This window comes from Rhamphochromis sp. 'chilingali', assembly GCF_963969265.1.
Source record: "Rhamphochromis sp. 'chilingali' genome assembly, chromosome: 2".
Taxonomy (NCBI): domain Eukaryota; kingdom Metazoa; phylum Chordata; class Actinopteri; order Cichliformes; family Cichlidae; genus Rhamphochromis; species Rhamphochromis sp. 'chilingali'.
This window is the reverse complement of record NC_137930.1, coordinates 46279172-46528877: the sequence shown is the minus strand read 5'-3', so window position 1 is coordinate 46528877 and position 249706 is coordinate 46279172. Positions and strand designations below refer to the sequence as shown.

The 249706-nt window shown below is 40.2% G+C and overlaps 7 protein-coding genes across 21 annotated transcripts in view; 3 read left to right on the top strand and 4 right to left on the bottom strand.

The window, feature by feature from the left end:
- The window catches only part of LOC308391940 (copine-8-like), an 87936-nt gene extending 59882 nt beyond the window's left edge, over positions 1–28054 (bottom strand). For all 3 annotated transcript variants that reach the window (XM_080874747.1, XM_080874749.1, XM_080874748.1), the window contains exons 1-4: positions 27754–28054; positions 12113–12153; positions 6546–6592; positions 5451–5554 (exon numbers count right to left, since the gene is read on the bottom strand). In XM_080874747.1, the coding sequence (XP_080730873.1) occupies positions 5451–5554; positions 6546–6592; positions 12113–12153; positions 27754–27836 (275 nt within the window). In that variant the 5' untranslated portion in view covers positions 27837–28054. The remainder of the gene's footprint in view (positions 1–5450; positions 5555–6545; positions 6593–12112; positions 12154–27753) is intronic.
- Positions 28055–37718: 9664 nt separating this feature from the next.
- kif21a (kinesin family member 21A) lies at positions 37719–95864 on the bottom strand. Of its 4 annotated transcripts, none has more exons than XM_080865593.1 (34): positions 95438–95864; positions 73346–73568; positions 70356–70538; positions 69158–69298; positions 68704–68835; positions 68367–68537; positions 67911–68026; positions 66981–67176; positions 66660–66849; positions 66458–66524; positions 65393–65596; positions 63825–63912; positions 63603–63717; positions 61009–61197; positions 60157–60356; positions 59565–59672; positions 59394–59462; positions 59103–59248; positions 58179–58323; positions 57636–57830; positions 56779–56880; positions 55939–56104; positions 55273–55293; positions 54485–54542; positions 54083–54137; positions 53796–53995; positions 53045–53170; positions 48075–48211; positions 47339–47513; positions 43641–43805; positions 42087–42204; positions 41673–41843; positions 41033–41232; positions 37719–39658 (listed from the first exon to the last, which is right to left on the bottom strand). In XM_080865593.1, exons 1-34 carry the CDS (start codon positions 95479–95481, stop codon positions 39568–39570), a joined length of 4707 nt encoding a protein of 1568 aa, XP_080721719.1. In that variant the 5' UTR covers positions 95482–95864; the 3' UTR covers positions 37719–39567. The 4 variants fall into 4 exon arrangements, with proteins under 4 accessions (XP_080721719.1, XP_080721720.1, XP_080721722.1 ...); XM_080865594.1 differs by having other exon boundaries at positions 53045–53158; XM_080865596.1 differs by lacking the exon at positions 53045–53170.
- Positions 95865–98264: 2400 nt separating this feature from the next.
- Positions 98265–107482, bottom strand: LOC308386237 (proton myo-inositol cotransporter-like). 7 transcript variants are annotated; one of them, XM_080865643.1, is made up of 13 exons: positions 107266–107482; positions 105834–106303; positions 105451–105610; positions 105079–105287; positions 104869–104977; positions 104580–104743; positions 104101–104215; positions 103608–103733; positions 102158–102276; positions 101304–101456; positions 99960–100132; positions 98954–99022; positions 98265–98838 (listed from the first exon to the last, which is right to left on the bottom strand). In XM_080865643.1, exons 2-13 carry the CDS (start codon positions 106273–106275, stop codon positions 98830–98832), a joined length of 1848 nt encoding a protein of 615 aa, XP_080721769.1. In that variant the 5' UTR covers positions 106276–106303; positions 107266–107482; the 3' UTR covers positions 98265–98829. The 7 variants fall into 7 exon arrangements, with proteins under 7 accessions (XP_080721769.1, XP_080721763.1, XP_080721764.1 ...); XM_080865637.1 differs by having other exon boundaries at positions 98265–99022; XM_080865638.1 differs by having other exon boundaries at positions 98265–99022; positions 105834–106300.
- Positions 107483–111176: 3694 nt separating this feature from the next.
- Positions 111177–147658, top strand: lrrk2 (leucine-rich repeat kinase 2). 3 transcript variants are annotated; one of them, XM_080907528.1, is made up of 52 exons: positions 111177–111906; positions 112611–112693; positions 113041–113150; positions 114647–114735; positions 115321–115455; positions 116483–116617; positions 118406–118537; positions 120237–120356; positions 120689–120849; positions 120933–121012; positions 121106–121212; positions 121407–121536; positions 121644–121768; positions 122468–122595; positions 123944–124088; positions 124331–124470; positions 124960–125085; positions 125515–125685; positions 126739–127003; positions 127514–127702; positions 128914–129029; positions 132319–132391; positions 133274–133467; positions 133558–133808; positions 133914–134062; positions 134274–134367; positions 134484–134670; positions 134761–134942; positions 135040–135263; positions 135363–135490; positions 137247–137465; positions 138586–138787; positions 138983–139071; positions 139462–139649; positions 139728–139882; positions 139983–140114; positions 140462–140641; positions 140749–140895; positions 141034–141146; positions 141407–141597; positions 141797–141957; positions 142144–142314; positions 142573–142673; positions 142923–143135; positions 143617–143822; positions 143936–144008; positions 144116–144306; positions 144595–144747; positions 145200–145417; positions 146016–146084; positions 146194–146328; positions 146892–147658. In XM_080907528.1, exons 1-51 carry the CDS (start codon positions 111771–111773, stop codon positions 146313–146315), a joined length of 7599 nt encoding a protein of 2532 aa, XP_080763654.1. In that variant the 5' UTR covers positions 111177–111770; the 3' UTR covers positions 146316–146328; positions 146892–147658. The 3 variants fall into 3 exon arrangements, with proteins under 3 accessions (XP_080763654.1, XP_080763655.1, XP_080763653.1); XM_080907529.1 differs by having other exon boundaries at positions 112608–112693; positions 144119–144306; XM_080907527.1 differs by having other exon boundaries at positions 111178–111906; positions 112608–112693.
- Positions 147659–147692: 34 nt separating this feature from the next.
- slc6a15 (solute carrier family 6 member 15) lies at positions 147693–164938 on the bottom strand. Its single transcript, XM_080907563.1, has 12 exons — positions 164799–164938; positions 162863–163344; positions 158877–159034; positions 158467–158593; positions 158170–158351; positions 153895–154005; positions 152163–152404; positions 151767–151968; positions 150770–150962; positions 149932–150091; positions 149390–149552; positions 147693–148924 (listed from the first exon to the last, which is right to left on the bottom strand). Exons 2-12 carry the CDS (start codon positions 163161–163163, stop codon positions 148544–148546), a joined length of 2220 nt encoding a protein of 739 aa, XP_080763689.1. The 5' UTR covers positions 163164–163344; positions 164799–164938; the 3' UTR covers positions 147693–148543.
- Positions 164939–180095: 15157 nt separating this feature from the next.
- On the top strand, positions 180096–221402 carry lrriq1 (leucine-rich repeats and IQ motif containing 1). 2 transcript variants are annotated; one of them, XM_080868921.1, is made up of 28 exons: positions 180096–180185; positions 180323–180414; positions 181227–181323; positions 181430–181512; positions 181611–181725; positions 183344–183519; positions 185077–185151; positions 185490–187142; positions 187297–187449; positions 187566–187716; positions 188533–188726; positions 189480–189607; positions 189899–189972; positions 190433–190526; positions 195630–195809; positions 199934–200031; positions 200161–200323; positions 200852–201035; positions 202803–202928; positions 203139–203228; positions 204460–204551; positions 205921–205992; positions 206095–206183; positions 207040–207141; positions 212548–212656; positions 213069–213129; positions 213687–213807; positions 216377–221402. In XM_080868921.1, the coding sequence occupies exons 2-28, from the start codon at positions 180337–180339 to the stop codon at positions 216508–216510; spliced, it is 4692 nt and encodes a 1563-aa protein (XP_080725047.1). In that variant the 5' UTR covers positions 180096–180185; positions 180323–180336; the 3' UTR covers positions 216511–221402. The 2 variants fall into 2 exon arrangements, with proteins under 2 accessions (XP_080725047.1, XP_080725048.1); XM_080868922.1 differs by lacking the exons at positions 180096–180185; positions 180323–180414; positions 181227–181323; positions 181611–181725 and having other exon boundaries at positions 181472–181512; positions 199934–200323; positions 216377–220299.
- A 171-nt stretch (positions 221403–221573) lies between these two features.
- alx1 (ALX homeobox 1) lies at positions 221574–226543 on the top strand. Its single transcript, XM_080868942.1, has 4 exons — positions 221574–221921; positions 222285–222589; positions 222946–223074; positions 225410–226543. The coding sequence occupies exons 1-4, from the start codon at positions 221732–221734 to the stop codon at positions 225743–225745; spliced, it is 960 nt and encodes a 319-aa protein (XP_080725068.1). The 5' UTR covers positions 221574–221731; the 3' UTR covers positions 225746–226543.
- The last annotated feature ends 23163 nt before the right edge of the window (positions 226544–249706 follow it).

The window sequence follows — 249706 nt, the reverse complement described above, 5'->3', positions numbered from 1 at the left end:
CGCCCTGTGTGTTGTTGTTGCTGTTGCTGTGCGGTTGCCGTGCTGAGCAGTTAGCTAGCGGCAGTGTTCTTCTGCAGATGTCAATAAACGGCTGTGCTCCCTGGCTAGCTCACGGGAAGCAAGACCAAACGACACCTCCGTCTCCTCGTTGTCTGAGCTCGCCACATTGGTGTCAGAAGTGGGATGATGGTGGCACCCCATGTTCTGACCCGAGTGACTTTTCCCCGCCGGTCGTGACCGGCCGGTGCGCCAAAAGAAGGCACCTGGACATTTGCAGGACTTTGTGTGGGGTAATGGGGTCATCGGGGACGACTGACCCCTTAGGTGGGGGCTATGTAGCGGGTCAGGGCTGTTCGTAGTTCTGTTTGTACAGTTATGTTTTGTTTATGTTGCCATAGTGACGGGTGACGCCTTCTCGCTGCAACGGTGTGTCCTTCCGGGGTCAGAGGGCGCCCTGTGTGTTGTTGTTGCTGTGCTGTTGCCGCGCTGAGCAGTTAGCTAGCGGCAGTGTTCTTCTGCAGATGTCAATAAACGGCTGTGCTCCCTGGCTAGCTCACGGGAAGCAAGACCAAACGATACCTCCGTCTCCTCATTGTCTGAGCTCGCCACAATATTAAACATATCAGGTCCCCATAAGGAGAATCATGTGCTAACGGCTGTCTAAATGACTCGGGTAAAGTTTGTAGCATGCATGCTTGTTGTTTTTGTCTGCTTCCACTTGTCTTTGCACTAGGATGATGTCGGCGTAAATGTGCAGTCATATTCGTTGTGTTCCCACTAGTGCTGTCAGCGTTAATCTCGTTGAAATGACGTTAACGCCACAACACGGCAAATCTCCGTTAACGAGCTACCCCTGCGTGGGGCTAGACGGCCAACACGTTAACGAGCTAACTGCGCTAACACACTAGTTCCCACCCATGTAATTGAGCATTGCGTGGCACATCCAACATACTGTTTTACTTTAGTCCATGACGCGCTTACCTTCAGGGTCATACGTCACATGAAAACCAAAATAATTCCAAACGCCAGATCTGAATGAGGGTGGGAAAGGTTCAATTTGCCATATTGCAAGGAGAGCTTAACTTCTGTCTCGCTAGCTTGCCCTGCGCTCTTCCTTCTGATGATGCTGTCTGTGTCGAACGCTCAGTGGATCTGCACTCGACAGTGCAGCCTAGGCGGAGTAGTCGAACGCAGATTCACTGAGCGCTCAACACAGACGGCATCGTCAGAAGGAAAGTTGATAAAATAAATTACAAATTTTGTATTGTTCGATACATATGCGTACCGAACCGAAAGCACCGAAAGCACTGTATCGAACGGTTCAATATCGATACGAGTATCGTTGCACCCCATATATATATATATATATATATATTACCCTGAACACACGTGACAGCCGTGAAAGGGTCTGGAGAAGCCATGGAGAGCATTATACTGCCTGTAACATCGTTCAGCATGATTGGTTTGGTGGTGGTTCAGTGATGGTCAGGGGAGGCATATCTCCGGAGGGATGCACAGACCTCTACAGGCAAGGCAGCGGCACCCTGACTGCCTGCCATGGATGAAATCCTACGCTAGTACAGTGGGTCCTGGGTTCCTCCTGGTGCACAACAAGGCCTGGCCTCATGTGTCTAGAGCAGGGGTGTCAAACTCAAATACACAGTGGGCCAAAATTCAAAACTGGAACAAAGTCGCGGGCTTACATTAATATTTATTGAAAAAAAAAAATTCCTCCAGATATAAGAATGAATCTTTTCTTATGGACTCAAACAAGTTTTGCAAATTTGGTATGGCTTCGCGGGCCAAATGTAATTAGCCAGAGTTTGACACCTATGGTCTAGAGTATGCAGGCAGTTCCTGGAGGATGAAGGAACTGATACCATTGACTGTCCCCCACACTTGCCTGACTTAAATCCAATAGAACATATCTGAGACATTATGCTTTAGTCCATCATTTTTCATTTTTATTTTTTGGTGTTTTTGAATTTAGCCGCCGGTAGGCTGATCATTTTCATTTCTACCAAACTGTTACCCACTCTATGTCAGTATAGCTATCCAGCATAATATTTCTTTCCTTTGTGATCTGATGTCTTTACAAAGTGTTACTTTAATTTTGTTTAGCAGTAAATATTTTTAACAAGAATAAAAGAGCTATACATCTCCCAGCCCCATCATATATTCTTAACATGTACCCTTTAAAAAAAACACTAACGCACACATATAAATACTTACACCTCAAACAAAGTGGAACACACAGTGCATATCTACATGACTAAATGTATTCAAACAATCCAGAGTGTCTGACACAAACCATTAACCAACTTAAAGTACAATACACTACCTGCACAAGCACTTTGCATCTACACACAAACTCACACCCAGAATCCCTCCTTGACCTTAACTATAACCTCCCACAGCTTGTGAGCAGCATGCGGCCATGCTGACAGGCCAACAAGTGAACAAACAAAAGAGCCATTCCATATTTCATGAGCTACCACAGGAAAATACAATGATGATGTGTGAGGCTTGAACACAATAGGAAAAAAATGCACTGCAGTCTTGCTTTGATAGTTTGTCTATTAATGCCATTTCTCTGTTCATTTTCATACACCACGGCTGGAGATGCATACAGCATGTATGTACAGTATGTGTGTGGATAACAGAGCATGTACATGTTATACCATTAGCTATAATAAGCAGCTTGATTTTGTCAGATTCCTAATTCATAAGAAAATCTGTCAGTGTCAATATGCCTCATGAACCAACTAGGACAACTTTCACACTGTTGCACAGGCTTCATAGCCAATAATGCAAATAAGCCTAACTGCCAATTGTCCACCAGCTATTTTACTAAGCTGAAATAACTTTACGTAAAACAAGTGTTCAATAAAACTCAGCCTTGTGAAAATTTTGGAAACTGTTCTTTTGTTCATTGAGCTACTGATTAAATTTGTTTGAGGGACATACGTACTAGCTATATTTTATATTTTCCTTGTGTTGTTTTGTGTATTTTCTACCAGATACTGTGGTACCACACCATTTTTAAAAAGCCACGTGCATTTAAAAATGCATAAATATAAAGAGAGCACAATTAAGTGAAAGAAAAAGGGACCAGAACCAGATCAAATCTGGCCCTCCTCGTATTCGGAGAGTGGTAGTCTGAGTCCGAACCATCAGTTTTACAGCCTCGTACTGACAAAGATAAAACCGCATTTAAGTAAAGTGGCTAAGCCGAGATGTGTAAATGTCTGTTTTTGACTTACAGCAATAGAAATGGAGAAGTGAAAAGACTGACTGAGAAAAAAAGGACTGAGCTCTCTTTTTTCTAGAAACATCTTAGGCTGTTCATCTGGGTACTTTTTTTAAACTTCATTAAATGCAAATTTTTCAACATGTACTTTTAATTCTTTGCACTAAAACAAAGGCAAAACTTCAGAGGTGTTTTCAATCGGTCATTCTGCAGCGGTTTTACTGGTCAGCCCACTAGAGAGCCAATCGAGCTGTGTGCGGTTGACAAAATGAAATGATTCGACACCCTGATTTAATGGCTTTGTCCTCTGCCTACACTCGACCTCTCCGTCAAGTTTTGTTAAATTTAGCTTGGTGGTTTTCTCTAATCTTGCTGACAGGGAGTCAGATGAAAGAGGGGCACTGAAAGTGCAGATCTCCACTAGAGCCAATACCCAGCCAGCACAACGTTAAAGAAAAATGATCCAGAGCCACATCGTATCGGCTTCTTTCTGTGGCCGTAGTAGTTTGATGAAACTCAGCCTGGTACAAAGAAACAAACCTGACACAAGGCTCTCAGTGAAAACACAGCCTCAGCAGGGATAAATGCGATGATTTAAATGTTTGGGGTTTTTTATATTTAGTTTCACAATTTTTAATCTTTAAAGAGATGATCTGCTTTAGCCATGTGATTCATGCTTCGCAATCACAGTTATTCATCAGCTTCTTTTCTACCAACAGACTAGCAATGCCTACTCATAGTCAGTCACATGCGCACAAGCACAGCCTTTGGATTAAACTTATTAAATGGTTTATTGTGGTCCACCCGCACCAATGCAGTGTGCCAATGCAGATCAGTCCACCACCACCACAACTCACTCCTCTGAGGTCAGCTTTTTCCCACTGGTAATTTATTATTACATATTGTAAATGGTAAATGGACTGATTCTTATATAGCGCTTTTCTACTCTCAAAACGGACTACTCAAAGCGCTCTATACAACACACCACATTCACCCAGTCACACCCATTATCACAAGCACTACCTCTATACTGAGTGCTTTCTAACTACACTCACACACATTCATACGGAGAGCAACTTGGGGTTAGTATCTTGCCCAAGGATACTTGGCATGCAGACTGGAGGAGCTTGGGCTCAAACCTCCAACCTCCCGATCAGTACCGGTAGGTGACCTGCTCTACCTCCTGAGCTACAGCCAACCCAGGAGTATGTATTTATAAAAGATTTGTAGAAGGTTTAGTGTGATCTCTAAAGTCAGCGAGTCAAAACTACAGCATGGCCTCAAAGTGTTGCCATAAAGTGAGCCGATGTTTTTAGATCAAAACTCTGGACTAAAAAAATATTAATGTATTCGTCAAATTTGTGTGTTGCCTGTTGTGACACAAACTCACACACCAGGAAATATTCTGAATTTTAATGAGCGTACAAATTATGTCTGCAAAGAGTGCAAAATTACATGCAGGAAAGGTGGGAGGGGGAAAGAACAGGAGGGGGTCTTGAGGGAAGGTGTCGGTTGTTTTCTGATGTGGCAGATGGAAAAATCAGCTCCTTTAGCATAACAACTTCTATGTGAGCGGCAAGAAACTCTGCACTGACCCAGAGATACCCGCCCAGTGCTTAAGGCAGTCAATTAAAATTGTATGATCAACTGTGTCAAACGATGCACTTAGGTCTAAAAGGATTAGGGCCGAGCAATCTTCTGCATCTGCTGTTAAAAGGAGGTCATTTGTTACTCTCATAAGGGCTTTTATGCACACCACACAGAACTTCACATTTAGAAAAATAAGGCTGGGGCTTAAAAAAAAAAAGGCAGATGTGGTATGTTGACGCTCTTAAAATATCTCTATGACAAACTTGTCTTTTTAGTAGAACCCAAGATGAAATAACCAACAACAAGCGAATCATAGACATCAAAAAATGTGTGATTCACCGTGGCCATCTGGCCCTATTTTGTCACAAAGCAATGAACAAATGGGATGAGTTCAAAATGAAAACGCTGGTGAAAAAGTGGCACGAAAACTTGTCTTTTATTTAGAAGAGAGAAGACGTACATCTCCCTCAGCGCAAGCCATGAATATTTCAGTCCTAACTCAACTTCGCCTCACACAGAGCAGCACCCGTGTCTGCGCAACACACGCTAGTACACAATAACAAACACACGCGCGCACACATTAGCACGGATAAGTCAGCTGTTAACTTACAGGTCAAAGCGTAGATTCTGTCTCTCCTCGAAGAAATAGTCAAGGATGAACTTGCGGACAAAGTCGGGGTTGAGGGTGTTGTCGATGACTTCTGTCCTACCAAACTAGAAGGGAAATGACAGAGGTGATATTTTATTACTGGGAGCAATAAGGGGGCGGGACACACTGACATTGACAACTGACAATCTGAATCATACAGCATATAAGCACACCAGCTTCATGTCAGACACTTTTTCATGAAACTAGGCTAATTATAGTAATATTTAAATTTCCCCTTCAGCACATACACAACATGTGCCACTCCTTTAAAAACTGCTTTCTTGTTCATTCATTTATTCACCAGGAACTCTAACTTGGTCACATGAGATATTGTGTGTGCTATTTGACTTGGGATAAGAAGACGTTTTGTGAATGGAATCATATTAGTGTTTCCCGAAACTGTGCCTTTCTCCTTAACTGTCACGGGAATATCTCCATGCAATGATGGAGCACAGCAACATAACCTTACTCATATTTATAGTCTCATCTTATAGTAGCAAAGACAATTTTATGACCCATGCACAAGTAATTCAGTCGTCGCAGACTGAACGTCGACCCGACATGTAGTTACATTTCTCGAGAAGTGCATCTCAAGTTATGTGGAAAGTTACAGCATAGATTTATTGCATTAGTCCAAATCAGGCCATGGTCTCACTGACACCTGAAAGATGGCCTGTAAAGATCTCTAGCCCACATAGCACTCGCTAAGCTAGTTTAATTACACAAATGGATAAATATGGATGCGCACCAAATGACAGCAACATAATTAAACATTTTCATGCTTTCCAAAAAGAAATGTCTGCACATAACTGTTAAGATTCTATCATTAACACAAGAAAGCACAAGAACAGAGTGAGCTTGGTTAAATTTGGTCAATTCAAACTAACACAAATGTCCCAAAAACACCATTACTAGCAATTGTTTCATCATTCAACAAATGGCCCACAGGCAAACTTGGGGAAAAAAAGGATTTAAACGGCTTTAGCGTGACTCACTGAAAAGCTGCACTGCTGCCATTTATACACAATGCCTTCACAATCCCACCGCTGTACTCACCTCTCTCCATTCCTTGTTGGCTATTCCTTGAGTGTACAGGACACAAACTGTTGAATTAGAAGCAGGGAGGGGAAAAGAGACAGGAGACAGTCAGATTGACTGAAGGGTATTTAACACTGAACAAAACAATGCTAAGATGTCAGCTGAGAGCTAGTCCGCCCCTCTGGACCACAGCATGAGAGGAAAACTCCCTAATTAAACGTCACTCGAACTTTTGCCTTGTAGCATGGTGATATTTCAGAGAGGAGAAGAGGAAGGAGGGAAGAGGAGGATGAGGATGATGGTGCTGGGAGTGGTGAGTGTTTGAATGCAGGAAAGTCCTCCTTTTGACATTTGAGGATCTTCATCCAAAGGAGTCTTGAGTGTGTTTTGATGAGTGACCACTTGTGGGAAGAGAGCGAGGCAATCGTGTAGCAATAACATGACATATCATTTGGATTCGAGCAGCCAATACTGTACTTACACCCACCTGTCATCTACCAGCGCATAAAAACTCTGAGCTCACACACTTGTAAATTTGTTTGAAGAGTGAATAGTTGAATGGTGGAATACTAATGCTGACAAAGCACTTAAGTTATGGATACATTTTCAATTCCAACAGCAAAGCTATGAAACTGAAAATGAGGTCATACCTCAGCAACTGCTTTGTGTACTGACATGGTGATGAGGTTGACCAAGTAAAGGAGCATTACCACAGAATTTTAAAAATGCAGACTGTATATAAAAAGTTGGATGTTGTGTCCGGGTCTGAAAAATGAAGCCGATGTGAAAGTGCCGTTAACTGGCATTCCTGCTAACGGCCAGCAGGGGGAAGCTTCACTGTTTGGTTGGTTGCACAGAAGTCGTTAAACCACCCTCAGTTGCTTTTTGACGTCAGTTAATGCTTTTCTAATGATGAAAGCTCAATCGCTACTTAAAACTCTTAAAAACATCACTTTGAAAATATAATGTATTTTCTCCATTAGGTTCAAAGAGAACAACGAAACAGTTTATGCATTAAGGTAGGCCTAGCTCCTGACAAGTCTCCAATTGGTATGTCACAAAACCAACACCAACACAGAATATTTTATTTAATCTATTTTATTTTATTTGATATGCCTTCAGCTGACACACAACTCCACACAGTACTGCTGCAGACAGGCGGGGACACAGCCCCTCCCCTCACTAGCAGCTGAACACATAAACAGCAGCGCAACAAACTCGGCAAAGCATGTTAAGGACTGATGCCCCAGTTTTTATAAGAAATTCGTTGAGGGCCACTACAGCTCCCGTTTTACTGTTAGTGGTTTAACTATTAGCAATATTATATACTGGCTAACGGCTAATAATTAAACAAAAACATTAATGCTAGAGAAAGATGGAGTTCAGCCCAACTGCAATATTAACATGAAGTCTCTATTTAACAAGATAACATGATTATTTGTGTCTAAAAAAGTTTTTCTTGACTCTGACAAAAGTCAACCAACAACTAGATAGAAACAGTGGCACTCTACATTAACGGCTCTATGTTATCAAGAATGAAAATTAGTTAAGTCACCAGAAGCTCAGGAAACAAACAGGATTCGCACAGACCAGTATTATTGTAATCCTCATTTTTTTTAAAATATGCCTCTTTCTTTCTTTCATCTTTTTTCCCCACATGGAAAATGATAGGGAGTATGCAGTCGGCCCTCTGATAACTGCTTACAGCTACATTTCCTCTTCTCATTTCATGTGCTGAGTCAGGTCTCTCTTGCAAATGAGAACTTGGTCTCAGTGAGTTTACCTACCTAAGTAAAGCATATATCAGCTATATAAACTCTGTAAGAGGTTCACTTGCACCAACAGCTCTTAAATTCAAAGGTTCATAATACAGATAAGATGAAATACAGTAAAATAAACAGTTATTTGTATATAATGAAGGTATACATATTTATTAATTTGCAGTTTCTGATACTTTCTTGATATCATCAAGCATTAAGGGTGAAGATGGAAATAAATACGTCTGAGGCTGCTATTTATAAAAGATTAAAAACAGAAAGGTCCTCTCAGGAAAAAAATAACAGAAAAAAACCGCAATCAGACAGACCAGAGACTTATTTTTGTGACATCTGATTATTAAAGGAACACCTTCCACTGAGACGGCTTGCGTTATAATTAACTATAGCATTAATTAATTGTAAATTTATGCCTAAGTGAATGCATTAGCTGTCATCAACTGATGATATCACATGACTAGTGCAATCATGTATTCATTAGCATTCGTGGCCGTTAGTGAAAATCTTTGTTTTGTTAGCTTCAAATGAAGATTTAGAAATCTTCCTGCAACATCAGGTTAGGTTGATTTGCTGATAAAGTCCCACCCACCACAAAACTGACATTTAATCGTTTAGAATAGACCTGGAGTCGAGTCAAGATCAAGATAAGCTATTAATAATGTTTTGTACATTTTATAGGTTTATTTTCCCCACCTCACAAATTTCACACTGAATTTGAGTACAAACTTAAAAAAAACATGTCCTAATTTATTCCCGCCTCCTGTGTGGCTGCAGAAGTGTTCAAACTTGCTGTGTTTTGGCAGTCTGTCAGTCTGGAGTCTGTATAAGTTGCATAGTGTACAGAGTGCAGTGCGCTAGGGCTCAGCTGGTTGAATATACTGTCATCCTTTAATCTTGCTATGAAGGACCAGATGACACATGGTCTCCATGTGAATGTGCAGAGAAAAAAAAGCCATTGATCATACACCCGTACACAATACGTCCTCACCATCAGTACTTTTAACTCTTCCTTAATTAAGGGGGGGAAGAGATTGACAAAGGCACCACAAATGCGACTTTTTTTAACGTAAACAGTTTGATAATGTTCCCGTCTTCTTAATGGGCTTTTCCCAATTGTCGAAACAGTGTGATCAAAGCACATCCACCCACCGCGGGAACAATTGCTAAAACACAAACACACATAAAAGCACACAAGCATGCACCAAAGAGAAACACTGGACCGTTGTTCAGTTTTATGAGCTAATATGAATATGGTACGTGAGCTTGCCCGAGGCCCTGGATGTGTGCGCTTTTGTGTGTGCATGTGAGTGTGAGCGTGGCTCTGCCGATGCGGTCTAATGCTGTGTGACTGGGGCCAGTGCTGTCAGCAGAGCAGAGACATGGACGCAGCACAAGTGCCTCCTTGCATAAACGCAGGGATGCTCATCCTCCTTTCTCACTATCTGACATTTAAAGGTCCAATCCGCAATTCTGGAAGCTCATCAATTATGGGTTCACACACCACCAACCAAGGAGAAATGCTAGTGCTTGCTGTGCAGTGCTCAGGTGCTAAAGTGCTAATATTTAGGAAATTCAGCTAAAGAAACGAAGGATAAACAAACCACGGATGATCAGAAGTTAAAAAATGATTTTAACTTTTAAGATGTCATGTAAATGTGGAGTTGTTTTTTTTTTTTTTCAATCGTGGTTATTTTTAGCGGGCTGTTAACAGGCATGAGTGTCACAGTTTGCTGGTGAAAACAAAGTAGGAATGACAGATGAAAACAACAAGGAAATGCATTACAATCCCTAAGCCTGTCTGAGCACGTGTGTCTGTCTATGAGAGGATCTGTACACAGTGTTTAGGACAAACAAAGCTATTGAGTTTCTCAGATATTGTTTAGAATCACATATTGTCAATTCTTTCCATTATGGGCCATCACAACAATCATCAACAAGTCATTGCCATCTGCATTTGATGATTTGTAAATGTCATTAAATGCATATTTGTTAATCCAACTGTCAGTCAAAGCAGAAATGCCTTAAATCATACTCTGCTTGTGTATTTGATTTTAAAATTAGACATCATTTAAAAAACAAACGTTATATTTAAGGAGACTTGGAACTAGTGAATGAGACCATCAAGCTTCGACTGAGATCAAGGGAACCAAACTGGTCTGTTCCTTGGACTTCTGTGCAATCTGACTTCTTTTTGAAAACAGAGGTGTCACCTCTAGCTAGCCGTTACAAAGAATCCAAATTTAAGGTGCTTCCTCTTTGGATTCACTTTTCACAGCAACAACCCCATTCGTCCCCTATCAAGGATGTCACAATACAAGAATTTCAAACTTGATACCAGTGCCAGTTGATACAGAGGAAAATTGATACTGATATCAATTGATAGAAAAAATAAAAAAGTAAGAGAAATCTTTTTTTTTTTAAATTTTTTAGAGCAAGATTGGAACAATAGCCAAGCAGCCGTGACTAAGGAAAGTATGAAGTAGGTTCCAGGGTCCTTCTGTGCCACAAACGATTATGCTTGTGGTTAATATTTACATTTTAACCACCTGGCTTAATCGTCTCTTATGTTTTCCTGCCATTATTTTCATATTGACTTAACATAAAACATTCACCGCTGCTGGTACTGCAGCTTGATGCAGATTCTGCATGCCGGTGGGCCACGATACTGGGTTGTGCTGGGGGTTGCCGACTGGTATCTAACCCTGTGGTCTCTAACCCTATGTAGACAAGCTTATTGAAGGGTCAAACCAGCATTTGCTCATATCTTCCTTTTGTTTGTTTTCCCCAAATTTTACAGGAATTGCTTTGATTTTCTTGATATAACAATAGTTTTAGCCCCCCCACCAAACTTCAAAATAGGAAGATGCAATTGTACCAACATTGCTCGTCTTCTCTAAATAACAAAAATGCACTGCAGTACTTATTTAAGAAAACCAAGCCTGTTTTTCCCCCAATTAAAAATTCTATAGGTACATCTGAAGATGATGCCTGTATTCCTGCTATTCGTTAATATTATAAATGCACCATAGAAGGACTCTGGGTTCAAATGTGACAGTGTATGAGATATGAAGAACAAATACCACCAACATTAATTTCCATTTTTGAAGCAGCGTGTCTGTTTGGTTATCTTGTTTTCACTGGTGTTGATGTGACAATTCATTTCAATCAGTAACAGAAAAGAATGAAGTTCTGATAGAGAGCCTGTGTGTTAACAGTTTGCCTAAACATAAAACCCTTCTTTGAAATGAGAAGTCCATTTATTAAAAATTTTTTTTAATAAATGGACTTCTCATCCTGCTCTTAATGTCCGTCTACTGAGGCAAATTGCTGTTGGATTGCACACTGGGCCTTTAAAAACCACTGGACCAGTTGCCAAATTGAACCCCTGCTATCAAGTGAGTGAGGAGTGTGTATGTGTGCCGTTTAATCTGTAGGAGGGAAGCGGCTGGTTTGTGTGTGAAGATGATCTGGTTCCCCTCACTCACACTGGGAGCAGAGAACAGTGACGAATACGACCCCTGACATATGCAAATGTCTACTGATTCACACAGGCGAGGCAGAGTGTGTGTGTCCATGTGTAGTGCATGCAAGCTGTGTTTGCACAGTACCAAATCTGCCTGCATGTGGTGGATGTTTGTCTGCGGTTGTGTCTGTTTGCCTGTAGAATTTAAAATCCACCTGTACACGTGCATGAGAGAGTGCGTATATATATGTGTCTGTGGATTTGTGTTAGGTCTACTGGGAGCTGTTGCACTGATCTGTTTGTGTGCACATGTGTGTCACAGAGAGAGTGATAAGAGACAAGCTTACTTGGATCTGACTTGGAGAACGTGTCTCTATCCAGCAGGTTCCTAAAGAAAAGAGAAAGACAGAGAGAGAAAGAAAACAAAGACTTCCATTAACGTAAAAAATTAATTACTCAGCTGTCCTACTTCAACAAATAAAGAGCAACTACAAATTTATTACATCATTAAATTTTCCTTAATTAGCTCCCATTCTGACCCCGACAACTGGTTTTCTCAGAATCCTCCGACGACTTGATTAACAAAAGCCATTTCACCCAGTCACACTGCAGCGGTACAAATCAAGCTTGAAGTGCAGCCCATTTATATTTTAAACATACAGGAAAAGCAGCAGAAAAGAAGATGCATTTTTCACTTTTTTGCACTCTCCCGGAGTGCCAGAAGCAACTGTGGAAGCTGCCATCAAATTTACATGACATTCCCAGCACTGCACGGGCACGGATAAATGCACCGAAGAGCTCCATCACGAAGCAGATGCTCGGCGCTTCTGAGATATCCCACAGTAAGACAGCTCTGAAGGAATTAAATATTCAAATGAAGATGACAAGTTGCAGATGCCTAAGACCTGTGTATGAGGAAATCAAGAAGCAGCTCGAGCTCAGAATAAGGATAGGGAGACCTGGCGTGTTACGTCAGCAGAGGTGGAGCATTTGTAGTTTTAACTGTGTGTCAGTTGCTTCACAGTGCCCTGAGGTCTCAGGAGGAGGTAGTCAGAAGTCCAACAACAACCCAAGGGGCTAAAACAAACCCTTCGCTTATTCCCTCAGCTTGTACTCCTGCCAAATGTTACATTAGAACTTCATAAAGCTTTCATTGAGCAAACCAGAAAGGCTAAATAGTACGAGTAGCCTGGTCAACAGTATTTTACAGCACCACCCAGTTTCCAGTGTCTTGCACTAAATGTAACTCAGATTCTTGGTAATGCGTAAGTTTACTTGGCTTTTTATGAACAATATTTTCAGAATAAAGTCAAGTTATTATGCAAAAGTCTTTGTGTAGAGCTCTCTTACTGCGTGTTGTGATACAACATACTGCATCTTTACGGCATGAGGCTGTAATCGTCGCATCAAAGCATTTCTGACTTTGCACAAAAGAGAAATATTTCCTTATTACTAAAACCAAATTTGAAGTATTTTGTAGCATTTCACAGAGAGTATAACAGCCGTGGGAACAACAACTTGATCCCCACATTTCGACTTTTTGGTATATTGAATTTATTTGCAGAAAAACCTTTTGAGTTTGATCTCAAAATTTCGACTCTATTCTCAAACTGGACAATTTTTTGCATAATGTGGGCTCAATACTCGCATGATCAGAAGAAAAAAACCCACAAATGTACAATCTAAAACCAAGAGTCAGTGTAACAAAGAGACACAGACAGATTAACACTTTTGTCTATAGCAAACAACCGGGTTTGTTGGATGGGATTATGTTATCTGCATTTTAAAAGAAAAACATAGTTTAAAAATCAATAATAGCTTGTAATTAGCAGAGAATTAGAGCAATGAAATACTACACATTTCTAAAGTGTGGGGACTGGCAAATATACAATAGGAGACAAAAATAAATACAAAACAAGTCACACCTACAGACAGATTTAAAAGGATGATGAGCTCAAGCGTTTGTGCTGTCTCAGGCTGTGAAAAGAAAAAAAAAGAAGTTTTTAACAGGCTTTTGAGGTCATGATCCACTATGAAATGGTCATCACTGAAATCTATTATTACTGACAAGAACTAAAGCTGAACTGAGTCATAGCATGATTGCTGAGGTCAACTGTAACGTGTGCGTAAGAAACAAAAATCAGATTTAGACTCTTTAAAAGAAGGCTGTGTGGTGTATGAATTTAAACTGTGATAATCACAGCAGCACGACTTTGTCCATATTGTGCACGGCTCACAGGGAACAAAAGTTGAAGGGCTAGCTGCAGGGTAAGCACTCAGTCGCCCATCCTGTCCTGTGTGACAAGCAGCGAGTGACTTGAAGCCATTGATGGCTAGTGATGTATCTAGATCAGGCACTCGTGTTGTGCTAATCCCACTGCTACCCAGATGGTAAAACGCTACGCTCTGCTGCTTCTCTGTCAGGGCATGCCCACTGGCCCTTTGAGAGCTTTGAGATGTTAAATAAATGATAATAAGCGATGGAACTGAGCCTAGTCATATCGGGGATGTATTTTATGACTGGCAGATAGTCTGGAAGATTGCGTAGGAGTGAGAAGTGGGCAACTTCACCTGCCAAATGAGATAAATGTCCAATAAAGAGGATAGTATACCCGATTGTCTCCCAGAGGAGTACGCGTGGAGGCAGGAAACAAGATGCAGTGAAGAAAAAAAAGCAGCAGAAAAAAACAGAGTGTCTCAAGAGTCTAAAGACAGCACCAAGTGGTGTGTGTGTGTGTGTGTGTGTGTGTGTGTGTGTGTGTGTGTGTGTGTGTGTGTGTGTGTGTGTGTGTGTAGGCAGACATACACACACTTCTATGGATACGGTAACCTCCCTATGAGTCATACACACCCGAGGGCTTCCACCTGCCCCTCAGAGAGAGGGGGGACTCTTTAAAAAGCCCTTTCCTGCACAGGCAGCCTTGCAAACGTCTGGGTGGTCAAAACAGAGTGCCTCGTTGTTCATCAAACATTTACGCTAGCAGTCCCTCTTCAACACCAGAATTACATTTGAAATCCCGCCAGTTATGTAACAGGCACCTAAACATGGCAGCTGGAGCTTTAAATACCTGCATGTGCGGGTGGGATGGGGGACTTCCATCTTTTGAGAGCATCTGAGATTAAATTTTCCTTCAGCAGTGAGAGTGCTAGCCTGGGGAAATCAGCCAGTATTCTTTTTCTAATGACACACGTGCATTTCTAACCACAAATGATGTTGGGGGTTTTTTTAAAAGCAAAGTAAACAATTTCTACCATATTTAAAGCGTATAAAATGGTGAAAGTGTTCACAGGGCAATGTGGAAAACCTTCCTCTCCTCAGGAAGAGCCCGTTCCCACAAAGTCTGATAGTTTATCTGCTTATTATTCACCTTCAAATGATGGTTCCTTAGTTTCGACAAGATTCTTGGGGTTAATATTAAGGATACAGATGATAAACAGATACAGTAACAAAATAAAAACTTGCTCAAATTCAGTAGAAAAGTACACGTAGAGTTTGAGAGACCACAGGGCTGTCACAACATGAGATACTGTCAATAAGGCCTCTGCAATGTTCTGAAGACAGTTAAACTTGTCAGGTAGTGATGTCCAGCAGGTGAAAATGCAGCTCCATGAACACGCACAGCTGTGGATTCCAGCTGCTTCAATGTTGCATTAACTCAGCCAGTTAATGCGAGACAAATCTAGCTGCTCATTAAAGCTTTCTGGTTTGATCAGAAAAGAAACATTGGTCCATACACCTGAAAGTCCTGAAAATGCATTGTGAATTCTGTCTCGAGTCTACGAATGTATCCGTGTATTTCTGTGGTGCTGATGCTGTGCTGAGCGGAAAGCTCCTGAAGCTTCTGAAGTGTCGGAATGTAGAAAGCTAACAACGTCCTTCTCACCGATAGGCGAAGTGATTTTTAGCCAATTACAAGTTGAATCTGGCAGTTGGGGTTGTTAGCTAAGATACCGTCATTAAGTCGCGGCACAACTAATGTGTATGCGAGCGAATTTGCTCATTTGCGGCCATGTATTTTTTAATGCACCTTCTCAGATTGTCGTGCCCAGGGCTGAACTGGGACAAAAAATCGGCCCGGGCATTTTGACTAGAGACCGGCCCACCAGGTATTAAAGCCATAAAGCCTTTGAATGAAAACAAACACTGTTGTGACAGTGATGTACAGTCTTGTCGGTATATGTATGATTTTTATACATTTTACGTCAGATAAAAACTTTGATTGTAAGCTTCAGATAATTATTTAATAAAAACCAGACATTTTAAATGAGAATAAGAAAGTATTTCTTTGTGCCCCCCTTCCCTGTTAATGCCCTACATGGACCCCTGGCAACATCTTGCTAGACCCACCCCTGCACAGTTACCAGCTGTCAGCTACTTAGAAAAGGATCCTGGTGTTATTTGTCTCTCAGAAACAGTTCACAACTTCCCTTCAACTCATTCATGTCACTTAAAAGGTAAACCTGTTTCTCCATCACCTGTTCAGCTCTGATGATTCAGTAAGGACATCTCCTGGTTTCATCTTCATGTTTCCCTCTCATCACATATCCAAACCAACATCATGACCAGCAGCTTTTACAGCTGTGGCTCCAGCAAACATCAGCTGATACTAGAAAGTAATATTAAATAAATTCTAACAACAGCTGATCAAGCTTAAACGTGCTGCTGTTGTTTAGCGCGACATCTGCTGGTTTCCTCTTTCTGGCACAAAGTGGACGATAAACAAACAAGAGAGAAAAGCCGATCAGCTGATCATTGATCAGTTTCATGATTGAAGTAGCAACAGGAGAGGGAGAGAGAGAGAATGAGAGAAGAAGAGGCAGCTGTGCGGCTTAAAGATGCAGAAAAACTCCAGCTTTGTGTCGTTTTCATTGTAGCTGAAGTCCGGGACAAACTGTGTTCCTTTTCGGCTCAATATGAAACACGTAATATTTTCTCTGAATACCAGACGATTCCGTTTTTTACAGGACAGTCGGCAACTCTAATAATTAGCCTTATGAATAAAATAAAGTTCACTATCAATAACATCAAAGCACCCACCCAGCTGTATAGAAACTCCGTCATGCTAGCTAGTACGCAGTACTTGTTATTGTAACTGACTGTAAAAGGTCAGCACAACGAAAATAAACTCCACCTAAACTTGGTTTATATCTGACCCAGACAGACTGCAGGTCTTAACTTCTTACCTGAAGTTCAGTTCACCTGACACTCGGCGGCTGCCTCGGGGCTCTCCTCCTGCCTCCCCTTTCTCTCATCCACCTGCTGGCCTCCACCACTTGCTAATGTTACTGAATCTGTGGAAGCTCCGCCACAGCCACCACCAAATAACTGAGTTATTTTTACACATCAGCCAGCATCTGGCCAATCCACCACCTTTCATTGTTTATACCGTTACAAAAAAAATAAAAAAATCATCGGCCCATAAAAACGAAAAATCACCATCGGCCCACCGAGCAAATGCCGGATGGCCAGTCCAGCTATGGTCGTGCCATCAGTTAACCCTTCGCGTGCCAGCTGTGGCACGCATGCCTAGGGTTGCCGACCCCTGTCTTAAAGTCAGATACCATGCAACTGCGGAGTGGGTGGTTACTTTTACAGCGTAACCTCACGCAAGCACACGAGCTTGACATCTGCCTTCCAAGAGTGTGGAGTGTTGTTCGGAGCAGCAGCAGTCGTCTGCAGAGCCGTAACATCAGTTAATGAAGAAGTTCCCACGAAAGATGCTGTAACCAACAGCACAAGCTGCTAGGAGGATAACTCCAGATCAATACAGTCAATCGAAGCTACAGAGATTACTCGGCTGGTTTGATCAGTTTAGCCTTGAAACACCTGAGAAACTCTCTTAACTATGAACGATTTTCTCAGATTCTGAGTGGGAGGGGGGTTTGTATCTTCAAGGGAAACTGATGTTCACCCAATAATGAACCACGAGAGTCCTGCTTTACGAAAAGAAGCCACAATTTGAGTAGTCTGTGTTAGTTGTATGACATAATTACAATAATAGGTGTTAAAGAAATTATGTAAAATTTGAAACTGTAACTATGGTGTTGCATTGTCATAGTTTAAATATTTATGTGAACTACAAAGTTCCATCCATCCTCTTCTTCTTCTGATGTTAAATCATATAAGAGGAAAATTCCCCTCAGGTGAACATACAATGCTTTGGAACAATGACATTCCTCTTATCTTTGCTATGAAACGATTTCTTCTTCATATGTTTTCAGTGCAGGCAACTGGGGACAAAAGTCCGATTTCTTGTTATGTTCAAAAGTCAAACGATTATTAGTTATTATATAGTAATAGGGTTATAAATGAAATTAATGCCTTTAAAAAAAGCTCTTCTGGTACAAAATTCCCTTGTTGTGTGCTTCATTATTAATATTTTAAATGTTGAGCTACCACTAAAGAGAACGCTTTTTACAAACTAAAGATTAGTAAGTCTCACAACACTTTCACTTTAAGCTCCTATTGTTACAGAAGGAGATTTTTAATGGCTATTATAAAGCAAGCAAAGCATATTTTGCTTGCTACGAATGATAAATCCTCTATAATGACCATCCTTAAGGATCCCAGAGTTTGTTTGCACAACCTATGGGCCATAGCTACACTTGAGTGCGGTGGATCATAGAAGGAGCAAAATAAAAGGTGAGATTTTTATAGAGCTTCAGTGTAGGCAGGATGTCAGGCCAGACAGGTGGGTAAGAAAAACAGTTTAATATGGACCCAGACTTTTCAAACAAACTATTTTCTCTCTCTGTTCAAAGGTGGAACCTAAATTCAGATGACAAATTGATCCAGTATTAAACAAGAGTGTTATAGATGATAGATGGAAGATACAATTAACCTATGACTTATGAGTCTGAAGAACATGGTCAATGCTCTTATTAATGTCTTTTAGTGAAAGTACAGTTTCTCTAATGGTGAGAAACTGATTTTTGGGGGGTCAAAGATAACAGTCTTTTTAATGCAATTAGAAGGTGGCATTTATATCTCCAATGAGGCGGCTTCAAACCAGCTTCAGTCCAGTAATAATGCAGGAATGTTGCTACCACAATCCAATATGCGTGCATTCCTGCTGTGGACTTTTGTAAGCTGAACTATGCATTTCAACTGGTTCCCTTGTCATTTATGACAAGATATAATAGAATAGCTGCTGCCATGACAGCACCCTACTTAAAAAAGATGGTTACATTTTTGATCAAAGTCCTGGTAAATTTCCTTCGAGTGAAGGTCAGAACCTATGTGGCAGGTACTACAAAGATTTATGCCTTCAAGTTCTTGTGAATCTGCTGTGAAATGTCAAGTTTTATGTCCTCTCAGGTACGATTTGTACTTTTGTTTTTGTGTTTTTTAAAGCCCAAAGATTCCAGCAGTTTAATCAGGAGCTAAACATTAATCTGAGGTTATATGTTAATTGTACTGACATTTTTTATAGGCTGCACCAGAACCTCTAAATGTCATTTGCATAATTACATTACACACATGCTACATCATATTCTATTTTTAGCCCATATATTTTTGATAATAGCTTATGATGAATCTGCCAAAGAATCTGTATTCAAGCGACTGAATCGGGTCATTCGGTGCACTTAGCAACACTTGTTTCTAAGACTGGTCGAGAAAGAGTATCCGTTTTTGTGAAGAGCTCCGCCGATTTGTTGAATAACCATTGAGACAATCAACGGAATATTAATGTGTAATCATTTTAAGGATTATAGGTCATTTTTAAGCAAAAATACCAAAATATTCAGACCCAGCTGAGGATGCCACTGTGAGGACTGATTTTCTGTTTTCCTGTTTCAAAGTAAACTGAAACCTTTTCAGGTTTTTGAATAGACTTTTTGACAAAAAATAAAATAAATACAATAATTGATAAATTATTGATATATGCAGCTACATTGATTGCAGTTTTGTTTTTTTTATCCGATTCTTTATTTTTTTCCTAAGTGTGACCTGCCAACACCAATTTTCTTCCGAGAAACTAGAATTGACAGAAAATACAAGCAAAAAAACTTTTCTACAATGCAAAATTTTGTTTTCATAATAAAAGAAATGAAATTTTACAGTTTTCTTTCAGGATCTTTTCTCACTGAAAATAAACATGAAAATAGAAATAATTACAAATAGAAATAATTAAATGAAAATGAGTTGCTTCTCACCTTTACTTGACATTTTTAACTAAAACAGGCTCATGCTTATATAACAAAACAAATTTCAGTGTTACTAACATGATTTTTAATTGCTTTTATTGCTTCCCCAGATAACACGACATCGACCTTTTTCTCCACAATGTTTCCTCAAACAAGCTTTTTGATCTTTTTCATACCCAGACTCTCGTCTTGCGGCTGGCTCTGAGCTCTGGACAGCTTTAGCTTTAGTCTGTTTGCATTTATTAGCCCTGTTCAGCGGGGCGAGGGTGGCATAAGTGTCTGATTAGGTTTGTTATTATAAAGATTTTGTGATGGCTCTCCTGCAAACGCTGTGTCGTCATTTACAGTGAGGAACTCCCACGACATAACAACATGTTAGCTTGTGGCGATAAGCATTTGTGCGACTGCATGTTGCACAAACATGAATGGGTCCAAGTCACAATTAGACAGATGTGAGGTTGGCCAATCGGTCATAGAGCCATCAGGGAATTCTGAAAACCCAACAGTTCCAGTCCCTGGCCAGTTAATGGCGACATCTCTAGTTTTTTGTCTTATTTGGTCTGTGATCACCGATCTGGTCATCCTCTTCATCGCTGCCATAATCTTTTTATCATCTAAGAACAAAGGGACAGTCATACACGCACTTTAACAACGCAGTCCATAGATACAGGTGCATATCTGTATATTATCTGAAGAGGACTTTTAATGGATTTTAGCAATAAATACCATATAATGTATTTAATATTTACAGCCTGGAAGTAATGCTTCTTAGAACTTAGAATACTGCATAAATCTGCATAAAAATCCTCTATTGCGCTCAGTAGAAAGGCATCAAATACTGGACACTAATCAACATGATGTCTTCAAATCTGTCCACAGCAATCACGCAGATGCAGGAAAGTGGCTGTGGAAAAGATGAAAGCAGAGGAACAAAGGTGGGAGGAGGGAGGGGGATGGTTAGTAATGTGATGGAGGCATGTCGGCTCTCAGAGGTAACCAGGTAAAGCTGGTTACCTCTGAGAGCCGACAGCTGTCTGGTGCCTTCATTAGACCAAATGACTGCTTCAGAAAACTCATTAATGCAGCCACCCAGCACGACCCTTCCTGCGTTTAGGACTCGCCACCTGAGACCAACTTGATCTGTTGGCTTTGTGCTCTTTGCTCCCTAAATCCTTCACAATTTAGGTGGAACGGAGCAAAGAAACAAGGTAAAGCAGGATGAAGTGAAGCAGAGGGGAAACATGACATTAGCTTAGCCGGATTTCATTTCATTTAGCTTCATTAGAGTTTTATTTGAACTAAAGATTTAATAGTAATTCTTTAGAGCTAACTAGCAATCAGTGGATCTAAGCAGCAATTAAGAGGAAACAACAGTAGTGGAAATGTATGCAATAACGGGTACTGAAACAAAAAGTACAAAACATGATCAATTACATAAACTGTAACGAAGGAATTTTAGCACCTCATTATACAGTAAGAGTGTGCACAGCCACAAAGAGCTTTGCTGCTTTGAAAATACTCCCCCTCATGACAACACTTTCTTTGTTGTTTTTAATCATTTTAGCCCTGTGATTAGATTGTGAAACAATGTGCAAATAACCTGTGAGAGTTGGAGATCCTGCTACTGTGTGCAGTTCTTTTATAATGGAAAAAGCTTTATTGGTTATACAAAAAAGCTACAAAAAAAACCCATATTGATCTTTCTATTTCTTCATGTGATACTATTTGCTTATTGCTTACTAAGTCCTGGGCTTTTAGTCTGTATTTGAATCAGTTTTTTTCAGACATTTTTTGGACTTTGAAAATTGTAATTACTGTATAGTAAACACATTCCATTTGATCTGATGTTATTTGAAGTGGGCAAGCTATAATTTTATGCAACTTTTCATTGTTAAGTAAACTAAATGGTGATTATACAAAGTAGAATACAGTGTAGTCACACCACTGACATTTAGATATCTATGATATTTCCTGGGTAAATGAACATTATAATGCATAACTAAACAATGAAGACCAGCGCTTCTGTTTTCTCTGGTAGCTTTTCCCAGTTTGTGAAAACCACAGAACATTCATATCCTAGCAGGCAGCTGAAGCCCCTATCCGGTCCTTAAGTGATGACGTGGCGAATCCTATTTCCGGGCCTAAAGTAGTCTGCGTTTAATATGGCTTTTGTGTTGTTAACATGTTTAATGTTTTGTATTTTCTTCTATTTAATCTCAAAAGGCTCCTAAAACAGTCAGTGATCACTGTTGACCTTCCTCGGCTTTTATTACCGCTGATCATTTATTTAAGCTCAGTTTTTAAAACCTTAGGATGTAACTACAGCCCAGCCCATGCAGCAGTATATGAATGACTAACCTCGTATTGTGGATGGATTATCTCAGTTGTTCTCCTGGCTGAAGTTTGGTCCTTTTACAGCATCCTGCCATGCGATTACATTTGTTCCTGACCACGAGAACACTCACGTTAACTTTTATTGAGTGGAAAAAAAGTTAGCTTGTTTATATTATGCTAACATAGCTGTGTCGCTAGCGGTCACGTAGCACATCATTATATACCAGCTAGCCAAACTTCAGTAACCCTACAAACGTCACTGCTGTTTAGTTTTCTGTCTTCATATATGTTGGAAGTGATAACAGAGCTGTACGTTTTAATTTGTTTCCAAAACCCCGCAGTCAGGACATGCTATATTGTATTTAGATAGAAGCTAGCGAGCTAACTTCCTGCTAACTTCTAACTCTGTTAAATGTCATAAATTTCGTTTTCATGGATGCCTGGATGTTATACTCAATTGTTACACCTGGTAGAGCAGAACGCTGATCATTTTATTAAAGATGAAAGACTTTAGACAGTTTTTCAACGCTCAGTAATGCCATAGTGATCGTTTGATATATGGACCAGCAGCAGAGTTTAGGCCCAGACACGGCTAGTGACGTCAGACTTAACGACCGGATTGATCTTCAGCAGCAATGTCGCTGCTATCTTGTACTTTGTGGCTACTGTGTACCTTTTTGGTCCTGTTTTATTTTACTATCAAAGTTGAAAGATGGTATATTGATACAAAATAAATTGGCCTTTTTCATTTTGTATATGTCAAGGTCAAATTATACATTTTTTATCTTATGTAATTGAAATGTTTTAATATTTTTAACTTGTTTCTTAGGTGCTTTGCTGCAATCTCAAAATGTCTAAATAATATTTCAACGACGTAAAGCATTTTGTATGTTAGCTCTAATCATTAGCCCCAACTGGTTAACAGGTAATTCACAGTCAAACCAGTCAGCTTCATTTCTACCGGACCAAATGATTTTAATTTATCCTCGTCTAATTTCTTTAACCAGCCCCAATCAGCTGTGCTACACAAAGATCAAGCTCCACTGTTACCAGACAAATAAACGTGTCATCTTTTAGTTTGCTAAATGAGCCTCACCACAGCCATGCTTTCTTTCTTGTAATTACAGAGGAGTTTAAATTGTTGGCAGAACACAGCACCAGTTGGAGATCTCTGCAGACTCCACAGCGAGAGCACCAACCACAATTTATCTTCAGAGACTGTACCATTCTGAGCCTTCCAGTGAAGGAGTCATTATCTAGCTTTAAAGCCTCAATGTGTAAAATGCTGGTGTGATTACATGTTTATGTATGTGGAAAATGAGACAGTCGTACTGAAGAAAAATAGCGCAGCGTGTTCTTTGCTTTCACATCATTCTTCTCAGGCTCCTGGGGTGAGAGTGGTAGTGAAAGCTACTGTTATTTGAGTACCAGTACCAGAAATTGCTTCTTTTTAAAGCATACACAGAGGCTTTAAAGGGGACCTGCTGTACTTTTCTCTGTTTTCTGTCATACAGCTACTGTTACTATGGTGGATGTTGATATTAAATACAACATTTAAAATAATAGATTCAGCATAAAAGAAATCCCTGTCAGCCAAAAGTTTAAGTTTCAAACTGTTTCACACATTTTGTTCTATTGTTGCCTCTTTATGATGTTGGTGACACTGGAAATTCCTAATATGGTCATTTCAGACACAGAGCTCCTGCTGTAAGCAGAGAAGCTCCACCCTCCTGCTATTTCAAACCTGTTTGCGAGAGGCAGCCAATCAGATGATTGCACTTTCATCAGGTGCTGAGTAATCTTGAACTGTGCTTCCCAATGACATTAAATTTACTGGAGAAAAAACAACAACGCTATTTCACTTCTCATAAAAGCCAGAGAAACCTAGTTATTTTTGTTTTAAGCCATTTGTATTTAGAACTAAAACAAAAGAAATCTAAGAAACCTGCACGCTATAGTTTCCTTCCCTGCTCCACTAACTCTTTCTGTCTCTTTCTTCACCTTCCTCGTGGAAAGTGCAACATCAGCTGTGACACATCGACCAGCCTCTCAGCAGGTCGGCGTCCGGCTTCAATACAGCTACACAGAGCACGTCAATTCTTCAAAGGGATACACTTCGTAGCTTTTGTGCCCAAGGGTCATGACTATCTCTCCGCTGTGGACCACTCAGATCACAAGACAGCCGAGCTGACGCGAACACCAACATCATTCCCTACAAACACTTCCCAAAACGCCCAACTGTCTGCAAGGTTCATTTGCCTGTGCAGCTCTACAGACTCGCCACGCTCACTGTCTACTGTCCACGCACAGAATTAAACTCCACTGACTTGTGTTTGTGTCATCAAGGCCTCGTGATCATGAGTGAGGAAACTCAGGCAAATGGCTGTGCGGGGGTTTTCTTCTCACTAACACACCATATTTGTCTTGAGTTAATCAATCTGTCACTTCTGCTGCTTCACTGCACATGTGACGGGTCCGGAGACGGTTTGGATTTATTGAGTGAGGGAGCTTTCACTCAGCGACGGACTCTATCTGGGCTGAATGCTTCAGTAGCTTCGTCAACACAAAAGTGGGAAAATCACACTCTCCACAAGCTGAGGACTGGTAAATTTTGTTTTGGTGTGGCTATTAATGGTTTCACCTCAGGCAGATCAAAAAGCTAAAGCATGTTTGTTCTGTCAAAAAAAAAATGAACTAGTACAGTGAATTATTGGACTAGATTTTCACACGAAAGATGCATTTAACAGCCAATATCCACTTAACCAAAAAACAAACAAAAACAGTAAAACAATATTAAGCTATAACCTGATTCAGATAGGTGTTCTGTTCTTGATTTCTGCCACAGTCCAATATAAGGCAGCTGCTCAGAGAACCAGACAAAATGCATGCGTTCATCCAAGGAATCTGTCTCTGTAGGTTTTTTTCCCCCTGTTTTAAAATCAACATAGAAGAAAACCAAGCTAAAACGGTGTCAAAATGATGTAGTATATCAAACTTTGGTAAAAGAAAATGCCAGGACTGCCAGTTTGGTGTACAACAATGAAGCAGTGCAGTAATCCTACAATGCAGGACTTGGCTTTTTTCTTTGACACACACGACACTAAAACTGAATCTATTTTTGATTTTGGTCGTCAGTCCTAAAAATTCGTTTAACGCTCCAATGAGACAGTGGTGAAATTTTGCAATTAGGAAAAAACATAACAGCAAATGCCTACATGAAACTGCAAGTGTTGTTAGTGCCCCGAACCAAAGGTGGTGCAGTTTAATGCGTCACCATTGCACAGCTTTTTTAGGATAATTTTTGTGCTGGTTGTGAACTGCAAAGCTTGTACATCCCAACACTATACACGACTGGCTCCCTGGAAGCTTTACTCATTTTGTCAAAGGTGACTTGTGTATTTTGTCTATCATTTGGCTCCACAAGCTTGAAAGCTTGTGGTGACAGAAACAATGCATTACCTAATGCCTCTGTCACTCAAAGTGCCTTTGCAAGCATTAAAGAAATGTCACTGCAGTTTGTCCATTTTCCATCCATGCCATTTTCTATAACTGCTCGCTCCTTTTCACGGTCAGGAATATGCATAAGGAAAAGCACATAAATTATGTTTGCATGAATAAAAAGAGCTTTTTATAAGAATGCGGAGATGAGTCATAATTTGCGGGAGCTTTTCTTTTATGATGCCATTTTTTCCCCTTAAAACAAACAAACAAACAAACAAACACATACATAATCAAACACAAAATATCTTCACAAGTTCAGATCTCAAAATCATGAAGTTCATTACCAAGCTGACTTGCTGTGCAAAGCTTTTATCTTAGAACTAAAACAGCAACAGAAGCTCCATCTGCATAAACAGCTGGCAGATTTTAGGTCAGCGGGAATTTAAATGAGTCCAAAGTCTTTGTTCTTCTGTTCATTAAAAGTCTCAAATAAGGTTTACAAGAATTAAAGTTTTGCAGTGAAATAAAGATTTAAAGACTACATGATCTCAGCCTGAACATAGACCTGAACGACCGACTAAATCAAATAAAATGTTTTATGACATGCCCTGAATTCCTTGTCACTTATCTTACTCTTATACAGCATTATGATATTGAAAAGTTGTTTGGGGCGTGACTGCCTCTTCAGTTTAGGGGCAAACAAACCAGGATAACTAAAAATCCCCAGATTGTGTCAAAACACGTTACTGATTTTGCACATTCAGACGACAAACTGAAGAAGAGAAAATGGATGCACCCCCCCCCCCCCCCCCCACACACACACACACACCTGAAAAGTTACCAAATGAACCTTTGATCATAATAAAAAGAAATTAAAAATTCAGCTTCAATTCAGCACTGATCGTGTTGAATTGATTGATTGAATCTTTTTAATTCATGCTTCAAAGGAGGCTTAAACGATTTAGCGCTTATGCAGATTGTTTTATTATGTAAATCTTCAGTCACATTCTGCTCCATTTTAAAGATTCTGTGATGTGTGAATCATAAGCTTTGCTTTGATTGGACACTTTACACAGTGGGCTTTACCATCCACTGCATTAGCACACGGTACTGTAGATCTTTGTAGTTCACTAAACATTCAATTCTATCAACATAAAATTACTCGCTGATCTATATTTCAATTTAAAAAAAACTTTTGTCATTGAAGAGCACATGCTGCTTTTCATTGCGTCATGGGATTTAAAATGTGTCTTCTTGGCTTTTAAAAAAATCCAAGAGCTCAAAACCCATGATGACACCTTACTTTCTCAACTTTAAAATTTCATTGAATCTAAATTTAATCCTAATCTTCTCAACAGTCCTGACAGTCCTGCTGAGAGACCCCAGATGATACACGGAGAGGAGAAATGATTGGATGGATAGAGTGACAGATATAGCATATTTCATATCATTACAAACAGCAAATCCTTCCACGTAAGAAGCAGCAGCCTGAAAATGGTCGGTGTGTTTTTAAAAGCTGACTGGACGTGTCCACTGTAGTAAAACTGCCACAGCGCGAATCAAACAGCCTGCTCCAGCATCCTCCACCCGTCCTCCCTGCAGGAAATTCCCACATGAAATAAATATTTCGTAAGGATGATGACGTGGTGAGGTGGTCACTTTGCTTCGGCGCAAACATAAATTTCTGCAGCTCTGCGTGTGGCAGCTTCACCGAAGCTCGGAAACGTGACAGCAGTGTAAAGACATGTCAACTCTGACCTCCATCCGGCGCTCATCCACAGGAAAACTACTGGCAACAGACGCGCAAGAAAACGTGCCTTCCTGCACAAATCCAATATATAATCATTCACCTGCCACTGCTCTCGTATAAAGAGAAAAGTGGCGTGACTCCACACCGCACTGTACAAACAAATCAAATTGAAACAACGAGCGCAAAGCGTGTTTGTGCTGGGTTTATTCCCTACTATGCAGCCTGCACGGAACTCCCGGGCAGATATCACAGTGAAAGGAATATTTATTGTTTTGTACATCTCAACGCAGTGAAGCAAAAGTGGTCAGCACTCACCTGCACGAGACCGTCAGTTCAACTTTGGTGGCAGGTATCGAAGCGGTGAAGGGGTCCGCGTCCCCAATAAACGCCATATTCATCGCTGCTTGGTCGGTCACAGTGCGTCCCCTACCCCCAGCGCTGTAACGGCGGCATGTGAAAAAGCGGTGTAAAAGAAATAGAAGGGGGGGAAACCTCGCAATGGATGCTCAGTGAGCCGTTTGCTTCCTGGAAGAACCAAACACCAGAGAGCGAGAGAGAGAAAAGCACACAGACGCAGACCTGCAGCGTGCCACAGTCGGGTCTCTCTGCGGCTCTGTGCTCCGGAGGAGAGAGGACAGTGTGAAGGGGCGGGAAGACACACATATACAAACACACCACACACACACAAAGTGGGAGTCCACAGCTATTTGTGAGGACCAAAAAGAAGGATCGTTTCTATTTAGAGGTGAGTGCAGGGTTATGTGTAAAGCTCTGTTTTGGTTTGAAATTGCAGTACTCGGGAAACTATCATCTTTAAAGGTCTGGAATCGATAAAACATGTTAAATAAAATCAGTTACACCCAAGACAGTCAGGACTTCAGCACAGCAAAGCCTCAATGTGTGCATCCTGCTCAGAATAACAAAAAATGGGTCACAGAGAGGCAGCCATCAGATTCTATAAAAGATAACCAATCAGTGATGTCAAGTTAGTTCAGGCTGGCTGGTTATGGCAAATTTGGGTTATAGGTGGAGGCTTGTTTGTGTTTGTGTGTGGACAGCACAGGGAAAGAAATCCAGCTCTCAGAGGGCCAGACCTGTTCAGTTTTTGGTCCATGGTAAGCCTAATTTACTTTGAGGCATATAGGAGTTTAATGGAAGCTATGTTCAGCCTTGCAGAAGAGCATGGCCTTTGGGTTTGAAATACATATTGATTTATGAGAATGTGTCTGTACGAGTGGACGGTGAGCTTCACCAGTTAAACATCTCTTATCTCAGCAGTAGCCTGACAGTACTTTGTTTGGTAATGCCTATATGAGTGAGATTTAGATACTCAAGTAATCATTTGACCAATACAAAATCTTGCAAAAATCCAGTTTTCCACATTTAGGGAGTAATGAATTCTTAAAAAAAAAATGGCAAAAGAGAAAAGAAAACATTTAAATTGGCAGCATTCACACTGAATTATTAAGGATTATTCATAAGACTACAAAAGTGACTTATCCCCATGGGTGGGAGAAAATGTCAGGGTTTGAGTTGGATTAAAAAGTAGTGGAAAGAAATGTGACTTAAATACTGCAATAACTTATTCAAACTTTTAAATGCTCACAGAAGGCATCAGCCAGACATAAAGAAACAAGTAATTATGGAATAATCAGGCCATGCCTGGGTTATTTTTCTTTTTAACTTTAAGTTGTACAACATCCTCTAATCTATGGCCACGTGGAGTGAGCTGCTACCTTCAACAACAGTCAAATTAAAGAAAAGCTTAGTAGATTGTGATTGGACAGTGTTAAAAGGTGGCACACTGAAAGCCAGATGACTAAAACCACCTGAGCACAACAAACTCAATTAACCAGCCCAGCATGAACCTTGGAGCTAAAAATGGGCATATATGTCAGCTCCAATTAGTCTGAAGAAGCAGACAGAAAGTTCATGCAGCCGTTTAAACACCTTTTAATTTCTCAAATAAAGAGCCGGGAGTTTGGATTGGGTCGGCATCTCTCTAACACGGATGTTACAGCTCCCCTAAGTAGGTCTTATACAGTAAAATACTTTTATTCCTTATACTAATATTCCAAGACTAGTGCAGTTAGGTGTACGTAAATGTGCTCTAGGCTAATAATTCAGGTCACTGATAATGAGGCCGAGACTCATAAGCCCTCATATTGTATATGGTCTCATTAGACATTTAGACATTTTTTTGCAAACAATAAAATATGTTGTACTGTAACAAAATCCAAAAGGGAAATAATTAACACTGCAATATTCCTCAAACTACTTTCATTTGTCTAAGTGTAAGAGTATCATGATAATTGTGTGTTCACAAAAACCCTGATATTTAAAAATTGTCAAGTGTCAGTATTCTGTCCATGATGCATTTATGATAATACTTATGATAATACTTTCAATACTTGAAATGTGCAGTTCACTTGTATTTTTATTTTTATTCCTATTTATTCTATTTATCCCCTTCGTATATTTTATTTATATTGTCTCTGTATTTATATATATGTGTGTGTGTGTGTGTGTGTGTATATATATATATATATATATATATATATATATATATATATATATATATATATATATATAATATTCTGTAACTCTGTATCTGAAGATTAGGATTAAAGTGTGCACAGCTTTAGTTACTGCACATTCATTTAATTTGCCTGAAGTCAAAATATTGTGATGTCCCTTTATAACGCATTTACACCAAATAGGGAACACAGCCTCATTGCTTTTAGGCTACAATGAGTGCTCACACTTACACAGCTGGTCGTCAACAATGGTGATGTCAGAGTGGCTACCTCTGTCTTGTATACATATTTATTATGTCCCTTGTAGCCCCATTTACATTCTGTTTTTTCTTCTGGGTTTTGTAATATTTAGTTTTGCAATTCCTTTGTTTCCCACAGTCAGACCACGGATCTCTGACCTGTGTTTTGTCTCCGTGCCTAACTTTGATCCCTGTGTCAAGTCGGCAAGTCCTAGTCACAGTCTTATGTTGTGTTTCCTGTTTTATTGCCTTAGTCCCTGGTCGAGTGTCCGTTGTGTCGAGTCTAAATTCCCTTGTCTCATTATTCATGATGTCGCCCCTTGAGTGTACTGCTCAGTTCCCCTGTCGTTGTTCTCAAGTGTTTGTCAAGGGTTTGTCATGTTCAGTAAGTTTTGTACTTTGCCTATTGCTAGTTTGTTCATCAGCTCAATAAAGGGCTCGCTTTTTGCTTTTGTTTGTTTGTACAAAATATCCCATAAACCCCGAGCGATCATTTTAAACTTAATGACTTTTTTCTAGATTGAACAACCCCAGACATGGGTTGAATGACAATGGCAAATGATCCTAAGAGTTTCTTGGATTTTTAACATACTTTTCAAGTAAATCTGGTGAAAAAAAGGAACCGTAAAAGTCCTGAAATTTAGTTATGAGGACTAAACTTCTAAAATCAATACCTAAAAATGAAAAAAAAAAAAAACCCACAAGCTTTCAACATCAGATAAACTTAACAGAAGTTTTCACCTAATCATTTCCCGAGGTCCATGAGATGAACTGATAGGTCTAGGTGAGACAGAATAAACTAAAGTCGCTGTAATTGCACAATGGGAATCATCCATTACCTCTCCTAGATCAAATATAACAGGCTGTTTTCTGCCTTTAATGTTTTCAGTATCAGCTAAACCCCAATCTCTCTGCATGTTAGTTTTCAATGTGGCTTCCAAATTCTCTCTAATTATCTGGCCTGAGTTTGTTGCTCTACAGCCTGCTCATCTCCATCTGCAGTCAGCACCTGACATTTGTAGAACATATGCATGACCAAAAGATGATCTTACAGCCATTGTCCATGACATTAAAAAATAACTGAGTGAGAAATGGCCTTTTTTTAATGGTGAGCTAGTCATACTTAGACTGTTGTCCTGTGGTTACATCACAGACGGCCTTATCCAGACTCTATCCAGGTAAAGCATCGAGAGTGTTGGAAGCACCTTGCCTCAAACAATTAATGCACCTGCTGATTCTGCTTCCAGCCAGGAATAGAACAACATTCAAAAATCCTAATCAAGTGCGAAGTCTCAGCTTCGCACATTTAATGACTGTTTTTGCAGATTGCACTTGCTGACAGGTACACTGAGTTCTGGATGAGGTCTTGCAATGATCAGTGTATACCTTTTGTTTGTAATATTTCTAAACATTTAAGCACAGCTGCTTTGGCTCTGTACAAAGTGGCAACCTAGAGAAAGAGCCAACATTGTTAACGGATGGACGAGCCCCTCTTGAAACCAGCTCTTTGCCATATTGTGGTTTTGAAATCAAATGTTATGAGTCAGCGTTGAGTCTGACTATGAAACTGAGGACACTACAAAGTAATGGTAGTTGTAGTGACCTGTCAGTCAAACGAAGCCACGCCCTAACACACACCCTGCCCTGTCATCCACTTTCCTCTAAACTGGAGCAACATAAAAACAAACATCATGCTGCATTAAATAAGACGTGTGATAAAGACCATCAATTCATTGCAAAAGTGTTAATTGAGGTCGTAAATCAAGTGAGTCAGTAGCGTCAGCTCATTGCAGTTCATTTTCTCCGGGATTTTTACACAGTCACACATCCATTTGTAAACAGTGATCTCCCCTATTCATCATTTATGCTATTTTCTATTTTAAAATCAGGAAATTTCCCTTTCCAACCCTTGGGACTATGTCCGTATACCTCATAGAGTCCGACTGGTCGTGACAGATTGCCACCACTTCCTGAGCCTAGTTCTACTGAATGTTTCTTCCTGTTAAGAGAGTTTTTCCTTCCCACTGTCCTTGCTTATAGGGCGTTATCTGATTGTTGAGGTTTTCTCTTTACTTTTGTACAGTCTTTACCTTACAATATAAAATGATTTGGCGGCATATGAATAAAACTGAATTGAATACAGTTCCTACTTCTGCTGATTGTGATCTGGAGAATCTGCATACTTGGTCAACACCTCGTGCTCCGTCAAGTTCGAACAGCTGTTCTTATGCAGTTTTCACAGTGTGGTGGAAAGCACTATGGGGGCGACCGTGGCTCAGGGGGTTGAGAAGCTCATCTTGTAACCGGAAGGTTACCGGTTCGATCCCCAGCTCTTTCTGTCTCGGTCGTTGTGTCCTTGGGCAAGACACTTCACCTACTGGTGTTGGCCAGAGGGGCCGATGGTGCGATATGGCAGCCTTGCTTCTGTCAGTCTGCCCCTGGGCAGCTGTGGCTACAACTGTAGCTGCCTCCACCAGTGTGTGAATGTGAGAGTGACTGAATAGTGGAATTGTAAAGTGCTTTGAGGGTCTCATAAAAGCGCTATATAAATGCAATCCATTATTATCATTATTATCACGAGGTAGCTGCCACTGCAGTATGTTGTTGCCATTGTGGTGCACCCAGGTGTAGTTTGTGTTAAATAACACGCAGACAAGGGTCAGAGTTTTCTTGAATGTTGTACACTTCATGGGGGCTTTTAATGTTGTGGCCAATAGGCTGACAGTGCTTAGTTGTGAGCATGTGACAAAGCAGAATTTAGCTTTTGAAGAACTGCAGTGGTGCTAACTTAGCTGAAGACTCAAGTCTTGTTTTAGGCAGTTTCCAGGAGCCATGATGTAGGGTCATGCAGAATGAAGGGTCTAATTCATCATCAGCCATTGTTCAGTTCGAGTGCAATATCAGCTTTATACAGTCGCCAAGGGTGTGATCCATGAAGTTTGTATTAAAAAAAGAGGATGGTGATTTAGAGAGTGTTATTTCAAACTCCTCGCCGTACCTGCATGACAAATGAGCTTTATTATCGGGGAACTTTTTTATTATCCCTTGAACCTCCTCTGAATTAATTTTAGATCTTATTCTCCATTTCTTTTAATATTAAGTCTTTGGAAATTAAAATTGGTCATAAAATCTGAACTGAATTTGAAGTCTAAATGCTTCAGAGAAGCTTTCGGGAATGCAAAAAGTTGTGTTCTGAGATTCCTTGTTAACCTTAATCATAATACTTCTATTACACAATTTTGCTTTTAATCCTTAAAGCTGCAAGTGTTTTTTTTTGTGATAGTTTTTTTTTTGCTTGAAGTTGTCAGTGGATCTGGTTCTACAGAATTGCAATATACTCGTGCCTTGTGCCACAAATAGAGCTGAAATTACCAGAGTGTGAAGAAGCCTTGGCTGCTCCCTAATTACTGTCTCCTCATTCTCCCTTTCTCTTAATTCGCCAGAGTCTTGCTGCGGTGGCTGCACGAGCCTCCTCACACCTCTGTTCACCCTGCAGAACTTTATTTTAAACTCAAGCACACAGCCCAAACTCTCAAACAGCCTAAAAATCAAACACTTATGCATAAAATGAAGTTATGAGTAGGGATAACTTTAGAACTCATGGTTAATGGTTCAACTAAAAGGTTCTCCTTTCCCCATTTTTTTTTTTTTTTGCAAGGGAAAAAAATAATTCATTATTATTTAGATAAATCACCATCCTTGAACATTTGATGTGATGTAACAGATACAAATCAGCCAATAGCATTGGTAAATGTCATCTTATGTGCTGATAGACTGATGGCTGTCCACACGGCAGATATCAAAATTACTCATCCCACTCTTTGTAATGCCACATGGCTCTGTTTGGATGCTTAGGAAACTCTTTCATTCTCAAACAGGATTAAGTCTTTGACACCTAACCCCAGCAACAGCCACACACACACAGCTCTGACATTCACATCAGGTGTTTGCTGATTGGTGCTGCCTGTGAGACAGTGCTGCAGATGTGTTATGATTTGATATGTTAGGCGCTGGTTCAGATTGATGTCAGTCAAGTCACCTTTATTTAAGCAGTCCAAATGTAGGGTTTTCCAGTTATGTTATACAGTGTCCTACAGCCTTATCTATGTAGTATCAGAGTGTATTTGTACTTCTATAGTGGTGGAAGCAGAAGCTATTATTTATTCATCATGTTACAGTTACAGGAGTAAAATGCTGTTGGGAGGTGAGTAATTCTTGTCATTTTTATTCAGTGTTATTTCCCCGGGCATCTCAGTGCTTCCCACCGTCGGGCCCCTCCACAGTCATGTGCAAACATTTGAGTGTTCATTAGACAATAGCAAAGCCTATAATTAAACATCTTCTAAACAAATTTGTTGTCATTTGCTTTAGATGATACGATTCCTACCAACCACCTATCTTACAAAAGGATACAACCAGTGTAACCGATGTAATCACACAGCTCACCATTGTAGCTGAAAGAAGCAGTCAGTGGTTGTAGTGGAAGGAGAACGTGCGGGCTTCCAAGTAACCTGTGCACCACGCGACACACACTCTGATCATTCTGCGGTGAGCTTACCTCAGCTCACAGAATCATTCTGTGATCGGCAGAGAGCGTCTTGTGACAAATGGATGAAACAACCTATAAACCCAGAATACACAATTAATGATGTGTCACACTAATGGGATCATTGCGGTCAGCATCTAGAAGTCTTCTCCAGCTCACTCAAGTACTGTGCTATACTGACGGGGATTGTCCGCACATTTTCCCCCATACTTTTCTCTTCCCAGCATTTTGGTACAAGTTAATATTTCTTTCATCTGACCAGAGACTTTTTTCTGTTTCCCCCAAAACTGCCCAGGCTCTTTTAGTTTTTTTTTTTTTTTTAATTTAACATCAACACTTATTAAAATAATCAATTTCAATTTTGAGTCATTAGTTAAAAAATAAGACTTACGTAATAAGTCCACTGTTATCACTTTCTAAAATTAGACTCATCTGTACAAACTGTCTTTTTTTTTTTTAAATTTATCATCAACAATGAGCATAAACTAATTAGCAGTACTTGCTTGTTACTAAAGGCTCAGGTTTTTCCTCTGAATCTTTATTCAACAACACAAGCGTAAACACAGCAAACAGCTGTTTGCTGTAAAACATTTGCAGGTAGAAACTGAAATCTGCCCGAGGAAGGAGCAGCTTACTTGCTACACAAAGATAATCAAATTAATAATGCTCCAAGTGATAATCAAGTAATTACCGTTGTAGTAGTAATAATAAAAATGCATATGCAGGAGAAAATTGTTAATTATTAGTACACAGTCCTTTATTAGTACATAGTGCACTGAAAATGTAGGACTCAGCTCAGAGGAAACAGTTACTAATAAATGTATTGTAAAGAAGTCTCCTATAAAAACGCCGTCAGTTTTACAGAGGCTGGCTTTAAACAAAATTTTCCATCCATTTGCTTCGATTTATGGTCGTCTGATCTGCTGTCTGACGTCCGTCTCACGTTTTTCTCATGATCTCAGGAGTGAAACTGGATTAAATGAAAACTCTAAAATATGAAGGATTTACAATGCTGAAATACAGTAAAACAAGATGAAGGTGTACTGAAACTAAAGAGGACAATTACATCTACAGGGTGTAAAGGATCAGTTTTAATTGAAACCACACAGGGATTTCCAGAGACCTGGTTTGAACTGGCATCTTCAAGTAGGACAATGTGGAATATTAGACAACTGCCTTGGAGTTTTGTAAACTGCATCTGTGGAGGCAGAGGATCATTGTAGTCCTTACATTGACTGTCACTGTTCAGTTTTGCATGTGTTACCCACTACTGCCATCTTGTGCCCAGTTTTCACCAGTTTAATTTCTGAAAGCAGTCAGATGGCCATCCGCTCTGTAGAGTGTAGCTTTACAGTGTGCAGAAAGGAAAAAAAACAAAACATCTATAGAAAGTTTGGAAAGATCATCTTAGGAGGAACCTTAAATCTCTCCAACTTGAAGATTTGGGGAAAGATTAACATTTCTAAGAGCTCCAAAATAGCAATAAATGCACAAAAAAAGAAAATGATAGTATTGCACATAATATTGTTAAAGTTGGCTTGAAAGTCCACAACATGGGGTTAGTTTCTGTTAAAACCACTTAACCACTAAGTAAAAGTGTAAATAATAAGAGTGTTATGTGAAGGAAAAGGAGAGGAGGAGGTCCAGTCTGAGGGAGTTGAGGAAGAAATGACTATAAATAGTAAATAAAGGGACCCTTAAGGTGAAGTGCTGCCAAATCAATAAAATGAAGAACTGTTTCCTCCTGGAGGAGTCTTCAGGTAAGGAGGGTTTGTTGGGCTACCGTGGGCACACCAGTGTACACCTCTGCAGAGATCTCAGATAGTCTTCCACCTCAGATCAATTCCTTCTGGTTTGTCATTTATTACTCAGAGGATGAAGCATCCTAACCTTGATTCTTCTCCCCAGTTTATCACTGGCTATGAACTATTGCCCTCTTGTAGCCAAATGTCATATCGTAGCCTGGTTCCCACAGGCCAGCTGATAGCTTGAACACAGCAATGAAGCAGGTTAGCATTCCACTTTTTAAGAAGATGAAAAATTAAGGATGTCCAGGAAAAAAATAAAAAATAAAATATTGAGTTATCAAACTTATTTGTAAAAACCAAAGACACATTTAGAGGTAGTTTGTTTGCTTGAATAAATCAGCCTACAGATATATTAATAGTAAAAAATAATATATAGTATGTAAGAATACAGAACCAAGAAAATCACACACAGATGGTTGTTTTTGACAGATGGCATTTATTCTGACCAGGCATCTGACATTAGAATCGCTACAGAGTCCGCCATTGGGGAATGGCTCCTAAAACAGGAGGGGGTGCGTCATGGGTACAGGGAAGAAGAAGGGCATAACAAACAAAACAAAGAAAAGAAACTAACCAAAAGCCACTAAACGTGACCTGCCACCTGTATGAAGGATAAGCTCAGTCCAAAGCATTACTGATGCACTCGTCAGTCTTTGTGCCATTCACGGTCCTCTGGGCTCTAGTGTGAGACTACGTTCAGATCGGTGGTCCCACAAAACTAACATTCAGTCAGATTAGTTTTTCGTTTTGAACAGACATTGTTTACATACATTTCATATGTAGTTGAATAATTCCTACAGCTGCTGTTTCACCAAACATTCATAAATGACAGCACAATCATGACAGGCAGGTCAGTTAAACTGCAGAGACCACGAGTGCCTCCAGGAAGGCCCCACGAAGATCAGAACAGAGACAGATGTTGAGTCAATAGTCAGGAAAATAACACTGGTTGCGTCAGAAGGCCTCTCCTCTCAACAACAAAGAGATAGCGTTACACTTATATACACACATACACAACTACGGTACTGAGTGGACCTCACCTGGAGCCCACGACAAGAAGCCCTCTTATAGGGTTGGGAAGGTGAACGTGTCTTAGCAGCATGGGAATTAGACCACAACTTAGCAGTGTAGGTTTAGTGAGTGTTACCAGCATGTGTGAAGAGTGAAGATATATTTGTGCACACAATGAAACATGGACAACAAGTGCAGACTTATATCAGTGCTCAACCTGCTCACATTTAAGGATTAAGTGAATCTCAGAGACTAATTGTGTTGATTTTTGTTTGGTTTTTTTTACATGTGCTCAGCGGTTAAAGGTATATGAGATCCTATGATAAAGTTCCACCAATTAAAAAACAAAAACTGCACCAGGCAAATTCTTCATCAATTAATTTTCTCACATTTATGCCTTTGGAAAATTTAGATTCCCCAATTTCATTCATCGTGCATGTCTTTAAGCTGTGGGAGGGTGCAGAAACCCAGAAACAATCCACACAGGAACAGGGACACAGAGGCCTCGGTCAGCTTCCAGATTCCTGTGAGGGGCCTGTGTTAACCACTGTACCACTTACCAGATAAATTCAAGATTTTTACTGTATTTGCTCAATTGTCCCTCATAGGTCTTCAAATGGCTGTCATTATTATAAAACCTTTCCTGACCACTTGCACACCTGTGGTGCACTGCCTCCACTATGTCAAAATCTTAGCATTATAAGCTTTAAACCTTGTGAGTATGGGAGTTGTTGAGTTGTTGAGCAAAGATTCTTTAAGTTTGGTTCATTTCTACTCAATCTTGGTCCTCAGACCCTTCAGGATGTACAGCCTGACCCCCAGAAGATGAATTCTTGGCGCGCACAGCCCAGTGAATGCAGAATAAAACTACCCTACAGACGTCCAGTAGATGCACCTATTGTATAAATTTCAAAATCCTTGTCAACTAGATTTCAACTCATCTGAGATTTTTAGTAGCTACACGTATGGTATCAATTTGAAATCCTATGTCATCTTGTTCTGAAGTTATAATGGCTGTCCATGGTGCCCCTCTGACAGGGTGACAACAGTACCCCATCCGCCTTTTATGACTGAAGGGTAATGATGATCATGCTTCTTAACTTGACACTGAAGACTCCTTCACTAAACTGCCATTCAAGCTCTGGGTTGTACCTGAAAACCCAGGTACTCTGGATTCCTCCCACAGTCAAAAGACATGCAGTGTATAAAGCAAGTGAGCTTATTTCCATAAATGTCAAACTTTAGCTACTCTAAAGTGTGTTCTGTTTACAAGTCCAGCTGAGGACAGCAATAAGAACACGTTACACATTTTTGGTCACTGATCTAAAGCTGCTGCAGAAACTGAAGGGAGCACAGAAGCTAGAGCAGGATGTTAAGGGGTAGAATGATTTCTTTCTCACACAGCCACTTTTCTTGCTCTTGGAAACAGGACTGATGGAATAACACTTCTGTTTCAAGTGCAGAGAAACAATCTCAACAAAGTAGAGAAGTGGGTTGTGAAGACCAGCTACCAACCCATTAGCTCTGCTGCACGTATGTATTTCTGTACTCTGACAACAAAACACCACTTCCTTTTTTGGCAGGGTTGCCTGTGTTGTATCGTTGCACTGTGCTGCGTGTAAGCCGAGCTGCACTGATAGTGTCTACTGTGTGTTCACCACATCCTATAGTATCTTGTGAATATAAGTTCTTATAACAATGACAATAATGACAAACCGTCTAAAGCGCAAGAAGAGAGAAATAGAAGTCATTAACAATACAGTTAACTAAATCCTGATTAGCAAAATCCTCTAAGCATACAGAGTCAAAGAAAAGAACTAATGCGTTAGCTTCCACTGTGATGAGATTACCGTTTCCTGTTGGCTCAGTCATGAACGTCACATGATATGGAAGGTGCGTCGTTTAGGCTTGATAGTTAAGGGGTCAAAGTGCAGGGCAGGAGTGCCTTTACGTCCTTCTAGAGTCAAACCAGGCAAGTGGTACCGTGTTCAGTTACTTGCAACCTCGTCTACACTGTCAACCACTTCCAAGGTGCCATCCAGTCCACCACGTGCACGCCAGATCTTCACAGTCCGATCACTGCAAGACACAAAGACACAAAAGTTATAATATATTCCATATCCTCTTAATGTCTTTACATTTTCACTGATTTGAAGACTTTTTACTTGGAATTTACGTATAAAATTACCAATATGTATATGTAATTTGCTGATCACATACATAAATACGTGTAGAGGGGTGCCAAATTAAAGGGGAAAGCCAATATAAGGTATTTCAGTGAACTCCTGATCCATTATGAGCCACTAGAAAGGCTCACTGAAACTACTGGTTGGATGGAAATCTGTCATCTAGGAAAAGAACACTCCGATCAGAAAGAAATGTTTCATCAGAGGACAAAAGATCACCCAGAAGAGAAAATGTGTGTGAATTTGCAGCAACCCTTTCCTAAGGCCAGCTCTCTCACAGCATGAAACATGAGCTGGAGGTGTTTTTAACATTTGTGTGTTACCTAGGGCGATCGTGGCTCAAGAGTTGAGAGTTCGCCTTGTAATAGGAAAGTTCGAGCCCCGGCTCGGACAGTCTCGGTCGTTGTGTCGTTGGGAAAGACACTTCACCTACCGCCTAATTGTGTTGGCCAGAAGGGCCGATGGCGCGATATGGCAGCCTCGCTTCTGTCAGTGCGCCCCAGGGCAGCTGTGGCTACAACTGTAGCTTGCCTCTACCAGTGTGTGAATGTGTGTGTGAATGTGTGTGTGAATGTGTGTGTGAATGGGTGGACGACTGGATGTGTAAAGCACTTTGGGGTCCCTAGGCGGGACTAGTAAAAGCGCTATACAAATACAGGCCATTTACCATTACCATTTACCTAAAGATTGCACTACAGTTTTGTCATACTATGATTTAACAGAACAAAGACCAATGAAGCATTTCTCTCCAGTTTGACTTCTGTTCTTGGTTGTCTTAGCAGACCAGACCAAACCTAATATAAACTAATACAGCCAAGAAGAAAAAATTTAACAGCCAATTCACTGATAGTTTAAGGGGGGGGGGGAGAGAGCAAAATAAGGGTTATCATCAACATAAAGCCTCATCTCCCTCCCTCGAAACAATAATGGTACATGACATTTGTATTCATTTTTCCTTGTACAACTCTGAATCCATCTCACTCCCTAAAGTGTCACTCAGTCATCAAAACTCTGGGAAACCCTGCTTTATAAGGACAAGTGGATCTAAACTCTGCTGGCAGAATGTCGCTCGCAGCGTAACAGACCCAATGGAACCCACTCACCACAGGGTCAATGCTCATGTTTTTACTTTAATTTGTTACCCATGTGTATATGAGCCTCAGGTGAAGTTGTTTTCCCTCATATCCAGAGAGACACAAACAAACAGTTGTTTGTCTCCCTCTCTGGAGACAAACAGAGAGCCTAAGCATGTGTGTGGAAAACTCACTCTGAGGCGGTGAACAGGTGGCTGCTGTTGGCAGAGATGCTGTTGATGGGGCTCTCGTGACCCTTGAGCTCCCCCAGTGTCCCTAGAGTGTCTGTGTGCCACAGCTTGAGCACCCCGCCTCTGCATCCACTCAGCAAGGCTGGTGATCCGGGGACGACACCAAGTGCACAAACCCAGTCACGGTGAGCATTTGGGACTTGCTGAGCACAGAGATGTATAGCAGTATGGTTAATAGTGAGAATGTCATGAATGGTTGATGTTTTTGTAACTTACTGAAAGATTATGATCATAATGATGCAATCGCTACAGTAACTTGAGGGTATCATATGGAAAGACATCTTTTTCTTAATGTACAGTCATGTGAAAACTGTACTTTTACTTTACTATCGGCCATTATGTGACAAAGAATGTGACAGAAAGGGCAGTTTTCTGCACATTGATTTACAGCAGGTTTTCCAGGAGAAAAATCTCTGGAAAGACAATAATGGTGATAAAAAAAAAGAGGAAATAAAAATATTTTAGGCTACTTTTGACAGTTATAAAATCAAAATGAAAAAAAAAAAAATCTATATTGCATCAAATGGAACAAACATCTGAATGTCTCCTATCCATATTTCTTTTTGCATTGATCATCCAGTACCTGCAGTAGGTCTTTACGGTCTAGGTCCCACTTTTTGATGCCATTGTCTCGGGAGCCGCTGAAGAAAATGTCCCCTTGGATTACCAGAGACTCGATACCGTCGTAATGTGGTGGTTCAAAGTTGTGTGTAGGGCTGATGCTTCCCAGAGAGCCTTCAGTCACGTCAAACAGCTGCAACAGCAAAAACAATACATGTTAAAAGGGATGATATGCATCTGAACATAAGGATTATTATAACAAAAGATAAATAAAATCAGTTAAACATGGGTTATGTAGCATGTCTAACCTAAGCTGTCCTTATATTGCATTACTGGATGACTCAGCTGCACAAAGAATCTCACTTTATCATCTGCCTCAAGAAACAAGTGAACAACAGAGATGTGAAGAGCAGCAGTTTGAAAGCCTGAAACACACCTTAATGTAATGGTCCTTGGAGCCAGTGATAACCAGGTCTTGGCTGTTTCCAGACTGATCCACAGTCAAGCACATAACTGGACCAAGGTGACCAGTAAGCTTTCCAGTAGAGGCAAACCTAATGCAGGAAAGGAAATGTTAATGAGTCTTTTGTTAAACTGTCAAGCCAATACCACAGGGGAAATGCCAAAATAAAACTTAAATACATGTATCAAATCAAAGTACAAAGAGAAGATATTACTAAAGTAATGATATACTTAATATATCACTCATGAAAATATGTAAAAATGAGGTTTGCTGAGTTCTGTCTCAGAGAAAATGGGACCGTTCTTATACAGAATATTGATTCACAGTTAGTTTAATCATCCAAAGTACCACTTACTGACTGTTACGTTCGTAAGATGAACAAAGAGGCAATTCATCACAGCTAATATCAGGCAGCTGTCAAAAAGGCGTGACAGCTTTGAAATGGATGCTTGTCAGGTTTTCATACACAATTAAGTTCCAAGGCAACACAATGAAATTGGAGTTTGTACTATCTAATGAAGTGTGCATGTCATGCATCTGAAAATGTCAGGGGAAATCATAAACACACGGTCAGTGTTATTGATGTGCATGTGTTTATCAATACCTCCATACAACACGTTTTAGAAAAAAAAAATAAAGGAAAAAGGTTTTGATCAAACTTTCATCTACGCCTATAAAAAGTAAATCCCAGACGTGAATTTGGCGTCCTCCTTTTAAAACTCTAGACTTCTTCAAATGCTCCTGTTACACAAGGGTCTGACCATTTCTCAGCTGGGTCACATCTCCCTCTCAAAACATTTTCTCCTCAACAATCTTCACTTTGCCTAAAAACGTTACATGCATACAAACTGCTGTTACTGATGTTACCTTTTTAAGGAAATACTTTAAAGACCATTTATCTGAAAATTGGTCTGTTGACCCACTTCCACCATGCCGTTTTGCATTTTGAAATCAAGACCAGATACATCCAAAAATGTTTGAATCTTGGTTAGTTAAAATATAAAAACAAATTAAGGCAGTGCCCATTTTTGATCGAAGGTTGTTTTTTTTTAACAAAATAAAAAGCATATTGAGGAACTTTCTGCATCTACTGAAATGTTTTTTGTTATGAGTTCTAATTATGAGAGTTATAACTTCTTACTGTAATGCACATAGTTTATAATAATTCATTAAGTCAATTTTGAAGACATTGGTGGATGTAAGACATATTTTAGAGATTGTAGTGGTGTAGAATGGGGTTTTAACTTTTATCAGTATTCATTTAAAACTTTTCAAGCTGTTGTGTGACGTTATATTTACAGACAGAATGACAAGCAAAATAAGGTTAACAAAAACAACTGTGCTGGCAGAGGGAAATAAAAACGAAGTGTCACGATAATCTGTACCAAACTCCAAACAATCCACACAAAAAGTACGATATTTCACTTAAGAAAAATCCCTCAGATTGTTAAATCAGACTGACTGCCACCCTGCTAACCCCACTGTCTGGATATTACTTTTGCATTCATTTTGAGTATCTCTGCTTACCTTCTCAGGTCCCAGACCCTGACAGAGTTTCCAGCAGCAGCGTACAGGACTGTGCCATTGGGGTTGAGCGCAATCTGGTTGATCTGATTCTCTCCTGCAGGGATGGTGACTGTCCGGCTGGTGTTGGACGCACAGACATCCCCAACATTAACTTGACCAGAAGACCTGAAGATATATGAATAAAATATGTACAAATATGCAACAATTAGGCATAATTAGCATTACAGGAGGTGTAACTTTAAAAACAGGAGTGTCCAACTCCAGGCCTCAAGGGCCGGTGTCCTGCAGGTTTTAGACGTGTCCTTGATCCAACACCATCCATCCATCTTCATCCGCTTTATCCAGGGCCGGGTCGCGGGGGAAGCAGCCTAAGCAGAGAAGCCCAGACCTCCCTCTCCCCAGCCACCTCCTCCAGCTTATCCGGGGGAACACCGAGGCGTTCCCAGGCCAGCCAAGAGATATAATCTCTCCAGCGTGTCCTGTGTCTGCCCCATGGCCTCCTCCCGGTGGGACATGCCTGGAACACCTCACCCAGGAGGCACCCAGGAGGCATCCTTGTCAGATTCCTGAACCACCTCAGCTGGCTCCTTTCAATGTGGAGGAGCAGCGGCTCTACTCTGAGCGCCTCCCAGATGGCCAAACTTCTCACCCTAAGGGAGAGGCCAGCCACCCTTGGAGGAAGCTAATTTCCGCCGCTTGTATCCGCGATCTTGTTCTTTCGGTCACTACCCACAGCTCGTGGCCATAGGTGAGGGTAGGGACGTAGATCGACCGGTAAATTGAGAGCTTCGCTTTTACACTCAGCTCCCTCTTCACCACGACGGACCGGTGCAGCGTCCGCATTACTGCAGCTGCAGTACCAATCCGTCTGTCGATCTCCGGCTCCCTTCTCCCATCACTCGCGAACAAGACCCCGAGATACTTGAACTCCTCCACTTGGGGCAGGAACTCATCCCCGACCCGGAGTGGGCACTCCACCCTTTTCTGGCTGAGAACCATGGCCTCAGATTTGGAGGTGCTGATCTTTATTCCCGCTGCTTCACACTGGCTGCGAACCGTTCCAGTGCGAGCTGGAGGCCCTCACCCGATGAAGCCAACAGAACCACATCATCCGCAAAAAGCAGAGATGAGATTCTGAGGCCACCAAAGCGAAAGCCCTCCGCCACTTGGCTGCGCCTAGAAATCCTGTCCATGAAAATTATGAACAGAATTGGTGACAAAGGGCAGCCCTGGCGGAGCCCATCACCCACCGGGAACGAGTCCGACTTATTGCCGGCAATGCGAACCAAGCTCTTGCAACGGTTGTATAGGGATCGAATGGCCCGTAGCAATGGGCCAGACACCCCATACTCCCGCAGCACCTCCCACAGGACACCCCGAGGGACACGGTCGAATGCCTTCTCCAAGTCCACAAAACACATGTAGACTGGTTGGGCAAACTCCCATGCACCCTCAAGTATCCTGGAGAGGATAAAGAGCTGGTCCAGTGTTCCGCGACCAGGACGAAAACCGCATTGTTCCTCCTGTATCCGAGGTTCGACTAGCGGACGAACTCTCCTTTCCAGCACCCTGGCATAGACTTTCCCAGGGAGGCTTAGGAGTGTGATCCCCCTGTAGTTGGAACACACCCTGCGGTCCCCCTTCTTAAAGATGAGGCCCACCACTCCGGTCTGCCAGTCCAGGGGTACTGCCCCTGATCTCCATGCAACATTGCAGAGGCGTGTCAACCAGGACAGCCCTACAACGTCCAGAGCCTTCAGGAACTCGGGGCGGACCTCATCAACACCAGGGGCTCTGCCACCAAGGAGTTGTTTAACTGCCTCAGTGACCGCGCCTCCGGAAATTGGCGGGTCATTCCCCTCATCCCCAGACTCTGCTTCCTCCTTGGAAGACGTGTCAGTGGGATTAAGGAGGTCCTCTAAGTATTCCTTCCACCGCCTGACAATTTTCTCAGTCGACGTCAGCAGCGCTCCGCCAGCACTATACACAGTGCAGGTAGAGCACCGCTTTCCCCTCCTGAGACGTCTGACGGTTTGCCAGAAGCTCTTCGAGGCAGTCCGAAAGTCTTTTTCCATAGCCTCTCCAAACTCCTCCCACACCCGAGTTTTTGCTTCAGCCACTGCCCAAGCCACATTTCGCTTGGCCTGTCGATACCTGTCAGCTGCCTCCGGAGTCCCACAGGGTAACCAAGCCCGATAGGACTCCTTCAGCCTGGTGGCTCCCTTCACCTCTGGTGTCCACCATTTGGTTCGGGGATTACCGAGGCAGGCACCAACCACCTTGCGGACGCAGCTCAATGCAGCAGCTTCGGCAATGGAGACGCTGAACATGGTCCATTCGGACTCAATGTCCCCAGTCTCCCTCGGAATGCTGTTGAAGCTCTGCTGGAGGTGTGCGTTGAAGATCTCGCGGACTGGGGCCTCTGCTAGACGTCCCCAGCACACCCTCACTACGTGTTTAGGTGCACCGGGTCTGTCCAGCATCCTCTCCCGCCGCCTGATCCAACTCACCACCAGGTGGTGATCAGTTGACAGCTCAGCCCCTCTCTTTACCTGAGTGTCTAGAACATATGGTCACAGGTCTGGTGATACGATTACAAAATCGATCATCGACCTGTGGCCTAGAGCGTCCTGGTGCCACGTGCACTTATGGACACTCTTATGTTCGAACAAGGTGTTCGTTATGGCTAAACTGTGATTTGCACAGAAGTCCAATAACAAAACACCGCTCAGGTTCAGATCAGGGAGGCCGTTCCTCCCAATCACGCCCCTCCGGGTCTCACTGTCGTTACCCACGTGAGCACTGAAGTCTCCCAGCAGGACAACAGAGTCTCCAGGTGGAGCACTTTCCAGCACCCCACCCAGGGACTCTAAGAAGGCTGGGTACTCTGATCTGCCACTCGGCGCATAAGCGCAGATGACAGTCAGGACCCGTTCCCCGACCCTAAGGCGCAGGGAACAAACCCTCTCATCCACCGGGAAAAACCCCAACGTACCGCCAGCAAGCCGAGGGGATATTAGAATACCCACCCCAGCCCGCCGCCTCTCACCAGGGGCAACTCCAGACTGAGACAGAGTCCAGCCCCTCTCCAGGAGACTGGTTCCAGAGCCCAAGCTATGCGTAGAGGTGAGCCCGACAATATCTAGCTGGTACCTCTCAACCTCACGCACTAACTCAGGCTCCTTCCTGGGGGCAAAAGCCCCCAGACAACATATCCGAAGGGATACACAAACCCCTCCACCACGATAAGGTAGCGATTCACAGACAGAGCTGATTTAAATGGCAGCTACCACCTCAAGATGTCTTGAAGTTCTCCGGAGGCCTGGTAATGAACTAATCATTTGATTCAGGTGTGCTGAGCCAGGGTGATATCTAAAACCTGCAGGACTCCTGCTTTAAAGGGTATAACTCAAATTGATGTTCATTTTCTTTAAAGCTAAAGAAATACTGCTAAAACAATAACAAATCCATAGACTGTACAACTTAACATTTTCAATGATTTGGAAAGAAAAATATTTGGGAAACAAGAGAAAAGTGTGAAAACTAAAGTGCTTATTATTTTATCCATATTAAGTACATAAAGCTTAACTATACCAACTGACGGGGTTGTAAGTTTGCTATATAGAAACTATACAGAAAGTGTGTGCCAGGAAAGTGAACATAATGTTCATCAGTCCATAATAAATAGTCTTACTCACGTTAGTGTGCGGATGCATTTGGCCGAGTCCCGAATGTCCCAGACTTTGATGTAGGAGGTAGAGACGGTAAAGACCAAACTAGAGCTATAACGGACTGACACAACATTGTTGGGGTGACCCGCTAGAGACATTATCTCCTGACCCGTCACCAGATTCCACACCTTACAGGTCCGGTCTGCAAATTAAAACACCATCTTGTCATTTTCACTGTGATTTATGACAATATTAAAATACAGAGAACATTTCTGAGAACGGGATGTCAAAACTGAAGAGCGCCACAACAAAACTGATTGGATAAAATTTATCACGGTGCAAGGGATACAAAACAAAATCCATTTTAACTGACAGCTAAACTAAACAGAGCTGGACAGCACCTTCTTGCACTTGGAATGCACAATTAATCCTGCTGGGATAAATTGGCACTCTAGCTGATTTCCTGCACATTAAAATCCATTTGTTATGCTTAAAAGCTCCATCACCATAACAATGTTGTGGCTTGGACAATGTCATTTATGTTCCATCACCTCATTTATCCACCATATGACAATCCTAATTAATCCTTATTGGCTTTTATATGTGGTGTTATGCTGTTATATAATAACACAACACCATGTCCAAGTGTAATAAATTACCATAGCTGTAACAAGAAGGCATCTGAAGAATACTGATTAGAGGTGTAAGATTAGAGTCAGGAGGTGAAAGAAGGAAGGAAGGAGGGAGGATTGTGAGCATTAACCTTTGGATCCTGTGAACAGCAGGTCGTCAGTGCAGTCAACACATAAAACAGCTTTACTGTGTCCCTCCGCCACATGAACACACTGTAATGTCGACGACCGGCTGCTCTTGGTGGGTGGGACCGGGTTAATGACGCCCCTGGAAAACAAACAAACCACCATCATAAAGGGCAGCATCACACATGGCAAAGTAAAAAAAGAAGAAAAAAAACTCCAACAAATTCACACAACAGACTCATGCAGCTCTCTCAGTGATGCAAACCAAAAATAGAAAGAGATGAAAATAAGAGAAAAATGATGAGACAGCTGTGAAAGGAGTCACCCTTGTGTTGAAAGAAAGGAAAGACAAGCCAAGAACCTATAAATAATCGAGATGATTTCTTTTGCAGCCTATAATTGATTGAAACACCCAAAGAGCCGAAGACAGGTGATCACTGGAAACCCATGGAGTCTTCTTATCGGGGACTGAGAATTCTGCAGCATCTCAGTAAGCCTGGTTGATCACTAATTGGCTGGCTGTGATAGTGTAATTGTAAAATTTCATAACCAGCGAATCTGCAGCATGAGCTATCCAAACGATGACACTTATCATTAGTAGGTTTTTGTTCTTCAGGCTTGAAGCCTGAAAAACTTCACAGATGTGAGAAAAAACATCTGTTTTTCTGTTTTCTCTTTTTCATATTTCTGGAGAGCTTTGTAGTCTTCCACAGAAGTCACAGGAGAGGACTGCAGAAGGTTCAGGTTCAATACCAACAATGCACTAAACACAGTGACGCTGTTTGGCTTTGTTCCAATTATCTTATGGTCTTGGAGAAGACATCCATTCATTGATTTTAATCATGTTTTAACATGTTTGTTTTTTTCCTGGGTAACTCTCGCACAAAGTTGCCAAAGCAGTGGGGGAAGAAACCCCAGAGAGAACAAAACCAAAGAACAGCCCTGCAGCCTGCAACAGACTGGCATGCTCCAGGAACAAGCTCCAGCCAGACTCTCACTATGAACTGGCTAAGGGGAAGAAAACAGATGGATAGGTATGGCAAATCAGCAACAGCCCAAAAATAAAGTATTCATACTTGTTTGAAATCAGAGAGTGGAGCAAAGCTACTGTAGGAGGAAGCTGAAGGACAGGTGCAGGCATCCCTGAGGGGATGATATTCTGATATTCCTGGGGGCTGATTAGCTACTGATTATAAAACTAACTGCTTCCTATTCCTGAGTTCCTGAGTTGTTATCTGCAGTGCAACCTCGAGAAGAGCTAATTGTAGTGTGAGCGTGTACCCATGAATAAAAAGGCATTTTAAAAACATAACACATGGGAGGAATACATTTTAGTGTAATATACTGAGCATCTATATTTTCCATACCCATCAATTACTTCTACCTTCCATAAAGCGATTGGAATTATACAGATTTTTACCAAAGCGATTTAGTAATAGTTTTCCAAAGCTTTTACTTCCAAATCTGATAAATTATGTCTTCACATACATAATGACGTTGCACACACACTGAGAATGTACTTTCCATTAAGCAGAGTGTAGCAGCTAATATAACATGACTATGGATTGTGGATGGAGAAGTAGGAGTGCCTTTTAGAATTTGTAAGCGCTTTATTAGTTTGTTAGAGGAGCTGCAACTTTGATTAATAAGTGTGACAACTGTGGCTGAAAGGCCTCTTCTCTGCCTCATCTCAGCTAACTGAAGTCACTGAAGTGGATCTCTCCAGTTCAGAGGAATCAGATGACAAACATTTTCTGTTTGCTATCGATATGGTCTAAGGAGCTTGTGCATTTTGAGTCCTCGACCTGAGTGTTTCCATCACAGCCATCTTGGTTGAAAAAAGCTTGATGTGATGAGGTGGTGCAGTTCCGACTCTAAAACTTGCCAATAATTAGTGAGTGACAAGCTATCCAATGAGCATGTGGTTTTAATACCACAGATAAATCTCTTTGGAAACAGACTTTTTTTAAATGAGTGACTGAGCCTATAAACTCAACAGGACAGTGTTTACAGAGGTCAAATCAAAGCCATTTTCCCAGAGACTTCAGTAGCACCAGACATATTTTGTAAACAACACCTCACAGCTTTCAGCGTATAGATTTAAGGTATTTTCACACTGGCTTCTTTTTTCCATTACAGAAGCCACGACTATGTTTTATACCATGTATTTTAAGCGTTCGCACTAATTGAGAGATGTCAATGTCTCTGGGCTACAAACATTGCTGGACTAAAAGTTTGAGCCTTTAAAATACAAAATCTGAAACTAAATAGATGTCACAGTGGCTACCTATCTCTTCTGCAGTCTTTTAGCCAAAGAATCAAAAACAATATGGTCTTAAATGTTTCTGCACGCATACAGGCTCCACTTTACAATGGTACAATATGCTTTTATAAACTTTGAATGTCTGACATTGTCTTTTATTATATTTATGTACAAAATCCACATGTATTAACCAAAACATCATTGCAGTTACTTGGGACAGAGTAAGCATTTGGCCAGCATTTAACAAAATAACATTTCAGAAAGCCCATCTGATCCTGCACAACATTTGCAGTATGCCTTAGGTAACCTGTCATACGGCTTAAGTGGCTATTGAGAAAAGCAGTAGGGGAGAGACAGGAAATGGCAGGCAGCTCTTCAGGTTTCTGAAGGTAGGCAGAATCACTTCCAATTAAGCTACTGCATAATTAAACTGTGGACTAAGCTGTTAAAACACAGCTGGCAGGAGTGTGTCAGGACTGCATGAAGAGAGCAGATGCACATGCTGCATTTATGTCATCGAAGCCACCAGCAGGATGGTTTTGGCAGTAAGGCGTTGTCACTTGTTCACACTCATCTGAAGCTAATAAGGATTACTGAAATGTTTGCTGCTCAGTCTGGTGTCTTAAGATTACCAGTTGGTTGACAGTGTAAGCAACTATCATTCTGTCAACAAATCATCATGCCATTAAAGTTCCTGTTTTAGAGCAACAATTTATTCTCTTTTTACACAAAAAGCCTGGCAGACCTCAGGCATTTATTATCCTTGTTTCACTGAAAACCTTATTTATATGCAGTCCTAAATCCCCCAGTTCAACAGGTTTTACCATCTTCCCAGCATACGCAACACTTTTCCCCCCAAATCCATCTTTAATGAGGTCAAATTAGAGCTCTGGGAGAAAAATCTGAACACTGTAATTTTTGGAATATATTTAAAGAAAAATGATTCATCTTGTGTCAAAACAGCTTTTAATGACTGCTTAAATCTAACAATAGCTGAGCATGTGTGTGACTACACTGCACACCAGAAAGAAATTGGTGGATGGTGGATGAAAAAAAGAAGAAGAGAAAAATGAAGAGACTCGTTTTAACAAAAATGTCATGTTTAGCCTGAGGGTGGTGGCAGAGTAAATGCCATGCTGTAGCCTAGAGAGTTTATCCTGTTGGGTGTCCTTGCCTAATGGTCAAAACACAAACAATTTAAATGCAGCAACCCAGGATGCTTCCCATACAAGGCGGCTTGTTGCTGGCATTTTCCTGCCATGTCATAAAAACGCATCCATAAACTTGTAAAAGACCACAAACAATTTAATATTTGTACATGTATATTTTTATCTCTCTCTTCTTCATTTCCACCTTATCCTCCTCACCTCAAGCGTCACCTCCTGAAATGATATCAGGGCTCTAATAAACAAAAATGCGCATAAACATGTTTAATTATTTTGAATATTGTCACAATTACTTATTGTCAGCAGATTAGACAATAAAACTAAACCAGAGCCTTGCTGGTTATAAGCTAACATTATTCCAACTAATGTTGGACTCAAATGTTTTTAAAAAATAAAATAAAAAAATAAAAATCTCACTTTCCCTCTGAGTTTATTCACCAAGTGTCCGAGTCCAACAACGTTACAGCGACTGCAAAGAAAGTTTCAGTGACACCAGCTAAGAGTAGCTAAGTGCAACAAAATCCACTAAAACTCAACAACTAACCTCAGTATTGTCATTAGACATCAGTGAGCTTCACTGATTCATAAACTCGTATCAGACTCAGAAGGTTTACAGCCTCCTCCAGATTAAATGGATGTAAACAAGCAGCATACTGATGAGGTAAACGGCAGATTGGCAGTCTACACTCGACGGCCAGCATTGTTTGTCCTTAACCGACCACTGTATCTAGGATTAGGTGCTTAAAATTGGGAAGGGTAAGAATAGAATTCAGTTGACTGCAATCTACTGACATCTAGTCATGAGCTTTTATACACTACCTTTAAACAGTAACCCTCAAAACCACTGCAATCAAGACTCTTGGGTATAATTACAGATACTGACATAATGCTCACATGTAATAATTATGATTCCTAAATAGTTAATGCAATTGTTATTTTTCATTACTTTGACAAACCACTTAGATTTAATCTGCAAGTCTGTACTACAAATACATCTTGACCACTTTCACAGCACTAATATTTTTGAAGTTGCTCATATTCTAAAACAGGACGACAGGCAATGAAGAAGAATTCTTAAGATATAATCAAAAACTGCTGTCAGTATTTTTCAGTTGATGCACAGCCAGTTTTATAATAACTGTTTGCTCACTGTTCAATCTTTCTATTTGAATCTTACGCTGGAAAACTTACTGGTGAGATAAAGAAAAGTAAAGAGAGCGATTTCTGAACAGGACATCAGGAGCAAGCGAATCAATTAGCAAGCAAACAATGAATTTGATCCCAAACTATCAAAAATACAGTAATCACCAGCTTTCAACATTAGAGCTCAGAGAAGATACGTGTTATTTAAGTTGGGAAAAAATTACTTCAAATGAAGCATAGAGCTTGGCATGTGACGGTCATCAAACAAGATGCAGAGCATTATGTAGGTGACACCACATGCTTTTCCAAACCAGGAAACCAGAAGGAGGAGTATTAGTAGGGTCAAAGTGAAGTAGTTTTGTCTTTAAGCTCTGTAGCCAGGATGATGGCATCAAGCTCTTACTGTTTAATGTCCTTGACCTTTGCCCTTTCAGCCGCTGCTTGTGCCTTGTCATAGGTCTTCCTGCGCGAGAGCGGGGAAGGCTCAGGAGCTCGCTTTTCCACGCCTGGCAGATTTCTGGAGCCAGAACTGAATGTTCAGTTTTACCGATTTATCCACAAACAACACAGATAATATAACAAAAAAAAGATTTTTAAAACAAATGGAAATGAAACCAATACAAAATAATGGCAACAATGACGAGATGAGCATGCAGTACACACAGAAATACAGTTACCTGATGTTACAGTTCCAAAACAGTGATGGTTCTTCGTCAAGCTCATGTTTAACAATGAGTGCAGTGTGTGCTGCACATCCACAAATATAATTCTAACTGTATCATTTTTGATGGATTATTATCAGCTAAGGTTTATTCTTACATAAAGCAACTGGCTCCATTTTAAAGCACTGCTTGTCACGAGACATTTAATGCAGCCTGGTTAGTATTTCTTTTATTAGTGTGCAACTGACCTGGAATGAGGAACGGCAAGGGAGACTTTTGCAGGGCACAGTAATAATCAAGCAATACAAAATATTTGCTCGTCTCTACATGCTTTTCTCAAATAGATTCATCAATTGCTGTAAGGTATAGCAAAATGTGAAGGTGCTTGTAAACAATATATAACCAAATAAAGCAAAGAAGCGCAGCAACAACATGCAGGAAAAAGAGAAGGAGGAATGAATCTGTTAGTAAGAGTGCAGGGCCTGAACTTACATGCTGCCCATTTTAGAGGAAAAGCCAGGGGAGAGAGCTGCGTAGTCCCTGACTGAGCCTGACAAGTCCATGTCTCCGCCCGCATCGGGTGTTTCAGCTAACGGCAACATCGGACTAGAAAAGTCGACAGTAGGTGCATCAGGGGCAGAGTCACTGTTAGCGTAGAGCAACTCCATCTGAGTGGTCGTCCTCCTGCGAGCCTGTACAGCACAGATAAGTGAACAATTAAAAATACAGAAATGGTTTTAGGATAAGGCATCAAACATGTGCAACAAACTCTACAATACCTTATTTCTTGTTTTGGTCTCTCCACAAAGTTTCATGAAATCTGTAGCCAGAGTGCTGGAGGAAATACAGACAAGTTTTTTAATGCAAACACTCATTATAGAATGTGCTTGGACTACACTGCTCCTCTCTGCTTTACTGCTTTGCAGTATAATTAAACAATACTTCTCATAATTAACAAGTTAATTATAAGAATAGTATAAACATTAATGTGAACATAAAAGACAAAATGCAATTTCATTAAAAGATACAATAAAACATCATATGTATATAATGCAATAATATAACAATTCATGAACTACTGAAGCAACTTAACATAAATGTGACAAAATATGCCACAAGATAATATTTTAAATCTACAAATACATTGTTATAGTACTTTTTAAGCACTATAACAGACTTACTTTCCCTCTGCAGAGGGGCTCTGGGCAGATTCGTCACTGCTGCTATCGTCCCCGTTTTCTGTCAGATGAGATCCGTGAACAGAGAATATTAGATGGAGTGATTTAGCTGAGATGACTGGTCAGCTAAAATGGTTCTTAGTAAGTATACTTTGCTAGAGACTTAAATAATTTAACTTCTTTATTTTAACCTTTGCAATTTTGATTTCTTTTGTATAACATGTAGAAAAATGAACAGATGAAGCAGATGAGGGGTGATGTCAGCACAGCGCCATGCTGTTTAATTGATAAACCTGGCCCTCGCCGAGCTCATTAATACCAGATGGCTCAAAAACAGATGAGGTTCAAAGTCAGAGAGAGGTCATATTGGGAAGATTTTAAAGAGACATGTAAGGGAGCTGATATGAATGTAAAAGAACCAACATGAGATAACAGGGTGGACGAGTGCAAGAAATCATTAGTCTGCTGGTCCTGATGGGTCAGCTGACCTACAAGGTCTAACAGAGCAAAATATCCACGTTATATGGTTCCTGTAGAAGAGTCTGGGGTTAGCAGGTGCTAAAACATGGAGGCTGTAGCACATGTGAGCTGCAAGGAGGAGGGGGAGGACAGAGGGTAGGAGGAGTGTATCCAGATAAGGAGAGGGGAAAGCTTCAGCCAACACATGGAGGGGAGCCTGGTTGCACTGCACCTCATGCACCTGTTTATGTTATGTTCAGTTAGTTCTCAAAGTGCAAAGGGAAGGAACCATGCATTCATAACCGATTAGAGTCCAATAGGGTTTCACTTACCAGGCGGGATGTTACCTAGCTCTGTAAACACATAAGAAAACAAAAAAAGGGAAAAGAAAAGATGGGGGAACAGAAAAAGGCAACGCACAAATCAAAAACCATCCCCCAAAATTCGAAATAAATAAATGAATAAATCGATAAAAAAAGATATAAAAATAAAATAAAATGCACCAACTGTCAGAGCATCCTACCGAACAGAGGCTGGCAAATTCAATATCAAAACAAAAAGAAGTAATCAGCTTTAATTACAAGCATGTAAATAGAAACAGTATTATACTAATGTGATCGTATATACTTGTGTACACAGCACCAAAATGTAACCATGGAATTAACTGTCGGTTGTACAACAGGGACGCCAGCTTCTATTCGGCAGAAGGCAACAAGCAATATCACCTCAAAAGGCCCAATCATGCAACTGACCAGTTACCCAGTGCACCTCCTGACAGCAAAATCATTTCTAACAAGAGTATGAAAGCAACATTTATGCTGCTAAATTTAAACACGTACACTCAGGGAGAGAAATAGATCTAAAACATCCCAGAATTAAATTCTAATCTCAGCTTTGCCTAGCATGATATCAGTGACACTTTCAGTGGGTGGGCAGGGCCTGGTCCAAACTGGATACGTTTTTATTTTATTGTATCTTTTCATTTTTTTTTATTCTACCTTGCAAAGCATTCCCCAGCAGCGCGTCCAGCTCTGGGTTAAACTCTGCCTTCTCCTTCAGCATGTGAAAGAGCAGCTGGTTCTGTGTGGCGCTGGTAATTTCAGTCTGCTTCAATCTGCCCTCCATCACCTTCACCTGAGACTCCCTCTGAGCTGCCTGCAGGCCCTGAAGAGGTCAGACCACAGTGTCAGGCCATTTCATCTGCATTTCATTTCATTTTTTGGTTAGAGTTGGAAGTTTCTGAGTTAATGCATGGAACAGATGCTACAACTTAATATCGTGCACATATGCAAATGAGCTTGCATGTCATATTGCTGATACTTGGGCTGTATGACTACTGTACAGCAGTGGCAATTTTTATCAGTTATTAATAAAAAAAAATATCCAAGTTGAATTCTGGTTAAATAAAAGATCAACAGTGAAGGAACAACAAACAACAACAACATGAGATGTTGTCTCAGATCTTCTTCCCTTTCACTCTCCGTCCCTTCCCCCCGTCTTGCAACCATGGGGAGCAAGGCTTTCAGCTGCTTTCAGCGACCTTGAGTGTTTTGAAAGGCGCATTTCAAATAAAATGTATAATTATTATTATTATTATCATCATCTTCTCCCCCTGGTCGCTTACAACCCACCTACAGTCAACTGGTGTCCTACAGTTTCTGTTACTATACAACTGCATTTCTTTCTACATACAGAGGTTTCTACTATTTTGCACATAAAAGACACGTAAGCTAAATAACATCTATGTATAATCATGTTTGTTGTATGTTATTCATAAGGAGAGGAAATGGTGATGTTTTCACTGAACAGGTGTGATTTCTCTTTCTGAAGGAGGGTACCTTGTTAATTGCCATTGACATGAAGTGATCAAGGAGAAAACGAGCCTCTGTCAGTGTACAAGAACCAATCACAGCAGAGACGTCCACAGAATCACCCTCCTCCTGGGAGAAAGAAAAAGTAACATTTGAAGACCATAGTTAACAGAAATGAAATTTAATTTCCAACCTTGTTAACATGCCCATATGTTGTTTATTATGTGCTACAACGCATATTTTTAGCAAAATAATCAGAGAAAGCCAACTTTTTCTCTTGGAACTGGAGTCCACGGTACTTCAGGCACTGTGTTTGTGCTATGAAGTTGTTGTTACAGTTTCAGTATTGACTCTCTCATTGTTTTCCTGACAGTAAAAATGTGTATGGGCTCTCCTGAGTTAGAGTGAAACACCCTTTATACAGCTTAAAAAAGAAGAAATACAAAAGAAGAAACTATTTTAAATCAAAGATATATTCTTTCAAATTTACTCTTCAGTCAGCAAGTGCTAAGAACGCTGAATTTCAGCTGATTGTGACATAATGAAGGTCATTCACGTTCCACAGTCTATCCATTTCTTTTATATAGATGGTATCTGGCGACCTCCCCTCTGCCCAAGTTTTGACACCTCACTATATAATCAACAAAGATGCAATTTGACGACCAGTTTGAACAGTTTCCAGGTTTTTCCCGAGGGTCGTCCTATTAATCTGTATAGGCAGAGATCACCATCACTAACTGCTGATTCACACCCGGTCGTTTTATTCTGGAAGCAGGCCTGAAAACATCTCAGTTCAGGAAAAAAAGGCTTAAAACAAGCTAAACAACCCGTCTGAGGTTTTCAATATCTGGCTGCCAATTTCCAGAATCAGCAGGCTCTCTCACCTTGGTTTCCTCCATCTGCATGATGTTGGCCTGACAATCTGCAATACTGTCATTAATATAATCAATGTTGGCTGTCAATGCTTCCACTTCCTCATTGATGGGAAGAACAGTCTTCTCTGCCTCTGGCCCCTCTCTGAGCAGCCGGTCCCTCTTCCTGAGGACCTTCTCCTTGCGCTTGGTGAGCTCCTCCCTTTGCTGTGTGTTAAAAATGAAACAAATTCTTATATATTTTCAATCACTGAGTCATTTCTGAATATGGGAAAAGTCACAGACGATGATTAAATTAACCTAAAGCAATGACATGTTCTTTGAAGCTCATTGATAAGGAAACAAACAAGGATGCAGAGCAATATTAAATGAAACAACTGTTTTTGCTGCATTACGCTTAACAACAGCCACAAGGTCATAGATTTTAAAATTTCCCTACTGAAGATAAAAGAACAATTTAATGTCTTCCAGGCGTCTAGCAAGATATCTTTTAGGTCTTTCTCCTGATCTGCTAACATTCAAAATCTATACAACTGTCCTGCTTTAGGTTTTTACCTTGAGAAGGCGGTTCATGTCGGTTTCCATGTTAGAGATGGTCATCCTCTGCATGATGACATCAGAGATACGCCGCTCCAGGGACTGCCATTTGTTGCGAGCCATTCTGGTGCTGTAAACACTTCCTGTGCGCCTGTAAGAAGACCTGTACATGCAGCATCACTCATCAGTAAACTGTCCGATTAATACAGCCACTTATTTAACACCTAAATGTACAAATCCAGGGAGAATGTAGAAAGTGATTAAGAAACCCTCCATCGACAACAACTCAAATGTTCACATTGTGTGCATTTTAAAGTGGATTTGGACTTTTAGCTTAACATAATTTAGGATTAGTGAAGTGTTTCAACTATTTATCCTTTTAGGATATTTAATTAGTACACATTTTAAGAATTTATCAAATATATAGATTTTTTTATTCATTCTGACAGCTAAAAGTTTTACATAATAGCCATCCGTGTGTTAATACTTTAAACTACTAACCGTATGTTTTACCTAATAACATTCATCTGTTTATCTTTCATTTCATGCGGTCAGCTTATACTTGTAACCGTTTATCCATACTTTTATCCACCAATTCAACTCTAAAGCTATACTGTTAATAAGAATTTCAAATGCTAGCCACAGTTTTGCCTAGATCTTTGGGCAGCACGGTCGTGCCATCCAGGGACATTTTTGAAGTTTAAAGTCTTGTTTAGATTAGATGATCTTTCCCTGCAGCAATCTCCTGGGGTACTAATCACAGATGCAAATAACTGAAGAAGAGATTTAGGTTTCATTTTATGAAATGAGGCAGGTAGGGTGTTCACTGTTTCCTGAAAATTTCTGCAATGTGTACATCTCAGAACCTTCCTTCCAGCCGGCCTCTTTAAAAAAGTAAAAAATTATGCACTCAAGCAAACATTTGCGTGCACACAGACTCACCAAGTGCCATTGGGAGCACTGTTGCTGGAGGAGTACATGCGTCCAGAGGGGGGTCTGTGTGAGGAGTCCTGGACTGGTTCTGGAAGATTGACCTTTCGGATCACCTTACCCGAGGTAGGCCTGACCTGCCTCCTCAGAGCTGTCACCTGACACACAGAGCTTACTTGTCACACCAAAAAATGTGTAAACACAACATATACCGGACATATGCTTGCATCTACAGTCTCACAAGTACAATTAAAAAAGTTCAATCTGCTTCCTCTGTCAGAAATATTTTTTGATGCCTCTCACCTCCTCAGTCTTCCTCCTCAGAATAAGTTCCTGCTGTCTTTTCTGAGCTTCCAATAACTTCAGCTGATGCTGAGGAGGAAACATGAATATAGTATCATCAAAGAAAGTAATGAAACTCGTGGCACAGACCGTGATATAACTGCAGAAGTTTATAAACTGACTGTTACTAACCTCCTGCTTGCGCTGGTCCTTCTTCAAAGAAGCTATTTCTCGGTTTCTGCGAGACTCGTTCATCCTGTTCTTCTCCTGTTGCTCCTTCATCTGCTTCATAAGACGGACCTGGATAGATCATATTAAACAATATTGGGCTTAGTAACAGCACACATGTAAACTAGAGAGCCCGCATCTCCAGTTTACATGAGTGTCATATCTGGTACAGTTATATACAACAACAACAACAACAATCTTTATTTATAGAGCACATTTAAAAGCCAAGGGCATGCCAAAGTGCTTTACATAAAAGAATAAAACAATAAAACAATTAACACTATAACATCAGAGTCATATAAGTGTGGAATTATGTTCACAGGTAAAAACCACTAATAAGAGTAAACTATAGCACATAGCTATAGCAAAGTAAAGCTGTACCATCAACACAGTGATAGAGAACATAGACAACGCAAGACAACGCAAGACAAACAGAAAAATTAATAGAATAACTCACTGCAAACAAGGCCAGGATTTAACTGGTAGAAAAAGCAAGTTCAAACAGATATGTTTTAAGCCGTGATTTAAAAGATTGAAATATCTCCTTAGTCCATACCTTAGTCCTCTTCATTTCTGCCACATCCATCTGAAGCTTCTTCAGCTGTTTCTCGTACTGTGATTGGTTCTTGAGTAGGCGGGCATGCTCCTTCTGGGCCGACTGGAGCTTTTGAAGCTCCTTGTTCATGATGCTCAGCTTCTTCTCATATTCAGCCTTGATTTTGCGAGCCTTATCCTCTGTACCAGTTTCTACTGAACCTGAAAATATTCAGAAAAAATATAATACTATAACATTTTTTAAATCCAACACTGCTGTGGGACATGCTCCCCCAGCTGTGTGTGCCTGGCTATCTGCAGGTGGACTAACTGAAATCTCAACATTAGGCTACTAAAAATAAAAATTAATTAATTAAAAATACAAAACAGATTTTGTTTCGTGGAAACCTACCTGGAGAAAGTGTTCGTGAACAGAATCACACTTTAACTTTGCAGACAACATGTTTTACACACAGTTGGTCAACTAGTGTGTGTGTGTGTGTGTGTGTGTGTGTGTGTGTGTGTGTGTGTGCTTTTTAACAAAACTAATAAGTCTGGCTTTAAAATCCATTCTTTTAAAATCCGTCTCAGACAAACTTTGATGTATTAACTGTCCCCATCTGCCAGCACACGTTCATAAACAGGTTTTTCATTACTAAAGAAAAACAAAGGCTCAGATCAAATAAGTATATACTTTCTGTTTGAGATTGAAATAAGATGATCAGAGGCAGAGATATGATGAACCAAACCCACAAGTGCCTCCTGGTGGATGATTTTATCCAAACTGTCAGAGCACATGTAAATAAATTATGTCACACACTGCAGTGCTCTCCCCTCTGACTGATGTGACCTCCCACTTCCCTCGCCGTCTTACTCATGTTTTGGAGGACGCGGTCTCTCTCCAGCTGGGTGTCTCGGATCTTGCACTGCAGCATCATCAGCTTCTGTTCGTACTGCTGTTTCAGTGTGTGTAGACGCCGCTGGCTGTTCTCCAGTTCATCAATCAGCTTCTGCTTGATGGCAATCTCACAGGTGATGTTGGCCAGATCTGCCTGGTAATTCTCTGTGAGACACCGACGAGCTGATTAAGTATCGACATCCACAGGTACAGGCATAAATCTCAAGCAGTTCTTGTATATTGTTGTTAGAAGATCCATTTAAATAATCTTGGATTACACATAGTCAGGTTTCATTTGTTTAGTCCCAAGTTCAACTTAAAAACTGAAAAGAAGTGAAAGAAAATTAATTTGTACTACTTCATATTTTATCTTAGAAAAGGTGTTTTTGCCCACCTGAAAACATGAAATGCTAAACCTAAAAAAGTTTTAGGCAGAGCCTAAAGACCATCACAAGCAATTACATCAAATTATGTTTTTGTAAACCAGTTTTGTTAATTGAGTAATTGGGTCTTAATTTATGTAAGCAGACATTTTTGTTTTGCTCACTGCCCTTCATGCATATACCCCTCAAAGTCTGGGAGTGAGTATATGCATGAAGGGCAGTATATTCTATAATGAGCCATGTAAAACCCAGAAAAACAGGACGTAACCAGGAGTTTGTACTTGAATTTTTACACTGTCTAATATTACAATTTGTATCTGTTTGGAAGCCTAAAAACAAAAAATGCTCCTTACAAGCAGCACTGTGAGCACAAACCCCCACCAAGGCAGTTCATTGTCTGCACAATGTTTACTTTTAAGGGAATAGCATTGTATTTTCTTTATATTCAATTTGGTTTGTTCTTTTTAAACATAGATTAAAAAGTTTGCAGCTGTTTTTACTGCACTACAAAGTGCAGCCTTTTTAAAATGGTATTTGTCCTGTTGAAGCTCACTTTAATAAACCTGACATAATTCTCAGTACAATTTTTCATTTACATGGATTCATTGACTTGGAAATACTTTCTTCAACTTGAAAGAAAAGCAGATGTGTAATGTAAAAGTGAGGTCAGAGGTCAAATGTGACATGATATTTGGATACAAACTATAACGCGAGATTTAGAATTCCCATATGTTCTTCCCAATATTCCTTTATGTTGTCAATACAAACAATGACAGTATGAAAGAGTTTTACACAGCTCTATGTAGCATTATTATCACTATGATTTTAAAATAAATGATTGACCTTGAAAGAGAGGTCAGAGGTCAAATGTGGCATGATATTTTAAATCTTTATACGGTACATTTTGTATGTTCACAATACAGATCACGCCTGTAAAAACACACTTTGTAAGGCCAACAAATCATTAAGCTGACTTAGGGCTGTTCGATATAACGATATATATCGGATGACGATATAAAAACGTCTATCGTTTCATTTTACGCTATCGTTTGTTTCGTGGTGTCGCAAAATAAACTGTTCACGGCAATATTTTTTCATCGATGTGATGGTCACTGTAGTGGCTATATTAATTTCTTAAAGTTCTCTCTTTCTCTTATATTTAATATAACCACACTACCGACGGACAAGCGCCTGTTTTTATGCGTTGTGGTTAGCAACAACGATGGTAACAGCATCGCGTGTCTGCTTGTTTATGTTTCACATAAACCTTTCACAATAAAGCTCAAGATCCTGTTGAGACTTTTCAAAATAAACGGAATCACGTGAAAGAGCAGATTATTATCGGATGAGAATTAAAAAAGAGCCGCCAGGTGGTAAAAAATAAACCTTAGACTCAAACGTTAGAACAGGCTTTTCCCCGCAGCACGCCGTGTAATAAATACTCACAAAGAAAACGGCGGCCTTTACAACTTATGTCTAAAAATGTATAGTTTCATGCATCTGTTAAAACACTGGAGTCCAGCTACATGACGCGCAGCTGGAAACACTTCCTGCAAGACGAGCTGCCCGAGATTCACAGAATTTACAGAAAATTTTACATTTTTGTGATTTGTATCGTTATCGGGATGATAGAATTCTTATATTGGGATATAAGATTTTGGTCATATCGCACAGCCCTAAGCTGACTTTAAAGACCTTGGTGGATGTAAGGCAAGTTTCAGTGGATAGTTAACATGACCCTACTCTATCCCAACAAAGTTTGATCAAAATTCATTCAAAACCTTGAGCTACTGTGTGTATAGGCACGTGCAAATGCCACCAAAAACGTCACTTTCTTGGTAAAGGTAATAAGCACCTCAATGAGAATGAACAGAATGAGAGAAAATTCTCAGGTCACTCAGAAGAAAACTATCACATGAACAGTGGGTTCTCAAAGGTTTAATGATTTAGATGGCCGGCCTATGAGTGAGGGTCACAAGTATAAAGAGAACTTCAAACACATTTAAACAGGGTTCATAACATGTCTGTTTTCAGTTGCTAATGTACTGAATTTAAACGAGATCTCGTGTAACCAGCTGGCTCAAAATCTTCCATCTGAATGGGGGGAAAAAGGGGGTCGAAGCTTACAAGTGACACTTTAAAGACAGTTTCATTAAATCAATAAAAAGAAAAATTCATGCAGGATACCTTTTTCATCTGACTCTGAGTCAGAGTCATCAGAGCTCTCCTCTACATCCATCTCTTCCTCCTCCTCTTCTTCCTCTTCCTCTCCCTCCTCATGGTCACTGCCATCCTGGACCTCCTACAGCATAAAACAAATACCTTTTTATTTCAAAGTACTAGTTAGTACACTGTATATACGAGGTTGATTATATAAATAATGGAGGAACATAATGAAGTCCGTCATACCATTTCCGTGTCCTCACTGGCCCTCTCTGTCATTTCCTTCTCTGTACCCTTTTCTTGCTCATTGTCAGGAACTTCTTCTTTGTTGACGCTGAAAGATTTAAAAGACGTTGTAATCAGTTTTCCATTTGTAATGTAAGAAGAGAACTTGGAAGCTTTTTCTGCAGGAAGTGGATTGCACGTTAATCTGCTGGCAATAAAGAAACGTTCATTTTCTGGATAAACGCAGTAGTAAGTAACATATCTGTGCATGGCATCTTTAACATCAGGGAAAACACTGTCTTTTTGGCAAAGAAGCTTTTTGACTGGTTTCACCACAATGCAAGGTTTAGTTTCCAATGACTCGATTGCTGCAGACACTCGTCTCTGTGAGAAAACATAAACAAGTCTTACACAGTGAGACTTAGATAAGACCACAAAATATAAGTTGGGATTGCTCCAATTTTATAAGCTTGATTGTGCAAAAGACAGTATTTTTAAACAAAAGAAGGGAGGCATCTCATCAGGCTGGTCAAAACTGGCAAAGTAAAGAAGCATGGAAGGAAAATGCAGTACGAAAAATAAATGTTTTAACCAAATCCATGAAGCAGATCTGTTGGATAAATATTTTATCCAAACTCGGGGGGTTAGCAATGCTAAGGTAGCATTTCACACAAAAAACACCCGGGTAAAGTGATCAAAAAGAAAATAAAAGATTAATACAGATTTTTTGTCATCCAGCCTTAGATTGTTTGAAAATAGGAGATTAAAGCTTATTAAGTGGCAAAACTGTGTTTCAGGGAGGTGATGTGCTTTGACAGTAGTATGTTTCACGTCAGAGCAGGGAAATACCTGCCCAAACATAAACAATAAAATTAAAATAAAGTGCTGAATTATGGGGAAGCATGGGAATGGCAACAGGAGGGTGGAAGCTCTGACAAACCTGGCATCCTCAACCTCTTCCACCACCACCTCCTCCCTTTCCTCCCTCTCTCTCTCCTCCAACAGCAGCTGGAGTCTTCAGGGAGGGTCAAAGGGTCAAACGAGAGAAGGAAGCAAGAGATGAACAAAGGAAGAATGGAGGGAAGACTGGTCAGAGGAAGCTCTGCACTGAAAACCACACCTTTAATCCACCTTTCAGCCCCCAAAGTGCCCCCGGGGCAGCTCTGAGTTAAAAAAATAAAATAAAACCTGAGCCTGCGATCAATCTGCTGTGTTTGCTTGCACTGAAATTTACAGTGCAGCGACAGTACAGCACTACCAGAGAACTAACGACTGAAAACATAAAGCTGATGTGTTTATGTGTATAAATGAAGTCAAATGTTTATAAATTATTCAATAAGTTATTTGTGGCTTTTAAGTGTCCTCGTTCCAATATACAAAGACGAACCTTTGAAACAAGTCAAACTGACCTCTGGGTAACGCAATCATGCCTTTGGAAAATTATGAATGGTTTAGGATAAATAAAAATGCCATTCCAGTATGAAACTCACTCAAATATATGCACGACTGTAGTAAAACATTCAACAGAGCCAATCCTCAAAACCATTTAAAAACAACAAGAACTTCGCTCTGTTCACTGTCACAGTTACCTTTTCTTCTTCTTCTTTTCTCGTTTCTTCAGTTTCTCCAGATCTTTCTTAGCGAGTTCGATAATGTCAGCAGTCTCCTTCTCGGGGGCCAGAAGAGTGGAGGAAAAGGAGCTGGACCCTCCAAAGAACGACTGACGGTTGGAGGCACGGGACAGATTCTTCCTCAAATTCTCACTGACAGCCTCGCTCTCCAGGAGTTTTGCCCTGAGGATAGCATCAAGACACCGACAGATTGTAATACAGAGCCTTCACTGTGTCTCTAGATTTGGTCCCTCACAAATGAATTTCATCTGTAATATAAATGTGTTTAAAGGCTTAAAACAAGGCTTGTGTTTAACACTGTAGATATTCAACCCCACTGTGGTGCCCCCTAAAGAGAGCAGCCGAAATAACAATGTTCAGTCTCATTGCCAATTATGAAAGTCCACTAAAACACTTCATATTTCATATAATCAGGTTGAATCTTTTTAAACAGGTTGTTTAAAGAAGTATTTTTATCGCCATTTAAATCAATGAACAGAATGATTTTATTACAACTGTGTGCACCGTTTGTGCACTGCTGCAGTTTCAGACAACATTGCTTTCCCCTCTGAAGATACCGTGTCACCAGTGTGGCTAATTCTATTTTTTCCAGCCTACTATTTATAACATCGTTACAAAATATTTCAATAAAAAGTTCTCTTCTCCCGTGCTAATTTCATCTCTACCTTTTCATTTTATCCGTGTCTACTGTATTTTAGTATTTAGTCTAAATGTTTGAACCATCCCAAGTCTGTTTTTGTTGCAGAAAAAGAAATGACGGTTTAGTTTCATCCAGACTGAGATCAGAAAAAGCTCTGGAGTTTGGTCCGCACTGAGATCCTGGGAAGGTTTCACAGGTGTTATATTGACTGGGATCAAAAGTCCAGACCAAAACACTTGAACTGTGATCTCACATGTCATCAAACATTTCAGGGTAGTGACTGTTAAAAGAATGAGGTAGTCTTAATGTTTATGAGTACAGGAGGCGAAAACATACAGGAAAAGGTCAAAAATGAACAAGGGAATAAATCGGAATTCGTTTACCGAAGGTCTTCAATCTCTTTAATGTAACTCTGAATCATGTTTCCAATTTCCTCTGTGCCTCCTTCACCTGTAAGAGAAACATGATAAGAGTAATGAAGGGAAAAAAGGCACATCATGCATTAACTCTGACTAGAGCGGCACAATATAAAAACAAAAACCCAACAACTCTCTGCTTAAACTAATTCATAAGTTTGATGCATACCTGCACGGGCGAGGGTCTGGTTGGCCTGGTCACTGAGCAGCTGGGTGAGTCGTGCCCGCTGGGCATCGATGGTCTCCTGCATGGCCTTCACCCTCACCCTCAGGTTGCTGTTCTCTGTCTGCAGCATGGAGTTTTCGTGGAACATGTCACTCAAGCTTTCCACACCGTCCTCACCCACCAAACGTTTACCCTGCAGGGGGGGCAAAAACAATATAGTTTGTTGTAAAAAGTTTAATTTTTTTGACATGCCACGTGGGTTTTTTCTCCTTCCATTTTACATAAGGCTCATCCCTGTCCTTTAAATTCCTCCCGTCTTCTCACCGTCTTGTACTCCATGAGCTCCATCTGCAGTCGAGCTATTTCCGTCCTCAGAGCGCTGATCTGCTGGCTGGCCTTGTCCTGGTTCACCATCACCTTGTTCTTGATGTTCCGCGCTCTGTTCGCGTACTTTAATGTGTTCAAAGTTTCCATGAAGTCACGGTCAGATGGACTGATGCATGCAATCATCACTGTTTGGCTGAGAAAGAAGAAAGTGACATTTCATAATTTATTTTCACACATGATCTCCACACAGTATTGGAATTATGACACTGTGGGACACTGCACCTAGTAGTTATTTCTTACATTAACATAAGAGATAAAATGTTTGAGATGTTCTCACTAATGGAAATTGTTTGGTGAGGTCAGAGAAGGAAATTATGCAGAAAAATCTAGTGTGTGGGTATCCACACCCAGGCATCTCCCACAGTTAACAGTTTTGTATCCATCTAATTAGCTGGGGTGGGTTTTTTTTCCATTTTGACTTTTCATCTTCAATTTAGTTTTAGTTAGTTTCCATGGTGGATTATCTTGTTTTAGTTTAGTTTTTATTTGTTTCAGTGTTAGTTTTTAGTGGCTTTAATCATTATTGCATGCACACATTCATCACTGACTCAGGCAAGCTCTAAGAATTTTTTTTCCAAACTAACAAACACTAAAACTAATGATATTTTCTCTATATCTTTATTTCCAAGTTCTCAAAATTGTTCCAGGTAGTTTCAATTCTTTTAAACAAGTCTAGCTTTTATTTTAATTGCTTTTCCCCCACATCTACTTTTAGTTCAGTTTTAATTAAATATACTGTAACAGCACTGGTTCTCATCATCTTATACTGTTGTTTGATGATATTCGGTTGAAATCGTTGCCGTATCAGAAACAAATCAAGACAAAATGTTTTTATGAGGAAAAAGCTCAAATCTGTGGTCCTCTGACCTGTTTCCTCCTAATGAGTCCTGCAGGAGTCGGGTGAGTTTGGAGTCTCTGTAAGGCACATGTGAGGTCCGCTTGCTCCGGTCACCCAGAGCACTGATTACATTCCCCAGGGCGAGCTGGTCAAAAAGACAGGAGACAAAGGGAGACAGGATGTCATAGAGAGGCAACAATTTGCTATCAGTCCATTTGTAGAGTTACAGTTAACACTTTTAGCACTACTTTTTTTTTAGTTGCAATTTGGGTGGCCACATCCCAGAAACAGCATGTTTGTGTGGAACAACGTGGGATCCCTGGTCACTCTAACTGTGCTGACTTTGTTCAGCTGGAAATATTCATAATTCATTCATTTTTGAATTTAAGTATATTTGTAAAGTCTGCCACCAGATGGCAGTATATCATTAGACTTTGAAGTCTTTGCTGCCTCACAAATCCTGGTGCAAGAACAGGCAGACTCACCAGTCCACAGTTAATGGAGATGCCCTCTTTGGCTCGATCACCCGTCGCTCCGGTTCTTTTCAGCCGCTCCGAACCGGCCAAGTCCACAAAGTGAAACTTGGCCGTCAGTGTCTCATACTCGTCCATCTCAGAGTTACCGTTGGTGACTCGATTATCAGTGTCATTTTCTTGCTGTGTAAAAATCATGCATGTAAATGCACTCAGTGACAGCAGCATGTACACACAGATTTTTTTACCCCCAACAATCATTGATAATAAAAAGGAGAAAAAAAAAGGAAAGAAATGATATTATTGATAAGATCTAACAGAAATGATTTGCAGTGATTTATTGACGTACATTGTCAGAGGCACAGACGCGGACTTGGCACAGGTGGATGGTGAAGATGGCATGAGATCGGGAGCTTTGGACGTTCATCTGAGTGCTGGCTGTGGTGCGAGACAGAGCCCCCAGTTTCAGGCACTGCATCATCTACAGAGTCAGGCAGAGCATTAAATATTAATACAATGGTTGAACCCACTTTGAAACATTTGGTGCAAAAAACAACAGCAAAGTCACAAAACAAAGTGCAGTGCTAAAAATATATTTATACTGAATATATGAAGCTTTACTCCAGTAACGCTTGTAGCAGTGCAAAGGTTTATACCCAAGAGTACTGAGTAAATCTTTGATACCAACCTACACACATTTTGTCTTGGGGATGTTTTGTTTTAGAATAAACTGATGCTTAAAGGGAAATCAATGATGTCGCGCTGAACACCTGCATAACAGTGCAACACATAATCTGTGTTACCTCAGCCTCGGAGGACACCGTCCGTGTGGTCACTCCCACTGTGTAGATTCCACCGTTGGCATCTTCATGGATCTTAATGTGAGATTTCTGCTTCATGTCTCGAGTTGAGTCAAAGAGGTCCAGAACTTCCTCGTTGTAAAGCTGCAGGAAGACGCAAGAAAATATTTCAAACTAGTAGGAACAAAAGATTATTCTGTGATTGCTGTGTCGTTTCTGTCTACTACCCTATATTATTATCAATGTTTGCTGTTCTCAGATCTCTTGAAGAGATTCTGAGATCAAGCGTCTCATTATGTAAAAATCAGAACGGAAAAGTTGAATAACTTACAAATTGCAAAAATGCCAGTGGGTGTTATGTCTTTCATACTGTGTACAGGCCAAACAATAAGTTACAGCAGCCCGTACAGTAAACAGCCCTGAGAGGTGAAAGCAATGAGTGTACAGTGAAAGACTCACTGCTCATTAAGGTCACTGCTTTTAGCACACTGTGATCACTGAAGGTGAGTCAAATAACAGAATCAGCTATTTTAAATCAACTCTGCTCTCATTTTGATTATGGCAGTAAAACAGAGCTTTTCATTAGCTACATATTAAAACGTTTTTAGAAAATATCTCTTGAACCACTAAACGACTGAGAAAAAAAAAAAGCAGTATACGTTTCACAATATTGGGTCTAAATGATATATAGACATCTCATCCACTGCCAAACAGCTTGGAGCTTTCATTCTCTCTCTTTTTTGTTAAACTTAAAGCAGCTACCAGTAGTTTTAAGGTAATCTGCACCATCTAGTAACTTTTGAAGCCTTAGATCTAAAACGACATCTTATTTGCCATGTGTGACCATCACCATTATACTGCCTCCCCAGCTCAAGATGAGCCTGATGGCCTAGCACAACTGTCAAGTCACATCATCCCTATTAACTCTCTCTATCCAGAGACAGACCTTCTATCACCCCCAACCTGCCCCATAACACCTCCTAATCCCACCGACGACAGCTGCTGCAGTGGCAGTGTGGATATTTTCAAATGACTGAGCACCATGTCAAAGCCTGTTAAACCAGCGGTGTCAACAATATTAGCCTGACCCATGACACTGGAAAGTTTAAGAAATGTGTGTTTTCATTTACTGGGTTAAATTTTGACAACAACAAAAAACAGGTTAAAAAAAAAAAAAAAAAGCTGGAAAGTGGGTGTGTACCTCGAGGAACTGTGCGTTGATTTTAAACTCTGGTACAGGACGTCCCTGCTCCTGGGCGGTCCGCCGGCGCTCTTCAATGCCCTTGAAGAGGTGGTGGACAGCACGGGGGATGATACCCAGCTCTTCGTCTGCTATGTTGACATCGAAGCCAGTCCCCATGGTGTACGTCTTCCCTGAACCAGTCTGGATGGAAAGGGAAGAATAAATATAATAACCGCACACATGGCATTCAGACTGGCCTTCCTGATGACCACGGAAAGCTTTCAAACGTCAAAATTTGCAGAACTTTTAGTTCTGAGAAACATTTTTACTAGACTGATTTATCGCTTTTATTTTATTACAGTGTGTCCTGTTTTAAACTTGTAAAGCTGTCAGCTGCGATCAGTTTCATTTTCCTTCTGTACTGCTAGTAGTAACGTATTATGTTGTGTGATAAAGAGCTGTTACTACTTGCTACTTAGTAAAGCAGAAGTAAAGCATCTCCAATAACTGTTAACTTCACATATCTGTTTAGCAGTTTTTACTTTGAGCTCACAGAGCACTTTGGCTGATTTCTTTAAACAGTAGGGAGCTTTTTTGTGCACATGTCATGTTTTCCACTGGTGTTTCCTCTTTCTGGACATTTACCAGAATGCTGAAATTAACATTAAATATTCAAGTGTGAGCATCGATAATGGATGAGCCCAATGAAAAAAAAGAAAAAAAAAAGAAACTCGAAAAAACAAAAACAAATAAGAAAAGAAATCTTGCTCTGTTCATATTTTTAAACCTCTGAGGACCAAATCATCATAAGTGGTAACCATGGTAAGGATGGCCCTCAAAAACTAATGTATTACACATTACTCAGTTCTTTATTTAAAGTAACCTGTCACTCTGTAAAATGACCTGAATTGCACTGCAGCATAATTATCAGTTAACAATAGAAACCTTTTTGGCTTTGCATTAGCATGGTGCCTCTGTAGATGCTTGCAAAGATTCAGTGTTAGCAGAGCTCAGTTTGCACAGTGTCTGTTAACTAATTCTGAAAGCACTGGAAAAAATCCATTACGTTTTACACTACAAAATGAGCAGTGTATTTACATTGGAGCTATAAATGAAGCAGGTTCTAGTCCAGGTAAACTTTGCAACTCTGAAAAGTGCCATCTTGTGGCTGCATTTGCTCAGTGAGTTTTACAATCCTACTGACAAAAACATAAAACATTCTGCTGTATTTCACACAGTTTCTTAAAACTAAGCCAGGGCACTGAAGATTCAAAAGTGCTTTAAATATCACTGATTTATTCTCTTTCCTCAACATCAATGCCGTCTGTTTATTTCTGTAACCCAGTCTAGCTGAGTTCTTGTGATGCAGCCGAGTGGGTCGGTCTAAATCTAGATTAGTGCCTCTAAAGCCTAAGAGGCAAGCAGATCTGATCTGGGACAAACCAACCGCTGTGTGCGCTTAATGTGTGGATGTGCTTTGAGAAGTAGGCCAACATTGAGAGAAGCTGTTACTAGGGAGATCCAGGTTAATATGGACACACATTAAAGATGTATATCTGTCTACAAGGTGTGTGCGCTTCACTTCTCTACTGAATCGTATGCAGCAGGAGCTCTGCTGCTAAAGAAACCTGAGTTGTAGGGGGGATGAAGGGGGACCAGAAACTACAGGTTATTTCCATGTAATGGAAATGCTGAAAAAGAAAAACATTTTTAAAAGGCTGGAACTCGTTTTTAGTATTAATTAAACATGATATTGAAAATGAGTGAAAGTGAGAACTACTTACTTCAGGTAAAATTTTAAAAATAAATTTTTAAAACAGTAAAAATTTACAAAAACAATTTCACCAACCCCAGCATGTTAAAATAAAAAGTCCAACAACAATCTAATATCTGAAAGGTTTTGAGGTAGACAACAAATATTTGGCACAAAGTTAAAAATGATTGTGCTTTATGTAACCGTTTAAAAAGACAAGGAAAAAAAACAACATCAAAACATCAAGCTTTGTCTACAAAATTTCAATTTATTGTGCGTAAAGCTTCCTTTGTTAAAAAGTAACTAGCCAAATTGTGACTTTTCGGGTTAGATTTCTTGGTACTTTGTGGATAGATTTAACGACAAGAATACATAGCCATCACCACTAATTTTTTTTCAGTGTTTGATTTTACAGCTGACGATGCAACTGGTTGCCGTCGGTGCTACCACTCAGCCTCCTAGCACATATACCCATGGCATCAATTTCAAAATCCTTTGTCACCATGTTCTCGTTTTATTGCATTCACAAGATTTTCAGAAAACTTGATATTTGACCTTGTTGTCAAGGCCACTGGGATTTAATCTTGTCCAACACTTTTAGCAGATGCTCCTATGGTATCAATTTCAAAATCCCATATTCGCAGATTCTCCAGTTATTGCACTTTGCAAATTTGGGTGTCCCCGCCACCCGCCTGCCAGCGGGGTGACAACAATACCCCCATCAGCCTTTTATGGCTAAGGAATAAAACAAAGTTATCAATACCTTACAAAGCTTTATAATGGCAGTATCGCTGGCAGTGATTATGTAAACATCAGTGGCAAATACTCAATGTAATGGAAATATTCTGCTTTTCTTTTTCTTAGTTTGTCATTTGTGATGAATGTAAACAGTAAACATGGCCAAATCTTTAAATAAAAAGACCAGCGTAAAGAACCAGTATAAGATGAATAAGATTTTTTTTTTTTAACTGCAAATCATAGAAAAATGTCTATTTTACTGCACTTTTTCCAGTTATGATGCAGATGCACAAATGAGCACAAATCAGTTTTTGAGCAGTGGAAACAGGCCTTTTTTTCTGAGTATCAACTTGCAAGATTATAAGTCAGATAAAGAGGGTCATAGGAGCTCACATGATTTCAAATGCAGATTTTAACAGCCAAATATATTAGTTAACAAGAGAGTATTGTGCATAAAAGACCAGGGACCAGGAACACCAGCAGTGCTGCAGTTTTGACACCAAGGACAAAGACTTGCCTGTCCATATGCAAACACAGTGGCATTGTAGCCCTCGAAACAGCCTTCGATCAGCTTCTCTGTGCAGGTACCGTAGATGGTCTCCTGCTGCGAGTCCATGTCAAACACAAAGTCATAGGTGAAGGCCTTGTCTTTCCCCAGGATCACCTGAGGCTCTCCAGGCATCACATACGTACAGATGTGACATCCCTCAATCTTCTCCCTGGCCAGCTGAGGACGAATCCTGCAGAAAAATCCAGAAACAGTGATTAGGCTCTGCCAGGTTTCCTTGTTTCTGTGTACAATAGTGCTAAAAGTTCTATATGACTCGGGCAAAATGCTCCTTTCAGTTAATACAAAGAGAAAAAAAAGCCATCAGAAATGTGAAAGGGATGCATTACATCGTCACACAAATTCTGACCCTTCTAGGCCAGGATTCTTTCAGCACCATGTCTCACCTGGGTTGCAGGTCACTGTAATATGACCAATTAGAAAAACATTCATCACAAATCTCCAGAAGGAGAGATGTCTCCAGAAAACCATCTCTCCTTTATGCAGAACCAGCCTCAGGGCAGCCATCTGCCAAGACCACTTGAGGTTGAAGAGAGTAATTAGTTCTGCACTTCTGTATAGGTTAGCACAATCATGCTACACAAGAAAGTAAACAGAAGATCAAAGTGCTGTACAGGGATATTATGGCACCTTCTCATTAACAACACACATCTGCATGACATTAAAAAAAGGCATGCAAAAGCTGTGGTTCAAACTGTTCATCTTAACCAAAATTCATCTTAAATCTGTGCACAAGCCACACGTTGTTCTTTTTCAATAGGTAGATCACAGGGACATAGTGGATTAAACATAATCACATCAGCGATAGATGTGTGGATCTGCAGGGACAGGGTCAACACTCTGGATCCTATTGTGACCCAGTATTTTGATCTGTAAAATATGCCAGCTGGGTGAATCTGTGCTTTAGTGTGTCTGTGTGAGCGCATGACAGAACTGCTGTGGTTTTGGCCAACTGAAATCTGGCAGGGATCAACTAGAGTAATGCGAGTGTGGAGGAGTAAGACAAGGTAGACAGTAGCACTGTGTGTGCTCATTGTGCATTTAAAATGAGCATTTCTTTCTTTGTTGAAAGAACAGTACAGCACACACACCACATATCCACAGAGGGCGTGAATTCAAGGACAAACACAAACGGCAGCACTTATTTAATGGTTGGTCAGTCAGTCAGTTTGGTATGTAGGCAGGCAGGTCGGTTGATTGATAACAGGGCGCTGTTAAAATGCTAAGCAAAGAAGCTATACCGAATGACAGCAACATCAAGAAGAACGAACAGGAGAAGCTCAAGAAATGTCAAGGGCTGAGAGAAGAACTCAAGATGTGGAAGGTGAAGGCAACCGTGGTCCAAGCGGTATTCGGAGCCCTCGGTGCAGTGGAGGACCTGAGCAGGGCAAGTGGCAGTTCTAGGAATCGCAAAGATACTGCACAGGACCCTCAAGCTCCGAGGCCTCTGGTTAGAGGACCCGAGCTTGAAGGATAAAAACCGCCTCGCAGGGCGAGAGAGGAATTTCTCTTTTAAACCATCGTAGTGGGAAACTGTTACTTACAGCCCAACATAGAATAAGTACTGATCTTGACCATCTAATCTTGGAGAAACTTTCTTCCATTGGTTTTGAGACAATTCTAAGAAATAGGGCTATTTTACTGAAAAAAATAACTATAATTATGAATTAAAAACAACAACAACCAAGCTTTATTCGTCACATACACAATGATTACACACACATACAACATGCAGTGAAATGTTTTGTGTCCGAGCTGTGGACAGGCTGCAGACGTGGCCACGCCATTCCAGGGTTTGATTTTTAACATGGGGGTCTAGCCAGGACCCTTACTGGATACTGGGGGGGGGGGGGGGGGGGGGGGGTGCCCACCCCAAAGGTGTGCAGTCTTACCACTACACTATCCAGCTGCTGAAAATGGCTGGATAAATGATAGATAGATGAAAATAGGATTAAAGACAACCCTCCAAATGTGATCCCTAAATCTAATATGTTTGCCATTTTTCCATTTCAGACAACTTTTTAATGGCTGATAATAAAAATGTAAAAAGAAAAGAAGAAGGTTTAAGGGAAATGCTCTTCAACTGCAAGAGTAAATAAATACATGAGAAATGAAAGTTGAAATGTTTGGCAAACCTGTTTATGTTTCATATATATACACGTTTCACATTATATGAGTAAGGCTCTACCAGACGTCTCCTTTTAACATGCTCATATTTTTCACTAAATAATTTCTGGGCTTATCAGTCAGAATCTGATGTTCTTATGTAAGGTTTCAGCTTCTACAACATAAAAAAACCCAAGTAATTTCAGTCTATGTTCTGCGCATGTTCAATATGGACCAAAAGAGACACTTTTTCCAAGCGGTTCTTTAGACAAATTCTCTTCATGGGTTCAGCTCACGAACAAGCTTGGGAGAAAAGCACCTGACAGCAGGCTTGCCAGTCCTGAGTGGATAAGGGCCTTATTGTGCCTCTGAGTTCGGGGGAAAACAATACTGTGAAGGGACTACAGTGCAACCATTGTGTCCGCCTGTGTGACAGTGGATCCCAGCACTGACACCAACGCCACGGCTGCAGGATTACACGGCCAGATGGAGGCGAGGGAGGAGAGGTAATGTCCTGTAAGAAGGTCATGCAATGTTGGTGAATAATGAACAAAATGGTCACAGATGTGTACACAGGCAAAAGATGCTTCGCTTGCTGGGACGCTTTTTCATTTGACTGTTTTGATTAAAGCTTCTCAGGTTCTCAGATTTCTTACTACATCAGTTTTCAGGCGACTGATTTTGTTTGTAGCCACAGAATTTTTTTGAGATCCTAGTGCTACGTTATCAGTGCATAGCACTGAAATACATGAAAAAAGACTTTTAAAAAAAAATCTGTGAGTACTCTGAATTTCAATAAGCTGCATGAAAAATGCTCCTTCTACAACCCACAGACCAAACAGCGTTTTTGTGGAAGAGTCCACAACAGTCAAGCCTGAGTGTGGTGCCTCAGATCAGTGTCACATTCACCGTTTTGTGACACGTGCCATTGTGTGTCTGCTGAGAGTGCACTGACGTGCAGAGGTATTTTGGGAACACCAAAAAAGCCTCAGCAGACAGTTTTGGCTGCACTTTGTCTTCTCCTCTGGTCACCATTTGACGCAGTAGAGGAGGATCCATTGTACGTCACAAACCCAAGCGGTTAAAACAGAACTGTCATGGATCCACATAGCAGGAGCAGCCGGAGCAGTGTGTGGCTTCAGGAGATTATGAGGTTCTGCTTTAACTGCACAGTTTGTCTGCACAGTACGTAGAAAGTAACTGAAATGTAGCCTGAAAGTTGCAAATCCTATTTACTCTACAGATATGTAATTGTCCCAGTTAGCCTAAGTGTAAATATGTTTTTAAAAATCTGCCTCAGAAGAGCAACTGAGATACAGAAGCTGGTGTTGCTGCATGTCATCCATGCTCAAAATACAAACCCTGTGTAAGCAAGAGTGCACCAGCCCATGCTACCTTTCAGAGTTAAAGCTCGTGCTCTATTGTATTCATGTCATGTTGCTGTCTTAATGCACAATATGTAATCCTAGTCAGAAAATCGATTAAATTCCGTGTCAAATTTACCGTATTTAACCAATTACATGTTTCCAAGGCCACACGGGGTGGGTGGGGGGTATCTTTGTTGCAGATAATTTAACTCACTAATTGGGTGTGTAATCCTGTCTCTCTGAATACCCTGGGAATCTGATGACATTTCCTAAATTAACTCTGCATTTCATCTGCGCCATCAGGATTTCAGCATTAATATTATACACAGTTATGTTCAATTTTTTTTTCAGAATTATATTCAAACTTGTGTATTAGAACAAATAACTAGCCACCATCTTAGCAATAACAGGTAATTAAAACAAAAAAAGAACTTTTTTGTTGTTTTACTGCTTATAGTCCCAGATATACAGTATATTACTGTGATTGTGCTATTTTTGTGTAGGTGAATTTGACATTAAGAACTTATTAACCTTACTGCTTCAATAGGAGTTAAGAGGGTAGCTCTAGATTGTTTCTCATTAAACGCACTTAATCAAGAGATCAGCAAGTGTGACCTCTTCTGTGAAAGCAGATGTTTTGGCAGTTTGCTTGTGTGGAGCACTCGGTTGCATGTTATCACAAGACACCAGCAATGATCTTAAAGATGTTTCTGTTGCTGCCCATAAATCTGGGAATAGTTATTAAAGCCATTTCCACCAATCTGAAGTCTATTATTCTGCAGCAAGAAAGAGGATTTAAAAGCGGTAAATATTCAGGAGAGGTGTCCCAGGAAAATCATCATAAGCTCAGTGCTCACAGAATGACCAAAAACCCAAGAGCTCCAGATCAGATTCTTCAGACTTCAGTTAACATTTAAAATGTTAAAGTTGGAGAGAGTACAATTTACGAAAGACTGAACAAGTATTGCTTTTTTGGAAATATTGCTTGGAGAAAAGTCAGCTGCAGTTTGCAAAGTTGCACCTTAAACCCCAAGACTTTTGGAAATTTGTCCTTCGGATAAAAGACACCAAAGTGGAGATGTTTGACCATGATGCACAGCGGGACATTTAGAGAAAACCAAACACAGCACATCAGCACAAACACCTCATACCCACCAACATATCAAGCACAGTGGTAGAAGGGTGATGATTTGAACTTATTTTGTAGTCACATGTCCCCCAATCGTTGCGGTGACCACCAAGGTTTTTCAAAGGTCCAATTAAAAACCCAACTAAACTACTATAGACCTTGAGAGCTGAGCATAAAAGAATGCCTTCAGCTGAGATCTGAAGATATAAAGATGAGTGGCCCAAAAGGCCTCCACAGATAACAGACTGATAGTCTTACAGCAATTTACATCATATTATTGCTGCTAAAGGTCCTGCAAGCTACTGAATCACAGTCTGTATTTAGTTTTTCACACCATGCTTCTGCATTAATTTCTGAGGATATTTAATAGAAAAAAAAATGTTGGACTAATAAATATACACTAAGCACTGATTACACATTCATCCTTTAAAAATATACAGGAGCGGGCACTGGTTTGTGGAAGCTGCCATGTCACTCACCTAGACCACTGTCTTGAATACAGTGGCCAGGATGGGGACTGTCATTTTACCTAAACGTGTTTTATGTATGTGGCTTGAGATCAGCCACAAACATAAAAGTATGCCTTATAAGTTATTCTAATTCAAGGATCACATACAAATCACACTCTCTCTGGCAAACAGTTTGATTAAATTCTTAGATCATATGAGTTTATTTGGCAAGTATTAGACTTCAATATGACAGTTGGATCCACCTGAAAGACAGCTTCACTAACGTATACTGAACTGTATGACTGAATGATTACATTTATACTTCCACACATTCACACGCTGCCAGCATTCAGCTATGAATACTGGATCACGCCCAAACCTGCTACCACACCCCGAATCCCTGGAACTGCCACCAAATCACATTTTCACTGCTACTTAATAAATCATTAAAGGTGCTGCATATCACCTTTCTTTAAAAGGAGGGATGGAGTGCATAAATGTGTAATTGTCTGCCTGTGTAGGACTCCACAAAGTCATTTCACTTTCACCAAAACCTTAAGTTTTAATTTTGGCTGTCTGAAAAAAAAAGTTTAAATGAGATAAATGGTATTAAATTCATGCAATTCCTGCACAACTTTATGCAAGGATTAGTGGTCATTTTTTAATGGTCCCATTTCCTTTTAGTAATCTTATTTCTCAAATGCACACTCCATCTTAGTTTTTGAGGAAAAACACAGTAATCCTTAGTAATTCAAACACAGACAAAGGTCAAAGCTAAGATAAAACTAAAACACCCTCACAATGGTTGTTGTAGATGGGTGAGTGAACAGGCCAGAATTTTATATGGAGATTTGCTGAGGACAGCAGCGTAGCTGCTTCAGATGATGTCACCTGCAACTGGGCTCGTCAAAGCTTCCATGTCCTTCACAGAGGAGACAATTATGCCTGTGTGAATGGCTGGGAAAAGCAGGACGTGCAGAGGACAAAAGTGGTAGCGGGGGGGGGGGGGGGGGGGGGGGACTGTCTTTGTCACACACTTTGATTGCTTCAAGCCGCTGCAGGCTGGTGGCTACATGCCTTCTTATGGTTGTAAACAGAGTAATGAAGCACTGGTTAGTTTAACATTGAATTGCTTTGAGACAGTTTTCATTAGCTTCCTTTATCAGCTCTGAAATATCACTCCTGCACCACCAGGGTGGGGTCCACCTTCTCTAAGCAAGCTCAGAACTAGCCAGGCAAGTTGAAAATAACAGGAACACAAATTGAATTCCTTTGAAGCTCTTTGCTGTCATTTAGAAATACACTTGTATGTGTGTAGGCCTTTCTATGACAATAGCAAAAATCACCTGAACCCAAAGATTTAAAGCAAACCAGGTAATTCTCAAAATCTGCAAATACACTACCTTTCATGCATTGTCTTGCTTTAGGTGGAGATGTGTGTAAAGCTCTTTGTTTCGTGCTTGTGCAGATTTATGTTACTTTCCTTCTACTTTATAGAAAAGGGTTTCATGGTGAAGCTCTTACCAAACCAGATATTTTGTACAATTCAAAAAGCCTACCAGCAATTTTAAAGTTCATCAGTTAACCGTTTCTATATTGTGTGTAAACTAAAAAATGATGATGCTGAAAACCTGTGTAGGCCTAACTTTTTGCACATGGACAGCTAAACAAATGAACCAATCCACAATGACGTTGTTATCAATTAAATCTTACCATTTGAGTTAGCTACAAGCATTTTCTCCGTGTAAACATGCTGCATGCTGGCAGAGGTTGCATATTATTACACTTACATGCAAGTAATCAACTCTGCAGTACAGGGATTAAAGCTAAAGCTCTGCTGGTTTGTGCAGGGAAATTGAGAGGCTGACTACATATTTAAAGATATTTTTAACGCAGCTGGAGCAGCAATTATATCTGGCCTTCACCAAAATTAAAAACCTGCGAGAGAGACTTCACTGCAGAAATGAGACATTGGTAGGCAGCAGTGGATGTTACATTCCATCTTTTTCACTTTATGCCTACTGTAGGCATGTTGGCTTACCACCTCAAATGAAGGAGGTGGTAACCAAACAAAGCATTTAAAGAAAACTACCGTAACAATGCACGATAAATGCTTGAAAAAGGTCCTGGGCAGCTTCTATTTGGAGAATCGCTTTAAAGAGTCCCACAGTACAATGAGAAAGTGCATTTTTACCATCAAAAAACTCCAGAAGTGCTTTCATGCTCTGCCCATTCAGCCTGACGGGACCACCTACAGCACCAGACAAAGAGCTGAGAGCAGCATCTACTTTAGACATAATACTAGGCCAGAGAGGAGGGGGAAAAAATAAATTTTTTTTATATATATAAATAAATTTTTGACATCTTACAGCAAGACACAAATCCATCACTAGCAATGTTATTTTTATTTATTTTTTTTATTTATATATATATATATATATATATATATATATATATATATATATATATATATATATATATACACACATATACACACACACACACACACACACACACACATATATATATATATATATATATATATATATATATATATATATATATATATATATATATATATATATATATACACATACATATACACACACACATACATACATACATACATACACACTCACATATACATTCTGGACTACGCATGACAATAAAGGGCTGGTGGGTGGTGGGGGTTGCCATGGTGACCAGTAATAGAGGCAAAGAATTAAAGTCATAATCCGATCACAGCAGGATATAATGCTGGTCTGGTCGACCGAAAGATGCCAGGAGGAGGGGCAACAGAAAGAGACTCAGCATCTCGTGGCAGTCATCAAAGACTTGAGGATGAGGTTAAATTGCTACCGGCCCAAGAAATTAGGCAAGAATATTTTCTCTGTCTACAGTGCTCAAGAAATTTATTAGGCCACCACCAAATATAAGGTTTATGACACAACTGCCCTAATTTAACAGTACTGTTAATTTAAAAAAAAAAAAAAAATTATACATACATACATACATACATACATACATACCTGTAATTGTTAATCCACCAGTATATGCAAGCTCTTTAAATGGAATTATATTTTTCATACTAAAATATACATTTTTATCTTTAATGCTACCAAATACATTTAAAATGTACTGTTACACTGAAAGGGGTAAAACTAGAAAAGCAAAAAATTATTTTTAGAAAGATATTAAGAAATTACAAATTGGTACATTTGAGTTTTCTTGATTTTGTGACACATTAGTTAAGTCCTATTCATCCTCACCACTGTAGCCCAAGCATGAGAAATACCAGTCTACCGACCACTGGGATCATTTTCCCTATTTCAACTTTTAAAACTCAGCCAAGCCCAAAGTAAGAAAGCATTAATTCCACAAGGAGTTGCTGATGGGAAATTAAGTGTATTTTATTATGGTGTGATGCATGAATTAGCCCAAAGCTAAGTTGAGACAAAAGGCTGGCTTCTGTTTAAATTTACTGGCCTGACTCCTACATTTTATCTAAATATGTTTATGAGGATAAAAACAGAAAATAATAATATAAGGAATTTTCATTTTTCAAAAAGCGTTACAATTATCGTACTACAGTAGTACGATAATTGTAACGTTTTTTGAAGAGTCCCATGGTGGAGGACTCCCTTGTCCTCCACCATGTTTCCAAAGTCATACCCACACACACACACACTATACAGACATAGTATAAAAAAGGCCCAACTATTTCCAATACAATCCACTGTGATGTAGTTCAAACAGGTAAAGTACTACCAGGTTTATCTTAGTACCATGTGCTTCACTGATACTTGCACACATAAAAAAAATATTTACAAACTCTACATAAATGTATTCTTATACAGACCCGTTACATATCAGTCAGAGCAAATGAACATTCAATATAACAATTTGAAACAAGTTTTTCACACCTCTACGTACATCTTTTCTAGATTCAGTTTAAGTACTAATAGCTTTGGTAATCAGTAAAACACATTTCTCAATTTAGGAAAGGAAGGAATTTTTACAGATAAATGAAACTTGCCATCACAATAAAATCAGGCATAAGAAACACAGAAGAAAGATTAAATCACAATGTAGGACAATTTTAACAAACACCAAACGCTTAGTATCTGAGCTTTTGATCTCTTCTAATGAAAACAAATTAGTTTCTTCATTTCAATATTTGGTTATTTAGGATCACAGATCTATTCAAAGAGAAGAAAGAGATGCTAATATGCGCACATCTCAATATTTGTTTGATACTGAAATGATCATATGAATTCCAATAAAGAGTAAGTGCACATCCAACTTTTTTCACATTGTTTATTTAGAGGTAGGGCTGCACAAACCCTAAAGGAAGGGCAAGGTTCTCACAACCCGTGGAAAAGCCCTTAATTTTTTCCTAATCACTTCAACATAAACAAAGCTTATTTTGGCAACAGACTTCTCACCTCATGGTGCAACTTAATCCTGGAACAGGTAAAAGAGACTGGGCATGAGAATGATCACACCCCAGCTTCCAGCTTCACAAATCTTTTGCACAAATGCTAAAAACTTTAATAAAAAGATAGAATTGGATTGATTCTGGACTGAAATTATAGATAAATGCACAAACATACACAAACAATGCTTTTGATACCAACTGCTGCAAATGCCATCTTAGGACTATGAGGAATAAAAAATATAAAGCTCTTTGCCATAGTGATTCACAAAACATACAACTGATCTAATTTTGAAATGTTTACGATATTTATAATGAAGCTGCTGGCTTGTGTTGATACACTTTTAAGCATGCTGTAAAGCAAGAAAAAACAAATTCACCACATACTTTGCACAAGGTCAGCACTTGCAAAAACAAGGCACACGCCCATGCCTCTGTCGGGGCACATTGACTGGTTTACAGTCTGCATGACGTGTGAAATCTGACCTTGCCCTGCTCCCAATTTTCCTTTATTATCATGATTCCTCTAATAAGGTTTTGGATATGTGTTGATATCCCACTCATTTTTCAGAAACCGTGCTTATGAAAACAAATGAGGGCATGCCAAATCCCTGTGGCATGCTGATAACAACTTTGCTGCTTCCTGCAGGTCAAGGGTCAGACAGCAGACTGCCCCATCGTAACCAGAGGGAAAGGTTAGGAAACAGAAGGCCTCAGCTAGGGAATTGCAATGGTTAAATATATTGTAAAGTAACTTAACTCTCAGTTCCATCTAACAACCTTTAGACTAATTTCAGTGAATTTCCAGCAAATTTTAGCCAAAGTTAGCCAAAGATTATGGAGAATTATGTTATACACATCACCGGCATCTAGCATAACACAGATTTTCCAAAAACTAATCACTGGTCCAAGGGCCAAGGCACAAAATCTTCAGCCACCTCTCCTCTCTGCTGATACTTTTGAATTGCTCCATTCACACCTACCACGACAGATCTTACTGAAGTGCAAAATATGTCAAACTATATGTGGTGAGAGCATAGCCAGAGAAATGTTCCCTTTTAATTACTGCTTTAATTAAAAAAAAAAAAATGATGGCACAGGAGTAATTTTAAAGCCTCTTCTTCTAATCTGGTTGTCAGGCTTTATTTGTAGATATTCCGGTGTTGCTTTGAATGAGTCATCCTTTTCAGGACTGGAAACACTGACACAACAGACATGCTGAATCTAATACGAGGTGTCTAATTCAATGTGGATCATCACACACAGCAAATAAACTCTGACATCATTAATGTGGGTCTGGTTAAGTAATGACCGCAAACATCTCATAACAGATTCTAAAAAAGATAACTTACAATCAGAAGACGAAATTACGCTAATTAAATATTAAATATGGAATCTAAGGTCCATGCTCCAGAATCCAGGCCCATGTTATTGTTGCCATTGTTTGTACTGACAACATATCAGCATACAGGGAAAGCAGACAAGGATTCTACACATCACATTATTTTAATACGAGTCTGTTAAAACAGGTTTAAACACACAATAATTTTTTTGTATTTTTTGTTAAACAAAAACTTGTGATTAAAAATGTTTTACCCCCCCCCCCAAAAAAAAAAAATCTAAAAATTTTAAACTCAAACGTTGAAATGAATGCTACACATGAATTAGAGCCACATAAATTTAAAAAAACAAAACAATTATCACTGCACTCATAATTATGTCAAATATATTAAATGTGTTTCAACAGGAAAATAACAAAAGCATGTACTTTACACTTGTTTTTACTTCACTACAAACATTTTAAATATCTTCAAAAATAAATAAAAACAAAATGAATATTTAAAAAATACAATATAATTCACTCAAAAGTAAAAACTGCCCAGAGAGTAAGCTAACTTGGTGAAAGTTTGTGCTCACAAAGTGCTTGTTTTTTAATGCATGTGTTTTCTGCCCAATGTTTGCCCCCTTTTTTTATTAATGTGGCTGCAGGTCTATTTCTTTGTTTTCCTATATGCAACTTCCCAAACAACAACAAATAAATATTGCAGACATTGTTAAAAGCCTTTATGAAAACTGCTTTGTCTTTTTTGCAGTGCATAGAAGAAAAACAAAAGATATGATTTCGTCCAATTAACCAACAAAATAAGGAGAAAATGTACCCCGAGATAGCACACTCCTCTGTGATAGAGGCAGAGTTAGGCCTAGACTGCAGTGTCACTGAACCATGTGTTGTTGACATAGGAATCTCATTTCTGTGTCAAACATGGGTCAGCGACACAAAGGCTAGCCCTAAAAACTGTGTGTGTTACAGCCAGCCACCATCTGCAGTTTTCAGGCCAGATAGAAGATAACAGGTTAGGTAAACACACCATTCAATACAGAGTGGAAGGCACTTTGACTCTGCACTTAACTATTTACAGCTCTCAAATACAAGACTTTATTTCACAGTGGGTGACCAATCAACACAGAAAGATTTAACAAAGGCATTGTCCACGTTTAGTGTTTAAATCTGCAGCAAAAAAAAGTGAAAGACTAACACCTCATGAATATGCAGATTGAGTCAAACAGCTGCCATATGATGCCAGCAGGTGGTGGAACTTCATTTGCACTTTGGTGCCTTCAGCAGGATTTAATCCAAGGCTGCACTTTAGGTGCAAGACATCTAAACACAGGAGGGGTGTTTGACAAGCAAAGAAGCTGTTTTATTGTTCAAGTAACTGCCTGCTACTCCTCATCCAAATTGAAGATGTGATGCAGAGGTGAGCCACTACTCCTCCAGCAATTAGATATCATAACAGCTAGAATTTCAGTTTTTCAGTTTTTTGTTTTGCATTTTCATCTGCTGATGCATTTTTTTGCGATTAATCAGATAGGATAGGGTAAGGGTACATAATGACATCCTCAAAGGATTTAATGAAAATGTATAAAGCTAACGGTTATTTTTCAACAAATACTCATTCGAGTATCATGTATTTTGCTTCAAAGGCAACTATTTGTGGTATGTACTGGCATAGCTGATGACAGTTTGTTATCAAAATTGCTTCCAGCGAAAATAAAGACTATCCAATCCAAAGCTGAACAACGATTGATAATGTACCTTTGGACCATTGCAACACCCTCATTCCTTTCTTTTTCAGCGATTCTGTTATAGATTTGCTGTGTGTAGGATCACTGTCCTGTTGCATGAGCCAATTCTCATCAATAACTGTCAGTAGTTATAGGTATAAAGCAGAGTTCAGAGACTAAGTGTCCATGTCTAGTGGCTCCAAAACGAGACCAAATTACCACTCCTTCACCACAGACGGTATGAGGTCTTTGATAAGCTAATATGTGTCATGTTTGGCTTTCACCAAATGTGGTATTGTACGTTAAGGGCAAATAACCCTATCTTCAGTTGCAGTGTTGTAACCAAAGATAACACTGCGACCCAAATTCAATGCCATCACATTACTGTGGTGGAATACACAAACCTCACTTTGGTTTAGGTAAAAAAAAAAAAAACAAAAAAAAAAACACCCCTGCTAAGCTGACATGTAAAGTGAAGTAAAACTGAAAATCACCATCCTTAATGTCTCTCTAACTATAATATTAAAACATGCGTCACACTTTTTAGATTAGAGAAAAAACAAACAAACATGAAGTGCCAGATGAATGGATTCCAGTGCTAACATAGTCATGGGTCCCTAACGTGGTGACTGCAAGCTAAACATGCATCTTCCATATCAGCACAGCAACATCTATACATTTCAACATAACCTTAAAACAAAATCTGATTCACAAATAAAAACAGATCACTTCATAGAAAAAACATCTGTCCCCATTAACTATAGAGAGTCTCTTGACATAAATAAGGTGGCAGCTTGCTATGCAAACAGAGCTATTTGTGACTGTCTGAGTCCTATTTGTGATTATGCAGGCAGTTGGATGATAGAAGTTAAGTTACATCCACATCCTATTTGTGGCTTCTGTTCTACATTTAGACTTCATTCATTTTTGGCTGAGTCCTTAACTGGACAGATCTGTACAGTGAACAGGAAAAGGCATACATATCAAGCAGTGGTACACTGCTGGTAAAATTAAAGGACTGGGAAAGAAAACTACCTAGGGGGGAAAAAAAGGAGCAATGCAAAGTGCGCCAGAGCAAGACAGTGCCAACAACTGAGCCAATAACATTTTTCTAAGGGTGTGGTTTGCATGTAAGCTACTCTATGATTACATCCAATTTATTCTGTGTAACCATCTAATTTTTATGCTGTATAATGGAGGAGGAGAAGGAGAATTTGGGAAATCCGGTTCTTGTTTAAAAAAAAAAACAAAAAAAAAAAACATGTTGACATGTGGTGCATGCAGACTGCACAGCACAAGGCTCTTTGCATCGGTGCAGATGCATCTGGCAGAAATGTGCTGACTCCTGAGGTTGTGATATAGATAACTGAGGTCTTCCAGGAGTGCTGTGGCCAGTCAGGAATCTATTTTGAGGCAAGTTGAGCTTAAGTGTAGGCTATGCTTAGCATAGCCTTGGAATGGAAGAGCCTTCTGTCTAGAAGGAGGTCATGATGGCCAAACACTGGAAGTGTTATCTGGGCTACACTCAAATTAGTGTGATACAGGGCAGTCCGTCACCACGACAAAGTCAGTTACTAAAGATAATTTGACTTCCTGATATTGTGGTCCTGCTGCAGTGAGCATGTAAGGCCTGCTGTGGAACTTTTCCTAACAAATACATGGAGCTATGTATTTTAAGTAAAATGTGCCTTAAAATCTAATTCTATGTCTTCAAACTGCTCGTTTCTCCAACCAAAATCCTAAGATATTCAATTTACAAACTTACAATACAAAACATTTACTGACATTTGTGAAGCTAAAATACTCAAATAGTTTTTTGACACAGCATACCAAATATATCACTTCTAGTTTGGAACTTGCAGAAGGCATTTTGTCATTATTTTTTGACATTGTAGATACTAACCAAGGACTATAATCTTAGTGAAGTGCAGCACTTTTAACAGTCTGTTATCACAGCACTTTATCACACAGGATTAAGTGCTTTGTGATAACCTAAATGGCACCACTATAAAGTCATGCAGGCTGTCAGCTCGAGTAATTTTTATACAGTAAGATCATGAAGTACAAATGATGAAGGTCACTTATGTTACATGATAATGAATTGAGTCTATCCAAAGCTTGCCTCTGTCTCTTGTTGGGATCACATACCTCTTCCCATCTAATGCTGCAGGCCAAGTAGGTGTTATTCATAGCGTAACTTGGCCAGTATTTACACATTTTGGCTACTGCTTAAAAAGACAAGAGGCATGTGCAGAGATGTAATACAGTCCTATGAAAGCCTCCATCAAGCCCTTTCTTTAATAAAAGCATTTAAATAGAATGACAATGAAAAAGTGTGCGGAATCCACACAAGGCAAAAGAAGAACTCTTTGATCTAGACAGAGCCAAAAAAGTAAACCAGGTCCTCCAGACGGATATTAATCTCCTACAGTTGTTAATCTCAGCAATAAACACTATTCTTCCCTTGTTTGTGGAATACTGTGTAAATAACAAATTGAATCACATCACTGTACCAAGAAATACTGTTTTCTATGACATGTGCCTGTTGTAAATGTTACTGACATTTTGTGTTTTGTTAAATCAAGTAATATGAAAAGGTTCTTGCTGTATTCCGTTTTCAGTTGAAAGTCAGAAATCCCGAGTTCTGAGTCGGAATCTTCCACTGGAATGCCTCCTCAACTCAGATTACCCACCAGACCCCAACTTCACATTCCAACACGGTAGCAGTGCACATAAACAATAGTAAAGCTTTAAATCTTGTAAGATGTAACACCACTATTGTGCATTTACTAATTACTAACCTATACACAGAGCACTGACCTGTGGATGTGCTGCAACTGTGTTTAAGTGAAGGGAAAAAGGTGATTGATGAATTTCTCCCTAGCAAGGTAGAAAACCTGTTTTGGGGGTATTAATACTGTTACTGCAACATGGTCACTTCAGGAGTGATGTCACTTGTATCTCCGACATCCAACTTCTGATGTAAACGGAGTGCAGCAAGAAGTGTGCATCAGGACTGCTTCATTCAGTGATACAGCTCAATATTCGGCTTGCAATGGTTATTCAGCAACAGTAAAATATTGAGGCAAACTTTCATTTTGCCACCATTCTCAGTTTCACAGTCTACTGAATAAGTTGTTTAATAAAGTCATTTTTAACATTTTTGAAAATGAAAACAACAACAACAACAACAACAAGACAAAAAAAATGGCCATGAATAAATATTTCCCTCACACTTCCCTGAAGCCTGAGGCAGTGGCTTCGAATTGCTTTCTCTTTCTGAGTCAGTCTATTAATGCACAAGACAAATATACTGCCACTTTTACTTAAAGTTAAGCTACTATTATAGTTATAGCAGAGGATCAATTCTAGTTTTATATGTATCACAGTTCATACCCTTTTATGATCTTACAAATGGGAGAAATGTAGGTGATACTTTTGGTTTAAAATTTTAATAAACACATTGTCAAACTGGTTTTTAATCATCTGCAGAATAAAATACATAAATTTAATTTCAAGATGAAATTAAAATGTTTGTACAGGCTCCCTCATAAATTTTAAAGTTCAATTTAAAGTTTTAGGTAATAGCTTTCAGAGCTCATCATGGTCAGATGGTTTCCTATTTTTTTTTACTTTTAAATCTGTACGTAATTACAGTGTCTCTGAGGTGAACTGATTAATGCTGTTCATAGAACCTCAGTCCAGGTTAGAGACGGAGGGAAATTGTGCTTTTGAGATTGTAGCTCAAAAGCTATAAAACTTCCATTGGACTTAAGATCTGTACTGATCACCCAGTCCCAGGGTTAACATTTGAAACTTAACCAGCAGTGATGGGTTAAAAAAAAAAAAAAAAAAAGTTACACTGGACAATTTACTAGAATGGGAGAAAAAAAGAACGCAGGTAAAGACCAACACACTCTTAAACCCACACACAGACACATCTAAACGACTGTGGGTCAACAGCTACATCCTGACAGACTCTCACAGTTCAGTGGATGTGAACAAAGCGCGAGGTCTGCAGAGGCTTTAAACTGAGGGGCTGTGTTTAGTTGGTGCTGCCATGGGCGACGAACACGAATCTAAATGTCCTGAGCGCCAACTGGTCCTCTGCCAGTAACCTACTGGCCCTGCCCTTGTTACAGTGTCCAAAAACCTGTTAAAACTTCACTCAAAAAATTCATGTCTTTGCACTTCAACTATAAACTTTTGGACAGATAAACCTTTAGCTTTTATGTAGCATACAAAAACATGTTGCTTTTAAACACAGAAAATAGGTATGTTAAGGTTAGCCAACTAATGCTTCAGCTAACTGTTTAACAACAGACACAAATTGATATTTTACATGTAGCTACATGCTTTTCCCCCTTTGTTGTTTTTTTTACAATTTTTCGACTGAGCCCTTTTCCCCCCCTCTCCGATGAAAGACACTAATCTCTATTTGCATTGTAAACCTCGGCTCACACAGCTTTTGTCAGCTGAGCTGAAGCCCATTCTGGTCAATAATATAAGATATCTGCTCTAATCATGCAGCTCATTTTAACAAGATTGTTCCACCACAGTTAGTCCTGTCTCTACAGCTGGCTTGTGAGCCACAACCTGAGGCTTAGCCTTACCCACTTATACCAGTTGCTGCATGCCTACACTTGATTACATTAAAGCATGGCTGTAACTTAAGTCTTAAGAGGTTTAGGGACCCATTTAATTTCATTATCGTCATTGTTATGGCCTTCAGCTGAGCATCAGAGACAACAAGTCTTTACAGGGGAAATGAGGAGGTAAATTTCAAGGTGAGATGTGGCATGTAGAGCAGGGCGATATGGCCAAAAATATTTATCACGATATATATTTGAAAATTTGCGATAACGATATAACCGACGATATAATTGATGCGAGACAAAATACAACTCCACAACATTACTAGCGCAAAAAGACAACCTATCATTTATTTTCACTTAAACAAGAAGCTGGTTTTTATGTACATTAAAGCTTTATAAAAATGTAACAGTGCAAATGCAAATTCCTTGCTGAAAGTTTAACCAAAAGGCATTTCCAGTAGAAATGGGCTGACATATCCTGAGCATAACCATGTATAATATCCACTGAAGTCAAAAAGAGGTGCTTTGCAACATTAAACTGTAGTGTGCAGTACGTATTTTTCGGACCATAGGGTGCCCAGGATTATAAGGCACATTACGCGAAACAAAGCAGTCAGATAAATCAAACTTTATTAAACTCATTCTTCTTGCTTCCTCCACTTCTGTACCATTGATTCATTAATGTTGAATTCTCTGGCAGCTGCTCTATTCCCATGTTGTTGCAGTATATGACTAACCTTCTATTGTGGATGGATTATCTCAGTTGTTCTCCTGACTGAAGATTGGTCCTTTTACAGCATCCTGCCATGCGATTGCATTTGTCTCTAACCATGAGGAACCTTAACGTTAACTTTTATAAGTGGAAAAGTGTTAGTGTTCGTCCTCCAGCTTCACTGTTTATGTTATGCTAACATAGCTGTGTCGCTAGCGATCACGTAGCACATTATTATATACCAGCTAGCCCAACTTCAGTAACCCTACAAACGTCACTGCTGTTTAGTTTCCTGTCTTCATTTATGTTGGAAGTGATAGCAGAGCTGTACGTTTGATTTTTTTCAGAAATCTCTCAGTCAGAACATGCAATATCATGCTTAGGTAACTAGCGAAACTAGCGAGCTAACTTCCGCTAGCTTCCTGCTAACTTCTAACTCCGTTAAATGTAATACATTTTGTTTTCATGGATGCCTGGAAGTTAAACTTCAGTTACACCTGGTAAAGCAGCAATGCTGATCGTTTTATTAAAGATGAAAGAATTTAGACAGTTTTTAACTCTTAGTGATGCTGCAGTGTTGTTTGACCTGAAGAATACGGAGTTTAGGACCCAGATTACTCCCAGATTTAAGGGCATCTTAGTCCAACGGCCGCTTGCATGTTCTGCAAAAAAAAAAGTGCTTTGTCGTGTATCTGACGGACAAACACCAAACCAGTTCCACATCACTGAAGTTGCACCATTTTTACAAACCAATTCTGGTTCATCTGTTTCACTCAACAATCGGCCATGTGCGTATGAAAACAAAGGCACTGCGCATGCGCGTTTTACTCATATTCTATCGCGATATTTCATTTTCCTATCGTTGCCTAACATTATACCGGTATTACCGTGAACGGTATAATATGGCCCAGCCCTAGTGGCATGGCTTTTGATTTTGCAAGCTCCTCCACTTTATGTTATTAAGTGGTTAATGCACAAGCTAAGCTCTTACAGCAGATATAAACAAAGTCAAAGATACTTCTCTCTCACTTTGATCCCCAGTGCTAAGCTGTCAGCACATTAAAAACAATGATTCTGCTACATACACTAATAACAACCACAGCAGGCAAGTTCAGCAAGTCCTCACTGCAAGCCTTTCGGCCCCTCCCATCAATGCACACCTACCATTTAAAACAGACTGTTATGACATAATGGGCTGTTCAAATAAACCAGGTACAGTACAATTAATATAGTCAGGGAGGGATACGACTGTGCAACTGTTTCACAATACACCCTCTACTGCCACCATTTTTCTGCACGAGTAAACACTGACGAGCAAATGTTCTCGGCTTTGAGTTCCTTTGTAGAAGTCTGACAGAGCAAGATGGCCTTTTTTATATAAACATAAAGTTTTGGCCTTAAACTGTTAAATTACCTTAAGAAGTCCTTTTAGTCCTTAAAACCAACCCTGTATAAAACAGAACCATGAAAACTGTTGGTCTGCAAGATGAGTTCAGCTATTTTTCCATGATGTCTACATATGAGGCGTTTTTGTTGACACACACCTAACCAAATATCCATAGGCTTGTTGGGTTTAGCAGAGAGAAAAAACAAAAACGAAACCGTCATGCCCAATTTGAAGCATCTATGCACATGCATTTGTCACTAGAAAACCCATTACAGATGAAAACTGATCTTCAGTAAAACTCTGTGGTAACAGAATTACATTTAGAGGCATCATTATGAGAAAGCTCAATTATGCTTTTCAGGGTACATTTACCAAATAACCAGTCTCACATATGGCAAACTGAAGTACAGTTTACTAAGATCAGAGCTGTAATTTTAGCTGGTGGAACCACAACACAAAACATTCACCTCTTCCTAAGTGAATGGTTGTCTACACTTTCACTGCAATTTGCATGCTCCTATAGCGACTCTCTCTGACAATGCAAATCATTTTAAAAATACACTTGCATCCAATTTGGACAGGCGTGCGTTTTACTTTCATATGAAACTGGCATATCATAATTCTGCTACCTTACACTCATGTATGAGGTGTGAATCAATATGAATTATTACATTAGACAGGTGATTTTTTGTAATCAGATACGTTGACTTCATGTGTACGCTAATAGGAGAAAGGGTTTTCTATTCTATGTAGACCCCCTCCATTTCATCTTGTGGGGTAATTTATTGTCATCATCAAAGTAGATTATGGTTCGGTTAACAATTTGGCAAAAAAAACAGTCGCTACTTTATGATTTGTGATGGTGATAATTAACTGAAAGAGTGTAGGGTGAACAGAAGTTAACCAACTTGCAGAGAAGAATATTAAACACTCTTAAGAGGTAAAATAGTGTTCAGCGGAAAAAAGCTAATCAGATTTAAAAGAAATGCATTATTAAAATTGATTAATGATGACCATTACCTCCACTGACCTTTGACCTAACTGACGCGCACACAACTGACACCACAGTTCGTTCATTCCTAGATGCATATTTCCGGACTTTTGATTTCTTCAGGACTGTTTGGCTATTGCATCACACAGTCTCACAACGTATCACTGTATAACCATACTGTCATTATAGTGGTAGCATTATAGGAGCTGCTCCATTCCTAACCTTACATCCCTGCAAACATCAAAGGTAATCAAAACATTTCTAAAACTCTTAACAAAAACCCAAAGTGCCTGCAGCAAAACAACACTACAAATCACACCACAGAATCGAGACAAACAGCAAAACTTTACAGTAAGGCAGCGCAGGGCCGTTATATTACTTAGTGCAACCAACTGTGCAGCCCCAGAGGGACAAACAGGAAAGCCCCAGCAGAGTAGACTCCAGGTGGGGAGAGACAACTGACCGCATTACAGGCTCCACAGGGGAGAAGTGGCACTCGATCCACTTAGACTGGGACGGCAACATGCTGCTTGTTCTGGGAACTGTTTTGTAATTAACTGGGCAGGTCCAGGCAGTTGCCTGTTTTGCTTTCATCCTTCCATTAAAACCACTAAATGTCTATCTTTGCAAAGGCAAATTTTTCAGGAGTTATTTGGCAACAAATAACAGACGGTACAAAACAGAACATCTCCAGAATCACTAGTTTCTGTTGGAAAATGTCCTACCATAAAAACTGTGTTCGAAACCAACACTTGAGACCAATTCAACCCCTGTTTTACATGGAGTAGCAACGGCATAAAATAAATTATTCCCCTCATAAATGGGATACTGGGGGATGGTATCCGGAAGCTCAGCACAAACAATCATCACAAATAATGACGAGGCACTTGTGTGTCTTTAAGGTTGAACAAGGAACACAGGCGAGCAGCTGAATATGAGGATACCAAAAAAAAAAAAGAAAAAACAGATATGAGAAACTATACTGCCATTATGAGTCATTTTTATAATTACTATGGATACGGACAGACTGGAGGGGAGAGAAAGATTGGTTTCCCCATTATGTCACTGTCAGTGCCACTTCACCATCTGGGTGTGAGCGGCCTTCTTCAGCATGAATACAGCCGCCCACATCAAGTGCATGAAATTAGAGGTGAAGCAGCCTGTCCGTTTGGTGAATTGATTGGAACAGTACTGAATCGCTGAGAGCCGTGACTGAGCTGTCCACTGAATGTCTACAAACAAAGAGGCTTGACAGCGTTATAGGCCCACTGCCCTTTTCCTTGGAACCTGACTGTCAGTGAAGCTCTTCTTTCATCGATCCACTGTCTCTGCAGGAGGCTTTGATGAGACGCCAGACCGTTGGACGAAGACAGGCCGACTGGCTCTCTCCCACCTTCTCCATCTGTTTCCTTTTCTATGATAGAGAGAGCCGCTGCAAAAAGATATCGTCACTCCTCCCAGCATGCACGCTACAGAGGATGGCCCGTGAATGTGTGCGCGCGTGCGCGTACCTGTGCAATGGGCGTGATGCTCTATGTTTGTGAGCCCCCAACACAAAACCTGCTCATTCAAACTGAGGTGAGAAACAATTGCGCCGCAAACATGTCCTGAAAGCCGGTAACAGCAACGTCACGACGCGGAATATTTTCCAGGTCAAAGAGTGTTTGGCGAACACAAGATGATGCTGATGACCTGCAGGTGTTTGCGAGGCCCGCTGCACTGACTGACAGGTGGCACCGGGCAATTAATGTTGCTACGCATTTGGGAGTTAATGGAAACATTTAAATAGTCTTTAGCGCCTTACCTCAATGCCACACGGACAGAGCTTTCATCCTGTCCCGTTGTCATGATTCCTTATGCAACAGCAGGTAGAAGAAAAAATAATAATAATAGTGCGGATTTATCTGCGTTGGCTACTAGCCCCGGCAAAAAAAAGGAGTGCGCACTATACTCCCGCTGGCGAGCGGATCACCTCGACTTCAGCGCCGCCATTAAAAAATAAAAAATAAAACCCACAACAACCTATCTTAACGGTGTTTAAACCATGATATCGGGGAAGAGCCGCGGTGGTGTGCCCGCGTGCTGAGTCTACGTACGCTGCATCTCTGCGCAACTTGGCCCTGATGCTCCGACTCGAGCCCGTCTGCACACTGCCACTCCGGCTGCTGGTGAGCCAATGGCGCGCGCGTACGCGTTCATTGGTTCAAACACACTCGCACATGTGCGCGCGCCCCTCGGTGCCTCGCCGTTCCTCTCTCCGCTCCGTTTAGACACTGGGAGGGATCCGCAGTGCGTCAGCAAGCCACGCCCTCTCCGGGGAGTGAGGCGATAGTAAGAATCACTGTATTATTTTTCCCCCCAGTATATTGGAGGAGTACCAAAATCTGCATTTCCACATTAATAAAAAGCGCTCGTGACACAGTCCAGAATGAATCTGTAGCCCAAAATGTACATTTTCCAGACAGTTATCATCGTTTTATGATAGAAAATGTTGGGACAATATTAATTTAATTTTAAAACTTTTTTTTTCTGTGCGTCTTAGAGAAATCACAGCACCATGAACCGCTTTACAGCATCAGCCATTTGGCTTTCAGGCATGAAGTCATGTCAGCAACGGCAGAGAATCTACCAGCAGCCTTCTGATAGCAGTAACCTTGGACTACCACAAGCTTCTTTTACACAAATGAAAGTTTCGATAGCTTAGCAGGTAGATAGTTGGACTTTCATGTGACTACAAAAGATGGGCAAACACGAGTCTCTATAAGAAATCCTAAATGACATCAGTACATATTTCGAATTCAATTTAATACCATATCAAAACGTTTGTTTTAAGCAATTTTACAATATCATTTAAATTACCAAATAAATAAATGGCAATATTCTATTGTTTATTATTTAATATACTCTGTAATCATCCCATTTAAAAAAAAAAAGCAATCATTTAGTTTACAGATAACAAATATATGAATCCATGTTCCCAGTAGCAATAAATATAAAAAAGTCACTAAAATTGCACTGGCAGATAATCTATTTTTTAAGCTCACATATAAAATAAAGGGTTTTTTGTTGTTTTTTTTTGTTTTTCTTTTGCTCCCTGCTAACGTTCATCGCGACTATTTATTCTCTTTAGTTGTTTTTTACTGCCATCTTGTGGATTGGATAATCACAGTGCCACACGAAGGAACTGTAGGGGCCAACACTGCATTTATGTTTCTTAGAAAGAGTGGAACACATCTGGTCACAATGGAAATCAAATCCTACGACTGCACAGAAATAACTGACCTGATGTGTAATTTGCACCCCTTCTCTAATATAAACATAACCTGACGTCTACAGAGCCAAAACTGTGACTCAGCAAACCTTAAGACCAGGTCAGGATTCGATATCCCGTGGCTGCATTGTTAGATTTTGGATCATATGCAAGTCTTTTTTTTTCATACATTTTTATTTTTTCTACAGTGTCAGATTGTTTACAAAAACTCATCCTAATGAATTTAATGCCACCTTCCCACCCCACAAACACCTGTAAAAGTATTATATAGTTACTCTATTACATATTTTATATTTATATATTTACAAGTTCTTTAATTGAAATAAACTTCCCATCTTATCTACAACATGTTCTAGTTTTTATCCCTTTCTCATGCCATAACGAAAAATTGTCTTTACCCGACCAAAATCTGGATTGTTCCAAATGTTTTAGTTTACCTGGGATAAGTGAAGACTTTTAACACAACCAATTAAATACAAAACATCCTGAATGTTCATCACCTGGTTTGCCACAAAACAGAAATGACCCAGTGACTACTGATTTTTTCCATCAACTCAACATTTACCAGCAGTTTCAAGATCAGGGTCTCCTTGTGACCAAAAACACCAAAACACCATCCCAACTTTGCATTAAGTATTTCACCTAAAAATGGGCTAGAAATCAACCACTGTTATTATGTTAAAAATCATATGTGATTCTCCTTTGCCAACATTAAAGTGGCCTGAGATTTAAAGCAGGAGTGCACACACACTTTAAGACTGTGGGTGCCGGTTTAGTTCACTGGGATGAGCAGGGGACCATATGACATAATGCAACGTGTACACTAATGTCAAATGGACTCTGAACAGTTCAAAGATCACTCACAACAGTAATAAAAACTATAAACTATATAAAACCGTACAAGAAACACATAAAAAGACCAAAGCTGCCTTTCCCCACTCTCCCAAATTACACAGAGCACATTCATGTGGACATGGACAGTCAGAAGGATCTTTTATATTATTAGCTTTAACTATGTAGGTCCTCTAGAGTAGGTAGGGGGCATCCCATGGTTTTCTGGGCCACCCTCGGGAGCGCCTTGTTTTGTGCCACTGTACAAGAGGAAAACCACACACAGAAGTAATATATTAAAATACTCTGTGGAGCAGCAGTAGGACACCAACAGCCTCTGGGAGATGTTCTTCCTCAGGATCTTTGGGAAAGTCTCTGTTATTCTTTGTTTCAGTGTTGTGAGCACTTCAACAATTTTTCATGCCGTCTTAGACTCTTAGAAATGATGTCATGTTACCATCTTCAATTACATTTGAGCAACACTCAAATGACCTTTTCACACAAAAACTGACTGACTTCACAGATCAGGCTCTTTTGACAAGTTTATTTATCAAATATGACATTGGTGAAAAGAAAACAAAACACACATATATTGTAACTTTGCAAACAGTTAACTTTTCATATACAAAATGCTGATCCATTTATCCATAAAATTCATTTATGGCCTTTTAACCTGAAATGCTTTCCCCTCGAAGCTGTCAAGACAATCAGCTCTGTTCACCTGAGGAAAAACTCTGTCTCATATAAAGGTGGTAGTGTCATGAGTCTATTCTTTTCCCCCAGCACAAGAGGGAAATCCATTCATTTCAAACAAAAGCAGAATGGACCTGTAACTACAGATCACGTAGTTTTAGGTATCAAGCACTTTCATGTTTCCATGTGGAGGTTTTGTACAATTTCCAAATACATCTTAGCCTGTGCTTGATGTACAAAAAAAAATAAAAATAAGGCCGCATGAAAAATATTTAATGAAAAATCAATATTTGTAAATGCCAGCAGTGCCAATAAAGCAAACTGGTACTTATCAAAGTATCCCAGTGTAAAAAGGACATTCTGTACAAAAGCCCTCTGTGGGACGTTGTTCTTGGTCACCATTATCTCAGCTGCAACAACAAAGATATGAAATTGAACATTTTGAACATCAAAAAGGCATTTTTCTTTGTACAGTAACATAACATCAAAGTTTGTAGCACTTTAATACCTCGATGCATTACTTACAGTTATATAGGCTATGGCACTGTCTGACTCCACGGCTCCATAGTTTGCTTGGCTGAATTCCAAATCATGCTAAAAAAACAACAACTTGCTATAGCAATCTGGCACGTAGGAAACATTTTATTTATCACTTAATTTTATTATTTATTGAAAAAATAAAAGACTTTAAAGTGCAAACTCACCCACTTTCTACTTGACAACAGAAACACGTGATTAGTATTTTTGACACCAGCTTTGATTGGAGGACTAACCCCATGTTAATGATTTCAAAAAGATGTGCAAACGTCCAAGTATGGCAGAAATCAGTGAAAGCAGTTTCACAGATCTTCAAATTCTCAAATCCTTATCATTTCACCACAATCAGATTTCTGCCCGTATCTCGTTTTTGTAGTTTATAAAAGATGGATGGTCAGACGGAAATCACGCAACTTAATGGAATTAAATATGTGAGGGTAAACGATGAGTCAGCAACCAACTGTGTGGTTAAAACAACAACAACAAAAGGCTTGTTTCTAAAAGGTTTCTCAACAAGAAAATGGAAATATTTCACTCATTTTCATTGTGGTCTGATCAGTTTGTAAAACAAGGATTTTCTGATCCCAGCAACACTGTCACAGATTAACTGTGCCCACAGCAATACTGCGTAGACACCAGTCAGTATTCCCTTTTTATTAGTGCATAAATGACGATGAGAAATAAGGAGGATATTCAAAAGTAAGAAATGCAAAGCAACACGATTTCCAGGTGAGATAAAGGCAGAACTAAAAAGAAATTTGAAAAAGTTGCTTAAATGAAAGAAAGCACCAGTTAAAGTCAACCCCAGGGGAGCTCTAGCCTGCGTTTGGTCCCATTCGATCACACCCACCAGAGGGAACCGTGAATACCTTTTCCTCCCCGCAAGAGCAGCCATCCCAGGAAAACCAAAGGACAGAGTGGAAAGCGAAATCATCCCAGTCTACTCTACATCTGAGGCGTCGTTGTCAGAGGGGAGGTAGTTGCTGCCTTTTACCCGGATGTATTGGACATGACGATTGCTGTTGGGTGAAGGCTCTCCACAGGAGCAGAGCTGACCTGCGAACAGGTTCTCAATCTCTTCCAGCTGTAGGCCCTTTGTCTCTGGGAGGCAGCCCAGTACAAAGATGAGACCCAGCATGGCCAGGCCCGTGTACAAGAAGAACGCACCTGGAATACAGGGATTTTGGAAATTAGGCTCAAAACTATGAAGTTCTTGGCTGTAAATTAAACTTGATAAAGTTGTGTGAATTGTTTATTTAAATATTTAAATAGGAAAAAACACCTAATAAACAAATTCAATTCCTCTAAATAACCTTAAAATAACCTTAAAAAGCTATGCACACTGCTCAGAAAACTTAAACACAGCATCAAGTTAAGCTTGCAGGATATTGATGTGGTCAGTTAAGTAGCAGAGGGGGTTATTCATCAGTTTCAGCTTCTTTGGGGTTAATAAAATTAACATCAGGTGCACTAGAGGGGCAACAATGAGACTACCCCCAAAACAGGAATGGTTTTACAAGTAGAGACCACTGACATTTTCCCTCCTCATCTTTTCTGACTGTTTTTTCACTTGTTTTGCATTTGGCCAGGGTCAGCATCACTACTGGCAGCATGAGATCATATCTGGACCCTATAGAGGTTGCAAGAGGTAGTCTAGCTCCTCTAGGATGGCAAATCAATACGTGTTAATGCGGAAGGTTTGCTGTGTCTCACAGCAGTCTCGAGAGCACAGAGGAGATTCCAGGAGTCAGGCAGTTACTCTAAAAGAGCTGGACAAGGCTGAGAAGGTCCTTCAGTAGGACCCATCAGCAGGACCACTATTTGTTCCTGGCGGGATGGAAACTGCCAGAGCTACAAAATGACCACCAGCCAATCACTGGTGTAAATGTCTGACCAAACAACCAGAAACAGACCTTATGAGGGTGGCCTGAAGGCCCAATGTCCTCTAGTGGGCGCTGTGCTCACTGTCTGGTACCATGGAGTCTAAGGCTACTTTCACACTGCAGGCGAAATAGCTGGAATGAAGATCGGGAAAATGGACCAGGCTGCCGCATCATTTTTTTCACTTTTTCAGGAGGTGTCTTTGAATAATTTTCATTTCCATCAAACAACTCGGGATGCTTACGTTCCAAACACATTACCCAGTCCATATCATTTTTTCCTTGGAGGTCTGATCCTTTAACTTTTTTTAAAGAAGTATTTAACCCAATTAACCACAACTCAACCAGCAATAAAAATGTCTGTCCCTTTCTTTTTTTTTGCCAAGTTTTATACTTTTAGCGTTTCCAGTTACTTAATACCCTCAAACACTTTAGCTGCTATCTTAATGCAGTCTTACCATAATAAGTAAGAAACTCTGCAACATGGAGAAACGTCAGAGACACCAAGACATTGAAGATCCAGTTCACTCCAGCTGAACAGGCGTTGCCAGTACTGCGCGCCCAAAGTGGGTAGATCTCAGAGTTCACTGTCCAAGGCATGGGGCCCATACCTGTAACGTGTATTGTATGCATTATTTTATCACATTAGACATGTGTCAATGACATATTAGCTGTTGGTTAGCCTTCATGATTAGGATAACACTGATAACATTCAAAGAGGTTGAGTATGAAGAAGCATTTTCCTACATCTTGAAAATTTGTTCTATTTCCATAACTCGTTTCTTAGTGTCACATTACAACGCATTAAAAAGTGATGATTTTGTTTTCGAATTTGCAAATGTTTGAATAGACATGATTTGGTATAAAAGATGGACCCAGACTGTTTGAAAAGTGATGCTAAGGTGGAGGCGCCTTTTATAAGGAAGGAATTTATAAGGCAACTTTTAAATGAGATCATGTGTTTTCAGAAAAGTCATTTTCAGATCGGGCGACTCATCGGTAGATGGTTTATTATTCGAACGACAGGCTGTTCATCACAAGTTTTCAGCCAATAAGACAGCAATGCAACAGTCAGGCCTAGTGCTCACTCCTCAGCTTTATAATGCCACTTCACTGACTGTCACGCAGTAGCCATATCCATCATTTATACTGTCCAAGTTACCTCACAGTCAAACTAAATTAGGGGAATAGACTCAGCACGTTTAGGTTCAGCTGCAATAAGATGGGGATGGCTATGAACTGAGAAATAATAATTTAAATAACAAAATAAAAACAAATACAAAAAAAAAACAAGAAGAAATTAATTTTAAACCTGGAGCAAAGAACGCAAGGTAGAGGATGAGGCCAAAAAGAACAATCCAGGAGTAAGACGAAGGACAGTAGTTGTACGCCCAAATTGGATTGTCGCTTGCTTCTGTTCCACTGGAACACCTGGATTAAAAACAAAAATAATAATAATAAAAAACAGAAACCATATTGTACTTGAACAAATAGACTCAAGGACAGATTTTACAACAGGGCAATAGCCCTGATCAATGTAAATAGCTGACCTGACTGGATACCTCCCTGGACTTTTTAGGGGGAGGTAACAATGTTTAAAACGATAACAATAATATTTATATTTATAACAAGGTGCAATAATAATTAATGTGCAATAATAACAGTGTGCAATACACATACACTTATTCTTCTTTTTTATACTAAGTTAATATACTGTGTTGTGTTGTTTGTTACGTTGTGATGTGTCATATCGTGTCGTGTTGTGTTATATGTAGTGCCGACGTAGGACAGTTTTTCCAATTTCCTTGTACTACTGTACTATGTATGACTGTGCAATGACAATAAAGAGTTATCTCATCTTATCTTATCTTATCTTACTTCATAAAGCCACCCTACTGTTTTACATTTAGATTTTATTTAATTAAACATAATGTTATCAAATGTTTTACTTACTTTATTTTCATTGCATTTAGATTTTTACTTATTTTGCTTCTTTGATTTACTAAATTTTGGGATTGAATACTTGTTTCATTTTCCTTTTATTGAGCTAATCATCTCAACTTTGGGGGTAAATAACACAGATTAGCTTAAAAGTATTTGAAAAACAATCTATTACAGTGCAGGTCATAGACAGCATTGTAATATTTCAAGCACTACTTTTAGTAGTATTTTAAAACTGGACCTTCAAATAATGTTCACAGACACATGAACTGAAGGTCAGGAAGAGACGTGCTCTCACACTCTCAGATACGCAACTCAAGCTTAAAACACACAACACATCACCACACCTATGACGTAACACTGGATCCTGTTAATGTGACACAGACAGGAAGCTATAAAACTCCACCCTTCTGTTCCTTCTAACAATTGTCTTACAACAAAGAGGATCATTCAAGTTAATAATGGAGAGTTTTATCTGCATCTGTTCTGTGTTTTGTTAACATTATATATGTAAAAGATGTCTGTTGATGGCATTGCAAGACATCCCTGTGGTTTTTTTGGTTTTTTACCTTGAAATAGATTGCATTAGTGATTAAGCTGAGATGATATTATGCAGGTTTATTTTTTCCATGAGTTTGTTAGCACTATTATTTCACTACTTCTTTATGCACTTTTGATATCATCCATATTTCCATCCATCCACTTAGCAGTCATATCCAAGAAAGAAATCACTGGAACATCTTTTCGGACCTTTACATTTTTTGTGAGCTAATGCATACACCTTCCCTTTATACAAAAACAAAAGACCCCAAATATCTGACCTTCCCCAGGCTGCATGATCCGTGGATGACTGATTGACAGGAACACAGGAAGAGTCGTACACGTTGGTGCCATTTTCAAGGAAACAAAATCCACAATCTGGATCCAGCATGCAGCCTTCACAAGACCTGCAGGACAGAGATGAATGCAAAAGCTTTCACAAAAGACAGCACCAAATCTACTGAGCGGCAGAGATCAGGCCTTTAAAGATTAAGCAAATACAGCTATTGTTGGAGGTAGGAGGAAGAGTGAGGGGTTAAAAATCACCAGAGGATGCATACACGCACTCCAAGAATGAAAGTTAGCGAAATCATTGTCACAACAGTGAAGAAATACCAAGATAAGCATCACCACTGAGCCACAAAATACATAATACAACCAAATGTTGAACGACAACATGGTGTAAACTGACAGGAAGTCGAACTGCCTGCATGCTATGTTGCAATACAAAAACAAATAAAAATTAGTGCAGTGTGATTTTTTTTTTCTTCTTACCCATATGTCCTGCAGGTTGAGTTTTGGGGGTCTAATGGGTGGAGGGTTATAGGAGGAGAGTTCTGGGCAGATAACAAGAACCCAACTGCCAACAGAGCCAGACTCAGACCAGTTCCTGCATCGGAAACATAATGAGACAAACACACTGAGAAAGACGGCAGGGGTGTCTGCAGAAACAAGCAGTTCATTTTCATATACCTGAATAATATCATTGACCAAATATAATACTATTACCATAAAAACACATTAGTTTTACTTTAGAAGTCAGTCTGGTTGCAAAAGTCCCAGAGATGTTTACATGAAAATGACCCCAGTCCTGCCCACTGTAAACACTTTTGGCCTTAGCTACAGTAAGAACACATTTCTATATTTTTATTTTTGATTTGTGACAAATTGTGTTAAATTAACTTAACACAAACACCCCCCCAAACTTAAAAAAAAATGCATCTATCAATCAAGTAATCTCTATAATTACAAACCTAAAAGACTGCCCAGGGTCAGCTTCCTGCGACCCACTTTCTCAACAAGCCAGACTCCCAACAAGGTGAACACGAAGTTGGTAGCTGAAGTTGCTGCGGCCAACCATATTGCCTGTTTATCATCACGCACCCCAGCCATCTGCACAATGGTTGCACTGTAGTACCTAGGATACAGCACAGGACAGATTTACAGAAAACACACTTGCTCTGATGTAGCGCTTGAGGTTTTACAGCAATGGTTAGCATTGTCATGCGGTCTGAAACTGAACAAAACAAAAAGTCGGCCTACATGACGGTGTTTATCCCAGACAACTGCTGAAACATCTGGAGCCCACAACCAACGATGAGAGCCCTACGAGTCGGCGAGTGCCTGAGGATACGGAAAATAACAGGCCCACCTAAAAATAACCAGGGAAAAAAAAAAGAAGAAAACACACAGTGTGATTAAGCACGCGCACATAACACCTGCTATGTTTCCCTTTTCCTAGACATCGTTTACCTCCATTTAAATCTTTCTCTTCTTCCTCAATGCTGGCTCTGATGGTGTCATACTCCTCATCAATGTTCTGGCCTCCTCTGATCTGGCTGAGAACCTGATGAGCCTCTAGGCTTCGGCCTTTTTGGAGGAGCCAACGGGGGCTCTCGGGCAGAAAAATAAAGCCGAAGAACTGCAGCACAGAAGGAAGGCAGGAAAGGCCCAACATGTACCTAAAGCATGGAGAAGATGCAGCTTCTTGGAATCTGAAAACTCTGGTGCCCTTATTGGCATTCACGGCAAAGATCCAAATAATGGTAAAAAAGGGATAAATCAAATTTAACCAAACTAAACTAAAGCCCTTAGCACAGGTGAGAGAGCATCAAAGCTGCGTACCTCCAGCCGTCTTGTCTCACGTAGCTGAAAGCCCCATCAATCACACTGGCAATGAACTGGCCACCAGTGATAAAAAGGGAATTGATAGTGACCAGCTGACCTCGCAGGTGAGGAGGGGAAACTTCTGCGATGTACACAGGAACAGTCATGGAAGCAATGCCTAAAGGCAAGGAGAGGAACAGTTTCATGCTAATGCACAACAGATGCATTCCCACAGACAATTCATATTACATCCTAACTCTGCCGTATAATTCAGAGCTCTGTGTTTGAATAAGGCAAATATTGAATAATGAGAGTCAAACAAAGGGTTCCTTATAAGGAGCAAAATCATAATGGTGACTTTACCTTGATACAAGCTGTAGTGTTAAATAAAAATAACTTACCTATGCCCAAACCAACTGTAATTCTGCCAACAAGGAGGACCACCTTGTCTGGGGCAAGACTCAAGATGATGCCACCGACAGTGAAGATAAAGCTGGCCACAAGGATACAGATCCTGCGGCCCAGCCACCCGTTCAGGTAGCCTCCACTCAGGGCAGAGAGCGCCGCAGCTCCCACAGTACTGGAAACCAGCAGCTCCTGCCACAGAGCATTCAGGTTCATCTCCTTCTTGAGGAGAATCATGGCTCCAGAAACCACTCCAGTGTCATACCCAAAGAGGAATCCCCCCAAGGCAGAGAAAAACGCCAACAAATAGACAAAAAGCGGCTTGGGGGCATCCCGGTCTGGGAGATTCTCATCCACATGCCTAGATGGAGGTCCTATGAGACTCCGCTCTCCATCGTCCCCGGCTTTCTGTCTCCTGCTGGCCATGAGGTTGCTCATGTGCTCCAAGCTGTACTCATCATAGCTGCTGGACATAGGAGAAACCAGAGGTTAAGCTAACCAGGGGTTGCAGGTCACCACTTTATTAAATCAGCCAGGTGAGATACTTCTGTGAGGAAGTGGCGGTGACGTGTACATGGATGCAGTCATGTCCCATTAAAGCAGATTACAAATCATAATCATTTTTTGTTGTTGTCGTTTTCCCCTCAACAAAATAATAGCAATATTTTCAGTGCAAGACGTTCAGCTAACCTCTAAGTTAAATTCCAAACCTTGGGTGTGTTTTTAGGTGTCCAGCTCGAAAAAGCAACAGGAAAGAAAGCACCACGTCGTGATTTTAGCAGCTATACTAGCTAACTTTGATGACGACATGTCGTGACTAATTCCTGTGGTTAACCGAGCGCCAGATTCTGCTGTGTCGCATATTTCGGAGTCGCGTCGTGGGAAAGCTGCTTAAACAGTGTAGGTTGATGACTTTAAGCTGACTTTAGATGTTTTGTTCACCACTGACAGCGCTACTGCTTTGCTCTGCGTGCAGCCATGTTTGTGCGTGAGGTCACGTGCCCACCCGGCTACAAAAACAATGTTGTTTCTTTTTTTTCAAACAGAGAGTTTACGATCTTCCTACAGCACCGTGCCAAACTCCATCCAAAATGTCATTTTTAACGAATTTGTGCTCAGCGGAGACTTTTGTGCACGTAAAACCAGAGTTGACAGCACATGTATTGTCTACTCGAAAATTCGGCAGAGATGTGAGTGAACAATTTTCATTCAGATCACTTTTCCCCATCTATTTTTCATTACTTTCATGAGTATTTCCGAATGTAACTTCTACTTCATTTATTCTTATAATGCTAAAAGTACGGAATGGTAAGTGACCCTTATGCCCCTCGTCCCCATAAGTCATCTGTTTGCAATAAAGTCAAATAAGTCGCATTACTGGACTTTAGCCTAGGTCACCTTAACTATCTGTGAAAAAAAAAACCATACCTCTAAAAAAGCTGCTTTCCTCCAGCGCACAGTGCTGCTGTGGATGTGTTCTTCAACAAACAGGAAGTCTGTTATGTGGATCATATGATATTATCCCTGAAAAAAAAAAGGTAAACACGCCCATTTGAACTGTAAAATGTAACCCAACTGGTTCTTTTTATGGTAGTCGTGATTAATGAGCCAACACAGCAGGAATTTGCACTGGCCACAAAACATGGCAAAGATTTCAACTGTGAGCACTTTTTTATGCGCTATCAGTAAGTTTGGGCAGATTTAGATGGATACGTTTCGCGAAGGTAAATATTAACTGTTGCTTAGCTACTTTCGTTTTTGTTTTCTTATGTATTTTTACCCCCCAAAATATGATTAACATTCTTTTTTTAATCAAACAGACACTTGACAGATAAAGACACGTTTTCCACTGGGCTTTCCTACATATAAATTGTGCAAAGTTGGGTGATCGTGGCTCAAGAGTTGGGCGTTCGCCTTGTAATCGGAAGGTTGCCGGTTCGAGCCCCGGCTCGGACAGTCTCGGTCATTGTGTCCTTGGGCAAGACACTTCACCTGTTCCCTACTGGTGGTGGTCAGAGGGCCCGGTGGCGCCAGTGTGCCCGGTGTCCTTAGGGACTAGTAAAGCGCTATACAAATACAGGCCAAAAAGCAAAACCCATCTAAACCGTGGTCTAATGTATACTTTAAAACGCATAAAGCATTCTTGTGTCCTAAAATAAAATTTCATGACTACAATCTTTAAACAACAAGTAAACCAGAGTTTTTTTTTCTTTATTTATTTAAGTAGTCTTCAGGAATAGTTCTGAATGATTTAAAAAAAAAAAACGGCTGAAAAGTGAAGATATTTAGGCATATCACTGGTGGTTGGGGGGTTGTACCCAATGCTGAATACAGGAAAAATAAGATATGACCACTATGTCAAGCTGATATTCTGTGCTCACCGACTGTCATCCAATCCTCAAATCAGATGGTGCTCTCCTTGCCAGGGAACAGCTGGACCTGAACCACAGCTTCTAGGGACACTGGAAGTATACACTATAACATACTTTGTACTTATGCTATACAACTTAAACAACATAGTTTTCAATGATTTCTTGTTTTAAGCCTCACACTCATTTACTTTCCTCTCTGTGGGAGAAAAGGGTCCACCCAATATCTCAAAAAAAGTGCAAAGGTAGACAGCATAGTATGGTAAACAATATATATTTTATTCTATATGTCAATGGAAAATTGTATTTAGTAGTCAGTATAATCTTTTAGTGATATAAGTTTGCTTATGGTAGGATGCTGTTTGTAGTTATTTGGTAGTGACAGGATGTGTGATTTTTAGCAGGCTTGGTTCACCCCCACATCCTGGGAGCATGGGAGAGGTCGTACCTTGTTTTATTGTTTTAACGTAGCTATGTCTGTTTTAGTCTAAGTGCCTTAACTGCTGGACTTCCTCACCGTGCCATCTAGGGTGGGGGAGACTACCCTCTTTATGACCAAGGATGTACCTTTTGTGCTTTCATGTTTTATGACCCTTTGATCAGCAGGACACACACACACACACACACACACACACACACACACACACACACACACACACACACACACACACACACACACACACACACACACACACTGAAGTATAAATAAAGACCGGGGCAGTTTCTTAGTGCGAGTCTCAGTCTGGAGGCTGCCCTTGCTAGCAAGAAGTTCTGTGTGTTTCTCTTCTCTGAGTCTTTACTGAAGAAGTGTTTTAGAATATTTTCCCTAACACTATATATCTATATATTTTTCATAGCTGCTTTTATTATTATATTATCATGATCAGAAACTAATCCCACAATATCATTTGCATTGGTAAGTTAAACTGCATAAAGAAATTATTATTTACAATGCTGCAGTCTGTTCCATGCAGCTACATTTTCAATAGAATTCACTGGAGAGCAACCTGTTGAAATGATCCCATATCCATCCATCAGTCTACCCATCCATCCATCTTCTTCTCCTTATTTGGGGCCAGGTTGCAGGGGCAGCAGCCTAAGGAGAGAAGCCTTGACTTCCCTCTCACCAGCCTTCTCCTCCAGCTTATCCCAAGGAACACCAAGGCATTCGCAGGCCAGCCACCCTTCAGAGAAAGCTAATTTCTGCCTCTTGTATCTGTGATCTCAATCTTTTGGTCACTACCCAAAGCTCAGGACCATAGGTGAGAGTAAGGACGTAGCTCAACCAGCTAAATCAAGAACTTTGCTTTTACACTCAGCAGCAACCGCATCATTGTAGCCACAGCATAAATCTGTCTGTTTATCTTCCACACCCAGCAGTCATCAACAAGACTCTGAGCTGCTTAAACTCCTCCACTTGGGACCGTAACTCATCCCTGACCCGGAGTGGGCACAACATCCTTTTCCAGCTGAGGACCATGGCCTCAGACTTGGAGCCGATTCTCATTCCTGCCACTTTACACTCAGCTGCGAACTGCTACAGTGCGAGCTGGAGGTCGCCGCCTTACTATACCTTTAGGCGCCCCAAGTCTGTCCAGCATCCACCCCCGCCACATGACTTGGATCAGGTGATCAGTTGAGAGCTCAGCACCTCTCTTCACACAAGTATCCAGAACATATGGCCGCAGATCTGATGATACAAAATTGATCATCGACCTGCAGCCTAGGGTCTCTTATTGCCATGTGCAATTATAGACGCCCTTTTGTTTGAACATGGTGTTTGTTATGGACAATTTGTGGTTTGCACAGAAGTCTAGTAATAGAACATTGCTTTGGTTCACATCTGGCAGGCTGTTCCTCCCAATCACGCGCCTGCGGGTCTCACTGTTGTTGCTCACATGAGCGTTGAAGTCTCCCAGTAAGACGACAGCATCCTCAGGCACACCACCTAGAGGCTCCAAGAAGGCCAGGTACTCTGAACCATCGTTTGGTGCACGGGCGCAGACGACAGCCAGGACCCATTCTCCAATTCAAAGGTGCAGGGAACAAACCCAGGAAAAACTCCAACTTATAGGCAGCAAGCCAAGCGGATGCTAAAATATTCTGACCAAACTGTTTCCAATTTTGCACATTAGGTACAAAGCAACACTGAGAAAGTTTTTACTTTGGAAGCCAAATCATATTGCAAAAAAAACAGCAATACAGTGTAACTCTAACAAGTGGGGATGCGTGCATTGATACAAATATTGAAAGTACTGATCCCAGCATTGATATTGCTCCTGTTTCATGAAAAAGCAGCCACGTCTGTGCAAACACCGGTCCTTTCAGCCACCCTTTGCTCCACCCTCACCTCCTCCTCCCTGTGGTTTGTTGCTGTGGAGTCACATGACTTAGGTGCACCTGGTGTCCAGATATTTATAGCTGTAAATGAAAACACTGCAAACAGCAATGCCTGTAGGAATTTCTCTACTATGACTTTATTGAGTCACAACTAGACAACAGTGGCAGTACAGATTAAAAGTACACAGTTTTACTGTTGTTTACGTTCAGTGATGCCATCTAGTATTGTTAATTCTATGTGAGGCTGCTGCTGTGGTGGGATTTTTGAGTTGAGGGGGGGCATTCCACAAAATATTTCTGACCGGGAGCTCGGAACTTCCGACTTATTCAGGAACACAGCATTAGAAAAACAAAATATCGATCATATTACCTATCATCGATTCAATACCAATACAAGCTTTGGTATCGATCCGCCACTTCTAGTATACAGGGGTGATTACTTTGGGAGGACACCTAATTTAGAGATTAACTGAAATAATTTAAAAACTATTTTAGAGTTTGCTTTAGTGTGGGAATTTTCCTCCATCATACACAGCAAATGTCAGTACCAGGTCAAGCTGCATTGTTGTAAATCTGTAAATCAGCAACTGGCATTAGACGCAGAGTGGGAGGGCTAACTCAAGCCACTCGTTAGCTTGTAAAAGTGTAGCTTGAAGTAAACAACAAAAAACCCGTTGGGGGGTAACGTAAGTGCCGTTGACTTGGCTCTCTGTCTGACTCGCTTCCCCTGTCAGAGAGAAAGTCGGATTCTCTCTGACTCTATTTTCAGCTTCCTCTTCTGTAAGCGGGGAGTTTTTACTGCCTGCAGTCATATGATGCGATCGTAGGAAAGCAGGAACACGCCTTTCAGAGAGGACTCGCTTCGTTTTCACATCCAAGCAACATAAAGTCACCGACTCCGCAAAGAGGAACTTATTCTCTGCCACAGGAAAGTTAGCCGAGGACTGTGATGTCGGAACCGAAACTCCGCGACACTGACCGCTTCCCTTGTAGCAACAGCCACTTATAGCTTTCTGTAGCTACTGTATTATTATGCAACACAGCAATTCAGTAATGATTTGTAAAGACATGAGTAACTACAGTGGATTTTCAGTGAGTTATTTATACGCTAACGCTGCGCTCAGTGTGGCCGCTCGAAGGCCGTTGTCGGTTCAGAGAGAGCGCAGTGATTGATTTCAATGCACGTCAAGTCGTCGTCAGCTGGAACAGGGCGCTTTAAAGACCATGGTTAACAAAGAGGAGCTGGAAGAAAGGCTGAAAAAACTTTTGGTGAGGCTGAAAACTCCCCAGGAAGACAGGCAACTGTGCACGCTGATTCAAATCATCCAGGATCTGCTTTTCCTGGCGCACACCGACTATGGTAGGAAGCACATTGTTTAAGCGTGTGCATCATCACGCTGCTCATAAACAGCCATCATTTCCTTTTGGCATTTTTGCATTGCCTTATGAGAATTAGGTCAGATTAAAAAAAATCAAGTAGTATTTGCCCAGTGTGAAATGTGATATGGCATTCAATAATTTTGCATGATCGTTTTTATGGTTTTATTTATTTCAGACCACAATGTAATTCACTGAGCTCTTTAAAAAAAACAAAAACAAACAAACTCTGCTCCTTTTGTGCATTTTTTCCCTTCCATCCTTCCATCTTCTAGTCTATTGATGCTGTATTTCTTTGTTCATATGTCCTACTTTAAGGTTTGTTATACAGCAGGTTAATGATTTAGCTGTTTTTACAGAGTAATTTCCCAGTTTTGGCGATAAATAAAGCATATCTTATCTTAAATACAAAACATAATGTCTTTGGGGTCATACTAAGGCCATTATAGTTTACTTAAGACTAGGCGTGAAAACACATTCAAGTTACCTGAAATCAAATTTAAAATGAGATTTACTTAGATTAGTAGATTTTAAGCACAGACTTGTACCTGCACAGTAAAGTCCTGCTGTAATGCTGCCTTGTTATGCACATTTAAAAACAGGAATGAGGGTAAAAGACCCAGTCACTTTATTCAAAACTAATGGGACTCATCGTGTCTTCTTATCTCTTGTTCCATGCTGCAGCAGCTGAACTGTTTGAAGACAAAGATGTCCACGTGCCCCTCGTGCTGGTTCTGTCTACCCACATCAGCAGCAGAGGAGTCCAGCAGGTAATGAATGACACAACGAAAATTAGCCATTATAATGGCAGGTGGTGCTATCTGTGTGAGGTAAGGTGAGGTGTGTTCAGCAGCATCACTCGCTCTTTGTTGTTGACAAAATCATCTGTGGACTGACGCGCCTACACAAAATCTAGCATGTCTTGTGACTGCTGTGTAATGCTAATTATCAGAGGTAAGACTACATATTGAAGCAAACTGAAAGTGAGATTGTAAGATTCATATTTTCTCAGTACTGTAATGTGTATGCTTGAGATCAGAATCATTACTTTTCATTGGTTTATTGTAATGACTCATTCCCGTCATTTTAATAAATTGTTTGTTCTTCCTTTTCACAGGTTGGCTGGTCATTGCTGTGTCAGCTGATTGAAATATGCCCCACTACACTGGACCAGCTAACCAGACCTTTGGATGAAGCCCAAGAGTGGGAGGTAGAGGGAGTGCACCAGTAAGTGAAGACTCTCTGGCAGCTGTGGGCTTTATGCAGCACCACTCATTTAAATGAATGACTATCATGATGGCTCATGCCACACGAAGGTACATGAAATATATAGGCGTGGTCAAGACAACCTGCTCAAGTTCAAACCAAGCATTAATTTTGGGAGGAAAGGTGATTGGAGTGACTTTGAACGTTGCATGTTGTTGCTGTTGGTTCCAGATGGGCTGGGCTGAGTAATTCATAAACTGCTGGGTTTTTCCCCTCAGAACAATCTCTAGGGTTTACAGAGAGTGGTTCAAAGAGAAAATGTCCAGTGAACGGCAGTTCTGTGGGCAAAAACCCCTTGTTGATACCAGAGGTCAGAGGACAATAGTCAGACTTTATAGTAAGGCAACAGTAACTCCAACAACCACTTGTCACTATCAAGTTTTGCAGTAGAACATCTCTGAATGTTCCTCTGAGATGCACAGCAGAGATGCACAACATGTTGATCATTGAAACAGCTACAGGGGCAGCAGACCACACTGGGTGTCACTCCTGTCAACCAAGAACAGGAAACTAATGCTACGGTTCAAACAGTCTCGTCAAAATTGGACGACAGAAAAACTGGAAAAACGTTACCTGCTCTCATGTGGCTTGATTTCTGTTGTGATGTTCAAATGTGAGGGTCAGAGTTTGGGATAAACTGCATGAATGCATGGATCCATCCTGCCTTGTAGCAAGTGTTCAGGCGGATAGTGACGAAATGGTACCAACAGAACCACTTAAACGTCATTAAAAAGCCACAGCGTAACAGAGTATAGTTGCTGATCATGTTCATCCCTTTATGACCAGTGTATCCATCATTTTTAACACAACTGTGCACCATGTATAAGATCATCATCCCAATCTGGTTTCTTGAACATGACAATGCCTATGCTGACCTTTAAATGACCTCCACAGTCACCAGTTCTCAGTCTGGTAGGGCTCCTCTGGGATGTGGTCGAATAGGAGATTCGAGTCATGGTAAATCTCGAGGCAAAAAGGAGACTAACCCCTTCAATTTTTACTCCACTTTAGTAAAATTCTCAATTCTGATTTTAGAAAAATGAATGTGGACCATACTGAATTGAATTTCTTTGAATCTGAGGCACATTTCCTTTTAGGTTTATAGAATCAAGTTTATAGAATTTGATTCAGATTATTTGACACCAGCTTTAGCTGCTATGACCCTATTTACACGTGCCAATTTCTATTAATTAATTAATTCTCCATGTCAGGCATTTGTGTTAGCAGCAATGCTTACACAATTTTAGAATAACACAACAGACAGCCATTTTTCATTTAATAATCAAATGATCAAGTTAGTATTTAGGGTGAAGTAGTTAAAACAATATATATCATAAAATAAGTTTTAATTCAGTTAATTTTTGCAAAGGTTTGGTCTTTCAATGGAGATGAAAAAAATGACCAAATCTATTTGGCGACAGCTTTGGTGAAGTTTTTGCTTGTTGTATGTTTTTCAGGCAGATCCTTAAGGTGCTATCTCAGTACAGCGCAGATTGTCGAGTGACCATGGTTGCACTCAGAGCCTTGGCCCTGCTGCTCAGATCAGGTATGAATACACCGAAGATCCTTCCTGCTACAGATGGCACTGCAAAAGCCTTATTTGTCATTTAAGACTCTTTAATGTGAGCAAGTTAACCACCTTGTTTTTCTTTCAGTGATTTGTTTGCCTGCACGGTCACACTCCTTTCTACTCTGATGTGTAGCTGAGTGATTTGAGGCTTCTTAGAAATGCAGAGTTTCAGCTAATTCAAGCATTTGCATACCCAGCAACAATGGAACAAATATTTCCTGCTTCTAAAAATGTTTGTATAATCTAATAATAATATCTGTGCTTGTCAGAAGAATTTCACCACTTATCCAACATGCATTCATGAAAAAAACCATTTTCTGATAACATAGCTAACCCATACATTGTAATAAGAGGAGCGGTCAATAGAGTAAAAATTCTGAAATGTTTTTAATCTTCAGGTTTAGGGTTTTTGCTTTTTGTTTGAGCTGGTTGGGTATAAAACAAGACGGGGAGTTTAACGAGAGGCTCGGATAAGATAATCGAAGCAGAAAATAATCTCAGTTTGGTGACTGGCTGCAAACAGATATTCATTGTACTTGACATTTTATCTCTCATACATAGCCAAGATTCCTCTGCTGCTACTGGATGAGGAGGAGGACGTGTTTGGCCTTGTGGTGTACGCCATGAAGGCGTTTCCTACAAGCGAAGAAGTGCAACTCCAAGGCTGCACAGCTCTGCAGCTGCTTCTGGAGGAAGGTGGGTAGATACACACTCCAACCTCGTAGCGTGTGGATTTATTATGAACTTAAATGTGTAGTCTACACTGTCTTTGTGTTTCTAGCTTGGTATGTGTCTTACACTGATCAGTGACACTGCCTGACTTTTATTTTAGAAAAGAGATTAAACTAATTTAACAACTATGCTCTACGTCATGCGAGTGTAATGCTTGTTAAATACAGCGTGCAGTCATTGTCTTTGTGACCTGAGGGTGGTTCCAAGTCGGAATGTGAATGCCTAAAGAAAAGTGAAATAAAGAGCCGCAGCGAGAGTCCTGGGGGGAATGGTATTTAACATTTGCTATTTTAACCCGTTAAATTCTCGAGGAAACACTTTGTAAAGTTGTGCCTTTCCTGTCTTCCTGCTTACGTTTCTTCAGTTGGACTTTCTCGTTCTTATTTGCCTTAGTGATGCAGGCTTCTCTCTTACATCATCATCGTCACTGCTTTTTGGGACACACCTTTCATAAATCTCACTGTGATTTTGCATTTGTGTGTATTTCTTGCAATGTTTCCAGTCTGTAATGACTTTTTCTGAATTCTTACCAGAATTTGTTTACTTTTAGTCAGTCTACACTTCTTAAGGTACACCTGTTCAGCTACTTATTAATCTAATAATCAATGCAGAAGAGCACACATCCTGCAGTTTCAATCACATAATGTCACCGTATTCAATTACTAATGTGCTAATGTGAGGATGTTGACATGTTAGCTTGTTTATACATATTAATGGAGACATGACAAAAGAGAAACATGGTGCACAGAAGAATAAAACCTTGAATAAAGTTAACAAAAAAAGAAAAAGAACATACAGATACATCTATGTACTTCTATTTTAATGTCGAATGTTACTGAAGATTAGCTTGTGTACATTTGGAACACAACTTTTGGCATATAGTCATCGATGCAGCATGTCTAATTGAGCTTTTTGTTAGCTTCACATTAACATTTTCTTCTGTGTGTTGGTGAACAGCAGCCGTATATCTTTACTGCGTCTGTGTTTGCAGTCAGCGATGAGCACCTTGTGGAGTTTGTGGAGAACCAGGATCACGCTGTGGTTCTGGCAGCTCTCCAGAGGTTTCCGGACTACTGGGAGATGCAGCTGCAGGCTTTAAAAGTGCTGCTTCCTCTGACTCACCCTGGTAAGTCCTGATGACATCACAGTGATCTTTATGATGGCCATAGAGTAAAGAAAAAAAACCCCGTGTTATTCTTACTGCACAATCCAAAAAAAGTGCTGTGTGTTGGTTCTTATAAAACGTTATGCCTGATCTGTGTAGCTGAGTCTTAGTTTGAATAGAGAGATTTGGTGTAGTTGTCCTTTGTGTGTGGCTGTGTGGTTTCCCTCGGCTAATGTCATCTTCTTTTTGCTTTGCTGAAGTCACAGTGGTAACAAACACAGGTTATGAAACAAGCTCATAAAACCTCGCATGGTCCATTTATAGATGGACCATCAGACCGTGATGTCACTGCAATGCTTTTTAGGGACTCTTGATTTAATTTCCATTATCCCTCTAATGCCATTAAATAGGAGTAAAATTAGTGTCCTTCTGAGAACTTGTGGGACAGGATAGCCGTGCATGTTTGGAAAGAAAAACATCAAATTGTCATTGTGAGAAAACATAGCAGCTCATTCAGTGAAGACTCTCTGAAGTATATTTCCCAGTCAAACATGTTACGAATGCAGCAGATAATTGAATTGGAGACTTCCTACAGTTCCATGAAATTTATTTTAATTATCAGGATGTGGGAAGTCCGAATCCTGTTTTTAGGATTACAAAGATTGCATTATTATTATTATTATTATTGTTATTTCTTATGGCATCTTCCAAAGAGTTATCCATAATTTAAAATGGTGTGAGTTAGGAGGCCAGAACAGATCGAAGGCATTTGCTGTCCAACTTTATTACGGCCCCTTATCTGTTTAATCTGTAACACCAAGAATTAACGATCATGTATTGTGTCTTATACGGGAAGTCGATATATTTAATTTAAAATGAAAACGATCATCAATGACAATTTACCAAAGGATTTTAAAGTTGATCACTATTTTGGTATTTTCTCTGATATTGATGAGATATTTTACTTTATCTTCAACTTAAAAAGCACTTAACATTAACAGTAGCTTCTAATTGGGATTCCTTTTATTTTGGTCATTGCAATAAACCCAGAGGTTGCACTCTTTAAAAGCAGGCACTCACTGCTGCCTGGAGAGCAAGTTCTGCAAAGATAACACTGTTTAAAAGAGACTTTTGTTATGCTGCCAGGAAGTCCAGGAGAATGGTGGAAAGTACCAGTAACAGTCCGAGTGAGTCAAAAAAAAGGACAGAGAGCTGAAAATAGGAACAAAATATATATTAATGATTAAACTTAAATAATCCTTAACCTGATTAAGTGGAGTCAGCTGCAAATTGTCGTACCTGCTGTAAGGCAGGGGAGATTAGGCAACATCACAAATGAGCCTGGAAGGGCCGTAACTCATTCAGTACCTTTTATAAATATGACTTATAAGTAGATGTACTTTAAGCTACTCCATCTACTACTCTTAGAGTGAAGTGGAAGATGGATCAGCTATGCTCCCATCTCAGCCATTTCAGTTATTCTTGGCTTGTATTGAGAAGCTGCAGTTAATATTTTTGAGAGAGAAATGAACCGATCGCACTTCAGAGATGTTCTCTGAAATACGCAGGACTGTACAGAAGATGGTGCGTTACTTTTATGCATAATCTAATTTTGAGCTGATTCAGATCTGAATGATTTCTGTATGGAATATGTAAAAAAAATTTAAATAATTTTGTTGTTGGTCGAGTATGTAAATCTTATTTATAGCTAGTATGTAAGTGTCTTATACTACTCATTACAGTTTTGTGCTATTTGTAATTCAGCAGTACTCAAAGACTCAGGTGGAGTTGCGTACTTGTCTTTTGCAGGCAGTAACGTGGAGGTGTTGATGTCAGGGGGCACTCGGTGCTACAGCACCATCATCGCTGCCATGGATGCTTTCCCTGAGGTGGAGGAGCTGCAGGAGAAGGCCTGCTGCCTGTTCAAAAGGTTTACTTCAGGTCAGAGCGAGTGGAAAAGGAGAAGAATCATATTTTAATCATATTTTTATGGCCTTCTTCTTCCTCTAATGTAATTTAGTACTGACATTGTTTTTGTGGATGCAGATTTGTTTTGTGCACTTTTGTGTTTCACTTCAAATGCAGAATATTAATTTGTGTATTATCATAGCTGATAAGAGCTATTGAATTAGACTCATAAGACTTTTGAATTACATCCACGTAGACATTTTACATACTATATTATATACTGGTTAATTAGGTAAATTAGTCTTTCAGTAACATTTCTCAGTGATCGCTGAGCTCATTCTCCCACTCACGGTTTTGTTTGCTGTTGTTTTATCAGCAGTTTTTGTGCCTCAATTAAATGGCACAGCTGACGAAAGTGAAAGTAAAAGTAAATGAAGAGTGAGAGCAGAACTAAACAGAGTGGTAACTCAAGCATCTGGAACTTCCACTGTCCCACCTGCCGACTGTAGAAACATTATCTATCTATCTATCTATCTATCTATCTATCTATCTATCTATCTATCTATCTATCTATCTATCTATCTATCTATCTATCTATCTATCTATCTATCTATCTATCTATCTATCTATCTATCTATCTATCTATCTATCTATCTATCTATCTATCTATCTATCTATCTATCTATCTATCTATCTATCTATCTATCTATCTATCTATCTATCTATCTATCTATCTATCTATCTATCTATCTATCTATCTATCTATCTATCTATCTATCTATCTATCTATCTATCTATCTATCTATCTATCTATCTATCTATCTATCTATCTATCTATCTATCTATCTATCTATCTATCTATCTATCTATCTATCTATCTATCTATCTATCTATCTATCTATCTATCTATCTATCTATCTATCTATCTATCTATCTATCTATCTATCTATCTATCTATCTATCTATCTATCTATCTATCTATCTATCTATCTATCTATCTATCTATCTATCTATCTATCTATCTATCTATCTATCTATCTATCTATCTATCTATCTATCTATCTATCTATCTATCTATCTATCTATCTATCTATCTATCTATCTATCTATCTATCTATCTATCTATCTATCTATCTATCTATCTATCTATCTATCTATCTATCTATCTATCTATCTATCTATCTATCTATCTATCTATCTATCTATCTATCTATCTATCTATCTATCTATCTATCTATCTATCTATCTATCTATCTATCTATCTATCTATCTATCTATCTATCTATCTATCTATCTATCTATCTATCTATCTATCTATCTATCTATCTATCTATCTATCTATCTATCTATCTATCTATCTATCTATCTATCTATCTATCTATCTATCTATCTATCTATCTATCTATCTATCTATCTATCTATCTATCTATATTTCTGAGCCAACAGTGAACATTATTAAGTATCATTGTTGTTAACTATACAAACTAAATAAAATTAAAAAAACAGTGTTAAATGGGTCCAGCTCTCAGATGTACAGTTAATAAATAACTCATGAATAACACTAGTAATGATAACACTGTTTGTTGAATCCTCACTGTCAACACAGCAGTGTTTGGATTTCATTCGTTCGGATAAACTAACGTGTTTTTTCAGATGACAGATGAAGATTGAGGAGAGTTATCAAAGTAATCAGAGTATTAATTCTGGGTGCTCGGCTTATGGTGTCTTGCAGAGAGTTACAACGACATCCTGGTGAGGAATGGTGTCCACAGAGTCGCAGTCAGAGCCTGTCAGACTTTCCCTAACAACCCCAAGCTGCAAGCCGCTGCTCTGTCCTGCCTGGCTAACCTCAGTGAGGACCCACATTCACAAACTATATTTAATGGACGTGTGATGGTCTTAAACTCAACATCAATATATAGTGATGTTGCACATTTTTTGAAATATTGGAGTTCAGAAGCAGCACATTTTCCATATAACCGTGATGTTTGCTTAGTTATTTCACTAAAGTCTTCAAGCCCTGCATCTGTTTTTAAGCAGATGTAGACGCAGACGAATAACCCAAAGCAGTTGCCAAGCTTTGTGGTAAAAACCAGATGATACTAAAATGCAACTGTCTCTTGACCTTTCTCCATTCTGCAAAAATGACACAGTGATTGACACAGACTTTGTCCTTTTTGTTAGCTGCAACCATCGTGCAGAACAAGGCGGTGGCCGAGCAGGGTCTGGAGGAAGGAGAGGAGGAGGAGAACAGGGGTAACGGGCAGGTGGAGGACATGGAGCTGAGCTGGATGAGGGAATGCTTTACTGCACTGGAGCTCCACGCAGATGAGCCAGATGTTCAGGTCTGTCTAACGTTTGGCTTTCGAGTTTTACATGGTACTCCTGAAGACTTGAACTTATTTAAAAATCACTTGTACCGTCTCAGGAAGCTGCGTGCTGGGCCATTCACAGTCTGTTTCTGCACGGAGCTGCACTGAACCATCTAGAAGAAGAGCAGGATGAAAGGTGACACAGTGACATCTCCACACGTGCGTTCATAGCCGTTGAATCTGTGCGAGAACTGAATGTAATGATGGCGTTTGGGTATTTGCTCCACAGGACTCCTGTTTATAGACAGCTGATGGCGGCCATGCTGCTTCACTTTGCGTCTCCCAATGTGTTTAACGCTGCTACCAGCGCCATCGCCACACTCATCGCAAACAACAGTGAGTCTCACGTTTCCACACGGTGTGCAGAGATGCAGTTATGATCAACATCTGTTTGTTTGTCTGTGCTGAAACTGCCGCCTGCAGCCTGTAATAAAAGCTTATGCTACAGATGCTATGTATATATCTCTATATAATATAAAAACACTGCTGTTTTGGCTGTTGCCACGGTAACCGGTTTGCTTTGTTTGCAGGTAAGATGCGCTCTTTGCTGCTGTCAAGTGGCCTTCATGTGAATTTGGTGGAGATGATGAAGAGACATTCAGACTCAGCCGAGGTTTCCATCAGTGCCTGCAAACTGTTAAACCTGCTGTTCCAGGGAAGGTGCGAACGAAGACGGTTCACATTCTACGATGAAAAAATTCAGACACACTGAGGAGAGCATTTAGTGTTTCTCACAAGCTTTGAAACTAGTCTCCCTGTATTTGTAGGGCCGCCAGTCTGGATGAGTTGACCATGGCCATGAACCAGATCCTCAGCACCATGAAGTTTCATAACTTTAATCCCGAGGTTCAGCTGGAGGCTCTGCAAGCCAGCTTGGTCTTCCTTTGCCCGGGTACGCTCTTGTTTTCTTTTCTCACTTCCGTTCCCAGCAGCTACGTGTTCTTTGTGTGGTGTTTGTGCGCAGAGGTGACCTGCCAAACAAAAGTTAATGGTCGCACAAGTAAAGTTTTTTTTCCCATCTTCTCCAACAGGGCAGCTTATTTACCGCACTAAGCTTCGTCCCAGAGGAAGATGGAGAATATAATTTATGAGTATTATTTTGACTAGTACTAAGTCACAGTGTAATGTGAAATGAGCTGCTCATAATGAGGAAATCGCATCTATTCGCTAATTTTGCAGCCCTCAGAGCACATCAGCTATTTTTGTTATGGAATTTTGCTACATGTGCTCTTTAATTTAAGGGACTTTTCACATCTGAGAGTCTAAACCACGGTTCCTGTTTTTGTTCTCTTGTGTATATCTGATCCAGTTCATTTTGGTTTCACATTGCAGTTATGCAAAGGCGGTAAGACCTTTATATGACGAACGTGCATGGTTCATTGTATTTGATTGCTTGGCAAACAAGTGTGTATCTATTGTAAGTCCTTTTTGGCAAGTAGCCTGGCTCAGTTTGTATGAATACGAGAAAAAACAATAGACAGATTCTTTGTAATCCTTATGCCCTGTGATATTTAAAAAAAAAAAACTCTTTCGGTTGTGTCTGAGGGTCCGTGTTTACTCATGTCCTTGTCCTCACTCGTTTCCTTCTCAGACAGGAGTTTAAGGGAGCACGGCAACTCAGTCGCAGATCCCGACATGGCCGACGTGTCTCTGAAGGTCCTGAAAAACCAGTGTGTGGTGGAAGGAGCTCACATCCTCTACCTGGAAGCTCTCAACAGGGTATGGGCAACACACACTTTTTCAACATTTTGAGCATTTTGGTTTTGTTTTGAAATGCCCAATTGGAGATTCTAATCGGGTTTTATTTTTAAGAGATTTTTCTTTCAATAAAGAGAAAATGATTCAGGCTGCAGAGCGCCTGAATGAAACGACAGTTCACCCATTCGTTTTATAAACTGCATCGTAGCCTGTTCTGCAACTAGAAGATCAGAAGGATTGTGATTGCATTTCTGAAAAGATTTAATAACAATAATAGATTGGATTTATATAGCACTTTTCAAGGCACCCAAAGCGCTTTACAATGCCACTATTCACTCACTCTCACATTCACACACTGTTCTCAGTTTTCATATTGGTATGGACGTTGAAAATGTCCGTCTTTATGCTTGAGTGTGGATGATAAACACTGACTGAATCAGCCTCGGAAAAGAGTAAAAACCAGAAAAAAGACACCACATGTCATCGAGGAAGTGAACGTCTGTCAAGTCTAAACAGTCATTTGTCTCATATTTAGTGTTTTATGATAAAGAAGTCGCGACTTCACACAATGACTAATAACTGAATACGTTTTTTGTGCTTCATTATGTTTTAAAAGAACACAAACAGCAAAAACTCTGTTGCCAAAGGCCGTGACATCTGTGGCAGAATAATGTCTGAATAGCAGTTTATTTAACGTAATAATTTGTGCATTTGAAACCCAGAGTGCTAAAGAAGGCATAATCATTCAAAATGAGCATTCAAACAGGGCACTTTTGGCTGTTGTTTTATTTCCAAGGGGTCACCACAGTGGCTTTATCCGTATATTGGATTTATGACGGTTTTTATGCTGGATGTGCTTCCTGACACAAGCCTCCTATTTGTCTGTGTTTAGGATGCGCAGAAAGTACACTAGATTATGGCTTAGGCTGGATTTGTGTCTATTCCTCTTCACAAACTGGGGCTCTTTCACGTTTGAGACAAATATGTTAAGGATAATGTGATTTTTATTTGTTTTACAACCCAAGAAACTTCTCTTAGTCTTAGTAGACTGAGTCCCAGATCATGAACCTGTCTGCTGTTGAGCATTTCAGTGTACTCTAAAGGACAAAAGAGAATAAGAGTAAAGCTCAGATTAATGAAAGTTGTTTTATGTCATTATATATTACACGGTGTGCTAAAATGATATATATCCATTAACTTTTATTCTAATTAATGTTTCATCCATGCCAGTAGTACATAACCACATTTATATTTGTTACTAACGTTCTGCTGATGCAGATGTGTGCAACACTTGAGAAACACTTAATGCAGCATTATCTGTAATTCATTTCGGTCTCTCTTCCCTTTCTATGCATGCACGTGCGTACAGTTCATCAGCAGCTCAGCCATTCAAACATGTGGTTTGAAGGTGCTGTCTGCTCTGGCTGACTGCTCTGGTGCGGTGGATCTTCTGTGCCAGCAGGGGGCGATAGACACAGTGCTGCATACACTACAAATGTTCCCGCAGGAACGAGGTACACATTTGTCACTGTAAAAAATGCCAAACTTTCTCTTAACATGATTTGCAGGGAGATCCGGGGTGTAGTTTTTCACTTAGGAATAGCTGAACTAATCCCTTTGTTCACTTCATTAAATCTGTGTTTACTGCCTTTAGCTGCCTGAAGAAAAAAAAAACAAAAAACACAAAGCTTTTTCTCAACAGAACTTTATTAAAGGCAAATAACTACACTCGCACTAAATTTCCTGCCCTCTCCAGAGATACACTACTGGGGGCTGACCCTGCTTACCTACGTTGTGTCCAAGAAGAAGCTCTCGAGGATGATCGTACCTGTACTGGCCTCCGTTGTGGTTACCGCTCTCATTCAGTACAGAGAAGACTCTGAGATGCTGCTAAAGGTGACCCAAGTGTTACTACTCTGATATAACGCCATGACGTAATAAACCCGCCCTGTAGTTTCATTAAAAATAAAAAAATTACATTATTGGGTTGAAGAAAAAAATCTTAGAGCTCCCATTTGAACAGAATGTAAATTACGGAGTTCTTCTTTTCATAATGTTATCTCATCCTATCCTTCACGATTAAAGACATAACCAATTTTTAAAAAAAAACAACGCTAATAACCAATTTTTATGTATATTTAAATCCCTACTTTTCACATTTGGATGACAGCTCAGCTAATAGCCATTACACATGCTATGATGTAATTGGTTGCTAGCCGTCTGGATACAGTGATACAGTCACAGAATTGTAGATCTGATCTTAAATCAAGCCTTCAAAGGCAGGATGCTGTGCCCTTTGAGGCTAATTTCTACCCTGTGTGTCTTGTTAAAGGCAGTACTGACAGTGTTGCCCTCGTAAACTTTCTCCTCCTGTCTGGTTTGCAGTGTTTACAGGTGGCATTGAGGATGCTGGACGCCTGTTCAGGAGCAGCTGCTGAACTGCAGAAAGAAGACTTTGACAGGCACATCTTCCAGTGCCTTAGAGAAGAGACTGACCAGAGCATCAGCCCAGTAAGTTAGACCACCGCAGCAACAACAACTGAATGAATTTCTTTAAAATTCAACACACATGTTCACATCCTTGTGATCAGTTTGATCTTAAATGTTTTCTACTAGGCATCATCAGATACAGATATTGATTCCAAATATCTGACCTTTTTTATTTAGACACTTAAACTTGACCAGTAATTTGAAAAAAATTACTTCCTTACTCATGATTATTATTTCCTGTGTTGCAAGATCAAGGGTAATAGTCTCTATCCCAATATCAGGAAGCAGTTGTGTTGAAACACAGGCTACTCTGTGAACACAAATGACCACGCATTACGTTAATCGTTTAAGCCATTGTCTGCTGTTTTAATATTTCCTGTGACATGCTTTCCTAGAAAGCAGACTTGCTGCCCTTTCTGACTCCTAGTCTCTCTGTCTGTCTGCGATCAGCTGCGGAAGTCGGTGTGCCTGGCTCTGTCTAAAATGTGGTGCGACTCAGAGCTGCACTACAGCATGCTGGAAAAGGCCTGCATGGATGGAGATACAACAATGACTGAGTGTCTGATTGAGCTGGGAGCTGACATCAACAAGAAGACCAAAAATGAGTCTCTCATTTACCAGGTCAGAGGTCACGATGGTTTCAGAGTGATTTGACTCGTTCACTCAGTCACACACAGGCATACAGTGCTTTTACCCATGACTAAGCACTTTTATCTGACATTCACACATGCACACTTACTCTCCTATGGATGCATTTTGTCCAAGGATACTTCGACACATGGACCATAAGAGCCGAGGGATTGATGCACAGACCGTCTCATTGGTAGTGACCCGCTCTGCCTGAGCCTCAGTGGTCCCCATTTAATTTTGTCTCAATAGACAGTGGCTCTTCCATTGCTTTAAAGATTAATAACTGTGACTTTGAACCTAGAGGAGACATTCATTTTCCCCAGAGGATGAACCCCACATGTGTATGTCCCAATCATGATCGACGTCGTACATAAGGAGTACCCTGATTTTTCTGACAGGCCTCAGCTTTACTTTTTTGTTCAGCACTACATATTATGTACGTCCATCCATCCATCCATCCATCCATCCATCCATCCATCCATCCATCCATTAATCCTCTTCTGTTTCTCCAAAGACACGTCACAGTAGCAGGATATTCTGTCCTTCTCCCATGTTGGAACGCTAGGTGTTCCCAGGCATGACAGGATGTAATCTCTGTAATCTCTCCAGCAATCTGTGGGGCAACCATCAGGTTCTCCTTTCAGTCGGATATTCCTACAAAACCTACAAAGGGAGGTGCCCAGGAGGAATCCTGTCTGTGTGCCTGAACCTTTTCAATTAGCTCATTTTAACACAAAGGAGCAGGAAGTCCACTGTGAGCTCCTTCTGGATGTCCAGGCTCGTCGCCCTTTCTAAAAGGCTGAGCTGATCTTATGGAGGAAACTTTTTTCGGTGACTTGCATTCGTGATATCATTCTTAGAGTAAGGGGTTGAGACATGGATAAGACTGGAGTTACTAAAGAATTTTTTGGTACAGTGTTTGATGATACTTAAGCTTCATTACTAATAATACTAGCACTCATGTGTTTTTCAATTCCCAGTCATGCTCGAATAATCTGTAATAAGACAATCAGTTCAGTCTCGATCATGGCCTGTCTTTTTCAGGTCTGTGAGAGAGGTGGACCTCTGGAACTGGTGGAACTCTTGTTAAGCCGAGGCTGCCACGAGCAGCACCTCCGCAGGGCTCTGGCCGTGAGCGTGAAGAGGGGTGACGGGCCCACAGTCATCCAGTTACTTGGCCGTCTGGGTCTGGACCTCAACAACAATGCCCTGTGCCTGGGCGGCTTCAGGCTAGGCCGTCTGGATGCTGCCTGTCTGAGCCCCCTGCTGGCCGAAAGAAGCAGAACTTCCAGTCTACGCTACAACAACAGTGAGGAAGAACTGCTGAGTTTTTAAATTTTATATCACAATTTTATGTTTGTTTGTTTTTTAGATAAAACAAGGAGTTTGAATGTAATCATTTATATAGAGCCAAATCCCAACAAAGACCACCCCCGCGCTGTCTGCTTAGAGACACTGGTTTTGATGCTTTTTCATTCCACTATGATAAGATCACTTATCTTGACGACATAAAAGCCTGGATATGCTCGCAGGTTATCCAGATGTCATGTGATTCCATGTAGCTGTGCATAATCCACAGCAAGAGAAATATTTGCAGTGTTTTTTTTTAAATATTACTACCTAAGGGAATAAGTATAAAGTGAAAAGTAGCAGCACTCGCACAGAACCATAACAGAACCATAACAACATATCTGACACACTAAGGATGCTCTCTGTTCTTGGAAACTCTGATGAGGATTTTATTGGATGATGGGAAAAAAGCTGCAGAGGAAATCGATTCAATTAGCAGCTCTAATTTGAATATCTTTGTGTCTTCAAGCTAAGGGCACGAGTCTGGCAAAGTACATCCAGTTTCTCCAGAGGTCCAAAAGTGTGAGCTGTCCCCCTCGGTCAGTGACTGACCCATGTTTGACCTCTGGCTACATTTCTGATGAGAGCGACGACTCCAGCTTCAGCTTTACCTCTTTGGAAGACGGCCTGTTTTTCAACGATGACATGGAGAGTGATGGTAAAGGGATGCTGATTTTCACCTGCCTTTCTTAAAGAGGACATTTCAGCTTCATATTCTTGAACTCTGTAGCTATATAACACTGTAGCTTCTCCCATTCCCACTGCCCATAACCTAGTTTTGTCTGATTAGTGCTCCTCATAAACCAGAGTTGTCAACAACATTGTGTGTGGGCTGCTGTGCTCACAGCCAGAGTTTTGTGCCTGGGTTATCTATTCCAGTAACATTATACAGAGCCAAGAGTAGAAAATATTATCCTAATATTATCTAAAACGGACTTGGAGCACTACTTGTACTTCTCTTTTAGATAACTTCCAGCACGGGCAACAAACAAGACACGTAACTGACACTTGATTATTAGATTTGCATGCTGTTCAGAGAGACTGTATAATTCTAACATTGCTCGTCGGTTGCACTGTAGTGGCATTGTTCTCCAGCAGCGTTGTTGTTTTCTCAGAACTACAGCTGAACATTCTGTACATGGAAATCCTTCATTTTCCACTGCCAGAGTAATTCATTGTACATGTATGTTTTTACTTGCGATTAGACTCGGCCTATTTGTAGTGAAGTGGCGGTGTCTCAGTGACCCATTCGTTCAGTTTGCAGTGACCTTTTGCCTCAAAAGGAGGTCTCACATGGACTCGATTAAGAACTACACATTAAAAGCACATCTGTAAATGATCACCAGTGTCTCACACTATGAGCACATGGGCATGTTTAATGAATGCATGGAGTGTGCTGCTTTGTTCCCTGACAGTTTAAGATGCAACAAGCTAATATGGTTCAGTCAAACAATTTCAATCTTTCATGTGATTCAGGGGCAGCACACAGAAACAGCTCTGTATAGCATTATTGTTACTTTAACCTTCAGATCAATCTATCGACCTTGAAGGAGAGGTCAGAGGTCAAATGTGACATTATATTTTGGATATTTATACAATACTAATACAGTAAAATGCACACCACACTTGTAAGAATTACAGTTTCTTAGAAACCTTTTTTGAGCTACAGTGTCTGCAGACAGAACGAGACACAAACCCGACCAAAAACATAACCTCCTTGGTGACAGCAGCAAGAGAATACGGCTTCTAGTTGGCAACAATTTCATATCGCATGACGATTGGTACCCTGTAAAAACGATTAGGGTTCAAATATACTGCAAGTGTATTGAATAAGCACTCATGTTTTACTGCGTGTATCTTTTTTTATAGGAAGCGATTCGCTGTCTGGCGCTCTTTCTCCAAAGCCGTACAACAATTCATCAGAGGAGCTGAGGGGGGAATCCTTAAGGAGGAAGCAGGGCCGCCGCAGACATGCCAGCGCAGAGGTAAGAGCTGTTAAAAGACATTTGGTATTTTATGCTTTGGCCCTAAAATTTAACTTGTCATCGCCGTTTTTTTTTGTTTTTTTTAATCGCTTTTTAAAGTATGATCCTAAAGTTCCATTACAGTTTAAACACTCAAGAGAATCCTTGTAACATAATATTAGAAACATCAGGTTCCACATAGTTCAAGTATGGTTCCCACACCTTAAAGAATTGATCTGTTTTTGAATGCAATATACATGTAAGATATTCCAGTGGCACTAAATCCAACACTACTCTTTTCCAACCTTTAATAGTTGGTACTTTTTCATAAATCCATTGGAGTAGTATATTCTTCCTTGCCGCATAGGTGAGAACACAGTACAATCTCCTATTATTCTTGGATATTAATCGCCGGCTGGGGAGGCCCAGTATGAGAGACAGAGGGTCCATCTCCAATTCACAACCGAAAATCTTCTCCATTTCAAATAGCACATTAGACCAATATTCTTGCAATTTCAAACATGACCAGAAGCTGTGAGTTAGGGTACCAATTACTGTCTTACATTTAAGGCACATGGGTGAAAGGGTAGGATTATATTGATGTCTGCGAAACATAGATATGTGCATTCTATGTATAATTTTTAACTGTATTGCTTTGGTATGATTACAAACTGATATTGATTTGGCGTAACTCCAGACATCTTCCCACTCCTCATCATCAATTACTATACCTAATTCCTTTTCCCATTTGCCTTTAAGCCTCTGTGACGTCCCTGAGAGTACAGAATATAAAGCCTTATAAAATATCTTCACAGGTACCTCTTTGTCTGTTAAAAATAATAATTTTTCAACAGGAGAGACTTCATGACTCTCACTAAAGTTAGTACTATGCAAAATATAATGCCTTATCTGTAAGTAACGGAAAAAGTCATGCTTGGGGAGAGAATATTTCTCAACCATTTGGTCAAATGGCATAACTACATTATCGGAGAATAAGTCCCTCAGTCTCTGAATTCCTTTGTTCTTCCATTCCTTAAATCCTATATCAAACATCCCCGGTTGAAAGTCAAGATTATTCACAATAGGAGTAAACATAGATGTTAGCTTCAACCTTTCCTCAATTCGACATACTGACCGCCAGGCCTTAAGTGTATTAAGTGTGACTGGATTATCACAGCTCAATCTAATATCTTTAAAGTTCTTGAAAAACAATAGGTCCCTTAATGGATACTTTGAAAGAGAGGTTTCAATCCCCAACCAGATAGAGTGTGAATTATTTGTGACCCAGTCATGAATATAACTCATGTGAGTACTCAATTGATATGTTCTAATATTTGGTAAATCTAGACCTCCTACTGAACCTGGGAGCTGCAGTGTAGCCATCTTAAGTTTTGGTCTATGTTTGCTCCATATAAAAGAGCTTAGCCAACTATTCAGATCCTTCATCACTCTATTTGAAAATATAACCGGAATCATTTGGACAGGATATAACAATCGAGGTAAAATATTCATCTTAATCAAAGCTATACGTCCTAGCCAAGAAACAGGTAGGGAATTCCATCTCTCCAAATCTTGCTTTACCTTCTCGAACAGAGGGGGAAAATTTGCTTTATACATTTCTTTAAATTCTGGAGTTATAAATATCCCTAAGTATACAAAACCTGTGGGGGACCATTTGAAGGGGAAAGAAAACAGTCTAGTTGGCACTGAATTAAAGCTCCCAATTGGCATAGCCTCTGACTTAGTCAAATTTACTTTATAGCCAGAAAATTGACTAAATGTATCAATAATGTTAAGTAAAGCCGGTACTGATGTCTCTGGATCAGAAATAAATATTAAAACATCGTCTGCATATAAACTGATCTTATGCTCATAATCGATTTGCAAACCCCGTACATCAGATGTCGTCCTTATAGCCTCGGCTAATGGTTCGATAGCCATGGCAAACAAAAGAGGTGACAGTGGGCAGCCTTGCCTCGTTCCTCTATACAATGGGAAACTATCTGATTTCAATCCATTAGACAAGATGGACGCCTGGGGATTATCATACAAAATTTTTACCCACTTAATGAAATTATCACCAAGACTGAATTTATTTAAAGTATAAAATAAGTAGGTCCGTTCTATCCGGTCGAAAGCCTTTTCAGCATCCAGAGAGAGCACCAAACCGCCTATGTTCCTTTGCTGAGCAGCCTGAATTAGATTGAGAAGGCGTCTGACATTATTACGAGAATTACGGCCTTTTATAAAGCCTGTTTGATCTTCTTTAATAATTACAGGCAAAAGAATTTCGAGTCGAGTAGCTAATATTTTAGAAAGTATCTTCCGGTCCACATTTAGAAGAGCTATCGGTCTATAAGAGGAGCAAGACTCTGCGCACTTCCCCTTCTTCAAAATAAGAGAGATATTAGCTTCCCTTAGAGTCTGAGGTAATCTATTATGCAAGAACGAGTAATTAAACATATTAAGTAACGGGTCTATTAACAGCTCACTAAATTCTTTATAGAATTCACTACAAAAACCATCAGGTCCTGGGGCTTTGCCGTTCTTTAAAGTTTTTATAGCATTTAGTACTTCCTCTCTAGAAATGGGAGCATTAAGGGTAGTCTATTGTTTATTTGTTATAGTAGGCAGACTAAGCCTGGAAAAGAAATCCTCCATTAATTCCAGTGCATTAACTGATTGTTCAGATGTATATAGTCTACAATAAAATTCTTTAAAAATGCTATTTATAGTTTTACTATCATATACGCGCTCATTCTGAGCATCACAAATAACTGTAATAAATTGTGTTTGAGATCTTTTCTTGATAAGGCATGCCAAGTATTTTCCAGGTTTGTTTCCATGTTCATAAAATCTTTGTCTAGTAAACGTAAGGTTAAGCTCTTCATCTTGCGTAAAAAGGCTATCTAAAGTTGATCTGACTGCAGATATCTCTTGTAGTAAAGCTGGGGTTGGGGAGTCAGCATAAGTCCTTTCTTTTGTTTTAAGTTCTACCACTGTAATGGAACTGAGCTGTTTTTTTTTTTTTTTGTTTTTTTTTTGTGTGTGTTTAGTTATCAGTTTGTTTGTTTTATGTTTGTTTGTCTGTTTGTTTATTTTTTTGGTTTTGAATTGTACACTGTATTATGTTATGTAATTATGTACTATTTGTGAAAATAAAAGGGAAAAAGGGAAAAAAAAAGAAAAAGTATGATCCTAAAAATGTCTTTTCTTGGACTCTGAGATTTACTTCCCTAAGCAGTCCCTTCTTTTGTAACAGTCTCTGCTATAACTCTGATATGAAGCTTTCTTGTGCTCGTATGTCCAGAGTGGTCAGACTGAGACTGAGCACACTGAGCCTCTTCGCAGAAGATATGGACGGAATAGCTCGAGTCAGAAAGGTATCTGAAAAATCTGATCTGTGATCTTTGATATTTGTCTCTCCTTTGTTTTTCTTCTTTGCCTCTTCTTTTCTTCAATAACTGATCCTGTTTTTAATGATATAAAATCATACATGGACAACAGCAACTTATTCCATGAATTCATCTTATTTTTTTGGATAACACTTCCGTTTGTGACACTAAGATATCCACATTTGAAAGGATGCTGGAAGCATGTACACCTTCTTAAAGACATCACGTAAAATAAGGAATATTCAAAATTTAACAATGCTTGTTTTTGTAAATGAGATTCTTAAAGACTGTGGCAGCTTTGAATTGTAAAAACTGGCTCCATATCCTGGAATGCCGTTTAATTTGAACTTAATACACGCTGTCCTTAGGTGCCCGCTTTACCACAGTAGCCTCAGACACTGTGGACGTTTGCTAAACTCGACACTGTTCTGAGAAACACAGTAACACGCAATAACGATAGCATCAGTTCTAACCCACCACTTGAAGAGCAACAGTCCCACGAGCTTATGGTCTTAGTCACGAAATGTCGTGAAGGGACTGCCCCCGTCATCACTGACCAAAGATTATTTCTGTAACTATAAAACCACAGCGTGCTGCTGCTATGTTTTGTGTTGCAGCAGTTTGTCTTTCACACGCTGTTGTGTTTTTGTTTGTCCACACTGTAAAAGACTTACTGAGTGCAATGGTGGCGCTGTGACAGGTCAACAGGCATGACTCCTGGTCCACACCTAGCTACTTTTTTCAAGTGTGTTTTTCCAGCTCTCTATCATACCTGAAGTGGATCTGGTGCTCTTGTGTATTGGTTTTAATTGGATAAAAGGTATCTAAGTAATGAAACTATTGCTTTTGCTCTTGTTATCGCCTTGTCAGTGCTGGGGTCTGCCGAGAACTCTGCTGCTCTGCCGAAAGAGAAAGAGAGGATCCACCTGCTGGACTTATCTGGGAATGAGCTGGACTCCCTGTCCTGTCTCAACGATGGCTTTGTCCAGCAGCAGCTGTGGCATATCCACCGTCTGGACCTGAGCTATAATTGTCTGCTCAAGTTTCCCTCTGAACTCTGCTTGGTAAGGTCTGCATTCGATCTGCACTAATAAAAAGAACTAAAAGATAAAAATATGGGCTACATTTTTTTTTCTTTCTGTTTTTTGACTCAGAGTTTGAAGAATTTGACTCGACTAGACCTGCAGGGGAATCAGCTCCAGTCGCTGCCACAGGAGCTGCTGTCTCTGCCCTCGCTGAGCATGCTGAACGCCTCTCGTAACTGCGTTGGCCCCCAGCTGACCTTTGACCCTGCTGTTACCTGTCCATCACTGAAGCAGCTCAACCTTTCATTCAACAAAATCACCACATTCCCTTTCGAGCTGGGCCGCAACCTGCATACGCTGGAGGAGCTTTATATGGAAGGGTAGGGTTTTTAAGGAAATTGATAGTTTTACATCAAACAATCTTATCGTGGATCCACAAACGTCATTTGCAGAATTGTAAAGACGATTTTTTCTTTTCTTTTCAGAAACTGTATCACTGAGCTGTGCACAGCTCTTTGTCTGCCTGAGATTAAGTTGCTTGATGTGAGCAAGAACAGCGTGGAGAATATTTCTGCAGATTTCCTGAGCAGCTGCCCCAAACTGGAAACCTTTAATGTCTCTATGAACAAACTCCGTGAGTATTACCAACTGACTGATAAATTCCACACTAATTCTTTCACCATCAGTTCAGTCTGGGTAGTATTTTACTATCTAAACATACAGTGAAAAAAGAGCTTCATGCTACAGGTTTCATCAGACGTTTTTAATTTAGAGTTATTCAAGAATGATTGATTTGTATTTATATCATATTTTTTAAAGTAGAAACATTATTTTGTGTTCTCCAGGTTCCCTGTCCCGTCTGCCAGCTAAGGTTATGACACTAAAACTTGCAAACAATAGCTTTGCATCAATCCCCGAGGCTGTACTTGAACTTCCAGTGTAAGCCAGATCCTCACCTTCTGTTCTTATATTTTAATTCAAAAGTTCTATCAGTAATAAAATTGTAAAAAGCCTCAAAGATTCTGATTCTCTACTTGCACGATCCGTCCTGTTAGGTTACGGTCAGTCGATATGAGAACCAACAGCATCGTTGTCCTGCCTGGCCCGGCGTCCTGGGTGTCCAGCATCATCAGAGAGCTGATGTTCAGTCAGAACTGCATACAGACTCTGGATCTCAGTGGACCTATCCACAAATGGACCAGACTGGAGAAACTCCACCTAAGTGCCAATAGGCTCACTGAGGTAAAAGAGAGCGTATACAGCACTTTCTAGAATGTAAACAACACATTGTTGTAAAGGGTTGTCTTTGAGGGTTGTGCTGTTTGCATTCAGATCCCCCCCCAGATTGGCTTGTTGGAAGGCCTGACTTCCCTGGATGTGAGTCATAACACTAACCTGCGCTCATTCCCAGATGAAATGGGAAAACTGAGCAGACTGTGGGACCTGCCACTAGATGGCCTTCAGCTGCAGCTGGATCTCAAACTCATTGGCAGCAAGACAAAAGACATAGTCAGGTCAGGCGGGGTTGACATTCTGCTGCTTTTTTTGTTTGTTTGTTTGTTTGTTTTTTATGTTATCTTGTATAAAGAACCATATATACTCTCCTGTCAGGTTCCTTCAGCAGCGGCTGAAGAAGGCGGTGCCATACTATCGGATGAAGCTCATCGTGGTGGGGAACGCAGGAAGTGGAAAGACCAGCCTGATCCAGCAGCTGATGAAGCTAAAACGCTCTCAGCTGAACTCAAAACAGACGTCTTTTGGTATTGACGTCCGCGACTGGACTGTCAGGGAAAGAGACAAGAAGAAAATGGTGTTGAATGTCTGGGACTTTTCAGGTTGGCCCTCTTGTAAAATCTGAAAAGATAAATTGACATTTGGATATCTTATTACACCAGCTGTGATTTTGAGGCCCTACCCGTATGTTTACCCCACAGGTGGAGAGGAGTTCAGTGGTTCTCACCCTCACTTCCTGACGTCCAGAGCTCTTTACCTGGTAGTTTACAACATCAGCAAGGGAACTAGTCAAGTGGATGCTCTCAAACCTTGGCTCTTCAACATCAAAGTAAATCTAGTCATAAGAAATAAAAGTCTGTGAACTTGTAATCATTCTCCTGGCCTGATCTGAGCTGAGTCTGCAGTAGGGCAGCATTTACAGTGGGGCAAAAAAGTATTTAGTCAGCCACCGATTGTGCAAGTTCCCCCACCTAAAATGATGACAGAGGTCAGTAATTTGCACCAGAGGTACACTTCAACTGTGAGAGACAGAATGTGAAAAAAAAATCCATGAATCCACATGGTAGGATTTGTAAAGAATTTATTCGTAAATCAGGGTGGAAAATAAGTATTTGGTCAATAACAAAAATACAACTCAATACTTTGTAACATAACCTTTGTTGGCAATAACAGAGGTCAAACGTCTACTATAGGTCTTTACCAGGTTTGCACACACAGTAGCTGGTATTTTGGCCCATTCATCCATGCAGATCTTCTCGAGAGCAGTGATGTTTTGGGGCTGTCGCCGAGCAACACGGACTTTCAACTCCCGCCACAGATTTTCTATGGGGTTGAGGTCTGGAGACTGGCTAGGCCACTCCAGGACTTTCAAATGCTGCTTACGGAGCCACTCCTTTGCTGCCCGGGCGGTGTGTTTTGGATCATTGTCATGTTGGAAGACCCAGCCTCGTTTCATCTTCAAAGTTCTCACTGATGGAAGGAGGTTTTGGCTCAAAATCTCACGATACATGGCCCCATTCATTCTGTCCTTAACACGGATCAGTCGTCCTGTCCCCTTGGCAGAAAAACAGCCCCATAGCATGATGTTTCCACCCCCATGCTTCACAGTAGGTATGGTGTTCTTGGGATGCAACTCAGTATTCTTCTTCCTCCAAACACGACGAGTTGAGTTTATACCAAAAAGTTCTACTTTGGTTTCATCTGACCACATGACATTCTCCCAATCCTCTGCTGTATCATCCATGTGCTCTCTGGCAAACTTCAGACGGGCCTGGACATGCACTGGCTTCAGCAGCGGAACACGTCTGGCACTGCGGGATTTGATTCCCTGCCGTTGTAGTGTGTTACTGATGGTGACCTTTGTTACTTTGGTCCCAGCTCTCTGCAGGTCATTCACCAGGTCCCCCCGTGTGGTTCTGGGATCTTTGCTCACCGTTCTCATGATCATTTTGACCCCACGGGATGAGATCTTGCGTGGAGCCCCAGATCGAGGGAGATTATCAGTGGTCTTGTATGTCTTCCATTTTCTGATGATTGCTCCCACAGTTGATTTTTTCACACCAAGCTGCTTGCCTATTGTAGATTCACTCTTCCCAGTCTGGTGCAGGTCTACAATACTTTTCCTGGTGTCCTTCGAAAGCTCTTTGGTCTTGGCCATGGCGGAGTTTGGAGTCTGACTGTTTGAGGCTGTGGACAGGTGTCTTTTATACAGATGATGAGTTCAAACAGGTGCCATTCATACAGGTAACGTGTGGGGGACAGAAAAGCTTCTTACAGAAGACGTTACAGGTCTGTGAGAGCCAGAGATTTTCCTTGTTTGAGGTGACCAAATACTTATTTTCCACCCTGATTTACGAATAAATTCTTTACAAATCCTACCATGTGGATTCATGGATTTTTTTTTCACATTCTGTCTCTCACAGTTGAAGTGTACCTCTGGTGCAAATTACTGACCTCTGTCATCATTTTAAGTGGGGGAACTTGCACAATCGGTGGCTGACTAAATACTTTTTTGCCCCACTGTAAGTTAACAGTTCATCTGGATATTTTAATGTATCTTCTATTCATTTGTTTATTTTCTTCAGGCAGTAGCACCGCTGTCTCCAGTCATTCTAGTGGGAACCCATACAGATGTGAGTGAGGACTCACAGCTGCAGAACTGCCTGAGCAAAATCAGACAGGAGCTCCTGACCCACCAAGGCTTCCCTATTATCAGGGATTATTACATGGTCTCAGTCTGTGAGGACTCAGATGCCATCGCCAGACTCCGCAAGGCCATTGTCCGGGAGGTCACCAGCTTCAAGGTAAAAGGAAACATAAGGAGACTAAGGAGATCATCTTTTTGGAATAATTCAAAAAGATGATCTCATATCATCCTTTCCTAACTGCTTCTCTTTGACCTCGATGGAAATCATCATTAGGTCAGGGAAAGGTGCAGAGGTTAGGCATAGCAAACTCATGCCTAACTGGGATTTCTGTGTGTGTGAAAAGACAAAAACAATACATAAGCTTCATCAAATGAATTAATTTGTCAGGTCTTTGAGCTGTGACTTTAAGCATGAGGAAGTGAATCGGAGGTGTCTGTCTGCTGGTTCAGGTGCAGGAGGGAACCAGTTAGAGAGACACTCAGAGTTTGTTGAAGAAAACCTGCCGGGGAGCAGGTGAAGTTCACGGTGACTGAGTTGTTAGCTAAACCTGCTTCCTGGAATAAGCCATTGGTCAGCTCTTTACACGTTTCCATGGTGGAGCAGTTTGTAATTGCGTAACTCTCCTCTGGAGAGTCCTCTGGAGTCTCTCAAGTCTCTTGAAAGCCACACAGTCAGCAGCTGTACCCAGTGTTTAAACTGGAAGTTTGCGCTGCTCTTACTTGTCATTATTGAAAACACTGCTTGGGTCTTTGTATGTGAACTGGCACATAGGGAGTAGATTGCCCTGCAAATTCACACTAATTTCCCCCACAATCTATATGAAATGTAAAATTCCCTCAATTCATCTCTTGAACTAACTAATTAAATAATATTCCTAAAGGCTGCAAAAAATGAATGGACTTAATTGTACAGAACCTTAAATACTCTCCGTTCAATCAGTAAAGCTCATAATCCTCATTTAGAGAGCGTATATTCTAATAATTTCTTTAAATAATGCAACAAGTTGAGAAAAACCAGATCTTATTACTGCAGATTAATGGTCATAGTTTAGCTGTGCAACAGTAAGTTATGCAATGAAATTAAAAACACACTTCTAATTATCATTTACATGATCTGCACCACTTTGTCAATTATGTTAAAGGGATTTCACGAATGACTGGATGGTCTGACTACGAACTGTGGGATGACATTATCTCATCTCATTTCATATACATACTCCAGTTTATTCTGTGCCAAGGGAGGTAATGAAGGCATTCATATCCTGTTCCCCTCATAGATACAAGACCAGCCTGTGATGGGTCAGCTGGTGCCAGACAGCTACGTGGAGCTGGAGCGCCGGATTCTTCAGGAAAGAGCCAGGGTTCCTCCAGAGTTCCCTGTCCTCAGGCACCATGAGCTCCTGCAGCTCATCCAAGACAGTCAGCTGCAGCTGGAGGAAGCTGAGCTCCCTCATGCCATCCACTTCCTCAGCGAAGTCGGTCAGTCTGAATTAGGCTAATAAAGCAAGCACTTTTCAACTGAATTTTTAGTTTTGAAAATAAAATAGCAGCTTTGCCTCAGCACTTTCACACTCACACAGTGATATCCTGCAGAGTAGCTTGGATATCCAGCTTGAGTGTGTTTTCACTTTGCGTCTCCATCTGACAAGTTTTGTTGCATCTTTGTCACTGCAGGTGTTCTATTGCACTTCGATGATCCTGCACTTGAGCTTCAGGAGCTTTACTTTATTGACCCACAGTGGCTATGCAGTGTCATCTCACAGGTAGCCCTTCTTGTTATGAATCACATGCATTTGGTTTTGTGTTTTTTTTTTTTAGGTTTTTTTTTAGGTTTTTGAGAAAAAGAAAATAGTTTATTCATCCCAAAAGTTGGAAATTACTGTGTTAAAGCAGCAAGAACAGAGACAAACCACAGTTGAAAATTACACTAAAATGGGCTTAATTAGAACTTTACAATCTAAATATGACCCAATAAAGGGATTCAATCTTGAACCTTAAGGTGGTAAAGACTTTCTGTATTTGTCCTTCTAGCATCATAATATGACGACAATGATGATGATGATGAGGAGTTAGAGAGAGGTTTGGAACTTGGAGGATGGCCGTGTGAGAATTGTTGAATGCACAGATGCTTGTGTTATCTTTCCTCTGTGCAGAAACTGACCTTAAAGAGCTGTGGCTACTGGGAGCATCCTAAAGGAGTGGTCCAGCGCTCTGTCGTGGAAAAGTTTCTGTCTGAGACGAAGTGTTTCCCGAAGAGTCACCTGACACAGTTCTTGAAGCTGCTGGAGAAGTTTCAGATTGCTCTTCCGTTTGGCGAGGACCAGCTGCTGGTACCCAGCAGGTAGGCTGTGTCTTTGTGGAAATACAAGCAACAAATAACTGCTTCACACACGCTAACCACTCAACCCATAATCCACAGCTTGTCCAAACACAGACCCGTCATAGAACTGCCTCACTGTGAGAACTCTGAGGTGATCGTCCGACTGTATGAGATGCCGTACTTCCCCATGGATTACTGGTCTCGGCAGATCAGCCGCCTGCTAGAAACATCCTCCTACTTGCTTTGTGGAAGGGGTAAATTAAACATACACCAGTACATCAGTTGACTTCTTCAGTGCAATATTTAAAGAAGCCAATTGTTAACTGAATGCATTTCACACTCTGTGCTATCCAGAAAAAATGGTCCGACCCAACCGGATCTACTGGAGGAGAGGAATTTACCTGAACTGGTCCCAGGAGGCGTACTGTCTGGTGGAGGAAAATCCCTCCAGCTGTGTCAGAATAACCGTGCCCGCATCATGCAAAGGTGCTGTAGTATTTAAGGATGATAATTATCCTGAAATATCCAGTGTTTGAAAGCAATAAAAAGACAATGACCACAGAGAGCTGAGGCGAGATCGGACGAGCTCAGGGTGGTGTAACTCTATGGTGGTGTTACAGTTAAATGAAACTTCCATTTGTGGGTTAGTTACAATGAACCTTCATAAAAATGGCTTAAAAAAACACACATTATCGGCATTACCAACACTATGACATCCAGGGCTGAAAATGCATTACAGTACTGATAATTATTACTATGAGTTGTGGAGGTGTCTGCGATTGTTGTCTTAACAGTTTTCACTCCTTTGTAAGCCCTCATTTGCATTCCCCCAGGCCGGCTGCTGCTGGGTCAGGTGGTGGATCATATTGACTCCCTGCTGGAGGAATGGTTTCCCGGCCTGCTAAACACCGACATGCACGGCAGTGGAGAAGCTCTGCTGAAGAAGTGGGCTCTGTACAGCCCAGAGGATGGGCAGGAGTGGAGGAAGATTCCCCTGGAAGACATTTTTACAGGTGTGTGCACTAAAACATCAGCACTTGTATTGTTTACTTAGTCAGGTCAGTTTTGTATTACTGTCATGGATTCAAGAAGTCTAAAATGATAACTTTGTTGATTGTAGATTTCTTGCGAGCGAGCGCAGAAAATCGGCCCTGCACTCTTCCCGTCTTTCAAACAGCCCCTGATCTGTTATTGAGTGACCAGCCTGCAGGAACAACACTTGACAGTGAAGAACTGGATGTAGATCTGTCTTTAGAGAACAGACTGGGTACGGCTGTGTAATGTCCCGATAATTTCTGTTTTTTATGAAAAAGCAGATTGTTAAAAGCACCATTTTTAATTTTGAACCTTCTTGTTTTAGTTTCATTTTTGTTTCTTAATTCTTTCATATTGGTTTTGTTAACAGGGGACGGTGGCTTTGGAACTGTCTATCGAGGCGTCTATAAGAACGAAGACGTAGCTGTGAAGATATTCAACAAGCATGCTTCTGAGCTTTACATCTACAGACTCCTCAGACAGGTACCACTGAAACTTTGCTTACCAAAGTCCCAACATTCCTCTTCCTAACATCTCTGTGTCCCAGACACCTGTGTTTTCACTGTCCTTGTGGCTCAGCAGTGATTAGACATCATACATTGTTTCAGCAGGAAGAGTTGCACATCTACCTGACCTCTGTGTCTTTTGTATCTTTAAGAAATGACAAATGTCACCAGCCATTTCAGAGCTAAACTTTTGATGCATTTTGCCTTCATCGATTCACATTTCTCCCTGTTTTTCAGGAATTAGTCGTTTTGGGCCGCCTCCGTCACCCCAGCCTGGTGACCCTGCTGGCAGCCGGCTCGACTCCTCAGGTCCTGGTGATGGAGCTGGCTCTGCGCAGCTCTCTGGATTCCCTTTTCGAAAACAAGAACGTTAGCTTCAACCAAAAGCTCCAGCACAGGATTGCCCTGCAGGTGGCTGATGGGCTCAGGTAGAACGAAGAGCTGTTGACATGTTATCTTAACCCAGCATCAAGAAATTCTTCACATAATCATCAACTAATTTTAAGATTGTGTTTTAGATTTTAACCACCATAATAACTTTAAATATCTCTAAATCAGATTTAAATGCTCGTGTAAAGTACAGAAATCGACTTACCTGCTGTTTCTTTGTCAAACCTGTGTGATCAGGTACCTTCACTCAGCCATGATCATCTATCGGGATCTGAAGCCTCACAACATCCTCCTGTTCAACCTGAAGACCGACTCTGACATCATCGCCAAGATCACAGACTACGGCATCGCTCAGTACTGCTGCAGCATGGGAGTAAGAAGCTCTGAGGGGACAGCAGGTCAGAGTCCAAAGTGCCTGTTTTTTGGTTTTTTTTTTCAATTATTATTTCATTGATCATGCGATCAGAATATTAAATTATTTTTAAAATCAGATTTTGAAGACATATTTGTCTTTGTGTTGTTGTTTTTTTGTCCACTTTGATTGGACTGCTTTATGATGTTATACTGTTATCAACTGATTACAGGTTTCCGAGCTCCAGAGGTCGCCCGAGGTAATGTGATTTATAATCAGCAGGCTGACGTGTTCTCGTTCGGCCTGCTGCTCTACGACCTGATGACCCGTGGCGAGCGCATTTTAGACGGCATGAAGTTTCCCAGCGAGTTTGATGAAATTGCAGTTCAGGGAAAGCTGCCAGGTGGGAATGCGACAGTTCACCTATAATCACTGACAGTGAATGTTAAGAAAAAGAGAGCCACCTCAGACATGGTACTAATAATGACCACGTACAAGTAACTAAATGCTTGACATTAAAGCCACATTAATTTAAAAGAAGGCAAAGTAGTACTCAGTTTCTATACTAGTATATTTGAATTGGATTTGCATTATATGTGTTGTTTTATATATTTCACAAGTTAAAGAGAATTCACTGAAGTGTGCATTACTTCTTCTACAGATCCAGTAAAACACTACGGTTGCTCACCTTGGCCCAGCTTTCAGGTTCTAATAAAGGAATGTCTGAGGGAGAGCCCACAGGATCGACCCACTTCTGCTCAGGTTAGGACCCGCAGACTGTGTAACCAGCTTGTTCACCTTTTCTATCTGAGAAAGGTGATGGTGGTGGTGCCACCGCCCCCTAGTGGCATTAAAGTGGATACTATGTAACAGAAATGCAGAAGTGCAAGCAGCAGATTTAAATTTAACTCGATTATGATTTTTAGTCCTACTTGAGTGATACACAATTAAGAGGCTTTTGTGTGTGTGTCTGTGTGTGTGTGTGTGTGTGTGTGTGTGTTATGGGTGGAGGTGTTTGACAGGTTGAATTCAGGTGAAATGCTGTGTCTTATGAGGGAGCTTGTGGTTCCCGGGGTTTTGAGTGCCGAGTGCTTCATTCTGAGCTCTCGCACCGCCGACAGCAATTCTTCCAGCCACCGGGTCTGGCTTGGTGGAGGCAGCAGGACCCAGAAGAAGGGATCCATCACAGCTGTGGACCTGAACACCAACACGGTCGCTACACAGGTACTGATACACAATGTTAATGTGGCAGAGGGCTGCCCCTCCCTGAACCTTGTTCTGCTGGAGGTTTCTTCTTGTTAAAAAGAAGTTTTTCCTTCCCACTGTTATCAAGTGCTTGCTCAGAAGGAGGGTCAGCTGATTGTTGGGGTTTTCTCTGTATTAGTGTAGGGTGTTTGCTTTACAATATAAAACACCTTTCCGTTGGGCATCTTTCTTTGCCTTTAGACAATAATTCTGATGGCAAAAGAACCAAACGGGACAGACGAAAAAAAGAAACAAAAACAATATAAAACACCTTGAAGCAACTGTTACTGTGATTTGGTGCTATATAAATGAAACTGAATTGAAAGTTTTTGATTTCACACGTTTGATGCAATTTAATTCATTTAGCGTCTTGTTTCTTTACATCTTCTTTGAGATCTCATACATTATAATCCCTGTAAAAATGATTCTCTTATCATGGAATTATAATTTGCATTCACAGGCTGGTTCATTCGAGGTCGACACCAGTCCCGTCCTGTGCCTCGTGACTGTCCAAATCCCAAACGAGGACAGCGATTGGCTGGTGGCAGGCACCCAGTCTGGCTCTTTAGTGGTCATCAACAGTCGAGACACGTCGACTTGGCACCACCTGCAAAGGGTCACCGACGCCGTCACATCACTGTACTTCCACGTACACCCTCGACGCACGTAAGCATGTGAAAAAGTGCACTGTGAACTGCTGCAGTTCCGGTTTAGGTCGTATTATAACCACTTCTATATGTTCCCTGTTGATCTCTTTTTTAAAATTTGTTTGTTTTTAGTCAAAGAAAGAATTATTTGCTGGTTGGGACAGCAGATGGAATTCTTAGCATTTATGAGGACTCTGTGCTCAAGGTAAGTATTCAAGGATAAAGAAAAAGCCCTTTTTTGATTGTTTAACGGATGATATTCTGATACATGCTAATTGTGCACATTTATCAGCTGGAATTCTTGTTTTTTAGCAGGAGAACGGCCAACCGGTTAAAACGCTCAGTGTGGGCCACGTCAACACTCCGGTCATGTGTTTGGGCCAGTCGGTGCATTCACTGGACAGCAGGTCTGTGTGGGCCGGCTGCGGATCCAAGATCCTTTCCTTCACCACTGACTATGATGTCTGCAAGTCCATCGACACAAGACCGAACCTCTTTTCTCAGTAAGTCTGTGTGGGAATGTCAGGCAGCTCGTTCTGTAAACAAATGCATATATATGATATATTCCAGCTCCATTTACATAATATATGAATGGAGTGTCGTTTTCAAGGTGCTATGAAGATTAGAAAGTATGAAGTGTGATCAAAATGTTTCAGGAGTTGTCTTTTAAAAAGACACAAAACACTTGGAAATGGTCATGTGAATGTCTCATCTGGACTTCTTTACAACTGATTGCGTAACAGCAAAATTCTGTGTCTTTGTGTGTTCGTGTGTGCGCGTACGCCCTTCAGCCAGCAGCGGTCACTGGGGAGCGAGGCGTGTGTGTATCGTATGGTTGTGGATAAATACGTGTACCTCAGCAAAGCCAGGACAACAACTGTTGAGGTTTGGGACAAGAGGAGCGAGAGGATGGTGGACTGTATTGACTGTGCTCAGATTATTAGGTACGCTCGCACGTGACACACACTGACATACGGAAATTTTTCTGCAGTTACAAAGTCGCAGTGACTGTTAACTTCCACTAAATAAAACTGTATTTTTCTACTCCATGTCTTTGGAGTATGAATGTAGTGCATACAGACATACAGCAGGCCCCCTCCAACCAGAGGGAACAGCAGAGGCAGATCTCTTGCATTATTAGCTGCAGACACTGACTGAATAAACAGTGAGAATGAGAACACAGGGATCAGAAACAAAAGGTAAAAGATGATGCAGAGCAGCCCACGGTTTGAAATTAACGTGCGATTTTGAAAAGACACCAAACATTACCGAGCACTTAGCAAGAACATTAACTGAGCAGGAAAACTGCAGGTGACTGTTGTCAGTCTGTTTTTCAAAATTCAGATAGTTTTCCACACAACAGCAGCTGCATGCTAATGCCATCTGTTCCCCGCAGACGTGACAGAGGCGGGCACGGCAGAGAAGCTGAGCTGCCCTCTGAGGCGTCGCCCTCCTTGGCCACAGTGAAGGCCCTGCTCTTGCCAAGCGCCGCCATGCTCTGGATCGGCACTAGAAGGGGCCACCTGCTGCTACTGGAGCTCCCCAAACACCAAATTCTGCAGGTCATGGAGCCCCACTGTGATTCTCTCCGCTGTATGGCATCTGCACTCATACGTGGGTCCTTTTTGTTTTTAGTTTGACCTTTAATTTCATGCCACTCTCCTGGCAGATTAGCAGATCCGCACGGTTCCTGGTTGGTGTGGATGTATTGTTACAGTAATAATAATAAAGCCAACCACAGCATTCATTTAATGGAACAGAAGCGTCATACATTTATGCACCTTATATACTTGCTGATGTCGCTCGATGTTGTTGTCTAAAATTGTATATTAAAAGTGGAAAAATATTTTGTGGAACAGCTCCCTCATCAGTGCACAGATATGTGCTCATGTGCAGGGCGTCTGCGGTCCAATATCTTCTTACTGCTGATGGTTACTGTGAGATAACAGATAACAGGACACTAGGCAGTTGAAGTACCTCTTAAAACATTACATGTGATTGAAATTGTGTTTCCTGCACACACTGCCGTTTCATGTTCATATTGAAGAATGCTTAAAGTAAAAATATCACATCAACATTATTTTGCCCCCCCAAAAATAAGAGTTGAATTAAAGAAGAAATTAAAAATTGATGACCAAGTTCATTGATTCTTTGTTTGTGTCAGTCGGTGTGAAAACGTTGCAGTTTTCTGTTTTTCTGTTTTTTTTAATAGAAACACTTAACAGGGAGAATGTGGTGCTGGTGTTGGGCCGAAGACAAACTCAGCACAAGAATCAAAATGGTGAGTCCGACGGTTCATTGTTTCTCACACGACCTTGAAAGCGGCGATCCTGCTGTGCAGGTTTTTTTTTCTTCATCTGTTCAAAGTGTTTGTTTGTCTCGGCTGTCAGATGAAGAGTCTGTGCTTACGATGTGGAACAGCATGCTCCCGGTGGAGGTCAAAGACCTGAGAAAGCACTGCGAGAAGAGAGAGCAGATCGCAGCCAAAATGAGAGAGCAGCTCCACCAATGAGCACACTGACTTTGTATGTTTTCACTTTTTTACATCCTGCTTCTCAGCTCATATATGGATTTGTTTTTATGCTACTGTCATTGCTTCATTTTTACTTTTATGAAAATCTCAATTAAAAAAGGACTATGGGAGGATGCCAGAGAGAACCCACAAACACACAGGAGAATCGGGGGACAGCATGGTGGTTAGCACCATGGCCTCATAGCAACAAGGTGTAGGCTCCAGATCCACTTGCCTGTGTGGTGTTTGAGTGTGTTCTCACACAGCCCAGTGACATGCATGCTAGGTTAAACTTCTGAATTGGCTCTAGGTGTAAATGATTGTCCATCTGTTAGACTGTGACAGATTGTCGAGATGTCCGGGGTGTAGCCCCGCCTCTCGCCCTGTCACAGCTGGGACAGCCTTCAGTCAGAGTTGGATAAGCAAGAAAAAACCAGATGTACAGATGGCTTAACTGGAATCTCTAATGATGCTTTAGGTCATCCAAAAATACGAAACACTTTAAAGGATTCAAAGACTTTCTTTGAACTGTTTTGATTATTGTGTTAATCCTTTTTTTTTTTTTTTTTTTTGCAGAATGTTTGTTGAAAAGGGATCAACTTCCCACTGCAGGAGTATCTCGGCAGTGCACGCTGAAAGGGGCGCGTTACCTCAGTTTCTAATAGCCATTCAAACTTTCCAGCACACTGACCCTGGAAGAGCACTAATAAGGGGACGACTTTGTAATGAACTGGTCAAAAGAATCTAATTCAACAAATGTTTCTCGATGTTCTTGATGATGCACATTTGCACCACTTTTTATCAGATGAAGAGAACCTTTAATTACTTTGTCAGAAGGGACACAAAAGGTTTCATTTGTGTTTTCAGAGCATATGTACTAAACCTGCTCCTGATAGATAACTAGAAAGCCAAAGGAAGGAAAAAAAGCCCTCAAAGTGTACATTTGACTATTTATTTTATATGTTTACCATTGAGCTCCATCACGCCACATCAGTAAACAGGAAATGAACATCTCATAATGCTGCCTGCTTTTCTCAAATTTGTTGTTTAAAGTGAATGTGATTGTGCCAAACACAAGTAACTACAGTTTTATGTACTGTGATGGCTCTTTGTTGTGTCGCTTTACGGAGTATGTTCACAAAAAGACAGAAGATGAGAAAAATGTATTTTTTATAAGAAGGAAATGTAGAGAAAATTTGAATGATTTGGTGTTAATTTGCACTTTTTTCTCATTTTCCAGTCGCATGTTGTACATTGAACAATGTGTTTTTCTGAGTAGTGGGATACTGTACATACTGGGAATAATCTCAAATTGCACTGCAAGAATAAAAGCAACAAACTGATTTCTAGTGTGTGGTTATGTTTAAGCTTTAATCAGAGGGAAAAGACATTAAAATTGAAGCTTTTTGATGGAAAAGAAAATATTTACAGAGTAAAAAAACAAAGATGGGTTAAAGAATTAGAGTACTTCTGAACCTTAAAAACACTGTTTTGATATCCAAACTAACAAGATAAATATATTTAAAATATTTATATTATATTTACAGAATACTTTAAATATACAACGGCCATCGTGTATTCTATAAACAAATATAAATAACTTAGGCACACTTTTCTTGCAGACAATCAAGGGAGTGGCTTTCAAAGGCCATCCTTTCGACCCAAACTCGTGCCAAGAAAAACTAATCTCGCGACATTACTTCATCATTGACACTGCAGCTAAGCTTGGTACTTTCTGACCACCTCTTACATCTCTCACCTGAACTGGCTGACTCTTGGAGATTCGTATTCAAGCAGGCCTCTTTGGCTCTCCAAAAAGAAAGGGAGCAAAGACTGGAGGGAAATGGAGATGAGTTTGGGAAGCACACAAGCAAATCGGTGAAGGATTCGACAAGGATGGTGTTTATTCCTAGACCTTCTTTTAAGGGATACAGTTGTACTAGTGCAGTTTCACAGACATGAGATGAGCCTGGCCTCAGACTAACGTTTTCCCCATGGAGATTTTTTTAGGTTCTTTTAGTACAGAATTAGACTTAGTTCAAAACTCTGAAACTGGCAGATAAGGTTCAGAGACAACAAATAAGAGAGCAGTTACAATATATACAAAGAAAATACGGTACAAGAGAAATGTACAGCGACAATACAGCTAACTAAACGCACGCAGAGAGTTGAGGGGGGAGAAGTGGCCCCCCGTTATGGCTGCGGAAGGGCATACTATCACTGTCAGTCTATAAGTCTGACTCAGGCATATCTGGCATGTCAGCCATCAGGTAACCGATACCATAACGGCCATTAGGTGCGGTGTCCACATCAGTGCCGCCGCTGCCGCTCTGCTTGCGGTAGATGCTGTTGCCAGGCATCGGCGAGGGAGCCTCGCTGGGAGACTTTCCATGAATAAGGCTAGCGTCGTCGTCTTCCTCTGGCCGGGCGGTCTCCTTGATGATGCGGCCTTTCTTGTAAGAAACAGTGGAAAGGCCACTCGTGTTCTCACTGATGATGTTGAAGTAGCGTAGGCCAAAGACCACGGGCACGGGCAGGATGGCCATCACCACCAGAGAGATGCAGACCACAATGCCCCACGGAGGGAAGCGCAAGGTTTTCTCTATGGCCTGGAGGGCAAACACAAGAAAAGCAACGAGTTATAGTGAAAGAAGTTAGCAGAAGAAGTAATGTAAGTAATGTGATACTAGATTGGTAGAATATATACTTTTTTAGACAATCAATACTCTATTAACATAATTTTTAATAGAAGGCTATTTTTCTAACTAAAGCAATAATACTTGTGGATGCACTTTGTCTAGTATGACCTGTGCTCCACTTTATAGCGGTTTCAAGCTAATAGCACTGGTGCTTGAAGGTCTATGTGGCAGACATGTATCCTGTTGATTTTCCTCAGATTAAAGGATATCTAAACCTCTGTTTATCAGCCAAAAAGCCTGGCTCGTTTTCTACTTTCTTGCCATTTCTTTGAACTCTTGAATTTGCTTTTTACTCGTTCCAGGTTTACTATTTAGGAAAACTTCCACCCACATTGATCCCTGATTTCAGAAGCCCAGCCGGAGACATTAACTCACCTCTTCCTGGATCCAGGCACTATAGCTGGGCGGCGTCATTATCAGCTGAATGAAGCTGGAGCACAGGAGGACCATTAGCAGGATGGGTGTGATGTACTTCCACATGTAATAGTAGAAACGGTACGGCGTAAAGCCCAGCATGTCCTTCAAGTCTTCAAAGAATCTGAAAACAGAGCAAAGCAGCAGGAGGTGAGATCAGATGAAGAATTCACAATAGTTTCCTGTTTTCGCTTTATACACCGGATGGCTTTATATATGTGGTTCTTATTTTTGCCATTAAAGTTGCATTCAAACAATTATGTTTAAAACAAAAAAGTGTCACAAAAATAGACAATGTGGAAGTTATGTAAGGAACAAGTACAGTCTGTAGCCCTGTAGGTAGGTAGTCTTTGTTACAGCCATTTGCCTTAGGCAGAAAAAAATACATTAAGAAAAAACTATAAATGAATGGCTTAAAGAGCCATTAAAAAGCTTTTTTCTGCATAAGCAGTAAGTGAGTAAATATTAAGGAAACATGGAGATGATGTATATTGTGAACTTACTTATCGATCCCATAGAACCAGGCGATCGCCACGTTTTCCAGTATGACCACTATGAGCAGAGGCAAAGTAGCCGAGTAGTCATCAAACATGGTCACAAAGTAGTTCCCTGAGCGCTGAACAAAGAGGAGACCGATGGAGAAGGCCAACACGCAACATCCCACTGCAGGAGAGATCGCAGGTAGTTCGTCACTGTGCATACTGACATACATTAAAGGTCTCAAATGAAAACTCCATAAATATTACATGTGTGATGGAGCTTAAACTCAATACTGTCATCATTCCCCAGTTTACAAGAAGAGTTTGGAGTGGAGTATATATAAGTGGAACGGGATCCATTCTAAGCTATCTGACTCAAAAAGACCGGCTCAGCAACCTACATCTTTTCACTGAGAGTGTGACAGCCACTTTGCCACCATGTGTTATTAATCGAATTTGTGTTTTTACATTATTACTTATCTCTCTGAAACTATATTTTTGAGGGTGTAGCTTGGTTTTGGGTAAAGTCAAACTCATTTAGCTTTAAATAGCAGCTCTTCTCTCGTAGAAAGAAAACATAAAGCATTATAAAATCAATGTGTTTTTAATGGCAATGGTTTATTTGGGACAGTTGTAACTCAAAGCTATAGTCAGCCACAGTCTGCTTCCTACAAGATGTACGTCTGAGTAAAACAAGTCTGCACGGGTCTTCTGCAATCGTCTTCCATCCACTTTTGCAAGACTGAATTACTGCCTCCATTTATCCTTCATACACAGCATGTCTAAACATTTCCTTTTACAGAGCTGGACTGATTTAAATATGGTCATTAGGATAAAACACAGGTCATGTGATCTTTCTAACCTGTAAGAAACTCCTTTCGGACTTTGAATGTGTCTATCAGCGGGGTGAGGATACCCTCAATGGTGCCAAACATGCTGCCGAGGCCGAGGTTAACCAGCATTAGGAAGAACATGACGGACCAGAACGGTGAGGCTGGGAAGTGGGTCATGGCCTCTGTAAAGGCAATGAAAGCCAAGCCTGTGCCTTGTACTGCCTGTCAGGGAGAAAAGAAGGAAAGGTTAAAACACAGCACCAAAGTCCTAGCTAGCTAGTGTAGCACTAGCTACTTTTAGAGGCCTCGTTGCTTTGAATTTGTTCTTTTTGTTGTCTTTAATGAAGACTAAACAGACTGCCAACCTGACCAGAGTTGCCAGAAATATGTGCTTTTCTTTTACAGTAGGTGATCCAAAAGTTAGCACAATCCTGGTTTCCACGAGGTCCAACAAAAATCTAAGGGGGCTTTTCCATTAGGTTTTGGAATACTGTAGGTATAAGGTCCATGGTGAAAAAAATAATACCAATGTTTTCAGCAAGATAACTTTCCCAAAGTGTTGCCACTTTTATGAATTCTGGAGTTCAAGTATACTTACCAGAAGTACTTCGGTCATTCCCTATTTCAATCCCTTTTTCCAGTCTTTACACATATTCCACATATGTAAAAGACGTCTAACTCTTTGTCTTCTGCAACCCTTACCCTCCTTGCCTTGTCAATTCTCGAGTCTTTGGATGTTGTCTTGGTTTAACTGCTAATAGTCTATACCTGATAAGGTGTGGGTAAAGGCAAGTTTGAGGTTGGCTTGGGAAGAATACCACTTGCTCTGTTTGCAGCCGTTAGCTTAAATTATTTACTTATGTAATTTCAAATAAACCCATCTTTCTGAACACTCACAAAGTGGGTAACACTTGACAAGAAAGAAAATAAACATCTTCAATAAAATGTTATAGACTTTTAAAATAACATACGGCCACGTGGAATGACTTGAATACGGAGTCATTTACAACTTTTATCCCCATGTACCTTATTCAGCTCGTCTTCGATGCTGCAGGATTCCAGTCCCAGTGACTCGAACTTATCCTGCTTAACCCCTTTGATGTGATCTATCATCTTATGGTAGTCCTCACCACTGACTTGATTAACCTGAGTAAGGTTCATGGGGTGGGGAATAAGGTTTTGCTCAAGGATGCCGCTCCCCAACAATGTTAAAATCTTGTTGGTGTTCCTAAAAAAAAAGAAAAAAGTTGCTGATTGTTAAATTCTCAAGAGATTTAAACGGTGGTCAAAAAGCTAAACATCAATCATCCTTGAACAATCTTCAGAAATACCACATTCAAAGACTGAAGTATGAAAAAGTATTGTCTGAAACAAGTGGACCAATGGACTCGTTGCTGTTGGTGTTAAGAGTCTTATACTCACATTGCAACACATTTGCTGTTCATGATATTGGCTTTGAAGCCCAACACGGCAAACACCACCAGGGTGGCCAGCACAGAAGTGAAGAAATTGATAAAAGACACCAAGACGGCATCAAAGTGGCAGTTGTTGTCGCGCTTGTTGTAGCTGGAGAAGGCAATGACGCCACCGAACCCGAGACCCAGCGCGAAAAAGACCTGCGTGGCTGCCTCACGCCAGACCTTGGCCTCCAGCATGATCTCCAGCTGAAAACGAACAGATTTGAATTAAGTCTTAGCTCTAAACACCTATTACAATATAAATGGATGTGCAATGACATCCCCAATGTAACGTCACAAAATATACCAAATGATGAAGCTTCAATCAAGCATTTGCAATAACTGGCAATGATAGCTGACATGTTGTCAAAGTAAATGAAAGATTAATGTAGTTCTTAGTCATATATTTGTGATTTCTGTAAAAACCTGATTGTACTGCTTTCTTGTGGAAATAATATATATTGGTGAAAGAAATGTTCAGTCATTTTGGCAATTTTTCTGGGAGGAGAACAGACTGATGAGTGTCATAAAACACCACATCACTGTCATCTACCATAAGTTATGTTTTAAAGTTTTCAACTCTGCTGATAGGCTGGAGACCATCTCAGCTGAGACCAGGTAATCCTTGGAGAGGTTGTCGGTCTATTGAAGGGCTAACCATTCACATCAACAGCTGCAGCCAATTTGGAATAACCAATTAACCAAACATGCACCTCTTTGCACCTGGAGAGAACCTATGTAACCATAACGACACAATCTCTGCACAGAAAGCCAGCCGATTCAAACGCAACAGCTTCTCGCTGACAGCCAACAGTGTTTGTTTTATTAATTGCATAATATTCCTTTTACATATTTATTCATGAGCACACGTATCAGGTACATGAAAGATGGTGGCAGAACGCAAGTGTCAGCGACGAGGCGAGAAGACATGCAACACAGACATGCACTGCTGCCAGTGTCTGCACTTGGATGGTTACGTAAAAACTCAGTAACTCCTGTTTCCATGGTGACATTCATCTGCAGCCTGACATGCCATTGGCCAGTTGCTGCTGAGGAGCCAGCCTATCACAGTGCGGAGTTCTTTTTGAGTTCAGACACAGTTTAATTCAACAGCGATTTCAACAGTGAATAAACAGAAGCAGAAATAAGGGCATTCTGACCTGAGCACTATTCAACTCATGTCTAAGTATAAAGCCAGTACTATCATCTAAATGGATTAAAGTATGAAAGTACTCATGATGCGAACAATCCTGTTCAGTATTATATGGTTCTATCATACGATCCATTAAAGGAGACCTATTATATTTTTCCTTATTTTCTGTCATATTCATGTGAAAAAAATGTACTACATACTGCTCCAAACACTGCGTTTCAAACTTCTTTTCTACTTCTTTTTCTGTTTGCTGTCAGAAGTCAAACGACTACTGAAGTCAAGGAACACAAATAAGGAGCATTTAATATTTAAACACCATTGTGTTAGTGAAGAAGCTAATGTTGTCAATAAGAACATTTGTGATGTGTGAAAAGGTGATTTTGTAGTATAAAGTAAAATACTTTCATTCTGAAGTGTAGTATTAAAGGGAAAATTAGCTCGAAATGATGTATTTTTAAATATATGATACTTTAATTATACAGCATCATCAAGTCCAAACATCATAATAACAAAAAGGTAATCCTACACTTGAGAGGATCTTTACCTTGGGTGTGAACATGTGACGGATCCCATCCATGGAGCCCTTCAGGAGGAGCGACCGAACCAGGAAGCAAACCAGCACAACGTACGGGAAGAGGGAGCTGAAGTACATCACCTGCAAGCAAACGCAAGTGTTTTCCACATCACACAGGGCACGTATCTTTGGAAAAACTGTCAAACAAATTAAAATGAGTAAACAAATGCAGCGTGATCTCACTGCCTGACTTTCTATGCGGTGCTGATCGTGGTCGTTTGACAGGAACATCAAACTGTTCAGAAAAGAGAGTGAAGATCTGCTGAGAGCTGATAATAAGTAAAAACATGTTTTTCTTCTATTGCTGTACTTTCTTTAAAATCGAATTTATTCAAGCATTCAAAGCAGGGACCAAACATCTCGTGAAGAATTTCAGTTTGCAGCTGAGGGATGTAGTCTGAACATTTATTATTTTATGTGATCGTGGCATCACATCACACTAATTTGTGGGTGGGCTTAAGTGCCCCTTCCCCCTCAAACCTACATATCATTAACCGGATAGACAAGTTGGCGCTTAAAGACTATAAACGGGATGAAACCCTGAGCCAGATAGTTTACAGATCCTGTAGGGTGTGGGTGCAGACACCGGGAGATAGTTTGGGATTGAGTCATGAGCACAGTCAGTGATTCAGAGACATTACTATCTAGGTCCTTCCCCTTTATAGCCAGCCTGCCTTCCAGCTAACTTTCTTCTGATTGGCTGTCTTCTGCCTGACATCATAAACAGCCGACGACAGAAGAAACTTCCCAGAAATGGGCACCAGAGAAGTCTGGAAGGTTTCACGGGAATTACAGATAAACCGATCTCCTTATTTAAAATATTGGCCATTTTTACCATGACGTTTCATGACTGTAGCGGTGTATATATACCGTAAGATAAAAATATGGAACAGCATGGTAGGTCCTCTTTAATCAAGGTCTCTGGCATTTAATGAATTTCTCCTCAAGCTTTAATTTTAAAATAGTAAAAAAACAAAAAACAAACAAGAAGCAAGTTTTGTGTTTTAAATAGATTTTATAGCCAATCATTTAGTACGAGGTATAGCCTCCTCTGCAGATGCAAGCTGTTGCCCATCTGCACACGGACCGCATCTGTTGTTGAAGAATTGCTGACCATTCCTGGATCAGCCTGCCGCTACGCAACGGTCATTGGTTGTGGATTTCACTAATAAACACATCGACCCAGCACGTCCCACGCATGCTCAGTTGGAGACATATTGGGACAAAAACACTGGTCAAGGAAGTCTGGATATGCTCTTGATTCAGAAAGGCCTGTGGTGCTCTGGCAGTGTGGAGGCTGAAACTGCCAGAGGGACAGACACTGCCACGAGAAGTGCAAAAGTACAGGTTGGAGGACCTCATCTCGGTGTCTCTGTCGACTCACATTTTTACCATGAACGATCAGATCAGAGATGGTGCTCTCATGGACACGCAGGACTGTAGCAACAGTGCGTGCCACGATTGCTCGGTCAACTTCAGTCAATTGCACCATGGTGACACTGATGATAATGTCATGCATATATTGGAGGTGGGGGTGGGAGTGGGTGGGGTAGGGGGTGGAATGTGTTCTGCCACTGAAAAAAACCAGTGAAAAGAAATGGAAAACTACCCACAGAAGATGTTTGGGTTTTCTAAGAGATTAAGATAATGTACTGAGAGATGGATTTAAAACTAAGATTGAAAATGTATTTCACAAAATATGAACTTCTTGTTTATTTAACTCTCTATTTATTTTTTGAGTAGTATATTTATTATATATACAGGACGTCCCTGTAGAATATGTAAAGACCACAAATGTTTACCTTCCTTCATTTTTAAAGCACGGACACAAAGTTTTTTTTTTGTGATATGATACGTTTCAAATTTCAGGAGAACCCAAATAGAATTTAAAGCAACATATATAATCAAATATATTTATACATTTATTGAGTTAAATGTTTCTCAAGTGAAGAACCCTTACATAAAGTCAATGTGATAAGCTGAGTTCATTTCTTCAGTTGGTTTCTCCTCTTTTTCAGCTGTAACTCTTTTTAGCACTTTGCTGAACTGAAATGCAGCCTTGGTCGTCACAAAGCCAAGCAGGCTGCTCCTTTGTAACCTCAGTCTTATGGTCTTTGAAAAGGGGTGTTTTTCTCTGAAGGCTCATGTATTGTTACAGATAGAAGGTTCTTCTTGCAACGGTTAAGTTCTGGGAACTTCACTGTTCTCTACATGAACTGATAAATTTCTCTGACGTCATTACAAGAAAGCCTGACTGTAAAGTAATAAAGTAATTTTTTTAAACAAGATTTATCAGTAATCTTAACATTTAACATTTAAAACGTGACACATACGTTGCCATAAAAGTATAAGAAAACAAAAGCTTTCAAAGTTCTGTTATTTTATCAGTTCAAGTCTATCTTTTATCATCTCTTTTTTTCACCACGCTCTTGACAATCAAGTCAAGCCAAAAGAGTGTGTATAACCATGGTAACCAAAGGTTTAGATCCCTTTCATGCCCACACACACACACACACACACACACACACACACACACACACACACACACACACACACACACACACACACACACACACACACACAAATGGGGCAGAGACGCAGATTGTGGCAGGGATATTCCTCGGACAAGTCTTTTGTGTGAACATTAGCAGAGAGGGCATTAATATTCTTTTGTATCATGTGCCGCTGATTAAACTTCTAAGACACTTAGCTGGCTCCTCGGAGGGAAAGTTTGTGCACAGTCTCTGTGCTGGACAACTAAAAAGGGCCTTTCAGACCCAGCTGGTGGTTGTAGGACAGCCATCTGGCTCAAACTGTACAACTAACTGACAGCTTGGGTGGCCCTGATTACCTCCAAAAATGAGTATTTATGTGTTTCTTTCTGTAATTTATTTTATTTCATTGATAACAGTATAAGGGTCTGACTGTTTTGTGCTAATGCATAAATCCCCTCCGATGACGCAGCACTAGTGAAACACTGATTGTATTTATAGGTGAGAATTCTTGCCAGGCAGCAGGGTGTGGCAGACAGCAGAAAAGAGACCAGCGTTGCAAATCACCGCCGACAGCGGTCCAAGATTAAAGGACTTCTGCTGGACACGGCATCCATCTTGTTTTGTGCGTCTCTGCTGGGGGGAATGCAAAGCCAAGCATGCAGTAGACTGCTGCTACTCGCTGGGATAAGACTTGGGGGGACCTGAGAACAATGGCTCTCATTTGCTAACAGTGTGTAAGCACAAATGTGAGCGCAAACTGCAAGCACGAATGTTTCACACAGAAACCAGCAATTTACCAATATTTTCATACCTGAGTTTGTTTGTAGTCCTTATCTTTATCTGATTTCATTATATTTTAAATGAACTCATCTTTAATTAAAAATTGCTTGCTAGATCCCATCACTTATAGTCTAATAAGATACAGTAAGACTGTAATCAGAATACTCTAAATGAGCCGCTGGGTTTGCCAAAGTCTTTTTGCTGCCTGCAGATGTTGGTGAATGAAGGTGAGATTGCAGCACTTAATAAAAGTGCTGTAAAACCAAAAACAATGACCTAAAAGAGGCTCAAAAGCCCAATAAGACTGCAGAGCGTGATAAGAAAGTCTGAGGTTGAGTCAACTTAATAGGCCTTCACTAAAAGGCCTTACTCCACTACATAAAAAAAATATCGTTCACATCTACCGTATTAATTTTGACCCTACACCCAGTTTATAACTCGCACAACATCAAAGCTCGTTTTGGGACTATTTGTACAGCACAGTTAGCAGAGGCTTGACTCTGACCCCAAGAGTACACCAGCTAATACTTGTCATATGATAGTGAAAGTGTGGAATGATAACGATCACCTGTTAAAAGAAAGCGAGGAACAAGCAAATGACAACCTTTATCCAGGGGCTAATCCTTCCGGATGCTGGTCACGCTACTGTCAGCTTTGTTACACTAAGCTAAAGTCAGCTAAGCCAGAAATCCTACAAAAGATCACATGGGCTCTGAAAATCATATTTCAGGCTGTATCATTAGAAAAATTTGTCAAGGCACATTACTGCGGTCAGTGCCTGTTGAAGAGAGCTAATTGTGTGTGAAAAGACTTTCCAAAACATTCTGCAAGCACAATCCTTTTGTTTCGCTTACTATTCTCCATTTTCCACAGTGCAAGAGTCCTAGCAGGTGCTGATTTCTTCCTGTTTTGTTCCATCTGTGGTATCTTTTCTCCCTATCTTAAATTAACTGTTTTAAATTATGCGTACCTTCCCAGAAGACTGGATTCCCTTGATCATGGCAAGGCAAACCATGGACCAGGCAACCAGCAGACACACGGTCATCTTCCAATTCAGCCCTCCGCTCTCAGAGATGCTGTCAGAGATGTCCAGGGCCTCGCGGTACCAGTAGTAGGTGGTTGCTGAGCTTTTCTCACACTCTGGCACCACATCTATGGACAAAAAACATAGCGCTCATCATGGACGTATTTACTGAAGATCATTTCCAAGCGGCACAAAGACCTTAAGAAGCCTGCCGAATACTGCCGTTACTAAATTGCGTCTTACATGTACTGGTCTTGTTCTTCACGAGGGGGCACTCGTGCCATGGCAGAGGTTGCTGGAAGGACTGGGAGAAGTAGAAGAGGCTCCAGCTGATGATGACATTGTAGTAGAGAGCCACAAAGAAGCACACCTACAGGCGAGAGAACAAAGTCAACTTCAGACACACAACTGAAATCATAAACAGTGTGAAACACAACATTTAGCCACAAAATAGAGGCTAAATTAGTAAAGACTCCCCACCCCACAATTTTCCTTTTCTTCAAATTATTGTCACTCCATATTTTTCCCTACCTGCAGTGACTTAACAGCTCAGTGTGAGAATCAATATAACCAACAGTATGCTAATATACCACCATACTGTTTATACACAATGTTTTAACCATGTTCAGACAGGACCCCTGTGTCTCACTCACCACACAGCTGGCAAAGCCAATCCCCCCCAGCCGAGGGCTGATGTAGTTCCACACACCGATGCTGCCCCTACGGATTCGCTGTCCCACCGCAAGCTCCAGGAAGAACAGCGGAATCCCAATCAATATGAGCAGGATGAGATAGGGCACCAGATATGCTCCTGCCAATCAAAACAATATGAAGAGCAGGTTAAATGAAGGATGCAAAAAGAAGAGTAAACTGTCAAATCACATAACAGTGAGGCACTAACATTTGAGTTCCTGAAAGCAGTTAACAAACATGTGGTGACAACACTTAAACATCAGCTTTTTAAAATCTTACCCTTTGCCCCATTCTGGCTAGAAAATCACACCAACAGACAGCTGTTTTCTAAACTTTAACTATACAACAACATAACATCTCCCTGATGGTGACACATTCACCTAAACAGCAAATTAAACACACAATCAGATCCAAACGACTACACACACGTGCTGCCTTGATGGGCTTCTACCTAACAGGGCCCTATGGAGCGTACAATAGTGCAATCAAATCATTATGGAAACCAGAAAAGATACTGAAGTCTAAAATTACCTAAATTACAGTGGCAAATATAGCATTTCTCTCTAGAATTAAGGTTTCTGGGTGAATAACCAACATTAACTGGTGTAATAGTGTGGTACGGTAAAATACAGGATGCCGCATCTCCTGTGAGCACCGAGACTGCCAAGCGCACAACAACTTCAGGACAAAAAGAGAACCCAAAGCTAGATTTTGGAAATAATGAGCCGTTTTATTTTCCTGAGAGGAAACGGAAAGGAACTGTGCTCCTGTGGGGTTGTTTCGCTTTTTCGCACGTGAAATGAAACTTCCTGTCTGCCCTCAACCACTGATATATATTAAAATCAATTGCATCATTTCCAGGGTGCAACTAAAGCAACGAAGAAGAAGAGAAAAGCCCCCTCTGTGACACGGTACCAATCATAAGTCTGAGCCACATCAAACGTAAACACTGGTGAGTCGGCGTAGTGTGAGGCTTGCTGTGAGTCATTGACAACAGTGCCGCACCGCAATGGGTTTATTATTTTAAAAACTGGTTTCATCTCTTTTGCAACAGAGCTCATTGTTTTATCTGGCAGGACATTCATTCACATCCTTTCCTGAGTCCTCCCTTAATGGGAGTGGTCACACACGAGAAATTAATATGTGTGTGTTTCTATGCTTTTTACACATGTGTGTGTACAACATACTTAGTAATTTCTATTAATATAATATCTAATTCCGCTACAGAATACGCAGTTTATTTTGGGCTTTGACAACATCAAAACCCTCCCTCTGGTCTCCATTGTCTTTTAAGAACTTCAACAGTCTCCCTGGGATATTCAGACACTTTGATGGCACTTTGAGAAAGCAAACAGCCCAACAAGAGTGCAGCTTTTGTTTTTTCCTTCTTTAAAAACGTTTCACAGTCCTCCTCAGTCCCAGCAGTAAGTGAAATCAAATATCTGGTTTAGCCAGTTATCAGACACGCAGCAATTCACTTCCTGTTCGGTACCAAGAGATATGGATTACTTGCATTATTACACACTACTAGAAATACCTAACAATCTATCCACCACTAAATCTGTTTGACTTGATTTATGATTTACTAGAGCTAAAAGGCAAAACACAAGCTGACTACATGCATTTTCCCTGCTTGTATATATAAGCCTAACACTGGGCTTGAAAGTGTTCCTGGAACATTGTGTACATGATCTCCAAAGGGAAGGTGAGAAATGAAAACAGACTGCAAAAGTCATAAAGACACACAGAATTGCTATACAAAGGGTTTTTAGAACTTACCTGTTTACATTTAATAGAGGCTTATATTTATGCTTTTATGAGTTAGCTGTCTGTTTTTAGTGACAGGTAGGTACCATCTCATTTGCTAATGGTCAGTTAGCGTCACCTAAGCTAATTCAACTCTGGATTTCTGCTCAGCTAATTCTACCAACAGCCTGTAGACACAGAAATCAAATGGCACCTTACCTTTCTAAACAAAATGATAGAATTTCATCTGTAATTTGTTTATTAGCACTAATTAGCAGATACATAAAAATATAGTCTCTGAATGTACCTTGCTAACCAAACTTGCTAGCGTTAGCTGCTAAGTTAGCACTCCACCTACTAATCAAATTATGATTAGTTCTGGCTCAAAAAACAAGATGGTGATAGCTGTTCTATTTTATAATACACATTTGGTTGGTGCAGAACATAAAAGAAAAAATGTTGTCCTCTAAATTTGATGTTCAGAGCTAAAAGAGAAAGATGAGCAAAAGACCCTTTCCTCTACTAAAGCTTCTGCTCCCAAGTGGGTTCAAAACTCACTCACTGGTCCTCACAGACATAACAATATAACACACACACACACGCACGCACACACACCGGTTTCAGCCCCCATTTTAATCTAATTACAGTGGAACACAGCAGGGTGACCAGAGCCGTTTAAAACAGACCTGAAAGCATGACAGTCTGTGAGAGGTGGTAATTTTTCTGAACGTCCCTGAGCACACATGCACACTATCTCATGCCAATTATATACACACTTCTAAGAACATGATTCAAGGTGGTATTCTATACCAATAAAGAGCCGGGCCTCTTTTTCTGAAGACGTGTCACTACAGTGGAGTATTTCAGACTCCACTGTAGTGACACGTCTTCATCAACCACACATTTCTCAAAGATTCTGCATCTACTGACCTCCCCCTAAACCACCTACCTGTGACTCAGAAGTGGGAGCGACTTGAGGAATTAATATTCAAATTTTCCTTTTAATAAACTGCAGAAAACTTACATTTCCCCCTCTTTTTTAAACCTGGAGTTGTGTATAGTGTTGGGCACAAACCCCAGTCTCCCAGGTTAAAGTCCTGGGTTTGACCTGTGCAAAACGCTTTCTTTCTACTCAGAGAGTGGACGTCATTACTCTTTAACTCTACATGCACTCACAAGTTATCATAGTCCCTAACAAGCAAGCAATTATGAGGTGTTTTTCACATAATAGCACATTAATAACTAATGTAATTTGCCTAACACATGATTTTTTATTAACTTATATATTAATAGCCATTTATGATCATGATGAGGATTACTTTTCCTAGTTTGGGGAAATGTTGTTTGCCCCGAGTCTACACAGATCATTCAGATCTTCAGTGTAGTAATAAACCTGGACGGAGTTTCTATCCTGTCTGGCCAACCTGTTTATTTAATCAGCTTTCCAGAGACACTCAGTAGCTTTACATAATCTCCATGCAACACCTTATCAGGACACACACACATACACACGTTAGACTAGAGACACAACAATTGTCTGCGAGGAGTCAATCAAGTAGAGCAGACCGCATTGTAGGAAACGTGGTTATCATAAACTATAATCCGAAGCATCACGCTCTTCTTAGAATTATTTCCTGTATGTTGAAAGCAGTGTCAGAGGTTCTGTGTTTGGTTATTTGCTCTTGTATGTTCTATGAAATCACAGACGTAACAAGGCAGTCGCATTAACATTCTGTCTGCGGTGAAGCTCACAGCCGAGTCTAGTTTTGATGGACACATCACGGGACTCTGCACCCACATGGTAAACACAGAGTACAACACGTTCACTGTAAAATGGTAATTTCATGAAGTCATGACGCCATTTAAAGCCCATTCGGAGTGTCTGCAAAGAAACAAAAGTGGAAGGTGATACTTCTGGTTTCTCAGCAAGGATGAACAAAAAAACAACCAAATCAAACACATCTTCTTTAACTATTTTTTATCCTCTGTAAAAACATGCACATGTAGATGCTAGACTTGGCTTCTACCCAAGAATATCACATCCCGGATCTACGAACACTTTTAATTACCACGGAAAACACGGAACTCCTTTTGTCCCCTTGTGTCTTGGCCTTTGTTCCTTTTGTTATCATGCTTAACATGGTGCTACCCATCAGTTATACGCTCTTACTATGTGTGTGTGATGCTAGCTGAGACTCACCCCCCCCATTCTTCTGACACAGGTAGGGGAATCTCCAGACGTTGCCCAGGCCTACAGAGAAGCCAACCTGGGCCAGGATGTACTGGAGCTTGCTGTTCCAGGCCGGTCGTTCCTCCTCCTCGGCATCTGACCCTCCTTCCTCCACATCGCACTCTTTCCCTTCGCCTTCATGGTTGTTGACGATCAGCGAGCTCTTCTTGAAGGAATCATCACAGGCGTCCTCGTTGGAAAGCAGATCTCTGACAGACTCCGTGACATCGTCGTCAAGCTCTCTCTTGACGGCCTTGCTGTTTTTGGGCATTTGATAAAGCAAACAAGGGCGAAAGGGTGGAACGTCTTCTTGGCTGGAGGGCTGGTGGGACAGAGCCGGCGTGTGAAAAGAACTCTGCGCAACGGCACAAGTTTGAAAGTATTCTGGGTTCAACGGCCAGCGGGCTTTGACAAAGTTTGTAGAGGTTTATTTCCTCATTATCACCATATATCTGCGGGGGAGAGATAGGAACACAGCAAAGGGTAAACAGCCAATGAAAGTGAAAACCTGTCTTTATTTTTTACATAGTTTCAGGTACTTATTTCCTTCCTAAAATGCGAAAATAACTTTGACAAGAGATGACCAGAAATGAACTTACTAAACTAACTAAACCCAAAGGTAAACCTTTATTTGGTTTACCTTTGGGTGATTTGATTTCAGTTTGACTCCATTTATATATTTCACATGAAATAAACTACTTTTTTAACCTTACTCCTTATCCCTCAGCATCTTACTCGAATTTACACTGTAGAGAGAATTACTTCTCCATCTGAGGGATGCTGATTTATTCCTCACATGGATATCACATGACTGGAAAGGGCACCGAAATCAGTGAATGGGATTTTATTCTCAGTGCTTGTTCTGGACCAAAAAAATGGGCCTGGAGCATTTAGCTGGTTGAGCACGCTGCCTAGGACAGTGACACACTGGGATACAGAGGCTATCCCGTTTCAAGCCCCCTGAATAATTGAACAGGCAAAGCGATTTGCATACAAACCCAAACATTCCCTCCTTTTACCTGATGGGGAAAGCCCTCAAATATAAAAGCATATGAGCTTCCCAAATTACACTTTTCTCTCCTATAAAAGAGCTTCATCACGGTGCATTAACATTTAATGACGCTTAGTACCGGCAGCACTGGAAGAGAATCAAGGGTGTGCCGACCACCTAAAGGCTGATTAAGGTGCGCAGCATCCTTGACTCCTAAATGTGAGCATCCTTTCAGGGAGGCTTCACATCAAGCTCAAATCCATCCTCGAACATTTTCATTTAAACTGTCAGAGGCGCAAAAAATATCCCCAGCACGACGAGGGGCGTTGCGACCACGAAGCACTGCGTGTCTCCCGCCTTTCACCACACAGAGGATTAAGAGATTAATAGATTTCTTTCAGTGCTTCCAGATTAGCCTGGTTTGAATGAGGCAAAGGCCATCGTTTCATAATGCAGTGAGCACAACGCGGCGTCCAAAAACGAGCAACGATGCTGCGCAAGCCTCGCCTCTGTTCATATTAATCGTTTAATAGCAGAGCACTTATTACAAATATTAAACATATGAGTGCGTCTAGAAGGAGAATGACTCATTCTGTGGTATCTTTTTTTGTATGCACATGGCTCGGCCTGTTGGGTTAACATGACACACCAAAGCGGATGAAGCAATAGATTAAAAAATAGAAGAAAATGTATTATCAACCCAACCGGTGTCACTAGTGCCATGTGGCGTTGTCCTCGTTAATTCATTTCCTCCCTCCCGCTCACAGCCGTCATGTCATCGCTGAGGAGTGTTTCATCATTCATCGGTCATCCACATCAGGGTACCTCAATCCACCCTATACTCTCAATGTATCACGCCTTGCCTTTACCATCAGCCTGTTTATCCCTGCTGGAGATGCCGAGGATGGTACTCACCTTCGCGGAATAGCAATCTTCTGAAATGACTCGTCTCAAGGAATGAAATTGTGAGAGCACATGCACGGGGAAGACATTATCACCAGTTTGTATCTCAGCCGGTGTGTAGAGCGGCGCTTCGGTCTCCTGCGCTTCACTTGTCTGGCTCACACAGTAGAGCGCCGCTCAGAAAGGAAAGGAGGGGGGCGGAATGGGTGGGGGGGTTTCTCCGCCTCCAACTCACTCGTGACCGTCAGTAGGCAACTCTTTATTTACTTAATATTTAACTTTATATAGCTTATATCACATATCTATGTCACACTACACGCCACGCATGCTTACACCGTTCCTATTTAGTTGAAATAAGCATATTTGTACCCTCTTCCTCCCCCCGTTTGCCACTTGGTACACTCCACTACTACTAATCCGGCAGAAAGGGGCTGGCTTAAGGACAAAAAAGCAATGTGCCTCTGTTTATAAACGCGGATTTTCTCTGACTGGATATGTATTTGGATCGTACATGTATTTTTTTATTTTTTGCAATTTATTTAAAAAAAATACAGACTGAATTTAGGGGGCATGGCGTGCAGATAGCAAGGTTTCTGGTTCAAGGTCGTCGTTTTGAGCGACATCCACCATTCGACCTCCCAGAGCGGTGCGATGAAATTTACATACATCCTCGACGAGAGAGAAATCAGACAGAAATATTGTTTTGTCATGCTTTTTATTTAAGATATATTTAGATAATACCATTATGTCAGCAAACTAAATGAATGAAAACAATGAATATTATATTACAGGGAGTAACACCTGCCGTCATGGGTCCAGTTAGGTCTACAGTAAATGTATGCCAAGGTGTAATATGGATCAGAGATTCATTATATATTTAAATTGGAATCTTGAGATCAAACTAAACTGTATGTCGTCCATGAAGTGAATTGAGCTTCATACCTAAAAGCATGACGACTAAAAACAGGTATAAAGGCAGTCATCTGGATACTCACATTTATTTTCCTATTACACGGAGGTGGCATAAAATGTCATTTTCTGAAATGTGGTCTCAAAGATTTTCACTTTGACTGTTTGCAGAATATTTCAGACCAAGTATTAACTTGTCAGAATGTAGGAGAAGTTTGAGCGACTAAGAGGAAATATGTGGTTTAAGGTTGCATAACCTGAAATTCGGGCGTTATCTCGGAGATGATAGGTTTACCGTTGCCTTCGTTTTTTTCCCTTTCTTTTTTCTCTATAAAGTTGTTCTATTCTCTGAGAAGAAAATCATGCACTTGGAAACACCACCCACGTTTATGTCCTGTGTTGCCCTGGTGGCTAGTGTGAAATCCACCCACAGTATTTCAGGTGCATCATCACAGAACTCAGTAGTTGTCACCCCAGTTGATCTGCTGATGTAGGCTACTGCAAATCAGAGGATTATAGAAAGGTGATTAAAGGACTGGGAGATTTTGTTTTTGATTTTTTTTTCTAGAGGAAATTGATCTTTTAAAAAGTTTTTCCACTGGTTGATTTTTTCAGAGTGGTTATGTAGATCTACATTTCACAAAAAATATATTAAAAAATACATAAGTACAGAATACAAAGAACTAGCACCTGAGGCTAATTAACAGAGCTGATAAGTCTGGGTTAACCTTCTGGGGATTGGGTGCAGTGGATTTGTGGTGTTATGTGTTATGGTAAATGTCACTGATTCAGCTTTTTCTAGTTAGGTAAGTCATAAAGTGAAAAGAAGCACTTCTTTTCACTTTATGACTTTATGACAGCAACAGCAGAGGATTACACTGGTTCTTGATGACTACTGTATAAACATTATTCAATGGAATAGCAAAGTAGCTTCAGGGGGTGGAAACAGTTGGCTGCTCAGTCTACAGATCCAAAGATAATGATGATGATTTGTGTGCTGAGTAAAAGGAAGACCTCTAAATTGAATTCAGTTCAATTCAATTCAATTTTATTTATACAGCGCCAAATCAGAACAACAATCGCCTCGAGGCGCTTTATATTGTACGGTCGACCCCACAATAATACATACAGAGAAAAACCCAACAATCAAATGATCCCCTATGAGCAAGCACTTTGGCGACAGCGAGAAGTGAGATTCAGGATCACCTGGTCCAGCCCTAACTATATGCTTTAGCAAAAAGGAAAGTTTTAAGTCTAATCTTAAAAGTAGAGATAGTGTCTGTCTACTGAATCCAAACTGGAAGCTGGTTCCACAGAAGAGGGGCCTGAAAACTGAAGGCTCTGCCTCCCATTCTACTTTTAAATACTCTAGGAACAACAAGTAGGCCTGCAGAGCGAGAGCGAAGTGCTCTAATAGGGTGATATGGTACTACAAGGTCATTAAGATAAGATGGGGCCTGATTATTTAAGACCTTGTATGTGAGGAGCAGGATTTTGAATTCAATTCTGGATTTAACAGGAAGCCAATGAAGGGAAGCCAAAACAGGAGAAATATGCTCTCTCTTTCTAGTCCCTGTCAGGACTCTTGCTGCAGCATTTTGGATAAACTGAAGGCTTTTCAGTGAGTTTTTTGGACATCCTGATAATAATGAATTACAGTAGTCCAGCCTGGAAGTAATAAATGCATGAACTAGTTTTTCAGCATCACTCTGAGACAGGATATTTCTAATTTTAGAGATACTGTGCAAATGGAAGAAAGCAGTCCCACATATGTGTTTAATATGTGCATTTAAGGACATATCCTGGTCAAAAATGACTCCAAGGTTCTTCACAGTGTTACTGGAAGCCAAGGTAATGCCATCCACAGTAAGAATCTGGTTAGATACCATATTTCTAAGATTTTCAGAGCAGAGTAAAATAACCTCAGTTTTATCTGAATTTAGAAGCAGAAGGTTAGCGGCCATCCAGGTCTTTATGTCTTTAAGACATTCCTGAAGTTTAATTAATTGGTGTGTGTTACCTGGCTTCATGGACAGATAGAGCTGGTGTCATCTGCATAGCAGTAAAAATGTATACTATGTCTTCTAATGATATGGGAAGCATGTATAATGTAAACAGAATTGGTCCTAGCACTGAACCCTGTGGAACTCCAAAATTAACCTTAGTGTGTGAAGAAGACTCTCCATTTACATGAACAAATTGGAGTCTATTAGATAGATGTGATACAGCCCACTGCAGTGCAGTATCTGTAATACCTACAGTATGCTCTAATTGCTCTAAAAGGATATTATACTCAACAGTATCGAACGCTGCACTGAGGTCTAGCAGGATAAGCACAGAGATGAGTCCACTGTCAGAGGCCATAAGAAGATCATTTGTAACCTTCACTAAAGCTGTTTCTGTGCTGTGATGAGCTCTGAAACCTGACTGAAACTCTTCAAATAAGCCATTCCTCTGCAGATGATCTGTTAGCTGTTTGACAACTACTCTTTCAAGGATTTTTGATATGAAAGGAAGGTTAGAGATTGGCCTATAATTAACTAAGACCGCTGGGTCTAGTGATGAATTTTTAAGTAAAGGTTTAACCACAGCCAGCTTGAATGCCTATGGTAAATAAGTGATTGTTAGAAACAGGTTTATCATATTAAGATTGAAGCATTTATTAATGGCAGGACATCTTTGAGCAGACTTGTAAGAATGGGGTCTAAAAGACACGTTGATGGTTTGGAGGAAGTTTTGTGGTCTGGTTACCTATAGGCTGGCCATGATCAGCAGCCATCAACTTTACGACTCATGATAATCACATAGCTGTGTATCTTCTGCAGATCCTTTTCATTTCTCCTTTAATTTCCTTGTATTCAAGATCATTGCGTCTTTAAGAAGTTATGAACATAGGCCAACAACCAGTAACTAGTCACTGTGAGACCACTTATTTTGTCACTGGCCAATCTGGTCATTGGTTCCTCCTCCACAATATGATCTATGGAAGCAAGTGGAAGCAACATGCTACAGATAAAAACCCCCAAACAAAAACAAACAAACAAACAAAAAACTTTAGTTCCAATAATAAACCTTAATGAACATTGCGTTATTATTAATATTTTTTGGTCAAAATTAAAGGACCTCCATAGTGACAATAAAATGTAGTTAAGGTTATGTAAAGGTTTTTAAGAGTTAAAAGCATGCTAACGTTCAATGTTTTGTTGACCCATAAAAAGTGTTTAAACAATTCCAGTCTGGCCCTGCATGCTCCTGCTTGATGAAGAGTGTAACTCAGCGTGGAGTCACACGTCACACTGCGTCTGTGGCTGTGAGTGTGACTCCACATGTTGCAAAATGAGCTGATCCTCATGTGGTAATGCAATAAAGATCTCTTTGTAGTAACAGTAAGGGTGGTTAACAAAAAAACAACAACTATGCAGTGAGGGATATAATATATTTTTAGGGGGAAATACTTTGTCTCTCTTTGCAAAAAAAGCGACTAGCAAAATGATATCAGTAAAGTGTAAACCTTTAATAAAGTGTTTTGGGATATGAAATCAGAAATTGAGGGTGAAATTACATAAAATGGTCCTCACACTTATCTCTTATCGTTTCACTGCAATCAATTAGCTGTGCTGATCAGACCCTGTGCTACAGTAATTTAACCACTGACTGACAGCTGACTGGAGCCAGTAGAAGGAAAATGGAGGCGAGAGAAGACCATAAACAGTGAATGGTGGCAGAAAAACAGCTAATCTGTAAGATGCAAAAACCAAAATCATTAAGAACCACAACACAGGAAACTGATATAACAAGTACAGCAGAGTGGAAAGAAAACGCTTGTGGACAAAATACACAAAGGGCAGGTCTCCCATGGAAAACAGCTGCAGCTGATGACAGACAAATCCTTCAAGCTGTGAAAAAGAACCCCAAAACAAATGTCAGTGACGTCAGTACCAGTCTCGAGAAAGCAGGTGTTATTATGTAGAAGACTCGAACAGCAGAATTACAGAGACGATGCTGCAGGATGCAGACATTATGAGCTGCAGGGATTCAAATGTAGGATTGAAATTTGGGCAAAAATAGAAAAGACAAGCCAAGTCAGAAAGTAATATAAGAGCAAAATGAGCTTTTACCAAAGTGTTGGAAAGCCCACATTCATAAGATACTAAATGTTCAGTTATGATTTGTTGCAATTAATTATTAAACTCGTACTGCACTGGGACTTAGCCATTTTGTCTTTTTTGTCTTTATGTATTGGCCAAATTAAATAAGACTTGAATTAATTCTCTGCATTTATTTGCAGTTCTTTTATGTGTGTCCCAGATATCGGTTGTTTGTTTGTAACAAGGTATAAAACATGTGGTTAAGTACGAGGTGTTCCCCATCCCGTGATGCTGTTTTGTTTTTGTGATGGTAAACACAGAACTGGTCACAGATGGCAGCTTACACTGGTTACCTGCTGAATACTTCATGAACTGCCTCTGACTTTGGTAACATTATGCCATTTGGTTGTCATGAGTTTTCCCCTCCCGGACCTCTGATGGAAAGTTATGGCGGATTGGTTTTCACTGTGTCACAGATACGTAGGTTGTCAGCCAATGGGAATCACACAGAGGTGGCATAAATAAATGAACTGGGGACTTGATGGTGGACATGAATTTCCAGGTTTCTTAGTTTGAGGAAACAAATCTTGCAGACAGTGAGGTCACTTTTACAATGTTTAAATGTATTTTATTTTGAATAGTGTTATTTAATTCCCTGATTTTTCTTTAAATGAGTAATTAATTAATAACGAGCAATCAAAGGACTGAACAAGTAAAGCATGATTTCTTAAATGAAAACTGAAATAAAGTAAGTTCATAAGTGGACTAGCTTTCAATTTAATATAAAATAAAGAGCATTCTAGACCCATTATCCAGTCCTATGATATATATTTTTATTTGTATTGTTACATAGAATAGTTATTTCTACCTTAAATGTGTGCTGTTGTCTCAAAAAGATCTGATTTTGCCTTGGGAAGGAACAGAACATGTACTTGATGTGCTCTCTGCGAGCTGCTTTGAAAAGCCTGTGTTCTGTGATTGGCAGCTCGATCCTAATTTGATAAAACAAAAGAAAACAGCCAGTGATGAGACTTCACTGTATCAGCCTTGGTAAGCCCCCTCCCCCTCCCCACCACCACTACCACCACCTGAACATTGAGGTCACAAGGTCATGAGAAGTTGTGATGATTGGAGAATAGAAACGAAAAATAAGGTACTGATGATAAATACAATCTGCTTCCACTATGTTGTGTCTTCTTGAGTCAAAGTGTTCCAGGTGGTTACTCGAGGATATTAAAAAATAATAAAAAAAAACCCTCCATGGATTTGTTTTCAAAATGTCCCATTTTTGTTTTTCCAGGGGGAAAAAAAGGACTAAAGAGTTTTGGATACATTGTGGATAAAAAGTTTTTGACCCCTTCCTGATTTCTTACTTTTTTGGATATTTGTCACACTCACATGTTTCTAGATGATCAAACAAATTCTAATCTTAGACAAAGACAACTTGAGTAAATACAAAATGCAGTTTTTAAATTATGATTTCACTGATTTCATTGAGTAACCAGGAAAGCTGAGTTTCATGTCACTAGTCACATCCAGTCCTGATTAATCAAGAAATCAATTTAGTCCAGTATATGCTTTAGCAAAAGTAAAGTTTTAAGCCTCAACCTAAAAAGTAGAGAGGGCGTCTGTCTCCTGAATCCAAACTGGAAGCTTGGTCCACAGCAGAGGGGCCTGAAAGCTGAAGGGTCTGCCTTCGATTCTGCTTGTAAATACTCTGGGAACCACAAGTGAGCCTGCAGGCTGAGTGAAGTGCTCTAATGGGGTGATATGGTACTATAAGGTTATTAAGATAAGATGGGGCCTGATTATTCATGTGAGGAGCAGGATTTTAAATTTCATTCTGGATTTAATAGGGAGCCAATGAAGAGAAGCCGATATAGGAGAATTATGCTCTCTCTTTCTAGTCCCTGTCAGGACTCTTGCTGCAGTGTTTCAAATCACTTAAATAGATCAGTCTGACAAAGTGAAGCAAGCTAAAAGATCAACACATCATGAAATTATCTAAAGAAACTCAAGAACAGATGAGAAACAAAGTCACTGACATCTGTCATCAGTCTGGGTTTCAAACGCTTGAGGCTTTGGGACCAGAGATGGGCAGTAATGCATTACTTGTAATGTGTTACTGTAATCTGATTACTTTTAAAGTAACAAGTAAAGTAAGGAATTACTATCGCAAAAACGGTAATTAGATTACTGTTACTTTCCTGTAGGAACGCTGCGTTACTAAAACCATGATTTTTTTTGCGAGAATGTCTCATGACAGTGACGTAAGCGAGTGCGACGTTCATGACAACAGCTGTGTGCAGATCAACAATAGATAATATATCGATTGTGGGAGAGAGTATGAGCGTGCAGCGTTTAAAGCGTGGAAGTACTGACCTTACTTTGAGCTTGATTCCATAAAAAGTGACAAAAACATTAGCGTCCGCTGTGCGTGGGAAGAAAACTTCTTTTTACAGCGAAAAAACCCCCTAAACTTCCAAACAAGCACCGAGTGCGCAACGACGTAATGGGAAACTCACAGAGAAACTCGCGGATTCTTCAACTGACCGCTGCGGCACACCTGCACCAGGGTAAACCTCCGCCTACCCTACTCCTGCTTTACAGGTGAAAATAGAGCAACAGGACCGCTGAGTCTTTGACTTTATTTATTTTCTGCTGTGTTTTACTTGCATCTATTTGAAAGAGTGAGTGTAAACACAAAAAATATTTTATTTTATGTGCTGGAATGTGCAGAAAATAGGTTAAAATGTTAAACTAATTTATTCAAGTCAGAGAATGTTGCATATAATTTAATTTTTACTTGATGCATAAAGTTAAAAGATTAAAACTGATAAAACAAGTTAAAAAAGAGACTTTTCCATTTGATTACATTTTGTATGATGGATTATGTAGAAAAAGTAGAATTGGGCTGAAAGATCTATCGCTTTATCACCTATTCAGGTTGTAAATCGTGTTTTTAAAAAGTAACTAAGTATATTAATTACTTTTGAAAATAAGTAATCAGTAAAGTAATGGGATTACTTTTTGGGGACGTAATCAGTAATTAGTTACTGATTACTTTTTTCAAGTAACTTGACCAACACTGTTTGGGACTCCAGTGAACAATGCTAGCTGCCATTATGGAGAAAGCTTGGAACAGTGGTGAACATTCCCAAGAATGATCAGCCTACCAATATTACTCCAAGACCACACTGACAACTAATCCAGGAGATCACATAAGATTCCAGGGCAACATCTAAAGACTACAGGCCTCATTTGTTTCAAGGATCATGATTCAATTATGAGAAAGTGACTGGGTAAGAATGGCATCCATCCATCCAATGTGAAAACCCCTGTGGCTTCAGCAGGAGGGCTTGAAGACAAAGCTTTCCAAATGTGCCTGTTTCCAGCCAGAGTTTCATTACTTGGGCCATGCCATTTCTTATCAGGGTGTCTCCACAGGTCCCAGCAATGTTAAGGTAGTAGCTAACTGGCAGCCTCCTAAAACAGTTTCAGGAATATGGTCCTCTCTTGGCTTTGCGAAGTTTGCTGTCTCTCTGCATAGACTGGTGGCACAGTCTTGGGGCAGAGCATGGTGTCATTGGGAACTGGACTGAAGAGTGTCACCAAAGCTTTAAGCCATTAAAAACTAAGCTCACAATAGCACCAGTGCTTTCCTTTTACAGATTTCTGTGTGCCTTTTATTTTAGAGGTGGATGCAAGTAATTTCGGCCTGGGCCTTCCCAGTAGGGAGGAGGTAAAGTGAGACTAACAGGCTATGCTAGCCGAGGTTTGAGGCTAAATTATAGTTCAATGAAGTTGGAGTTTTTGGCACATAAGTGGACCGTGACTGAAAAATTCTTGTTGGGCTACAAGTGTAATTTTTATACTGACAAGAACATCACCAACACCACTATGCCCTCCAGCAGGCCGATTCTGTGATAAAATGAAATCCTGGTGTTTTAGCTTAGGTTTGTTTGTTTAATTGTTTAAGTTCATTGCCCCAAAGGTGCTGAGGTGGTGCTCCAACTTTTGCTGCCTCATGTACTAATTAGGAGGTGCTGACTCAAGTTCATCAGGACCACGACCATAAAGGTCTGGAAAGGACTAGACGTTCATGGTGCTACTGGCCAGGTATGTCTGCTGAGGCAGCTCACTGGTGTCAGGCATGGGAACATTGTCAAGTTGCAAAAAACACACAACCAGTTGCTCAAAGCTATATGGGACAGTTGTTGTCTTTTTGCCCAAATGAAAATTTTGCAGCAGGACGATGATCTGAAAGACACCAGATAATCCACCTATGTTCAGCCAAAATGAGTGTCCTAGTCAAAGATCAGACTTAAATCTAACTGAAATGCTTTGGCACAACCTTAAACAGGCTGTTAATTCAAAACAAACAAACAAACAAACAAAAACCCTCCAGTATAACTGAATTAAAACAAGTGGGCAAAGAAGAGTTGACCAAAATCTCTCCACAGTGATGTGAAATATTCATTGCCAGTTATTGCAGTTCTTGGCACAACCGTTTTTTTTGAGGTTTAGGGGGCACTTAACTTTTTCACACTGGGCCATCCATGTAGGTTTAGATAGCTTTTCCCTTAACAGATGAAAATGCATTTTGGGTTTAGTTGCAGTACCTTTGTCTCATATTCAAATTTGTTTGATGACCTGAAATATTTGAGTGTGACAAAAAATAAAAAAACTAAGGAGCAGGTGGGGAAAGTTTTTCACACCAGGCTACATATAGCAGAGCAACAGTTTGTTGTTCTTTCTTTTTGCACCTCACCTGGATATCAATTGCGATTAGCTGCTTTGTTTATGGGTTTAACACATTTAACACAAAAAATAGAACCTGCTTGTAGAAAAATGGTACCACTAGTGTTACTACTTGTTCATATGCCACTCTTTTTTGCCTTTATGTTTGTTTATTTGTTTATTTATAAGGAACCCCATTAGCTTCCACAGCAGTGGTTGCTAGTCTTCCTGGGGCCCAAACCATCAAATACCACCGAATAAAATGTTACACAATGAGTTGGATGCAAAATATCCACATAATTTGGTTCTTACATCCACAATAAGGTTTGACAATTCTGAAAATATAAGCATGTAAATATTAAAAATGATAAAAAACACTCAAACAAAATACACAATTTCCATTACAAGTGACATTACCCTCTTACAATATTTACAAATAAATTAAAAACTGCCCAAATAGGCTTTTAAGTGATTTTTAAAATTATGAATAGAAGCCAATTCTCTAATTGCATAAGGCAACTTATTCCACTGAAAAGATGCTCTAAATATAACAGAGTTTTTCAAAAAGTTACTTTTAACTCGAGGAGTTACTTAATTGTGGTTAGTTGAGAATCGTGTAGCATGATTATGTATTTCATCTGTGAAGGAAACTGTTTCCAGGGCCTAATCCGTGGATCGACTTCCTTCGAGGCGTGGACGTCTATCAGCAGAGATTGTACCTTCACCTATCAGCAGAGAATGTCCCTTAGTCTGTAACACAGTCAAATATATTCTCAAGTAATATTCAAGCATGCCATTCAGCGTGTTAGTACGAGCTCGGGAGCAGCTTGGGAGAACAAGAAAACAGAGACTGCTTCAGGTTGTCTTCCCAAATTGACTCAACTTTATTCACAAGTACAACAGTTTATATAGAGGGTAAAATTCATGAGACAGCAGATTTATCAGTTTAAACCAGTACAGACCAAGATAAGGCAGCGTCTTCCTGCCCTTGGGTGAAGAAGCATCCTTTGTGTAGTGTATCAGTTCAGCTACAATTGTGATTATCTCAGCGACATATTTTCAAGGCACAAAACAAAGAGTTCTTAGATTAGTTCTTACACACACACACACGTAGGAAAATATTTAGTATACACATCCAGAAATGCATACACTATTATATATTGTACATATATTTATTAGTTTCAGGTTGGCCATTCTTGTATTTTGCTCGTTTGTGTTGTTGTGTTTGCACATCTCTGTTGCTTGTGGGGCTCGCACACAAGAATTTCACTCGCATGTGCTGTGCCAGTGTGCCTGCACATGTGATGTGACAATAAAAAGTGATTTGATTTGATTTGATTTGAAATCTGAAACAAACCATTTGGCCTCAACAGGCGTCTCCTAAAAGATTAAGAAACTAATGTAGCTGAGGGAGTGATCTCTGTGGTATTTCAACCTTGTACCAGCCTGTGATTCTCACACATCAATTCTTGGGTCAAAGAGAAAAATAACTAAAACAAAGGGGCCTTATTGAATGACAGAGTTTTCCTGCATAATGTCACTATAAAACAATATCCAGTAAATGCTCCCATGGTACTAAAATACCTAACAATCTGGATACTGCAACTGAGCATAAAAAAGTGTGGTGTGTTTACCAGTATTGCTTTCTTTAAAAATACAAGAAAGCCATAGTATAATTTAGCTTGTACAGCTAGCTTGTTTGTAGCCTTTCTTCATTTCATTTTTAATAACATAAACATTTGATGATTTTTTCCATTCAACTTTCCAATAAAGCTTATACTGGGAAATAACAAAATAGTTAAAATCATGTCGGTCATGTAGGTTTCTGGATGCAGAATTAATTACATTTTTTTATTATGGAAAACTGGCATTCACTTAAATAAAAACGACAAATTTTTCATGTGATACGCTGCCCAGATAAATCATGCCTTATACCCCACATTCAAGTCTTAGGAATTTAAGGTTTGGCTCTAACTTCCTATAGCAGATGAAACTGCATTTGAAAAAACCCTGCTCATTTAAGAATTACACATGAAACAACTAAACACAGACACACACACACGGATACACGAGGCGTGTTGGCTGGATTTGATGCTCTTTCAAAGTGAGGATTAACAGCTCTTTTCTCTTTCCTTGGAACTGTCCTGTGCTCAAGGCCAAGAACAAGTCATGGGACTTACAGAACATATCAGACCTGAGCCAAGTGCTCTCATCATGTTTTTTTTTCTTTTTTAAAAATCCCTCCAAGGCACATGTGGTTGCCGATTTTGTAATATCAAAGTCAGTGACGTGCTGTAATTTAGTCCATTTGGTAATTCAAATAGGTGCAAAGGATAAAAAATGATTCCAATAGTAGGTAGAGATCTTTTAATCTCAAGACATACAAAACTCAAATTCTCCAAAGTGGATTGAAAAACTATCCAAACAGTAGATGTTTACAACTTATTTAATAAATGAATACCTTGAAGATTAAAATGAAGACTAGTAGTCGATAAAAAGGTAGGCAAGTTACTTTTAGTGTATATAACTGAAAATGAAAGCACTCATGCCTTTGCTTCTATATTTTTGTACATTTCAAAATTGTAACAAGTTTTCTGTTTGGACAAGATGTAAGTGACCAATAATCACAGCTTTTTGTCTCATGCCCTCTTCCTCTATTCTGAATTTCTTGTATGCAGAAAAGTACTATTTTCTGGAAGAACTATAGCAGTTAGTGTCCTTTACAGTTCGCCACTGTTCATTCTGTCTCTACACAGTGGATTTTTGTACACTACATGCTGTAGGCTGATACAGAATAGTTTAGCTCGGGACATTCTCAGTAGATACAGAATTTTCAACTCTTTTGTGGAATTAACAAAAGAGCTATATTTCATTTTGCTCCATGGCTGTCAGCATGACCATTGATACAGGCTGTTCTTCGAAGTGTGAATGTTAAACTTACGCGGGGAACATGTTTGGAGTTTTTTGGAAAGCCTGGAATTTACAGTTCAAACAAGAGAGATGAGTTGTTTAAGTATTAAATGAAAAAAGCACAACTATTACTTTAAGTCACTTGTAATGGACTAAGCTAATCCCAAATTAACCCTCACCAAACCCTCTTAGGTGGACTTATGATTGCAACAATAATCCCACAGTCATTTGAAGCTGATTTAGATGTACTAAAACTCACAATGGCAGCATAATGTTAACTTTGAAAGAGAATCCAAATCTGCCTTGAAGTCTAACTAGTTCACTTGTGTTGTCAGTCTACTGAGAAGAAGAAAAGCTTGGTTAGGAGGATGCTGGGATGACCTGGTTGAACTTCTCAAATCTGAGCCACTCTTGTGTAGAAACAGCTTTGAAAATGTACCGCAGGTAATGATTGCACAAGCAAGACGTGATATGACAGTAGATACTTGCAAGAACGCAACACAAGGCGTTAAGCTTGCAGAGGTATTTGTGCAGGATTAGCTTGCTTAACATTTTCCCCATCACATGCACATAGTATATTACCATCAGGTCGAGTTCCTTTATCATCTCACTGAAGCAGTAACCTGAATGTTCAAGTCTGCAAAATAGATAAAATGTATGTTTTCAGGCATGACGTCTAATTCTTCAGATCAATTGCATTAATCACTAATAAATACACACGGATATTGCAAATTGTACCTTTGTGATGTGCACTAAGTTAAGTTAAAGGTTAGTTGGGATACTGGCAACTTTTTTCCTCCAATCCCTCTTTCGTCAAATCCCTCAGATGGAAATGATAGGCTCGATTTGCTCAATGGCTGCCAAGATAATGGCTACAGACGAGTAACAGAAAACCCTTGACAGTGTAAACACATGGGTGCTATCTAAACCTCTGCTGCGTTTGGGCCGGAGCCGCTATTGACTGGTGTAATCTGCTGCATAAATCTACAGCTTGGCCCTGTCTGGCTGCTGTCTGGGTTCCGTGCACTTGGACAAAAGCGCCGGACACCTTGCCCACTGACAAAGGGCCTAGCCCTAATTGGAGTAGACAAGGCTTGCTGATGGAGCCTTTTTAAGCAATTGAACTTGGTCAATGAATCTTAGGGGACCTAATACAACATAAGGGACAGGCAGTTTGACTCCAACAACGGCAGTAGCACCAAACTGTCCTGTAGCTCCCCGTCAGCCTAAGCACTGAAGTTGGGCTATGACCCATAATGACTTTTTATCAAAGTACAAAACGGTGAAGGTGTTGATCTTGTGCCACAGTAGGGCTGTAGATGGGCCGTGTTTCATTGTTATTGTGTAATTCAGCTTTGCTTTTTAAAGGACCTGGCGCCATTCCACTGTTTTGTTTTCATGTATTAGAATAGAGAACAGGCCTCACTGTGTCTCCTGACCAAACAGTTTTGGATGAAGGACAAGCTGTTCTTCGTTTGAAAGTTATCAGGAAGGAGACTGGGTTCCTTTTAGAAAGCTATCAGGAATGTGTATGGGAAACCTGTGTGGGCCACTGGAATCTCCTCAAAGAGAAGACTATAGGACAAGTGCAAAGCCCTCACCACGGGAGAGAGGAACTGGTCTTTGTGATCAGAAATGCCATGGAAAAAGTGCGCATTGTTAGCAGCCCAACAGATTTTGTCCCTCTGGTCGTGTGATTCACCTACAAGGTCTCGGGCTCACTGACCCCCCCCCCCCCCCCCCCCCCTTGCTGGCTGTTAGAATGCCCACACAAGTCAGTGACACTACATTTTCTTCACACTAAGTAGCCAAATAGCTTTGCTGACCTCAGATTCATAATTTTGCTTCTGTAACTTCTGTGCAACTTTTTTCAATAACTGTGCAACAATATGAATTATTGTTTCAATGTTTTCTAGTTGGACTTCACCAGACAGATCTACAATTGTTATGCTATAAGTGTATTGAAAATTAAAGCATTTTTATTCAGATCATTTTTCTGTAATTTGATAGAATTTGATATTAAAAGATGAAACTTTTGGTGTATTGTCTCTCTAGTTATTGTCACGCATTATAAGGGGCTTCTTCTAGAGCTGTGTACCTTTGTGATGTGCACTAAGCCATTGCCTGTGATCGCCATCTTGTGGTAGTTTTTTCCTCTGTTCTGGTCGACTGTTGATCAACGGGAAATTTAAACTGATGATGTAAAAAATTAAATAAATGCCTGCTTATTTACTCTTTTTTCTTTGTCTCGTGCGTTAGGAAGTTTCCAAGGATCAAAATAATTCAAGAATAGAATTATTAAATTGCAGCCAACGTTTGAGGCATTTTGAAATCATTTCATTTTTATAGCAAGCAACACGTGATTTTCTTTTTTCTTCTTCCTTTTTTAAGGACACAATGTATGTGCCACACATAAAAATGCCTAAATTAGCGCCCTCTTCATTCTTCATGTAAACACCATTAGAAAAGGACTCCTTTTCTAATCGTGTTTACATGAAAAATGAAGATAAAAATACTGACGTCAATACAACAAATGCAGTCTAAAAAAATTAAAAACAAAATGTAAGCCGCCTTTTTCCATTTAAAATATGAATTAGTTTTTCTTTTGCGTTTTGTTCGGTAAGTCCCTTTCGAGACTTCGTAGTTCACAGCGTTGTTTCCATAGAGACAGAACTTCGTCTAGACGCAAGAGGATCTTTCAGCCAAGTTCTTCTAAGCTTCTAAGCGAGTATAGCACTAGTGCTGTATCCAGGTAGGACATTTTAAATAATTACGTATAACTTAACGGTAAATATGAGTACTTTGGATAAACGTGTTACAGTAAATGGTTTCAGCAACTGAAACTTAGCAGACCGTCTAATCATGCCTTCATTTTCACTGCTCTGACAGATAAGTAAATCGTCATGCTGGAGCTGGATGAGCCATTCACCTCTGACGAAACTGAAGAAGAACAGGAAAATGTTTCATGTCATGAAGAAGAGGTAAGGGTGTGGGCCTCGTTCTAAAAATACAGCACATGCATGTATGTTTCCGCTATTCTCCAAAATATTCTCTTCATTTACTATTTTTTGTCCAATTCTGCATACATTCTATCACCCGGAGAGCTGGAAATTAACAGCTATTTGTCAGGGTAGACACCTTAATTTATATCTCTACCACAAAAGCATCAGGATGATTCGTTTGAGAGCCACACATGAGCTTAGAGTGACACTGAACAGGACAGCGAAGCTAAACGGATAATGGATAGAAGATAAATTATGCACAACATAAGCTGACCCTCCGTAAATCCACTTACTGCCTTATGACTTATACATCCCAACTATTGCTTTTTCATATAGTGAGTATGGATGGGATTTAAGAAATTCTTCCAAATAAAAATAAATGGTACCAAATTGTCCAGTTCATTGGACTAATATCTCTTTAAGTGTAGTAATGCCATTTATGAATGCTGCTTAGAAAACAAAATGATAATTGCAACACAGTGACCCCAAAACCTTTGAGCTTTTGTATGTGTGGGTCACATACAGTGCAGACCCTTTTTTCCTTACTTTGTTTTTCTACTTTTGCATTCTCCCTGAACGTCTGCTGGCCTACTTTAAAATTAATCAGAAATCAATAAGGAAACCGATTGACCCATAAGCAGAATAGACAATGGATTTAGTATCAGTAAGAGTTATTGCTTCACTTTTGTCCCCACAATGCTTGCTAATATTGTTAATATTGCTTGCTTATATTAACATTTTCCTTTTGTGGCGAAAGCAGAAATAATAATTAACCTATTTTCTGACCGCAGGCTTCAGATAATTTCCCACCAGCTCTTCTAAGCTACTTTGAAACATCAAAAACTAGAGCGGCAGTTTGTGAGAAACTTATCCTTGAGGAACTTGAAGGTAAGTAATAACTTACAGCATTTAACTAATGTGTACGGTGATAAAGCTGAGATTATCTCCTCACCATTCTGGATTTTGTCTGCACTGTCTTTGAATTCCATGTCAGACTTCACACCATCAGATTCCACTGATAATATGATGAGGCTATCAAATGAAGTCAGCAAAGATATGGTGAAAGTGAATGAACAGGTAAATTGGTCTTAACGGTCTAATCTTGGTTGTTTTATTACATCTAAAATATGTCACGTGGCCTAATTTTTAAAAATGATTTCTTTTTACTGATACAGGTGGGTGGTGAAACAGAAAATGAGGAAAAAAAGGCTGATGGGTCCCTTCTTCAAACACGAATAGTGACACAAAATCCTTTGACTCACAATATGTCCATGTGGCCTAATAATGAAGGTAGATAACATGTACATGTGTATTGTTTGGGACAAAGACACCATTGTTGTAGTTTTGCTTCTGTACATCACCACAATTGATTGTAGATCAAACAACCAGCATGTGCTTGAAGTACACAGGCCAATAGCTAAACTGGACTCAAACGTTTTTACAGTGTTTTATTATGAAGTCAACAGGTGAATTTGTGGCAAAGTGTTACTAATGATGCGGCCGTGGGTCAGTGGGGGTGAAGGGGGAATTGGCAGGTTGCGACGGGGATGGAGCGGGTGCATCTGGGAAGAAAGGAGAACAAGGTTAAGAAGGCGCCAGACGCAGGGTATTTAGCGGAGGTGGTAATGACTGACAATGCTTACTGATAGTCAGGGTGAGCTTGGCTTTGAGGGAGAGGCGAAGAGAATCCAGGCGAGTACTGAAAAAGGCTGGCTGACCTGAGTGCCGAGGTGGTGAGTGGTGGCTGGAGGGCAGGCAGGTGAGGTTCTTTGTATTTTTCCAGAATGCGAAGATAATCCAAGGAGAGCTGAGGTTGAAGGCAATGGCAAAGAAGGTCCAGGAAAACTGTAGCACAGGAAACCAAAGTAGGCAACAAAACAAGTGGCAAGAGCATGGGGCAAAACCTTAGCACCGATACCAACGTGAGGTCATTGACAAACTGGCAGCAAAGGAGCATCTGAGTGGAGCTTAAATCCTCAGCCTGATTACCCAGAATCAGCCTCAGGTGTGCAGGACTGCAGGAGAGATGATGGCTCCGCCCAGGGGTGGAGACCAAGGGACTCAGGTGCCTGGTGGAACTTTCCAGTCAAACCTCCAGATCCTGACACAGACTTTCTTTTTTGCTTCAGTCCCCTATTTCCCCCAGGTTCAAATTTAATGGGATAATTGATTGACAAGCAGTGGCCATGTGAGGCCTGATCATTTTTTTTAAATTTTAAATGAAGGAGATATAATATCTCAAGTCAATTCAATTCAAGTCAATTCAATTCAATGTGTTTAATTTTTGTTTTTATAGCTTTATACTGTAATTTCAATTATTTATAATATCAGGCCAAAAGAGATGTTAGTGGAAGTGAGTGAAAAAAGTGAAGAAAAAAAAACTATCAGAGAGACAGCCAAAACTTTAGAAATGGCCAGAAAAGTGAACAACTTTGAGGTTACTGAAGTTCTGATGTTGCATAATACAGCCATAATACACTCGAAATAAAGGTAAAAGGTAACATAGTTTGCCACAAGACGTCACTACTTTCATAGAATTTGCTGTCACTCACGACTTCAGTAACATGAAAAGGTAGATAATCCTGTCTTGTGAATAGACTTTTAAATTTGCAACTGAAAGCATAAAGCTAATGGTGATCAAGCTTCCTGGAGGTATATTTTAGTTAAATCATATATAATGTAGATGGACTCAAAATCACTGCCACGTCACTGATGTAAATTTAGAAAAAAGATTAGATTTGGATCATTCTTTATGCAGGAAATTTGGTTGTTATTTGTTATTAGTGCATAACAATCAATGGAGAGGCAAGGCATGTCTTACTTTGAGCCTGATTTGAACTACATATGCATGGCTTTCCTTTCTTGCTTACTGAACTATTGAAGCCTTACATTTTTGTATTTGTCTTAGATGGAGCTGGAACAGATCGATGTTGGGAGACTGAGAAATATTTGGCCCGGGACTTTAGCAAACATGACATAGCACCAGAGAAACACTGTGATGAGGAGATGCATAAAAACGAGGAAAGGCAAAAAAGAGAAATTAACTTCCAGGAGGAGCTGAGGAAGATAATGGAGGCAGAGAAAGTAAGTTACTTCTGACTTTTTTTTCTCTCCTCGACATAGTACTTTTGGATCCAGGTGGTAGAGCAGCTATCCCATAATTGCTACGAATAAACAATAAGCTGGTCTTAAGGGTAATTACATAACCCAGCCTTACTTGGATATGGAGGAAGTGGAAAAGAGGCCTCTGATAGCCTGGTGCACCACAGAGCCATTGTTTATGTTTATGGCTGATACCTTACTTAGTAAGTACACAGACTTAGCCCACAGACCGATCAAGCTCACCACAGAGGATATGAAAGGTTTGACTGTAATTGTCCACTGGAGCAAAAATTGTGTGTCTTTAGGACACTGACACACTGAGAACACCATCCCCAAAGACACAGTGGGCAGAGAAGCAGAAGATCATCATATCAAGAAGAGCCTGAGTAAATGTGGTTATCCAGCTGGGTATTTGACTACGCTGGGAAGACAACTAAGCAGTGCTAAAGTGTCATCTAAAGTGAAGACCACTGGTGATTCCTTATGTGTCTGGAGTGTCGGAACAACAGTGACACATGTTTTCATAACATTGTGTCTCTGTGGCTTTCAAATTCCAAACAAAACTCTCAAAAGTTTGTCCACCCCGAGGATTGTGTCCTCTGCCTTAAACAGAGTAATATTGTGTACGCAGTTAAGGACCAAGAACATTGAGATGAATTATGTAGGTAAACTAAACAACCTCAAGCTTAAGAAATGGCACAACACATAAGAGATAGCTTGTCTAGCCTGGACTCTACAGTCTATTTACAGCATTAAAGCAGTGGTCACGCTTTCACTGGCACATGGAGGAACACTGATTTGAGCATAGTAACAAAGGAACCCTCCAACCAAACATAGTTTACACAAAGATCACATTGGGAAGACAGGTCAGAAACTGATAAGAAGAACAACGAAAATACACAACATGAGGTGAGAGGAGGAGAAAAACGAACTCCACGCAGAGTGAGCTCCTAATGGGAGAACAGTTTGAGAACAGAAAAAATAATAATTAGGATAGATTGCAGATTATTATTGTGTAAGCTGTAGAGTACTGCAGCATTTTGGTAATTAGTGCAGTGTATTGTGATTGCAGTCCTGTGCTTCTACAGTAACTGTGGCAGGAGCAAGATTGGTGCTTGAGTTATTCTCTCGCTCCTTTAAAATGAACTTAAACTCCTGCATCGTAACCATTTTTGACAATTTCTATCCCTTCTGTAGATTATTCCAGAAAACCAGGCCAGCATATTTAAAAGCCTTTTCCCCCTCAGTTCTGTTCTGATTCTCAGGACAAACATTTGTATTATGATAATATGATGGGCTGGTATGGTGTGGTACAGGCTGGTATGTACAGCATTCATCACTAAAGTCAAGGGACCTGTTGTTTTACTGTGTTCTTAAGGAGTGGGGAAAATAAATGTATTCATTTAGATGCCTCAGGATTAGATGTTTCATACCCCCAGACAAGGGTACGGAGGGCAAACTGTCACAGAGAAAATACAGAATGCAGCAAAAATGGCTGTATTAATTAACCCTGTTGTGTTTTATTTATTCTGGTTCCAGCTGCATGAAAAGGAACTGGAATTGATGGCGAAAAGAGCCCAGGAAAAACTTGAGCAGGAGATGCTGCTTCAGCAGGTAATTAATTTTTTTTATTTTTTTCAAATTTGTGTGCAGTGTGACGTAGAGCACAGGCTCACCATTGTATTTTTAGACATTTGATATACTTTTGGGTATTTGTTATCAGCGCAGCATTTGGTAGAATCAATTTACTGAACATACTGGATTTATAAATCAGTGGTCCTCAAAAACACACCTTAAATTTAGTACTTATAGATGCTTTTTTCCATTTTGATTGAATACTTTTTGTGATGTTTGTAAATTCCATGTAGTTTGCTTAATATATTTCAAAGAATATATTAAAGAAATGAGGCAACTAGTTTTTTTGTAACTCTATAAATATCATCTCTAATTAGGAACTGATTGGTAACTTACAAAAACAAGTGGAGCAAGAGAGGAGGATGATTGAGGAAGAGCAGAGAAAGAAAAACAAAGAGAAGAAAAGGAAAAATGAAGAAGAGAAAAGGAAAAATGAAGACATGCAAGCGAAAAAGAAGCAGGAAGAGGAAGACAGAAGGAAAATGAAGGAGGAAGAAGAGAAAATTAAGAGTGAAGAAGAACAGAAAAGGAAGAAACTGGAAGAGAGGAAAAGATTGGATGAAGAGGAAAAGAAAAACATGATAAAATTAAGACATAAAGAAGAAAAGAAGCAAAAGGAGCTGTGGGAAAGGGAGGAGGTAAAGAAGAAAATGGAAGAAGAAGAGATTAGAAAGAAAGAGGAAGAGAGAAAAATTGAAGAAATCAAGGATGAGGAGAGGAGAAGAGAGATACAAGAGGTGGAGGAGATAAAGCAAAAGCAGAAGGAGAGAAAGAAAAACAGGAAAAGTGAGGACGAGGAAACAAGAATAATGGATGTCAAAAACAATGTGACAGAGGTTTCTGGAAGGAAGATGACTGAAGATCAAAAGACAAAAAATAAAGAAATAAGAAGTATTAAGGAAGAAAAGAGAATAGATAACGGAGGTGAGGAAGAGACGACAAGAAAGGAAATTGTAAGAAAAACTACAGAACATAAAATGGAAAGAAATGAGGTAGAGCAAAGAGAAAAGCCCGAGATGAAGAAAAAGCTGTTGAATGAAGACATCAGGGGAAAAGATGAGAATAAAAGAATAGATGACAAAATGCAACTCACGGAAAGTGAGGAAAAGAAAAAGAACGATGAGGAGAGTTTGGAAAATCAAGATATGATGAGGAAGGAGGAAAAGACTAAAACAAACAAAGAAGAGCTGATTACAATGAGAATGGAAGAAATGAAACAGAATGAAGAACAAGAACACAGAAACACAGATGAAGTAATAAAACTCAAGCCAGAGATTTGTGAGAATAAAGACCAGAACACAAAAATGGAACATGAGAGGAAAAAAGATAAAGAAAAGAAGAAAGAAGAGTTGCAGAAACACCAAGAGGGGCTTAGTATAGGAAAAAAGAAGGATGGGACGGGAAACAAGGAAGATGCAAAGGATTATGGAAATGAGGTGAAGGAAAACATACAAGCAGAAGAAAGGAAAGTAGAAGAAGAGTTGAAAGAACGAGTCATAAGTAAGAATGAGCTGCGAGACAAGGAAAGAGAAAATAGCAGCATGCAATCTCATAATACTGGCAGGATCTCACACCCAGGAGGCAACACCACACGGACCTCAAGTGCTAATTCACTGCAGAGTGAATCTACAGCTGACCCCGTCAGCTCTGAAACTGCAAAACAACAGAACCTAAACAAGAACATCAGTCAGATCCCTGTGTATAAAACCAGTAACCGGCAAGATCCTGCAAAGCCTGGCACTTCTTCTTGCTTTTTGCCTGCAGGCCTTCCAGAGCACACAGAGCAGAAGAGGCTGTTGTGGATGAAGGAATGCATCCGTTGGTCTAATCTGTCCTGCCAGAACAGGAGGAAGCAGAAAGGATCAGTCCGGAGTAGGACAGGGCCAAGGAGGGTGGCAGAGGGTAGCAGTCTGCCCCCTCTGTGCCCACACACTCTGCTTCAGTCCACAGGATGGAGATCCCTGCAGGAGGTAACATACTGTGTGCTTAGCTGTGATCCAGGAACACTGATGAAAATGTTTTGTACTTAAATGTTTGTTGTGTTCGGAAAGAATATTCACACATAGAACCCATTATTTTCATTTGAGATCCAGAAGCGCTGAAATATGTTTGGCTCTCTTTCAGGTTACCAGTGTGACCTTGGAGGACTTACCTGGCTGTAGCCTTTTTACCCTTGCCCAGTGTACTCAACTTCAGTCGCTCACCCTCAGACGCTGTGGACTGAAATCATTGGAAGGTATCAACCACTTACAAGAGCTCTGGTACATTGACCTACAGGTGATTATATAGTTAAAAAATAACAAAAATAACAAAAAACTAGTCATTACTGTGATTTTTTTTCATGTTGTTTCAGTCATTTCAGTCACAACAGCTTTGCTTTTGTTTTGTTTTAGGAAAATGACATCTCATTTGTGGATTGTGAAAACATGAGCAGCTTACGAGTTCTTCAACTTGCCCACAACAAGCTGACTTCCATCCATGGTTTAAATGGTGCTGAGAATTTGGATATTCTTGATCTCTCGCATAACTCCATCACCCGTATTGGTGAGAACTCATGAAACACTGACAGCTATTGAAAAAAGCCCCAAAAAAGAAAAACGGATTAATTTTTTCGTCAGTATAATGTCTGAAAGTGTTTGTGTTTTAAATACTTATTTGCTAACAATGTGTGTGTAGCAGCTTGAGATAACGCGTGACTGATCCGAACACCTGGTAAGTCTAAAATCCTCAAAAAAGAGCAGCATTCACTTAACCTGAGAACAGGCACGATGCCATCGTGTTCCATGTAAACACAGAAAGTAGTATGAGTGTGAAACTTCAAAATAAAAAGAGTCTATGGAGTATGTCAAATGCATTTGGACTTCTTTATGTTTAACAAAATGAATGAAAGTTATGGCTCTTAACATCAGAATCCTGGTAAAAGACATGCTGCAGTTACAATACATTTCTTACATATATTTCATTTGAAATTCTAAAGGACTACATTCAGAGCTTATCAAACCTGAGAAATAAACGTGAAAATGGAAAAAAACAAACAAACAGTATCTAAAATCTTTCATGCAACATTTTACTTATTACCTCACATGCTAAAGGACTATCATAGATGGACATCAGGAATTCCAAGTTTCCCTCCAGGTTTAACTAAACTTCCTCTTCTGGTCAAAAAAATCAATGTAATGTAATGTAACACAAGAGGGCAGCATCTCTCTTCTTTCCTGCTGAGGACGTCACACCATTCACTCTGCAGTGAAAACTGCAATTTTGACTCCATGTACAGACTGTACTTTTTTTTTAGACTGTATCATGTCAACTTTTAAGACTCATGCTCTGCTTTCTGCATATATTCTGTCTGCTTCCTAGCTGGTCTGGAGTCTGTAAGGAGGCTACAGAGGTTGTCAGTGAACCACAACCAGCTGATCAACACCAAAGGGATGAGAGATGTATATACACTGCTCCACCTGGATTGCTCTCACAACCACCTGGCCAACGTGGAGGGTCTGGAGAACAGTGCTCTGCTTCACACACTGGATCTAAGAGGAAACGGCCTTACTGAGGTAAAAACTCACGGCAGATGACTGGAAGCACTAAATCTAATATCACTGTTCACTGTTGCAATTTTGCGAGAGCTGCAGAGAAAGTGGTGTGGGTGTTTGAGACAGGTGATGGGCTTGAATTAAGCCTAAAATCCTTTTGCTTTTATCTACTACGTGCCCTTTTAATTGAGAAACAGTTCCCCTTATTCCAGAAGTTACGTTTAGTGATAAATGATTGTCAAACCTTCAAAAAATAAAATTAAAACCAGGCAAGTATGACAAATATAAATAAGGTGCTTAATTTCAATTAAAAAAAAAAGGAAGCTGATCCATCAGATCTAATCCAAGAAGTACCTCAGTCAAACACATGCTGTTGTTTGCTAATTCGCATTTCTCAGCTGTGAAAATAAATTTTACCTGGCCAAATTTCAAATTTTCTCCAGTCCAGCAGATGTGCTGTTAAAAATGTATATTATTGCACACATGTGATAATGGCCCACTCTATCCTCAGTAATCTTTCAGTCACAGATTAACTATGCTTGTGTTTGCCAAGCCTGAAAGTTTTATCACAGTGCTTCACAAGCAGTGTGAAAATGAACCTGACGAGCTTCGCTTGTGGCAGGCACTCATAGCAGTAGGCATAGCAGGGCTAAAACAACTGACATTGATGGATGAGGTCGTTTCGTTGCTACAGCAGGAGCAGCGGTGTGAAGTTAGTCTAACCTCACAGTGTGATGGGTGTTAACTGACGACTTTGTCCTGTTGCTTCATCAGCCCCCGAGTCTGAACAACCAGGTCCTCCTCAGAGAGCTATATCTGGATGACAACAGCGTCTCCTCCCTTCACGGCCTCGCTGCCTGCTGGCTTCCTCTAATGCAGCACCTCTCTGCAGCTCAAAACGGGTATCCAGTATTCATCCAATACTACTTGCCATCTGTCTTCGCCTAAGTTTTGTTATGTGATATATATTCAAAGTAGAAAATAACACACGTGCCACAATTTTTTCTGGCTTTTCTTTCTTTTGAAAATGTAACTTGATATAAAAAATTGCAATCAGTAGGTTCTGTAAAACCACGACGAGTCAAAGCCACACAGTCGCATAAATTCAAAATGCTTCTGTGTTTAACGGTGACATGAGCGATGCATTGAGATGTGGTCTAGCTTCTAATGTAATTTGTCTCTTATTTTCCTAGAATTACTCAGCTGCCCTCCATGTCTAATTTTGTGTCCCTTGAAAATCTGGATCTTAGATACAACTGCCTGTCAGGTAACATGTTTTCTTTATAAAATGGTGAATGGGCTGTGCTTGTTTAGCGCTGTTTTACCTTAGTGGTTCAGCAAATGTCTCTTGTTCACTGTTATGCAAGCGCTACTCCTAATAGAGCATCGCCTGCTCTGTTAGGAGCAGCTTGGCCTTCATTGTTTTGCTCAGGACAGCCTGAGTATAGAGCTGCTAATCCTGTGATTAGTGGTCAACCTGTTTTACCACCTAAGCCAGTTTAAAACCTGTGGTTTTTCTTCTTCTTTCAGCTCACCGTACTTGAACTATTGCTTTTATATTTTGTTGATCTTATTTCGGTGCCTTGTGTAAAATTTTGTAACTTTGTAACTTTGATATAAGTTCACTACACACCTCTGCTTATTTCATGTAGGTTGATATAGTTTGTAAGTTGGAGTTATATTGAAACTGAAGAATATATTGAAAAACGTGTCATGCTCTCTTTCAGACCTGCAGAATGTGTGTGAAAATCTTGAGGGATGTCAGTTCCTGCGTGAAATCCACCTCACAGGGAATCCTCTTCAGCAGGAGAGTGGCTGGAGGTAGGGTAAGCACTGGACAGAGTAAGAAAATGACATGATATACTGTCTTTTTAGAACTAAATATGTTGTTATCTGTATGTATCTGCTTTCACGACCCATCATGCAGTGATAGTGCATTGCGCTAGTTTCAGGAATCTTGAATTTTCTGGCTGCCTCTCGTTGAGACACATTTTCCTCACCTGCTCCACAGTTTCAAATCAAGATATAGTAATTAGAAATTTCTGTTCTTTTTGGAAATTATTTGGATAGAAGTTCCAGTTTCTGCCTCTTTTGCTCTTAAATATAACTTGATATGATGGGTGATCAAAGGAAAATACCACTGAAAAGTCAGTATTTGCCTATCCAAAATTTAGTCTGTGGGCTCAGGTAGTCTAAACATTCCAGCTGAACACTGGTCTCCCTGTCCACTTCCAGGATTACCACTCTGATCTGCATTGCCTATTAGATTACCAACATCTGTATGTGTGTATGCCACACTAAGTGGTCATAATTTCCAAAATATTGATACAGCAGAAAAATCAATTATCTTTTCATTGTCAATTTGCTCATTCACTTACATTGCTTAAATATTTTACCAGTGTTAAGGCAGTTGCAATGAGTTTATATGAAAAATATGCAATGAGCACTTATATTCTTTGAGGTTCTACTGGGATGTCATGAGCGGTGATGTCAGCTGTTACAGGTTTGCAAAGTTATTTGGCTCCTCAGAGTCAGTTACACCCAGCAAAATAACCAAAATATGAAAAACTATACTAGTTTTGGAAACTTTTTGCTTATTTAATAGTCAGATTTTTATCATTGTTCATATGTTGGAGTTACTGCCCAGCAGGTTCAATAAAAACATCAATAAAAAAACAAAACAAAACAAATGTTCTGTTAAATTTTTGCCAGTACCACTGCCAATGTTGGTTTCCATAAATGGTAAATGGCAAAATTTAACGTGTGATTAAAAAAATACAGGAAAAAAAGCCTTTAAAAATTTATATTCATTTTAAAATGGTACATTGTACCATATTTTTTTAATGATTTTTATTGTGCTGACAATATGAACATAAAATCTATTTTTTTTATCTTTAGATTGAGTTTTTAGAGGATTCTTTGCTGGAATAGGTGTAAAACTATGAGTTACTTGTGAACACTTTCTTCCTTAAGCCATAACTGAAACATTACCTTAATTTTTCACTGAACTTTACTTAACCCCCAGTGCCAACAGTAGAATTAACCCTCAGTATTTCCACACTCATGCCCTTGCCCTTTCATCCTCAGCCAGTGATAACACTGGCTAAATAAAAGCACCAAAAGGCAAGCGCTAAGAATTACAATCCCTGTAGGCACCCCCTGATCCAGGAGAAATAGATGAAGAAAATACTGGCCCTGATTAATCAGAGCCGCTTAAAGAGCCTATGTTTTGGAGGAAGTCTTCACTAAATGAAATACGGAGTTATGCTCATAGGAACTGGAGAATCAGGATGAAGGATCCAAAAAAGTGTTTTAAAAGAAAAGGAGGATAAAATTTATAACAGTTTAGTAAGACTCAAGTTGAAGTTTGAGTATCTTCAGTGTACTGTAGATATAGCTGTGAATAATGAAGCCCTTATATTAAAAAGGTAATAAGTTGCTGCTATTTATCCAATTTTGTCTAATTCGGGTTTGGAGCTTCATTTAAAGACAGCGAGTCAGGCATCCTATTTAGGGTTGGAATCCAATTCTAATCTGTGTTTGAGAGACCCAGTGATCCACATCAAATCTATCTATCTATCTATCTATCTATCTATCTATCTATCTATCTATCTATCTATCTATCTATCTATCTATCTATCTATCTATCTATCTATCTATCTATCTATCTATCTATCTATCTATCTATCTATCTATCTATCTATCTATCTATCTATCTATCTATCTATCTATCTATCTATCTATCTATCTATCTATCTATCTATCTATTGTGAATATATAAGTACATGTAAAGTACTTCACATTATAAAGAAAGACATTTTCATATAAACCATTTATGAATGCATCTGAAGCAGTAAATGACCTCAACACATGTTTTGTTCTCTCTGGTGAAGTCGTGGGACAGATTTAAGAGCATACAGTACTCTGGGAATCGATTTTAGAAAACCCAGTTCTTAATGTTTTAAAAACTGACTTCGCAGCCCAAAGGCTTTTATTTTTGCAAATTTTATTGTTGCTGTTCCCTAGTGCCCTGTAGAGTTTCCAGCTCCACATTTTCCCACTGCACAGAGACCACATTTGGCCAGTGCTCCACTAGTAGATGCTCTTAGTCTGTTTCTCTGGCAGATATTTGAGATTCCTCTGCTTGCACATCCTTAGCCTCGGGCAGTGGTTACCTCTCCCCCTGTATCACAGCCATTCAGGGCGCTCCTCCAGCTGAATGCTCACACTACCTAACATATGCACTTTGGAAAGGATTTCTATCCAAAGTGGCTGTGTAACTACACTTTTAGAAAATGGCACTAGATTGATAGTAATGAGTTCAAACAGGTTCAGATTGTAGACTCAGACAACCAATAATACCAGGGGATGACTAAATCACTGTACATATGGTCCTTTAATTAGTTCAGAGAACAAAATGTACTGTGTACAAAACAACATATACTGTGAGAGGAAAGTTAAACGGTTTCCTCAAAACACTACGGTCTAAACAGAGAATGGTTCTGCCAGCTTTAGAGAAGCTTTCTGTTGGCTGTGAATATTATTTTCTTAGTCAGGCAGTGATTGTAATTTGACAGTTATGAGTCGTATTAGTAAGTAAATAACTGGAAACAAATATAGAACTCAAATTAAACTACGTCTATTTGGCAAAACTATTTTGTGATCTACAAAATCTGTTGAGTAAAATAAGTGTCCTGTTTCATAGCCCTGACACCTCTGTGCAACCTCAACCTGAGTTCCGTTCAAGTTGCCCTCATTGTCTTTGTTACCTGTTAATAGTGTTGTTTATTATAAACTTTAAAAAAATCACCAAGCTGTTTGCCTTTAATGCAGAGGTAATGAGTTCATACAAAAATACAGATATACATAATACCAGTAGCAGTTACAGTTTTTCTCAGTTGCTTTGGTGCATTTCTCACAACAGAATTGATCTCTGCACCACTACTAAGGCTCTTCTCAAAACAATTAGTGCAAACTGCAAAACATGGTGGATAACTTGCAAAAGTGAGTCACTTCATCAAAAAGAAAAGTCAGTTGTTCAAAATAAGTAGTCAATGCTTCAAAAGCAAGTCCCTTAATCAAAACAGATAATATATTCATCAAAAGCAAGTACTTATATCAAAGTGTCAGGGCTGTCACAATTACAAGTCATTACACCAGCACCTTTGGTCACAAAATCAAATGGTTTGAACATGTTCTCATTGTGACGGATTTCTTTGTAGGTGCTCCCCAATGACATGTCAAGTCTGGACAGCATCCATGGCATGTTGAAAACCATAAATTGTAAAGGAAAATCAAGACACTTCATATGCACTCTTGATAATATTTAATTGAAACTGTTCACAGCATTGTGCAACTGGGGAAATACAGCAAATCAAACATTTTACAGCAAACATAAACTCACTTAGACAGTAAACCTTACTGCAGTAGTTATGAAACAAAACCCTGAAAAACAGACACTGCTGCATATCAATCATTGATATCTAGACGCTCCCGTCTGTCTGCCCACATATTTGCATCAACATCACAGCGAATGTCAGCTCTATCGACGCATCGGGGAAAGTATCTTCTGGAGTGTTGAATCCACCCTCTGCAGGACTCTGCTGTGATGTCATCACAAGCTGCATCCATAGCTGCTAGCAGGGTCATTTGGGTATGTGGATGCCTGTCATATACCTTCCACCTCCAGGAAGAGAAAAACTCCTCAATTGGATTTAGGAATGGAGTGTAAGGAGGAAGAAACTCCATAAGCATCCTGTCGTGTGCTGCAAACCACTGCCTGACTACAGCAGAGTGATGGAAGCTAACATTATCCCAAACCGCTACATACATTGTCCGATTGTCACCAGGATCATCCCTTTCATTTTGTGGGATTAGGTCCCTATAAAGAGCGTCCAGAAAAGCCAACAGGTGTTGTGTATTGTATGCACCAATACGAGGAATATGGGTGTGGACGACATTTTCTGAGATTGCTGCACACATTGTAATATTTCCTCCTCATTGGCCTGGGACATCAATGGTGGCTCTTTCTCCAATGTGATTTCGTCCACGCCATCTGCCTTTTGCGAGATTGAATCCCGCTTCGTCAAGATATACAAACGTGTGCAGGGGTTCCCTGGCTTCCAATTCCAGGATACGCTATACAAAGGATGAGAATGAAAAAGTCTGTAATGGTGCATTTGGCACAACAGATTGTACAGTTTGAATTGTAAATAGGATTACAGTAACATGCATAAATGTAAGTGCAGTACATGGCCTAAACTTTTACAGTAAACAGAGGTACATATGCAAACATGTTTTACCTGTACATACTGGTGACGGAGCTCCTTCACTCGTCACCTGTGACTGGGTAGAAGAGGCTTTTCATTGGTTGCAAGTAAGAGTAACACACACCACCTTATCTCACACATTAGTGTGAGATAAGGTTCACCTGAGAAAAGTAATTTATGGAGATTTTCATGGAAACTCCTTAAAAATAGGGTTTTCAAAATGGGTGTACAAATTGTTTGACAAGATGTTCAACAATTTTGAGTGCACTGACACAAGCAATGAAATGAAGACTATTAGTTGTAAGGACAATGACTATTAAGCCGGTACAAGTATAAATAATTGTGACATTCATGATAAAAGCAAGGAGATAGTGATGAATAGCAAGTCAAAAGTGACCATTCTTTAGATATTTGTACTTACTCAACTGCTTCATGTCCAAAGGCATTTGCCTTTGGACACCGCCACAAGGTTGTGCCAAAACAACTACATGTTGTGGAGGTTGAACTAACTATTGTGCAAAGTTTAATTCTGTTGTGAGAAATGCACCAAAGCAACTGAGAAAAACTGTAAAATGGTATAAATAATGCATTTAAAAATATTAGTAAAATCACTTCTGCACAGCTCAGGTTTTGCTGATTTTACTTTCCTTTTCAGATCCACACTACAGAAATCAGTGCCTGGCCTTAGAGTCATTGATAGCCAGGAGACAGATTCCTTTTTCTTGCCTCCAGCTGTTCAGCAGGTCAGCTCGGCCTCAGACTGCTTCCTAACTTTCTGCCAGGCTCAGCTTCAGCAGACTCAGAATTTACAGCAGCATCACAGCAGGGAGCACAGGTAAGAGACAGGCTGCCTGTGTCAATGTGCTTGCAGTGTGCTATGTGTTTAGTGTGGATAACTGCAGGTTTTGCCGGTGGTAGGATGTGTGTTTGACCCCAGAAGTTACTGCTAACACTTTCTTAAGTTATCCACATTGTGGAAGAGAAAACAATCTGCAGATACAAGTGCTTATTGTGAACTCAGTTTACACAATTTCCATATTGTCAGATTTCATACTCACACTCATCTTATATGATCTGTATTTGTAAACTAAAATATTGCAGGTAAGCTGCAGATTTCTGAAGAAGCTTGAAAGCAGATCATGGGGAAGAGGTGCGAAATGTTCAGCTTCAAATAATAAAAAAAAATTGGTTATGGTAATAGAAAACGAATACTGTACTGCAGAATTCTCGTCTCTTCTACTGTATGCATAAAAATCAAGTTATGTTTGACTGAGAGTACTTAAGATATAAAGAGATAGGATGAAGGCATGAGGTCAAACCGAGAACAGGTTGAAAAGAAAAGAAGAATCAAATAGTAAAAGGGAATAATAAAGAACAGGGCAAAACAACAAAAATAACCCAAAACCAATGCACCAGAGGTTATATTACACTTTTTTTGTCGTGTACTGCTGAACCTGTCAGAGATACCGCCATCAAGCAGTGAGGAATGTTAGCTATCCTCTTGTTATGTCTGATACATAGGGCGTAGTGAGCCTAAAGACAACGTCCATCTATTTTCACAAGTCCTTCAATGTCACTGGCCTCTGCACATATTGACACTCCTATACAAGGAGGACCACCAGCACTTAAAACAGTGGTCAACTTTCTGCTTATCTTCCTGACCTTTTCAAATTACACAGTACAAAAGATGAAACGCGGTGGCGGCTTCTTGTATGGGTCACATCGAGGACTCCTATGGCTTGGGGGAGGTTAGCGTGGCCCTCCCCTTGCTTCGCCCCTCACTGAGTGCCCTCTACCCTTCTGGCCTCTGGACAATGAGCCATTTTGGGGGCTTTGCAAGAGCCAACACAGCCATTTAACCCCTGGCCTGACCTTGTGTCAGACTGAGTTTTTAGGGGAGTTGAGAAGAGTGCCACACGCCAGTCAACTGGTGACTGTAAGGTGAGGTACTGTGGCGTATTAGGGCTATTACTCTCTTTTACAAGGTGTAGGGATTCTACCAAAGTGCCTCTGTTTCACCCATAAATGAGCATGCCTTACAATCCAGTCCTGTATGCCATTAAATCAAAACATTTTGTGGATGTGGTGGGAAAAAGACCAATAAACCCATCTACTACCGCAATCTCCCCACTTTTTCCACTGTGTTCTATGGCACTTAGTATTTTTTAGGTTTGAATTGCTCCTTATGTGGTTGTAATGTAAAAGAAGTGAATCAAAAATTATGTTTCTATGTTATGTGGAAAAAGATGGGTTATAGAGTTTTGCTAAAGCTAGTGTGTGAGCAGTCTGAGTTAAACAAATGAAATGAGTACTTTCCACTCATTGTGCCTTCTGTTTGTGGTACCATCACACAGTATGGTAAAGAAAAACTGCTAAGGCAAAAAGCCAAAGCTTTGAAGAATACACCAGTATTAGTCCATTTCAGATTGCTGAAGCCTCATTTTAGCATTAGCTAAATGTGCCCTGAGCATCTTGCAAAGGGTAGTGTGAACAGCAGAAGCAACTACAGCAACCTATATGTTTTTTTGTGTTTGTTTTCATCAACATTTTAGCATTATATCTTTTATCCTTTCTCCCACCACTCACCCCAGCCAGTCATGTGAGATAGTTGGCCCTGCCGGAGGTTTTCATCCCCACTGTTGCCTAGTGCTTGCTCTTAGGGGTCGTCTGATTGTTGGGATTTTCTCTCTGTTTTTATCAATTTTATTGTTATCACCAAACCACATTTTTCACCCACAATGTAGAAAAAGTGAACATAGAAGTGAAACAGTTACACAAGACTTTTGTTGTGTTAAGTATACATATCATTTCTGGAGCTGTGAGGTCTTCTATGTTCTGTTCATAGTTGTCTGACAGTTGCGACAGACACAAATTGAATTTTCAAAAGGACAGTAAACGCCTCTATAATATAACTAGTATAGGGTTTGCTGCTGGCTCAGGAATTTCTTACAGCTCTTGACCTCAGTTTTTTGTTGAGTGGCCTCCTGGGGACACCCATGTGATAAAGCAACACCAAATATCTCTAAATTTCCTGTATTGCAAGTCAGAAGACAAATAACCACTGAGAGCTTTTAGCATCTACATACATGGTTGGATATGTTCACAGGCGAGTATTAATCAGCGAATAACTTTTCATTTTCCTGTCATGAACATTGTATACTGAAGCTTTCTTTTACCCGTGTTATGGTGACCCTGGAGTGAACCAGCAGGTAGAGGGAGGGAGGGTCACTGGTGTCACAATCCTTTAAGACCTTCTGACTCTTCTCTTTCTTATCCCACTGAGAGTGAAGAGCGAGGTCTTTGTAGAGAAGGAGTTGCACTACTTGTGGCTACTGGCCTTCCAGACTGGCCGAGCGTCTCTGGCCCCTCGGGGTTTAAGACAAGGAGCGGAGCATAGCTAATAGATTAATTAAGTTTCCATTGAGGTAGCTTTGTTGTCAGTTTATCCCCTCAATGAAAGAGACATTATATGGTATTAGGGCACACACAGAGCAGGCAGACAGCTCTTTCTCTCTCGCCCCCTCACCACCCCTACCCTCACATAAATATAAGGACACACTGACCACACCTATCACAGGCTGGCCAAGAATAAGAGCTAAAAATGGATATATATGTGATATTTAACTCAAAATGGAATGGCTTTGATCCTTTTTGAATGATTTAATTTTCTAACACCACCGATCACTGTGTGTTTTTAACCCTTGTGTGGTGTTCGTATTTTTGTTACTCAGCCAGTGTTCATGGGTCTGGTGGACCCGCTAGAGTTTTGGCTTTCCAAATTAACACTATCAAACAATTTTATGTTAAATTACTCAACAGATGTTTACTTCATCCCAATTACAAGACATATGAACAGCAAACATGGTTAATTTTTTCCCTTTCCCTTTGTTAGATCACATTTATGAATTAATGTGCTTCTCGTTTTTCTTTTATATAAAATGTTATAAATAAATCAGTTATAATCAAGTGGAGTGAGTGGAAAGACACAACACATTTACACGTGAAAAAATAATTGATTGTTTAATTTTTCTTTTGAAAAAAACTGAACACGGGTCTCACAGACCCGAACACCATACAAGGGTTAAATAAATCTTTCTTTGAGAGTTTTGGTTATAGACTAGTAGTATAATCCTCATTGTGATTAGAATGTATGTGAATCTATTCTGGAAACAGAACAATTTTCTTCTTATCACCAGTATAATTAAATCTGACCTGCATAAAAGTCAAAGTTATAGCTTATCTGCTTTTACAGTATCAGAGCAATCCTCTCCACGGAGTTCACCTCACAGGACATAGAGAAGACATATTTAAAGAATCTCATTCTTGCATTAAACAACCCTAAAAGTGGTCAAAGGAGCTTGCAAAGAAAAGCGTCTGGACTTCTTTAAGTTACTTGAAGACGTTTCACCTCTCATCCGAGAAGCTTCTTCAGTTCTGCTTCTGAAGAAGCTTCTCGGATGAGAAGCTTTTCTTTGCAAGCTCCTTTGACTACGATGACCTGGATGACTGAGAACCTTCACAGACAACCCTAAAAGTGGATAACTGCTTCTCCTGAGCTCAGAACAATATGCTACAATTACTGCTTACAGTAAACCTATTAAATAAATTTGATTGGGAACCATGTGGACTAAGATTAACTTTAATGTCATTCACTTTATTGCCATTGCACAGTCATACTTTGTGTTGTACAATGAAACTGGGGTTCCTTCCTTCATCGGTACTAAAAGAAAGGCGAACAGTAATCATGATAAATAAGATATATGCAGAGTAAGGTGTACTTGAAATGCAGAAATGAAATGGGCAGCGATAAAAATATATGTGCAAAAATAAAATCAGTTATGTAGGTCAGGTCAGGTCAGGTATTTGCATTGATTAGGACTATTGCCCTGTTGTCAAAACTGGTCTGTATTGCCAGTTAATAATGTAACGTGAAATATTTTTGTATGTGTTTGTTTACAGCAGACTTGCATTTCCCTTTAATGATGTGCAAAGCTTCTGCCGGCACTTCAGTATGACTCTGAAGCTGGCTGAGGACCAGAGATTTGCCCATGAATATGGTGAGACCACTGTGACTGATGAACACTGGGCTGCAAGTCAAACAGCGCCTGAGAAAACACTGGATAGTGTCATTGGTGAAGAGCTTATGGATTGCCGAGATATAGAGTCCACTAACAAATTACCACCAGTCTTTCCAAATAGAGACATCATGAGATGCAGCTATTGGAATTTTGATGAGACTCCAGCTACAGAGAGTCACTATGACACATTTGGCCCAAAACAGGGTCCAGCGACCTTCTTCAGTGATGAAAAAGCATCTGTCTCCAGCCATCAAGACTTAAACCTCAAAAAGTAATTCACTCTCTGCTTTTATCTGAGTCACTCGTGTGCATGTTTGTATATTCACTCTAATAAAACCTTTGTATTCGATGAAAGATCAGCTGATAAAAATGCATGCGATGAAAACCTCCAAATTCATTCGTGGTATACAACTGGATGCTGCCGACTTAAAGCAAACACTCTGTTTTTATGTAATTCTTTTAACAGAGCTCAGCCTTTTATTAGTTTCTGCTGCAAAGCATTTGTCATCATTGGAGCCTCCTCTACTTGATTTACACCAGAAGACGTTGAAGATTTTATTCATTTTAACACGTAGCTTTATCATTAACACTGTGCTATCTTCGGGAGGACAATACATCTTTGATTTGAAGGGTGGCTTTAGACAGGCTTAAACTCTCCAGAGTACTGCTCTCCAGATGTCTGCTCACATATAAATTCATGTTTTGAAAGATGAAGGTGCTATGATATCATGTGCAATATATCCCTCACTTTGTGTGTATTTAAATGCCTGTGTGTGTGTGTGTGTTCTTTTTTGAGCAGCACAGCAGCAGTTGTGATTCAGCAATGTTGGAGGAAATACAAGCAGATATGTGGGAACATTAATGCTCCCCCCATCACAGAGAAAGGAGGAGAAAGAGGAGGAGATGGAGGAAAGCCAGAGTCAAGACTTTTCTATATTAATAGGAGCACTGCTGGCAAACACTGTGCGGCAACTGTCATCCAGGTAAAACATTTGTAGCTTGTAGCATTTGTAGCGTCCTAGAACAATTTCCCTCTGAAGATTTCTGGGTAACAACTTAGAACGGTTATCCAGGCGAGTTCATATGAATTCAGTCAGTCAAACTGTTTACTTGTAATAGACCTCATAGCACCATATCACCCCAACAGAGCACTTTGCTCTGAGACTGCTGGCTTGCTTACCTAGGATGTTTTAAAGTAAAACAGGAGGCAGAGCCTTCAGCGTCCAGGCCCGCCTTCTGTGGAACCAGCTACCATTTGGAAGTAGGAGATAGACACCCTCGCTACTTTGAAAATTAGGCTTAAATCTTTCTTTTTTGAATTGGAAATGTTGTAGTACTAAATCCTCCATTTTTATGCTGCAATAGGCCTAGGCTGCTGGGGGCTTCCCAAGGTGCACTTTCTTTTTCATTCACCTTTTTTCACTCACTATGTGTTTACACACCTCTCTGCATTTAATCATTAGTTATTGTTAAACTCTGTCTCTCTCTGCGTCCTTTGTCCTGTGTTCCTCCCCACACCCACAACTTGTGACAGCAGATGGCTGCCCCTCCATGCGCTTGGTTCTGCTGGAGGTTTCTTCCTGTTAAAGTTTTTTTTCCCACTGTCGCCAAATGCTTGCTCATAGGCGGTTGTCTTATTGTTCGCAATTTTCTCTTTATTATTTTAGGATTTTTAGCTTACAGTATTAAGCACCTTGAGGGTATTGTTGTTGAGATTTATATCCATCTATCCACTGGGCCACTGTGGCTATGACGTCTATTTTCATTTCGCAGTTGCAGAATTCAAAGGCAGAGGATTTTTGGTAGCAAAAGCTTTTAGGTTCCTTCTTGTGGCCTGAGATTTATGTGTGTAGCCCAGATGCATTGCTTGATGCTTTGCATTTGCTTTGAACGTAGCCTGGCTACACTAAAATCCCTGAAAGATCGGCTGTTGCTCCTAGAGGATAGCAGAAACTGCTGAATATCACAGATAGCAAATAGTTGATTTGTTCTATTTTGGGTTCATTAATTAGTGAGTTTATAAAAATTTGATAAAAAAGAGTAGGAAAAAACCCCATCAGAGTTTGTCATAGCTTAAGATTATGCGTTGAGAAGAAACTGCTCACATTAACCTTTTATTGTGTAATTAAGGATCTTACTTCTGCATGTAGAAAGTGTGCCTGAAGTCACTTCCTCTTTGTGGATATCTGAAAATGCCAATTTTCATCCTTAAAAACTGAACTTCAGGCCTCATACGTTCTTGAGGCTTATTCGGCTAATCCTCTGCACAGAGGTGTAAGCTGCTCTTCTGAAAAACATGCTACTCATCACCCCTCTCAAATCCCTTTTCAACACACAAAGTGTTTGATGACTCCTTGAGGGCTAGGTAGAGGCTGGGAGTTGCCGTGTACCGTGCACTACAGCACTGTGTAAGTGTAAGTGTGTGTTTTGTGCATGTCAGGGGGGTATAGAGTGATTAATCAGATTCCAAAGACGTGCGGTAGTAAGAGTTCTAAAATTCCTGTGCGGCTCAACTTGAAGTGAAGTGTGCCCCCCCCCTCTGCCCATTGGGAATTGCAGGATTTAGAGGCGCACTGGAGCTCTATTTGTCTCAGAGCAGCCTGGAGTCACACAGAGTTCAGACAGCAGAACACTCAGCAATTAAAAGAGGGGTTAACATGTTTTATCTTCCTAATGGGATAACATGCAATATTTACGTTTGCTCCATGATTCATTGAGCAACTACCATTTCTTTTTCTGGGTACCTCCAGGCATTCTGGAGGGGCTACTCTCTGAGGAGGAGGCTCACATCTGCTCTTGCTGCTGTGACATGCCCCAGTGTTGGAGAGGATGACACCTTTGAGGAGGTGGACATAGATGAATTTGTCTTTGATGAGGTATCTGCACAAGCCTGTATGTTCTTCACTTTCACGATTCGGCAGTTGTTCCCCATCTCGCACCCCATCAGACCAAAAAACCTGCACAGAGGCTAACACATAAATGTAACACATAAATATAGTACTGTATACTTCACTCCAAAGACACTTTATTTGTGGTTTGTTTGTCATTGCCGTCCAGAAATTCAAGTATTTTTCATTTTCATAAAGGCAGCTTTGGAGGAACACTGCACACTGATGCTTTCTCAGGACTCGTCTCCCAGACACCAACTTGTGTCAGAGCAGCAATTATCTACGAAGGTAAAGTTTGATATTCTTAAAACCTGGTAGTCCTGACATGATATTCTCTAATACTTTGAAACCTGCTATGCAAATTGTGAATTTTGGGATTTACCATCTTGTGTTATGTCAGTGTTGGAGTTATTTTCTTGCTTGTCTACCTCCCCTCCAGGAATTGTCTCACCCTCCCTTATTGATCTCTAAATTTATTCACTTGGAAAAACAGGATTATTTCCTGGAGGGCTGAAAGTTGCACAGCACCAGCAGATGTCATTTTTCATGCTGGCTGGACTGTCGTCCTGTTTTTTTTCTTCATTTACCTCTTGTTGGATCTTTTCTTTGGAGCGTGCTCAGCGCTGTACATCATGGTAGCCAGTTTAAGCAAGCTGATGTGGTGCAGCTGCTAGCGTGGTCAGCCTCAATATGTTGACACTGAGGCACAGATCAAAGGCAGGGGATGAACAATTTAGCACTTTAACCAAGAGAAAATAGAATCTGGAGAGTAATTAAGCTGTTACTTTGACTTAAATATGAGAATTCCATGATTGTGAACCGTTCACTCGGTCAGCCACATACCTACAACAAAAATAGGCCCCTGAGTTAAGTGTCACTGGATATAATAGTGTAGAATGTAATCACTTCCCCCAAGAGTTACAGATAACTGTAGTGTTATTCCATGAAAAATTAATTAGTATGCCACAACAGACTGCTCAGATTTTTGTAACTATAATGAAAGCATGCACAATTTTACCTTTGTTACAGGTCCTTTAAGTACACAGATGTCAGTTGAAGTTTTCCACTAGTAATCTATGTCTATTTTTTTCCTAGGATTTTTGAGTGTGCTCAAGTTCATAAATACAGGAGAAAGCTACATTAGTTTTTCCAGCCTGAAAAACACATTCAATTTTTTAAAAAACTGCAACCAAATCAATTTTGCATAAACTCCAAGTGTCACAGTCTAAAGCTAAAATCCTGCCTTTGTTCAGCGTGGTTTTATCTCCAACCAGCTTTGAGTTTGATGAACAGTATAATAATGAAACATTTAGAAACTGAAAAAGCAAAGCCGCTCCGATTTAATGTCTGTGATGCAGAATAACAGAAATAAAAACACACACTGGTATCCCAGATGTTTTATGTGTATTCTGGTAATTCATTAGGAAAACTACAACAAGTGTGTTTTGGTAACATTTCAAGGTAACAAAAAAAAAGAAAAGTAACTTAGGCCTGTCATTAATTGATATATGTATTTCAGCCTCCTGGGCCCTGTCTTGATCCCTCCCAGGACATACTCCCCCTACCAAAGCACGCCTGGATGGCTGGGGAACATGTGGACGGTTCTAACAGGTACAACAACCCACAGCCACAGCATTTGAAAAAGCTGTTTATTTTAAGCTTTATATAGATTTTCATAATTATTGTACAAAGTTATATAGGGAAAAAGAAGATAAATAATTTTCATAATAGGACATATAGCAAACAGTGTTGATTTGTGACATTAATATTTTTCGTTAATGCAACTCCAAGTAGAAAAATACAATCTTTGCTAAGCACATTAAAGAGTCGGATGTATCTTAGAAGTTAGAGATTTTAACTGGGTTTACTTTTTCACATATGAAGCTCATGATATGGCGTTTGCTCTTGGAACAAAATACAGACAACCTGAAGTATGTGTTTAAGTGTTTCATGGATAGCAAAATATAAATCTGATATTAAAAATGCAAGGAACAATAATCAAACTGGTCCTAATAATGCAAGATTTTAATGTCATAAGATTTTAGTATAGCATAGAAAAAATGATGATACAGATGTTGAAATTCCACTTTCTGGATATAAAGGAGGATGACACACACACTAAATCACATTTATATTTTTGTTATGGTTGTGATCCACAAAATGTATCCACATATTCAGCTAGCAAAACACTCAAATAAGCAGGTTCACTGAATGACTGTTCAGTTCTCCTCTCTATGATGTTCAGCTGATGTCACTGGTAATCTATAAAGTGGTAATATTTGTTTTCGTTTACTTTTTTACTTGGTGGCATACAAATCATAAAATTCAATGGCTTCCATTGAGGAAAAAAATGAAATGGAAAGGAAAACAAAGCAGCACTGCTCCACTTCCAGCATGCTTGTTATGTTGGTTACAGTTATGTGGATGACAGGTGCATCTTTTGCTACAGACCAGACAACAGTTTTCAGTTTAAGAGTTTGATCAAGCTTCAGTTCAAGAGCTGGAGCAGGAGTGTGCTTTTCCTTTTTTAAATGAACTTTTAGAGGACTGAGACTTTTAAACAATCAAATGTTTAATGCATGTTTTTACTGTAAGATCCCAAGGCATCTGAGAGAACAGTTGCTACTAAAGACCACAGCTGTGGAGCATGCCACCATCAGAGTGCACTGAAAATGTGTTTTTGGCCCCAATAAAGATTGTGTTTGGACACACAAACACAATCTTCAATCACCACTAGCCCTACTCGCCCAGTTTAGCTCCCTTTTTCCTTAAATGAAATGGGTTTCCATTTTGCACATCTTTATTGCACGTCCACTGAGCATAATAATATTAGCAGCCATGCAGGAAAAAATACAGGACAACCTTGACTTAAAGATCAGCCATAATTCAATCCCGAAAGATTTAAATATGTGTAGTCCTGTTGTGAATTTCTGCATCTCAAGTTATGTTTTTAAGGACAATAATTTCTTTATGATTCCAGAAACACATCTCCTACTTCCACCTCAGCGCTTAGTGGTCTCTCTGAAAGATCAGAAAAGATTCTAGAAGAATGGTAAATCATCATCTCCTCCTCACTGCTTGCTGCAACTGTGTGTTGTTAGTAAATGGCAGAACGGCACTTTCTATTTGTCTTTTCTTTCCTTGCCATCTGCAGGGGCTTTACTGACAGCCACACAGCACTTCTGCTGCTGAGGAGAGCTCGGAAGATGAAGTCAAAGAGACAACTGCAAAAGAAGCAAAGGGGTTAGTGTGTTTAAAGTGGGATAGGTGGAAATTTGAGATTTGGACCCTTTGTGTTTGCATGTGTGCTTTTTATGCAGTAGTTCAGGTTTAAAAAAACTATTTTTGTATGTTTTTAGAAAATTCCCCATAGAATTTGAATGCTGTGATTGGAGATTAAACACTGTTGTGGTTTCCTTCTTCAGTCACCTCATATGCAATGCTTCCTTCATTCATTAATCCTTCTACACCTCAGCTGATGTTTCTGTCTTTATATAGTTCACAAAATGGAGATAACTCCTGTTAAGACATAAATCTGTTGTCTAAAAAGGAGAAAGATCTCTCTTCATTCTCATTCTTCAGCCGTGCTTTAGTAGCAGTGAACCTTTCCGCCGCATGTATGTTAATGAGCCATAACAGACAGCAGAAGCCAGGGCTGTCACCTCTCATTGGACTTATTTACGAGCCTGCAAAGGAAATAACTATTGCCAAGAAAGCTCATGACAAGTCGTCTTGTGGCGACTTTCATTCCATTTCATTGTAGTGGTTTAGTGTAACTGCAGTGAAAGGTGACCTCACCTCTGCTCTGTTCCAAGAAACAGTAGTTCTGCCATGGGTATCATGTCATGGTCATGTAATGGGAGGTTGGTCTTTGATCAGACTTTCAAATGCATGATTGCATTAGTGGTGCTCTTGTCATCTTGCTCCATCGACACACAGGTCTTTGTCGGCTTTAACTCCTAATGGCATCTGCCTCAGCTGAACCACAGCGCTGTATTACATATGCACTAATATTTTCTGACTGTTTGATCCTGGTTTTCTGCTTCTGGTTTAAAGCCTGGTGTGTCCTGCTTTGACCTTCTCTTTCTTGCTGTGTTAGATCCCTCCGTCCGACTTGACTTGTTCAGAAATTGTAATTACCAGCTTGGTCCAGCGGAGGCACAAAACACAACAGCACGATACAACAGAAATTATGCAAAAGGTAAGAAAAGAGATCTATGCATATTTTCTAACCCAGTAGTATTTCAAATGCTTGGATTATTTTTAAGAATTTTAAATTTAAATTTAAACTATTTAAGTCTGGTCTGGTCTTAGACTGGACTATTGCAAAGCAGAAGGGGTAGATGGCCTCACATTTGTCTCTAAAATACTGTGATATATAGAGACACTCATGATCAACTCAGTGATTGCAATTTTCAAAGGTCCTGCAACTACAAAACAAGCCCAAATCACCACCCGTCCACCGCCGTGCTTAACAGTTGGTGAGAGGTTTTTGTGCTGATATGTTGTGTTTGGTTTTTGCCTGTTGGGCCACTGCGCTTTATGACCCAACATCTCCGCTTTGGTCTCATCAGTCTAAAGGTGAAAGATGTCTTCTGGATGGCTCAAATGTCCACATTCTTTTAAAAGAGAAGAAGCTTTCTTTTGGCAACCCCTCAAAGCCATATTTTTCCAACCTTTTTCTAATTGTACTGTCATGACGGTCAGGGTGTACTTTTCACAGGACTGTATGGCACAACTTTTTTCCAAAGAGTTTTCAGTGTTATGGAAATACAGTGTCAAAAAAAGGCTATGGATTGATTATATGTGGGATAGTGTGATTGGTTGAGAAAAGTCAAAAGCCTCCCTCCACCTTCATCCATATTCTGCTGTGGCCTGGTGCCCTGCCCTGAGGTGCAGAGAGGATTTGGCATTGTGACACACACAGACAGACTTAAAAGGAAGGGAAGCGCTGGAGGGAGAGCATAAGGGAGAGTTGGGGGGGGGGGGAGTCTGTTTTTATCATGAGGGACTGTCTCCGTCTTTCTTTTGGACCCCACCACCACGTACCAGGGTCAAGGCCTCACATCCATGGAGTAATAGTCTCACGGTCATCCAGCAGTCAGAGGGATGCTGGAACAGCAGCATTTGCCAGCAGAAAGTGAAGCGATCAGTTATAAGACTAACATACTAAAGAATTAGCTGTGAAGACGAAGAGCAGATTTGCCTGTCATTTTATGTTGCAGTCTTAAAAAATAGAACAACCATGATCTTTTTAGCGTAAAAATGTGGCGATTTATATGTGAATGAGTTCTCTTATTTTCATTAATTCTGAAGTTCTTCTGTCAGCAGACACTGTTTTGCCAGCATTACAAGGCATTTTCATCAGGACAGTGACGGACTAACAAATGTTCCCTTTTGGAGTAGGTGGCACAACATTCTTTTCCAATAATTATTTTCCATTGACAATTTATAAAATGCATGAAAAATGGAGCTTGACTATGACAGCATCATCCATCCATTTTCTTCCTCTTATCCAGCTCAGGGTCATGGGGGGAGCTGGAGCTATCTCAGCTGCGTGACAGCATCATTATGTTATCTATTGTTTATTTGAATTGCAGGTGTATTATGTCAACTTTCCAACATTGTGATTGCTGACACTGGAATTATGTGTGAGCATAATACTGCTGTGGATAAACTGTCAGCTAACTGGCAATCGAGGAATAGCTGTATCCCGATAACATATTAAATTACAACAATATTTCCAGCTCTGTTTTTTCCCATAGCTTCATCGCTCCTCCCCACCCTCTTATTGACAGTTTATCAAACGGGACTGATGCTTTTGAGCTAATACAACTGATAAAGTAATGGAAGGATCTCTGGTTAGGGCATTCTCTTTCTTTCCGGTTTATATTCTGTATCCTCAGTCAGTTTTCTGATCTGACAGAAATGTGTAACTCTATCCAGCTTCAGTCTAGGGGAAACGATTCCTACTGTCTTTTTACAGCATTGCTATAAGGCTGGCGAGTGAGGTGCTGTGTCAGTTATTAACTTGTGGTGCTGTGAAGCTGGGTCTCTGTAAAAGGGTCCAGGTTTGACTACATCCTCGCCCCCCTGGTCCTGACCTGTGTAAGACACCCCCTCCTCCGGATTCATCACCAGTGCCCGGGGCCTGGCCAGCCCAGCCCCAGACTGGCCCAGCCAGCGCTCCCCGACAGGGGCTAACGTTTCAGGCCTCGAGTCAAGCTCCTTCTGGAGGTGATTAGCCTCAAACCCATGACAGATTCTTTCCAAGATATCTGACGCTGCGTGTTTATTTTATCCGGGCTCTTTGTGTGGATGTGCTGGACATGAGTAACCCACTTGAAATGGGTATCAGTTTACATACCCAGACACGGAGACAGAGAGGGAGAGAATAGTGCAGAGCCACAACAAATTTTCTTCTAAAAGTTTAAAAGAGAATATAAATATACCTTTTCCTTATTATTTGCATCTTTTGCATGTGTCTGGGGTGCTGCAGATGTTGACAGTGTGGTGTGCCTCTAAGGAATTCTCCTAATTTCTACTCTTAATTACCACTCAACCCCTCCAGATGCACGCACAGATACACACACACACACACACACACATACATATCCATACATATACACACAGAGTTCTAATCATCCTCTTCCATCCAAACTGAGATCCAACCCCACCAAACATCCGTCCTCGTGTCTCAGGGACACAATGATATATATTTTTGTTTCAGCCTGGTTCCCCTACCTCCTGAGCATTTAACTTGATTTCACACTTGATGTCATCAACAAAGTCAAACTGAAACACAATCATTTTGTTTATCATTGATCAGTCAAAATAGCTTAGGCTGTTCCCCACCATTCATATGCATCCAATTTCAGCCCCGTAATCTCTAAGCTTCTATTTATCTCGTGCAGTGGAGCCTCTCTCCTCATACTACATGACTGAGGCGCATTGGCACACTTCAGAAACGAGCTGAGCCAATGTGCATTGGGCCATCAGTCATTCACAGAGTCAGACATCTAACTAAAACCACCGAGTTGCTAAAATGTCACACATTTCACTTAGCAAATGCCTAAAAAAAAGGATTATAAAATACTTTTCTATATTTCTTTTTCATTTTTTTCCTACATTTTCCAACATTAGCCATCTGCACAAAACAGAAAACGTATGCACTTTAGCCGTCTTATTAATTTAAATTCATGTTACTTACAGAAGGTCCCTTACAAGTCTCCAGTAATCGAGAAACACATTAATCTGTCAAGTTAGAAGTCCTTTCAGGAGCAGTGCCTGAAAATGTGGGAACTAAACATTTACATTTTTAATTTCTAATGTGTTTGGATAATATGCAATTTGAACTGGTTCTCTTCAAGTATCGTCACAAACATTTTCCTGTCAGTGTTCCAGTGTTTTTACAAAGTTAACAAATGGATCTTAGAATGCTTTTAGATCAAAAGATGATTAGCGTGTATGAATTGCTCCATCCTACTGTGGTCTTTATTTTCATGTTTTAGCAGACCAAAACCAGCCAATATGTTTGCAAGAGACAACTTCATTTTACAGACCTTATTGTGATTCAGATTAACTTCAGTGACATGTTTGTAGAATCATTTAGAGTCAAGTCGCCTAATGCATGAAACCAAGTTTTAGGGGTTAGAAAAGCTTTACATCTCTGGTGGATAGATGTTCTAATCCACAGATGTGCACTGTTATTCCATCTCACACTTTTACATTTAGATTTGTTTTGTGACACAGCATGTGTAGAAAAGATGAAGATTCAGGTTTTCGACCTAAAACGGCTTTAAACATGCATTTTTTTTTCTCATTGCCAAAAGGAGAGGGACTCTTCTGGCTGCTCCAGAATTTATAAAAAATCGATAAAAGATTTCTAAAAAATCTACTACTTACTTGATTCATGACCTCAGTGAAGGGTTTCTTAATGAGTATATGGTCTCAAATGCTAGTTTGAGTCTGACTGAGTACAACTTGATGTCCATTTTTATAAAAGGAATATAATGCAACGTATTCTTCAGTGTGGGCCTCCAGCTTGATTGATAAATCACTACAGTGTCTTTAGTTGGCTTCAAAAAACCAAGATTGCCAAGTCATCCACAAACTATGGGCATCTTTTATCTATGGTTTATGCCTGAAGGACAAATCAAGAATCCTCTGACTTTAAAATATGTCTGTTATAAAGTGACTTGGTTGTTAAACTTGCTATATTTGTGCACGTGCACAGTTTTACTCTTGACACAACTGTCCTTTAAGGTCACTATCATTTGTTTAGGAGTTTTTTGTTTTTTTTTCTACTTGTTATTGGTACTGGTACTGACTCTTTGCAGGACTCAGTGTTTTTTGTTCCTTTAGTGAGGTTCGAGGAGAGGAGACTACTTAGTGACAACATCATCTCTCCTTCATCTCTGCTTTGCTGCAGGCCAAAACCTGAATGCTACTCCTCCTCCCCGGCGCTCTGATATTGACGAGATCCCCTAATGTGGTTAAAAGCCCCCCTTAACAGGCATGACTTTTACAGGCCCCCCTCATGATGTCCTGGAGGAGTACTCAAGGGGGATTGAGGAGGTTGAAGGAGGTCAGGAGGAAGCTCTAGTAGGGGGTTCTGAGGGGGAAATGGAGAGAAGAAATCTCTCCATGCTGCTCAAGTACATCAAACTAAATGATTTTTTTTCGTGGTTCTTATCTTGCATCAGTGTGTACAGATTTCTGTGCATGTGTTTACCTACCCTTTGTAATCACTGTATTTACTCTACGCGAGCAGGCTGGTGTTTGAAAACTGATATCTGGACTTCTCATGCACCATCTCTCCCTCTTTCTCTCTCAACTTCGGGAAGTGCAAGTAGCCATATCCTGCCCTTTGCTGGCCCAGGGGAGGCATCTATCACTTGACGTTTTTAGTGTGGCTTCTCAATTAACCCATGAAAACTGTAAAGCTCTTTTCTTCTTTTTACAGCTCAGCAAAAGCAAGTGAATGGCTTAAATAAATGCGTCATTAGTTCCAGCACTGGCCTGTCAAAATAAATTATCAGTTTACACCCATCTAAGGCAGCATTACTGTCAGTACCACCTAAATGTTTATTTTGAATTACGACCTTATTATGGGATTTCAGCATAACCCGTAAATCACCGGCCTCTTGGATTTTTCACTTTCACAAACTTTTGAAACATTGCTTGGATTCAATTTTACAAAAAAAAAAAACAAGTCACTGCCATTGTTGGAACAAAATGAGACCTTTCCTGTTGCAACTTTCAGCAGTGCTACATGAATTATTACACCACCTTCTGCCCTAACATGACTTTGACCACTAATCTGTCCCGTTGAGGGAAAGCTGGCACGCTGTAATGGCAGTAAAACGTGTCAAACTTTGCCACAGAACAGGCCCTGCAGTTGTTTATTTGTTCAGCTTGAACATTTGTAAGCATCTGTTAACACAAGCCTTGTCCTTTCATTTAGACTCATGCTATCTTCTCCACAGCACACGGTGATGAGGCAGTTATTTCTTTATTGCCACTGTTGTCAAAAATGTTACCTAACCAACAAACTGAAAAAAGAACAGCCTGTGACCCTTTATTTCATTTCTTCTGTTGAGTGCAGCTGGTGGGGCTAAGACGGGCCATCAGCAGGCAGAGAGGACAGAGCAAGTTAAACAAGATCAAACTCAGCAGTGGCTCCATACCCAGGCCACTCATGGGCATTCAGACAGGTGAGCTATTTAATGTAGATCATAAGGTGATGAAGGTGGTGTTTATGCATCTATCTGTATCGATTCACCTTAAGACCTGCGCTGTATCATTCTAAAATAAAATATTCCAGTGCACTGAGAATGACATATTAACTTAATTGATTAACTTATTAAATAATTTCCCCCAGGGATCAATAAAGTATTCTGATTCTGCTGAATCAGGGAGATGACAGAAACAAGTCAGTGTGTAGGCCTGTGCTATCCCTGCCCTATTTAAAAAAAACAGACATAATCCATATAATTTGTTTCTTTTTTTAAAATTTAATATGAGTTTTTTGCTTGGAAATGGAGCCTGCAATAGAGAGTTAATCACTGAATTGGTGTGAAGCATGCAGAACACTAATCATCTAAGCATTTTGTGTTTTGTCCTCAGTGATCATTTCTTACCGGACATAAACTCATCCATTCTGAACGGAGGCAGAGTGCAGCTCGTAGTGAGTATCGGTCCCCCCAGCCATGCTGTTTCCCCCCCTTGATTTGAATCTTTTTTGTGGCGCAGTTGCATGCATGTAAAGCTATGTAGTATTTACATTTACCAGTCAGAGTCACATCCCACACCGTAGGTCCTCTTCCTTGGAGTCTGTCTCATCAACTTTGATTTAAAGGAGGAAGGGGCGGGGGGAGTCTGAGGTTTAGCTCTGTAGTGACACTTTCAATTGGATCAAGTGGGCGCGATTTCTTAATTTCACTTGTTGAAATCCCAGTGTCACATTGGAGCAGTTTGTTTAGACCTGAGAACGATGCTGATGGTTGTGAAGTCTTTGAAGTCACAAACCACAGGTCTCCTCGTGCCATTATGGAGCAGTGTGACTTATGTTTACTGGCAAGAGGGGCCGCCCCTTTCCTCCAGTTTCTTAGATATATCCTCTGACTGCAGAGCTGCTGGGTTGTTGATTTTCAGAATGTTCGACTACTTGCGTGAGATGTTTCATTTTGGGCCTCATTTGTGTGTGTGTGTGTGTGTGTCTGTTTCTGTGTGTGGTGCATGCAGGCTAACCCAGCATATGCAGATTGTCTAAATCACACCAGTGGACTGTGGACGAACAGCAATTTGGTTGGCCAGGGTTGCAAAGTGAACAGTTATACCCGTAGAACCTCCTCCAGTCATGCAAGTGAGTCTTGTAAACTTGTAAACTGCTTTTCTCCACAACATCACAGTGATACTGGGAATAATGAACTGGTCTTTCAGCAGAGTGTAAAAAATATCTGTATGTATGTGAAGTAAAAAACCCAACTCTCCTTACAGAAGTGTTTCCCTTAGTTTTTTTTTTTTTTAACACATATAATTTTTAACACATATAATTTATAGCAAATTTAGAGATGTATATATATTTAAAACTCATTATGTATGCAAAATGTATTTTTATGCAAATGTGTTAATTATTACAATTCTAGAAAGTTGCCCTTAACTTGAAACCAAGTTCTGACTTAAAAATAACAATTAAGAAAAGGACCAATAAACATATGAGCTCACTGTCACATATATCTCTATATTCTCCTGTTAGCAGTCACAGAGAGAAAAGCACAGGCTCAAATTCAAACTCTTCAAAATCTTTTGGCAGGGGTGCACATAACTGTGTGTTTATTACATGTGATCTCTTTAGGTTTGCATAGTTGCACCTATGACTACTGGGCCACACAGATCTGAGTGCGCAGAGCCAGGGATAAAGACCGCTGCTTATTCAGCCTAGACCGAGTCCGCTGGTCGTCTGCTGCGGGAGGGGAGGGGAGCCACAAGGTCGGGCTGGGGACAGAGTGTCGTGAAATTTTCCTCTGACAGGAAACAGGCAGCGAGGGAGAGAAAAAAAATCAGTCCTTTCAGTGAAGAATGACTGGCCCTTCTGTCAGGAGTAGTGGGGCTCAGGAGTTTGAGTGACAAAGATGCTACTGACAGGCTGACAAGCAGATGACCACATTAAACAAGCCCAGGAATCTGAGTGAAGGAGAGCCCTGTCCATGTTAACGAAGCCAAATTGGATTCCGATGATGATTTCAAAATGATATCCACGAGGTGCAGCAGCAGGAACGAGCATTTCCCTGTTAGGCAGGCAGACTCTACGGGGAGTGTGGCCGGGAGAAAGAAAGCCTCTTTGTCCGCACTGATCAAAACATCCATTATCAAAATTGTGAAGGACAAATTGAAATATGGATGTATGTGTAAGGAAAGAATATTTCTTGAAAAGCCAATTAGATATTTTATAAACTTGGAAAGGGTATCTAATGGTCCCAGTGGTCATCAAAAAGTCATGGCTTGGAAATTCCTTAGGGAGTAAAATCAGGGAACGCAGCTTCTTTGATGTAAATCTTCATACTGAGCCTACGTGATCCTGCAAAAAAGTGTGACTAACAATCGCCTTCGCCTGTAAAGGGGCATACATCATCAAGGTGGGGGTTTAAAGTTAGAGGGTTCACTTAGTTTGGTATAGCAGTAAAGACTACATAAATAGTCTATAACCTGTTGCAATGCGATACTCACCTCTTGCCGGGACAGTACCATAAAATGCATTTCTCGGCTCACACAATATTTTCATTACGTGTGCAGAGGAAACTACTTAAGTTAAGCTCCTCTTGCAACCCTAATAGGAGTAAGATGACTGAAAACAATTTGTTTGGTCACAGTGGTTTGTTAAAATGAGCAGTTTAAACAAAAATAAAACTCTGTACTGTTAATAACAGAATGCACAACTAGCAGTGCTATTAGGAAAACATGCAGCAAAAGTTCAGTGTTTATTACACTGAACTTTTAGTGCAGTAATGCTTCTGATTTCAAACGCATTACTGCACAAAGTTCCTTAATATACTGAGCCACCAAAGCTGACCTGGAAATAAACACCAAAACACTGTGTATTAAGAGAGACCACGAGGAAAGGAAAATCGCAGTGTTAGCCCAACAGACTTGAACAAAATCAAAACTTAGAGATGTGTGATTATGTGTGACTTGTGAGCGGATGGTTATTCTATACAGTTTGCCAGCTGTGCGGATATTTGGGGCTAGCATAGAACGTGCGATGCATCCCAGCCCTCCCACCTAAAGAGCGCTTCATGCTGTTGGACTCCCTGTGTGAGGCAGCCGTGCTGACTGTGGGTTTGCGCTCTACACGTGGAATGCATCATACCCTGTAGAAGCGCTGCCTTTGTTCTGTATGTTTGAAAAGCTTTGTACTGATCCCCAGGTGAAAGTGGAACGGCCTGTGATACAGCACACACACTGCTCCCGAGAGGCACCGAACAACCCGCCTGCTCACACTTAAGTCTTTAGTGTGAGATTTAATGCAGCACCATCTCGAGTATTTTGAGTCACACAAAATTGACGCTCAATTTTCAAAACATGTATATTAAGTACATATTACAAATCCTCATATTTTAACCTACTTAACACTGCATCATTAGTTAAAGCTTTTATATTTACTTTTATGCCATGCATTTTTAAGTACTTAACAATTTCTATAATGTGACCCTGGCAAACTAACATGACGTTGTGTGTTGCAAAGATAGCCTTCCCTCTAGAAAACTATGTTATGAAATTAATAATAACCCATGTTAATAAATTCTATAAAATATGTGAGCAGACACAGAAGTACAAAATGAGTTCTCACATATAGTATGAGTCAGCAAAGTAAATTCACTCTGCTTGTTTTGAATGTTAAATACTGATGCCGTCTTCTTCCATTTTGTCTCCAGGAAAAGAAGTCCCATCTCCCGCGCGAGTCACGTCTGCCCCGTCAAAAAAGGAGCGTATCTCCTTCCGTGACAACCCGGTTCAGCTGAGCGGTGGCTGGGGAGGAGGCAAGAAAAGGGACAGAGTGCGCAAGTAAAAACACAAAGCCTCCTTCCAGAGGTCACCACTTTTCCTGCCCTTGCTCTGCAGCCTCTAATAGATGCAGTTGCAGCTTTCTTATATGTACTTCGATGCATTTCGCGTCAAAAGATTATTAAAATATGCGTTGGAAGAGCTCACGTGGATACTTTAGAAAATTTTTAGCTATTAAAATTCGATGTGATTTTCCTTTGCCGGTCAGCTTGATTTTTAATGCTGTTTTATTGCCTGCACTAAGATGGAAAAGCAGATGAAAACTCAAGACTCCCTTTTCTGTAAATTAATTAAGGCCAACAGGACTCAGACCAGCCCAAATATCTGCAGGCGGTTCTATTATGTTCATTCAAGTATCAAATGCTGTGTTCTCAAGTATCATTGCCCAAACCTCACTGCATCCAACTAGCACCAAAACACATGGAACAAAGTCACAAATGATGACATGCTTCATATGCAAATGATGGCAGGAAATAAGAACCAGGACTTTTAATGCCTGTTTCTTAGGATGCTGTCATTTTGCCTCCATGCAGATTTTAAATACAGATTGTAGCTATGAGATCAGTCTTACCCTTTTCCAATTTTCTGTTGCTTTCTCAGAGCAGACTTTATGAAAGTGCAGAATTTTAGTTTGACTGCCCTGTATTTGCGTTTAACACTTGCTAACACTTGCTAAGTGCACGTGAAATGACTGCATTTATGTTCTCAGCATAAACGTTGGTGTTAGATTTGCAACACTGTTTTCTTTATCTTCTGCTGTGGATCGTAATGGCCTTTTCTGTGTATTTGAATTTGGAGAGCCAAGGCGTCCGTCCACAAACACAAGCCCTACTGAAGGCAGTGAACATCAGGCTTGAAGGTTCCTTGCTGAAAATGATAAGTTAATGAATGTCAAAACAAATAGTCAGAGTTGCAGAGTGGCTCCCTGGAAGGAAATGCATGTCGGCCTGTTTATTTTCCTTCTGTCTTTCACTTAAGCATGGCTTGAGGCTGTGTTTTGACTGTACACGATCTGATGGGGATTTTTGTCTTGGAGAGTGGCGCATGCCAGAGATGTGGTGGTCCTGCCCACTTGGGGGCTGTTGTGAAACTGGAGAGCACTGTTCTCCTGCAGCGGGGAGACTGATTCTTCTAGTTGCTTTTTTGTAGACTGTGATCATACCAGTACTGCATAAGTCAAATCTGATGCTTTGCTTTACAGACAGGTGTGCGTGGCCTATCTGTGCCTATGTCTTGTCACTAGTATTACTTGACACAAGTTCAGATTTGCCATTAGAGCTGTTTTCTGCAGCTTCCTATTCTGAAGGGATGTTGTTAAGCTGTAATCTACCACTTTTCATTTCATTTGTTTACGTTTGGATTATGGGTAAATTATATGTAACCTAAGAGATCCAAAACCCATTGCCTTGTAAAATGAGAGCTCCACTGCACATTTAGATAAGACCAAGAATGTCCCTCTCAGCCTCGTCTGCCATGTCAATGGGACTCTGCATCCAGATCTCTCCAAGTGCTCTCTTTAAATGCATTGAAGTCCATAAAACCACATTTCCATGTTTTCACTACAATTTGCAAATTTTGCACATTTTTGCTGAACATTTTTGAAGTACGCTGTGGAGTTATAACCAATTCCTGGCAGCTTTTAGGTTCCTATGCATTTCTGAATATTTGAAAATGAATTAACAGACACGTGAAATGTTAACTTTGGCCAGTGGTTTCAATTTAAAGAAAGCAGTGGCTATCTGGAAAGATTTCTCAAGAACACTGGTGTACTTGCAGAATAATTCACTGTGATGTTAAAATAGTTAAAACATGAGAAACACACAGGCCTTTAAATGTGTAGGAGGTTTTTGGTGGTCCAACTAATGCAAATAAAGAAAGCTGTGGTGAGGTAATGCAGGATAAGGGTGTGGCGTGACCTTGACATCAAATTTGTGTGTTGCAAGAAAATAATATATATTCTGAAGTGATTACATTTTTTTTAGTCAATATTAAATCTTAAAGAGTTTGAATTGTATGTACATTCTTTAAAAGGGACCTTAATTTTGCAGAGATATATTGCGCTACTTAAAAATGCTTTAGAATGTAAAACCCTTATTGATAAAAATGACAGAGGAGTTGGATTCTATTTATTTCTACTTTATTAGTAACTCTGTCAGAGTAAGAACATATTGTGCAAGCTGCCCTCTAAAAAGGAAAATGGAAATGTTTTCATTATCAAATGTATCATTAAATGAACGTTTAGACACACTTTTTATGTCTGTTTTTTTATGATGACTCGAAATATAAGATGTGTTTTATGAAGAAGTAAATAAGAAACACAATTTTTGTATTGTAATAATAATTGATGTGATATGATTTTGTTTGTTAAATTTGGTTTGATAATGCCTAAACTGCCTTTTCCTTTGCTGCTGGTTTCAGCAGTTTACTACAATAATAATGGTTTATGTGGTGTTTTGTGCTTTTATAAGTACTTGATGTCTTTTAGCATCTCCCATGACACAGAGGTCATAGAGACTGTTTTGCTGTTCACTGATTATTTTTTTTGTTAAGCCTAAACCTTTTAGATATGTTTCAAGTATTAGGAAAAATATATTAATTTATTAATGTATTAATTGATTAATCATATGCGAAATTTATAGTCTACAAAAAAAACCCCTTCACAATGACAAGACGAAGAAGAACGAATTTCCCATTTATAATTTCCCTGATATATAAAAAAGCATACACTATTATAAACAATGTATTTAACATTTCCTTTACCCTTGTACTGTACCATAGCATTCGATTACTTAACTGGACGGTTTGCAGTGGTTTCAGTCGTATAGGGGGCCTGTGCAACATGTTAACATGAACTCAGAAGACTTAGTGAAATCACTGAGACTTGAAGCTTGTTAGTGCTCAGGAATGCCTGACTATGGAAAAGCAAATGGCAAACAAAATGAAAACAAACTTTCGTGACGCTGATGCACTGCTTTCACTTTCTGAAATTCAGCCAAATGTTCTGCAGACTCGAGTGGCATCAATAAGCTCACAGTTTGTGCTTTTGGGGAAAATAAACTTTGGTCTTTTTCTGTGTGTGTTTCATGCAGCCAAAGTTTGAAGACATTTCGTTAAATTGAATTATACCCAAGGGTAGCTTTGGGCATCATGATGTCATGTTTATGCCTTCTGAAGTGGCAGATTTTGGCCTGTTCAGTTTCAGCTTTTTTGTGTGTTTGATCATGTTCAGTCACATTAAGGCTCAAAAGGTTGAGAATTAGTTCAATTCAATCATATATTTTAGAATTGTCTTTTTTTAAAGTCAAGTTGTAGGTCTTTCAAGGTTGCTCACATGACATTGGCAGCAGTACTTATAGAATTAGCCTGACTGATCAACTCATGACCAGCTTCTCCACTTTTGCAGAACCATGCAGGAGCTATTGTGGCTGGAATTTCCAGCAGAAAGCCCACCAAACCACAGTGAACTTTTAACATTTTCTCCACAGCATGAGCCAGTGTGTAAGGTCATCGTAGGAAGGCTAAGACACCCCCTGCTACTTAGGAGCACACCTATTTATTTTTATTTTTTCTCCTGTGGCACCATGCAGCCCCAGGTAACTGCCACTGACCCTCGAGCGAACCAAAGCTATGCATGGTGTGCATCGCAGGTGGTGTAGCTCAGGGTGGAGATGTGGAGGTGGAAGATGGGCTTTGGTTAGCGGTAATATAATTCTTACAATAAGAAAATACAGAAGAACAACTCTTCCTGTTCTTTTTTTTTTTGGTGAAAAACTCGCAGCTGGGTCCTGTGTGTGTGTGTGTGTGTGTGTGTGTGTGTGTGTGTGTGTGTGTGTGTGTGTGTGTGTGTGTGTGTGTGTGTGTGTGAGGGCTTAATGAAACTAAACTTTCCCGGATGTTTCAATTAAGAAAAACAGGAATGATCAATATTCCAGTAATGGAACTTTTTAAGTTTATTGCTAAAGTTCATAAAATCCTCTTTTCACCCAGCAGACAACAGTGGCATCCTACTCTAATTAGAGAGCATAGTTTTAGGCTTTTAGTCCAACTGAAAAGAATTTCTCGTCTTATGCTTTTAAAAAGTTTTCAGTTAGTTTTGCAAGCATCAAGCAGCAGCTTCATGCAGGTTTGCAGCCGTAATATTAGATTCTTATTACAAAGCAATGAAGTGCACAAGATCCTCCGCGCAGCTCGAAATGTAATTTAAAGTTTAGCTATAAAAATAAAACTTACTCTAAAGCCACCAGATATGACATTTACATTATTATCGTGTTAGAATAATAATAATAATAAAACCACTTCTTAAAATCCATATTTTGATCACGTAAAAGAGAAAGTCTGGAATGTGCCACGGTGTTAATAAAGATCTGTTTTTGGGTGCAAATAAATGAAAAAAAGAAGAGAAATCTTGCATTGGGTTTTCAGAAGGATTTGAAATAAGCAGATTAAAAAAAAAAAATAATAATAATAATAACAATTTACCCGACAAGGACGAACGCATTTTCCACCTTCCTGTTTTAATAATTAAATATGATTGATTATTTTACTTCGTCACATGACAGATTCGCAAATGTCAAATCTGCTTTATATCGTTTTTACTAGTTTGAAGTTTCAGAAATGATCTTTTCTTTAAAATGGTAATAAATCAATCCTCCGAACTTAAATGACTTACTGCAAAATATAACAAACTTATTTATATGTTCTCGCCAATGAAATCTCCTCATTTTGAGAACATCTGACTGTTGACTTCCTTCTGCTGCCTACAGGTTAAAATATCCCTCCAAATAAATAAATCACGAGCAGAGTTCTTACAACATTTCCAAAGACACGAATTAAATCCCATTTTCAGCTGAAAGGTTTAGCTGTAGAAAAATTATTGCCTCATTTTGGACGTCTAAACATGCTGTAAATTAAAGTCACTTTTGATTGTTTCCTCGAATTCGTTGTGGGTCTCCAATCACTTTAAACTGCTGTTTGGTTTGGATTCAGGGCGTAGGAGGAGTGGGAGGAGGGCACTTTTTCATATTCAGAGAGGGGGTGCTCTTTAAGGATCTCGTTCTCTTTGGGGCTATAAAGACGTTGTGCCTTCAAGACAGAGCAAATTATCTTCATCGGCGAATTATTGCTTTACAAGTCGTCTCTACTCGTCGGTGCGCGAAGCGATTAGTTTCTCTTTTTTCTTTTTTTTTTTAGTGACATTTGATTAAAGCGAGCGGTTTTCGGTGAAGATGATGGAATACATGGAGGATAAGTTTGCCTTGAAAAGCCAAGCGATGAAGGCCAGCGATTACTACATGGATCAAGTCATGGAGAGCCTGGACAGCGCGCAGTACTTCACCAAGTCTCCCCCAAAATGTGTGCAGGCCTTCGGGCTGCAGAGCGGCGAGCACCGCTCCTCTCCCTGCGGGGATCAAACCCGTGAGTACGCTCATTTTTGCAAAGTCAAAGTTATCCCGCAAATGTGTGCGCGAGTTAAACGAGTTAAGCGAGAGAGAGAGAGAGAGAGAGAGAGAGAGAGAGGGGGGGGGGGGGGGAAGCTTACATTCCCCGAAGTCGATCTTTTCAATGACGTTTAGTTTTATTCTCCTACTTATTAATTACAATTTCTTTTGGATTTTTATTTTAATTTTTTAAATCGAATCTATTTTTTTTTTTAACATTATCTGATATGTAAAATAATTTAATTTAATCTCCAATACAGGCTAGTAGGTTACATATTTTGGTGCAGTGACTAGCAAATTGAGACTGTTGTTGTTAACTTATCACTTATTTGTATTGTAGCCAGTTACAGTGTGCCAAAAACAGATGAAGACACCTTGCACTCTGACCTCGGGAGGCCCATGGACGGTTGTTGCACTCTGCGGGCGTCTCCGGTGACCACCGGCTCGGAGAAAACCGATTTGGATGACATGGGAGACAAGTGCGACAGTAACGTGTCCAGCAGCAAGAAGAGGAGACACCGGACGACCTTCACCAGCGCGCAGCTCGAGGAGTTGGAGAAAGTGTTTCAGAAGACACACTATCCAGATGTTTATGTGAGGGAACAGCTGGCAATGAGGACAGAATTAACAGAGGCTAGAGTGCAGGTAGAGTTTACGGACCGACTCGTTTTTGCTTAAACATAATGAGAACAGGAGCCTTTAAGCGCTGAAAGGCGTAGCCTAGTACGGCAGCGGGCGTTAATATCCAAACCCATACAGCCTATGTATACGTGAATATATAAGCATAAAGGTTTTGATAGTTGAAATACATTTTCATGTTTCTTTTAATTTTTTGTTTGAATGTTGCAACTTTGTTATTTTCTGTTGTCCCGTTTTTTTTTGTTTTTTGTTTTTTTTTAAATAGATTGGCTACTTTTCTGTCTTTCTGAGCCTTTGGGAAAAATAATATTAATAAATGTAAACATATTTTATATTTCTGTCTTTTTTCTTTTACTTAAAAGGTGTGGTTTCAAAACAGAAGGGCAAAGTGGAGGAAAAGAGAGCGCTACGGGCAAATCCAGCAAGCCAAAAGTCACTTTGCCGCCGCCTACGATTTATCCGTGCTACCGAGGACAGACAGCTACACACAGGCAAGTATTGAGAATTTTATTTTATTTTATTCATTTTAAGCATTCATGGACTTTATTCTCAGCGTCAAAAGAAAATGAGTTTCTTTGTCAGCTGCATGGGCTGGAGGCAGTACTGTGCTTTATAAAGAATATGAACTCTTTACTCTCACTCCTTTCTAAGCATCTCAGTTATGTAGGTCACTTCAAACTTAAATTAGTGCTTCGGCCACGATTGCTCGATAAATCACTAATTATGAAACCCATCTTCAGATAGGAGCCTGAACACTGATTAGAGTCGCTGTGAGGCGTCATGTCTGAATGAATGAGCTTATATCAGATTGCATGTTGGCTGAGCATTTGTCTTGCTGTTTGGACAAAGGTCAGTTACAAGATGAGAGGAGGTGAGAAGAGAAGAGATGCAGAATGTCAGTGTTTTTTGTGTCTTTTTCTCCTTTTGTTAGGTGTTACATTAAAAACGGACATCTGGCCTTCAAGTGTTGTGGAGACTTTTAGGTTTTCAGAGATGTAAATATGCACACAGCAGCTCTGTAGAGAGATTCGCATTTACACTCTGAGTTTGAGAAAAACAAAAACAAAACAGCTGACGTGTTTGATTCCAAGAGGCAAAAATAATAAAATGTAGTAAAAGGCAGAGTCACAGCTCTGCTACACCCTGGCCGAACACCAGGTTAGAATTCTGTTGGACTGTCTCACATTTTTTCCTCACATATGTTTCTGATAGATTCTCCTGGATATGAGCCATGCCTGTTCATACAGCTGATCCCCATTACTATCAATAAACGGACAAACCTACTTGTAACCCTGTTGGCACTGGCTGTTTCGGTCTGCTGAAACACACTGGACATGAGTTGCATTGCTGTGGCTTTTAGAGAACTTTCTTTTTTTTTTTCTGTCAGCGAGGTTTTCAGTTGTCGTTGATTTCTGTGCAAAAGTTGAAGTCATGCTTAACAATGATGCATGTGGTCAAAAGGGCACCAGTCGATTCTTATGCTAGTTTAACTTAAGGATGTTCATCTGACTCCCAAAACAACCTTAGTCAGTCAAAACGTATTTGGCATTTTGTCATTTGATTTTCAGAAAGCCATGCTTCAGCAAAATGAGCTCTACCAGTTTGGTTACTGTTGATGTGCAATTTGCAGAGTCTTTTGAAGAGGCAGACATATTTCAGTCACTGTTTTTTGACCGAGAAAATTTGCATGCTCCTTAGTTACATTGGCATGTCCTCTCAGTTTATTGGAAATTTCGCACTGTGTCAGGATCAAATTGTTTGGATGTGATCAAGCAGTCAGTAGACTCTGAGCTTATAAGTTAGACAGTCATCCTTCTGTAAGGTGAAGTTTATTAAAAATCGGTCATGTAGTGTTTGCTGTAGCTTATCACATGAGTGTATCTCTTGTGTTATCCTACTACTCCCTGACTAAATTTTGGCCACATGACCTTTTAGAGTGAATTTAGGACATTTTAAACTACTCCGGAGTCACTACGACTGATAATCATACACATCACCATCAAACGTAATCATATCAGCAGTTCACTGAAAAATGTTCACTTAAAATTTCATGGAAAGATGCATTACAAACACAACCCTTTAAACAATAATTTTAAGTTTTCACGCTTTGTATAAAAATATTTTTGTCCACATTTACATTTATTGTATTATTAATATGCAACCATTTAAGATTCCTGTAAGTAGTTTTTACACGCTTTGGATAATCAGGTCCGGATATTTTCTGAAGTTGACCTTTCAAGCATACAACATGTGGGATGCCCAAGCACTCACTGTGAATTTTTATTCTTACCTGGGCTCAGTTGGGCATCACTCAAACTTTGTATTATAGCGCTGTCAGTGTCAAAACTATGTAATATTCATTGCTATTCTCCTCTCTTTTTTTAGGTAATTGTTAGAAAACTTTAGTGCTACAGTAAAAGTTTAAAATCACTTGCAACTTTCCAGTTGCATGAGATAACATATATATAAATAACAGAGGACATTTTAAAAACAACAACAACAACATTTTTTAGTGAAAAATACTTCTGTAAACTAGATGCTTGTTAACTACATACACTGTATTCTCTGTATTTTATGTTCCATATAGACAGTTCGAAAGGCAATAATTGTACCCAGGATACATCATAGTTTACTTTACAAGATCATGTCTGTAACCCTGTATTTACAATTCTCTTAAATTTTTTCAAATGGTAAGTTACAGATAACAGGTCAGCGTACAGTGTCTTTACAAGCCCAGTTATTAATCCATATAAACTAATTTGTACTGTATGCTGGGATGAATTGAAGCCATTCCCTGTAGTATCTAACAGCCTCTTCACCCAACAGATCACCAACAATCTGTGGCCGAGCCCAGCTCCTGGCAGCTCTGTGGTCTCCTCTTGCATGCTGCCCCGAGGTTCCCCTCCTTGTGTCACTTCTTACTCCCACTCCCCTCGTTCGGCCGCCACTGCTGCTGACCATGGCTACATGGGCTTCCCAAATCAGCAGAACCAATTTGGCCACGTGTCTCTCAATAACTTCTTCAGCGCAGACTCGCTTCTCACGCCGGCAAGTAACCCAGCTTTTGACACCAAACCTGAGTTTGAGAGGCGGTCATCCAGCATCGCCGTGCTGCGCATGAAGGCCAAGGAGCACACAGCCAACATCTCGTGGGCCATGTGATCAGGGTTCCCAGAAAGCCCGGATACTGTGTGGGAATTTATTATCTTTTTCAATTATCACTTTTTACACAAAAAAGTGAACTGTTCTGAAAAAAAAGCTCTATGTCACTCACAGTGAAGCTCTAACAAGCCTTTCTTTGCTCGGTGGACTCGAGTTCACTCTCCTACTACTTATGGTTCTGTGCTTATTCAAAAAATAATACACTCAAGCTCGGACCATAAAATTGAACTAGGAATGAAAGTGTATGACAATCAGCTGTGTTTCTGGCTGAAGCCTGTTTGAACTAATTGAAAGTTGTCATCAAACGGAACCAATACATTCATATCAAGGTAATGGTCCCAGCAAATATTGTCACTCTGGTGAGAAGAGACATTTAATGAACCTTTGTGATCGGTGGAGATGAAAGCTGTGATGTGTATAAGCTTTGTCGTTGTTGTTTTTCTTTTCCTATCACCATTTCCTCTCGACAGAGACAATAACAAAAACCAAAGGCTACCGTGGGATTTAGTACCACTTTGTGCACACTTGGATCCAGAGAGAGGGGTCCAAAACCACTTCAGTATTTCCAAGCACTGTGAATAGCTTTCTTTTACCTTTCATATTTCTCCCTGTCTCAGGACTGAAGATGAGCAGAGCAGAGGAAAAACCTACTTGGCGTATTAACGTGTCTGTGTGCTTTGCAGCAAAGCTGTAATCTCTGTTTTCTGCCTTTGTTCTGTATCAAAAGAGGCAGGTGTTGTTGTTTTTTAATCATGTTTGTGCTATAAATTTATTTGATGGAATCATAATAAATGGATTTTACTTGATTCTGGTATGGCTGCATTTTTAAAAAAAAGATTACACTGAGATGTACGGCAGGTGTCGACAAACCATGGAAGAACCTTTACATCCAAGATCTTTTATTATTTCTTCTTTTGTGCAGCAGAGTTTTAATATAAGTTAAGAAATATTAAAAACATGAGAGTGTCAAACAGTTTTACTGGGTGATGGTTTCCATCATTATTAATATTAGTGCTGCAAATGTTTCTTTAGTCTGTATCTCACAGAACACTCACATCTATATTAATCTGCAGCTGACTATTTCTAGCAAATTCACTCTTTACTCCACTTTGAGAGATTGCTTAAGAAATGATTTAGACATTTTAAATAATTACATTTGGAAATTAAGTTGTTTTTAATTATGCTGTTCCATAGTTGCACAACTGGTTTATTATGGGAAAAATAGATTAGACAATTAAAGTCATGCATACCTCAGTTCATCAAAGTCAAGTATTTGTTTGGAATACATGATTTTTAAAATGATTTGTTTAACTAAATACCTCTATTTGGATAAAAATCAACGTCTTCATTCATTTTTTGGCCGTAGGATATGACTATGTTCTTTTACAAGGAATTTCTTTGTTTCACACGGAATCACGTTTATGCCAAAGAGCTGCAACAAATACCTATTTTCTCCGTTGAATATTTTTTGATGACTTGGTTATTTTGTCTGTGAAATTTTGTGAAATATTGAATTATATTAATAAGTTCAGCATTTCATTTAACAAAGATTTAAAAAAAACCTACTGTGGTTGGTAGAAAGTAAAAAAAAAATGCTGGATAAATGGCACAACAAATTGTCAGCATTCTTTCACTTTACAAATTGATTGTAAAGTGAATCATTTTGGCATTAGCCGCTGCAGTTTAAGCAAGTTTTAAATATTATCTGAGAGATATAAAGATAATGAAAAATACCAAACAAGCTGTATGTAACAAACTGTATCCACTGTCTTTGAATACTTTTTATCTTACTTCTCTGGCCTGTTTGTGGCTCAGTTTCTACTGAACATGTAATTTTTAAAAAATGGTCACAAATGTTAGCGATTTGTCAAACAGATGGACACTAGAAAAGTCACTCAAAGAGAAGTTAACAGCGCTTGAGAAGGGACCTATTTTCAGCTGTGGAGTGACACAATGCTTTAGTATTCACGCAGTAGGACAAAGGGATTTGGTTCAAGATAAACTACAGTTTCTATGGTTATAGTAATGGAACAAGATATGAATAAGGGATATACGAATTAGATATATGACTCTTATGTAAGAGTACTAGCATACATTAATTGTTGGATTTAAAATGTGGTACTTACATGGGATTTGTTTACAACAAGAAAATATATCTGGAACCTTATCCAAAATCAGACCTTTCCTGTGGAGTCCAAGTCGGCTCATTAAATGCAGTTAATCTATTTATTCACCAACACCACAGTATGTAAAAAAAAATAAAGTCTTGTAGTCTATCATGCTGTCATGTAATTAGGAGCATGTCATGTTCTTTCTCTGCTGTTTTTTTTACTGACATCATCGCTTTGTTTTGCTCTGAAATCCCAGCCAGCGGTGAATTGTGTTTTCAGGGAAACCCTGTCTATAGGAACAGCGGGCTTGATTCAATTAGGACCGTAACTTGTGTCAGATGCCTCGGTTTGGAAATAGGTTTGTTTTTTTGAGGTACTTCCTGCTTGCTGCCATTCTGAGAACACCAAGTGCCTTATCGGCGCACGTTATAACACACAAGCTTTGATGCTGAAGTGTTCATGGAACGAGCGCTGCATACACTCCCAAAAGTTGCAGTGAGACTCTTCTTATAGTGAACAAATAATTTACGTATGTCTTCACTTTTTCACAACTGCGTGTATTGTGATAAGATATTTGTAATAAAACTGCAGTTTAATGTTGCACATACACTTTCAATTTTTGAGTGGATCATGGCTGTTGTCACCAAATCATATCTTCTATTAAGTACTTAATGTTTGATTGTTGTAATTCTTAATGATAATATTGTGTCAAATGTTCAAAAGTTAGTCATCCATCCATCCATTCATCCATCCATCCAGTGGGGGAAATTATTTGAACCTCTGCTTTATTTGTTAGTTTGCTCAGAGAATATGAATCAAAAATCAAGAAAAAGGACATTACATGAACGTTATAAATTGATTTGCAAGTCACTAAAATTACAAGGAGTCAGTAATAAGTCAGTCAATCAATTACAGATACTTGTGATCTCAACTCGTTATGCGTATAAAGCACATCTGTCACACAGTCTGTTTCTTTGATCCCATCCTCTCTACCTCCGAGGACAACAGATGTCAGGAACAAGTGTAGACCTGCACAATATGGCTACAAGACCATCACCAAGAAGCTTGGTGAGAAAGTGACAGTTGTTGATATGATTATATGGAAATGGAAGGTCTAGAACTCCAAAAATCACACTCATGAGGTGAGGATAAGCATGAGATAGGTGGTGGATCCCCCAAAACTAGTTGAGAAAATCTTGCTAATGATCTAAAGGCTGGTGGAACCACAGTAACCAAGAACACCATTGGTAACACACTATGCCATATTGGATTGAAATCCTGCAGCGCTTGCAAGGTCTCCCTGCTTAAGAAGGCACAGATACAGGCCCATCTTAAGTTTGCCAGTGAACATTTAAAGAAGGCTTGAGAGAAAGTGCTGTGGTCTGATGAAACTGAAACCAAGCTTAATGGCATTAATTCGATCTGCTGTATTTGGAAAAAGTGAAACACTGAGTATAACCCAAAGAACACCGCCCCCATAGTCAAGCTCGGAAAATGTTAAATGGACTGATTCTTATATAGCGCTTCTCTACTCTACCCGAGCACTCAGAGCAGCTTCTGATACACGCCTCATGCACCCATTCAAGGTCTGTGACTCATGATGACTGGTGTAATTATGTAGTAACGACCTCGTACTTGTGAATCAAAACATCCCCGTGTTGATTACATTGCCACTTGTGTGATCCCATCACCGACAATCTGTCTTTGCTTTGTGGTGCTTATCTGTAGACTATAACCATGAACTATGTATTTACAGATACATCTACTTTTTCTAGTAGTGTTTCTAGTGACGTTTCTTACTAAACTTTCTTCACTACAAATCATTGATTCTATTAGAAATTGCCCAAGGCAAAAGCTTTGTTCCAGTGGTGTTGTTAAGTGGTGAGATCTTGTAGCAAAGAGAATAGAAACTGCTGTCTATGAAAAGTAAAGTGAGCAGTGTGACATTCTCACCGTACAAATGGTTTAATGAGATTCCACTTGCCATAACCCTCGGTGATATACTGTACTCAAGGAGTAATTAAAAATTGAAAATCTATCTCGTTCCAGTTTTTTAAAATTATTATTATTTTAAACCCTAATTTAAAAACTCATAATTTCTTTCTAGTCTGCCTCTGATAAAAATGCCTGTAACCAGCACTCTGATCTGCTCTTTTATATATATTCATCTTCTTTTTCCCCCTCCAACCATCACTATGTCCATGCTGTCCTGGCCTCCACGCCATCTTTTATCTCTCTCCATGGTCATCACAATGTGCCTGGAGACTGATCATGCAGTCAGGTCCACACTGTGTTTGTGTTTTTGTGCGTAGGCGAGAGAGAGAGAGAGAAAGAGAGCTCCTGCAGTCTAGATCCATCAACAGCTCCAATGGGTTTGACCCTTCCAGGTTAACCGCAGCCATTAATATAAAAGCTTCCCTCCTCTGCCTCCCTTCTTCCCGCACAACCTTACGTGGGGGAGTACAAGCCCCAGTGTGTGCGCATGTGTGTGTGCATACATACGCACATGGCCATTGGTACGAAGAAAAAGAGGCAGATCAAACGCTGTGGTGGCAGGCGGCTGAAAAATGGCACTGGCGGTCACACATGTTCCTCTGCTGTGGAACATGTGTCTTGCCCACTGTTGTTTTTCTAATCACTCAGCAGTGATGTTTTACTTCTTCCTCTGCTCTGGAAGGATGGACCAGTTCACCTTTGCCGTCTTCCTCGCTACATGTAATATAAGACTACATTTCTTTAGAGGTCATTTAATAAAAGATTTTCATGTCAGACTGACAAAGACACATTTCATAAATTATGAACTTATGTTAGCTGGTAGACATTTAGCTTTCTTTGATTTGCACAATAAAACATATAACAGTTTAAAACAAATGATACACTGAAACAGCACCAGGCCTTCCTTGCACATTCAGTGCAGTTTGAATTTTAATATTTAGCCATGTGACTCATGATTTGGCTACTTAGCACAGCAGTAAGTGCAACAAAAGAAAGAGAGCATTTGGAGAACATTACGATTTGTTCCACTGCAGCCTGTAGCATTCAAATGCGGTTTCCTGCTTTTAGTTACTTATGAACATATGTTGTGTGTAATTTGCAGTATTAATTCAAAGTTTTGTATTTCTGCAAAATATCTATCAAAACCAGTCAAATATCCAATGCCATTAAGACTTCCGGCACATGCAAACTACACTTCGTGAAGTACTGCTCGCTTTTAAAGCCATCTAGTGGTCATGTTTAATGCAAGCAGAGTGTATTACTCAAACAATGCAACTAAAATGACTTGAATTTACCTTGGTAAAATCTTTTTGTGTAAATCACTAAAATCCATTTAACCCCAGTACGTACACTGGGTGATGTTCACCCATATGAAAGTGAGGGTGATTGTGTTTCAAAAGCCATGTTGGTGTCTAGGCTTAACAGTCAGGTAATACTCATTTTCATATTATGTTTATTCGGGGCAAGCTGTTTTAACACCTGAGGCTCTTTTTACGTGTTTTTTTGTGTCAATAATAGGGAACAAGGTGGGCCTTTTTCTTTTTTGTGTTCCTTTGCAACACCTTCCTTTATAAAACCTCTTGTGAGTTTAAAAGCAGGCATACTTCTTTTGCCTAAGCTGAGCTCAGAATGCTTCATTCTTCAGTTCATGGAGCTGAGAAAATATGATCAATTCAATACAATTCCAAAAATTCAAAAACATCATCATTTAGCGGTGTTGCTGTGTTACAAATGCTCTTACTTTATCTCTTTTTTTGACACATGTCCTGTTGTTGTCAAAGCCCCTCCAACTCTGCAAGAGCTTAATGACCCAGAGGAATCCGGGTGCATGGCCAAAAATGCCTTTCAGGAGGTCCCTTATTCTCAGCGCAGGGAGGAAGTGGTCCACAGCAGGCCTGAGGTGGCTTACAAGAGGCTATTAGGAGGCCTGCGGCAGGATGCCTCACAAATCCATTTAGGAAGAGTTGGGACTGGATCTGGACTTTCTACTGCTGGCTGTCAGTCAGAGCAGGAGAAAGCAGGTGTCCAGTTACCAAAGATGTCAAAGTGGAACGTGTATGTATTTGTGTGTGAGAGAGAGTTTGTAAGTGTTTGTTCCTATGGAAGCCATTTGAATGTATTTATATGAAGTGTAAATATTCACGTTTTAGCTGTACCCTTATAAATAAAGGACATGTGCCAGTGGTGGTGCTGTGGGAAAGCTGCAGGCCGGGTCCCTTGGTAAATGGAGTCCACCATAACCAATGAAAAATCCAAATGCCAGTTACCTAATCTCTGATGTAATCTCCCTGCAGCACACGAGGTTTGACTCACATGAGTGGATTCTGTCACTCATTATTTCTTCCTCACGTTAGCCTAAGTTTTGCTGGAGTATTATTAAGCTGTCATCAGTGTAACATCATTTTAGTAAAGGTAGTAATAAGAAGTAATGAGTCTTTTCATGGTTCCAGGCTCGATAATGATAATGATTAAATATTGGGAATGCTAAAAGACATAACCCCACTGCTCCCTGAGGAAACTCAGCTCACCCGAGATATACAAAGCTGGGAGGTCAAATGCAGCCCAGAAGAATAGGTGTTGTCATTTTATAATTCACTCAACTCTCAAGTCTGTGTTATTTTCGTTCCTTAATTCACATTTCCAACAGATTTGTTTGAATCCTGAGCCTCTAGCGTGGCACAGTTTTTCAAAGGGGAGGAAATGATGTGATAGTTCTTCAATAATTACTTATCAGAAAGAAACTCAGCAAATCAATAAAGTTAAATATTTGGGAGTAATATTGGGTGATGAAGTAAAATGTGAAATACAGATTAAGAAAATTTCCAAAACCCATCAAGATTAATTTGAACTGTTTTTTAACCGTTCTAATACAATCTTGTCTACCTGTTAAAGCTTCCAGTTATATTTACATGCTGTGATTTTGTCACATCTTTCATAATGTGATTTTTTTATGCCAGGCAACCAAATCAGATATAAAACCTGCAATGTCAACATACAAAAAAGCTTGAAAAAGGCAATACAATAGAATTATTGCAAAATGAAGCTAATAATATTTTTTAAATAAATGCTCTTATACAATTTGCCCTTTTAACATTAATTTTAAAGGTGTGATTGGCCCTGAAATTTTTTAATGAAAAAGCAAAATTATGGCTAAAATAAATCTGTGATCACTGAAATAGGTCTTCTAGTGTTCTTAATAATTTTACTTAAATGTTTCTCTAAATAAATTATTATATTATTATTATCATTTGATCTCCTCTTTATATTGACATATTGTGTCTTAAAAGTCAAAACAGGGACGAAGTCTTTCAATTAGCTGTGGCTAGAAGGCCTACATACATTACATCAGTTATATTTTTAAAAAATATATACAATTTTTACATAAATTGTAACTTTGCACTGGTGTTCAACGCTCCTCATCAGATGGGACCTTGAAGCATTGTATTTGCATGTTCCCCCTGTGCCTGTTTGGGTACTCTCCAAATGCTGCAGCTTTCTTGCACCACCTACTGACATGCATCTTAGGTGACTGGTGATTTTAAATTTGCTGTAGGAGTGGGTGTCAAGTGTGTGTCCTTGTATCAAGCCTTTTAAAGGGCTGGTGACTTGTCCAAAGTGTACCACTGCGCCAGAGAGTCAGCAGCAATAAGCTTTAACCGCCTTTATTCTGTGTACTTGTGGATAGTTGACCTGGCCAGTGTTTGCTGACACACATGGCACAAAGAATGTCACAAAAATTGGCTGAATCGTTTCCCTGACTGCTCCTCTCCTTTCACTAGTGGACAAAGAAATCCCTCTTAAGGTTTAGCTCTTCTGCTGTCCTCATTTAGCTTCCTAGAGATGCAGCCCGGTCCTACCATTGCAGTGGAAGTAGATTTATAGTCAGTGTGTACTCAGCTGAGTCTGCACTCCTGAAGTGGGATTTTGTCATCAATCCTAATTGACAGAGCAGTTTATCTCAGTGCGACACTTTCTTTCCTAATAACTCTCTGTCTTCTTCTTTCTCCTCAAAAACGGAAACTGAAAGTTTTAGTGTTAGAATTACCTTGGTATGAATAGTTTTACAGTTAAAGGCAGAACTGATGAACCTTTTTTGATTAACAAAGTTTGAAAACTCACTTTCTTTTGTGTCATGGACAGAAACAGCTGGTAGACTGATACATAGAAATATGACTTTTAACCTAAAAGTAAGTAGAGAAAAATTATCATCCTTAAGGTAAGAACTTAGGTTTGCACCCTCACATTTAAAAGTTATCTTAATGAGTCTATGTGTGCAGGTAGCCTGAACTGTAGTGCAGATTCTTCACTTTGAATCATTGTCTTGCTATCGCCAAATAAACCCTCTTCCCCCATGTACAGGATAATCTCTATCACACTTGTTTTCATTCATTTAAGCCCCAGAGTTGCACAATGTGGATGAAGATTCACATAGGAAAAATTATTCAAAATCTGCTGGATCTCAAGCGTTGTTAATATCGTTCCTTGGGTGTCTTGAAGACTAATCTGTCAAATAAAGATAGAGACAAAACTAACAAAAGGTCCTCTGGGCCCCTCTAGGCAAAGCAGCAGCTTTCTTTAATAAGTAGAATGTAAGCCCTGTGGTAACTCAGCACTGCCTGGGAGACATTTTTGCGATCTATTATTAACTGCTGATTTTTCATTGTTCTGTTTTTTCATGTCAGTGTATGATATCTAATGCCAGAATGTCTGCTGGACAAATGAGGCAAATCTGCTTTAAGGAAACGGGTACCAAACTGCCATCCAGGAGCTAAGTCCCTTTCCTTCATTTATAGTATTCAAAGGACTAAAAGACTCACAATATTCAGATGTTATAAACTGTTGGCGTGCTTGGGCCCTTCATCCAAATTAAAGATGGCTGTAAGCATCATGACATCACCTCTTGGTAGATTTTAATGCAGTTAATTTCAATTCGGCAATTTGGCGCTTAGTGCCAAATCAAAACAACAGTCACCCCAAGGTGCTTTACATTGTAAGGTAAAGACCCTACAATAATATAGAGAAAACTCCAACAATCAAATAATCCCCTATGAGCAAGCACTTGGTGACTATTGGAATATAAAACTCCCTTTTAACAGGAAGAAATCTCTGGCAGAACCAGGATCAGGAAGGGCCGGCCATCTGCTGTGACTGGTCGGGGTGAGAGGGGGCTGACAGAACAGAGACATGCTGTGGAAGAGAGCAAGAGCTTAATAATAACTGATGATTAAATGCAGAGAGGTGCAGAAACTCACAGAGAAAAAATGTGAAAGAAGAAGAAGTCGCACTCAGTGCATCAGGAGAAACCACCAGCAACCAGACCTATTGCAGCAGAACTAAGGGGGGCTCCAGGGTCACCTGATCTAGTCTTTATCAAAAAGGAAAGTTTTAAGCCTATTCTTAAAAGCATAGAGGGTTTTTGTCTCCTGAATCCAAACTGGCAGCTGTTCCACAGAAGAGGGGCCTCCCATTCTCTTTTACAGATTCTAGGAAGTACAACTCAGTAAAGATGAGGCCTGTTTGTTCAAGATCATGTATGTGAGGAGGAGGATTTTACATTTGATTCTGGATTCAACAGAGAGCCAATGAAGAGAAGCATTCTGGTTCTGGATTTCTGCAACTGGCCAAGGCTAGTAGGTCTGGTTAGCAAACTGCATTCTTAAACTATATGAGTGCAATACATAAACATTTCTGCTAGTGAGTGCTGACAGACTAAAATAACACAAACAAACCTACTGGATTGTCTGTATTACACAGCAGGTCACATTATTTGCCAGAAAATCCCATTAGAAGTACTCTAAAAGGGCCCAACACGACAAAAACAGCTGAGAGGTCCAGTTAAGAGACTGGAGATAGTGGAGGTGATGCCTCGCAAACAGTAAACGCCTACAGTTACCAGTCACCCAGCGTCAAATGCTACAAAGGGAGAAACCATCCAAGAGGTCAAAAACATTTTTTGTACCAGGCTGAAACATGTGTCCAATACTGTTAAGCTGGGCATTTTAAAATGAATCCATGGAAATTGATTGGCTTTTTGAGCCATTGGGATAATAGGTAGATATACTTTGTGTCCAAAGTTTGGAAAATCTAGTGTTATTGGAGCCAAAACATTAGACACAACTGCAGTTTTTGACCCCTAAGCATGGGCTTTAGTGGCGCTGTCATACTCAGACTCCCAGCAAGAAGGAGGAGGTATGTTGGTATATTGAGTTTGCCTACTGCTGATGACTTACTCTTCATCCTTCCCATTAACATCATAGATTTTTTTTGCACATTTACAGAAACCTTTAAAATTTCTAATCCACTAGCTCATAACTCAGTGACAAGAGCTTTACTGTGTGCAGTCTTTCAAGGGTGTCACATCCACTTAGTTAGAAATACGTAGAAGAACAATGTAATCAAAAGCTATTCACGATATGAAAACCTCAGTTTTTGCAGCCATGGAAATTGGGCCATCGAGATAGTATTCATGAGGCTGCCTCCACAGAGATGGATGCCCTCACCACATGAAAGCTGACGGGGGGAAGACGACTCCTGCTGTGTAGTGGCCAAACCAAACTGCAGCCTTGCATCTCAGGAGTGTTAAAGTGGCTCATATATCTGACATAAGTGTGTTTGGTTTACACTTCGAGGTAGTTCATATGTGTCATAAATATACATGAGAGCTCAGGCACACAAGCTGAGGGAGGGAAGAAATACTTGAATGAAGCTAGAATCTAATTTATGAGTCATACATAAGAAAGTTATCTCAGGTTTGCTCAGATAATGAGGATATATAAGATAATGATCACATATAAGCTTGTACTAAAAATGTGATGAAAGGCCTGCAATATGACAAAGGACAGATTCTGTAGAGTCTATCAAAGGATTAACAGCAATTCTACGTTTATTATTATTAGACTGTAGAGTTTTGTAGGTGTCCTGGCAAATCCAGGTAGCAAAGGCTACAGAGCAACACACTGAGAGACACAACGCAGACATATCCGGCGAATACAGAATGAAGTGCAGAAGCATCTCAAATTAAAACTTTGAAACAGAGACTTAAGACATCACATTCATCGCAGGTCAAACAGGGTCACACACAGCATCTGCAGGAAGATGTGACTGCTTCTAAATCCACTAAAATGACTGTTCATTTAGACAGACCATCTGAAAGTAAAGTGTAAAAGAGAGAAAGAGAGAAGTATTTATTGAAAAAAACTACGTTTTAGAACTCTGTAAAATCGTGAGTATTAACTATAGTTTACAATTTCAATTTTTATTTTGTCACTAGAATTAAAAACTTAGTCATCCACTGTGCTAAAAGCAAACTGTAGCTGAGGTCGAGCCTGCTTATGGGCAACAGGAGTAGAGATGTAAAAATAAGGGATTTCTGCTCTAGTCCACTAGATGGAAGCATATGATCACTTTAGGGATGAATATCCAGTCAGGCTGTAAGCTTTTTTTAGGCACACAAAGCTAAACCTTATTTATTTCAGAAATAAAGAAAACAAACCATACAGACAAATAAAAGATTATATTGTGGGATGCAAAGAGCCATGACATGAAAGTCTTCCATCACCTGAGATGAAGCACGAAAACCTCATCATCTGACAATAATTGTAGCCAAGTTGTAAAATCTTGTAACCTGGCTGCTAACTATATATGCTGTGTATATCGGAATACCTGTGCAACCTCTTTAGGGTCCAGATATCACCTCGTGCTACCAGCAGTGACGCTGACCCTAGGGGATTGCCAAACTAGTGAAAAGTAAAGTGAAGTAAAAGACAAGGAGGGAAGAGTGTCAGTGTCCTCCACCTGTAAAACCATTCCCGTTTTGGGAGTTGTCTCATTGTTGCTCCTCTAGTGCACCTGTTGTTGATTTCAATAGCAATAAAGCAGCTGAAACTGTTTAACAACCCCCTTTGCTATTAAACTGACCAGACAAATAGACCACAAGTTTAACTGATTTATTGCTGTACAATGATTAAACAATATTCCCTTAACCTTTTGAGTTTATATATAGATATAATTCTAATAGCAAGTAAAAACCCAATAACACCCACTTCAGCCCAGTAACAGTCTCTACTCTTCAGTCAAGGTTTTCAATTTCTATTTTGGAGAATGGCTGTACAAACTTGCTTCATTCCAAGGTGGTTTGATGGACTGAAGGTCAGGGCTCCTTGCAGGCTGGTCAACATCAGCACTTTAATGTGAAAGCAAGTGCTAATAGAGCTGGCTTTGCCAGGCCAGGGTTCCAGGAAGACGTAGCTGCCAATTTGTCTTTAAACTACAGAGCTCAGGATAGTTACAGGGCTGACTTTATTCTGTTTCTCCAACAAGACCACAGCAACTATATCTGTGACCTGTTTGCTGTGCTACTTTGAAGTGGCATACAGTACATCAGCTGAATACATCAGCTGAATTTGAGGGCAGCTATAGCGGGGCTGCTGACCTTCCTCCTCTGCCAGTGATATTTCTTTGAAGCACAGTGTAAGTGGCTCTAAAACCACTTAAAGACAATGGGGGGGCAGGTGGTACTGAGTACCTTTTTCATCAGTGGTGATGGAAGATGTGAGAGCACTGGCGTTATGATGGGGCACTCAGTCTGTGGAACCAAGATATGAAAGGAAAGATGAATCCACTTCATACTCGACTCGGAGAAACAAAGAGTGGCAGTAATGGCATGGTAGCTGTATACAAGATAGAGGTGGTATTGATCAGCACGGCAGCTTGTACTTCAACACTGATGAACTTTCCATATTACCTTTTAGATCGACCGCGTTTCTTCTGAAAACAAATCAGAAGCATTTTCCGTAAAATACAATACAGCTTCATGATGGAGTTAGGTCAATGGTCATACTGTAGTTACATATAGCAGGAACCTTGGCCTGCTTTGCTCAAGGACACTTCAGAGATTTTCCCTTGAAATTAGAAATATGATTTAAACAGTGACAGGAAAATCTCAGTTGACCACATTTTATTATTTTGGACTTGGAGAACTTTGGACTTTACCATGTAGCCTGAAAACCTCACATACAAACCTAATGATGTTTTATCCTTTACCCTGTCAGGCATCTGTATACCCACAGATGTACTGTTAACGCTGGTCTAAATACGCCCTTTGGAGTCCCAGATTTACACCCTGTGGGAGTATCCTCCCAAAGAGGGACAAAAGGAGCCCCTGATGATCCTCTACCTAATCACATGAGCCAAGGTGTAAATCTGGGACTCTCCACCATTTGACCCTAGAACTGAAGAACGTCTTCAAGCAACCTAAAGAAGTCCAGACGCTTTTCTTTCCAAGCTCCTTAGACTGCGATGACCTGGATGACTGAGAACCTTCACAGACTTGATGATATGTGATATATATCAGATTTTCACATCCTTACATAACCCAAATAATTCACATAAACAATATTTTGTGATATGGATAGAAATGCTTAAATTGGGTTGTAAATATTTACCATTTAATCACTTCTGGTTCTACACTGCTTGCTGCCGTGGGCCGAACAGCATGTCCAGAGAATGTGTAAAGATTTTGAAGGTGATACACTTGCATCACTGTTATGATACAAATCCATGTGACTCATCTGAGACACATGATAAAGCTCTCATGTGAAGTTGAATTAGGTTTTCTGGACAATTTCTATCTTAATGATCCTAATCCTAATTACATTTATTAATGGAAAAATTAAAACCAGGAAAACAATTAGCTGTGTGTTTTTCCACGTTAATACTTTAGGCATTAAAGCTCATGACTTCAGCTATTAGTTGACCTGACGTGACTGAAAATTGATCTAATTACACTGAGCTCATAAGGAAAAGGAACAGCTTATTTAATAAAACATTTTAAGATGCCGCAGGGAAGATAAAACAAAGAAGACATGAGATTCAGAGAACGAGCACAAGTTTTTAAAACATTTTAATTGCAGTTTAATATTAAAGTCCCTTTAATCAGCAACTTTCAGCTTTTACAAAACCTAACAGCTTATATCTTTTATAGTTAGCTCAATGAATCATGGGAAAACTACATAGATTGTCAGGTGATCTGGTAATGATAAGGTGTACATATAGAAAAGGTAATGCAAGCCCCTGTATACTGTGTTGGAGGTCATATGTTACCATACTGCCACAGCATCAATATCCATGCGTAATTCATGATATTTATTTGCCTTTGTCTTTTCATGGGCTCTGTGGCCTTGCTGTACGATTGACAGGGGAGTTCCTGTGAGTGCATATCTGAGACTTGAGTGCCTCATGGCTCCTGATTGTGCAACAAAATCGCCCACGAGCTACACAGCCAATGCCGTGGATTTGACTGGCTGTCTGAGGACAAACTAGCTGCATTTGTGGTTATGTCATGCTGACACTTATTTATCATAAATGTGCTGTACCACAGTGCTTTTACCCTTGGACTTGATGAAAACACACAGACTTTGTGATGCATTTCAGTGAACATATTTTGTGCTTAAACCCCGGCCGTAATGATGACCCTTCTGTCCTCGTAAATTCCAGAAAATTCCTTTTTTCCCCCTTACGACAAAGACACATGATTAAACCGATCTCACCATTTTCTGTCATGGGCCACAGGCTGATTGTGCTAGAACAAACTTACTCATTACCCCCTCAGAATCTGTATTCTTTTAAAGTTTCTTTCTTGAAATGTATGATTCAGACGGAGCCTCAGGGCTCATCTTATCGAGATGAAAATGAGGTCTATTGATAGAGTGATTTTTCCATTAATCTGAGGAGAAAAAGCCAATTCTCCTATACAAACCTCATCCTGTTAGCTCATTAAATGTGTGAAAGCCTCGCCTGGTGTGAAGCCACCAGTTAGAGTCAGACATTTTACACACTTAGAAGCTTTGTTCTGTCAGGTTCCCATTTGAACGCAGACATCACTAGCTTTATTTTACTTGATAAAAAGAATCACTGTATAGAAGAAGCTACTTTTGGCTGCTCCCTTATTCACAAGGGTTTGCCACAGCGGGTAGCATTGCATGTTTGATCTGGCAGATTTTTATGGAGGATGCCCTTCCTGATGAAACTCCAATAGGATTTGTATCAATAATATAATAAAATATTATAATATTTATATTAATAGTATATATATTTTTGGAATTTTGGAGAATTATTTGAATTAACAAGATATACAAGAAAGTGCAGACAGAAATCTATGATGAAATGTATTTTAACACTGATTAAATGTAACCATAAATGTTCAATTAAAAAATATTTTTAAGAAAAAAACAGTATATGCATGCAAATTAGGACTTTTTTTATTCTCCTGAAATTTTCAGAAACCACTCTGTCCTGATAGCCTCGGGTTAGACTTGGGGATATTTACAGATCAACAGGCAAAAATGCAGGTGAATCAGTCGGAAGGTTTGGGTGCTGGAGGGTGCTCCACCTGGAGACTCTGTTGTCCTGCTGGGAGACTTCAATGCTCACGTGGGTAACGACAGCGAGACCTGGAGGGGCGTGATTGGGAGGAACGGCCTCCCTGATCTGAACCCGAGCGGTGCTTTGTTATTGGACTTCTGTGCTAATCACAGTTTGGCCATAACGAACAGCCTGTTCGAACATAAGAGTGTCCATAAGTGCACGTGGCACCAGGACACTCTAGGCCGCAGGTCGATGATCGATTTTGTAATCGTATCAGCAGACCTGCGACCATATGTTCTGGACACTCGGGTAAAGAGAGGGGCTGAGCTGTCAACTGATCACCACCTGGTGGTGAGTTGGATCAGGTGGAGGGGGAGGACGCTGGACAGACCCGGTGCACCTAAACGTGTAGTGAGGGTGTGCTGGGAACGTCTAGCAGAGGCCCCAGTCCGCGAGATCTTCAACGCACACCTCCGGCAGAGCTTCAACAGCATTCCGAGGGAGACTGGGGACATTGAGTCCGAATGGACCATGTTCAGCGTCTCCATTGCCGAAGCTGCTGCATTGAGCTGCGTCCGCAAGGTGGTTGGTGCCTGCCTCGGTAATCCCCGAACCAAATGGTGGACACCAGAGGTGAACGGAGCCACCAGGCTGAAGAAGGAGTCCTATCGGGCTTGGTTAGCCTGTGGGACTCCGGAGGCAGCCGACAGGTATCGACAGGCCAAGCGGAATGCGGCTCGGGCAGTGGCTGAAGCAAAAACTCGGGTGTGGGAGGAGTTCGGAGAGGCCATGGAAAAAGACTTTCGGACTGCCTCGAAGAGATTCTGGCAAACCGTCAGACGTCTCAGGAGGGGAAAGTGGTGCTCTACCTGCACTGTGTATAGTGCTGGCGGAGCGCTGCTGATGTCGACTGAGAAAATTGTCAGGCGGTGGAAGGAATACTTCGAGGACCTCCTTAATCCCACTGACACGTCTTCCGAGGAGGAAGCAGAGTCTGGGGATGAGGGGAATGACCCGGCAAGGTCACTGAGGCAGTTAAACAACTCCTTGGTGGCAGAGCCCCTGGTGTTGATGAGGTCCGCCCCGAGTTCCTGAAGGCTCTGGACGTTGTAGGGCTGTCCTGGTTGACACGCCTCAGCAATGTTGCGTGGAGATCAGGGGCAGTACTTGTGGACTGGCAGACCGGGGTGGTGGTCCCCATCTTTAAGAAGGGGGACCGGAGGGTGTGTTCCAACTACAGGGGGATCACACTCCTCAGCCTCCCTGGGAAAGTCTATGCCAGGGTGCTGGAAAGGAGAGTTCGTCCGCTAGTCGAACCTCTGATACAGGAGGAACAATGCGGTTTTCGTCCTGGTCGCGGAACACTGGACCAGCTCTTTATCCTCTCCAGGATACTTGAGGGTGCATGGGAGTTTGCCCAACCAGTCTACATGTGTTTTGTGGACTTGGAGAAGGCATTCGACCGTGTCCCTCGGGGTGTCCTGTGGGAGGTGTTGCGGGAATATGGGGTGTCTGGCCCATTGCTACGGGCCATTCGATCCCTATACAACCGTTGCAAGAGCTTGGTTCGCATTGCCGGCAATAAGTCGGACTCGTTCCCGGTGGGTGATGGGCTCCGCCAGGGCTGCCCTTTGTCTCCGGATCTGTTCATAATTTTTATGGACAGGATTTCTAGGCTTTTGCTTTGGTGGCCTCAGAATCTCATCTCTGATTTTCGCGGATGATGTGGTTCTGTTGGCTTCATCGGGTGGGGGCCTCCAGCTCGCACTGGAACGGTTCGCAGCCGAGTGTGAAGCAGCGGGAATGAAGATCAGCACCTCCAAATCTGAGGCCATGGTTCTCAGCCGGAAAAGGGTGGAGTGCCCACTCCGGGTCGGGGATGAGTTCCTGCCCCAAGTGGAGGAGTTCAAGTATCTCGGGGTCTTGTTCTCGAGTGATGGGAGAAGGGAGCCGGAGATCGACAGACGGATTGGGGCTGCAGCTGCAGTAATGCGGATGCTGCACCGGTCCGTCGTGGTGAAGAGGGAGCTGAGTGTAAAAGCGAAGCTCTCAATTTACCGGTCGATCTACGTCCCTACCCTCACCTATGGCCACGAGCTGTGGGTAGTGACCGAAAGAACGAGATCGCGGATACAAGCGGCAGAAATGAGCTTCCTCCGAAGGGTGGCTGGCCTCTCCCTTAGAGATAGGGTGAGAAGTTCGGCCATCCGGGAGGGGCTCAGAGTAGAGCAGCTGCTGCTCCACATCGAAAGGAGCCAGCTGAGGTGGTTCGGGCATCTGACAAGGATGCCCCCTGGGCGCCTCCTGGGTGAGGTGTTCCAGGCATGTCCCACCGGGAGGAGGCCCCAGGGCAGACCCAGGACACGCTGGAGAGATTATATCTCTCGGCTGGCCTGGGAACGCCTTGGTATTCCCCCGGATAAGCTGGAGGAGGTGGCTGGGGAGAGGGAGGTCTGGGCCTCTTTGCTTAGGCTGCTGCCCCCGCGACCCGGCCCCGGATAAAGCGGATGAAGATGGATGGATGGATATTTAGCAATTGAAACAATATAACTAAAGTTACCAGCAATGAGTAAAATAATAGTAATGAACAGGACCTCCAAACCACAGAGATTCCACAGAGGACGAAAGCACAGAGATGAGTTTAACTGCTAACAGTTTCCTGAGAATCCACAGGTCAAATAAATAAATAAAAGAAACATTTATTTGTTTAAAGACTTGACATACTTTATGGGTTCTGGGCTCCAGGTTTGGTTTTTGTGTTGTGGATCTTGGGATAGGGTCAAACATGGGCAGCTTTGGGCCCCACATTGTCCCTCAGAGTGAGAGCATGTTAAGTGCAATTACAGTGCCTCATTCATTATGCCTCTGGAAAAAAGCAGCAAAAGACAATTCAAAGGTGCACCTGATCTTAGAGTTGAGATTGCTGAAGATTAATTTATTCTTGAGTGCATTGATAGATTAGCACAAAAGATGGAAAGCATTTGTCGCTTTCAAGCGACAAATGATTATATAAGATGAAACATCTAGGAAAATGACTGAATGGAAATAGGGCTATGTAGAGGGAATTATTTATGGTGTGACTTATTTGACTGAATCACTTTGGCATCCTCCCATCACTTCTGTTCTACTGAAGAATTTGCTTTTTCATGCTTGTGGTTGCAATGTACAGCAAAATAGGTTAAGATGAATCATCGATATACATTGCTTGGATGAACGACTCCTTAATGCATCTTCAGCTCAGATGAACAAAGAAGGAGCAAAACATTACTAAGTTCTGAAAAAGAAAAAAAAAATCTTGAAGCAAAATTATGTGATAAAAATAAGATAAAATATAGAACTTTTTAGCATTATTGATCATTTATAATACTCATTCTTTAGCCTTTCATGGGTTTTGATAGGAAATTAGAACCGATTTTTCTTCCTCTCCTCTACATGTGAATGTCCTTGAGCAACATAATAATATTATTAATATTAATTATAATAATAATAATAAGCTGCTCTTGATGTCTTGATAGTCAAACTTAATCTACAGTTTTCTCACTGTCAGTGTGTTTAAGTGGGTAAAGGAGAATTGTTGTGCTTCTAGTAGTGTTTTCCAGTACTACAGAAAAGCTCAGCAATTAATCAGTTATTTATTGAATAAAAGATTTACTGCCATAATTTTTAATATAAAATCAGAAATTTAAGTTCATTAAATGTGGGAAAGTACTATGTGACCTGTAGCACTGATCTAACTTACTGTCAGATTATTTTAATCTGCTGCTGCTGGTCAGACAAAATGCAGTACTCTGAAAATGCTAGTGGATCTTTAGGGTTTGAAGACTGTGTCGGGAATTTGCTTACATTATAGTAGAACATTATACAGTATAAAAAATAGATATAGCAGTGTAAGTTTTTCTGACAAGTGACCCCCTTTGGTCATAAAGACCAACAAAAAAGAGGTTATCAAAAGAAATCTGGAAATTTGGTTTCAAGCTACCTAACTGTGAATGCATTCGCAGTGTGAGGCAAGTTTGGGGATTTTTTACCTATTAAGTTCTCCAGTTGTTGTTTTCTTCAAACATTTCTCTTTTAATCTGTCAAAGGCATTTCTTGGAACTTCCCCCCACACAGGGCTAAATTGTATACAGTCTTTGAAGCTTATTTTTTTATGTAATGAGTTTAATGAGTTTGTCCCTTGTACCAGTAAAGAGATAACATGAAAACAGTGAGGCATATCCCTAAGTTATGAGGGACGTTGATGGAGTCTAAAAAGAAGCCATTTAAAGATTCAGTCATGTTACAGAAAAACAAATCCAAGGATAGATTAAATGAAAAAGATAGCAGATACATGAATTTTACTTTCTTATCATCATTGTAGTGAACTGATGCTGATCGTAAGACACAATAGTGTGTCCAAACATTTACTGTTGGCTGAAATTAGCTTAGTGGAGTCTTTTATGCCATTCAAGCATTTAGTGGATGTAGAAGTGCAATGCGTATTGACATGTTCTCTATGTGGCTAGTTCATGCTGCTAATGCTAACTGTTATGTTTCATGCTTGTTAGCTGTAAGCTAAAACGATTTGTTGTTCGGTGATATAACATTATTGGGTGTATTGGAAGTTAATATAATAATATGTAAGGTTTGGTGAGTACAGTATTTACATATGTGTGTGTGTGTGTTCTATTGTGCATTGTGTAGCACTTCCTTTGTCTGTGAAACACTCGCTGTAAGTATTGTGGTCTCACTTGGTGGTGCCATATAGATGGTAACATGACTGCCGTTCTGCTGGACTTTGATTCTTGCAAGAGGAAAAAGGAGGCCTGTCACACAACAGAAGTCCGCACACCTACAAGTAACACTTCTTAGCTTGCCCATTGGCTTTCTATCATATTGTACATACAGCATCTGGAAACTCATATCAGCTCCAATTTCTCCTAAAACTAAGTAAGGACTGCAGTCTATCAGTGAGAAGAAACTTGAGGTCCCTAGGTCTTCTCAGAAAAGATGAAAGAAAAGGATGATGCATCAGGTGTCTGGCGTTAGCCTGTTTTCTGTGTTGGTAAACAATGTATTTCAACATAAGCTTTATGTCTGTAAAACATAAAAACTGTTGAAAATGACATGTTTTATTATTGGCCTGGAAGCATCTTTTCTATTTTAGTGCACAGATCTTTCCCAGCTTTGTTGTTGGAGTAAAGGTTCTGCATAGCGTAGGTACAGAAGTGGTAATGGTTGGAATTGTTGAAAAAAACAACAACTTTTCAGCTGCACAGATTCTTGGCACTTTTTTTTATCTCATTTGAATTGGGTCCATTGTCCTCTTACAGAAAGCGGGTCACTAAAAGCCAATACAAAGATATTTGGTGCTGGTATCACCTGTATCCAATGATATAAACATTTCTATTATGAATGAAGTTGTGTCTTCTACAAAGACAATAGTCCCATCCATGGTGATTAATATCATTCACATATTCATGTTATTCACATATTATATTTGTACAAAGACCCAACACACAATGGTTGTGCTCAATGGTTTCCACTTTTTTGTCAGTTGCACACACAAAGACAGTCTCCTCTCAGCCCAGGTCTCAGCTTCCTTCTCCTCCGCTCGTCTCTCCCTTCACTATGAAAAGAAACAGAGACTGTCATCAGTCCAATCGCCACCACCTGTGGCCTCACCTGCCTCATGGCACGCCTCCTTGAGCTCAATGCGCCACTCCTCCCCTGCAGCTGAGCAGGGACCACACCTTCGCTGCAATATTTATATAATTTACTAGGGTTGTCACAGTTATTTAACACCTGTGGGATATTTAGAAGCAATCTGTGAGACAGCTTTTCTGCATAGCTATCATTAACAACTTCAAATGAAGAAGTGTCAGTGTTTGGGAAGAATGGTGTCTCATCCCGCCACTGGCCTCAGCGACCCCACACCTGTTCGCCGAACATATACATCAGTGCCTAAGCCACTTCATAAAGAAGTAAAAGAATATCTGGAAGACTTGCTGAATAGAGGGTGGATAAAAAATCAAAATCCTCCTACTCCAGCCCCATCGTATGTGTGCGGAAAAAAGATGGCAGCCTCCGCTTGTGCTGTGACTACAGGGAGCTAAATATGAAGTCAATCCCTGACCGCCATCCCATACCCCGCATACAGGATATGCTCAACACATTGAAAGGAAGCTCCTGGTTCTCGGTCTTTTAGTGTAATGACCCGTTATGAGAATGGCACCCTATGTTATGTAGCGAGGTTATGTCCAGGTAAAGGTGAGAGCACCTTACTCAGTAAAGATGCAGATACCCGTGATATGGACGGAAAAGCAGTGGACTGTTATCGTGCACAATAACACCTGCGGCGACATATGACATGAAGGGGAGATACATGTCATGTGTTTCACTGTGGCCAGCAGTAATGCTGAACTCTGACTCCTAAAGGGATGTAGCCTCCTACAAGCAATGTATAGTTGCCACATAAGGACTGATATTGATAGAATGTCGGGACGCCATTAACTTTTTGAGGGGTGTAAGAGTGTAAGGACAAGAAAGACATTGTGGACAAAACAGGGCACCCCCCATAATCTTTAGTTACAATATTATAGTTAGTTAAATGGTCTGATTGTTCAAATATGTATTTTCTTTGATTGTGGTAAAATAATGTGTGCCCCAGTCTCCAAAAATGACATAGTGCAAGAAGGGTAGTTATTCCTCCGTTACACCACAAGAGGGAGTATCCCCTAAAATGAGCAGGTCTAGCGGGAGTAAATAAGCCCAGCCACTACCCATAAGGCAGTGCGCCTATAAGAGTTGTGTGAGACTGCAAAAGTGTGTAACGTTGTGCTATGTCAATGTATATATTTGCAGGTAAGCAGATACAAGATGGTAAATAACTTAAAATGTATCTACAGATGAGTCCACGGGGTTGCAGAGAATGTGGGAAAGTTGGCTGTTGATCCCCACTATGTGTCATTAGTATATAAGTTATTGGTAGCGATGTGAATTAGCCGTGATGCTAACGATTAGCAGCTAGATCTAATTCATTAGTTTGTGCGGAAACCTCGTGGCGCTTTTGTGGATTTATACCTGTACCGAGCTATAACCAAGCAGATATAGACTGGTGGATCACACTATCTTTTGTTTATGTTTATTTCATTGTTGCACTGTAAGAAATATTAGTGATTTGAGTTTAAAGACTACCCATAAGGCAGTGCGCCTATAAGAGTTGTGTGAGACTGCAAAAGTGTGTAACGTTGTGCTATGTCAATGTATATATTTGCAGATGCAGTAAAGGCGAATTCACAAAGCCACACTGGTTTCAATTCATTTTAATCCAAGTGTGCAACATTTACACCTCAAAAGCTGTACAATGCTATTTTTATTCTCCCAGCATAGGAACGGAAAACAGCTGGTTGTAGCTCGAGCACAATGGAAAAAAAAAAAAGAATATGGAGATTTTGTAATGAATGTGGCATTATTGGCCTCTCTCTCTCTGTATATATATATACAGTGGGGCAAAAAAGTATTTAGTCAGCCACCGATTGTGCAAGTTCCCCCACCTAAAATGATGACAGAGGTCAGTAATTTGCACCAGAGGTACACTTCAACTGTGAGAGACAGAATGTGAAAAAAAAATCCATGAATCCACATGGTAGGATTTGTAAAGAATTTATTCGTAAATCAGGGTGGAAAATAAGTATTTGGTCAATAACAAAAATACAACTCAATACTTTGTAACATAACCTTTGTTGGCAATAACAGAGGTCAAACGTCTACTATAGGTCTTTACCAGGTTTGCACACACAGTAGCTGGTATTTTGGCCCATTCCTCCATGCAGATCTTCTCGAGAGCAGTGATGTTTTGGGGCTGTCGCCGAGCAACACGGACTTTCAACTCCCGCCACAGATTTTCTATGGGGTTGAGGTCTGGAGACTGGCTAGGCCACTCCAGGACTTTCAAATGCTTCTTACAGAGCCACTCCTTTGTTGCCCGGGCGGTGTGTTTTGGATCATTGTCATGTTGGAAGACCCAGCCTCGTTTCATCTTCAAAGTTCTCACTGATGGAAGGAGGTTTTGGCTCAAAATCTCACGATACATGGCCCCATTCATTCTGTCCTTAACACGGATCAGTCGTCCTGTCCCCTTGGCAGAAAAACAGCCCCATAGCATGATGTTTCCACCCCCATGCTTCACAGTAGGTATGGTGTTCTTGGGATGCAACTCAGTATTCTTCTTCCTCCAAACACGACGAGTTGAGTTTATACCAAAAAGTTCTACTTTGGTTTCATCTGACCACATGACATTCTCCCAATCCTCTGCTGTATCATCCATGTGCTCTCTGGCAAACTTCAGACGGGCCTGGACATGCACTGGCTTCAGCAGCGGAACACGTCTGGCACTGCGGGATTTGATTCCCTGCCGTTGTAGTGTGTTACTGATGGTGACCTTTGTTACTTTGGCCCCAGCTCTCTGCAGGTCATTCACCAGCTCCCCCCGTGTGGTTCTGGGATCTTT

Excerpts from the sequence above, each read along its gene's own strand:
- slc6a15 (XM_080907563.1), bottom strand. The coding sequence starts at position 163,163 with ATGCCCAAAAACAGCAAGGCCGTCAAGAGAGAGCTTGACGACGATGTC. Across the intron at positions 158,352-158,466 it reads GAAGAACAAGACCAGTACAT|ATGTGGTGCCAGAGTGTGAG; the intron begins GTAAGACGCAAT and ends TTTTGTCCATAG. Across the intron at positions 152,405-153,894 it reads GTCACATGTTCACACCCAAG|CTGGAGATCATGCTGGAGGC; the intron begins GTAAAGATCCTC and ends GTTCGTTTTCAG.
- lrriq1 (XM_080868921.1), top strand. The coding sequence starts at position 180,337 with ATGCTGGAGCTGGATGAGCCATTCACCTCTGACGAAACTGAAGAAGAA. Across the intron at positions 189,973-190,432 it reads TAGATACAACTGCCTGTCAG|ACCTGCAGAATGTGTGTGAA; the intron begins GTAACATGTTTT and ends GCTCTCTTTCAG. Across the intron at positions 203,229-204,459 it reads AGCAGCAATTATCTACGAAG|CCTCCTGGGCCCTGTCTTGA; the intron begins GTAAAGTTTGAT and ends TATGTATTTCAG.
- alx1 (XM_080868942.1), top strand. The coding sequence starts at position 221,732 with ATGATGGAATACATGGAGGATAAGTTTGCCTTGAAAAGCCAAGCGATG. Across the intron at positions 221,922-222,284 it reads TCCCTGCGGGGATCAAACCC|CCAGTTACAGTGTGCCAAAA; the intron begins GTGAGTACGCTC and ends TTTGTATTGTAG. Across the intron at positions 222,590-222,945 it reads TAACAGAGGCTAGAGTGCAG|GTGTGGTTTCAAAACAGAAG; the intron begins GTAGAGTTTACG and ends TTTACTTAAAAG.
- lrrk2 (XM_080907527.1), top strand. The coding sequence starts at position 111,771 with ATGGTTAACAAAGAGGAGCTGGAAGAAAGGCTGAAAAAACTTTTGGTG. Across the intron at positions 125,686-126,738 it reads ATGAGTCTCTCATTTACCAG|GTCTGTGAGAGAGGTGGACC; the intron begins GTCAGAGGTCAC and ends TGTCTTTTTCAG. Across the intron at positions 142,315-142,572 it reads AGTTCAGGGAAAGCTGCCAG|ATCCAGTAAAACACTACGGT; the intron begins GTGGGAATGCGA and ends CTTCTTCTACAG.
- kif21a (XM_080865593.1), bottom strand. The coding sequence starts at position 95,481 with ATGACAACGGGACAGGATGAAAGCTCTGTCCGTGTGGCATTGAG. Across the intron at positions 42,205-43,640 it reads AGGGTCTGGGACCTGAGAAG|GTTTGCCTCTACTGGAAAGC; the intron begins GTAAGCAGAGAT and ends TTCCTGCATTAG. Across the intron at positions 41,233-41,672 it reads ACCGTAAAGACCTACTGCAG|CAAGTCCCAAATGCTCACCG; the intron begins GTACTGGATGAT and ends CTCTGTGCTCAG.
- LOC308386237 (XM_080865637.1), bottom strand. The coding sequence starts at position 106,275 with ATGAGCAACCTCATGGCCAGCAGGAGACAGAAAGCCGGGGACGATGGA. Across the intron at positions 105,288-105,450 it reads GTGAGACAAGACGGCTGGAG|GTACATGTTGGGCCTTTCCT; the intron begins GTACGCAGCTTT and ends TCCATGCTTTAG. Across the intron at positions 101,457-102,157 it reads CCTTGCGTTCTTTGCTCCAG|GTATGGGCCCCATGCCTTGG; the intron begins GTTTAAAATTAA and ends TACACGTTACAG.